General features: G+C 36.0%; 8 protein-coding genes and 1 long non-coding RNA gene across 17 annotated transcripts; 5 read left to right on the forward strand and 4 right to left on the reverse strand.

The window, feature by feature from the left end:
* Positions 1-10,964: 10,964 nt before the first annotated feature.
* Positions 10,965-139,712, reverse strand: il1rapl1a (interleukin 1 receptor accessory protein-like 1a). 5 transcript variants are annotated; one of them, XM_051119549.1, is made up of 13 exons: positions 139,543-139,712; positions 137,141-137,226; positions 93,867-93,964; positions 64,967-65,252; positions 59,537-59,723; positions 58,366-58,519; positions 38,322-38,396; positions 21,845-21,977; positions 18,904-19,049; positions 15,709-15,855; positions 13,646-13,816; positions 13,006-13,050; positions 10,965-12,831 (listed from the first exon to the last, which is right to left on the reverse strand). In XM_051119549.1, exons 3-13 carry the CDS (start codon positions 93,949-93,951, stop codon positions 12,110-12,112), a joined length of 2,151 nt encoding a protein of 716 aa, XP_050975506.1. In that variant the 5' UTR covers positions 93,952-93,964; positions 137,141-137,226; positions 139,543-139,712; the 3' UTR covers positions 10,965-12,109. The 5 variants fall into 5 exon arrangements, with proteins under 5 accessions (XP_050975506.1, XP_050975505.1, XP_050975507.1 ...); XM_051119548.1 differs by lacking the exons at positions 137,141-137,226; positions 139,543-139,712 and adding an exon at positions 109,605-109,986; XM_051119550.1 differs by lacking the exons at positions 13,006-13,050; positions 137,141-137,226; positions 139,543-139,712 and adding an exon at positions 109,605-109,985.
* Positions 139,713-167,902: 28,190 nt separating this feature from the next.
* Positions 167,903-176,812, forward strand: cmss1 (cms1 ribosomal small subunit homolog). Of its 2 annotated transcripts, none has more exons than XM_051118521.1 (9): positions 167,903-168,052; positions 168,519-168,652; positions 170,830-170,907; positions 171,247-171,379; positions 171,466-171,525; positions 174,815-174,917; positions 175,002-175,150; positions 175,252-175,340; positions 176,570-176,812. In XM_051118521.1, the coding sequence occupies exons 1-9, from the start codon at positions 168,004-168,006 to the stop codon at positions 176,651-176,653; spliced, it is 879 nt and encodes a 292-aa protein (XP_050974478.1). In that variant the 5' UTR covers positions 167,903-168,003; the 3' UTR covers positions 176,654-176,812. The 2 variants fall into 2 exon arrangements, with proteins under 2 accessions (XP_050974478.1, XP_050974479.1); XM_051118522.1 differs by having other exon boundaries at positions 167,981-168,052; positions 171,250-171,379.
* Positions 176,813-177,077: 265 nt separating this feature from the next.
* tmem30c (transmembrane protein 30C) lies at positions 177,078-183,960 on the forward strand. Its single transcript, XM_051118961.1, has 7 exons — positions 177,078-177,451; positions 178,359-178,472; positions 180,974-181,081; positions 181,252-181,342; positions 181,413-181,562; positions 181,642-181,854; positions 182,190-183,960. Exons 1-7 carry the CDS (start codon positions 177,254-177,256, stop codon positions 182,375-182,377), a joined length of 1,062 nt encoding a protein of 353 aa, XP_050974918.1. The 5' UTR covers positions 177,078-177,253; the 3' UTR covers positions 182,378-183,960.
* Positions 183,961-188,149: 4,189 nt separating this feature from the next.
* dcbld2 (discoidin, CUB and LCCL domain containing 2) lies at positions 188,150-213,459 on the reverse strand. Its single transcript, XM_051118960.1, is given in 16 exon segments — positions 188,150-188,537; positions 188,622-188,735; positions 188,820-188,866; positions 190,694-190,787; positions 191,345-191,473; positions 191,555-191,702; positions 194,065-194,189; positions 194,286-194,501; positions 194,687-194,727; positions 197,633-197,712; positions 197,714-197,767; positions 203,211-203,283; positions 203,377-203,428; positions 206,716-206,853; positions 209,610-209,834; positions 213,146-213,459. Coding segments are annotated over 16 exon segments (2,016 nt in total). The 5' UTR covers positions 213,252-213,459; the 3' UTR covers positions 188,150-188,163.
* Positions 191,715-194,058, reverse strand: LOC127170751 (uncharacterized). 3 transcript variants are annotated; one of them, XR_007828399.1, is made up of 3 exons: positions 193,613-194,058; positions 193,417-193,530; positions 191,715-192,778 (listed from the first exon to the last, which is right to left on the reverse strand). It is a non-coding gene; the product is annotated as an uncharacterized LOC127170751 (long non-coding RNA). The 3 variants fall into 3 exon arrangements; XR_007828397.1 differs by having other exon boundaries at positions 193,303-193,530; XR_007828398.1 differs by having other exon boundaries at positions 191,715-192,659; positions 193,164-193,530.
* An 18,024-nt stretch (positions 213,460-231,483) lies between the features above and the next one.
* On the forward strand, positions 231,484-240,453 carry col8a1a (collagen, type VIII, alpha 1a). Its single transcript, XM_051118504.1, is given in 4 exon segments — positions 231,484-231,567; positions 237,995-238,214; positions 238,306-240,078; positions 240,081-240,453. Coding segments are annotated over 3 exon segments (2,139 nt in total). The 5' UTR covers positions 231,484-231,567; positions 237,995-237,997; the 3' UTR covers positions 240,230-240,453.
* A 2,121-nt stretch (positions 240,454-242,574) lies between these two features.
* Positions 242,575-244,526, forward strand: jagn1a (jagunal homolog 1a). Its single transcript, XM_051118506.1, has 3 exons — positions 242,575-242,767; positions 243,286-243,391; positions 243,470-244,526. Exons 2-3 carry the CDS (start codon positions 243,303-243,305, stop codon positions 243,930-243,932), a joined length of 552 nt encoding a protein of 183 aa, XP_050974463.1. The 5' UTR covers positions 242,575-242,767; positions 243,286-243,302; the 3' UTR covers positions 243,933-244,526.
* Positions 244,527-245,306: 780 nt separating this feature from the next.
* tfg (trafficking from ER to golgi regulator) lies at positions 245,307-257,974 on the forward strand. Of its 2 annotated transcripts, none has more exons than XM_051118922.1 (8): positions 245,307-245,430; positions 247,007-247,194; positions 247,488-247,571; positions 250,611-250,757; positions 251,276-251,425; positions 252,878-253,033; positions 254,397-254,480; positions 257,110-257,974. In XM_051118922.1, the coding sequence occupies exons 2-8, from the start codon at positions 247,011-247,013 to the stop codon at positions 257,493-257,495; spliced, it is 1,191 nt and encodes a 396-aa protein (XP_050974879.1). In that variant the 5' UTR covers positions 245,307-245,430; positions 247,007-247,010; the 3' UTR covers positions 257,496-257,974. The 2 variants fall into 2 exon arrangements, with proteins under 2 accessions (XP_050974879.1, XP_050974878.1); XM_051118921.1 differs by having other exon boundaries at positions 245,323-245,430; positions 247,010-247,194.
* Positions 257,975-258,523: 549 nt separating this feature from the next.
* LOC127170721 (target of Nesh-SH3) lies at positions 258,524-285,743 on the reverse strand. Its single transcript, XM_051118919.1, has 22 exons — positions 285,464-285,743; positions 281,948-282,127; positions 281,807-281,875; positions 280,082-280,214; positions 279,044-279,225; positions 278,845-278,891; positions 278,734-278,758; positions 278,568-278,645; positions 276,365-277,552; positions 274,886-274,960; positions 274,303-274,431; positions 271,991-272,059; positions 270,642-270,683; positions 268,575-268,700; positions 266,652-266,735; positions 266,352-266,561; positions 265,324-265,429; positions 263,490-263,569; positions 262,324-262,353; positions 262,061-262,219; positions 260,697-260,819; positions 258,524-260,606 (listed from the first exon to the last, which is right to left on the reverse strand). Exons 1-22 carry the CDS (start codon positions 285,534-285,536, stop codon positions 260,491-260,493), a joined length of 3,324 nt encoding a protein of 1,107 aa, XP_050974876.1. The 5' UTR covers positions 285,537-285,743; the 3' UTR covers positions 258,524-260,490.
* Positions 285,744-288,358: the final 2,615 nt, after the last annotated feature.

Raw genomic sequence — 288,358 nt, forward strand, 5'->3', positions numbered from 1 at the left:
AATAATATCAGAAATCTAATATTTGTATTGTTTTATATAGAAATAAACTGTTACAGAGGTAAATATTTAATACCATGAAATCCTCTCAAAATACATATTTAATAAAAAACATGATAGAAACAAAGTATAACACATTTCTTTCATTTATTATAATTGGACCTGTGGGATTACACATTTAAGAATCTGTTGAAGATATGCTGATCCTATGCTCTGACATAGCATCACATGAAAACTAATGTGAAGTACATTGTATTTAACATTTAAGGTAAATATGACATCAGACTATTGATTCTCTCCAGAAAAGTTTGTAGCAAGATGCTCCTGCCAGTTCCTGTTCTCTTATTGTAAGTCAAATGAGCCAGATTACTGAGATGCTCACCTTTTGTTTGTAATGGCTCTTGGTGCTTCTGCCGCAGTCTTTGAGTAGTTATGCTGATTGGATTAGGACTGCTGAAATGGGGTTGGTTGCTATACCTATATTTGCATGCTTTGTTTAAGGTCGTCACCCAGGTGCTTTGTCTCCATTTCTAAGCACTGCCCCCTAAATGTGTATAAACTACAATGCCTTAGTTAGACACTGGATGAAAGCAGCACCACACAGCACATTCTCAATAAAGAAGCCTGCTGAAGGATCCCAAGAGTCTCCTGGTCTTCGCTTCTGAGTTTCCAACAGACCACAGAAGATCACAAGTGTGACTAATAAGTGAAGAACAGCAGTTTCAGAACCTTTAGCAAGGAACAGCAAGTTCACTTCCAGAATCAAAATTTCCTGATAATGTACTCACCCCCTTGTCATCCAAGATGTTAGTGTATTTCTTTCTTCAGTCCAAAAGAAACTAAGTTTTTGAGGAAAACATTTCAGGACTTTTCTTCATATAGTGGACTTCAATGGTGGCCAACAAGTTGAAGGTCCAAATTACAGTTTCCATGCAGCTTCAAAGGGCACTACATAATCTCATTTGAGGAATAATGGTCAAAACGATCAGCCATTTTCTAAGAAAAATACAAATTTATATACTTTTTGACTACAAATGCTTGTCTTGCACTAGACCTCACACATTACGTAATCATGAACATGTGACATATGCTAAAGTACCGGCCCAGTGTTTTCTAAGCAAACACGCCAAGAATTCTGAATTCAGTGTTGTGTTCTTCACTCACTGTAAGTTTTCTGCATCTTCTCAGAAAACTCAGTAAACTTCAGGTCGCTCAGGTGTTTCGGCACATTGATCAGAACTCCAGAAATGTCCTCTGGATCCGATGGTTTACACTGGGAAACTCTGATGGTTTAAACTTGGAAAAACATTTTTTTTTTTTTTTTTGTAAATGAAGCTGTTTTGTAATTTTTTTTTTTTTTGCAAATTACTGAATACAGTCAAATTACTTCACCCATTTTAAAAATCTACAATGTAACAAAAGATAAATGAAAAAGGAATGACATAGTTATTTACCTACAGCAGCTAATGAATCAGAAGTCTTGCACATTCACAGGAAATGGCTACTTCCACATTGAAAAATAAGTTAAATATATACATTAATAAACATTTCACTTTAGTTGAGTAACTTGAAAACACAGTTTCGACCTTAATATGTTTTGCAATTTGATGCGAAGTCTGTTGAAACTCCTCAAATGTTCTTAGTTTGTCCTGTAAAGTTTTTGATGCAGTTTTAAGCTTCTCCTGGAAGAAATTAACAGCTCATTATAAACATTTAGTCACAATACAAACACATTTATTGTAATAAATCAGATATATCTCACTCCCCTGCTACAGTCCTTTATAAAAGTAGTAAAAGTGTAGTAACCATAGTTTTTTTTGGCATATTGATTACTATCTGTTCAACCGTAGTTTTACTATGAATACCATGGTCAAACTATGGTTAGTGTAGCAAAATCACGGTTAATTTGTGGTTACTATGGTTTAACTATAGTATAGTAACCATATTTTTTTTGGTTTTGTTTGTAGTAAAACCATGGTTAACGTTCCTAAGGGGCGGTCATAATTTCCATGTGTTGAGTCACAATATACTTACCAGAAAACACATGAAATGTAAGAATATGACAGAGTGAATTTTATTGTTCTATTCTGAACAGCCATTTGTATACAAAACTGAACCAAAGATGTAAAATACCATATTTATTTCCACTGTGATAAGACAGTAATCACATCCAATTTGATGAGGTCACGATAACAGTGTAACAACAGCAGAATCTGCAAAATGTTAATTATTTTACCAAAATAAGAGGGATCATACAAAATGCATGTTATTTTTTATTTAGTACTGACCTGAATAAGATATTTCACCTAAAAGACATTTACATATAATCCACAAGAGAAAATAATAGTTGAATTTATAAAATGACCCTGTTTAAAAGTTTACAAACGCTTGATTCTTATTACTGTGCAATGGCTGTTTTTTTTTGTTTAGTGATAGTTGTTTGTGAGTCCTTCGTTATGTACATTAGACACTTTCTATAAACACTCGCTGCTACAAAGACACAATAGGATTATATATGTGTATTTGTGATTCTACGAATCTTTTTGCACTATGTGCTGCTTCCCTCAAAATCTCTCTTTTGCACAATTTAAGGCACAAATTATCTCTTTTGCACAATCTCATATACAAATATCTCTTAAAACTTCACGTACAGTACTTACGTAAAGTTTTTTTAGTCTCAGTTTGTGTATGTGTAGTCAACTATTTATTGTAGTTATAGTATTTATAGTATATGTATAGTCAGATGGTTAACTGTTGTATCTATAATTTCTTATACTTGTACTTTTGTATGTTTACATTATGTTTAACTAGCCTGCTGTTCTTCAGAAAAGTTCTTCAGGTCCCACAAATTATTTGGTTTTTCAGCATTTTTGTGTATTTGAACCCTGTCCAAAAATGACTGTATGATTTTGAGATCCTTTCACACTGAGGACAACTGAGGGACTCACATGCAACCATTACAGAAAGTTCAAATGCTCACTGATGCTCCAGAAAGAAAGAGCTGGGGGTGACTTTTTTTAATTTGAAGATTAGGGTAAATTTAACTTAATGTAAGTATCTTCTGTAGGTTCTGAAAGGCAGTGCTAAAAAAAAAAAAAAAGACATTTAAGCAAAATAAGAAAAATGTACACATCCTCATTCTGTTCCAAAGTTTACACCCCTGGCTCTTAATGAATCGTTTTTTCCTTTGGAGCATCAGTGAGCGTTTGAACCTTCTGTGATAGTTGCATATGAGTCCCTCAGTTGTCCTCAGTGTGAAAAGATGGATCTCAAAATCATACAGTCATTGTTGGAAAGGGTCCAAATACACTAAAATGCTGAAAAACTTTGTGGGCCCTAAAGGATTTTTCTAAAGAACAGCAGGCAGTTTAACTGTTCAGGACAAACAAGGGACTTATGAACAACTATAACTAAATAAAAAACACAGCTATGGATCATTCAGGTAACAACACAGTTTATATACATCAAGTATATGTAAACTTTTGAACAGGGTCATTATTTATAAATAAACTATAATTTTTTCTTGTGGACTATATGTAAACATATTTTATGTGAAATATCTTAATTCAGGTCAGTACTAAATAAAAAATAACATGCGTTTTGCATGTTTCTGCAAGGTGTATGTAAACTTTTGCTCTCAAGTGTATTTGTTGGTTAATTTAATATTTAAAACATTGCAGAAACGTAATGCTTTAAGACAGTATTTTATTAAAAACATAGCAAAACAGATACGTCACAAAAATCCTAATCAATTTCATATAGTTTGCCCGCATAAAAGTGGCTTCTGGCAAGAACTGTGCCAATTCTTTGCTTGATTTGCTTGTTCAGGTGTGTTAGAACTAAACTCTGCAGGTCATCGCTACTCCAGGACAGATGTTGCTCTGCTCCAGACCATATAACGTTACACCTAATGTTGACAGCAACTTTGTTACAGCTTTGTCGGATACTTTGGCTGCAGTGCTGTCAGTGGACTATATTGAGCTGGATGCAGTGTTTCTGAGTGTTTTTGTCTTCATCATCATCATATGCTGCTGTGTCCATCACCTCTAGTCTGGGACCGTTTCTCTTCCACATTTCCTGAATGAGCATTTTAATTCGTTCTGGGACTTTGGACACGCGTCCGTACCTCAGTAACAAAGTTTTACACGAGCCGCAGATGGTCAGAGTCGTGTCCTGAAGTTTGCCAACAAATTCCTCCAGCACGACCGTGTAATCCGCTTTGTTGGCAAGCTTATGTCCGTGAAACAGTCTGTATTTATTACATCTGGATGGACTGAAACTCTGATCACACAGCCTACACGCATTCGCTGCAGTTTTAACGGGTGTTGTCTGTTCATGTTTTGGCTGAGACACTTCTGTGCCATGATTTGAACGGGTCTGCCTACTCTTCTTCTCTTTTGTTTCACTTCGGTTCGTTACAAAAGTGGTGTATTATCGCCGCCTACTGTACATCTTATGAATCTGATATGTCGTCCCCAAGGGGGCGCTTTAAGCCGCATTCAAATCTTAAATCTTTAACAAAAACATTTCACATGTACTATAAACCGTGCATATTCATTCCAAAAAACTGGTATCAGGAATACAAAAATGTACGTGTCAGAGCTAATATTTACACAGATTTCCTATTTATCTAAATCCTATGTATCATTGCATTTACTTTTCAACAGAAAACTAGGGTTTAAGACAGTATTTTATACTTTTTAAATGTCAGAATGACATTTTGAGATGTACAGAACAGCACAATGCAAATTGTTATTAGGAAAATGCCATATACATATGAAAAAAAAGGGGGTTCTTACATTTTATCCACTTTTTTCTTCCTTAAAGTGTAAGTGTGGCCATTTGTAACTTTTATGGGTATGGCTTCCGGTCTTATCTGTGTACAAAACAGCTCGTTTGGCTGCTTGATATTGCAAATTGGCGTCTAACCGTATCATTTTTAATGTATAAGTCTACATTATTTTTTTACTGCACGTTGTTATTCTTCTCGTTTTCACGACACGTCATCAATCGGCCATATTGGTGAGACAAAGTAAACAATGACACTAAACCAAATGAAACTCGCATATTTTGCTGGTTATTGCTGCTCAAAATAATCAATTATTGTCATGTTTTGGGCTGTACTAATCAGTCGGACCAGGGAAAAACATTTGAAGTATTATAAACTGCCAAAGTTATAATAAATCAAGGAGAAGAGTGCAAAAAACTCTCTGAGGAACAAAAGGCGTTTGTCGTAGGCCAAACTGAACCAGGATTTTCAGGGCAAGAATCTTGACCACATTCGTATTTGTTTTTTTTTTATCATTTTCGCTCAGGCAGGTGGAATATTAGGCTAATATATTAATTAATACCGCTCGTATGTATATCTTTACCACCTATTAACTTTAGTTTGTCAAAATATTGTGCCCTTTCCTGCTTACTAAGTCATTCTCTATAGACCAATTCATAGTAGACAATACACTTAGGTCACTTGCAGCTGTACGCACATAATGGTGGCAGAAAAACTCTGGTAACACTGGTAACGGAATGCAAATCATTTTTATAGATTACTGTCTTCAAAGACGCCATTTTGAGTTAAAACGCAGATGTTTAAACGGACAGACAATGGATGAAAACCATCATTTTCTGCAACTCGATAAGCTCAGTCTACAAAAACGTCATCACTGTTTGCAAACACTGAATTAGTCTATATGATTTAGCAGCTTTCACATTTTTCCCTATGGTTTAGACATCATAAATTAGCTGAACAATGTGTTCAGAAGTACATTAACCATGCAATCCATGCTGTTGTTTACATCCGAGCACCTCCAATGTGGCTGCACATCCAGGAAACTGACCAAATTGTGAAGTGCAAACCCTGGTGTTTCTTGGAAAACATCACATTCATGTAAAGAAATGGGCTAAAGCTAAGCTAAATTGTGAACATTTTATTAAAGAAATTAAACAATATGGTACTACTTTGCAAAATATTAGAAACAGAAAAGCTAAAGAGACTTATGAAGCACTGTGTCACTTTAATTTGGTGAATTAAATGTTTTAATTTTTCTTTCATCCGTGGCATAAATCCTTTTTACCCATGTACATGCACTTGTTCTTTTGTGTTTTTTTTCATTCTCTCTGTATACCCTTTTTTCTATTTCTTCTATTACTGTTGTGAGATGTATATATTTGTATTAATATGTACATAATTGCATAACAATAATAATAATACAAAAAAATGAACCGGATTCCGCGTTGAAGAACAAGGTGGTTAAATGTCTTAAACATAAACCTTTTGGAACAAACTAAATGCACAAATCACTGAAATATATTCACTTCTTTGTCTGGTAGCTAATATGGTTAATGAAATACATTTGGGTCTTATAGCATTGAATAGTAATAATAATAAGCAATAAATAAATAAAATAAACATTTATTTTTCATGTGTGCTGACATTTCTGATGTGTCTTGAAGTTATTAAACTAGAAAAAGTCCACCAAGATAAACTTTGAATGTTGGTTTGACAGACCTTGCCTGAGGTTTAAAAAAAAGTTTTAAAAGCTTAGGTTTGAAGGTTATAGGATCGAGATGTGCTGAAGGGAAAGGTTTTAAAGGAATGCTGCACAGCAGGGGTCTGTGTTTACACGAATGTTTCAGAAACGTTACAACCCTGGCCTTGAAGGACATCCCCGTACATCCCTGCACCCAAACTCCACGTGCAAAATCTTTTTAATGCAATTTGACCTATTGATCTTACATCAGTTATTCTTAAATGCACAGGGCCTCTACTGTAAACATTTTTAATCTGAAAAAGGTGAAGTGCACTGTGCATTTTGCTTATCAAGCTAACCTATGCTGGATAACGTCCGACAGCATTTGAACAAAACTAACTCTTCTGCCTTTAATACAGTCCAACCCTAAAGTATCTACCACATGATGTAAATGTGAACAGCAGGTTGGTCCTTTGCATCAAAGTGCTGCTTCAGCAAGTCCGTATGAACAGCTCCTCATCCGACTGGTGCTCCTCAGGGATGTGTGCTGCTGCATCTCTCCTGTTATATCATGTTAATATATAGCAGTCAAGTGCAGTGTAACAACAGTGACCTGCTCCTTTCAAGTATGCTGATGATACAGCTTTGGTCGCTTGCTAGGAGGATGTAAATAGTCTATTTTCAGTATGTTGACAGCCATGTCTTCTGGTTTGATAACAGCTCCCCACACATTAATATCACCAAGACGAAGGAGCCGTGATTAGAAAGTTACGCTCGAGTTGGCAGCACAGGATGTGAAGCAGGTCACCAGCTTTAAATATCTCTGCACTATAATAGACAGGAACTTTCAGAGCAACACTAACTACATCCACAAGAAAGCTAGGTAAAAAAACACCAATTTATGTTGGAAAATTCCTATGGACAACAAAATTATGCAAAAAACTTTACAATAAGGTTCAATTTGTTATCATTAGTTAATCATTACAAGTCTAAAGTTTTTGAACAGGTAGATTTTTCTTTCAGAAGTCTCTTCTGCTCACCAAGCCTGTATTTATTTGATCTGAAGTACAGCAGAAGCAGTAATATTGTGAAATATTTTTCCTATTTAAAATAACTGTTTTCTATTTAAATATATTTTAAAATGTAATTTATTCCTGTGATCAAATCTACATTTTTAGCATCATTACTCTAATCTTCAGTGTCACATGATCTTTCAGAAATCATTCTAAAATGCTGATTTGCTGTTCAAGAAACATTTATTATAATTATTATTATTATCAATATTTTTTAAAATTCTTTGATGAATAGAAAGATTCAAATATCAGCATTTATCTGAAGCATTATACATTATACCATTCAAAATCTTGGAGACAGTATAATTCTTTTTTAGAAACTAATACTGTTTATTTAGCAAGGATGCTTTAAATTGATCAAAAGTGATGAAGATTTCTATTTTAGATAAATGCTGTTCTGCTGAACTTCTATTCATCAAAGAAACCTGAAATCATTTTTTGAGCTGCAAATCAGAATATTAGAATGATTTCTGAAGGATCATGTGACTGGATCATGATGCTAACTCAGCTTTGAAATCACAGGAATAAATTACATTTTAAAATATATTTAAAATAGAAAAATGCAGGGTTGGTAAGCAGAAGAGACGTCTTTAAAAAACATAAAAAACCTTACTGTCTAAAACCTTTGACTGGTAGTGTATCAGAAACAGAATCATAACAGCTAATGTTAATTTCTATATATGCTATTACTTTTTTACTATTTTAAGTTAAATATGTATAAATGAACATCATTTTAAATATTATGAAGCAATGTGAATTAACAGTTAACAATAGCATTTTTATAAATTAACATTAAAGGAATAGTCCTCAGGCCATCCAAGAAGTACAGTTGAAGACAAAATTATTAGCTCCCTATGAATATTTCATTATTTTTCAAATAAAAGTGCTGTTTAACAGAGAGATTTTTTTCAACACTGCATCTCTAAACATAATAGGTTATTTAGGAAGCTTGGAAGTGTTCGTAATACAAATAGAAATTAAATTTTAACCAAGAATAAAAAAGTCTACAGGTCAAAATGGTTAGCCCTCTGATGTTAGTAGTCAATGGTGTATCCCTTTTGCTTGATAACAGCCTTTAGTTGTTTGTTGTAGTTCTCAACAAGTTCCAGACATGTCTCTTGAGGAGTCACAGCCCATTCTTCCTAAGCAAATTTCTCAAGCTCCTCCAGATTTGCTAGTCTCCTGCATGGGCTCTGGTCTTCAGGGAGCCCCAAAGATTTTCTATTGATTCAAGTCTGGGCTTTGTGCAGGCCAGTCAAGAATGTTCACTTTGCTCATTTGGAGGTAGTTTTTCACCAGAAGTGAGCTATGGAGTGGAATTTTTCTTGGTCGGCAACTTCATAGTCCATTCCTGTGCAGGCTTCTAGTGATCGGTCTTTAGAAACCGCTCCCACTACTTTTCTTTAGTTTTTAAAACCTTTTGCTTCCTGCCTCTGCTTTCCACTGTGTGGGTGTCTTCAAACTTCTTGATAATATTTTTTAACGCCAGTTCTTGACATTTGAAAACACTTTAATAAATGTGTATATGCTTTTCCTCCTTTATGGGCATTAACAATTCTTCTTCTCAAGTCTGTGGGAAAAAAATTAATCAAAATATTTTTAACTTTTTGTTTGTTTAAACCATTGCTTTCGGCAAAAATACAGTACAAATCCTCTATCTATGATCTTGCTTATTCTTGTGAAAGGCTTGTCTTGTCTGAATCAGGAGAGAAACATGCACATATCAAACACGTTTACAAGTTAAAAAACAACACTAGAGGAAGAATTATGGATTATAGACTTGTTTTTGGGGGCTGGAAGTGATGGTTTAAAGTTAAAAAAACCTATTTGTTTCTTACAAATGCAGCTTTAGACTCTCATTCATTGATTTTAGTCAGCTGATTTTTTGTAATGCTTTTATCATCTGTTTGGACTCTCATTCTGATGGCACCCATTCACCGCAGAGGATCCGTTGGTGAATGATGTAATGTTAAATTTCTCCAAATCTGTTGTAATGAAGAAACAAACTCATCTATATCTTGGATGGCCTGAGGGTGAGAACATTTTTAATCGATTTTCATTTTGGGGTGAACTATTCCTTTAACCTAGAGATAATAATTACTGTAAAATATTGTTCATTGTTAGTTCACGATACCCAAAACATTGACTTTACTGTAAAGCTTGCACTGGCAGTAATTATGCTCCAGTTATTGTGATGTCACTTCACTATTTTAAGTATTGTTTTTACTTATGTCCATACGTCCATTCAATAATTACTTAAAGTCTTTTTATGTTAAATATTTATTTATGGTATCTGTCTACATGCCATTTTCAAAGACTCATTTCCATTCTATAACAAATCCAGATTATAAAGCACAAAATAGAATCTTTTTAGATGTCACAGTCTGTAGTAATACAGAAATAAGTGCATTAGATGTTGTTTTTCTCTTTTATTTAAAGAGGTGAATTCATATGCATATGATATGAAAAGATTTTTTTGCTTGTTCAACCATAGTACTCAGTATTCAGCATTTTGTTCAAAAGCATAATTGAAATATTCAGTTTTAGCAACTCACCTAGAATCTAAAACTTTGTGTTTGCTAGTCAAATATAAGTGTCTTACACAGACAATCCATTGTGAGAGAATTCACACCAGGCCTCGCACACCTCTCCAACCACACACACACAACACACACACACACACACACACACACACACACACAGGTATTCCTATCATTATGGGGACATTCCATAGGCGTAATGGTTTTTCTATTACACAAACTCTATTTTCTGTCCCCTTACACCTAAACTTTTCTGCAGTTTCAGATTTTCAAAACACTTCATTCTGTATGATTTATAAGCTTGTTTGTTGTCCCCGCAATGTCAAAATTGACGGCTATTACTGTCCTTGTGAGGACATTTGGACCCCATAACATAGTAAATACCAGTACACACACACACACAAAAATTTCACCGACCAGCTTATAGTGGTTTGTGACTTTACTGTACACAGTGAGAAACAATATAAAAAGAAAAATGATTGTGCCTCTAGAGAGATCACACATCTCTCTGTGATAGCTGTTGTTCATAATACAGTAAATATTCAAATCAGGATACACAACTAGTCTCTATGCATACTCAAGAGGTAAACATTCATACATAATTCTAATTATTTTATAAACAACTTTTTTTTGCAACTGAATTTCGGAAAAAAAAGAACAAAGTAAAATAGGAGAAAAGAAATTACAGGAATAGTCTCTGATTTTTTTTTTGTCGTTGTTGTTGTTTCGTCTTTTTTTTATACAGTTAGACCTCTTTTTACTGTCAAAAACCTCTTGGTTCTGATTCTAGCTTTGTGTTTTTCCCCCTTAGAGTCAGTACATGCTGCCATAAGTGAAAACCCCTAGATCAGGAAAACCTCTAGACAAGATACAACAAATACATGTCGACTTTGGGCATTTATTAAATCATATGGTATGTTTTCAAGCGGAGTTATTTGACACTCTATGCTAGAATGCGAGTATACAGGCCTGTGTTCCTCTGCGAAACATGCCAGCATGTATCTGAGTCACACAGCAGCTAGAGGAGAAAAAGACAAGCATGTAACCAGTGTGTTAAGACGTCAGACTGAGAGTTAAACAGATTGTGAAAGAAGGTGAAAAAAGTCTGTCTGTGAATCAAAAGTCCTAGACTATGAACATAAATAAAAAAAAACACAAACAAAAATGCAGTCGATTATTGTTTCAGAAGTTAACGTAAAACTTTTCTCCTTTTCTCCACAGATGAGAACAACGTAGCAAACTGTATAAAATACCCAAATTCACAAATAAGAGAGTCTTCAGTCCCATTGTCCCATTGACCCTGTGGTATTAGAGAGAATCAGCACTCTTCAGATATAAAAATAGATTTCTCATCATTTAAAATCCCCTTAATATTTGAGAAATGGTACTGCTCCTTTTGTAAAAGAAAACAGCGCCGCTCTCTGATCACCTCTGTCGACCCCTTTAGGCTTTCGTATATTTTGCATAATTTGTAATATATTTCCTTCTTGAAAATTTTGCAATTAAAACCATAAATACATACCTTACATCGGACAACAGAAAGAGGGACGGAACAAAACGCAGTAGCTTCCGAGCAAAACGACAGTAGCTAAAATCAAACGAGGAATATTTCAGTCCAAAAGAAGGTAGAAAAAACAAAAAAATCTCAATCGAATGTCCAAAGCCTAAAAAAAAGAAGAAGGGACGAAACAAAAGCATCAAGCGTTAACGAGTAAAAATAGATGGCGTGATCAAACCGAACATGGAGACAGGAAGACAGCGGTGCTACAAATATAACGCTAACATCTACACGAGACCCTGTATACCTCCACGTGGTGTGACTTTATACGCTCAGTTCACGCCTACGGATACGGCACTGCGACGTCCCTCGCCGCCGGATCAAAGACTCACATCCTCAGACCGTGGACAGAACGATCATTTAGCTCACAGGAAACCACTAACCTCATTGAGTCCTGTGCTGTATGCCAGCGTATTCAGTCCCCCGTGTGCCAGGCGGCCCAAACTGGGATGCGTTTCCGATTCTCTGCGTCTACCAGATGACGCTGGAGATGCTCGTCTCTCTGGGCAGCAGCGGGAGCATGGCGTTGTTGCCGTGGTGCTCGTCCAGGCTGTGCTGGCGCAGGGTCTTGTTGTTGACGGGCCGTTGGCCGTTCAGGAGGGTGAGGGGCAGGTTGCAGTAGGTGTGCTGGGGCGGCAGCGTTCCTCCGGCCGTGAAGGGCAGCTCGTAGTCGTAGCTGCGGTAGTGCGAGTGTTTCTGCCGTGCCAGCGAGTGCGAGCGGTACGAGCTCCGCAGGGACGGGCGCAGCTCGGGGTGAGCCGGCGCCAAGGCGGCGGACGTGGCCGTGGCCATGGAGATGGCCGAGACGGTCTGCAGGTCGGCGAAGGGCCCCGGTTCGCTGGCGTCCAGCGCGTGATTGGTGAGGGTTTGCTGGGGGCGGCGGTAGGGCATGGTGTAGCGGAGCTGCTTCCAGAAGCGCGAGCCGGGCTTGTTGCTCTGCGGGCCGTTCCAGTGCACCACGCTCAGGCATTTAATGGATTGTTTTAACTCCTCCACCTCCTGGTAGTTAATGACTCCTCGCAGATCGGCACACTCGATTAAGATCACTTTAATGTCCCCTGAAACCAGAGAGTTGCGCAGACGGGACTCCAGCTCGAATATACTCCACCCGCGACGCAGCACGTAGCTCGGGGTCAGCACGATGATCAGCCGTTTACTCATGTCTACGCAGCGGGACACGTCCTCTATGTACGCTACGGGAAGTAAACAGCACAGACAAAGAAAGAAACTGTAATACCAAAATAGCAGGTCGTACAATGAGGACAAACGCACATGTAAGACAGATTGACCACAGTCATTCATGAAAAACAATCTGCATGCACCGTACACGTGTGCACGCGTGTTTTTGCATTCAAACAAAGCTGTACCTCTAAGAAGATGTGTGTCATCCTGGTAATGCTGACTGCTCATACCTGGACATAAACATTCAGCTTTCAGACACAGCACACATACAGGGCAAAAACACCTGACATATGATGCAAACGAACACACCGTGTCACATAAACTGGCTCTGATGGCTTGCAATGAAACAAAAACAGTTATAGTATTATTATTTTACTTGCCCACATTTTGGAATACTGAGTTCCTTTCTTTTTTAACCGAGTCAACATAAGGCCTTCTGGTCATATTAATGCTGATGAGGGAGTTTAATTAGATTTAATTACAAATGATTAAATTACTTTGCAGTATTAGGAAGCAGGATAAATCCAGTGCTGCTATCATGTTTATGAGCTGAAAATGTCACACTTCATTACGAATGATCGAGGAGTTTTCATTAGTTCTGTACAATTAGTGCTGTTTGTCATATCTCTGTCTGCGCAACTTTCTTTTGTGATTGTTTTGTTTGTTGGGTTTCTGAATTCATTTCTGAAAATTCATTTTTATGACTATTCGTGACATTTCTGTGAACCTCATGTGCTAATGAAAGCATTTTAAACATTTAAGACAACATTTACAAACACACTAACAAAGACACACATTCAGACAAAACACACATTCTGCACGTACTGCTGGTCGGAATGAGATCTCGGTCGGGGATGAAGAGTTTGTATCCGTAATGTTTCTCTAGGACGTCAGGGAGAATCTCCAGAGCAAAGCGCTCCTCTTCCTGTAATTCCTGACCCCATTGATCTAGCTCAACCTTACTGTAGGACAGGTACGCATCGTACTCTTTATTTTCTGAGGAGGAAAGAGAAACAATTTAATTCACAAATCACTGTACAAGAACAAAAGGAACAACAACGAGACAATCAAAGAAATAAAGAAATGGAGGAAAAGGGAAAAAAAACAAGCAAATCAACGAATAAACAAAAGAGAACAAAAGAAAGAACAAACAAACAAACAAAAAAAATTTAAGAAGAGCAAAACAATCAAAAAATAGGATAAAAAGGAGAGAACAAACAAATGTAAAAGAATAATAAAAAAAAACAATCAAAAAAGAACTAACAAATGAAAAAAAAAGAAAGAGAAGACAAATTATGGAATAAATTAAAGAGAGCAAAATAAACAACAGACAAAAAAAAATTAAAAAGAGCAAAACAATAAAAAAATAGAATAAAAAAGAGAGAACAAACAAAAAAAAAAATTAAGAAGAGCAAAACAATCAAAAAATAGGATAAAAAGGAGAGAACAAACAAATGTAAAAGAATAATGAAAAACAAACCATCAAAAAAGAACTAACAAATGAAAAAAAAAGAAAGAGAAGACAAATTATGGAATAAATTAAAGAGAACAAAATAAACAACAGACAAAAAAAATTAAAAAGAGCAAAACAATAAAAAATAGAATAAAAAAGAGAGAACAAACAAATGAAAAGGAATAGAGAAAAACAAAACATCAAAAAAGAACAAACAAACAAACACATGTAAAAGAAAGAAAGAAAAGACAAATTATGGAATAAATTAAAGAGAGCAAAATAAACTAAAAATAGACAAAAAAAATTAAAAAATAGAATAACAAAGAGAGAACAAACAAATGAAAAGGAATAGAGAAAAACAAAACAACAAAAAAGAACAAACAAACACATGAAAAAGAAAGAAAGAAAAGACAAATTATGGAATAAATGAAAGAGAACAAAATAACAGACAAATTAACGAAAAAAAATGAAAAAGAGCAAAACAAGCAAAAAATAGGATGACAAAAAGAAAGAACAAGCAAATAAAGTAAAGAGAATAAAAAATGAACAAATGAAAAAGAACAAACAAATGAAAAAATTTAGGTGCAAAAGAAAGAAAGAAAGAACAGATGAAAGGGAATGCAAACAATCAAAAGAAATATGGACAAATGAATGAATAAAAAAAGACAAGCAAATTAATGAATAAACAAGAGAATAAAAGAAAGAACAAATTAAAAAAATAACAAACAAACAAAAAAACAAATAAACTTAAAAAATAAAGAAAACAAAATAACAGACAAATTAACAAAACAAACAAATAGGATGAAAAAAAATAAAAAATGGAGAGAACAAAAAATCAACAAATGAATAAGAATAAAGAATAGAAAGAATAAATGAATGAAAAAAGAAAGAATAAACAAATACATTAATATACAAGAACATAAGGGGCAACAATGAAACAATCAAAGAAAAAGAAATAAAGAAACAAAAAACATGCAAAACAATAAATAAACAAAAGAGAATTAAAAATGACAAACAAATGAAAAAGATTACAGACAAACAAACCATAAAAAAGTACAAACAAATAAAAAAACATGAACAAGAAAGAAAGAGAAGTTATGGAATAAATGAAAGGAAACAAAATAAATAACAGGCAAATCAACAAAACAAATTAATTAAACAGAACAAAACAAACAAAAAAGAATAGGATAAAAAAAGAAAAGCAAAATACACAAAAAAAAAAATCAAAAGAGAACAAAAAAAAACAAACAAATGTAAGCATTAAGGTGCAAAAAAAAAAAAAAAAAAAAAATAGAAGGTTTAACAGTATATTCTATAAATTTTACATTGCTTCTGATGAAAAAAAGAGTTGAATACAGTAACAGTAAAAAACATATGGAATTGCTGCAGTGTTGTGCTCAGTAGCTCCTGTAGAGGGAGCGTGTGTGGCGTTTACCTCCGTCTGTATCCTCCCCACCAAAGTGATGCCTGTAGCACAGCAGCAGCTCGATCCTGTAGCACTTGTACACAGACAATAACAGAGCCAACAGCAGAAGAATCGCACCCAGTCCTCCAGCCAACTCCACGGTGTACATCAGCTCCACTGAGAGAGACAAAACCACACGAGACAAAATGGAAAGAGAGAGAAAATACATTACAAATAGTCCTGGAATACATTAAAATTAGCATAGCATACATTTGAACCCTTGAGACGGTGAAAAATACTGTGGCGGTAACATTAATGCTGGGATAAGAGAGTAAAAATTCCACATACCCATCCACTTTTTTTCTGCAGCCTTGGTTCTGTATTTTTTCCAATATTTTTTCCCCAAAGGAATTTAAATAAAAAAATCTTCGTTTAAGAGCTATAAGCTATGAACCAAAACAACCAGCTATGAGGTGAATCACAGCATTACTTTTATTTGAAGCAAAAAATCAGAGAAACAAACAAACAAACAAACAAAAAAAAATTCGATAGAAGTTGTTGTATATACCAGTCAAAAGTCTTAAAAAGTAAGATTTTTAATGTTTTTTAAAGAAGTCTGCTCAACAAGCCTTCATTTATTTGATCCAAAATTACAGCAAAAACAGTAACATTTTAAAATATTTTTAGTATTCAAAATAACTGCTTTCTATTTGAATATATTTTAAAATGTAATTTATTCCTATGATTTCAAAGCTGAATTTTTAGCATCATTATTCCAGTCACATGATCCTTCAGAAATCATTCTGATATTCTGATTTGCAGCTCAAATAACATTTATTATTATTATTATTGTTATGTTGAAAACAGCTGAGTAGATTAGAATAAAAATATTTTGTAACATTATAAATGTCTTTATCATCACTTTTGATCAATTTAAAGCATCCTTACTAAATAAAGGTATTAATTTCTATAATCCCCCCCCCCGAAAAAAAATTATACTGACTCCAAGCTTTTGAATGGTACACTGTATAATGTTACAAAATCTTTTTATTTCAGATAAATGCTGATCTTTCTATTCATCATAGAATCAAGAAAAAAATGCACTCAAGTGTTTTAAATATTGATAATATTAATAAATAATACCTGGAGTAATGATATGCTGGAAATTTAGCTTTGATCACATTTTATAATATATATTTACATAGAAAGCAGTTATTTTAAATAGTAAAGATATATCACAATATTACTGTTTTTGCTGTATTTTGGATTAAATAAATACAGGCTTGGTGAGCAGAAGAAACTTCTTTAAAAAGTATTAAAATTCTTACTGTTCAAAAACTTTTGACTAACATTTACTGCAATATATTTATGTTATGCATACAATTACTTAAGTATTAAGTTTTACTGAGTTCTTTTGGCACAATTTACTTGTCGAGATTCTCTGATTGGTGGAGATTTCTCTGCCGAATCATGGATAATGTAATTTTTCACTAATAATTCTGCTGCTGAAAATGATTTTTTTTAAAAATAACATATACTATTAATCAACAACCTTGTAGCTCACAGTAGGTCTGTCTTTAAAGGTTTATACTAGCATTCAAAATCAATTCCATCATGGAGAAAGCAAATGTGGTTTTTATTTTAAGCACTCGACAGTTGCTCTCTATTACAGAAACATTCTAAGCCTAGAATACTATTTCATTAGTTCTGTAACCATGGCAATTTTAGTTGGAAGATTCCATTCTTCTCAGATTCAAGAATTTTAGTTATGTGGTCCCTAGCATAGGGTACCAGGTGTGCTGGCATCTAGCTAAACCGACAAGACGTCCTTTGTCAATTAGCATCACTAGCAAATCTACCAGCCAGATCAGCACCAAACCAGCCTGGACCAGCACGGAAATTCATGCTGCGCTAAGGACATACACAAGGGGTGAGAAATGCAAAATGACTTCAGAATGATTAAGTGCTAATGATGTTCATATTGTTCAAAGCTCCTCTGCGCTACAGCTAATGGAGGAAAACACGCAAGATACACTCAGATGCTTCAGAGAAGCTGAAAGATTGTGAAAGTGTGTGTTTGTGTGCTCAGCAATGAGCTGAAGGAGAGAGAGGGGGTGCATTTGAGAGATTTGGTTTGTGTGTGTGTTTGTGAGTGTGTGGCTTTGAGATTATCTGCAGAAATATGTGTGTATGGCTAAGACGAGTTGAAAGAGAGAGAGAGTGTGGGTTTATTCATTTGTGTGTGTGTGTGAGAACAGTTGAATGAGTTTTGAGTTGGGCTGAGAGGGAGAGAATGTGTCTGAACTGCTGAAACCGTCTCCTCCTCTGAACTGCCATTAAAAGAGAAGATAGGATGCCTTCAAAGCAGCTCTCTCTAAAAGAGAGTGAATTTTAGATGCTGATGCATTTCCCGAAAGGAGAGAAAGAAAGAGACAGAGAAGAGGAGGGAGACACAGGAACATGCTGTGCTGTTTATGTAAAGAAACCCCAAAGCACATTAAAGGGATAGTTTACCCAAAAAATGAACATCCTGTCATCATTTACTCACCCTCATGTTGTTCCAAACCTGTATGACTTACTTTCTTTTGTGGGACAAAAAAGGAGCAGCTTTGAAGAATGTCCGAGCTGCTCTTTTCCACATAGCAAAAGTAAATACTAGGGGCTGTCAAAATATTAAGCATCACAAATGATTTTTAACATTTATAATAATAAATGTTTCTTGAGCAGCAATCAGCATAGTAGACTGATTTCTAAAGGATCATGTGACACTGAAGACTGGTAAAAATCAGCTTTGTCAACACAGGAATAAATTACATTATAAAATATGTTAATACATCACATTGTAATAATATTTAACAATATTAATATTTTTAATAAAATAGATGCAGCTTTGCTGAGAATACGTGACTTTCAAAGACATTCAAAATCAGCAGTAGTGCAGTAGTGTACTTACAAACTACTAAGATATATGAACACATTTAATTGCACTTTTATTGATTTTTTTATGGTGATTTTTTTATTTGACAGCACCTGGACACTCTCTGCTTTCACTGTCTGAAAAAGAGCAGCCTTAACATTCTTCAGAACATCTCTTGTAGTTTTTCATCAAAGAAAGAGAGTCTGAAAACAGAATTTTCATTTTTGTGTGAACTGTTTCTTTAAATGAGAAGCAGCTGCTATGACTCAGTCGGTTGAGTTCATGTGCGTTACGGCTGAATGTGTTACCTCGTTTCCCAATCTGTACATTGGCTTGTCTTCTCCCGTTGCCGTTTTCCGCATAACAGGAATAATTACCCAGATCTACCTCCTCCAGTGAATCTATGGTCAGAGTAATGGACACTTCCTGTTCGCCCAGGTGTTCTCTGATGGTCCTGGCGGAGAGAACAAAACAATGAGCCATTGTTCACCATAGGCAGTGGAATAAAAGTTTTTAATTAGCCCTTTTAGATGGAGGATTTTGGGGATAAATTTTAGACTGAGCAGCTTGTAGAGATTAGAAATTTTGGGAGGAAGAGTTTCGGGTTTGGTTGGGGCTCTCGTTTAATTATAACACCACATTTTCACTCTCTTGTTTGTCCTGGCTGAATCATTTGAAACTGAAATTTCATTTAAAAGATGCTGACATTGCTGCTCCTTAACTGCGTGTAAATGCAAATGCATTCGGCGCATGGTGCGAAATACATTTCGCTGTGTTATTAGGATGTATTCAGCACTTGCTTAGATTCAGCTCCCTTTCAGACAGGGGAATTAATAATAGTGTGTCATCACAGCGACCACCCCTGCTAGATATAAATAGGCTCATATACAAGCTTGTGATATCAGTAATTGAAAATGTACTGTCGACATCTCAGTGAACACTTAAAGTGTGCTTTGCCGTGCACTATCTACCGTATTGAATAAGCGGTTTCACAGTGGAAGCTAGTTTTAAAAACAACTGTTTCCTGTATACTATTACAACAACATTGTGGCGGTACAGTGATAGTAATACCATCAAACTTTGATATATTATGGTACTAGTGTTGGGCGATAAGCTCCATAGTCATATCATCCTATTGTCAGCCTGTGAGATCGCCAATACACGATATGATTGTGCAGCGTGAACCAACTCCAGGGTAAAGTTAAAAGCAGCCTAATGTTAGTGTAATCTATTAACTACAAATTGTACCTTTCTAGCCAAGTAGCATATGGATCTCATGTCATTAAATATTTTGTTAACACTTTACTTAACTATTAGCTAACATGAACTAAGAATGAACAATACTTTTACAGCATTTAGTATCTTAGTTAATTTCAGCATTTACTAATGCATTATTAAAATCTCAAGTTGTTTTTGTTAACTTAAAAGAATGAACAATACTTCTACAGCATTTAGTATCTTAGTTAATTTCAGCATTTACTAATGCATTATTAAAATCTCAAGTTGTTTTTGTTAACATTAGTTAAAGGAGAAGTCTTGTCTAGCTCTGCGTGTACTCTGTGTACTGCAGTTCAAGACAGTTAGAGTAGGTTAAAAAACTCCAATTTCATAATCGTCCTACATTGCTGTTTTACATTTTTTTGTAAAGGGTGGTTGATTTTCTTTGCACGTTCACTTTGTAAACACTGAGCTGGTACTTCTGCAGCGAAGTAGGATGATTTTGAAGTTGGAGGAGAAAATGAGATGGAAGTTTTTCAACATACCCTAACTGTCTTGAACTGGAATACAAGGAGTTCACGCAGAGCTAGACAAGATGAGCATTTCAGGTTAAAAAGTATATAAATTGAACATTGATGCTGAAATTAAACATTTTTTTAGAAAATAACCGATCGTTTCACTAGATAAGACCCTTATTCCTTGACTGGAATCATTTAGACTGATTTGAAGCTGCATTTAAACTGCATTTTCGAATTTCAAACTCATGGGCACCATAGAAGCTCCACTCCACTATATGGAGAGAAATCCTGAATTTTTTTTTTACCTCAAAAACATAATTTCTTTACGACTGAAGAAAGAGAGACATTAACATCTTGGATGACAAGGGGATGAATGCATTATCTGTAAATTTTTGTTCTGGAAGTAAACTTCTCCTTTAATGCACTGTGAACTAACATTAAGAAACAATGAACGAGTGTATTTATTAACTAACATTACCAAATAGTGTAATAAATGTATTGTTTTTTGTTCGTTCATGCTAGATGGTACATTAACTAATGTTACCAAATGACACCTTATTGTTAAGTGTTACCAATATTTTTTTGTATAATGGAATTTGTATTTAACATGATAACAATTTAATAAAAACTAATTATTACTAAGTTACTAATTATAATGCTTGCATTTCCTCAGCTATTCAAGCAGCAGTTACATTAAACAAGCAAAGAACATTTACATTCACAAAGCACATCATCACTAACTTGAGTTTATGCATCACTAGCATGAGTTTATGCATTTTACAAAAGACTCCTGTTATAATCAGTGAGGCTATCTAACCTGTATGATGAATATTTCTCTTACATTTGCATGTACATTTGCACATTATTGTTTATGATGAGAGAATTTTCGAGAGAGCAGAATTCAGTTTGCGAAGACGTGCACCCAGCAACAAAACTTCAGTGTTTCAGCGATGACTCATCTGATTGGCTGTTGCAATTTTAAACTTAGCGGAATCGTGTGTGATTGGTTATAAGGCACAAAACTGTATAAACGCATAAGAAGAAATATGATGGAACAAATAAGCCCTAACATTAATTAAATAATACTACTAGCCTGATAATAATAATAAGATAATAATAATAATAATAATAAATACTCAGTAAATAAATACTACTATCGTCGATATCATCTACCGGCACAGCCCTACACTGTACTGAATGATTTACCTTGGTATTTACATTGAACTCCAAAGTATGGCAGGAAGACTGTACTGAAGGAAAACTATATGACTATCCTTTTTCTTGCTGACCTACTTGACTAGTTAATTTTTTATCACTGAACAGCATGACTATAATGGTTTACCATCATTAGCTGTGATTCTAAGTGTTATATGACTGTAATTTGCATGCAATTCTAATGTTTGCACATGTTTATCAGAATGATAACCTTACACAAGCTATTTTTTAGGGGGGTTGTTTTAAGTTTTGTATTACATAACATGTTTACTCTCGCCTCTCTTGTGTTCCTTCTTACTTGATTTCACTCTCTCGAATGCGACTCTGGTCCATGTCCTCAATGAACTTCTCTCCTTTCATCCAGTAAACAAGCGGACTGATGTCCCCACTGTATCCGAAGAAGGCTCTGCATGTCAGGTTCAGCATGCTTCCTGTAGGGAGAAAGGTTGTTTGTGAGTACACAATGATACCAAACTTCCTTCTGTTTTGATCCAGTAGTTCCTCTGCTCAGGGCTTGTTGCCCTTTACGTTGGCCTATACTGTGTTCGTGCAGCCAGAGATACTTCCCCTGCACTGACCACTAGGGGGTCTCGCCGTAATCAATGGCAGCTGACAAGCTCACAATGGTGTCTTGTAGGTTAATGAGACTCGCCAGTGTGCTTGAAAAGCAGAATCATAATCAGGGAGCTTTTTCTTCACAATACAGTATAGTTGAAGACAATTTTCTCTGGAGAGAATATAAAATGTAATGCATTCTCAGTTCTCCGAACTGTATTTCGTCAAGATTTCTTTGAAACACTTATACAGCATTAAAATCAGTTAAAGCAAGGGTCTCTATCAGGGGGTCCATGAAACCTCACAGCATACCTATTATTGTTTGATCGCACACAGATTTTTGTGAAAAACGTGAACCAAATATGCATCAAACTGTGTAATTATAAGACAGAAATAAAACGCTACACTCACTAAAATACAATATGTAACAGTAGGTTTCTTATTTCTTTTTATTCGGCCACAGAATAAAAGTAAAAAAGGTATTGCAACAATTTTTCTCACAATTCATACTTTTTCTCATAACTCTTTTGACTTTTCTTCACAGAATTGTGAGATTCTATCCACTAATTGTAAGTTCCTTGCAATATCCTTGAACTGAAAAAGTTTGAAAAGCCCTGTTTTAAAGTACTTATATGGTGTACAAGTGATTAATATACACAATTTCCTCCAGATAGCATATAAATGTAGTTGCAGAAATTAATGTCTTAAAGAGATAGTTCATCCAAAAATGACAAATGTGTCATTATTTACTTACCCTCATGTCTTTCCAAACCTGTAAGACCTTCGTTCATCTTCAGAACACGAAGTAAGATATTTTTAAAGAAATCCGAGAACTTTCTGACCCTGCATAGATAGCAAAGTAACTATTAGTTTCACGGCCCAAAAAGGTAGTAAGGACATTGTTAAAATAGTCCATGTGACGTCAGTGGTTCAACCGTAATGTTAAGAAGCTGGGTTTTTTTTTGCACGAAAAGTATTTTTGTAGCTTCATAAAATTAAGGTTGAACCACTGATGTCACATGGACTATTTTATATGTCCATACTACCTTTCTGGGCCTTGAACGTGGTAGTTGTGTTGCTGTCTATGCAGGGTCAGAAAGCTCTCAAATTTCATCAAAAATATCTTAATTTGTGTTCCAGAGATGAACAAACGTCTTAAGGGTTTGGAACAACAAGAGGGTGAGTAATTAATCACAGTATTTTCATTACTGGGTGAACTATCCTTTTAAAGATTACTTTTAAAAACTTTCAAAGCATCAAGATCAGTGAAATCTATATTTCTAAAGCAAGGGTCTTCAGCAAGGGGTCTGCAAACCTAAAGGGATTGGGCAATTATTGTTTTAATCTCAAGCTATGTTTTATGAAAAATAAAGCACCAACAAGAAATTGCATTAAAAATACAAATGCAAAACTGAGAAGTACATTCACTAACAACAGTGTGTTTATTTGAGTGTATGAACATGTTTATCCTCAGTGGTCTAAAGAGCAGCTTCTTTCTTTCTTTAGTTGCGGTAGAGGTGGTATTTCTGCCTTAATGTTGTGATGTTTGTCAGTTGTTTGACGTTAATTAGGCATGTCTTTAGACTACCAACGAATAAGGCCCAGCACCAGGGAAGATCTTGCTCCAGGCCCCCAAACAAACCAGAAATAGCGTCTGTCTCTCACCAGGACGTGAAGTACATGTGGAGCATCTGATCAAAGAGATACTGAGACCATGAGTCTGTAAAACAGCACTATAGACGCATACTGTAAATGACATTAAGTCACAGAAATTTAACTGATACTGTGTTTGATGTATTGTTGACATAATAATAAACACAGATTGCATTCATGGAATGTTAATGTTCAGACATTCACAGTTTGAGACCTTTAAACCAATTACATTTACATTTAATCATTTAGCAGACGCTTTTATCCAAAGCGACTTTCAAATAAGGCAAAACACAAGCTATTTATCATACAGGAGCCAGCAACATTAGCAGCTCCGCAATCCTCGATTTCAAGAGTAAACAAAAGCTAGAGCAGAAGTGCGACTGCAGAAGTAGAAAAAACGAGATTTGAATTTGTATTTGATTAGGATGTCAGTGGAGCAAGACTAAGAGGGGTGAAACGTGGGCCGTCATCGGTCGGTTAAAGACCAAATACACTGGCGTTCTCAAACTGTGGCACATTTAATTAAGCTAGTTTGAAGGCTGGCCAATACAGCATTGCAGTAGTCCAGTCTTGAGATGACAAGATCCTGGATTAGGAGCAGATCTGTATGCACACATTTGAAAACCCTAACAAACACATAGAAACCAACTGACAACCACTCAAAACATTTGATCAACTGCATAGCCTAGCAAAACCAACATACTATTATTATACAAACCTGAGTTTTTGTAAGGACTCAAATCAGTCATTCTGTCATTCAAATCAGTGTCTGATCTGTTCTAACTGATCAGAGTTATGTTTTTTTTTATAGAATACACTGAAAAATAGGACAGACTTCCTTTGAAACTTTCTGGATCAAAAAATCCTTAACACATTATAAATGCTTAAGGTTGCATAACCTTCAAATGGTTCCACTTTATATTAGGCGGCCTTAACTACTACGTAGATACCTAGATACATATAGATACCTATATGTAATTACATCTGTAATTAATTTCTGTAATTACATTTATAATTACACTGTTGACCCATCCCTTACACCTTAACCCACACTTAAACCTACCCATACCACCAAACTTGCCCCTAACCTTACCTGTATCCCACCTTAATAGAAGCAGAAGTGTTTTGCAATACAATATGACCACAATAAGTACACTGTACTTATTTTTTGATGTAAGTACATAGTAGTTAAGGCCACCTAATATAAAGTGGGACCGGACAAACTTTTCTTTTCTCGATTTTACAGTGCTTGCAAGGCAGTACAGATGTTCCTTTGAAATTCCTCAACATTGTATTTGTTGTTGTTCTTTTTCTCCTTTTTGTTAATAAAATCTTGCAATCATTTCCACCAAACTGTTATGTACATAGTTATGTACACTACCGTTCAAAGGTTTGGGTACACTAATATTTTTTAAATCCTCTTATGCTCACCAAGGTTGCATTTGTCTGAATTTTTGAATTCTAATTTTTTAAATTTAGAATGTTTAGTTCAATTTTCAGCAGCCAATACTCCAGTCTTCAGTTTCACATGATCCTTCAGAAATCATTCCAATATGCTGATTTGGCATTTAAATAAAATGTATTTATTTTTTTTATTATTGAAATATTATCAATGCTGACAGTGCTGCCTAATATTTTGTGGAAACTGTGACAAACCTTTTTTTCAGGATTTTTTGATGAATAGAAGGTTAAAAAAACAATATTTATTTAAAAACCTGTCATGTTTGTGTAAATGGTTTCAGCATTAGGTCTGCCATCTATGCTGCTTACATTATAAGAATTAATATTGTCAATCTCAGAATGTTCGGAATTTTAAAATGTAACTGACAACATTCTGATCATTTTTCGTACTTACATCTATTTGCATAAAGAATTCAGATTAGTCTCTCCCGTCGTGCCTTTATAATCACAACAGTGTTGCTTTGCATGTTTATTTTTATGCATATTTTTATGCATAGCTGGCATAAAATCAGATGTGTGCTGATTGAGGACATTAAGCAATTCTGATGGGTCATTTCCTAACGCATAACCCAAGCTTAACTTAAAATGTAACAGTTTATTTGCTGCCTTAAATGCACTGACGTTTCCTTTAGAAAATGCAAATCTAGTTGTTGTCATCATCACAATCTCGTCTGCCTCCTAATCAGAGGATAACGCACTACAGATAGGAAATAATTTAGCAATTTCAATACATCATTTAAGAAGAAGCTAAGGAAAAAACAGATGTTTAATAAAGTCTGCCACCAGAGAGAGCTCTAAGCTCTATCCAGGGCCATTTTGCTGTTTTAAGTGTGTTTTTCAATGCATTTGAATGAAAGGCAAGAACTGAGCTGTTTGCTTGCGGTGTTTCGCTCCATTTACCAACGGAGCTGAAACACTGACCAAGCATTCCTGTAAAACACACACACACACACACACACAAACATGCGGGACTGAAGACAGCACGCAGCCATGAATGAACGAATAGACCTATGTTAACATCATGACCTTCACTCAGAATTCACTTCACTTAAAGAAAGAATCTCCCAGCGCTGTGCTTCAGCAGACTGAATGCACATATTTTTTTGTATCCCTCTTTTTTGCTCCCCTCCTCCAATTCTTCACCTGATTTGTTCCTCAGCAGTGCAACCCAACGGGGACGTGTAAGACTTTAATTATCTGTATAGAATAGGGCTTTGTGAACAGGTACTCCTCCGCAGATCCTTTCATACTCCCTGTCCTCCCCTCATCCTTTCTTTCTGATGTCATAATAGAGACCCTGCCTCAGCACCTCTCTCACCGACATTACGGCGTGTGTGTCTGACACTGAAAGAGTGTGCAAATGAGAGAGAAAAGACAATTAGTACAGTTTAATCCATTTTTTAGAGCTCTGAGCACATTTGAATTGTAAAGGGAGATTCGTGAACAAAGAGAAAGTTTTCTATTATAAAACACAGACTCACACACACACATTCGATTTCAGAGAACTATTCTAGAGGTATTAAAACAGTCTCTCAATACAAAAGCGCACACACACACGCACATACTGACACATATGTGTCCCCTCCCCCTCACATAGGCGGCATTTCTCCAGAGGATCTGTTTCAATCTCCAAAATAAATCCAAATCCAGATATATCAGCGCGTCAGCAGGCCCTTACGTATTCAACCCACTGCTTCTATTCTTCTCTCTCAGCATTCTCTCGCTCTCAGTACAGCTTTCTTCCGCCGACAGCGGGATCAAACTCCGTCAGACCCCTGGGAGATCATGTGTGGAAATCGCACGCATCACATGACTTCCTGTTGGTACGTGACTATAGTACAAGGCTGATTAAAAGCGGTGGGCAGTTTTGGAGATTAAATTGCATTAGGATGGACTGGAGAGTCAATATGAGAGTCAATTCAGTTCATTCAAATGTAAGAACCAATGCGGTTTTACTAATTTGGCTGGTTAGCAAAAATAGCTGTGTATTCTGACAGAAAAATATGTATATTATACTTACATATACAGTTTAAAAATTTGGAGACTGTTTGACTTTTAAATGTTTTTGAAAGAAGCCTCTTATGCTCACCAAGGATTCATTTATTTGATCAAACATACAGGATTCCTGTAATGGCAAAGCTGAAATTTTAGCTTAACAAAGTTATTACTACAATCTTCAGTGTTACATGATCCTTCAGAAATCATTCAAATTATAATTTGGTTTTGCTAACTGTTATGCTACTTAAACTGTGATACATTTTTTACATTTCAGGATTCTTTAAAAGTTAAAAATCACATAATTTTAAACAGAAATCTTTTATAACATTGTAAATGTCTTTACTGTCACCTTTGAACAATTTGATGCACCCTTGCTGAATAAAAGTATTAATTTCTGACTCCAAACTTTTGATTGGTAGTGTATATATATAACCCTGGACCTCATAAGGCTAATTTTTTTTTAAATTTATACATCATCTGAAATTGATGTATAGGTTGTTAGGATAGGTCAATATTTGGCAGAGATACAACTATTTAAAAATTTGGAATCTGAAGGTGAAAAAAAAAAGCCAATATATTGAGAAAATCACCAAAAATTAAGCTTTGATATATTTATGGTAGGAAATTTACAAAATATCTTCATCGGACATGATCTTTACTTAATATCCTAATGATTTTTTGGCAAAAAAGCGTGAGTTTGGTGGGGGGGTAATTGAGAATGAATGACTGGATATGACTGGTTATGTTCGGCTGTGATTGGTTCATGCGATTTATCCCGCCTTTTGAGTTTGTGCTTTGTGTTCGCAAAACAGTCTGAATACACAAAGTAATGGTGTTAATGGGAAGACAAATTTTAAAAACTAAGTAAAGAACTTACACACTTATATATCATCACTTTGTCAAGTCAAAATAAAACGTCAAATGGCCAGAAAACATGATGTGAGGTTGTTGAAATTAAATGTACATCTTCGCATCTGTGACCAGTGCGTTTCCCGAGCTCTGATGACTGATGATCCGTAAGTAAGTTTATTATGAAAAAGAACAGCTGAACATCAGTTCATAAGTAAAATATATAATAGTTCAAATAAAATATATATTTTTAAATTGTTACTGCCTTGAGTCATTATTTTGGAATAAATGTAAAATGCATTAAAGATTTAAACTTAGTTTTAATAAATAGAATAGTCTATTAACTACATTGTTAATGTAAAATACAATATAGATTTTTATTCTGGTTGTAACCAAGAAAATATGACTAGAACATGAATTTACATTTAATTAAAAAACCACTGGTATATGTGACCCTGGACCACAAAACAAGTCATCAGGGTAATTTTTTTAAGATTGAGATTTATACATCCTTTGAAAGCTGGATAAATAAGATTTCCATTGATGTATGGAAAATCTGAAATCTGATGTATGAAAATCTGGAATCTGAGGGTGCAAAAAAAATCAAAATACTGAGAAAATCACCATTAAAGTTGTCAAAATAAAGTTCTTGGCAATGCATATTACTATCTAAAACTAAGTTTTGATATATTTATGGTAGGAAATTCACAAAATATCTTAACTGAACACGATCTTTACTTAATATCCTAACGATTTTTGGCATGAAAGAAAAATCGATCATTTTAACCCATGTATTGTTGGCTGTTGCTACAAATCCAGGCTCACATCTATGTATTCTGAAACATGAATTAAAAAGAAACAGGTCTGGAATAACACGAGGGTGAGGGTGAATAGTTAACTATTCCTTTAAAGGTATCTTTTAGTATTTGAATTTAATAGGACTCTCTTCAGTTTCCCTCAGCTTCTAAGCGCCAGCAACAAGGACTGTGTCTTCAAATCCCCAAAGAAAAGATAATAAACTCTGGATATCTGACAAACTGCCAGGACAGACACAAATGAGGTGTTTTTGGGCTGCAAATCTGATTTGATATGATTATTCTTTCGAGCTCAGTCTGGGAAAAGAAATAAAAATGGCAGTTTGTTCAAGTATGTGTAACTCCCAACAGTTTGTAGATGATTGACTGAGAAACGCTCTGTGTTTGACACGTGTGAGTGTGTGTGTGTGTGTGTGTTTAATACTCTTCTTTTCTGAATGCAGGTGAGTATGAGTCTGTTAACAGACTGACAGGTGGTTTATGTATGGTTTAAGCTATGCCTGAAACTAAAACTCAGCAGAGGGAAGGATGGGTGTTGTGGAATGTCAGATGAAAGGATTTTGTCTTACTAAAGTGAAGGACAGAAAGGACAGAGATCAAACAATTTAGAGAGATGCAGGGGATACACAGTCAAGGGTTAAGCATCAAAGAGCACTACAAAGATGGATTCAAGTAGAGAGTGAAATGACACTTTATTTGTTGTGTCTCTATGCAAGAACAGGTAATTGGTTACATATGCCATTTATCTCCACATCTACATGAAAGACTTTTGACTGTCTGTGTCCATTATTCTGTTACTCTGGCCAAGAACAGCCAACTTAAAAATAATGTCTGCTTTGAACCTGACACTCTGGGCAATCTAATTATTAGTTACTACTAACAAAAAACAAATAACTGATAAAAAACCCACTGGAAATGAATTGTACCCACTGCTGTCCCTGGTCCTACACTTTTAAACATAAAGGTGAAGGTTCTTCACAGCGATTCAATAGAATTCAGTCAAAGAACCATCTCTTTCTTACCTTTTTATAATCTGAAGAACCTTCTTTCGCCACAAAGAACCTTCTCTAAAACAGAAAGGTTCTTCAGATGTTAAAGGTTCTTTATGGAACCATTTAAACAAAAAAGGTTCTTCTATGGCATCATGAAGCACCTTCATTTTTAAGAGTGTAATCCCATGGAAAAATGCAGCGCAGACATTCTGCTAAATCTCTCTGAACGAAAGTCATATGGGTCTGGAACGACATGAGGGCAGGAAAATGATCACAGAATTTTGGGTGAACTTTCCTTTTAAAGGGCATGCCAAAAATTGGCAGCACACGAAAGGTCGTGGCGGCTCTAACAGGGTCATATGCACGATTAGAAACCGTGGCCTTGTGGACCCAAAATGTGGGACAAAGGACTCTGGATTGAAGCGAACACTTCAGAATAGAGATAAAGCGACCTCTCCGTCTAGTCGTTCTTCTTTGGCGCTCTCTCTCTTTCTCAAATTAAGCTGAAAATGTATGCGCTCAAAAATGTGAAGCGGATAACTAGGTTGCTGCTCATTGGCTGTTCCGATCCCTCATTTGCCTACTGCGCATTACATACAAATGTTTATTAAACAAAGATTAGATTTGAATTAGCAAGAAATGGCATAAAAAATAATCATTTAATTCATCACTTAATCCACAGCTGTGGCCAGATAGCTGCAAATGGGCTTGTAAACCACAAATATCTGGTTCCAGGCTATTTAGCCCAACAGGAGAAATGCAGCTTTTGCACACATCCACTGCTTTTGTACTGTTCCTTTAAGGATATCAGTGTCCAATCTTACCCAATAATAAATTGAGATGTTTATTTAGAGAAATGCCCTCATCTCCCAATGGTTGCTTAGCAACAACTGTATTATTTTGGGCAAGGGTGATTAATATTAAGAAGTGTTCTCTGAATACCTCTGCACAAATCCTCCCCACTTCTGCGTTAACGTACGTGTGTGTGTGTTTCTGTGTGAGTGTTCTGTGCCATCTGTGAGGAAGCAAAGCAAAGACACACAGTGAATACATTTCAATTAAGTTAGATTATGTTTGGTTAACCCTCATGTTCATATGAGATTGACTTTACCTTTTTTGTTGTTTTTATGACTCAAAAGCCCCGATGACTCACATAAATTAAAACAACAATAGTAGTTATAAAAATAACAATAGGTTCATCAGCTAAACACAATGCAGTAGGTAGATTTATTGAAGCTTTTTAGCCACACTTTTAAGATTTAAAAAAACAAAACAAATACAATAAAAGAAATTAAAATAAACAAATGACAGGAGTGTAAACAAACAACGAAAAAAAGTTAGCATGTGAGAATTCATTGCGTTTATTAATGCTTTGTATCTGGGTTCTCTGAGACTCCAAACAAAAGTAATGAAGCAATTTTTCATAAAGGACGGTTGATGCATGTTATCAAGCTGAAATTCTGTTTATAATCAGATCTTGTAAGATTAGAACAAGCAGTGGAGTTTCAACCAGATATTTCAATGTTTATTGGTATATTTTCAAGCCCTTGAGGGCTCAAAGAGCCCATACAGAACATGAAGGTTAAGATGAGCTCTCATCAGTCCAATTCAATATATACAATACAGACAGATAGTCAAGTCTTTCCTGCATTGTTCCTCTTTATCCGTTCATCTCGGCTGGCAACTGCATAGAGACACAGGAAGAAAGGTCACCTTTTTTCCCTGTTTCCTTGTTGAATATGAGTCAGCCCAGTCTCTTTCTGTCTCATTTTTCCCCCTTTTCTTTCTTTGTTTGTCTGCGATATTTGAGTTGTGCTCGTGTGTGTGCGCACACACATAGGTGTGTGTGAGTGCCCCTGTTGTCATTAATAATGTTTGGATGTGATGGGTTCACACACAGCACACTCTATCCGTCTCTCTCTATCCTTCACTCATCATCCCATCATCCCATCCTCTCACATCATCATCTGTTCCGCGTCTATGGCAGGGAGCATGAAAAATGATTTCGATAGCTCATCTCTCATAATAAGCATGTTTATAGCAAAGTAATGGCCATATACATCATACATATCACATAGCATTACACAGCAGCATCGACAAATGCTGGAAATAACTAGTATTATACCAACAATATCCTCTTACCTGCTATATACTTATAAAACTGCATGTGTTTAAGTTTGCATGTGTGTGTGTGTCTGTATCTGTGCGTGTCCAATAAGATTTCTGCAGGAAGTGCTCAGCGAGGAGCTATTCCCTCCTGAAACGTCCTAAAAGCATTAAATATTCTTCCACCAGCTCAGAATTCTGTCTCCATCTCTCAGAACCTCCTTGCATGTTCTTTAATGCTCTTCTTTCCTTCTAAATTGCTCGCTCTCATTTCTACTGAAGCTCTTTCATTAGATGCCACTTACAAACCACACCTGTATGCCACACATTTCAGATTTTATGGAACCAGTATGTAATTTTTAAAGGATTAGTTCACTTCAAGACTAAAAATTTCCTGATAATTTACGCACTCCAATGCCATCCAAGATGTTCATGTTCTTTCTTCAGTGGAAAAGAAATTAAGGTTTTTAAGGAAAACATTCAGGGTTTTTCTCCATATAGAGGATGTCATTGGGAATCAATGGGTTGAAGGTCCGAACTGCAGTTTCAATGCAGCTTCAAAGGGCTCTACACGATCCCAGCTGAGGAGTAAGTCTTTTCTAGTGAAACTATTGGTCCAAAAAAAAAAAAAAAAAAAAAAAAAAAAGGTAGAGTATGGCGAAAAAATCTCATTTTCTCCTCCAACTTCAAAATCATCTCTTTCCAACAATGATTTTGAGATCCATTTTTTTCTATTACAAAAGGTTCAAACACTCACTGACGCTCCAGAAGGAAAAACCATGCATTAAAAGCCGGGGGTGAAATCTTTTGAACAGAATGAAGATGTGTACATTTTTCTTATTTTGCCTAAATATCATATTTTTTCACTTAGTACTGCCCTTCAGAAGCTACAGAAGATAAGACAAAGACAAACTTATATAAGACAAAATAAGTTACATTTACCCTGATCTTCATATTCAAAAAGTTTTCATCCCCCGGCTCTTAATGCATTGCGTTTCCTTTTGGAGAATCAGTGAGCCTTTGAACCTTCTGTAATAGTTGCATGAGTCCCTCAGTTGTCCTCAGAGTGAAAAGATGGATCTCAAAATCATACATTATTGGAAAGGGTTCAAATGCACAAAAATGCTGGAAAACAATTTGTGGGACCTGAAGGATTTTCTGAAGAACATTGGGCAGTTTAACTGTTCAGGACAAACAAGAGGCTCATGAAAAAAAAATCAGTAAACAAAAAAAACAAAAAAAAACACAGCTTTGGATCATTCAGGTAAGAACACAGTATTAAGAATCAAGGGGATGTAAACTTTTGAACCGGGTCATTTTTATAAATTCAACTATTATTTTCTCTTGTGGACTATATGTAAACATCTTTTATGTGAAATATCTTATTTAGGTCAGTACTAAATAAACAATAACATGCATTTTGTATGATCCCTATTATTTTGATAAAATAATTAACATTTTTAATGACACTGAAAGGAGGGTGTAAACTTTTGACTTCAACTGTAATTAATTAATTTATAAATAATATTTTACTTAATAGGTGAAATCAGCTATTTTTCCTACAAAAATAGAAGTTTCAGACATAAATAAATTAATAAATAAATAACATTTTAAATATATGTTTAAATTAATTTCATAGTGGTGACCTAAAAATATATTTATTTTTCTTGGAGCAAGTCATTTTAAGGTGTAGATCATGTTAAAATCACATGATCAGCCAGAAAAGACTTGTTTTATTCCAATTATTATATACTTGTACTCAGAGAATAAGAACAATAGAATAAGAACAATTGACTGAACACTGAAAACCTTTAAATGAAGCTAAATCCTTGCCACCAGGTGTCATTAAAAGTCTGAGACGGCATAAAAATATGATATTCCTTCACTACAATTGTAACTTAATTTAAATTAAAATTCCATTTAGGTTCTCATGTTTTTCAACTGAATTAAAAACTCAATTTTCAGCCGAATTTAAAAAGAGAGATGAAACGGAATGGTTTCAGCAACAATTAAAACACAACAAAGTTTCTTCTCCATTGGGTTCTATTATACTAATTCAGCTAAACAGCCCACAATGCACACGCCGAATAAAAATTGCTCATCATGTGGTCAGTGTGTCTCCAGTCGATGAGTGGTGTCCTGCTCTCTCTCTGCTCATTCTGAAGGCAGAACATGGTCAGAGCCGCCACAATATGCTCCAATCTGCTCCTGTTTCCAACATGCCTGGATCCAGAGTCTCCGCCAAACAAACAGACGCGGCTCCATCCACCGCATACATACACACACACACGGTTCAGTTCGATGCACACGCTAACAAACTAGTGCACATGCGCGAACAAGCGCATCTCTGTCCGTAACATATATTAAAGCGGACGGTATGCGTGTGTTAACATGCACAAGGAGCTCGGATCAACACACACACACGCACACAGCGAAATCCAAAAGAAGGCCCACTGAATGTTTCGGCACCATATGGAGCGGCTATTGTTGGGAGACAACAGCAGATAATTAGCATAGAGGATTTGCATTTATGAGAACGACTTCCATTCAGAGCGTAAACAACATAGCATCATAATGCTGACTATAGCAGCTATCTGTCTAGCAGGGGAACTCCTTTCTCAGGCGTTAACACACACACACACAAACACATACACAAATGCTGCTGCTGCTGAGTTAGCGCATAACTGCATGGCATGAGTTTAAACATTCTCGATGAGTCTCTTTTAGTAACAGTTTGACGTCTTTTCAATAACAAAAACAGTTCACACAACAGTTGAAACTGTTTTGCTTGTGTTTTTGTGAGTAAATCCATTACAATGACTTTCTGTTTTGCACAAACACAATTCAAATACATAAACCACACCGGCTGCGTTCAGAATAGAATACTACCGTACTGCTTACTCTGCAGTATACTGCATACTGCCTATTACAGTATTTCCAAAAAGACAGCATGCAGTGTTTCACTATAATAAGAGGAAAATACATGGATTAAAAGTGAATTGTGCCCATTATTTGCATGTACTTTCTGCTATTGCTCTAGCACCCAATTCAGTAGCTAAATTTAAGTGCTGTGTTGAGCAGCAGTGTACCACAATTGGGGATTTTTAGCTGGGACTGTTGAGCAATTGGCTCTTTAAAATGCCAAAAGTGCACTCTGCTGCACCAAACACCTGGATATATGCCCGGTTATAACGCTCTTCTACATAATTTCATCATTATTTGATGAATTAATTGCTGCCATGATCAATAAAAAATGTTCATAAACATCTCTTTAAAGTAGTATTCAATTTACTGCCAGTTTTTTTATAAGCAGTATGCCAAACAAAATGTTATTGTCAGCGTTATTTGATGCAAACCTTAATTGCATCAGATAGCACTGGCTTTTGTAGAATTTGGTGCATTAAACTATGCATCATACACAGAGCCATTTCTACATTTATGATGAAAGAAATTAATTTTGGTGAAAGAAATTAAAGCTTTTATAAACAATGCATTAAACTGATAAAAATGACAAAAAAACGTACATTATTATTAAAGATTTGGTAACACTTTACAATAAGGTTCCATTCGTTGACATTATTTAACTATATGTATTAGTTATCGTGAACTAACAATGAGATATACTTTTTATAGCATTTATTAATCTCAGTTAATATTAATTTTAACACATAATGCATTATTAAAATCCAATGATATATCTGTTAATGTCATTTATCTGTTAATATTAATTAATGGTAATGAACTAACAATGAACAGTTGCAGTTTTATTAATTAACATTAACAAATATTAATAAATACTGCAACAAATGTATTGCTCGTTGTTAGTTAATGCATTAATTAACATTAACTAATAAACCTTATAGTAAAGTGTTATTTTAATTTCTAGATTTCTATTTTAAATAAATGCTTTCCAACTTGCTTTTCAAGACAGAATTCTGGAAAAAAAAAGCATCACAGTTTTCTCAAAAATATCAACCAGCAAAGCATATTCAACACTGAAAATTATATATTTTTTTCTTGCCCTAAAGATCAGTATATTTAAATAATGCTGGCTGCTCAAAATTAATCTTTGTTGTAAAATTCATCTAACTGCATGAAATAGCACTGGCTTTTGTAGAACTGGTGCATTAAACTATGCATAGAAATGAATGCTTTTATTTATCAACGATGCATTTAAATTTATACAAATTACAGACTTTGACAGAAAAAAAGATGTTTACATTATTACAGAAGATTTCGGTCACATTTTATAATAAGTTTCCATTTGTTAACATTAGTTAACTACATTAGTTAACATGAACTAACAGCGAAATACACTTGTAAAGCATTTACTAATCATATGCATTATTAAAATCCAAAGTTATGTTTGTTAATATTAATTAATGGTCATGAACTAACAATTGTAGTTTTATTATTTAACATTAACAAAGTGTAATAAATACTGTAACAAATGTATTGCTCATTGATAGTTAATGCATTAAGTAACATTAACTAATGAATCTTTTTGTGAAGTGTTACCAAGATTTGTATTTTCAATAAATGCTGTTCTTTTGAACTTTCTTTTCATGGAAGAATTATGAAAAAAGTATCAGAGTTTCTACAAAAATATCAAGCAGCAAAGCATTTTCAATGAAAATTTTTTTTTTTTTCTTGACCCCCAGATCAGTATATTTAAATACTACTGGCTGCTCAAACTTCATCTTTGTTGCAAAAATCATCTGACTGCATCAAATTGCACTGGCTTTTGTAGAACTGATGCATTAAAATATTCATCATACACAGTGCCATTAATGAGTAACATTTTTTATTTTTTTATTTGTTTGAAAGAAATGAATGCTTTTATTTATCAAGAAAAAAGACTTTTACATTACTACAGAAGATTTTGGTAACACTTTACAATAAGGTTCCATTTGTTAACAACATTAAATAACATAAACTAACAATATTAATATGTGACCCTGGACCACAAAACCAGTTTTAAGTGGCACGGGTATATTTGTAGCAATAGCCAAAAATACATTGTATGGGTCAAAATGATCAATTTTTCTTTTATGCCAAAAATCATTAGGATATTAAGTAAAGATCATGTTCCATGAAGATATTTTGTAAATTTCCTACCACAAATATACCAAAACTTAATTTCGATTAGGTAAAATTAGATCTCAGTTAATATGAATTTCACCATTTACTAATGCATTATTAAAATCCAAAGTTACATCTGTTAATATTAATTAATAGTCATGAACTAACATGAGCGAACAATGAACCACTGTCGTTTTATTAATTAACATGAACAAATATTAATAAATATTGGAACAAAAGTACTTCTCATTGTTAGATAATGTTAGATAATGCATTAATTAACATTAACTAATGAACCTTACTGTAAAGTTTTACGAAGATTTCTATTTTAAATGCTGCTCTTTTGAACTAGCTTTTCCTGAACAAATTTTGAAAAAGAGTTTCCTCAAAAATATCAAGCAGCAAAGCTGTTTTCAACATTTCAAAAAAATTTCTTGACTTCCAGATTAGTATATTTAAATGCTGCTGGCAGCTGAAAAGTAATCTTTGTCATCTCAGAAATAAATTACTTTTTAAACTATATTAAAATGGAAAACACATATTTTACATTACAATAGTATTTCACCATATTTAAGTTTTTCTTGTATTTTATGATCATTATTGTACATGATCAATTTTATGCCTCGGGTAGAGTAAGAGACTTTCAAAAACTTAAAATACAAATCACTGACCCCAAACCTTTAAATGGTAACGTACATTGATATAGTGTTTAGCACCTAGCAGAAGCACCATTGGACATTACTGCCCCCTAAAAAAAAAAAAACAGTGCCCCCTCAAGATGCCCTTGTCACTAGTTATTTTAAGAAGCAAGTGATAAGACAAGAAAATAGAGGATTTCATTCAGAAACACTTTGGTGCAACTGTTTTAATGTTTAATTCAGTGAGTGTTCTTTCTATTTCCATTTCTAATCCAGGTTTGTGCAAACATTTTGGCAGAACCTTCAAAAAGTGAGTCAACCAGACAAATCGTGAAAAACCATGATTGATATCGCCTCCGGTTCTTTTGCCACCCTGGAAATAGAAGGTCAAGGCAAGTGCAGTGCATCATGGGAAACAATATTCCACGCAGTGTGCTTTGGTACTATACTGCATATTTGAACAAATGTAGCAGGTCGTCCGGGTAATCCATGCATTCAGAAAATTTGCATACTGCGCACAGCATATCACATACTACATTCCTTCAAAAATAGTACATGGCATTGCGAACAACCCCCCACCAACCCACCTCCTAACACACACGTACACAAGCAGAAGCTGTTCTTACCGAGCTGCACGTCCATGGTGAGAAGCTTGTTTTCAGAGGGAAAGAGAATCCTGGGGGGCTCTTCAGTCAGAGGAGCTGAAACACACACACACACACACACACAGAGCGTTATTTTTACTAAGTGACATCAAGCACCTCTGATGAAGCACACACTCGCTCCCTCTATCTGCCCACACGTTCGTGATTGGATGAGTAAACTCCAGCATCTCGCCATCAACATCTCAGCGAGAATTGTCTTGGTCTCCCCGGTGCTCTCGTTTCTGTTCTTCTTGACTTTTTTTCCCCTATCCATCAATCCTCCCCACATCCCTCTCTCTCCAGATCTTCCTCTCCCCATGTGGGCACGATGCTCCAAATTCCAGCTCATTTCCTCCGAGTCAGAGGTGTGTTCGTGTCTTTCTCTCTGGTGATTATGCTGACTGTGTTTGCTCAGTTGGCTTTTCTCAAGCACAGGATTGCTATAGGTAATACTACACGCACCGTGGCTGCATACGTGTGCGTTTGCATTCGGCTTTATGTAACTCTTAAAACTCGAGGATGTATATTTGTGTGTGTTTGTCACGGCTCTCGATTGGTTCTGGGTTGCGTGTGTGTGTGTGTGCGCGTGACGTGGGGGGTGCACTTAATAGACAGCGAGCTGGTGGAAGTTTAAGCCGCGCGATCGCTCATCCAAAATCCAATTTTCACTCGGCGGAGGAAAGCGCACTGGCCCCTCCCGACGGATTATTCCGGGTGACTGACGGATAGCAAACAGCAAATTAATGAATTACGCTTCCGGAATATACACATCTCGCTGCTGACCCATGCCGCACATTTCTCTGTTAAAGTTGTAAGGGAAATGGACACATTAGTTCACTAGAAGTGGACGGTATGACAAAACCTGTAAATCACAGTGTAAAAAAATAATATCATGGTAACGGTATGTTTTACAATGTAGCCGTATGATGGAATTTCAAAATAAATAATGTTAGTCATGTCGTAACGCTTGCTTCTGGGTAAGTATATTAACAATTTTAAACTTATTTTTAATGAAATAAAAGTTGCACTTTTTAATCTGAAATGTGCTGAGACTTATATTCTAAAGTGACTTGTAGAAAGCAAATTAACATCAAGCGCAAAGTGCACACATTTAGATTCGTGCTGAATAAAAGAGGTAACTGAGCATTTTTAATTGTGCATTTACCATATGCCAGCCTGGTATTTTCATTTTAAATAAATTTGTTTTTGGGCTTGACGTTTATAATAAATGTTGTTTATAATTAATGCCACTGTAATTTGTTTTCCTATACTTACATTATTTATTCCTGTTCTGTTCTGAAAACCAATAAATTTAAAGTATTTGTTGTGGAGTGAGGGAATTACAAAGTTTATAGTGTTTATAATAATCAACCTTTTTATTTTATTTACCAGTATTTTATATTACTGGATATCAGTGTTGGGAAGGTTTATTTGGAAATGTAATAGGTTACAGATTACATGCTACTCTATTTAAAATGTAATAAGTAGTGGAACTTTTCAATTATTTTATTAAAGTAATGTAACTTATTACATTTGATTACTTTTCTAAATTTCTAATATTTTCAACTGTTAATCATTTTTAAACATTTAAACCAGGCAGAGTTAACCTTTTAATAGCATTCAACACTGATTACTGTCTGACTTTTAAAGTCTTTTATCACTTTAATTAAGATTATAATAAGCAAGGGATAATATACATCTTTATTTTGCCACAACAACTGGCTGGATGTACATTATCCCACTTATTACAAATTACAAAAGTAAATAATTATACACAAAACACTGATCTGAGCTGAAATATTTGAACGCAAAGCTTCCATGAAGAAATTAAGTCACCGACTTAGTTTGCCCGGATGAGTCTGAGTTATTTGCTTTTACCAGTTGTTATCAGGCAGTAACATACATTGGAATGTCATGACCAATCAGAATCAAGCATTCCACAGAGCTGTGTAAAAATCCAGAAATTCTTAACACCTCTTATTTACTTTGAGATCATTCTGAGGTTAAATACAGATTTAAAATCAGAACAATAAATAGTTTAATAGCTGTGATACTGGTTTTGAAATCAAATGTTTGCATAGTTATGACAGGAAACACTGGGATCTAACAATGCCTTGGAAAAAAACAATCTTAAAAAATAAAGTATATGCATAAACCCAAATAGGAAATAAAACAGTTATCGAATAAGCATGTGTCCTATTCTGTGTCCTAAACTCCTGAAACGTTGGTGTTTGATTTTAGAGCAGTCAATGCAATTTATGAAAGAAGTCAATTAAATCTGTATGTAGGTGTGTGTGTGAAAAAATTCAGATGTAACCCCCTTTGTAATCATTATCATTTTCAAAAGTAACTGTAATTTAATTACACATTTTTTCTCAACAACTTTAACTAATTACAATTACATTTATTTTGTAATTAAATTAGGTGATTTCGTTACATGTAACTAGTTACTCCCCAACACTGCTGGATATAACAATAAAATGTTACTTATACACTGATGCAACTTATCTGTGTGTAGGGCTGTCAAGATTTCTTGATTAAATGTGAGTACTTGATTATAAATTTTCCTCCATTGCATTTTCCCTGTGTCGATTAACCAGCAAAATACCAGAAGTGGCGCATTCCACAGATGAGAATCCATGAAAAGGATTATTAGACCGTTTTTTTTAAGGCTGCATGAAACATTAAAGCCATTTAAAAATCATAATTAAGCACAGTGCTGCTGTTAATTCACAAAGGCTGTGATTCAGTTAAATGAATATATGCGCTGTGGGTTTAATATTCACTTTATTTACATGCGTGTAGGTTACCTATGTGCGTGTCAGAGCGACTTTGTTCAGTAAATGCTGCTCCACACAAACTGTTTCATTTACATGTGTGAAGCATCTCAGACTCCATCTCTGCACATTGCTGTGATTTTGGGTTTATTATAACATTCATTTGGGAATGCAACATGTGCCATTGCACCAGATTTGTAAGGTAAATCATTTATAAACATATGCAAACACAGGAAAATACATTAATATTTTTATCGCGATTTCAAAATAAAGGTTTAAACTCTCACTCTTGAGTTTACATGTTTTGAGGTCCACATGTTTTTGTTCAAGAAATGGCAGTGGCTCTATTATTTCTATCATAAAGAAGTGGCCAAATAAAGTGGACAACTGAATTAAATGTTGTTTAGTCAATATTAAGTGAGGATTAGATTGCACTTTAAAGTATAAAAACAATCGTCAGGCCTTTGGCGCCCTCTGCAGGCATTTGATATAATACATAATGTACATAAGTTATGATTATATTGTTTTATTACATTATATATTTTAACAGTTTTATGCTTATGTTAAAATGCTTAAGATGCTTTTGTGTTAGTTTTGTGATTAATTATGTATTAAACTGACTAGAAATATAGTGCGGTTGTATTTTTCTTGCGCACCTCGTGGTGCGTGTCCTGCATATCTACATCTCCCCATCACTGACAGAATTTCATTTGAAATGTTCAGGCAATATTACTCGCTTCTCAAGACGGCCACCGACAATCATATAAGCAGAGCTCTTTAATTGCACTCTAATCTCTAGTCAAACGCGCTCAAGCCACTGTAGCCTAATGTAAAATATTAACTAGGCACATCTTAACATTTTAGGCAAGTAAGTATTATGTCATAAAATATTTTAATAAGACACACAAATCACATTTAACAAAAAGACATTTAAGTTTAATTATAACGGCAGTTTAATCCACGATTATTCAAACAACGAACAAATTATACAGTGAGAAAAAATATTTACATTATCAAAGAAAATCACCGAACTCAGTCTAGCGTGAGTGTAATCACTCTAAAAAAGCTCCAGTTATAATAAGTGAAACTTTCTGCAGTGTATGATGAATGAATCTCTTATTTACATTGCATCTGCACTGTTTTTTCCGATGAGAAAATTTGCCAAAGTGCACTGACCAAAAATATGTTAATATTTAGTAAAATCCATTTAAATAACACAGATATTAAAGAAAAAATTCTTGAACTAAAATCACAAAAACACAAATATATATTGATTCGCATACAACGCTGTCTTCATTAATTTGTATGTTCATCTATTAGAGCTTGGGCTGTTTAATATTAGTATTTTGTCTAAAATCCCCCACTGTGGCCCCACCTCCAGATGAAATATGTTCCCGCGGCCTTGATTTGAACCCATTATTATCACCTCATTGCTATTATATATGTATTTTAAATAATTTTAAAGTCTACTGTTCGCTTAGGTCTATTTTTATTAGCATGAAAAATGATCTGATTACTCGATTAATCGATAAAATAATAAACCATTTACTCGATTACCAAAATAATTGTTAGAGACAACCCTATCTGTGTATTTCTTTCTCTCTCAACAATCCAGTTTCGACCCATGTGTGACCTATTTCCTATTTTCAGTGTTTTTCTATTTTTCAGACTGAAGCTATTAAGCTTTAAAAAGGATACCGAAGCACAGACTTCTATATATTTCTGTCATACGATAGTTTTAAGAAACAGCTTTGTTTAAAACTGAAATTTAAGTTGAGTTGGATCTTGATCTTCAATGAATCAGGTGATCCACTTCACAAAGCTGATGCGTTCACAAACTGGACTGATATGATTCTTGAAACCATAGCCCAGTTTGAACAGTAAAAATAAATTAGCATGGCTCCTCAGAAATAAAACTCATGCATTTAGACGGTGAATTATTAATGTTAGAGGAAATAAAAGAATAATTTTAAAATGGCAGTTTTAAACAGTTACCATACAGCACATGGCAGTGCTCAAAAAAGCATTTACAAAACAACTTTTTGACTGATTTTTTTTTTTTTGGTAAACTCAGAGATGTTGACTAAGACAGCAAATAAATTACCACACAACCTTGGTGTTTGTCAAAAAACAGTCAGTAATTCAACTGGGAGTTTTTATGTGGGTAGTATCATTCTGGATTTGGGATGCAATAAAATCACTGACTAGCCCCTGTAAATGTTAAAAACCACCCTATGCCCATGTGATGAACAAGAAGTGAATAACAACATTAATTCTGGCCTGATTCCTCTTCACAAAGCCATCAATAACTTCAGAATAGTTGTAATACAGCAGACCTTTGCTGTACTTTTTTTTTTGTGCGACCTTCAGTCCCCATTCATTGTAATTGCTTAAAAAATGCGGCCAGCACAGCCTTCAGAATAATCCTTTTGTGCTCCACGGAAGAAAGAAAGTCATACGGGTTTGAAACTACATGGGGGTGAGTAAATGATGAAAAATAATTTGCAATTTTAGGGCGAACTGTTCCTTTAAAAGATTTTTTGAGAATATGAGGGTCTTTAATGAGCCTGTCAAGACTGTAACTATCATAACATGCTTTAAACGCAGCTTGAGGACGCGTGGAGATTGAGAGGACGAGAGAAAAGAGTGAAAGCAAGTGAGAGAGAGGATGAGTCACCATACAAATTGCTTGCTGTCTGGTAGAACAATTACACAGCTAATCTAAGCAATGAGCAATGTAGTGTCACCACGACTCGAACCCACAACCATGACAAACACCCTCAAAATGAAGATGCTATCATCTCTATGTCTAAAAGTATAACGAGAAAGAGAGAGACACAGAGGAGAATTCACTAAGATTGAATTGCGCCCCCTGACAGCACCATTTATTTGCGAACACTGTCTGCATTGTTTTAGCGCACAATTCGCTAGCGTCCACAAAATCGGTTCGGAATTTAGATAGAAAGGAGGTGTTTGCGCTACAAGGAATAAAAAGAGTTTCAATTCGTTAGAAGCTGGTTTTGCCTTGAAATACTGGATGCAAAAATGGCACGACTGTTTAGTGAATTCGTCCCTGTGAGAGAGGAATACAGAGGGAGATGAAACGAGAGCGATAGAGTGGAAATGTGGGTTGGCTCAGAAGCAAGGGATGAGTGTGACGGAAGGATGGCGTGATGCAGAAGAGGAGAGAAATAAAAACACTCGGGCCAGCGCGGTGGGGAGACTGGTTACACTCAGCGGGAGGGAAGCTACAACCCAGGAAAAAAAAAAACACTACAAGAATCAGTCCGCTTTTAAATTCCTCCATGCTCTGTGTGTGTGTGTTATCGTCCTCTCTGACACACACTCACACACATGCGTAGAGTAGTTTCTGTGTGTGAGATGAGTTCACAGAGTTTGAGACTGATATATTGACAGACTGCGAGTAGGAGAGGTGTGATAGCACAGGCTCCCTCTGAGGTTCGCAACTCTTTTTCTCTAACACACACACACACACACACCTACACAGATACATATACACATGGCCACAAACACTCGTTTCATAAATGTATATGGCCCGAAAAAGTAACTAGGCATGCTTGAAATTGTATGCAGTTCTATGCATTAGATAACTGTATCATTTCCAAGTTGGAAGTCTGAATTCGAGTGGTGCTCTGTTGCCCTTTTCCAGGCAGGAAGTTGCAGGATCACTAGAGGCACCTGTGTGAAACTGAAGGGAACTGACTTTACTTCCACTACAATGATCTTGGAATCAGTTGGTTAAAAGTAAACCCTGTTGAAAAAACCAGCACATGCTGGTTAGGTATGTTTTGAAGCATGGCAGCTGGTTTAAGGTGGTCCTTAGTTAGTCACGAGCTGGTTTAGGCTGGCCATGTGCTGGTCCACAAAGTGGTCCTAAGAGGCTCCTGCTCAGGAGCAGGTTATAACCAGCTCAGGTTCATCTTAAACCAGCTGCCACCCTTCAAAACATACCTAACCAGCATATGCTGTTTTTTTTTCCAACATGGACGACTAAAAAAATGAGTTGCAATTTCTAATGCAATTGCATTCATAAATTCTTTAGTGTGGCTTAAAGGAATAGTTCACCCAAAAATTATAATTCTGGGTCCCACTTTATATTAAGTGGCCTTAACTATTATGTACTTGCATCAAAAAATAAGCACAGTGTACTTAATGTGGCCATATTGTATTGCAAAACACTTCTGCTGCTATTAAGGTGTGATATGGGTTAGGTTAGGGAGAGATTTGATGGTATGGGTAGGTTTAAGGGTGGGTTAAGGTGTAATTACAGATGTAATTACATGCAGGTATTTTTAAAATCTAAGTACAATGTAAATACATGTATGTACACAATAAGTACATTGTATTAAATGATTAATTTCAATGTAAGAACATGGTAGTTAAGGCCATGTTAACATAATTCGGTCATCAATTACTCATCCTCTTGTTGTTCCAAACTCGTAAGACCTTTTTTATGAAATCCGAAAGCTTTTTTGACCCTGCAGAGACAGAAACGCAACTGACACGTACAGGGCCCACAAAGATAGTAAGGACATTGTTAAAATAGTCCATGTGACAAAGAGTTAAAGTCAAAAGTTTACACACACCTTGCAGAATCTGCAAAATGCTATTTATTTTACCAAAATAAGAGGGATCATACAAAATGCATTATTTTTTTATTTAGTACTGACCTGAATAAGATATTTCACATAAAGGACATTTACATACAGTCCACAAGAGAAAATAATAGTTGAATTTATAAAAAATGAACCCCGTTCAAAAGTTTACATACACTTGATTCTTAATATTGTGTTGTTACCTGAATGATCCACAGCTGTGTTTTTTGTTTAGTGATAGTTGTTCATGAGTTCTTTATTTGTCCTGGACTGCCTGCTGTTCTTTAGAAAAATCCTTCAGGTCCCACAAATTCTTTGGTTTTTCAGCATTTTTGTGTATTTGAACCCTTTCCAACAATGACTGTGTGATTTTGAAATCCATCTTTTCACACTGAGGACAGCTAGGACTCATATGCAACTATTACAGAAGGTTCAAACGCTCAGTGCAGGGTTCCCACACATTGGTTAACTTCAAATTCAAGGAACTTTCAAGGACTTTCCAGGTCCAATACCTTCAAATTCAAGGACTTAATGTGGGGATACATTTCAAGTGAGAGCAAGGTTACATCATCTTACCTTGTAAGATACATTGTCAGAGTTTTCATGTGTCAAACACAACTATGCAAAAAAACATTTTATTTAAACTTCACAGCCCATTTTTGCAATGTTTCACTGTGTGTCTGTGAAATGTTGAGGCACTATCATAATAGTTCTGTGTGCATGTAATACGTAATTCAAGCAAGCTAGTATGCATAGGCCACGAAGTGTTGGCGAAATAACATATTCTCAGACCGGAGGGAATAATATGGAATTTTTTCCTGAAAACTTCTTACACAAAATAAATTCAAGCACTTTCAAGGACCTCTATCTATGTATGTTCATTTTCAAAAACTTTTCAGGGCCTTGAAATTTTTTTTTTTTCAGATTCACAAACTTTCAAGGATTTTAAGGACCCGTGGGAACCCTGTCAATGATGCTTCAGTAGGAAACACAGTGTATTAAGAGTCAGGGGGGTGAAAACTTTTGAACAGAACGAAGATGTTGAACGAAGAAGGGACTCGTGAACAACTATTACTAAACAAAAAACAAAAAACAGCTGTGGATCATTCAGGTAACAACACAGTATTAAGAATCAAGCGTGTGTAAACTTTTAAGTAGGGTAATTTTTATAAAATCAATTTCTCTTGTGGACTATATGTAGACATCTTTTATGTGAAATATCTTATTCAGGTCAGTACTACATAAAAAAATAACATGCATTTTATATGATCTCTCTTATTTTGGTAAAATAATTAACATTTTGCAGATTCTGCAAGGTGTATGTAAACTTTTGACTTCAACTCTATTTGCAACATATTTCAGCCAGTATTTAAACATAATTGTTTTGTAGTAAGTATTTTCATTTTCAAATGTTGCCTCCTCAGATGTAAAACATTTTTTAAAATCTCTTTCTATCATAGTTCATATTGCATAATCTTTGTAGCCAGTATGCAGTGTGCAGTGCAGGGTAAATAATTGACATGGCCGTCTGACTACTGTAACACTATTTTTCCATTACAGATAAACCCAAAACAAGGGAACGGCTAATCAAAATCATGCACCTTAAATGGCCTGAGAACTTTACACACAGATGTAACGCACACCTTGCGGCCTTACTTAGCAGCAGCTTAAACTACAAGATAAACCCTGTGTGATCTTTAGCCTGCAAAAGTGTCCTAGCATTAGCCAGAGAGCACGGTTCGCTGGCGAAACTAGGGCAGATTTGATGCTTGGGAGGACACGAGAATGTATTCATTGCGATCGCTGCAGCACACCATGCTGGATACGATTCACTTTTGTAGAGCATTCAGAATATCTGACTCTATTTTCAGTGATGACAGAGATTTTCATGCTGTGCATTATTCCTGTTCAGATGTCCTTGAGAAATAAACTGTGAGATAAAAGGAAGCTCTGAGGGGAAGAACTACTGGAGTGGAATGTAAAAAAGGTGGAAATGTGTATTACTGCCGTGTGTGTGTGTGTGCAGGGCCGTAGCTAATGGGGTGAAAGGTGGGAATGATGCTAGGGAGCTAAAAGTCCAGAGGGGCCCATAACAATTGAGACAGGATTGATGTAGCATCTGGTATAATTATTTCAAGAAATTTTACTTTCAAATATGCCAAAATAAAGAAGAAGAAGAAGAAGAAGAAGAAAAAAAAAAACACAAATCAGGCTTTAATAAATTCTAATCTGTCATTTAATTAGTGGCCCCCATATCTAAATGAGATATGTTACATTTTGTAGTATATGTTACTTATATAATAGAAATGTATGTAAAATCCATTATGAGTAACACAGCGCATCAAAATATAGTATGTCATGAAATAATTAATCCACAAATTGTGCATTTTAATCCATGGTCCCTTCTACCTACATTCAAAATATTTTAATATTATTTATATAATATGAATTGATGCAGAATTCTGTCACATCCAAATATGTCACAATAATGAAAACACAAATTAGTCCTTTTGATCTAAAAAAAAAATATATATATATATATATATATAAAATTATATTTTCTTATATATATTAATATTATTATAAAAACTGGCCTAGTATAATCAAATGAATGTATTAAAAATGTGTATTAAAATACCTATATAAAAAAATAGTAATTAAAAAAAATACACAATTCATGTATTTTAATCCATGGACCCTTCTACCTACATGAAAAATATTCAACTTCGTATTAAATTTAACATTATTTATACAATACAAATTGATGCAGAATTCTGTATAATTAATTTGTATTTTACATCCAAATATGTCACAATGATGAAAACACAAATCAGTCCTTTTTATCTAAATAAAAATATTACATTTTGTTATATATATTAATTTTAGTATAAAAACTGATCCAGTATAATCAATTTAATGTATTAAAAAATGTTTATCAAAATGTCATAAAATAATTAATACACAATTCATGCATTCAATCCATATACAATCCACCTACCTGAAAAATATGAATTTTGTATTAAATTTAATATTATTTATATAATACAAATTGATGCAGAATACTGTATAAATTATTTGTATTTTACCTCCAAATACAGTACGTCACAATAATGAAAACTCATATCAGCCCCTTTCATTTAAATTAAAAATAGAATATTTTGTTTTATATATATATATATATATATATATATATTACAAAAACTGAATAAAAACAAAAACAATTTAATGTATTAAAATGTTTATCAAACAATTAACACACAATTCATGCATTTCAATCAGTAAACCCTTCCACCTACACCTTCCTTTTTTAATATTGTTAATATACAGAAATATAAACTGATGCAAAATCCTGAATAATTAATTCAATGTACTCTACATAAAAAAATGTGTCAAAATAATGAAAGCATAAATTGGTGTCCTAAATCCCCCCCAAAAAATTACATTTTGTATTATATATATATTTTGTAAATTAGACGTAAAATCCAGTATAATTAACTGTATGTTTAAAAAATGTATAAAAATTAGGGCTGTCAGTTTAACGTGTTAATTAATTAGTTGTGAAAAAAATGCAATTAAAATATTTTAACACAGTTAACGCACTGGCCCGACCCAGAACCTGTACATCATCTTATATTTCAAATGCAGTTATGCCCTAAAATTCAAGATATTGGTGCAAAAAATGTCCATATTTATATATATCACATATCACACGGGCAGCAAGAGCAAGACACGAGTGCTGATTTTGTCCCGATCTATCACAAGATTAAATGTGATTTTATACAACAATTCAGTAAATAAAAATTTGATATTGTGTTATATTTTAAACACAATATTATGTGTTTTCACTCAATTTTGCAGAGGACATTACCTTTGAAGCCATAGCAGAATTGTTGTAAGTCTCCGACCATGACAGCGATGTTTAGTTTCTAGATGAATCCTCGTTTTGATCGAATCGTGTGAACCAAAGATTTAAAAGATCATTCATAAAGAGAGCCATTACTTAATTCCTGAATGAATCAGCTGTTTGAACAAATCAAATGAATGAATGAATGAATCATAAAGACATTTACCGCCACCTGCTGACAGATTTAGTTTCTTATTTATAGAATCATTTCTTTAATAATAATAATAATAAAAACAATAGTTCACAAAAAAAAAAAAAAAAAAAATTCTGTCATCATTTACTCACCCTAATGTCATTTCAAACCTTTCTTTTGTAGAATATAAAAGATATTTTGAAGACTGTTGGTAACAAATCTGTTTTGGTTACCAATGACTTTCATCGTATGAACAAAAAATACTGAGATGTTTATCAAATGATCTTCTTTTATTTTAGTTACGCAGTTGCAGCCTAAATGTTTATAAAGAAATTCTATACTGAATCAAATAAAATATTTCTTTTTAACGCTACAGAAAATAAAGTGGATTTAGATTGCCCACTAGCTACGGCCCCGTGTATAAATACAATAATTAAAAATAAAAGAAAAAAGAAACAACTGCAGTCAACACATTTTCTCCAAAATAACAGAAAATAAATATGTGTGTGTGTGTTATTGGGTGACTAAGAGAGAGTTAAGTTGTCGCACTCTCACTTAGCGGCATCTGTAATTAATCCTTAATTAAATATGATTACATAACTCTCTACTGATTACAGACACATGTGCACACACACACACCGACGCTCACACACACAAAACACACACGCACTTATCTTGTCCTGATTAGACTTGACAGATGCAAGGTGTTGGGAGCATGTGTAAAGAACGTGCTATGGCAGCCCCAGTGCACTATAGGGGATTTTAAAACAACAGGGTCTCCAATCAACATGGAGATCAATGGATAAACAAACAAAACACGCTCGTACCCCATGTATCATCCTGTAACCACTTAATACCTACCCTGCGCTTCCCTAGGCATCTACAGTACCCACAAACCCTTCTGCAGTGTAGATTGAATCTGGGCGACTGTCCTCGCCTGACCGTTTCCATGGAAATTTAGTGGGAAGGGCACAGGTTGGTACAGGTGGGAGAGGTAAAGAAAGGTTGGCATTGTCCCTGGAACGCTCCACCACAAGTCCCTCCCGGGCACACGCGCTTACACTGCTCCAAACCTGCCGTTGGCATGGACACCACGCAAGTGTCCATGGAAACCACATTGTCTGTACTAAAATAGCAATAGGAAACGCAAGCTACTTTTGGAAACTGTTTTTCTGCAAGCGCTACTTCAACCAGATCGCACAGCTCGCACACACAGCTCTGCATCCGGAAGCTGGACGCCTCTTCTAAAAGTCTTTTTAAATTCCTTAGCAGAAACGAAAAAAATGTGACAAATGGGAGATTGTCGGGGGCTTTTTTCTTCAGCGCAGGTTAACTTAATTAAAAGTATCCATTTTCTTTCTATTTTAGAGCATTGATGTATAGGACAAATCAAAATATTAAAGATTTGTAATTGCTTTTTTTATAGATGAAATTACTGTAGTTTCAAGGACATTTTTATTCATTTGAAAATTTTAATTTGATTGAAACATGAAACCAACTTAAGTAAAAAGAGCATTTTACATAGCCTGTGGTTACCAAGGCATGCTCAAAGCAAAGGCCTGAAGTATAATAAAATAATTATGAATAACCAGAATAATGAATAATTTAATTGCGGGGTAGTTTTCATAAACTGAAGGGTGCTAGAAAAAAAATGTGCTAGGAAGTTGCTGACACTGTAAAGTTACTGTTCTTTAGCTGAAAAAAAAGTTATATAATAAAATATCATATTAAATAAAAGTGTACTGTGCAGGGCTCCAGACCAAAAAAAAAAAAAATCTATCTATCTGTGAGAAACAAAATTAGGCGCCAAATTATTTTTTTTAGGTGCCACAGAATTAACGTGTTCTATTATTACTTTTTTTTTTATCAGCATTATAATCGATCTTGTAGATGTCCTGGAAACCAAACATTTTTTCCAACTTGAGAACTACATACAGTCACAAAGAATTGTTTATTACACAGAATTTGTGTCATTATTGTGGACCATACCTAGGTCAACATCACTTAGGCTCTGTTTACACTAGTGTGTTTTAAAATTAAAACAATCCTCGTTTACACTGGCGTTTTCACTGCGTTTGAAATTATCTCTGTCTACACTACACAACCCGAAAATGCATGTCACATGACCATTCATGCAGGTACAGCCATAGATGCAGATTATTTGAAACACTTTTTTCCACTAAAACTTTGATGCACATTGTTTCAGTTTATTACATCAACATATCAGAAGATGTGATTGCAAAACAATCAGGAAAAAAGCCATTACGTGCAAATTTTAAAATCATAACGGAAATTTATGTAGTCGCCACTGGCGACCTCGGCAAAAGCTTCACTCACAAATTAATATTTTGGGTTGCAAATGTGACTGTGTTAGTCGCAGTCTGGAGCCCTGCTGTGTATGTATATATAGTACAAAAATAAAACAAAAAAAATTCTAATATTAAAAATATTATTATCGTTTTTAAAATGTCAGTACCAAAGTACAGAACCCGGTACCTTTTGACATCCCTAAGCGGGAGTCCATGTCTTTCTCACCTAGTGTTGCATGATATACCGGTTCTTAAAAAGTATTGCGATATCCTGCTTTTAAAAACGGTACAATTCTACATTTTACTAGTACCGGTACTTTAAGAATGCATTTTAATAAGAGCCGTATTTTTGCGTGTCTGTGTTAGTGAATGGCGCAGACGTGCAGTTTTGTTTACTACATACATGGGTGTGACGCTCACAGTTTTCAGCCTCTGCCGCCTCAATTTATGAGCACATGAACACATGAACATAATCTCTAGAACTGCTCTGAGAGTCACTTCATGAGCATTTTACCGTTTATTTTGCGGAAAACTATCGTCATATAATGAAGACCCTAAAGGTCTTCACAGCAATCCGTCAAAATAAAAGTTTGATTTAACTTCACAGTCAGAAATATATTAATATATTACTTAATGTAAAGATAGTACTACTACTAATAATAAAAATATTATTTAAACAATGTTTAGGGAATATTTACCAGAAAAAATATTTACTAGAATTATTTAGCAGAAAAGGGTTATTTATTTTCTGAAGAAAAAGAAATACATAGCCTGCAATAAATTAATTCTTTAGTAAATCTAATTATCCTTTATAAATTCATTAGACATGCTTTTGATTATTACAATGTAATGAAACGATTAAAATAGAATCCCGAAAATTAATGGAAAACAGAGATTCACAAACAAAACTGAATTTGAGAAAAATAATAAAACGTATTTCATATAGGGCCTTAAAAACATGTAATTTTTGTTAAACTTGTTAAATTCTGCAAGTTTCATGATTTCAATTAATTAGACATGCTTTCTGATAAATATTTTTTAACCATTAAAATAGAGTTTAGAAAAATTAAAATGGAATTTAGGAAAAAATAAAACAGATTTCATATTTATATTTATTGTAACTGTCCTTTAGTTTGTTACTTGCATCTAGGTTCTTATTATTAATAACAAAGGTAAAATAACAAAAAATGACTATAACATGATATAAATTGTTGTTGTGAAATAAAATTACTATATCATTAAATAAGATTTGGCTTTATTACCAATATTGCAAAGATCTCTACATACCTGTAGCACTTGCATGTGATTATTATTATTATGTTTATTTTTTTTAAAGGGGGGATGAAATGCTTTGTTTTAATAGATAAAAAAACTACGATCAATATTTGGATAATCTTTTATTCAATTACTTTTCTTGTTGTTCTGTTTTTCATAGTATTGGTTCAGTAGTAGTATCGTGATATTTTAGTCAGGTATCGTATCGAAGTCAAAAGTTCGGTATTGTGACAACACTACTCTCACCTCCCCTGAGCCCATTAAGATTTAACAGACTTTTAAAGTGTGCGGTGAGTTCATTGGGGGGTAATTGAGAATGAATGGGGGAAAGTCACGTAAGATGAGGCAATGCCTGACTGGCTATGATCAGCTGTGACTGGTTCATGCGATAAATCGAACATTCGCGAATGATTCTGAATGAAAAATAGAATGACGTTAATGAGAAAACTAACAAAAAGTAAGTAAACAACTCATACATTTAGAAATAACTTTGTCAAAATAAGACTTGAAATGGCATGGAAACATGATTTATGGGAATTTTTAGTGAGTGTCTGTGACCAGTATTTATGGAGCTTTGACGACTGATGATCCTAAAAATTCAAAAATAGTTAAAAGTTAGCTATTAAAAAGAAAAGCTAAACATATATACAAATACATTAGTATTTTATGAGGGAAAACACATACATAAATAACATTTCTCTCACAAACCGCTGGTTTCAGAGATATTTTCCCCACATTAATAGATAGCATATAATATAATGAAGTGATATATATCACTTATATAATGAATATAATGAAGTGATATCTAAAATGATCATTTTGAAAAAATGATGAAAAATCTGATGCTTGCATTCATTACTGAGCACCTCAACCATTTCTAATGATTTTATATTCTCTGTTGCCATTTAAAAAAACATATTCAGACATGTTTTTTTCTTTTTTTCTGTGTCTTTGTTAAACTGTGTCTTTTTTTCTTCCACTACAGGCAAAGCATGATGAATCACTGGGTGAGAGAGAGGGCAGCAGACTGGCCAGGTCAACGTGCAGGACATCGAACTCTACAAGAGCATGTTGTTCCTGTGTCCTGTAGATAAATAACAGGACACAGCACTGTACTAAAAGGTACTTATTCACTGTTAAAAAGCAGCTTGGACTATTTCTCTGTCCCATTACTATAATAATCAGCTTCTGTGACTGATAATCTAGAATTCACACCCAAGTACACACAATCACGCTCACCCAGGAAGTCATTTCTTCACTGTCTGTGCGTGCGGGTGCGTGCAATGCGCATGATTAACTGTTTAAACACACATTTTGGCCCTCTGCCTCGAGAGAGGATGTACAATAGCACTGATTCACATCATCGGCCGTGTATTTTTGTAGGTCAGTTTCACGCTTCAAATTTTCAGACATGCACGCGCGCAAAAAGGCACACAAAAAACACCGCTCCAATCTTTGTTGTCGAAAACCATGTCCGCAGTAATAGACTGTCTGTAAGCACTCAAAAACAAGAAAATGATTCCGTGTTCTTCCGCTAACTTCCTCCCTCAGGCGCACAGGCAGCTCCACCAGATAACCCGCTGCAGAGATGTACCATCGAGGCAAGTTTCTGTAGCAATTATAGAGACGTACTGCTGTAACCAGCTCAAAACAAATTGAGCTATAGTGCTATGATTTTGCTGCAACTGCTATACGACTTCTAACATCAAAACGCTGCCTCCGTGACGAGGGTTAAATCGAGCTATGGACTAAATTTTACTGTTAATGGTGGTTTTTCCGTTGAGAATCATTTGCCGTCCTGGACTATAAGTTCCATCCAGGAAATCGTCCCTGAGAGTCTAATGCCGTCCTAAAATAGGCTTTAAATGAGTACGGCAAGAGAGGCGGCGAGCGTTTTAATAGGTTTCAACTGAATGGGGGCTTAGGAAGGGAGAGAGAATAACGTCTGACCTCTTTTCACCTGTACGTGCCGTTTTATTGACCTGCTATAGTGGCAGAAAGGACCGACTTCGCAAGGGGCCAATAAGAATCTGTTTAATCGTAGACAGAGATGTTTAAACATAAAAATATAGACGAAAATGACCTTTCCACTGCCGGCTTAGTGTTGTGTCTGCATAAATGTCATTCTCTATCTCACTCTCTATCTCAGTTATTGTGTGTGTAGAGCAGTAATAGAGGTCAAATGTGTGTAGTGGGTAGTGCACATGCTCACGACACATACGAGCAGTTGTGCTCACGGGAACACAAGGTCTGGCCTTGTGTCATAATTCCATCTCATTCCCCCTCATTGTCTCTCTCCACTATCCTAAAGGCCAAACGCTTATGAATAATATTTTAAAAAATGGCTGTGTTAACATTAACCACTTCATTCCCACATTTAACATTAAAATGACTGTGGGCTAGGTAAAAAATGACATTGATTCTTAAATCCAAAGAATCAATTCATCTAGCTTGTTTTCAGTTAATAAACGAAACGCTGTAGCGTGCCTCCCATCCAATAAATCACAATATGCTTTGTTACTTTTGATATAAAAGAAAAAATCAGATTTCAAATTCTGTCCTTTTTATTACAGTATTCAAACAATAAATGCCGTTTTGGCACTGTTTAATGTTCAATGACATGAACTGATCATCTCCTCCAATTTAATTTCAGTTTCAGCATGAATAAACATGAATAAACATCCGAAGCTATGTTAAAAAAAAAAAAAAAAGAGTACAACTTACCGAAATTCGCATCCTCTCTCATGTAATCGCTCATTCAGTTTAAACCGCGCAACGATGTCAATATAACAGCTTGTAAACAATAACATGTAACGTCACATTTACCTCAGAAAAAATACTCAGTGACCATAAACTCATGAGTCAAACAACGTCAATATAACAGCTTGTAAACAATAACACGTAACGTCACATTTACCTCAGAAAAAATACTCGGTGACCATAAACTCATGAGTCAGCTAGAAAAATTAACTCTAGAAAGGGGCATTTTGTATATGAACCATATAACATATTCATTATAATTTGTAGAGTTCTTCAATGTTTAATTTAGGTTTAAATAAATCTGTTGAGTTTTTATGACAGCCACCATCTAAATGTTTTCAAAAAAACTGGAGTAGAAATATAATTATGTAACTGAAACTTTATTATTATAAAAACAGATTTTTATAAAACAGATAGTATGAGTCCTTGATTCTGATTGGCTGGGCCGCAAATTACTTTACAAACATATACATTTGGTTTACGTCTGTGTGTTGCTCGGCAACCAATTTGTTGCAACCACAACCGTTTCTGAGGAACTACATTGTTTGGCAGAAGAATATTTTTTGTATTATTACCATTACACATTATTTACTCTGTTTTATTTTGTGAAACCTTACTACCTAAATGGAATAACCATTTTATAAAAGCAATAAGCCCTGTGAAGCTGTGGGCCTGCTTCGCGTCATACCCAACAACGCCCCCTTAGATGTTATAAATTCACTGTAAACCACGGCTTCTTGGGGCTTATTGCTGTAGCATACACATCAGTTAATTTTAACCTTCGATATTATGGTAATGTAGTACTTCCATGTATACTTTACAGCATTAGTTGAGAGATTTGTTTTTCCCTAAGAAAATTATGCATGTACTGTACCTGATATATATCCAAAATAATCGAATTGCAAGCTTGTTAATCAGAATCGAATCGAATTGTAAAGTCTGTGTCAAAACCCAGCCCTTGTATTTAAAGCTGCAGTGTGTAATTTCCGTGGCAATAAATGTAATTTTTCTGAAAAAAAAAAAAAAATGCATAGTGCCTGTCTGGGCAAAACTTTCTTTGCTTATTTTATCCATACACTGTAAAAAAGATACTATAACAGTAAAAAGTCAAATGTATAGTTTTTGCAAGTAAAAACTTACATGCCATTCTGTAATACCTGAAAACTGTCACAGTATATTTTAAGGTGAATTTGAATTTCAACCATGACTTTTTCTGTAAAACGAACAGGATATGTTTTAGTGATTTCACTGTGTTCACTTTTTTGTTAAATAGCAAATGTGACCCTGGACCACAAAAACAGCAAGTAGCACAAGTATATTTGTTGCAATAACCAAAAATATTGTATGGGTCAAAATTATCAATTTTTCTTTTATACCAAAAATCATTAGGATATTAAGTAAAGATCATGTTCCATGAAGATATTTTGTAAATTTCCTACCGTAAATACATCACAACTTAATTTTTGATTAGTAATATGCATTGCTAAGAAGTTCATTTGGACAACTTTAAAAGCAATTTTCTCAGTATTTAGATTTTTTTTGCACCCTCAGATTTTTAATTAGTTGTATCTCAGCCAAATACTGTCCTATCCTAACACACCATACAACAATGGAAAGCTTATTTATTCAGCTTCTGGATGAAGTACAAATCTCAAATTCAAAATATTGACCCCTATGACTGTTTTTGTGGTCACGGGTCACAAATAGTTACACTAATTACAACTAATGAAGAAAAAACTGTTCTTCACTGTTCAGTTAATTTCTGTATACATGCTGTGTTGTAAAAATACATCCAACATTTTGATTATATAAAATGTTTTTAAAAATCCAAAAAATAAATGAAAGAAACACCCAGACTCTCATTCTAAACTGTATGATTATTTTTTTCATCCAAGGAACACAAAAGGATACAAATGATGGATGATGACTCTGACTATTAAGCTCCAAAAACCACACAAAGTAGTCCATATGACTCATGCACTATATTTGAATCTTGAAATCATATGATAGCTTTTTCTGAGGAACAGACTGAAAAGTTGTTATTCACTGAAAAACTTGTGCATTAACGACACAGACAGGAAAGTCACAGTTAACAAAAGCACAGCACAGTAAATGCAACTGAAACCAAATAAGAAGCAAAAAGAAGAATAATACCTCACGCTTCAAAAAACAACCGACCCCTCTAAGCGAGACTATCACAGCAAGTGCTCTCACACACAGACGCACACTGAAGAGACGCCACATGGTACTACCTGTCACGCTCAGATAGGTCGTCCTCCGCACCAGGAAGCCTCCAAAAACCAGCTCGCAGGTATAGTTGCCGATGTCATCCTCCCTCACTTCCTGTATGGAGAGCATGTCTGCGGTCTGAAGCACGCTGCTCCTCCAGTGCTGCACGTTACACTCCTGCACACCCGCAGGCAAAGAGAAAGAGAGAAAGACTATATAGAAACAGAGACAAAACTGCACCATATACATTTGTATATACTGACATAATGAAAACACTCAGAGGGGAATTCAATAAGAATCGAGCAACGGCACAAACTTCGCCAAAAAAATATATACTTTGTGACCCTGGACCACAAAATTTATAGCTGAATTAATAAGCTTTTGATGTATGGTTTGTTAGGATAGGACAATATTTGGCTGAGATACAACTATTTGAAAATCTGGAATCTGAGGTTGCAAAAAAATCATTGAGAAATTTGCCCTTAATATTGTCCAAATGAAGATCTTAGCCATGCATATTACTAATCAAAAATTTAGTTTTGATATATTTGTGGTAGGAAATTTACAAAATATTGTCATAGAACATGATCTTTATTTAATATCCTAATGATTTTTGGCTTAAAAGAAAAATCAATAAATTTGACCCATACAATGTATTGTTAGCTATTGCTACAAATATACCCGTGCTACTTATGACTGGTTTTGTGGTCCAGGGTCACATATATATAGATATATATATCAGTGCTATACAGAATTTGCAGGCAAGTTCCTGCTGCAACACTGTGATCCTGACACCTGAATCGGCTCTTTAAAATGCACAAAGTGCTCTCAACTGTATTTCATAACATTTTTTAATAATCATTTGATAAATTACTGCTGCCATGATCAATTGAAAATGTACATCAACAGTCTATTTGAAATAATTTTCTGTTTACGGTTTGCATGTGCAGCAAAAGCACAATGTTAACTGCCCCAGGCAAACAGCACTGACTTACTGGCATAAAGTATAATAACCCTAATTTACATAAAAAGGAGGTGTGTTTGCGCTGAAAAGAACGACAACGGCTTCATTTAAATTCTCAGGGGGCAGGTGCCGTGACGCTGGATCGCAGGTGGTTTGTGAATAAGACGCTGGTTTGTGCGCTGAACGGCGCAATTGTTTAGTGAATTCACCTCACAGTATCACCACTGTACCTTATACCACGTTATCTGCATTTTTTCTCCGGCCTGAACGTAATCCTGGATATCAGGACAGGAGATTTCTTTACTCTTTCCCAGTTCTCCTTTCTCAGTGTAGCGCAGTTTTGAGTTATAACATCCTGCTGTGTCATTATCAGCAACCAACAGAGTCATAGACACCTTCATACAAAACGTGGAATTCCTGTAAGACACACACAGAGTATATAAACCGTGCTATCCGTAATCAGATTAACACATACTCACCGAGAGACATCACCGATCGCAAATTTGTTATCATCTCACAGAGCCTATACACTAAACAAATTATGCGAGAATAAAACGTGATTCTATTTGTAATTCAACCATGATAGATGTAATTTGACCACAATGGAACAAAATTTATCTGCAATTTTCATGTAGGGCTACAAATAATTAGTGTTTAACTGATGGAATATAAGTAGCAAATGAATAAATGAAATGCTTTCTCAAAGGTTTTAAAGGGTCATTTCATACATTTTTTTAGCACTTTCCATTTTCCCAGAGGTCCACTTATAAGTTAATGTTTTTCAGCAGAAAAACATGTCAAATTTAGTATCCTACACTCTCTGTGACCCTTAATTAAATTGGATGTTCTTTTTGCTGCTCCATGAAACATCTATGAAAGATGTGAAAGTACAAAATGAAATGTTATTGCAGTTCTGAATCTTAAAAACAGTATGTTTTCACATTTTTGACCATCTATTTATTAACTTCAAAGGTGTAGTTCACCCAAAAATTATAATTCTGTCATTAATTACTCACCCTCATGTCGTTCCAAACCCGTAAGACCTTCGTTCATGTTCTGAACACAAATTAAGACAATACAATATAAAAATATAAAATATGATATAAAAATATTTAGGAGCACCATGTGCAAGTGACCCGATCAGCATATTTGTGTCTGGACTGAGGGGAGCTTCAAAGGTTTCTACGTGTTTTTGCAACATTGAGTAATGTATCACAGACATATCCCATGAATACTTTCATAAACAAACTGGAGAGCGTAATGGAACTTTGTGAGATCACGATGAACTAAGATGAGTGACAGTTTTTAATGTTTTTAAGGGAGTTTGTAAATTAGATATTGATTTAATACAACAGTTAAATAAACAAGAAGTTAATATCATGTGACTTACATTGACTATAACACTGTTGCCTGATTTTGCTCTATTTCGTCATCAAAAATAGTCTGAAACAAGTCACAACTGAGCCACTGCACATCTCCATTCAAACACAGCGATGTTTCGTTTATAAATGAACGTGCGTTTTTAAATGAATCTAGTGAGTCAATGATTCAATTTCGCATTCATAAAGACAGTCAACTGCTTTATTCCTGAATGAATCAGCTGTTCGAACTAATCAAATGAATGCATGATTCAGTAATTAAATCAGTGAATTGCTGCCACCTACTGGCAGATTTAGTTTCATTTTTAAAGTATCTTTTCAGTTATTTATATGTCTGTATTCAAAATTTTATATTTAAAACATTAATCGCAACATGAATTTATAAATTTGATTGCACTCATGCCACCGCTGAGTCTCACTAAACATGAAAATACACCTAAAAGCCACTTTTGTGTTCTTCTATGCCACCTCTGTAGTACAAATTACTTTTATAAAAAGTTACAAAAATGCCATTACAAAGGTAAAAACAAAATTCCCCTGTAAATCACTTTAAGAAGACAAAAATCACCTTGTAATGGGAAGGCTAATTTTTTTTATCAGATTTTTTGATTATTGATTAGAAGATTATTGATTCTCCTAAAAAGAAAAGTAAGTGTAGAGCCCTTGGTCAGAAAGCTCTCGGATTTCATAAAAAATATCTTAATTTCTGTTCCGAAGATGAATGAAGGTCTTATGGTTTTGGAAAGAGTAATTAATGACAGAATTTTCATTTTTTGGTTGAACAATGCCTTTAAAAAAGTGATTTGCATTAAAATCAGTCAAACAAAATTACATAGCCGCAAACGCATATTTATACATGCCTATACACACACTCCGTAAGTCAGAAGCATTGCATGTCAACACATTCTTCCCTACATTGATGAGTGTGTCTCCATTAAAAGTGCATTAGTGTTTGTTTTGTCCAAGGGCTTTGAGTTTAATAGCTGCTGATAAGATTTGTTGAAATTTGACCTTTTCAATGTAATGACCTCACACCTCCTACCGGGTTACCGTGGTTACAGAGTGCTTGGGGCGGCAACCTGCAATGCACTTGTCTCTTGTAAAATGCATAAACAAATTTTGCACACACAAAAAAACAACAACTATACACTCTCTTTCTCTCTGCCCTATTAACTGTATAGCAAAGCCTATTTTTACACTCTCACTATTTTCAGACGCCCGCATATGTCAGCACAGTCTTGTTTTATCACCCTATAAACCTAAAAAGAATACTAAAATACCTGCTCTCTCCTAGCGGTGTGTTGCTGAAAACTATTGTTTATGGTTTAATCAGCTCAAAGCCAGTCTCAGAGGAAACAGAACAACAACAACAGCTCCTATTTCCTGTTGCTAACTGGGTACTTAATAAACAAAGCTCTGTAGCTCGGTTTTAAGCCTAGTGAGCTGCCTACATAGGCAGCTTCCTTCTTAGGCAGTGTCCTAACTGAACTGGAATCTCATAAGTGACTGGTTTTACAACTGGCGGTCATTAATTGGTTCCAGGGGATCAGTGTTTGGCTAGTTAATTTGGGCTTTTATCCACTGCTGGTAAATGCTGTAATCTCAACAATAATGCTGACAAAAATGGTTGTTTACTCAACAGCTGGGCATTCAAAAAGAGCTAAGCATACTGACTAGATTATATTGCTTTTCCAAGTAGCATATAAATCATCAGAACTTCATTTTATTACACTGATGTGAAAATGTCAAAATTATGAGCTAAATCAAGTCAACATTATTAGGATAAGCGAACAATTCAATTAATTACTCACCTTCATGTCATTCCAAACCCATAAGACCTTTGTTCATTAAGGTATTTTTGATGAAATCCGAGAGCTTTCTGACCCTTAAAATAATCCATGTGATATCAGTGGTTCGATCATAATGTTATGAAAATTATGACCTTCAACAATTTCACAAGAGTACCACGACACATGCATGTGGGGTTTGCAACGACACGAGGGTGAGTAATAAATGACAGAATTTAATTTTTTTGGGTGAACTATCCCTTTAAGGGCTGTTAATACAAAGAACAATAACAATAATTGTTCTAAATCACAATTCTGTGGGAATAGTGAAGTCCACAAACACCACAATTAAAATGATAATGACACACATTAACAACATTATCAGTAGGATTCACTTTCACTTTGGCAAAAAGAATCCATTTAACTTAACTGACTGACAACATAACTGCAGCCATGCTAAACCCATTTAATCCCTCCAGTCAGTGACCGTAACAAGGTTTTTATTTGTAAAGCTGATGTTTTAGTGCACTTCCTGCAAATGTGGAAAAAATAAAGGGTCTCAACTAAATATGTGCAGTTTCACATGGTTATTGTAAACTGTCACATGGCCAAAGCAGTTTAATTCCTGTCTGCACCTTGAGAAGATTATGGCTGCATAAAAGATCCAAAACAAAAGACTAGTAAAGTATGTTAACACAAAGATATGACAAAGATTTTTGGTACACATTATCTTTAAGGTGTCTAGTATTAATATAAGAATTCACATATATTCAGGGTTGTTGAGTGTGGTCATAGAAGGAACATGTTGATGGTCACAATAGTGACCGATGGGATAATAGTAAATTTAGGTACACAGATAAATCCAATTGCAGTTTTTAGTGAAGACTGCACTAAAATGTTACAATGACAAAATATTGCGCTAAATTAAAAATTCAAATGTTACAAATAAGTTACAATATTGATGTTGTAATACTGGTAGCACTAATATAAAAATTTTATGAGATATGTTACAAAAAAATAACAATTTTGAAATACGTTGATGGATGTATTTTATCTCAGTATTCCTATCAGTGTTGTATAAGGGTTTCTTATGCATAATAGTAACCCTAGAATGTGATCAAACAGTTTAAAAGAGCTGGGCTAAGATATATTACAATTTTTATGACTGCAGAAATATGTTAATTCAGTACACACATTATCCCACTGGCCATAAAACAAATTTTCACACCCCCTTTTTCTAAAAAATAATTTAAAAAAATAATTCTGAATTATTTCAAAGGGTTACTAATGACACATCATTTGGATTTGTTCATATCTGGGAAAAAATTGGGATTAAATGGGTTAATAAACTGAACTTGACCATCTGTTGGTGTGGGTACTAATATATGTAATAATATAGTTATCATTCTTGGTGTGAACGGGCCTTTATAAAGCATTTCTAGAAATTTCTTTATTTAAAGTTTACTCAAAAATGACAATTTTGTCATTTGCTCAACTCTAAACCTGCATGACTTTATTTTTCCTTCTGTGGACCATAAAAGAAAATAATTTCATAAAATGGACTCCAGTGTTTGCACTCGAATATTTTTCACAATTTCTTTTTTTTATTCTGCAGAAGAAAGAAAATCACAAAAGTTTAAAATAACTATTCCTCTTGCAACTTGTTTGCCATCTTGGATAATTATTTTCACCGGTTCATTCTGTTGGGATTGATTTCTTTGCAAAGGATACATTTGATGCTGCCTTAGAAATAAAGTATCTTTTAAAACCACCTTCACAATGGAAGCAGTTCCTTAAAATATTTTCTAACAGGTCTCTGTGTACAACATGTGAAAAAATAATTACTGTACTGTGAAATATTTCATTTGTCCTGCAGGAATGCTCAAAATTAAGGCAGCACATTATTTAAAATGCACTCTTTTCCTATTTCCGTCTGTCTGTTTTCAGTACTTGCACACACACACACATACAGTAAGTGTGACATTCTGTGATGCAAAAGTGAATATGATGAGTAGATTATGTGCTTTGACCTCAAGTCGGTCGGAACCTGAGCAAATGAGGACCCTTGAGAATTGCCTGACTGTTTAATATGTGTGACAGTGGCCTGCGGCATTATAGGAGAGTGCTGGAGTGTCAGTGTTTGATTGATGGATGACAGAACGTCTCACTGTCCTCTGCCGTCGCTCACTTATTTCACTTCCAGTTTTACTGTCCCTGAGAAGCTTTGGATACAAAAACACAACTCACACACATGCACACAACACATGCAGACACTAATACACACACGCTAATTTTCTCAGCATGCTGCTTTTCTTGAAGGCTTTGAAAGACAATCAAAAAACATCAAAGGAAGAAGTTAAGCATGTTCCCCGATCCGGCTAATGTCCGAAAGGCAGAGAGTATGTGTGTGTGTGTGTGTGTCTCCTTGTGGATTAGCATATCTAAGAGTATGAGTGTTCACACATACACATGTGCACACGTCCCTCTATCTCACCTCAGAACGCAGGAGTACAGACCGGCGTCCTGCAGCTCAGCAGGCCGAAACCAGATGGCGTCTTCCTCTTTGCTCATGCGTACCCCATCAAAGGAGATGGGTTCCTCGAAGTCGCCATGTCCCAACCCAGAACTCCGGTACCACATCAGACTAAGTCCAATGCTCTGTGCCTGGGTGTAGTTGGCTCTGATATAACCATAAAACAGAGCACACTTTATCCTCACCGGCTCTCCGTGTAACACCCGGTACTTCAGATAGTCCACGGACCAATCAGTGCAGCCGTCCACTGCAGAGAGAGAGAAGGACAGAAATATTAGTGTCTATACCTTTGGAAATGTGCTAAGGTTCTTTATTAATGTCTTTTTCAGGTGCAATATCTTTTTTAGTTGCATTTTTTTCACTGAGGCAAATCATTTAATCCATAAACACACAGACCCTGTAGGTTAAAAAAAAATCTCATTAATTTTGGCAGATAAAGCTTCAGATACAAACAGGCACATATGCCACTGTGACAAAAGACAAATTCTGAGCAACTGAAACGCTAATTTTTTTGTCAGAAAATCTCATAATTATTAAGATGTTAAGTCAATATGAGTCGGAGTTCATTTTAAAGCTTGGTTGCTATAGAGAAGTTAACCCGTGCAACTAATTATACACTAACTAATTATGTTTCATTGTTGTAATTAACTGCTGTGTTTTATAATGTTTGCATATGCAAGTACGTGTGTGTGTGTTGGGGGATCGCTGTGCGCATGTGTGTGTGTACACAGGAGATGGCATGAGCTTGTAATAAAAGCAGTTAATTGCTTTTTGAAACTCTGGAGATGAAGAATATAGAGCTATTAAAATCTGATAGGACAGTCAGATAATCTACTGTAGCCTTTATATCCAAGATATAAAAAACTGAAAACCTAAATAGGCCACATGTTTTTCATAATGTGATTTTGCAAAGTGCCCCCAACAAAATCAGCATTATATTTATGTTTATTACATTATTTGAGAGGTACTAGCTTTGAACAGTGATGACTGATGTGTCTCTGTCTCTGTCTTTCTTTCTAAGTACATAAAAAGCTCAAATTGTGACAAATACTGCTGCTATAGCAATTCAGAAGCAAAACTCTTTTAATATATTGAGTGTATGAGCATTAAATATTTCAAGAAGTATATTGATTGTGAGATTAATTAATAATTCAACAGTAAACACATGCAGGGGAATCACTAAACTGTAAAAATGAAAAGTTTCTTGCCTTAAAAGTGCAGTTACCTCACAGAGCTGTTTCTACCAGAACAGATCCTTAAAAAAACTTTATTGGTCTTTCTTAACTAGTCAGATTTAATCAGAAATATTAATTGTATTCTAATACAATAGGTTTATGCACATGCATTGGGAAATCAGTTTGTATGTGAGTATATTTTATAAATGTGCATGCTTCCATCGAACATACAGTACGGTTGAATGTTTATATGCAGAGTGCTCAGAGTATTTATGCTTAATTTCCTAAAAAATATAACTATTGCCTTCGCAAGTATGCATGAGCACTCCATAAGGTAAAGATATTCAGTTTGCACTAATGCATATGCATTAAGTGCACCGAGTTTACACTTACCTTCAAAATAATATATAATAAAAACCAAAAAGGCTAGCCTAATCAGTTATTTTATGTTGTTCTTCTTTCAATTCATCTTTCAAGTGCAAACTGTTATGGTGCAACAATGTAGATTGGCAATAACAATTTGTGTTCATTTCACACTTGACAATTAATTGTTTCTGACAAATTTGTTTTTCCAAAAAGTCTGCATTCAGGGTGATCTGTCTGCTTTAAAGACACATCATATTGTTCTCAGTCAGTTTAGATATAAAAGCTTGGGTGTGTCCACCATGAAAAGCAGCTTTTTTATGTACTCTTCAGAACAATGCCGTGGAAAACACAGTTAAGATTTTATTCTGTGTTTAATGGTGTACCTTTCTGAAAACACTGATACTTTCATCAGGCATTACCAGGTGGGTATCTGGAATAAACTGAATGCCCTATGGTATTTGTTTGATTTATGAAGATCAACCACCTTGAAAGTTGAGCTCCGAACCTAAATAATCAACTTAGCAATGGCAATCAATCAATTTCACCCAATTAGATAGAATAATACAATAGATTGTAACAGATTTATTTTATTTAATAAATATAAAGGCATGTTTTGTTGTAATTTTGTGCTATATAAATGCATTATATTGTAGCCACTGTAAAACAAGCAGTAACATTCCAAGTAAGTAAATACACATTTGCTATGCTTTTCTTTAAGGATGTCATGGTGACCTTGAGGAACTGGAACCATGGATGAAAGGGTTAGTTCACCCAGAAATGTAAATTCTGTCATTAATTACTCACCCTCATGTTGTTCCAAACCAGTAAGACCTTCGTTCATCTTCGGAACACAAATTAAGATATTTTTGATGAAATTCGATAGGTCTCTGATTATCCCATACACAGCAAGGGTACTACCACGGTCAAGGCTCCGAAAAATACCAAGATGACCGACAAAGTAGTCCATGTGACATCAATGGTTCAACTGTAATTTTACGAAGCTACAAGAATACTTTTTGAAGCAAAGAAAACAAAAATAACGACGTTATTCCACATTTTCGTCTCTACTGTATCAGTTGTGGACGCGCGTTCAGGAGAGTACCCTGACGCATGCGTGTGGCGGCGCTGACGCAGACCAATAGCTTTCATACAGCGTGAGTCGTTCTCCGAATGTTTTAGGGGTGCAACGATACATGTGTTCATACCGAAGCGACACGGCACGGACATCTTGGTTCAGTGCGTGAGGCCTTACAACGAATACAGGCAATTCACCATCAATCCAGAAGGGGCCGCCGCAGTAATGCAACGCTGTTTGATAACCGCCAGCAGAAGAACAGAGAATGCCGTGAGTTGCGCATTTGAAAACGAAGACAACAGTGATCATGTGCTAATTCTCAACGCGTCTCTCACTGACAAAGGAGTATAACGTTACTTTAAAGGCTTGCGTATTCAACTGTTTGCGAAATGTAGCTTTGTGCTCGTGCATCCTACCTATCTCATTCCATAATATTTCCATATTTGCGATGTATCCAAATGCTAAGCTATTATTTAGTATGTTAATTATAGGCTTTGTACTTCAGTCGCATTCCAACGTTGAAACAATGAGGCGGGCGCGTTTGGTTCAATGTATTTTATTTTGATAAAGTACAACCTTCGCTGTCAAGTTAGCAATGCTGGAAGCCTGGAACTGATATGTTTTATGTGTGTGCGCCGGCGCGATCACTTAAACTGTTTCCTTATACCAGCAAAATCAACTTTAAACACTGTCATTAATTGTCTTAATTAATGATTAATAATGCATCACTGTAAAAGGTCTTTTGTAAATTATAGAAAACAAATAGGATGTCTCTTTCTGCCATTTGAGTTTCCGTTCTGTCACAAAAATGAACTGAAACTCAGCATATATAGGCTAAGTTACGTGTGTTTTTTTCCCCTTGTTTATCTGTTAACTAAATCACATATATTTCGAGTATTTATTCCTTGTATGTATATATGTACTGCAGATTATATTAATATATAACATTATAATATTTAGTATTTTTTTCCTGTTGTACCGAAATCGTATCGAACCGTGACCTCCGAACCGAGGTATGTACCGAACCGTACCGTTACACCCTTAATATATATAGTATGTGTTTTATGTTTTTTCGTGTATAATTGTAGTTAGTTATAACTGTACTTTCACTATTGTTATTAAAGTTTAATACTATTAAAAAAAAAAAAAAAAAATTCTCCGAATGTAAACAAGGCACAATGCATATGTTCAAAGTCATAACGCCGGATCTGGGTCAGTGCCGGCGCCGCCACACGCATCATAGTAACGTTATACCATATTTTTGTTTTCTTTGTGCACAAAAAGTGTTCCCGTAGCTTCGTAAAATTATGGTTGAACCACTGATGTCGCATGGACTACTTTGTCGATCATCTTGGTACTATTATGACCCTTGAATGTGGTAGTACCCTTGCTGTCTATAGGAGAGTCAGAGACCTCTCGGATTTCATCAAAAATATCTTAATTTGTGTTCCGTCTTATGGGTTTGGAACAACATGAGGGTGAGTAAATAATGACAGAATTTTCATTTTTGGGTAAACTAACCCTTGAACCTTTAGAGGCTAGAACTTCATTTAGTCACATTTTTTTAACAGTACTGTTTTCATGATTTTTTGGTTACTATTTTAGATGTTTTTGTTGCTTTGTTTGTTTCAGAATAGTTTTGTACTATTTGTCTGAAATCCTTTTGCTGAAGTGCAGCCTCTGTCCAAAGTGAAGTGCTTTATTTTGCACTAATGGAATGTTTTGTTTTTATTTTAAGACACTGAAGTTCTAGAGCAGATCAGTTTTATTTAATAGCTCAAGATCTAAAATGAATTACAATTTTATGTTGGTTCCAGTCAATTATTTACTGTTTTATTTTAAATGAGCAATTGCAATTACTTTGTTGATTATATTGTTGTTACTCATATATTTATGTATGTATAATAAAAGTTTTCTTGTTAGTTTTACATAAAATTGTATGTTGTAAGTTAGATTTACTTTTAAAAATGTGATTCAAAAATTTAAAAGTCCAATACATGGATTTTACCAGTGTAGATCATATTTCACTATATATTCAAATGAAAATGCCCAGAATAAAACGTTTTTTATTAAGAATATAAAGCCAGTTTATATAACCATTAAACTAAAGTAATATTTTTGTTGTTGTTAAAATTAGACTAAAATTAGCCAAATAAATTCAGTGCTATAAAATACTACCATAATGTAAACATACAAATGTTCAAATATACTTCATAATTCAAATGATTTAGCATTAAACGGTGGTTGGAGAGGGTATATGTGTTTTATTGTCATAAAAATAATAGGCTTCATTTTTTATATGAGGATACTTTTTGCCAGTTTCCATGAGAATCACATAACAAAAGCTTTCTGTGATGACGTACATCACAGGCTCTTGAAAAAAATACTGCTTTTACTTGTTGTGAGAGCATTAAAAATACAAAGGCGTATTACACAGCCTCCCATCCACTAAATGATGATTCTATTCCAGAAAAGCAGAGCTCTTGTCATTGAGCACAGTCCTCTGTGTTCCTGGTTGACTGCATTGCCCTTGACCAAATTCACAAATGGCTAAATCCGTCTCTGTAATAACTTCCCAATTGTGTTCAAATTAAGTGAAACCCATTACAGAACATTTTCTCCCTGACGCGGAGGACAGAACATCCACTCATTATTTCGCTTTCCGTCGATGCTAAAAGGTATGAAAATAAACAGCATAAACTGTGCGGAAATGCTTAGTGACATACTGCTCATGTACAATATGCACCCCTCAAGACGTTTTCCTTCATGCCGAACCCAGGCGCCGTCACTTACGAAAACGCTGAGGCAATAGATGGCAGTTTGCTGAATCTTTTAAATGAATACGATAGCGAATAAAAATTATTTGATGACATGCGCATTCTGCCAAATCAATTACATTTAATATGACAATTACATCACCCTTCTCTCCCACTCCACTCTCCTTCTTTCTCTATCTCTTGCTGTTTTCTTTCTGTTTTGTCTTACATCTGTCTTGCATCAGTATGCTGTAACTGTACTGTGTGAAATGACTCTACTAAACCCTGTTAACCTCTTCAGGTGTCATCATACCCTGCTCTCCATTAGTCCCTGTTCTGCCACTGTCCGTGGTGCTGAAGTCCAGCTGTTTCATTTTTTCATATCCTGCTGAGATCAACTTTACTTTTTTATGTTTGTGGTTACAGAGACTTAAATAATGTTTGCATAAAATAAGAAAAGCTATTTTGATGTTAACATCTTGTTTCTCCTTGAAATTCATTACATCAGTTCATCAGATCTTAACCAAATCCCAACAGAAACATTACTGATGCTTTATCTCTCTGTTACCACAATGCAGACATGCACTTTAGAAAAGTGCCTATCCATTTTTGTAACACTGTTACAGTTTATGGTCAGTCTGTTCCCTGCAGAAAAAAAAATTGTACAAAAATAAAACAAAGCCAAAATGTAACAATTAAAAGAGCATAAATCACTAATTTTTCTAAAGAAACATTGTCTAACAGTGGCACCAGCAGGTAAAGTTACAACGGGAGTCCATGTCTCTCTCGCCTCCCCTGAGCCCATTGAGTTTTAACAGACCACCTAAAGCATGCAGTGAGTTTGGTGGGGCGCAATTGAGAATGAATTGGGGGAAAGTCAATACCTCCATTGTGATATGACTGGTTAAGTTTGACTCCTGTGTTTGTGCGTGTTCTGTTTTCGCAAATCAGTCTAAATGAACAATATAATAGTGTTAATGGGAAAACTAATTAAAAAAAGTAAGTAAACAACTTACACACTTAGATATAACCACTTTGTTATGTCAAAATATGACTTAAAATGGCAAGAAACATGATCTGTGGGAGTTTTTAGTGAGTAATTAGCATGGTGAAATTTAAAGCAAATCTTTGTGTCTGTGACCAGTATTTACCAAGCTTTGATGACAAATGATTAGAAAAATTCAAAAATAGTTACAACTATTAAAAGGAATAGCTGAACAAATAAAATATATTGTTTCAATTACTGCCTTGAGTTATTGTTTAAAATGTAAAATGCTTAAAAACACTAAGTTGATGAGATACATACTTGGCTTATTAAACAGGGTATTAATTACATTGTTGATGTAGAAACATAAAGCAGATTTAGTAATGTTAGTAATGTTTATTTAACCAAGAAAATGTGACTGGAACATGAATTTACATTTGAAAAAATAAAAATGAAAAAAGAGCTCCTCATTTCAGAACACCACCACACACCACTGGTGTATACCAATCATAGAATCTAATCATATTCCAGCATTATGAAACTAGGAATGATTGAATTGATCAAATGTGACATTTATAATGTTGCAAAAGCTTTTCTGGTTCAAATAAATGCTGTTCTTTTGAACTTTCTGTTCTTTAACGTTCTTTAAACTTTCCACAAAAATATTAGGCAACCCAACTGTTTTTTTTTAACATTCATAATAATAAAAAAAAAATGTTTCTTGAGCACCAGCGTATTTGAATGATTTCTGAAGTGTCATATGACATTTAAGACTGGAGTAATGACTGGCTTCAGCAAAAAAAAAAAAAAAAAAAAAAAAAAAAAAAAACATAAATAAATAAGATAGCAAATTTGCTAGAATAAGTATTTGACTATTGTTTAAAAGCACTTTTTTTTTCTTTGAAATACCATGCACTGATGAATTGTTCAGAATAAGACCAGGAACTTGCATTAAACAGTAAACAGGCTCCATCTTCATTTCATGTTGAATTAAAGTGTATTTTTCAAGCTATTAAAATATTATTATAGTATATTTTTCATGGCTGTGAGGTCTCTGAGACCCCAAACAGAACATCACACTAATAACACAGTAAAAGAGGGATGAGGCAATTACATAGTCATATTAAACCTGAACGCATTGACCCAATAAACTATGGGGTATGTGCCTGTATACTACAGGCCTGTGGCTCTCAAATCCACACATGCAAACACACAGTCAGCTATGGTTGGCTGCACATTACGCAATGTTTTTCAAATGCACGAGGGCTTAGATATGTAGAGACAAGCTTCCACTCTAATATCAGGTGTGCTTTAAATGGCTCCCCACCGCTATAGAAAACTCTGACCTTTTTATGTAAGCAAAAAGGGGGAAAGCAAGAGAAGGAAGGAGAAAGAGAGATGTTTCATCTGTATCTCCAGCTAAGAAGCCTGTATTTCTTTGCCCAAGCGATGCTAACAAGCCAAGCTTCCCTGAGGCACTGGGGGTAACACATAAAAGAAACGAAATGGAATCAAACTGGAATCAACCGCATTATTTTCTCCCTTGCACTCTTTCTCTCTTTTGGATCACTCGCACACCTGAAGCCTGCTTCTTTCCCCCAATGCCTCGTTCTCCTACATTCACTTCACAAATGTATCCCATCATGCTCGGTTCCTCTGCATGTACATGCTTTTCTCTCCTCTCTCCCTCTGCATTCCCCATTCTCTTTTCATCCTCTCATCTACCCCCACCCCATCTATCTATCTTGTTTTTCACTGCTAAATGAACGATAACGAGGTCGGTTGTCTCTGGGGTGAGGTCCCTTATGTAAGCCTATAAAACATTCACATGTTCTCAATCCTGCGCAACCTACTGCACTAAAATAGTCAGAGAAAAACAGGAGCTTGAGAAAACGAACGAGAAGTTGATTGAACACTCCCTCTCTTTCTCTCTCTCTACGCTCTCCTTCCTTCCCATTGTGTAAGATAAAACAACCAGCTTGCAAATCATTAAGATTTTGGATGCATTTCATGCAAATTACATCTGAATCCCTCCACGCACACACACACAATCCTATCTCAGGTCTCTATAGCGGTGCACTTTCATCTCTCTCAAGCTCCGTGTGACAGGGCTGCGTTCACATTGCAGCTGAATGTGGCCCAAATATGATTTTCTTTCCTCTCACATGTGACACAGATCATTTTTTTTCCGATAACAGTGTAAACACAAACCTGAAAATTACATTTAAAATTATGATTTGGGCCACAGATACATATATCTGTAATATATTGTATGTGTACATTGAAATTTAATCAATAAAAAATTCTGAAGGATCATGTGAGACTGAAGTAAGCCATCCTAGGTGTATATAACTTTCTTCTTTCAGATGAACACAATTGGAGTTATATTAAAAAAAAATGTCCTGGCTCTCCAAGCTTTATAATGGCAGTGAATGGGTGTTGAGATATTGAAGAAAAATAAAGTGTGTCCATCCATCATAAAAAGTGCTCAACACAGCTCCAGGGGGTTACTAAAGGCCTCTTGAAGTGAATTGATGCATTTGTGTAATAAAAATGTGCATATTTACAATTATTATAAACTGTAATATCTAGCTTCCGCTAACTGTCGTACGTACATACAGGAGAGAATGGTGTTCCAGCAGATGACGTAGGACGTATGCAGTGGAAAGAGCAAAACACCGGTCATGAATTAGAAGTACAAAACGAGGATTTGGAGGATTTCAAAATAAGCCAAGAGGGGATTGTAAACAAAACTTGGTTCTCGCGAGACTAGCATATTCTCACCAGAGCTTACACTACTCCTACATGCTACATCATCCGCTAGAACGCCACTCTCTCATGTATGCACGTATGACAGTTTGCGGAAGCAATAGATTATAAAGGTTTACAAATATGCATATTTTTATTACACAAACACATCGCTTTGTTTCAGGAGGCCTTTATTGAGCCCCTGGAGCTGTGTGGAACACTTTTATGATGGATGGATGCACTTTATTTTAAATCTGGACTTCTACCCACTTCCAGGCCATTTTTTAATATAACTCCAATTGTATTCGTCTGAAAGAAGAAAGTCATAAACACCTAGGATGGCTTGAGGGTGAGTAAATCATGGGGGAATTTTCATTTTTGGGTGAACTATGTCTTTAAAGCTTAAGTAATTAAACTTTGGACTGGTAGTGCGTTTATTACTACTACTATCACATTTTAGATAAATTAACAATATCATTTAGTCATAATAATATTAATGACCAAAGGATATTGTTTGCAGGGATGTTTCCAATTATAAAATGCTTTTTAGATGGAAGTCTGCTTTCTCTAACACCACCTGTCACCAACTAGCTATAACAAGTAGTAAATCATGGTTTTGCCAGGCTGTGATGTACTACTTAAAAGCAGTTGGCTATTTGAAAAAGCATAAGCCTTTCGATTTGTTCTGCCCCAGCTAGCCGTTTCAATAGGAAATATGTCAAAACAAGAAAGAAAATTGTGTTTCTTAAACCATTTCATGCAGTCTTTAATGGCAGAAAAAGTAAAGCGCTGCTTTGGAAGCGTGAAAACATTTTAGAGAGGTTGAATCATGGCTCTGGCCTTGAGACAGATATTAGATTTTTAGTCCAGTTGAGGTTTTGTTCCTCTGAAGGGTCATTAGTAAAAATGGGCCATTTGTGATGAGGAATTTTCACATTAAAATGCTTGGTTTATTAAAATGAAACGGAATACAAAGAGATTAGTGTTCCCTCACTGTGTGCTTACTCTAAGAGGTTTTTATTTGTTCGTGTGTTTCCCCTAAGTAAGGTACTAATGATCACTTGACAGTTTAAGACGCCAACTGTCTCGAGCAATCCCATGTCTGTATGAGCGCAAATGCGAGTCAATCACCCAAGCCTCAACGAGTTTAAGCTTGTAGCTGCCGCAAAAAGGTTGTTTGGCTTCTTTCTGTGTGAGATGTGTCGAGCAGAAAGACTGAGAAACTGCGTGCTTAGTGATCCGACCACTGGGGAGTGTCACTGGCCAAGATTACTGCTAATCCACCATGATCCAACGCCTCAACACACACACCAACAATAACCTCTCTATGCATAACCTCTCAGTGCATACACACCAACAACAATCACCTCGCTCTGCAGAAGACCCTTCAACGCTCACACATTAGCAGATATACAGGTTTTCACACACAGGGCATTACAACACGTGCAAACAATGCACTAACAAAGTCTTGATGAAAGGCACTTTTCCAGAAAAAACGTTAAACTTTAAAGAACAGCACAATAATTAAACATTACACATGTTAACATACACCCAACGATGTAAGAAAGAGACTGCCTGCATATATATAGTAAAATCCACCCAAAGGCCTTTCATCAGCAGCACATTATCAGAAGTTCATCCTCGAAAACAGGGTGAAAAGACTGATTTAAACTATATTAAAGCAAAAAACATTACGGTACAGAAATACAAAAACAAAAAATACTGTAAATGATGTTTTTAATTCTGATCTGAGTCATTTTCAAATGACGTTTTTTGAAAATATTTGATTTGCATACATATACACTACTAGTCAAAAGTTTTTGAACAGTACGATTTTTAATGTTTTTTAAAGAAGTCTCGTCTGCTTACCAAGCCTGAATTTATTTGTAGGTACAGCAAAAACAGTAACATTTTGAAATATTTTTACTATTTAAAATAACTGCTTTCTATTTGAATGTATTGTTAAAACATAATTTATTCCTACGATTTCAAAGCTGAATTTTTAGCATTATTTCTCCACTCACATGATCCTTCAGAAATCATTCTGATATTCTGATTTGCTGCTCAAAAAACATTTATTTTTATTATGTTGAAAACAGCTGAGTAGATTTTTTTAAGTTTCTTTGCTGAATAGAAAGTTCAGAAAACCACATAAATGTATAAATGGCTTTATCATCACTTTTGATCAATTTAAAGCATCCTTGCTAAATAAAAGTATTAATTTCTACAATTTCTTTCCCCTCAAAAAAAAAAAAAAAATATATATATATATACTGACTATTTTGAATGTGTATAATGTTACAAATGCTTTTTTTTTTTTTTTTGATAAATGTTGATCTTTGGATCTTTCTATTCATCAAAGAATCCTGAAAAAAAAAAATCTTTTTTTTGAAATACTGATAACAATAATAATAAAAATGTTTATTAAAACAGCAAATCAGCATATTAATGATTTCTGAAGGATCGTGTGAAACTGAATTTAACTTTGATCACAGGAATAAATTACATTTTAAAATATATTCAAACAGAAGGCAGTTATTTTAAATAATACAAATATTTCACAATATTACTGCTTTTGCTGTATTTTGGATCAAATAAATGCAGGTTTTGTGAATTCAGAAGAGAATTCTTTAGAAAACATTAAAAATCTTTTCAAATACTTTTGACACAGACACTAACATTAACACAGACATAATTATGAATTAATTCAAGTACTATTAAATAATTGGAAACCCTTTACCATAAGGTTCATTAGTTAACCACTTTAGTTAAAATGAACTAAGACTGAACAATACTTCTAAAGCATTTATTAATCTTAGATAATGTTAATTTCTCTAATTTGTTAATTTTTCCAATGCATCAAAAGTTGTGTTCGTTAACATTAGTTAATGCAATGTGAACTAACAATGAACTACTGTATTTTCATAACTAGCATTAACAAAGATTAATAAATACTGTAATAAATGTACTGCTCATACTTTGTTCATATAACTAACATTAACTAATGGAACTTTATTGTGTTACCAATTAATTATATGATTCTACTATAAATAATTGTATTAAAATTATATTAATACATATGGTCTGAAAATAAATAATAACAAACATCATCGTTTGTCATGTTGACACACCATGTTCTCACGCAGTGAACAATACATCGTGAAAACTGACATTGTGCTGACTGACAAGACAGAGCACTTTGGGTATGAAACAAAGTCTCAGCTTTCAAATGTTGTCATTTTGAAAGAAATTCAAACAATAGATACCATTTTGTGGCTCTTTAATGTGTCGTGACAGACCGCTGTAGCGCCTCAGTTCAAGCGGCACATGAACCGATCATCTCTTCCACAAAAAAACATGAATGAACATCCGAAGGTATCTTGTTTCAACTGCAGAAAGATATCAGTACATACCATTTTTCAAGTTCACTGATGGTAATATACTCTCCTTTTGTTTTGTCTGTCGGACAAAATGGCAGATTCAGCATTATGATTGGTCAATCTCCTTGCGAAGGGTTAATTCTAAATAAATTACTGTGGCTTCCAACAGCTTCTCACAGATTCTGTCAATACTGATTAATTTCTGTTGAATCTGTAAGATTCCCTTTTCTTTTAACAAAGAACATGAACTGCTGACATTTCAATTAATTAAATCATGTCGACGTACAGTATGTACAGTGCAAACATCTTATACCGCTGTGCAGTTATAGGGCTGACCTGTGCATGTACATTTATGTGTGTGCTTGTCTGTTCATGGGGGGTGAAAGAGATATTTTAAAGGAAGAGGAGGATTTGTAAATGTGTGGCTTGCAGACTCGTGTGTAATTCAGCGCAGTATCGATCATGCTACAGGACTGTCAGGTCAAGGAATTCCGCCTCCACACACACCACAAACACACAACACACAAAAAAGCATACGGGCCTCTAGTGAGATGTGTGCGGTTTAATGTTTTAAATGCTGCCCAGATGCTCTGCGCATAAAGGAAGGATATTAAATAAATAAAAGGGAAAGAGGATGAATAATCCTGTTAAAGATCAAACAACTCCCTCTCCTTCTCTCCCCTCTACAGTCCTCATGGGAAATATAATGCACACACACAAATGAAAGCACATATAGAACCAAATGACAGTGGTATTCCCTGGTCACAACAATACATGACTGCATTTACCTGTGAGAAAAGATTAAAGAAGCAAGAGGACAACAAATGTGAAGAAGAAAAAAAAACATACTGATGTTGCCATTGGTAATAATAATGAATATGTCTAAAGCTTGAATCACTATTAAGGGCATTAGGGCTCTGTTCTAAACTATTTACTAGTAAACAAAGTATTAAACTTTGGCACGTAACTCATCCTGCACCATTTGTGCTGCGGACATAAATTGTGCATATTATTGAGTAGAGTTGTGTTATTACCTAATATATTTTCTAAGCACCTAGACTTTATGATTATAAATAAACATGGAAAAAAAATCCCACAGATTTACAATGAAGGAGGGTGCTGAGTCATATCTAAACACCAGAATATTTTACCCAGCACCCCTTGGCAACACCATAGTAACCACTCAGAACCCCCCTAGCAACTGCATCGCAATAGGGAAAAGAACACTCAAAACACATCAGTGACTGCAACATGGATGAAGAGTTTTGTTACTATAATTACTATTATTATTTGAATTTTTTGAGCAAGTGAGTTAAATTCTTTAAGATAAACTATAAGAGTAGATAAAGTGAGATAATCTCACTTGATAATCGTGCAATCCTCTCTCTGTGTACTTGTTTCTTAAGTTTAAGGGGAATCACTCATCTTCAAGGGAGCTCTGTGTGTGAGTGTGTGTGGTTGGGTGGATGGATGGAGGTGGAGAATTAGTTTAAGTGGGTTTCTGTTGCTTAGATAAGAACCTTGTTAAAATGCTTCTCTACAGAGTTTCCATAACTACAGACGCATTTCTAAGCAGTGAGGTCATGATTAGCACATCAGATTGGTGTTTCGCCCCTAGAATAAAATGGCTACATGCAGAAAAAAGGGATACAACAAAATTAATTAAATGGATACTTTTATGCAAAAAGAATGATTCTGTCATGTTATTCCAAACCTGTTTTTCTTCATTGCAACAGCACAAAGAGATGTTTAGGATATTCATGCTGCTGCTTTACATACGATTAAATTAAAACGTGGCTGATGCCTTAGAGCGCCAGAAATTATAAAACAAGACAAAAAAGCACAATTAAGCTATATTTGAGGAAATAAATTGTGACCTGCAATTGTCACATTGGCTGTTCACAAAATGCCAGCCGCGCGACTTTCTCCTTTTCAAAGCTCTCGGAGCATGCACTTCTGTGGCATCTGCCGTTGACCTGTGCCTGCCATGATGACGTGGAAATTTCAGCAAATGCTAAATGGATTTCCAACACTGAAAATCACTTGCAGTAGCTTTGCAATTAAATAAATGTAAAAATGGGTATCTCTAAACAGCTATGATCAGCTTTTACTCCATCTTGGATAAGCTATAAGGTGTGTTCGACTTAATGGAGAGCTGCGCAGCTCAATCAGATTCTGACTTGAAGCAGTGCATGCCGGTTAGAAATTGTGTCCGACTTGAGACGATCCCGGCGCTGTGTAACTAGCACATGTGGAATCAAAGTATCGCGATAGCAATTTCTTAAAATTATTTATTTTTGGCTTTTTCGTGCTTTTTAGATAATAGGACAGTGGAGTGTGACAGGAAAGTGTTGGGTGGAGAGCAGGGAAGCAGGATCGGCAAAGGACCTTGGGTCGGGATTTGAACTCAGGTTGGCCGGAGGCGCAGTTGCGCTATATGTCAGTTACGGTGCGTTTCCACTGGCACGTAGCGAGCGCAGCGGAGCGTGCATTTTCAATTCATTCCTATGGAAGCTGAGTTTAAACACTTGCACAGTGCATTGTGGGATTGAAAGTGGTGTGGAGAAGTGACGCTTCTATTATGAGTGCGCTTGACAAACATCTATATTTGAAATAACCAACTTGAGCACGCAAAAGACGAGACATGTGAATGGCTACTAAAGAGTTGAGCTCAGCAAAGCCCATAGACTGTAAAAAATATGGATGTAGTGTCCGTGATGTCACCCGTAGGTTTCTAAAGAGCATTTTTGAAGCTCTTAGTGGGCGGGAGTCGGCCGTCGCCATCTTGGAATTGCATCGCTGCACGTCACTCCCGGATAATCGAAAATGGGCAAAGAGGGGGAACGTGGGTGGAGCTGGTTGCTGAAAGCACGCCCGCCTAGCACAACGGTGGTGACAGCAGCGGCAATGCACCTGTCACTCAAGTGGCCACGCCTTAAATTATGCAGAACTTTAAGGCTTAATATAATTTAAATGGATGAGTTATAAAAAAAAATTCACCCCCCTCACAGTTGACATGAAGGGCAAAATTAGCTATATAGACCAAAACCACTTTTTGTACCAGGCTGTAAACATATTTTTTTTCTGCTGTATAGTTGGCCATTTTAACATGGGGAGTTTATGGGATTGACTTTCTTTTGCAGCCAGTCTCTAGCGGCCAGTTGATGAATTGCAGTTTTAGTCACTTCCGTGTTGGCTCAAGAGGGAGACCTGGGGGGGTTGCCGCTTGGTAAAGCCACATTTGACAGCATATGCTAACTACAATCTCATCCATATCGCTACAAAACATATAATTCTGTGTACAATTCAAATGGGTCCAATACAAAATACTAATTCTGTGGACAAGTGACTGATTTCAGCCGCAGCTTCTATTATTTATTATAGTGTAGGGGTGGGACGCTTCGGATTCTAGAGAGCATTTGATTGGACAGAAAGTCTGATGAGATGCTGAAGTGCAAGGTGACATCATCAAAATCGCTGATCCATATTGGCAGAAGTGAGAGACTGTAGCTATGTTTCCATCACCCTGTGTTTATGTGCATTTTGAAGTATCACATCAGAAACGAGTGGTGGAAACACCAAAATGAAAAAAAATAATCCCTTAATTCATAAAAAAGTTTTTATGCTCGCTTGAGGTGTTTTTTGAATTGTGCGAAAAAGAGTTAATGCGCATAACGTCTACACGCCCAACAAAAGTTATGTGACTGTGATAACTTGACTAATTAGCAGACTGATCTCAGTGCACAGCATCTGAAATGTTGTTTTGGTCATTCTAAGATGCCTGAGCAAAGTCTGCCGTCAAAGTATTTTTGTTTAATTGCCTCAAAGAACTGTATTACAAGACTGCGTTCCCAAACAGCTGGCATCCGCCTCCGAAAGCAATGACCACGTGTATTGTTTCGTCTGCTCTCTCTGAATCAAAATAAATTTTTATATGTGAAAATGACTATATTCAATGGCTTCTCCTACTTTTTCTTAGTGATATTTAGTGCCAGTTTATCAGGAAGTGTCGATTTTGTTCTCTTTGAATTGTTGGATTGGAAACAGTGCTTATTCGCAAATGATTAAAACAATATTCCAGTAAATTCGCAACTTTGGATGGAAACCCGTCTTGAAAGTTTTGAACGCTTATGTCTCGTAAATGTAAATTTTGTCATTGTTTTGCCTAACATATTCATAATAAAGCCAAAAAACTTCAATTTTGATTTCATGGGGACCTTAAATTTAGTTTTGTTGATGTAAAATATAATATTTAAGTTAATTTAATGGTTTTAAATAATTGTATTATTTAAATAACTAATTCTACTTTTTCTACTTTGATTATATGAAATGAAATCAGATGTTACTATGTGAGGAACCCGTGTGTGAGGAAAATACAAAAGTTACATGTTGTTTAAAAAAAAACTGTCTACAAGAGCATCTTGGACATTTTGCAGAATTCCTTGTGTCCCACAAAACAACAACAACAACAAAAAACACAGATTAGGAGCGACATTAATATTTAACTTTATTTCTTCTGAGAACTACTGTTTAACAGAATAAAATATGCACAAATCTTTTTGACATGTCAGAATTATAGGCTAACAAAAATGTAAAGACATGTATATGGACATAGAAGACATATGACTTTTTTTTTTTTATCATAACAGTTAAGAACAAGAACAATCATCAGACTAGACTGAACAGATCTCCATTGTGGTCACAGGGGATGAATATTTGTTATGGAATTTGTTTTCTTCTGCAGCCATCAACCTTGAATTTACATAATTACATAATTCAACATCTAACGGAAAAGGGAAGAAAAAGAAAGCACAGGTCTCGTTTTAAGCCTCGTTTCCTCATTAATTCACCCTCAAATTGGCCCTAACTAGGTCTGAATAAATATTCGTCCTCCGAAGATATTCCATAATCAATTATGAAATATGCTAATGGACTGCTGTTGGCCTTGAGTTATCATGTTACTGTCACTAATTGTAGGTCACCTCATCCCTCGAGGTCTCCTAACATTCGCTCTCTGTCTTTGTCACTCTTACTCTCTCCTTCCGTCTCTCTCGCTCTCTTTCAACCAGAAGGCAGTCCTCCTCTGTGATATTACCGCCGAATGCCCGACCACTGGAGTCAATTACAGTAATATTAAATTAACCATTGTATCTCATTTAATTCAAATGTTCTGCTTTAACAAAGAGCCATTTAAGGTTATAGAGTATATCTTGCGCTTACTTAAATTGGAACATCTTAATAAGACTCGGCAAAGGCCTCTGATCAAACGCAATAAAGTAGAAGTACGCCACACGCTGTCAACCTTCCACTGGTGGGTTACAGACAGACTCGAGCAGGTTTACAGAAGCTCTTACGCACAATCAAAAGAAACCTGAAACGCGTCTAAAGCCAATGTGAAGTGTTGCGGTAAAACATAAAGAGGTGAGTCCTTCTGAACACAAGAGACTAAAACTGGCTTTTCAGCCGTAATTATGATCAATTCACCACATTCAGAAATAAATACAAGAGTTTGGACAGAAAAAACCAAGTGGACCGAGAGCACTGCAAGTCCTATTTTCCATTAAACGGGAGAATGAGAGTTTCAAAGATGAAACAGTTATTTGTAATTGAGAGATACGGTATATAATCATGCTTGGAGGAATCTAAAATTCATTTTGACAATCTCGATTGGCTCTTTTGGCGGACCCGCGCATTAACGGCCATTCTTTTAAGAGGAAACTCAAATGTTGGTTTCTAATTTTCCATTCCCTGCTCGAATTTGAGCTGGTAATTTCTTTCTCTGATATTGAGGGCAAATGCTAGTCGGTATTTAGTGCAACAGTAAATGGCTGTTTGCTTTAGACACTGAGAGCAACTGCACCCCAGTAAAACTGTCATGTTGACTTTGAGTTACCACTGCTCTCTCAGACACTTTGTGTCTTAGTGTGTGTGTGTTTGCGTGTGTGTGTTTGTGCTGGCTTGACGCCATGCAAATCCAATCACCCAGACCCATAAAGTGTGCATTTCCATTTCCTACTGCTCTCTGTAGAGATAGAAAGCGAGAGAGTGAGAGGAAGAGGTGGAACGGGGCTCCTTTGCTTCTCCGTGCTTTATGGTTATAGCTGTTTTGAGTAGGTATATTCATATAAACTCATTATGTACCCCATATTTCTAAGCTGATGTGTTTTGGGCCAAACAAGTGATTTTAATCTCCCACAATGCACTGCTGCTCTTATTTACTGTTCCCATGGAGTCTCTCGGATCAGCGATCGCAAAAATCGCTTTGTCTGCCTCTAATTTGTCTTAGTCAGAACGCATCGAGCAAATTGAGGACATTTCCATGACGACACGCCGTGCCGGCCGAGCGTCTTCCTCCCCGCCCCTCGTTTTGACCTTTCCTCGACCGTGCGCTGACCTTTCCGGGTTTCCGCCAACCTCGAGCAGGTCTCGGTCGGACAATAGCGCGACTGTTCGTCCCTGATCTTTTCCCATACCTCTCATCCGCTCACCTCCGCCTCTGGCTTGCCATGGAGACGGAGGTCGAGCAGGTTCACCGGGCGAGCAGGTGGCCTGTTAACCAATGGGAGAGAGCGATTTTCTCACAGCTCGAAGGGGAATAATGGAAAAATTCCTTTAGTCGACTAAGATGGAGAAAAGAGGGATTGAAGTCTTTTCTGTCGTCGGAGGCCTTTCATTGGCTCTCATAAAGAGAGAGGGTCCGCGGGTCACAGTAACATGACAGCGAAAGAAAAGAGAAAGACCTGAGAGAGAGAACTGAAACAAACATGGGAATAAAGAGAGAAAATCCTGAGGCCAGAGCACGGGCTAATCCATCATTAGCATTTAAAAAACAGACATAGATTGAGAGAGAGCAAGGGGAACTATAGTGTGCTTAATGAGACAGGATGAACTGACACTTTGAGTGTGCGTGTGTGTTTGTGCGTGCTAGAATTGTGTTGCTTTGTTTTAATTGGAATTTCTGTCATTTACACCGTCAAACTTTCACATTCACTACATAAACACACAGATTTCCATCATTAAATCTTTAGAAACTGGCATCTCTTGCTCACACATGCTGTATCGCCACTTAACTCTTAAAGTTTCCCTCATTAAAATGTTTTGCATGTTAAGAAATAGTACTTTTGACATACTTTTTGCATATCAAGTAAAATCAGTAGCTTAATAAAAGTAGTTTTATTCTACATGACACGGGTTGCCTCTAAGGAGCTGCCATAATGAGATCACATGACCAGCTGAAAACTACTATCTTCATCTACGTAATCTCCATAATACTGGACATTTATAATTGCTAAATAAATGAATCAAGCTACCTGACCTCATGACGGAAACGTACCTGTGGGAACTTTTTTGCAAGATGCAAAATACGTACCAATAAACACATATCACAGCAGTTTCCAACAGAAATGAACACTAGAGGTGGTAAAACAGCGGGCATTTGTAATCGTTTTCAGTTCCATATGTTTTGCTTTCTGGTGCTGACCCCCGCCAGATTACTACCCCGCTAATATTAGTAGGTTTATGGTTAGGTGTGGGGAAGGGTTAGGATTAGGCGATCATGTAGCGATTTCAACGAGAGGGGGTAATAATTTGGCAGAGGGTCAAAAATGGACACAACATCAGATGTAACAAGCATGCTCGGTAGTTTAGCCAGCAAGGAATTGGACTTAGGATGCGGAATAGGGCTGCACGACAAATCGAAATAAAATCGCAATCGCGATTAAGCAAAAGCCGCGATTGTCATGCACATCTTGTCAGTGAAGTATGGTTCTCTGACCAGTAGTAAATCTCCATCCGAAGGCCAGAGGGCGCTCTTGCACGGAAACTCCAAATACGCCAAAGAAGAAACCCAGGAAATCGCGATTGCTGCAGCTGAATAAACAGAAGATTTAACTGCTTTCATTGATTCAACATGACTAATAAACACGCAACTACCACAATAAATAGTTTATCTGAGTTCTTCTTATTATAATTTTCCTTACAATACAGTAAGGAAATTATATAATAATGCTATGCCTTTATCACTGCTTAGAATACTATGAATACTATGCATGCTTTATTCTGTATAAAAAGCCACATCATCTCACAGAAGGATTTATTTCAAAACTCGACTAGCGTTATGAAGTGAGTTTGGAGTATAAACATGCTGTTAAATGTGGTATTTTCACGTGCTTTCAGATGTAGCAGCATTTACTACACAGAGCTGTAGTTCACTGAGAAGCTACGCAAAGAGCTGTCATTATTGCAGAACAATTTCTTTTGGTTTCATAATCGCGCAATTAAATCGTCTGCGATAATGAATGCGATATAGCGGCTCTTTGTAGTAAATGCTGCTATATCTGAAAGCATGTGCTGGAAATTTACTACTGATTACACTACCAGCATTACTGACAAAATGCATGTTACAATCGCCTTCAATTAATCGTGCAGTCCTAATGCAGAATCCTTGGGTACGAATCCCATTTTCGGTTTAAGTGTAGTACAGATGGTATGCTATTTTAAAATATCACGGGGGAATGGAGTTATAACACCATTTAACGGACAATTCAAGTCAGAACTGTGGTGACACGTACAAAACTAACGTCACATAAAATACGTACATTTATCTGTTCTGGGGAAAAAAAAAAAAAACGAACACTCTTTTAGCTCCACTCAGTGGACATTTCATATTCAATATGTTACAAAACGTACATGGCGCTATGTATTTTGCATCTTGCGAAAAAGTTCCCACAGGTATGTTTTCGTCATGAAATCAGGTTGGAATCAAGGCTGATTTTGAATGCATTAGTAAATGACAACATTTGCATTTTGCATTATGCTGCATCCACACCACTAGGTATCAGTATAAAAAGAAAATGACTAGGGCTGGGAAAATAAATCAATGCATCATAAACTGAGAACTGATTATGCATCAATTCTGAGGATCGTGATTGTCTCTCGATTCTGATCTTGGGTGGCACTGCATGCTTTAGAAACAGCTGTACTCTGCTTGCTTCCAATTCCTGACATACACTTGAACCTAAAATAACCATTAATAAAGTTCAAAAAGGTTGAAGCGAATTACAAGGGTGTTCACAGTGGGCTGTAATTACATTATTCTCGCATCACAAAAGCATTCTAAACCGAGGTGCAATTACATGACTCAGCCAAATGCACATTTTTGCACATGCAATTAAAACTAGATTATAGCATTATCTGCTATTAAAAACTAAGCTTAGAACTGATTCCAGAAAGAATCACGATGCATTTGGAAAATCTCAGAAACAATTCATGAATCTTGCACGGAAACTCCAAATACGCAGAAGAAAACCCAGGAAATGATGACCTGTGCAACATAAACAAATGCCGCAACAAAGTCATGAAAATTATCTTTTGGTTGCATTCAAGTCATGTTGGAAAGATTGTATTAACTAGTCAAACACATATGAATGTCATTTTTCTTTAGGAGCCTTTTCTGAGTGGACAGTAAATTTGCTCAATTTTATAGTTTTAAATCATTATATTTATTATTGACAAAATATATATAGAAAATATATATAGAAATATTATAATCAGTTAGATTTGGTGTACAAAATACCATAGTATGGTACTATTACAATGGAATGGAATGCATAATAATGTTTACAGCACCATCACAAATTGAATAAAAAGTACATCAGCATCTTGTTCCAGCCAAATGATTTGAAATTATAATTCTCATAAATATGAACTTCTCAGGAGAACTTGAACAAATCATTTAATATTCCTGCATTTCATGGATGGCAATAATAAAGCATTGGTGAAAAGGGACCAAGTTAAGACAGATGCTATATTTATTTGATTTAAATCAAAAAGAGGCTGTGAGGGATACATTTACAGTCTGTACAATATGTTTTTTCAAAATCTCTGGGTTAATTTAAAAATATGGGTTAAGTTGTGAAAAAAATTGACACCACCTAAGACAGTACAACCCATTAAACTTACTGCACTTCAGCTCCTCACAGCCTTGGTTTTGTTCACGTCAAATTAAACATGGTGTCTGCCTTGACTAAAGTCCAAGATATTTTTGTTTTATAAGGTCTTGCCCTTCCTTGAAATCACCAAATGTTCTTTTTACAAGCCTAATATGAATATCATCAGCAAAAATCTTGCAAAATGCACCAATAAATCAACTTGAATCATTTCCTTAGAAAAGAACCGTCCCTCTTCGTCTTTAAGGATGACATTTTCCCCCTCTCTTCTGAAATCTCTTTTCATGAATCTGCATTCAAATTTCAGCATCTTCATAATCCATAATGCAAAAGACAATTAGAGCTTGATATTTCATAACCAATCAGAACGTGTCCCTGTTCAATTACAGCTGTGAAGTCCTTTAAAACACATCAAGAGGAATGCATGCTGTGCTGATGAGATGTGTGTTTGTGTCGCTCAAAGTCACGAACACGCACACATTCGCGTACACATACTGATGTCTGGGCCATGCCTTGGGCCTCTGCTGAGATGATCAGATGGAAAGGGAAAGAGTTATTATTTCATCTTCAGCATGGAGAGTGATGTTGATGTGTCTGACATTTAATAGTGTCTTTGAAGCTTTGATTCTGCCGCAATACAGTCAGAAGCGTCACTGAGCTGAACGGTGCAGAGTATACGAACAGTCCAATAAAACTCTCTGGCTGGTTTCAACACACTTCTCCATTTCATTAAAGGAATATTACAGGCTACCTTCGGACTTGGAGAACAATGTGTCAATTTCCACACATAAGTATTTGGAAAATATATAGCTTGTGTTTTTTCTAAAGCTGTTATGAGAATTCTGTGTGTTACCTGAGTTGTGAAATTGTCTGAATCGTCCTGTTGAGGTGGGACTACTTTTCCGGGTGGACGAACTTCTGGTCATGCATAAGTGATGAAATTCCTGTGAGTGCAGTTTCTAACAGTTGCTTGGAATGGAAAAGTATTGTACTGGACACTGCATAGAATGTACTGTATACTGCATACTAAACTTTTTAAGTACATGAACTAGTAAACCATATGCAACTGTGTCACATGACATCATTGCGCTGCATGTCTACTTCAGAAAGTGGATTAATTAACGCTGTTAATAAACCGTTGCACAAAAAAAGTCTAGCCAGTGTGTTCAAAAATGAGCCAGTATTACTTCTTGTTATACATCACAGTGGAAATAGAACGTCAAGTTGAAAAGATTGCATTGTGGAATACCAATGAAAGTAAACATGCTTATTTTAAAGTCTCCCTGCAGTCAGTAATTTTGTCCTTTAAAACTCATCTTTGATAATCAAAATGACATATTTAAATGTCAAATTTAAATGATTTCATTTGACTAACTGAAGTAGTAAGTACTACACAATGGCAGATGGCAATATTAGATTAATTCAGCTTTATATGTTAGAACTAGAAACTGATTCTAAAAAAAAATGAGGAGCAAATCACATAGGGATGACTACAATTTGATGTATAAGAATCGTAATGCATATGATGTATCACTCTCTACAACATAGGACATGTAACAGAAATTGATATCTTCAGCCTTTGGCTTGACTATGTTATCAAACAGCTAATAACGTGTTACTAATGTTACACAAAACTGTTTCTGTTCGCCATCCCAGACAACAAAAGATATAAAAAAAACCCCACATCTCAAGTTGACAGGATTGGTAACATATTTGTGATGGTAGGAAACGCGGGTTTTAAAGAGATAGTTCATCCAAAAATGGAATTTCCCCATGATTTACTCACTCTCAAACCATCCTAGGTTTATATGACTTTCTTCTTTCAGACAAATACAAACATAGTTCTATTAAAAAATGTCCTGGCACTTCTGCACTCCTGCTGATACTGAATAATCCAATAAAAGTCCAATAAAGTGTATCCATCCATCATAAAGTACTCCACTAGGCTCCAGGGGTTAATAAAGGCCCCCTCAAGCAAATCGATGCGTTTTTCTAAGTCAAAAATATCCATATTTAAAACTTCCTAACTGTCATACACGCGTTCATGAGACATAGGATGACATAGGATATAGGTGTAGCGTAAGCAAATTAGAAGTACAAAACGAGAATTTGTAAAGAAAAATGAGAGAGAATTTCGATATAAGCCAAGAGGAGACTGGTTTACCTTTGCTAAACAAAGGAAACTTTGCTTCCTTTGCTCCTATAAACAAAACTTGGTTCTCGTGAGACTAAGTGAAGCTTACGCTACGCCTATGTGCTACGTCAACCGCTGGAATGCACTCTGTCATGTATGTGCATACAACAGTTAGCGGAAGCTAGAGATTACGGTTTATAAAGTTTCAAATATGGAAAAAAAAAACGCATTGATTCACTTCAGGAGGCCTTTATTACAGGGGCCTTTATTACAATTTTCCACAAGTTGATATAATTCTTTAGGGTCTTAATTAAAATCTATAAGACGCTTTGGTTAAAATTTCTCAATGGTAGTGTAAAAAAGACCTTTTTTATCTTGTCAAAACCAGATCTGTTCACAGCAACCTGTTTTGGTGTATATCTCTTTAAATGCTAATGAGCTCTGCTCACCCCGCCCCTCTTTTTCGTGGGGTGATGAGCTGTTCTCTGAGAGACGGTAAACTTTAGCCGCATTTAGCCATGAAAATTGCAAACTAATACATTATTAGGAAAGAAGATTTGCAAAGATGCATGAAAACCCCTTATACTCACTTCTTCAGTAGGTGAAGCTGGATCACGAATGATTTGTGTGAACATAGACGCATTTATGTAAATCAGGGGTGCATTCCCTTCAAAAATGAAAATAATCCTCTGCGTCTTCAGCAGCTTAGATGCCAGGAGTATATGATGACAGCAATGTTCATTATTACATCCAACAACAGAACACTTCAATCGCTTAGGAAACATTCTCGTCTACACCTGCACTGGAGTCAACGCAATGGTGGACTGTTCACAGCTCACTTAGGGCGGGTCTAAGGTAAGACGGTCATGTCAATCAACTACTGTGGGAGCAGCCTTGGTCGCTGTGACGTCACACAGCCAAGATGCTGAGAATGGCTTGAGGAAGGGGAAATTATTTAAAGGGATTACAACAATATTTTATTATTATAGGGTGGATGTGTTCAGGCATTGCCAACACACATTTATGTTCAAACAACATATAAAAGTGAATTTTGCCTCCAATGACCCCTTTGACCCCCGGAGCAGTGTGGAGTACTTTGTATGATGGATGGATGGATGCAGTTTATTGGACTTCTATTGGACTATTGAATATCAACACCCATTCACTGCAATTATAAAGCTTGGAATTTTTGAACTCAATTTTGAACTTCCAAAATGTAGTTTAAATGCAGCTTCAAAGGGCTCAAAACGATCCAAGCCGAGGAAGAAGGGTCTTATCTAGCAAAACAATCTGTCATTTTTTTTTTTGGAAAATAAAAATTTGTATACTTTTTAAGCACAAAAGCTTGTGTAGCATTAGCTCTGGGATGCGCGTCCATGACACTATGTACTATTGAATCACGTCGAAAGGTCACGTGGAACTACAGACCCAGTGTTTACAAAGCAAACGTGCGAAGACTAAGGAAGTGCAAGTAAGTCAAACGCTGTTTACAAACAAAAAGGTACAACGATGTCGGACGATTCTGAAGTTGTAGGAGAAAATAAGATGGAGTTTTTTCTGCCATACTTTACCTTTTTGAGCCGGAGTACAGAGACGATGAACTTAGACGTGATTCATAGTGTCGTGGACATGCATCCCAGAGCCTGTGCTACACAAGCTTTTGTGCTTAAAAAGTATACAAATTTTTATTCTTCGAAAAAAAATAACCAATCGTTTCACTAGATAAGACTCTTCTTCCTCGGCTGGGATCATATAGAGCCCTTTGAAGCTGCATTTTAACTGGAAGTTCAAAATCGGGGCACCAAAGCAGTCCATTACATGGATAAAAATCCTGAAATGCTTTCTTAAAAAAAAATTATTTCTTTACGACTGAAGACAGAAAGACATGAACATCATGGATGACAAGGAGGTGAGTAAATTATTTGTAAATTGTTGTTCTGGAAGTGGAGTTCTCCTTTAAGGCTGTCTTTCATACACTGCACTTTTAAGGAGAAATGCTCAGCAATGTTTTTTATTGTCAGTGCATTACTGCAAACACATTTCCCATTTGTTTTTTTTTTTTTTTTTACAGAGGAGTGCAGCCAAAATATTATTTGTGGTAATCAACAGCAAGCCACAGATGTTGTCCTCAGACAATCCTATAAAAGGAATGCCAGCATGTACAAATATGAGTACATCCAGCATGCTTTCATCTCACAGCGGTCGGTGGCAGTCCTGCACCACTGTAATTTTAGAGTGCCTTCAAAAAACCTTTAAAGTACTGTACCTTCAACACCCCCATGGTCAAAAGTCTCTGTAAGGCTGTGCTTTAAGTGATCTCAACGTGTGGATTTCGAGTGTCTTTTCAAGGCTGCATTGAAGTGCATTTTCATAAGACGACTGTGCTCTGAAATGTGCTTTTTAAAGGCGAAATGAAATCAAAATGGACTTAAAATTGCACTCAGTAATACTGTGCTCATTTAAAAAAAAAGTTTTACCCCTGCAGAAATGAATATTACTTCTTAGCCGTTTAAAACCATGGTGTCACGTTACGCTGGAAGCATGCAAGAAGCATGAGTAAGTGTAAACAGTCTTTTATAAACAAAACATAGGGGTAAATCCACACAAGAACTGGTACAAACACACGTAAACAACAAGTAGATCCAACAGGGGAGAAATGAACAGACAGGAACTTAAATACAAGGGGTAATTGGGAAACACAGGTGCATGGGATAATAATCAAACTAAACGAGGACAGGAACATGACCAAATAAGGAAAAACAGGAACTGAAACAGTGGCAAAACGTGACAAAACATGTGGTCATGACACATGGACACTAATATGAGATATCATTTGCCTTACGAATGCTGTTTTATTCTACATATGTTGAGAGCACATGAACAACCAAATACTACTTATTATCTTGATAACCTTTTTGTTATCAGATAACCTTTGTTTATGCAATAAATCAGTTGTGGATGACACTTCAACAATTAAATCAATCCCCTAAAGTTTGCATAATGGTACAGTACATCTATTCCACTATTGGCCAATTTTAGACTAAGACAATCAGTGCAACATAAAGTAGTGTTAGTTTCTGAATGCAAGCTTCTGAATGCAAGCTTAAGATTGTAAAAACTGATAGAGGCTTAGGTGGGCAAAAACATTGCCGTCCAGCATACCAGAAAAGATCAAGTTACTACATTTTGATTAAAAATCACGAGGATAAAAAAAAAAAGCACATGTCAATCCAAATCCAAAAAATGTTTTATCATCATTTCATCTTTGATTTGACTTTCCTTGTTGCTTGATGTTGGATTGAATTGCTCTTTAAGGACTGTTTTAGCAAACACCCATGCAGATCTGTCTTTGTTCTAGTACATAATGACCACTTTTCACAATCCAATCAAGTGTTTACGGATAAAATAAACTCCCATTCTACATCTTTTCCACTTGAATATCCTGTTTCAATCGGAAATATGGCTCCTTATGGAAGTATAATGGGTTGCGAATGCCATTTCATGCTGACTTTAAGGCAAGATACTGAAGTTGTCCTCAAAAGACTCCCGCCAGTTTCCATCAGACTGTACATAATAACTGGTTCTTTAGCCAGCGCTGAAATAGGGTTCATATTTTTAGATCATTTTCAGCAAAGCCTTGAGTTCCAGTAATTGAGTAACTCTTTTTTGTGTTGTCATTATGCTACAGGAGAAAACGGAGGTATCAGGAAATACAAATTTTGGTCCTGAGGAACATCAAACTGCAGCTGAACTCATAACACCTCCCTGCACCTAATTATCTGGAGTACATGGTGGTCTTGGCTCACATTTTGTGCTCTTTTTGCCAGTCAGTCATACACACACAAATGCACACACACACACATTTTCTCGCTCCCTTAAACACCCACACCCACACACACACATAGCCTCCCTCACACACATTAGAGTATCACCTCTGACAGATGGGCTGGCACTGCTCTCTTCCCAACCTGTTCTCTGTTGCAAAATGTATGTGTGTATTTACACGTGTTCCCATTTGTGTGTGTGTGTGTGCAGTTTGGTGATTATGTACATGCCTACTTGTGCGTAAAGGAAAGCACACATACACACTCACTGTCTCAGCACACAAGAATGACCTTCACAATCAATGCTGCATTAAATTAAGCTTTAATATGTACAGTCACATGGCCTGTGAGAGCAGTTTAGCATAGCAGCTTTCATTACCCCGTGAAATAATATTTGATGTTACACTTTAATGCGAAGAGCAAGCCCTCTGTGAGTAATGAGAGAGAGAGAGAGACAGAAATTGGACATACCTGAGCCTCTCTTTGACACCACCTTCAGAGTCAGAGACACAGAGACACCGCAGAGCAGGAACAGCACTGGGTTGAGAGCTGTCATCTTCCTCTCCAGCCTGACGGAGACAGAGAGAAACCTCACATGTCATACAGGCAACATACAACCACAAGCTACCCACGTCCAGATCTGCGTTTGCTTTTTCGCCAAGCACAAGATTTAAAGGTGAAGTGTGTAATTTTTTGTCTGTGTTAAAACCCAGCAGGCCGACTTCCTGAAATGGGTAAACATGGTGACGCTGACAAACACTGCTCTGTTTGTTTGAGCAGCCCGACATTTTAACTTCTGACTCAACCAGTGGCGTGAATTTGGGGCAGGACTACTTTTCTGGAACAACAGAAGAGAAATCTATTTGAAATAGCATTATTATTGCTGTCCCTTAATGGTGTACGGTATATTTTTTAAATGACAATTTTTGAGTGATAAAACTGGTGAAAAAACCCTGTCCAGTGGGGTTTTAAACACCTCTGATTGGCCATTGTGTTCATACGCTGTACCTGTGATTGGCTACAGTGATCATTGCTTAAAAGAGAAGTTCACTTCCAGAATAAAAATTTCCTGATGATTTACTCATCCTTATGTCATCCAAGATGTTCATGTCTTTCTTCACTTGATAACAAATTAAGGTTTTTGAGGAAAACATTCCAGGATTTTTCTCCATGTAGTGGACTTCAATGATGGCCAACGGGTTAAAGGTACAAACTGCAGTTTCAATGCAGCTTCAAAGGGCTCTAAATGATCCCAGCCGAAGAATAAGTGTCTTATCCAACAAACAAATTGGTCATTTTTTTAAGAAAAATACAAATTCATATACTTTTTATCCACAAATGCTCATCTTGCACTAGTTCGACTTCATGCATTATGTAATCACGCATGCATGTGACGACGGCAGAAATACCAACCCAGTGTTTACAAAGTGAACATGCAAACAAAAGTCAAATGCACAAAAAAAACTTGGAACAACGATGTTGGATGGTTTTGAAATTGAAGAAGAAATTGAGATGGAGTATGCCCTACCCTACTTTTTTTAACCGAAGTACACAGGCGAAGAACCGCGCAACCCGTTGATCCCCATTGAAGTCAGACTCAAATACCTTAATGTGTTTTCGACAAAAGCAGTGGTTTTCAAACCGGTCCTGGAAGCACCCCTGCCCTTGACATTTTGTATGTCTCCCTCATCTAACACACCTGATTCAACTCATCAGCTCTTTAGTAGAAACTGCACAACATGAATTGAGTGTGTCTGATAAGGGAGACATACAAAATGTGCAGGGAAGGGATGCTTCCAGGACCGGTTTGAAAACTACTGGACTAAAGAAAGAAAGACATAAACATCTTGGAAGACATGGGGATGTGTAAATTATCAGGAAATTTTCATCCTGGAAGTGAACTTCTCCTTTAATGCTTTTCAGCAAGCATTTACACAGATACACATGGGAGCGTTTGAAAGCCGTGTCTATCAGCAGATCTGTCTATAAGCAAATATATTAGGGATCCGCTCATAGATACGGCTTCCCATGTGTATCTGTGTAAGCGCTCGGTGAAGAGCATAAAGCGATGATCATCGCAGCCAATCGTCTGTTAAGCGTGTTAACACAATGGTCAATCAGCATTTCCCGCTTAAAATGTTAGCGGGAAATGCCGGTGTCATCAAAAATGTTTAAATTGACAGCATTACTAACAACCACCCAGAACACCAAAGCAACATGCTAAAAACACAAAAACACTTAGTATACATTTTCATCTGATTAGCAATCTTTAATATGTTGGTTTTCAATATACTACGTAAAGTGGATAGTTCTTGGATAATTCTTGATTATGATTGGCTGAGCTGCAGTTGAAGACATTGTAAAATAGTCTATAAACACACCTGTGACCTCATTACATCAGTATTACTGCACCGAAAACAACAGTGTGTTGTTTGGCATCCATTCTGCTAGACGTTGCTGAAGAACTTGGTGGAAGAACTGTTAAATTCATACATTTTTGTTGCTTTGTTTATTTTATGAAACCTTGCCAGCTATAACAACGTCCCTTAGCTGTTGTAAAAATCAGTGTAAACCATGGCTTCTTGGGGCTTACTGCTTTAAAAACACCCCTCAGAACACCTTAGCAACCACATAGCAACATAATAAAAAACACTTAAAAATAGCAACCACCCACTCACATTTTATTCAGAACTGTACAAATCTAGTTAGTCATACTGACCACATAGAAACACTCAGAATACCTTAGCAGCTACACAGCAACCTTGATTATGATTGAATTGATTAATGATTTCAACCCACTAAAATCACTCAGAATACCTTAACAACTGCCCACCAACCCACATATTGTGTGCAGTAAACATACAAATGTAGATGTCTACACTGACAAATGACAAATACTGATTATTGACTACCTTGCCCAGCTATAAAATCTGTTTTTGCTTTTAGTGTAGGGGTAATACAAACCCCAATGTCAAGGAGCAGAAACATACAAATCTACTATAGTTGTTCAGACTGACTAAACTTTCCAACTTTGTATCAGTACCTTGATATTCAACAACTTTTGATATCACTAAATTAAAATTAGTTTAATTTTGACCACAATGTATTTTCTTATCACCTGAACCCTTAAATTTGCCTCAAATTTCACACATCATATGTAGCAATACATAATATTTCATAATGAAAATGGCAAATGCCCCCCCAAATATGCGCTTGCGTGTATTTATTATAATTTTCTGCTTTCCTTATACTTCCTCTATGTACAAAGTTCTAGCAATAATCTGTAAAGTCTGCTAAATTAATTTTTTCTGGAATACAGACATTTTTGCCTTCTTACTTTCTCCATATATATGTATATGTGTGATACGAAGCTAAGAGAGATACAATCTTCAAGCATTTCTTTCTTGGTCAAATCATATTAAAGTATGACTTCTTCTTATTTTATCTGATTTCTCTGCCTTCCCACGAAGCCACTCAATCACCTTAGTTCTGTGTTCATATTTGAAATCTATTTTAATCTCAGTTTGCTGTCTGTGCACAACGTCCATACAATTCTCCTATTGGAGAGGTAATAGCAGCCTGTTTTCAGAGGGGGTCCAAACCATTTCCACTGCAGAATAAGCACACACTGATTCCGTTGTCCTCTCTCCTTTCATGGGTGTTTCTAAAGCTCAAATGTTTGAGTAATGTAGGGCACGCACGATTATTAAAAAGAACTCTGGGTGCGTAACATTTTAAGAGAATTAATTAACAAACTCGTTAACAAAGAGGTCAGAACTAAAAAAAAAGATAGGCAGTAATGATTTAGTGTATTCATCTCCCTTTAAAGCGTAAGAACAAATGATGAGAGCGATCAGAGGGGCCAGCTCAATATCTGAATGTACGTGCAAGTGTCTGAAGTCTATTGAAATATTGAAATATTAATTAATAAAGAGGCACAGAGTTTGGTAACTGGATTCAAAGGCAAATATATATATCGATGGTTAATGAGGAACATGAACATTTTTTCCAACATATTTTAGGTATTTTAGACAATCCAACAATATTTTAGGTAAATAATACATTAAAGGATTTTAATTGATCTAACTGTTTTTCACCATTTTTAACAAATGCTTAATATAAATAGCCCTACAGTGTGACAAATACATTTGTCAAAACACAAGTACTACATACACATGTCAAGCACCTATAATCACATCTGTTTACAGCTTTATTCGAAGTCTCCAGCTGATAAAGCACCTTAACATCATTTCAGGTTCATAATTCATTTCACAGTCCTGTCACATGACTCCCCCATGATGCACTGCTTCTGTCACTTTAACGCAGACCTCTAAATTACTCCCTGCAGCAAAACGGTATTCTTGGAATTCCCTCCAAGACTTGTTATATCTAATCAAATAATACCTATATTCCCTGCTTCCCGTCTTTTTTCAAATAATTAATGTAAACTTAATAAGTGTGTGCAAACCCTTCCTCTTCATCCGTAATTATCTTACAATAACATTCTACTGATGATGAATTGCATGCCAAATTCAGACACTGGAAGGCCTAAATCCCATCAGGAACAGTAGCATTTAAGAGGTTAATAGACTTTATTTTGTGTGTGTGTGGGAGTGTTTGTGTGTCCGTGTGTGTGTGTGCGCGTTAAAAAGGCAAAGGGGTGAAAGAGAGAGAGTGCTCTTGTGATCTCTTTAAAGGGCTTATCATCCCTCTCCCACACATAATCTCAGGGTTCTGAGAGAGAAGAGAGAGAGAGAGAGAAATGAGAAAAGGTAGAATATAAAGATTTCACATTTTCACAGCCACCAGTTAATGCGTATGAGATCACTTTTTACAGCTTTAATTAAAGGGATAGTTCACCCAAAAATGAAAATTCTGTCAACATTTACTCGTCCTCATGCTGTTCCAAACCCGAAAGACTTTCTTTCCTTTTGTGAAGCATTGTGAACATTTCTTAGGACTGTTCTGGAACAGACCCATTTAGGCAATTGACTAAAAATCTTGACATCCGCCCTTGGATGTTTTCATCTAAGATGCAGCAATGTCTAAATTGTGAATTAATCATTCTTTCAAGTCAGATCTCTTCAATGAATTGGTTAATCCATTTCACAAAAACGGTCTGAGTGATTCTTTAACAAATCTGATTGTCAATTCAGCTCAGTCAGTGAATCACAACTTCAATCTGTTCATTACAATATGGGCTACTTTTTTATGGGATATTTTTGATTCTTTTATGGTGATTTACCATCCATTTTAAAGCTTAAAAGTTCCTGTCCACATTTAATACAATTGCATAGAAAACAGCAACCAGTGCAAGTAACAAAGAGCTGTCAGTAATAATTATTTCGGTAATCGTGTAATCTGTCGATTATTCTGATGATTAATCGAGTAATTGGGTAATTATTTATTTATTTATTTATTTGTGGTAATAAACACAGACCTAAGCGTATAATAGCTTTTAAAATTGATTCAAATACATATATAATAATAATAATAATAATAATAATAATAATGAGGCAATAAGTAGCTCAAATAAAGTATCAAAAGCAAGTAATCATATGATTTTATTGAACAAAACTGTTAAAATACATAATATATTATAAAGAATACGATTGTATTTACACTTACTGTACAATCTAATCCTTGTTTAATATTGACTCAACAACATTTAATTCAAATGTCCACTTAATCTTTAATATTTGGCCATTTCTTTATGACTGAAATGCTACAGCCACTGTAATTTCTTGAATATGTAAACATCAAAACATGTAAACTCAGAGTGAGGGTTTAAACATTTATTTTGAAATCACGATAAACGTTGGCATACTGAAAAAGATATTTATGTATTCGCCTGTGTTTGCATTTATTTATTTAATTGCATCTGAGTATTTTTGAATTCACAATAGCATTATGCTTTATTATGGTTTTTAAATGGGTTTAATATATCACGCAGCCTTGGAAAACGGTCTAGTAATGCATTTTATGGATTCCTGTCCATGGAATGTGCCACCAGTATTTTGCCAGAACCCAACACGGGAAAAATGCAATTTTGGGGATTTTTAAAAATGGAGTACTTGCATTAAATCAAGGAATCGTGGGTTGTGACTAGAAGGGATACAGCTCCAACTTGAAACTAACAATGAAATTTAATTTTCCACCTATTAGATTGTGTTTTATTATTGTCTACACCTACCCCAACCCTAAACCTCCCACTATACAATAATGCAAAATAGTAATTATTGCTGTACAGTGTGACAAAAATTACGCTATATTGATGTGCGCATGTCCAGCATTTTCCCTTCTAGCTTTAACCGGAATGGTGACAGCCCTACATAAAAGCTTGCTATATCATAAGAGTAAGTAAATAACAAACTCTTCCTTTAAATTACTACATAAAATGAAATATGGTCAACCAGATCTTACAGGAAAATGTAATTATTTCACAAGGTGTTGATTTCGTATGAATTTGCACGGTGTGAATCATTTAAAAACAAATTTTTAGAAAAAAAAAAAAAAAAGCATTGAAGGTCCACCCTTACACACCCTAAATATGTAACTGGGGTGTAAGAAAAAATAGGTAAATTATACATAATTTATATATTATGTACCATATAATTTTATTTGCTCTTCTGCATATATATTTTCAATTTCATTTGCCTAGAAAAGTAACAACATGCCTCTCCTCAACAAGCTGCATGATTCAAGGTAGTACAAACAAACAGTGTGAGATGAGTTATGAGCCATATTTCAAGCCTTAGGGTTAACGCTTTTTTAAAAAGTGATGCTAGAGATGCTCGACTTAGCAAATAACACTAATCATCCCCAATCATTCAGTCACCTGTTAAATCACACAGCCACCTAATCGTCTGCCAGACTGAACACTTTTAAGATCAAATCAGTCCTTATGAGCGCTGCTTTTTTTTTGCCTCTCACAATTGGCAATTCAATCACCGTCCAGTTAGAGGCGTACACAGAAGGTCTTCCTCATTTCTCATTGCAGCTAATATCCACATACACATGTACGGTCGCTCACACACATGCACACGGACAGGCGTGTGGCGGCGGGCCCAGCTGTGAATGATTGATGTGGTGATTTTATGATTTAATCCAATTTAAACTCTCCACATCTCCAGGCCTGACAGTCAACACATTTACCATGCGGTAAATATAACAGTGCCCCTGGAGGAAGAGTGCTGCGTTATGAACAGAGATACACACACCGTTAAAAACCCCCACACACACACGTACGAGACAGCAGAACGAATGACTCAAGGACAACCTGAGCCACATCTATATTCAGACAGTACATATATGACGGAGCCAAACAGACGTGTGTGCATGTGTGTATTTGTAGGTGTGGGCTCGTATTTGTAAAAGAACGAGGTGGGGGGAAAAAGATAAAGACCAAGCCGGTCTTTGTGGACTCTATTATTTATTGTGGCAGTTCCAGCTTTCTCGTGCCAGCCAAATATCAGAGTAGAAGTCGAACACGCTCGGGGGCATAAAGTGTGTGTGTGTGTGACTGCAGGAAATGAGAAACAATAAATATAGACTCAAATATGGACTCCTGAAAGATTTTTTTATGACACGGACTTGTTAGTGCACATGTAACCTTGACTACAGGTGCACTACCCTCACTATACATCACACCCATGAAAAAGTCAGAGAACACTCATATAACGGTCTTTCCGTGCCCTTAGCGTGAATTGAAATTCAGAATATTGATCAGGTGTGTATGAGGTTTAAGAGGCTTGCAGACTGTTCACACTTCACTGATCGGCCCCGGCTAACAAGGGACCCCTGAGTACTCTTCCATGCTCTGCGCTGCTGATGGTGATTAATTATTGAGTATTACTGCTCTCCTACACCACCTCCAGACACAGCACCACTAATCCCCTCACCAGACACACTCATTCTCAGTCAGGAGTCCAAAAAAAAAGACAAGATAATAGGTGGTCAAAGGGCCAGCAAAGATAATGGATAGCAATGGGAGAGAAGAAAAGTGCTATGTGCAGAAAACGTAAGGTTTTTCAATTTAAATTACGTCTGACATGACTTTACATGATGAAAGGTGTGTATATCTGCGGGGCTTCCACTCTTACTGACTATTGCAGTTGTTTTTGAAGCTTGAAAAACATTGCTGATTCGACATCTTCTCGTTAAAGCGCTGTGAGATTTGAAGGCCGTTACTCTCACGCTGGCTACAGAAGAACATAATGATATTTATAGAAAGATTTTTATGCTCACTGTAGAATTTTCAATGACTTTTGAGATTTAATTGACTTCCATGACTTTTACAGGCTTGGAGATCACTGGTTTATAATTCTCTGGTTTCTCATGAGTGGGGAAACCTGCCACTGGCATATCATGAATGGATAAATTAGTCAAATGAGCTATTTATGCAAGAATCAAACTACCCTGCAATGCATGAAAAATTACAGCTTTGTGGGCCATTCTACAGAATTGGTGCAAACTGCTGTCCCACAACCAAACAACACATTTAAAAAGCATTTAAGCTTTCAAATCTTACATGTTTACTAAGATCCTTCTATTATCTATTAAAACCCACAATCATTTTTAAAATATCAGTAAACTAACATATATAAAATCATTTTTTGGGTGCCTTCAATCGGGAGGTGGCTGTCATGAACCCGAACTCTAACCCCTAAATCTCAATAATTTTTTTATTTCACTCCATTGTTGTTTTTAAAAATAACTTGTAAGTTATGAAACTTTCTGTAAAGAAAATGTGTCCCAGATTTTCATGTCACTACCGAAACAGTGTATGTTTTAGTCCATTGGCTGAGACTTATTTTAACTACACCCCTACATTTATGATCAGGAAATATTCCTGTGTCCCTCTCTCTCAAAGCTACAAGGTGTGAGTAGACAGGCCCCATCATTGTAAGGTAAATGTATTCAAAAATCTGAAATCTGTGTGAAACTTTAAGGAACGCCACTAACAAACATCTTTTTTCTGCAATAAAGCACATTTCCTTGGGGTGTTATTCCATAACAATTAGTTTTTATGTGTGTACAACTGTTCAGAACTGTGCTAGGTAACCATGCGCTGATTAGCATTTTTGAGCAAGGTTCAAAAGTATCTAAAATGGTCACTACCGAAATGTCATCATTGTTTCAGTAGTGACAAAAAGGAACACAATCCTTTAATTGAGAAAAATAAACAAAGTTTTAGTACAGTTATGCAAATTTGTAGTATTTTGGTATGTTTTTGAAGTGTTTTAGTATGTGAGTTAATTCTATAATCTGTAATATGTTGTGGTCGCTACCAAAACATTATTGTCACTAACGAAAATGTGCAGTCACTACCAAAACATGGGATGTTTTGTCAACAATAAAGTATACTGAAATATCAACTAAGATGTCATGATAGTGTTTGGTTCAAAGCATATTTAAACTAATGAATCCCTAAGTTTGAAATCAGTATGATTAACTTTATGTCTTTAACAACGAAAAATTGGATTCAAAATACATCATGAATTACACTTGAAATACTGTTAAAATTGTAATTGTTATTGATTTACCTCTCAGACATTTTAATAAAATAGCAAAAAATATATTTACAAGGTAGATGTAAGCAAAATCTTAATATAACCCTTCTTATTAAATTTATATTACTGTATTTCGGTAGTGACAACTTTGGGGAGAGGACAAATATTCCAAAACTTTCTGAAAATACAATACTAGACAATTACTAGAAATGTGTACCTTGGATAATATACAATTTGCATACAAGATTTGTGGACTAAACCAAACTGAATTGATACTAGCTGTGTATGGATGATACTAGAAAATTATACAATGTGTATATGCCAGGAATTAGAAGCATCGTGTTTTTAATTACTAAGTATTTTTATATTCTGACTCCAGCGAATTATATAATTTGTTAGAACAATATAAAAGAATCTTACCATTCTAGTAGAGTAGGCTGTGCTAATAAGCTTAGAAATTAGACACCAATTATGCCAAATAAATAAATGGTGAATTTATTCAGAAACAGATGCTGTTGTGACCTAAACATTTTATTTGTGTATTCAATTATGTAGATCTACTTTTGACAAATTTGCATTAACTATGACTGATGTTCCATAAAAGCAGTGTTTCCAAACACTGGTGCACATACATAAAAAAGCGCTGAAACGATTTGTGTCACAAAAACATGACATGAAATGCAGAAGTGAGCCGTGGGGCCATAGCAATTTGTATGTTAATTATCAGTTTCAATCAATACATTCTAGTTTACTGTTTGAGTTAATATACAATTGAGAATACTATTGTTGGCTAAGCCGTTTCAGTCTCCTGCTTCTCAGTCTTGTCTGCTGAAAAAGACCCCAGTAATCTCACAAGTATTCCCTCTTGAGTTTCAGAAGAGGCACTCGACGGCTTCTCAACCAGCAAGATTTGCTAAGTTGCTGCAATGAAACGTCAGAGATTTCAATATGAGCTCCAACTTTCTCATCTAATTCTTGCCAAGTTATCTGAGCCATGTCATTCATATTAATGGCTCTGTGCTATTGTATGTAAACAATTGTCTTACTTGTCTGATTCTAACAAAAGATGAATTTTAGGAGTAAATGAAAAATAACTGAAAACTCCATTAAGCTTCAAGTGTTCATGAAAATTGCTTCTGAGCAGTAACATTTTATGCTCATAAAGCCTATCTGAATTTACCTCATGTGAATACATTGTAATTGAAGAGAGAGAAGAAGAGACAATAACTTCTGCAAACATTTAGGATATCATTAACAGAAAAACCTCACAAAGACAAAAAGTCCAATAATGTCTGGCAGTACACAGCATTATCAATGCCATTACTCAGCAAATGATACTCCAGTGTCCCAACCAATCCAATTCCAAAAATACTTATAACAGCATAGTACATTTTTAACATAGCCAACCTCTAGTTAAATCCAAATCATACCCTATGGCTGTGTTTTGAATTAGGCAACAAAGTGCAGCAATAATTTCATTTTCAGAAGGACATACTTGATACTCACTAGCTAAAAGATCTGACATGTTCATAATATGCTTTGGCTAATTTTAATGAACACTGTGTCACGTGCAACATCCTACAATTGCTTTGTTCAAAAGTTCAAAAACCACTGCAATTACAGCCTATTATTATTTAAAGCTTGTAATTGATTAATTAAAAATGAATATGTAATGTGGGGTCTGAGACCACATTGGAAATCTTTTTCAAGCAAAAAATGAATGATACATACTTAAGAGGTCTAGTTCACTGCTGAGCAAATTTGTCAAATTGACCATGTGAATTCCTTTGTACAAAAGGTGAAATTGTTCTTGCATTTAAGCACAAGATGTTCTTTGGAAAATTCTCGAATCATGCTGATCATCAGGATTTTCTTGCGGAGTTCGTGTCAGCTCAAGTGCTGCTGTCATTAAAGCAGAACAAACCAAATACGAAGACATTCTGCATGTCATTAATTTTCCAATTAAATTTTCCCCCTCAAAATGCTATTCTACTACAATTTAAAATTAAAGTAAAGTATCGCATTGAATTGTCACTAGCGGTCTGACTACAGAACCCCACTGTCCAGTGTGTTTAAATCTGTCTTTTTCTCTGTGTTTTCCTCTGGGAAATTAGCATTCTAGCTCACTCCAAATCTTCATCCTGACCAATGCTTTCAGAATTACTGTGATTGTCATTATGGAACTACTTTTCTAACCGATGTCTAGGTTCCTGACGTAGTTTCGCCAATGTAAATGACTGCATCATCTCATTTACAAGGAGAGGACTGAAAATTGAGGCAGATTCCCAATTCTATCAAAGGATGTCTGCACAAGAATCCATCGCGTTTGTCATGAGCTTATACTTCAAGGTTAAATGGTGAGAGAGAGTCAAAATGAAGCTTCTCTCAAACTGCATAAGCCACATGAATAAAATCAACTTTGAGGCCAGGTGTTAAATTTTACCATCGATCTGAAATCAATAATGAATATATGAACGAACATTGGTGTTTCAGAAGCATTCAGAGCAATTTCATGAGTAAAATCAGTGTAGGAAGTGCTGTAAAAACCGAAAACTCTAGTTGTACTGCAGACGCCCTTACATATGAGACTAAATTGGGTCTACACCAACACACACTCGTACGGATTCACACACTGCAGGTTTCAGTACTATTCGGTGAGAATCAGTGAGGATTCTGACAGTTTGACAGTCTTAAGGGAGAGAGAAAGTGACAGTAATAGAGAGGGAGAGAGCTAGAGAAAAAAAAAAAAACAAGGAAAGATTACATGTCAGACTTCATCAGCAACAGGAAAAACAGCGGTAAATGAGTTTGTGTGCATGCATCAATGCGACTCGACTTGCATATTCCGCGCACACAAATATACAAATAAATGAACTCATTGTATTTATTCATTGCCGTGTATGTGTTGTTTGTACGTCCTTCAAATTGAAATTCCCTACATGTGTTATGAAAATACAGGATGCTAGATCTCTGTTGCGAGACGCTTCACCTCCACAGGTGCGCTCCAAACGTAAAGAGCACTGACAAGGTCAGGAAACCACGGTGGACTATCCCAAAAGACCAGCAACTTCTCACCAACCCAAATCAATGCATTCCCTTCTCTTATTACTAATCGATCACCATTCTTTTGAGACCCAATCAATCAGCATGGAGTGCAGGTCACAATCATCACCAGGACGAGAGCTGACAAGAGCCCTCAACCCAACGAATTCCAATACCAGCCATTCCCAACAAGACAATAGAGAATGAGCTTATTGTTTCAATCATCTAGCAATCCACCTGAGTATCCTCTACTCGCTTCCTGACTCGCTGTACTTGACTTTAATGGCCTGAGAGCTCAAACTGTTTTATAATGAGGGCTTTCCCACAGCATACTCTCCTCATTATGCACACAAACACACACATACACACAGATAGCGACAAGCTTCTTATTGATATTGTGCCCAGTAAAGTGGTCCCTAAGAAACCGGGAGGGGGGTCTCATGAGTGCGTTTTATTCGCCGGGAAAACAATACAAGTATATTTCATACATGTAAACACTCAGGAAACCTACGAACTTCCACAGTTAACCCCATCCAAGATTTGAGCCACTTAACAGCAATGGCTGGCTCTGCAACAAATTCAAAAGCGCAACACACACAGAAGTGCAACATGGAGTTCAATTTGATTGTGGATTCTGAGAAGCAGGCTTTAAATTACACATGCATGCTTTTATCAGAATGCCACAGACGTTACTTTTAGCCTCCCACAGATCAGGGGCATCAGTCATAGTGGTTTTGTCGTTTTAGTGATACGTGAGTTGACCTGCTGATATATCAAGGCAGAGAAGGTTCTGACAGATGTGTTGTAGTTCATTGAAAAAGGGAGCTGTTCTTTCAGCACCACTCACAGTCAAATGGCCACATCACATCAAAGTGTATTTTAACATGTACTGGTTCTTACACAGATTCTACTTCACAGATTTTATCGACAAGTGGCTAACCGATGCCCCTGGCCACTCAGTATAAGCCCATGACAGAACATGCCTTGTTTATTAATAGGCCATCCAAGTGCCTCCGGTAATGGCATGCGCTATAGCCAGATCTCTTTGGAAACTTAAGTAGGGAAGTGTGTATTGGTCCATCTTCAAACTCACCCTAGGCAATAGGAGCCCCACCATGGGGCTTGATGCATTCTTTATAACCGCACACACAACGACACAATAAACCCGGGCTGTGCCCCATACCACATTCAAACCTGAGTGACAGTTCCTTTAAGAGGAGTCAATGGCGCTGTCAAAGACAATTTTCGCCAACGTTTCATCTGTGTATTCTAGGCACACGTTTGGGGGAATAAGCTAAAGTAATCATTAGCATTAGGAGATGGGCTTGTTTATACCAATAATGCATCAAATGGAGGAAGTCCATGCGTTCGGTTGAGAATTTCTGCAAGTGGCACGAGGTAAAAAAGGGCAACGTTAGGTTATGAATCTGCATCCGTGACGAGCGTAATCCTCACGCCTTGGGTGTGTTCTCACATGAGTCTTGGATTGTAACAGCAACACTAGGCCAGCCAAAAGGCTTTTCATGCTACGCTTAACTGGGTTATGACCACTTTTAACCCTGGGTTAAGCAACTTTCACACTTATTTCGAAAGAGGGTTAGTAAGGCTTTTAACCCTGGGTTATGAAGCCCTGCTTTAGGGTTTTGCAGTGCTGACATTTAATAAACTGCTGGTATATAGTGAGAAACGATGTGGTGCTGCAATATTACAGTGAGTTATTTAGCAACAGAGATTTTAACTCATTGAATATTCATGAGCTTTGTATGTGGCATAAACTTTTGTGTTATGTTTAGTCTCCACGGTGAAGAGATGCATTAACCAGTGATAATAAGAAAGTAATGTTTTTGCTGTGTGTTTTATAAGGCTTAAGACAACCAGGGAGACGCGCTGTATTTGTCCAATCAATATTACTAACCTCATAAATATGCAAATACGTAGCCAACGTCGACTCATCGTTTAAAAACGTACAGTGTGAAATAATAACCCAGGATTAGGTTTAGCCAATGTTAAGAATGACCCCGGGTTAACAATTTCAAGCATGGGAAGCCCAATAATGCGGTTTTAGAATGCTATGGCAGGTTGTTTAGCAAAAGTCAACCAATCATAAACTAAACAATTGCTTGCCTCATTAAATATTAATACCACATAAACTTGCACGCACTTAATTTAAGCTTCTGGAAAATGTTTTCTCTAAAAGTGAGGAAGAAAGAACACTGGTGTGAAAAGTTCACACGACAGGTTGCGTGCAGTATTTGTCCAATCAATGTTACTGACCCCATCAATATGCAAATAAGAACGATAACCCGCTGTTCACAAATGTGAAGAGTGAAATTTCATAACCTGACTACCCAGGATTAATGACTAACCCAGGGCATTAAATGAGGAGTGGGAAACATTTACCAAGATAACTCAGCAGGGATTCAGTTAACCCAGGAATAAAAATGACCCTGGGTTTACAATTTCAAGTGTGGAAAGCCCACGAGAGGTCTAATGTGTACCAGCCGGTGTCGGCACAGATTCTCATGCGCACTCTCTCTCTCGCTCACTCTCTTGCAGACTGTGATCAGACGCCACTGCAGTGTGTGTGAGAGAGTGAGTGTGTGTGTGTGTGTGTCTGTGTGCGCGTGTGTTCTGTCCGTACCATCGCAGGAGGGTGCAATACTCCCGCAAACACCGCCTTTAAACAAGCAATCTCAAACGGTGCCGCACATCACATCGCGTTTTCAAAATTTATTTGGAGTCAGACAAATCCAAAACGTGATTACATATTACAGTGGTTTACCAACAGACCGCACAACTGGAATAAAATGTTAAACCAGTCGTTTTGTCAATAATGAAAAGCCCACGATTAAAACCTTGTTTTGCGCGTATGAAAAGTCCTCTACTCTCATGGAGATCTTAACTGATTCCCACCTGAATTGCTGTTTTAGGTGTGGGTAAATCCTTACAACAAATATATGTGTTATATTTAGCCATAAATTACAAAAAGAAAAAAACTATATAGATATTTGCGTACTTGTAGAACCATTAAGACGTTTCTACATCGTACATTATTTTTTGTCAGTAAAGCATATCTAATGCTTTACGTATTAGTTTGTTTATAATTCTCATTAATCTCAGTGAAGATTCTTATTGGAGTCGCATACTGTAATACAGTAGCCTAATAAGAAACATCCTGCCCAGACACCTCACCTTGATAAGTAGTATAAAAGTAGGACAGCAAAAAAAGAGCACACTTTACTTTTATATAATTACAGCTATATAATTATTTTTTTCGCATTGAAAATAATGAGATGGGGGGTGAGGGGTCTTGTGTATTATAGTCACAATACAAATAGATCCTACTGATAGAAAATAAGGCTCATTGTCTTCTTTCACAAAACATAACTGCCCATTTATTGTATTAAATTTACGTGAAATATGAGCCGTACATATTGCTGACAGGTCTCACTTTACAATTCTGACTTGATGAAAATGAGTTGTCATTATTTAAACGTCAAACTCCACATTTACTCGATTTCGATATTTTGTAAAGGAGAGAGCATCTTCACGAGCCGAGGCAAATCAACTCGCCGCCCCCGCATCACCATGAAACCTCTCCAAAAACACACACTTCAAACTTCGCATGGGTAACTAAAACAGAGCTCGAGCTTACCGTCAGCCCACGTCCAAAAATTGATCCGCGGTCAGTCAATAAGACACTTGGAAACGGAATGAACGCGCATCACGATGAATGAGGAATCTGACCAAATCATCCATCCGAACAGTGAAATTCACCAGCTGATAGTTTATTCCAATACAGACGCTGCCTTTAGGAGAATTCAAAGGATTTCCAGTTGTCTCTATGACTTTAGGACATCATAATGCATTAAGAACTCAAAGGTGCTGAAGAAGGACCCATGGCTTGACCGCGCGCCCTCGTCCAGCGGACAGTCGGTCGCTCCTGCGCATTCCGTGGCGCGCCGTGCGCTCGTCGGTCAGAGGGATGATTTGAGATGTCTCAGGTATCCGGCAGCTAGAGCTCCTGTGGGGGTTTCCTCTTCAAGACGGGCTGTGTGCGCTCGCTGCTATGGGAGAACTCTCCATGGTCCTAAAGTCCGCCACAAAATCAAGCCTGTGGTGGGCTGCATGTGTTTAAGAACATCTCCAGTTAAAGGAATAGCTCATCCCCCAAAATTAAACATTTTGTCATCATTTACTCACCCTTATATCGCTCCAGAATTTAACCAGTTTCTTTCTTCTGCAAAAGGCACAGTTTATTGTTTTTTCCCCACATAATTAAAGCATGTGACTATATGTGACCAGTGTATTTCAGGTGCCAAAAAGCAACTGAAGCGATATTATAGTTTTGTGCGAGGAAGATTTATGCCATAATTCACTGAAAATCCTACTCCTTTAAATGTCATTAAAATAATATTTAACCCAAAATGAAAATTTGTTGAATTTATGCAGCCTCAGGCCACCCAAGAAGTAATCATCATGACTCTAGTCCATCAATTAACATCTTGTGGATTCAAAAGCTGAGTGTCTGTAATAAATCTATCATTAAGACATTTAAAACTCAAACCACTGCTTCCAGCTAAAATACCAGTCCTCTATTCATTATATTGAGATTGCTGATCACTTTAAATATCTTGGCACATACACTACCAGTCAAAAGTTTTTGAACGGTAAGATTTTTAATGTTTCTTAAGAAGTCTTTTCTGCTCACCAAGCCTACATTTATTTGGTCCAAAATACAGCGAAAGTAGTACTGCTTTCTTTTTAAATGTATTTTAAAATGTAATTTATACCTGTGATTAAAGCTAAATTTTCAGCATCATTACTCCAGTCTTCAGTGTCACACGATCCTTCAGAAATCATTCTAATATGCTGATTTGCTCTTCAAGAAAAAATGTTATCATTGTTATCATCAACATTTAAAACAATTACATTTTTTTTTCAATATTCTTTGATGAATAGAAAGATCCAAAGATCAGCATTTATCTGAAATAAAAAGCTTTTGTGACATTATACACTATATTATTCAAAAACCTTGAAGTCAGTATATATACAGTATATATATATATATATAGCAAGGATGCTTTAAATGTATCAATGTATCAAAATTTATGATAAAGACATTTATAATGTTACATAAGATTTCTATTTTAGACAAATGTGGTTCTTATTTAGATAAATAATTCTACTCAGCTATTTTCACCATAATGATAATAAAAAGTTTTTTTTTGAACAGCAAATCAGAATGCTAGAATGATTTCTGAAGGATCATGTGACTGGAGTAATGATGTTAAAAATTTAACTTTGAAATCACAGGAACAAATTACATTTTAAATAAACAGAGCAATTCCAATAGGGTCCTCGCACTGCAGTGCTAAATATATTCAAATAAAAAGAAGTCATTTTAAATAGTAAAAATATTTCACAATATTACTGCTTTTGCTGTATTTTGGATCAAATAAATGCAGGCATGAGACTTCATTAAAAAAAAATAAATAAATCTTACTGTTCAAAAACTTCTTACTGGTAGTGTATATAGTTAACAGAGTTGTGTGGATAATGCTAATTTTATTTTTAAAAAATGTAACATCTATGTTTAATAAGCAGAATCAGTAATCAGCATATGCTGGAGATTGCTAGCAAATCTTTTGGCGAGAGTGTGCTGGCCTATAATTTAACCTCCTGATACAGGCACCTTAATTGTAAGCAGAAAAATAACCTGGCAAGGGTCACTAATACAGCTAGCAAAATCTTCGGCAGACCACAGAGTAATTTAAGTGAGGTGTACACTAAAGATGTGTTGGAAAAGCAGAGTGTATTCTAAAAGACTCTTCTCATCCTTTGTATGACCAGTTGGTTCTATTGCACTCTGGGAGACCATTTTTAATGCCTAGAGCAAAGAGAAATATTTATAAAAGTTTCTTTGTACCAGCTGCTATTGGATTTATTAATCAAAAGGCTATGTGATTTAGCATGGTGTTTTTTGTTTGTGTTTTGTGGTATGTGTTTCAACCATGGTTAATAATAAAGATATATTGTATTGAATTGCTTTCTTCAATCATCTTGTCTGAATCAGAAGTGAAATACACACAGATCAAGCTCTGTTTACAAGCGAAAACAGTCCAAAACCATTCTAAACAAATCAGTGGATTTTGATGTGAAAGGACAACAAGGGATGGACCTTTTCACTGGAGAAAACGTTATCATGAATTCTTGACTAATTCATATTTGGCCAGGAGTGACAGTTTAAAGTTAATGACAGTTTTATTACAAACATGCAACTTTTCTCTTCACTACACTGTAAAAAATAAAAAACACAATTTGTTGAGTCAGCTTAAAATAATTTGTTACCCTGCTGCCTTAAAATTTTAAGTTCAGTCAACTAAAATAATTTATTCAACTTGAAATGTTAAGTTGTACTAAGTAACAACTTAGATATTTGTGTTTGCTAAACTTAACAGATGGGTAAGTGACTCAGCTGCCTTAAAATTTTAAGTTGATTCAACTCAAATATCTAAGTTGTCACTTAGTATAATTTAACATTTCAAGTTGAATAAACTTTTTTTGAGTTGACTGAACTTAAAATTTTAAGGCAGCCAGGTTACAAATTATTTTAAGTTGACTCAACAAATTGTTTTTTACAGTGTAGGTGTTAACTGATGGACTGGAGTTGTGTGGATTATTAGTGGATTACTGTGATGTTTTAATCAGCTGTTTGGACTCTCATTCTGACGGCACCCATACACTGCAAACGATCCATTGGTGAGCAAGTGATGTAATGCTACATTTCTCCAAATCTGTTCTGCTGAAGAAACAAACTCATCTACATCTTGAACGGCCTGAGGGTGAGTATATTTTCAGCACATTTTCATTTCGTATTCCTTTAAAGCAATACTGTGGTTAAGCTGGACCTCATAGAAACAGAATACTGTAATTATGCTAATGTGATTATGCTTATAATTAGAGCAACCATAATCACAGTAAAATGTGCAGTACACAAGCATGTTTATGCTTTAATTGCATTTATTCCACTCTGACCAAAATGTGCATGTACTATTGTTGCCGTGTTGTCATAAACAGGTCTGGAATCACAGCAAAATAGAAAAAGCCACATGACCGCCAGCAACTGAGTGTGTTGTCCGGGGCCGTGTGATTGGGGGGCCCCACTTGGGTCCTTTATGGTATAGCCTGCTACCTGGCCCAAGGAAAAGTGGCTCACCAATAAAAATGTTGCCTGAAGCCCTGTAAATTTCAGTGACAGCCATAAGAAGCCACTCTTCTGGGAACAACAATAAAAAAATTTATTTTTACAGCTCTGCTGTATGTGACATGGACATGTGTTTTACAGATGGTTGGAGACAATAAAAGGAAGACAAAGTGTATACACTACCAGTCAGAAGTTTTTAGTAAGTTTTTAATTTTTTTTTTTTTTTTTAAAGAATTCTCTTCTGCTCATTTATTCATTTTCTGAATTCATTCATTTATTTGATCCAAAATGCAGCAAAAGCAGTTAAATTGTGACAATTTTTTACTATATAAAATAACTGCTTTCTATGTGAACATATTTTAAAAATGTAATTTATTCCTGTTATTCCTGTCAGCATCATTACTCCACTCATCATCACATGATCCTTCAGAAATCATTCTAATATGCTGATTTCCTATTCAAGAAACTATTATTATTATTAATATTTAAAACATTTGAGTACATTTTTTCATGAATGAAATTCTTTGATGAATAAATCAGCATTTATTTGAAATAAAAAACTTTTGTAACATTATACACTATACCAGACAAAAGTTTGGGAAAGAAATCAAAAAGAATATTTTTATTTAGCATGGATGCTTTAAATTGATCAAAAGTGATGATAAAGACATTTATACTGTTACAAAAGATTTCTATTTCAGATAAATGCTGTTCTTCTGAACTTTCTATTCATCACAGAAACCTGAAAAAAATCTACTCAGCTGTTTACAACATAATAATGGTAAATGTTTTTTGAGCAGCAAATCAGAATATTAGAATGATTTCTAAAGGATCATGTGACTGGAGTAATGATGCTAAAAACTCGGCTTTGAAATCACAGGAATAAATTTCATTTTAAAATATATTCAAATAGAAAACAGTTATTTTAAAAGAAAAATATTTTAAAATGTTACTGTTTTTGCTGTACTTTGAATCAAATAAATGCAGGCTTGGTGAGCAGAAGACACTAAAAACATTAAAAATCTTACTGTTCAAAAACTTTTGACTTGTAGTGTACGCAGGGTAAAAAAACACTAAATAAATGAATCCTTTCAAAATAATACGCATTGTGCAAATAATAAACAGCTGCAACAAACAGACCTAGTTATTTTAAAAAATTTTAATTAACATTTTGTGTTCTGGGTAATATAATAGTGTCAAAATAACAGTATGTAAATAACACTGAAGATGCTGACATGTAAATTATTTTTTTCTCTGATTATTTGCAATAATCAGTTGGTGTACATGTAAACATAGCCACTGGTCAAATCTGAAAGCACATGAATACGAATGAGATTTGACAGCTACAGCAGAAGGAAAGCTATTCGGTGAATAACAAATTCAATTTCAGTCTGCTCCGCACAAAGTTATTGCATAACTTCAGAAAACTTAATATAGCCAGAAGTCATATGTACTACACTTACAGTACTTTTACGCTGCTTTTTTGGAGAAGCCAGTTCCAGACCAAACAATAAAAAGAACTATGTAATATGATAATATATGACATATTAACAATGACCATATATGGCACAATCTGTAAAAAAGGCAAGAAATAGTAGAGGAGAAAATGGGATGATAATAAATCTACATTCAGTAAATCAAGTCGCATCATAAAGAAAAAAACATTTACATTCATTGCATTTTATTCAAGAATGCATCTATTAGAAAGCAGCATCTATTAGAAATAGAAAGCATCTATTTTTATGTTTCAAAAAGGATGGACGGTTTAAAACAACATGAAGGTGAGTAAACGATGACAAAATCATTTTTAGGTGAACTATTTCTTTAAACTTATGGAGTGTGTGTGAATCATATGTGTGTGCATTTAATATGTGAGTTCTGAAAAGAGACAGCCTTGAGACCCAGGTGTGTGCATTGGTGTATATGTGTGTGTGTGTGTGTGTGTGGGAGAGAGAGAGTCTTTTCCAAAACACTTTGCTGTCCTGTCCAGGGTGAGTCTCTCGCTCTGTGAGTTGCATAACAATGAGGAGGTTCACAGCAGAAGAAAAGCCCACTCAGAACACAAACACACACAAACACACACTCTTTCTCTGGTTTTGCCTGTTTCTTTACCTCTCTCTCCCTCTCTCATCCATAAAACCACACACATTTCTCTCTGTATATTCCTCCTGCCCAAGGGAGAGTGTTCTCTCCTGCAGTTACTGTCCACGTGTTTTTATAACTTCCAGTATCTGCTGCCCACTCTGCTGATGTCATACAGCTCAATCTCTTGTAAGGTTGATTCTGAACTGTACATCTACAGTAATCTCTCTCACCACACTGCACTAGAAAACCTGGATCCAGAGACTGGAAACGTACACCGTTTCGCTTTGAGGCTGGTCAGCCATGAGAAGCAGATGCAAAAGGCATTTAATAAAAAAAAAAAAAATCATTTAATAAATAATGGATTTGCTAAGAGTGTCCACTTTTAAATTATAATAAATGCATTAATCAAACTGGATAAAATCTTTGCAAAAACCCTGCAATGAGCTCATTTCATGAATGCTGCAATAGCCCAAACCATCTTAAGAAGCAAATGTACTTTGAATGGTCTGAGATATTGCATCATTTATGGAGTTTTTATCCAGTTTACTAAATACTACACAGTAGCCTGAAAAAAAGTATTTAAAACCTGAATTTTATAAAAATGATTTATAATGATGTTAGATACTGTATTTTCTCAGAATTTTTCTGAAGGACTTTTACAATTACTTCTATCCAGCAGTCTCAAAACCAATTTAGTGGATGTTTGAAGAACCTGCCTGTGATTAAATGTCTCTCTGAACGATTTTAAAAACATACGTTAGAATAAACAACAGAAAGGTCTCTCTCCATGGCCTTGCAGTCAGCCTGCCGGTCTGTTTATCGGTCTGGCTTTTTGTGTTTCCATCTGTCTGTCATAGTGTCTGGGTCTAATATAATTTTAAAGGAAATTAGAACGGAAAGGAAAATGTCACAAGAGGTTTTAGCAGCTATTTTAAGCCTCCCCCCCCCAACAGACAGTACTCATTTTTCATACAGTAGGTGATTTTTTTTTTCAGCACTCTTAAAAGGTCTTTTGTCATTTCGTCAGGTTTGTAGTTGAATAAATGCAGGAAGTGAGGAGGTAAGGACAGACGCAAAGCCGAACAGGTTCAAATGGCGTAAATGAGAACATGTCTGCAATATTCTCAATTTTAAGAAAGAAAAAAAAACATGGCAAAAATGTAAGGCATAACAAAAATCTCGAAAAAAACAAACATTGCAGCTGAATTGCAACAATATTGTGCCACAAGTACCACCAACTGAAATTGCATAAATAAATGACAGTTTTCAAACAGGTTTCCAAACAACTGTTGCATGTTCCTTTACATGCTAATGAGCTCTGCTCACCCCGCCCCTCTCTTCTGTGGGGTGACAAGCCGTAATGTTTACTTTAGCCACATTTAACCACGGAACTTGCTAACTAACACATTATTAAAGTGCCGAACGAGTCGCCAGAAATTTGAATCTTATTCTGTTACGACTATGTCACGAAGTAACACATTTGCATAATGCCCGCCCACGTTCTACGTCGCAAACAACTTGCCCGCCCACAAACACAGTAAAATTTCCACGTGGTCTACGTCATGTCAAGAAGACGCTGTATCCTACGCTATGAGTAAATATGTTTTATATTCATTTCCAAAAGATAAATCTACAAAGATTGTATTTTCTAGCGATTGTTCAAAATACGTAGTTGTGTTATGTTGTGTAACAACATTGCACATATCTTGCTAACTGGCTAACTCACGCTTCTGTAGTTCTGTCATTCAGCTGTGGGCCCACTGTAGTCTAAAAATTTGTGATTGATGCAGCTTGACTGTCTGTCTTATTAGTTATGAGTAATGATAAAGGATGGCGCACAAAGCATCTTTCATACCGAATATGGAAAGCGTTGCGCTATGAAACCCATTCATTTCAATTGCTTGTGCCGTGCAGGGACGGCTTGTTTCTGCATCGACCAAAGCACACATGCAGCGGAGCACACCGCTGGCACTGGTTAAAATGGCATAACAGGAGCACTTTAAGAAAGGCGATTTGCAAAGATGCATAAAAAACCCTTATACTCACTTCTGCTGTAGGTGAAGCTGGATCACGAATGATTCATGCTAACATAAATGCATTTACGTAGATCGCCGGGTGCATTTTCTTCAAAAACAGAAGTAACATTAATCCTCAGCTCAGATGTCGGAAGTAAATGATGACTGCTATGTTCATTACTACATTCAACAACAGAACACCTCAAACGAAGACATTCTTGTTTTCCCCTACACCTGAGTTGACATAATGGTGGTCAGACTGTTCTCAGCTCATTCATTTAGGGTGGCTCTAAGGTAAGACGATTATGTCAATCAACTATCGTGGGAGCGAACTTAGTTGGTGTGACGTCACACTGACAAGAAGCTGAGAATGGCATGATTTGAAAAAGGGGATTTTACTTATAAAGATAAAAAGATAAAAGATTTTTATCATTATAGGGTGGTTGTGTACACACATTTATGTTCAAATAACACGTCAAAGTGAGTTTTGCATCCGATGATCCCTTTAAGATTAATTTTAGATTAGTTTTTATCTAATGTCAGGATCCTTTGCATGCATCGCAAAAGTATTTACATTACATATACATGGCCATTTTATATTGTGAATATGGTCAAATTTAAATGGTGTGATAAAGTAGGATTTCTAGAAAGAGAAAAAAAAAATTATGGAGAATCATTATCAAATTAATAATGATTCATCATCATTATTGTGTGAACAATATGTAATCACGTAATCCATAAAAAGTAACTGTAATCTGATTATTAGCATTATAAAAATGTATTATACTCTAATTTTTAGTACTTGATTTTTGGAATCTGATTACATATCCCAGCTCTGACTATCCCAGTATCCCAGTAAATTCTGAAACTGCAAAAAAAACAAAACGGATTTTATGACTGCTGAGTGCCAAAATCTTAAAAACTGATAAAAGTTTATCACATGGCTTTATAATGTGCTACAATAACACAACATGGCAAAAATACAAGAAAAATATCAGCTTTATTAGTTCAAATGACCTTTAAGCTGATAGATGCCCAACCTAATGTTGCTAAATATTCTATATTCTTTCTATATTTTCAATGAGATTTTATTTTTATATTTTGTTTTCACTAATTTTACTTAAAGTGTACATTTATTTATTTATCTATTTATTGATTTTTAGATATTACTTTTAGTTTATATATTTATTTAATATTTATATAATTATTTAAAGATTTTTATGCTATTTTAGTACCTTAACTTAAGCTAAACAAAATGAGAATGTTGCTGTGGCAAGTAGCTGAAATATGTAAAACGCTTTTTATATTTTATTTTAATTCAGTAAGGATGTTTATTATGTTTTATTCATTTGACTTGATGGTTTTAGATTCAGTTTTTGTTAATGATACCATCCGAATTGTGTATTTTTCTGTAACAATTTCAAATTATATGCCTATATCCGAACACACAATGTGTCTGAAAGCCAAATGAAGGTACAGTATAATAGATTTCAGCATGAAGTACACTCCATTCTCAGAAAAAAGCAGTCACTGGGGTGGTACCCTTTCAAAAGACCCCTAAGGGGTGCATATTAGCACCTTAAAATACATATTAGTGCCTAAATGGTACATATTAGTATCTTTTAAAAGCGTACAACCCCAGTGACAGATATGCATGTTCTGATTTGATAATGTTTGACTGGTGCCAATCATTTTAATGCAATTGTGCACATGTTTGTCCATGGGGATAAGATACAGTGAACACTGTAATGAAATTTGACATTTAAATGTGATCTCAACCCTGATGCTTAACATATAAGTTACCCCCAAGGAGGTCTAAATACCTGGAGAGCATGTTAGCATTTCCATTCATCTCAATAGCAGATGCTCAGCTGGTGTATTCAGCTCCTAAAATACACAACCTGCAATCTTCGCTCTCAGGCACTCAGTTCTTAAAAATGTTTGGAGCTGCTACAATTATGTGAGATTTTTACTCAAACCTGGATAAAAAGTACAAAATAACCAATTTTATTTCTGAGACAACTAGACCGAACTTGCTGAATTAAAGGAATAGTTCTCTCAAAAATTACAATTTGCAAAAATCAAGCCATCCAAGTTGTACTGAGTTTGTTTCTGAACAAGCTTGGAGATATTTACTGTAGCATTACATCACTTGCTCACCAATGAATGCTTTGCAGTGAATGGGTGCCGTCAGAATGAGAGCTGATAAAAACATCAAAATAATCATAAGTAATCCATACCAGTCACTCCATCAATTAACATCTTTAGAAACAAAAAGCTGCATGTTTGTAATGAGCAAATCCATCAAGACAATATTAACTTCAAACTGTTGCAGAGGATCCATTGGTAAGCAAGTGATGTAACGTTTACTTTCTCCAAATTTGCATTGATGGGGAAAAAACGAATCTACATCTTGGATGGCCTGAGGCTGAGTAAACAAATTAAAATTTTTGGGTGTACTACGCAACATAGTAAGTTTCATGCCAACTGAATTGTTTATCAGGCGTAAGGTTTCACACACTATTTTTTTCTCCAACGGTAGTCAGTTTACATCATATACTGCACAATATGCAGTAAGCAGCAGCCTATGTTATTGTTCTATTCTACTTTCTCTGCCCTGTTTACCTGGAACAGTGTGTTTGTGTTTGCAACGATCAAAGTCACTTTGATGTGTGTTACGTGTTCGCACGTGGCTCTCGAAGTGGAATATGTGTCAGCGTATGAGTCCATCCCTTCACTGCTGTAATCTGCATTGATTGGCTGAGTCTTAGCGCTTCCCACTTTGCATTTCATTTATTTATAATGAAGGAGACTGTTCTCCTCATCCCTTAAGCTTAATACGCAGAGGTCCATATACTGGGATTTCCTTTTACGCATACATCTTTGTATTCCTCACGTGCAGCTTGCAGATTTTTTCTTGCGCATATTGTGACTATATTATGTTTTTGCTGACGTGACACCCCACGGGCTTAAAAAAGAAAAAGAAACAACAGTTCCTAGGCATCTGCAATATTAAAATGTCAGAAAAAATGATAAGTCTTAATTAAGAGATAATAATGTATTAATAATTCATAGATTATAGTATCCCTCCTATACATATGCACACACACACACACACACACACATCTCATCCCCCGCCGAGAATTAAACACAGAAGAGGAGTAACAAAGGTAATTATCTTATTCTGGTTATGTGGGTTAATAAGGCCTTTTTTTCTGAAGGCCACAAGATTAATGTGAGTCTATATAAAACCCCTCAGCCCTTGCCAAACTTGAGTTGAGTGTCCGTTAGATTCCAGAACTTTCAGCGTGCCAGGGATAGAATGGCATAGTGTTAATGTAATTATGTGTGTGTCAAAGAACAGCCTTTTAAAGGAACAGTTCACTTAACTACTAAAAATAAAAAAATACAAATTTGGTCAATTAGTATAAACTGTTTTTAAAAAATTAACACAATTAATCATTAATTATAAAAATGTAATCAATTATATCATTTCTAAATGCATTAAAAATGATGAACAATTTACAATTAATATATCTGTAGGTCTGCCAATTTAATGTTAGTTTAGCATGATATTGAGCATGAGAACTATAAAACACAAATTTAAAATAAAGCAAAACATTATAAAACAATTAATTCTGACATTTTAAAAAATAGAGCAATTGATCATTAATTATAAATAAATCTTAAATTAACACAATAATCATGTCACTGTACATACAGTTGAGGTCAAAAGTGTACATACACCTTGCAGAATCTGCAAAATGTTGATTATTGTACCAAAATAAGAGGGATCATACAAAATGCACCTTATGTGTAGTACTGACCTGAGTTTACATGTAGTCCACAAGAGAAAATAATAGTTGAATTTACCAAAATGACCCTGTTTAAAAGTTTAAATACATGTCTTACATACAGCTGTTGTTTTTTGTTATGTTTTTTTTTTGTTTGTTTGTCTTTTGTTTTTTTTTTAGTGATAGTTGTTCATGAATCCCTTGTATGTTCTGAACAGTTAAACTGCCTGCTGTTCTTCAGAAAAAATACTTCAGGTCCCACAGAGTTTTTGTTTTTTAGCATTTTGTGTATTTGGATCCTTTCCAACAATGAATTTAACTTACTTTGTCTTCTGGGAAACATGTAAGTATCTTCTGTAGCTTCTGAAGGGGAGTACTAAATAAAAAAATATATATATGATATTTAGGCAAAATAAGAAAAATGTACACATCTTCATTCTGTTCAAAAGTTTACACCCCTGGCTCTTAATGCATAGTTTTTCCTTCTAAAGCATCAGTGAGCGTTTGAACCCGAACCTGTAATCGTTGCATATAAGTCCCTCAGTTGTCCTCAGTGTGAAAAGATGGATCTCAAAATCATACAGTCATTGATAGAAAGGGTTCAAAAACACAAAAATGCTGAAAAACCAAAGAATTTGGACCCTAAGGATTTTTCTGAAGAACAGCAGGCAGTTTAACTGTTCAAGACAAATTAGTGTTAGTGGACAACTATCACTAAACAAAAAACAAAACAAAACAAAGCTGTGGATCATTCAGGTAACAGCATGGTATTAAGAATCAGGCGTATGTGAACTTTTGAACTCAGTCATTTTTATAAATTCAACTATTATTTTCTCTTGTGGACTATATGTAAATGTCTTTTATGTAAAATGTCTAATTCAGGTCAGTACCTAAATAAAAAAATAACATGAATTTTGTACGATCCCTCTTATTTTGGTGAAATAATTAACATTTTGCAGATTCTGCAATGTGTATGTAACTTTTGACCTCAACTGTAGTTTCCTTATGAAATGTTCCTACCATTGGGGCAATTCAAGCTGTATGTTAATATAACATTACTATAGTTTTGCAAGTCTCAAAAAACTACACTTACTGAGAGAAGGTGGCACAGAAACAGAGGAGCTGCTCACATTTTTGTGTTCAAAAAACAGCTGGAGCAGAACGGAATAGGACTAAACACAAGGGTCTTGAGACACGCTTTTTAAAATTGAACTCGACACTGCAACTTAAAAACACAGCATGAGATGCAGAAAACCATAAACTGCATAAAACACAACAACCAAAACTTCATGTACACAAAATCTGCATGTATACACAGACAAAAACATAAGAAATAGTACAGACATGATATGTTCTGTGCAAACAGCCTCTAAATCTGACTGACTGACAACTTGATTGCAATATGGACTGCTGTGACATTATGTGGAAATAAAACAATATATTGACGTCTTAAAGCCACTAGTTACAGTCTAGTTCATTGATTTGCTTGTCTGTCACAATAATGTGCTTGAATCATCTTCTTCTTGAGGCTGCTCTTAACAAATATTGATGCAATGTGATGAATTGTAATTAATGTAGTTCAATAATTGGAATAATTGAAAATCAACTGACAAACCTATTGGAGTCTCAGTCCCTATTCACTTCGTGTCCACCTTTTTCTTCCCGTATGAGCAGGCACGACCATTTGTACATTTTATGGGTCTGAGTTCCGGTCTCATCCGCATCGATCTGTTTTTAACTGTACAAACCAGCTCGTTTTGCTGCTTGATATTGCAATTTAGAGTCTTACTCTATTATTTTAATTATGAGCGCACTGGTTTGTAGTGCAAACAGTTTTACCACTTTCTGCACGCTGTGATTCTTCTCGTTACTTCCCACTAGTGAATAATAAACCGGAAGTCTCACCCATAGGCTTACTTCCGCACTGAGGAAAAAGATGGATAGAAAAGAGCAGCATGAACATTCTGCCAAACATCTGCTTTTGTATCCTATAGAGGAAAATGAATGACAAGAAAGGAATGACAAGCTAAATAATGGTAAATGATGACTTTTCTAGCATGCATTCATTATATGTATTATATGTATTCATTATAGTTTTTTGCAATGGGTTCTTAAATTCAAAATTTATCAGTATGAAGGTGTTACTAAATGTTTAAACATTGACTGCCTGTATATTTGATAGTGAATCAATGCAAGAAAAATTAAATCTAAGGCATCTATAGATTTGTTCTAGGTTATTTCTGCATTTCTGCAGCATTTACGACTTCTCTGAACATCGCAGATGGTGTTTAGACAGCCGTATGTATGTGAAACTGCTACTGTGTAGAAAAAAGCATGCTGGGTGTCTTAATATTGGCCGCTTAAAGCTGTGCATTTAGAAAGGAAGCCGCAAGCTGTGAGATGAGTTTCAGAACGAGCGCTCGGCCTATTGACATCACGGGTAGTTTATTGATTTGAGTCACATTAGTGGACAAAGGATTCAAAGTTTCGACATTTTGGCTTGATGAGTAAATTGACTATGTTTCTTTGCTTTTTCTCCAAGCACACACACAAACACACACACACTGATCAGCTGGTGCAGACTCGCTTGGCTACACTCGCAGTCTGTTTTTCTTCCAGATGAGTCTTTACCATCGATGCCCAGTGTGTGTGCGCTTGTGTGTGCCGGTTTTGGCATGTCCTTTAGTTTAACAGCACTCCTGTGCACAAACCACAGGCTTGGCTTAGTTAGATCATGGCAGTGGTAGATGACAAGGTTTAATCTCAGTAACTGTATCTGGTTAACAGCAGGGTGACACCAAATGAACAAGCCCGCCTTTCACACCGACACGCACTCACTGACCCAGAACGGAGGACAGGGACAGGGCGAGGTAAAAGCTTGGGAAAAAGCCAAGAAAACAGCAGAAGCACAAATCGAATGTGCAGAATATCACATTAATCCACACTAGAACACTCTGACAGTGGCATTTTGCATGAAGCATGGGTTACCTAACGCGGGATGTAAGCAGCGAAAGGCCTCCAGGTTTGAGATGAAATATGGACCGGTGCATCACTGGGATCTAATTTCGATTGTCACATCCTCAAGGTACTAATGAATGCCGACTCTGTCGTTGCTCTCTTACGAGCGCTGTCATAGCAATCCATAAAAACAATACATTATGCGTTTCAGTCGGGGAAGATAAGTGTAACACTCGACTGTTGCATCCCCAGAATCAGCATAAAAAGCCAATATGGAAAGGTGAGCTATTTTAAAATCTGCATTACAAGAAATCCCTCAGGAAAAGAGTGGAATCAATCACTCAACAATCCATAATACTACCTGCCCTGATGAAACACGGCATTTAAACCTACACGCAAGTAAGTACCTCTGACAAGAAATATACAGAGATAAAGAGGGAAACCAAACACGAGTGGCCAAATGTACATGGACAGTCACTGCTAATTAACTAAACAGTTAAGCAGGAATCCCACTGAGGACAAATCTCAATGCTACGGCATACACCGACATCTGAAGAGGAGATTGGCAGAAAGCCTTTTGTAAATAATCCCTTTGGATGTTATTATGAGAAGACTGCAAGTATAACCTCAACCCTCACAAAGATGGACAGATAGATAGATAGATAGATAGATAGATACAGTAAAAAATCTAATCAAAATAAAGTAACACCACAAGACCTGTATTTTTATTATGACCATTCTGATCAACTGAAAACCAGATGCAATGTTGTCTAACACCGCAAAGTGCCTTTCAAACCAGCTGAAATGGTTTGAAGAATATTTGATTAATGACTACGCAGGAGATAATATATACATAATGTGGGGTGGTTTTGTAGTCCTGAGGGAGTGTATTTGTAAGTGGGGCTAGTTGATTATATTAGCATCTATCTACACTTGAGCTCAGCTGTAAACTGGAACCTATGGAACATTTGTAATAAGCACATTATACAGAAAGAGAGGAGAGCGTGAGGGGGTGAGACAAACCACAGAGACTCCTAATGGGGTTCTGCTTTCCACCACTAAATAACAATAGGCAGATGCTTGTTAGAATTTATAAATTCAGTTTTTAAATTCTTACATAGTTTAAAACTATATAACTCTGACATAGACTTGGCTGAACAGACCTCTTCCTGTACAGATTTTCTTGTATTAAACACCCAAACCATGTGTGGGGAAATCTAGTCAGATTATTGCAAACATGCTTGTCAAATATAATGACGTCATAACTTTTATAAATGAAACCCAACTGTAAAAAGTTAAAAGTAATTTCATGTTTCTAAAAAAGTGCTATAATTCCATAATACATGTTTTCAGTCTTTCAGTTTCATCTAAGAATGATTTTGTACTGGCCCTACTTTAAATGATTTAATAATTATAAAAAAAAAGATTTAGAATAAACAAATAATTTACAAACAAATAAGTAAATAAATAATAAATTAGTCAATTTAATCAATTAAAGAGGTAATTCACCCAAAAATGTCATTAATTACTGACCCTCATTTCATTTCAAACCTGTAAGACCTTCGTTCATCTTCGAAGCACAAATTAAGGGAGAAGTTCACTTCCAGAACTACAATTTACAGATAAGTTACTCACCTTCTTGTCATCCAAGATGTTCATGTCTTTCTTTCTTTAGTCGATACGAAATTATGTTTCTTGAGGAAAAAAAAATCAGGAATTATCTCCATATAGTGGACTTAAATGGTGCCCCCACGTTTGAACTTCCAAAATGCAGTTTAAATGCAGCTTCAAATGGCTCTAAATGATCCCAACCAAGAAAGCAGGGTCTTATCTAGCAAAACAATTGGTCATTTTCAAAACAAATTGACAATTTGTATACTTTTTAGCCTCAAACGCTCATCTTGTCTAAGTCTGCGTGAACTCTGAACTCTGTTCAATACAATTCTGTACAATTAGGGTATGTTGAAAAACTCCCATCTCGTTTTCTTCCCCAACCTCAAAATTACTAAAGTAGATCAAACGCCCTTTACAAAAAAAGGCTAAAACAGCAATGTAGGACGATTTTGACGTTGAAGAAGAAAACGAGACAGGAGTTTTTCGACCTACCCTAACTGTAATGACCCGAATTACACAGACTACGCATGCGTATTGCAAAGATGAGACAAGACGAGCATTTAACGAGGTTAAAAGTATATAAATTGTCAATTCGTTTCAAAAATGACAATTGTTTTGCTACATAAGACCCTTCTTCCTCGGCTGGGATCGTTTAGAGCCATTTGACACTGCATTTAAACTGCATTTTGGAAGTTTAAACCTGGGGGCACCATTGGAGTCCACTATATTGAGAACATTCCTGAGATTTTTCCTCGAAAAACATAATTTCTTTACGACTGAATAAAGAAAGACATGAACATTTTGGATGAGTAAATTATCTGCAAATTTTTGTTCTGGAAGTGAACTTCTCCTTTAAGACATTATTGATGAAATCTGAGTTTTCTGACCCTGCATAGACAGCACCACAACTGACATGTTCAAGGCCAGAAAATAACTGTAATGCTATAAAGCTACAAGAATATTTTTTGTGCTCAGTGAAAACAAAAATAAGGACTTTATTCACCAATTTCTTCTCTTCCGTTGCACATTCACGAAAGTACTTCTGACGCGTTCTGATGTAGAACCTGGATGCGCTGTGCTTTGTTTACAAGCAGAGAAAGACGCACTCTCTTGCATCAGCAGCACCACTTGTATGCACTGTGGTACTCTCATGAACGCATGTCGAAGTTTGTACACAAAAAGTATTCTCACAGCTTCATAACATTACAGTTGAACCACTGATGTCACATGGACTATTTTAAAAATGTCCTTACTACCTTTCTGGGCCTTGAATGTGTCAGTTGTGTTGCTGTCTATGCAGGGTCAGAAAGCTCTTGGATTTCATCAAAAATATCTTAATTTGTGTTCAAAGGTCTTACAGGTTTGGAACGACATGAGGGTGAGCAATTAATGACAGAATTTTTATTTTTGGGTGAACTATCCCTTTAATTAATCATTCGGTCTTTAATAAAACTAGTTAATTTAATGTTAGTTTTTTTTTTTACTTTTTGTTTTACTGCTGTTAGCAATTAAATTCTGTTAGAATGCAGGTGGGGTTTTTTGCTTGTTTGTTTGTTTTTTGTTTGAGGTTTGAGGTTTAGACTATGAATTTCTCTATGTATTCTATAAAGGGAACTCATAAAGTTTTTCAGGGACTCCCAGTAGAATCCACAGCGTTTGATAATATACAGGCTATAATAAACACACCGGAGGCAAGGGCCTGTCCGCCTCGGAAAACAGGTATGGGAGATAGATGACCCCTCTGATCCATGTCCTTGGTTACGGCTCCATAACTCCTTCCCCGAGTCCAGATTTGGCTCATAACTTGCATCCAGACTTATTCAGAAAGTTCACTGGCCACATTTCATTCAGAAACATTAAAGCTGTCACTCTGTCAATGAAGCAAAGGGGTGAGGTTGCTATAGTTACTCTTTTGTCAAAGTATGCCACTCTTGCTGCTTTCAAGATGAAAGTGTACTGTTATTTAACATAAATAAATCACTGCAAACACACACAAATAAATGTAAACAAATAAATACTCACCTATTGATTTATGGCGCAGCCTATCTCTATATTTTAACGGAACTCAAGGTTCACAGCTGCCTATATCATTCCTCAAACAGACTTTTTGCAGTACAAATAAGGCCATTGTTAGCCTTTCTGGATATCAAAGCGTACAAATAGCTTTCTAGCGGGAGCACTTCAGTCGTATATAGTCAATATATGCAGCGAGATGGATGTTGAAATTGCCCGTGTCATTTCACTCTTTGGGTGGCTGCATTTGTGTCTGGGCCATTGTAAGGACCCAAGACCTTGAACGGCAGCCCGGATAAGAGGAGGTGAACAGGTGAAAAATGTGCCTGTCCACACACACTCAATCCTGCCTACACTCTCGGCACTGCGGAGCATAAATACTCTCCGAAAGCAATCAACCTTCACTTTAAACAACCATAACAACAGCATGACTAATAACAGTGCTAATGATAAGACGAAAAAGAAAGCGAGAGGGCAAGTAAAGAATTTTTTGTGTGCTTTTCTCTATCTTTATCTATCTCTCTAGTCCTGGCTCAGTGATTTGCCACCATATGGCCTGGCTCATGTACTCGAATATGTGAATGCTAAAACAATGAATTCAACAGCTGCTCCAAAGAAAAACAGATCCTGAAGAGGAAAACAACAGGAAGATAACTGCACAAGCACTGCAGATCGCAGACTTAAATCTAGCAAATAAAGCCTATGTTCAAAATCAAATACTTGTGTACTTATTAATACGTACCGTGCATTATGCTGTTGTCAACATTTCAGGCATTAATATGCGACATTGTTGTCACGTTATTGCATATGTACATGTGGCATATTTCAATCACCAATAAAAACCCCTGTGCTTTTATTCACATTGCATCATTAAAAAATACTTTAAAACAGTTTTTCATTCACTCAGCTCAAAATCTGAACCATTTTAATTGGTTTGTGCTGTTGCTCAGCCTTTGTCCTCACTCTGAGAGCTGCAGTTGTTTTCAGTTTGTTTTATTGCTCCAGCATTCATTGCTTGTTTGGACATTTTTTTCCCACTCCTATTTATTCTGTTTGGAATGGAAAGTGTCAAAAAATCATGGTTGATTTGTCACGATGGAGAAGGAAGGTCGAGCACGCTGCAATGTGGGGTACAGTATTTTGGCATCTGAGTATTCCTTGCGTACAGAAAATATGCTTAGTGTGCAGTATACATTCTACGTTCTGCAATATAGTTTAAAAAGTATGGTAATATACCATTCTGAACATACTATCTGGAAAAAAAACAAGATACTGCAAACTCACTAGAAAAACTTGCCTGTGGCGACATTTCTGCAAAACTTTAAAAATGTACCAATACACTATTTCCTGTTTCCAGGTAAAATGTCCACTAGTGACAGTAAAACACAAATAACTTCTATTCCTGTTCACACAAATTATGATTACGTAAGCAGACGAGTGATTAATAAAGACTTATTTTTGTGTGGTTCCTTCCACTTCAAAACACTTTTACCATAGTGCAGTTTGTAAACTAATAAACATTGACATTTGCATCACATAACCAAACTTGCTTGGTAGCTCACCTGGGGCTAGCCAGATAAGTTTCAATTTAGTTTGTGCCAACTCACAAACTAAGGTTTTAGGTACCATGAATGTGGTTTGGCTTTTAGCAGTGTTCATCGCCATAGTAACTTACGCTCCATGTCTAACCTGCTCTGGGGCAGGTTATGTTCTAGTTTAGAGATCTCAAACTGAAATTTGACCAATCAGCTTTGAGCTAAGTGAGCTAAGTGCACTACATTGTAAAATATGCTAAAAGATGAAATTGTCTGGCATTTAGAGATTATTATTTATTATAATTATTTTATATGATTTATATAATTGTTAATCCATTGCAGAACCCAGTCTAGTTTAGTTTAATAATTATTAAGCATTAGTTTTAAATTAACATAAATATATAAAGATAATGTTCAATGTAAGTAAGTTTTAGAATTAATATATTTAAACATGATTACATATGAGCTTAGATTTGAGTCTTTTTATACCTACCCTAGTAAAAAATAAATGTACTAAAACATATTCAAAAAACATTTATTTCATGCTAAGTATACTTCAAATACATTTACATGTTATGTACTTAATAATATTACTTACTATACTTTTAGCATACTACACTGGTATATTTAAAGTCTTAAGTATATCTTTAGTATACTTAAGTGGAACTATTGCAAGTATACTTGCAAGGTACACGTTAAATAATATCATTCTTTAAATGCAAAACATAATTTAAGCTTAATATTAAGAAATGTGCATTGTGCTCAAGTAGTACTTCAAATAAAGATTAATTACAGTTGTTATATCAGTAAGTCTCGAGCGATACATCAGTAAATATGTTAACAGACTGGAACTATACTTAGTATAAAATAAATGCATTTTAAATCTATTACCTTTTTACTAGGGTAAAATAAACTTTTTTATGTTTACTTTTTACATATCAACTATATAAATTAGCTTCAGTACTTTTACTTTCACTGATATGACAAGATGCTTTATGTTTTTTATGGCAAGTTGTCCTCTTTCATGGATAGATGGTCTTGCTATGTAAATGTGCTTTCATATTTTTTAATCTTTTAATCTTTGGTAGTGAATCGCACTGAGAAGCGAGAAGTGAATCACAGTTTCAAGGCATGTGATTGGCTGTTCACTACTGATGTCACATTGATGTTTGGTTTTGTCAACTCAAAACTAATCCTGTAACCCTGACTTTGTTAAGCAACCATCATGGTACAATCACAATAAAACAATTAAACTTGTATCAGTAAGCCAAAATGGCATGGTTACTTTTAGGGGTCGAGCGATATGCGCCTTTCAGGGCCAAATACTGTACCAATTAGTACAGATCTAGTAGCAAGAACCAAAATTTTGAACCAATATATGGCTCATTCTATGGAAATGTCAATTTTTCTGTCCCTAGCCTTTACAGAAATATTACACTTTAAAAACACTTTAAGGTTACAATTGCTTCATGTATAAAAATGAAACAATATGTTGTTTAAACAATTACACCTTCTTAAGTTATCAGTGTAGCAATATTTGTTTTTTCATTCATTATTTTGAATTCCAAGCACCACAAAACTGCTCACCCCCACAGTAATGTACAGAGGGAAAGTGCTTTATTTTAATTTAAAATACAATCATGTATTCATAACTATCAAATATATGATGTAAACGGCATTAAAAAAACAACAACATGCTGAATAAGCATTATAAAATATATAATGAAAGTAGTGGTCTCCTGGAAATGTCACTGGTGTTACCGTTTAACAAAAATAGTTTATTTTGAAATAAAAGCCACACTGATGACATCACTTGACTTCTTCTTCCTATTTCCTGAAGATCCATGAAGAATATCCCATGATAAGTTCACTGTCTCTTTTCAGTTATCAGAAATTCTCACTTATCTCATGATTTCATATGAAGCTTTTAGTTGAATGACTGGTGTGACCTGCTTTATTGTTAGGGAATTGTAAAAAACTAGAATACAATTAGATTAAACTACTTAATTTAGTGAGCGTACCATGACTGACAAAACATGGTTTGATACCTTGCAGCAGCCATTTTGTAAAATGCATTTTTCATGAAAATTGTCACTGGTGTTTCTGTCACTGGTGTTACCATCCTTATGGGTAAATAAATGCACAAAAAGATTTTTTTTTTTAAATCATTAAGCTGTCATGTGTATTCATAAAGTCAAAAGGTAATCTAATAATGTGGTCTAAATTTAAGTGTTAGACAAAAGACATCTTACCATACCAAAAGTGGACATTTCTGTAAAATGACCCATACATGTCTGGTGTAAAAATGAAAATGAATGTCAAAAGTATGAATAACAAGGGCTCTGACAAAAACGTCCTTTGACCGATACTAATAACTATAAAAATGCTTAATATCTGTGCTGATAATTGTTTTTTTGTTTTGTTTTTTTTGTCGTCTCATGTTTGCTTATGTTAAAACTGGCAGTCAAGTTTAGGGAAAAGTTCAGTGAGGTGATACATCATTTTCAGTCGCATTAGAGCATTAACCTTAGAGATATTTCATTTACAAACTGCAACAACACATACAACAACCAACATAAAATTCTGTCAGATTCACATTCATCTATTTTGGATAAAACTGAACACACTTTTAGCACCACTCAAAAGATATTTCACTTTAAACGTGTTGCAAAACATGCAAAAAGCAGTATACTGTAATATACAGGTGCATCTCAATAAATTAGAATGTCATAGAACAGTTCATTTATTTCAGTAAATCAACTCAAATTGTGAAACTTGTGTATTAAATAAATTCAGTGCACACAGACTGAAGTAGTTTAATTTTTTGGTTCTTTTAATTGTGATGACTGTGGCTCACATTTATCAAAAACCCACCAATTCACTATCTCAACAAATTAGAATACTTCATAAGACCAAAAAAAAAAAAAACATTGTTGACCTTCTAGAAAATATGTTCATTTATTGTATATGTACTCAATACTTGGTAGGGGCTACTTTTGCTTTAATTACTGCCTCAAGTTGGCCTTCAGCTCATCTGCATTTTTTGGTCTCTTGTTTCTCATTTTTCTCTTGACAATACCCCATAGATTCTCTATGGGGTTCAGGTCTGTTGAGTTTGCTGGCCAGTTAAGCACACCAACACCATGGTCATTTAACCAACTTTTGGTGCTTTTGGCAGTGTGGAAAATAAAATCAGCATCTTTAAAAAGCTGGTGAGCAGAAGGAAGCATGAAGTGCTCTAACATTTCTTGGTAAACGGATGCAGTGACTCAAAAAAACACAGTGGACCAACACCAGCAGACGACATTGCACCCCAAATCATCACAGACTGTGGAAACTTAACACTGGACTTCAAGCAACTTGGGCTATGAGCTTCTCCACCCTTCCTCCAGACCTTGGTTTCGAAATGAAATACAAAACTTGCTCTCATCTGAAAAGAGGACTTTGGACCACTAGGCAACAGTCTATTTCTTCTTCTACTTAGACCAGGTAAGACGCCTCTGATGTTGTCTGTGGTTCAGGAGTGGCTTAACAAGAGGAATATGACAACTGTAGCCAAATTCCTTGACACGTCTGAGTGTGGTGGCTCTTGATGCCTTGACCCCAGCCTCAGTCCATTTCTTGTGAAGTTCACCCAAATTCTTGAATCGATTTTGCTTGACAAGCCTCTCAAGGCTGTGGTTCTCTCGGTTGGTTGTGCATCTTTTTCTTTCACGCTTTTTCTTTCCACTCAATTTTCTGTTAACATGCTTGTATACAGCACTCTGTGAACAGCCAGCTTCTTTGGCAATGAATGTTTGTGGCTTACCCTCCATGTGAAGGGTGTCAATGATTGTCTTCTGGACAACTATCAGATCAGCAGTCTTCCCCATGATTGTGTAGCCTAGTGAACCAAACTGAGAGACCATTTTGAAGGCTCAGGAAACCTTTGCAGGTGTTTTGAGTTGATTAGCTGATTGGCATGTCACCATATTCTAATTTGTTGAGAGTAAATTGGTGGGTTTTTGTTAAATGTGTGCCAAAATCATGACAATTAAAAGAACCAAAGACTTAAATTACTGCAGTCTGTGTGCACTGAATATATCTAATACATGAGTTTCACAATTTGAGTTGAATTACTGAAATAAATAAACTTTTCCACTACATTCTAATTTATTGAGATGCACCTGTATATTTGCAGGAATGGTAACACAAGCACGCTTTTCCAATGAGTCTGAGTTGAGAAAAAAAAAAAAAAACAGAACAAAAAATTCCTATTTAAAACTGAGCAAAGAATGACAGGCGTTATTGATATAAACATTCATATTTGCTGATGTTTGGCTTTGCTTCATACATGATATACACCTGATGTTTGCTATTAGGCAACTCAGAGGTTTTGAATAATTGTACATGTATTTCTCTTGAAATGAGTTTCAATATGAAACAGGTAATGTGTTGCAGGCTCTAAGCACTGGCCCAGCTGCTCGTTGTTGTCATGGTGATCTTAATCACCACACAAACACCTACAGAAGGACAGAAACTATAACAATCACCCAACCAGTGCCTCATAAAGAGTGTGATTATGGAGATCTAGAATCATAAGATACAATCTTCTGCAGACAAGCCTTTCTGTTATTCCTTTCATTTCTTGCTCTCTGATTTTCAAATGCCTGATTAATATCAAATGCCGAAAATATGTGCGTTGATTCACTCCGATAAGGCAACGCTTGTGTTATTGCAACCGACAAACAAGATGACATATGCAAAGTAATGCATATCATATTGATATTTAACACAATGCGCAGAAAATCCATATCATGTGGGTGTGTGTGTGTATGTGTGTGTGTGTGGTAATTAACTACCGAATGATCTCCGGTGCTTAGCGTTTCCAACTCTCTCTTGTGTAGAGGCTGCTAATTAAAAAATAATTAAGAGGTGGGGGGAAAAAAAAAATCAAACATTGTTTGCGATCAAGCGCCGCATGCCGGGGGTGGGCATAATTACGGTACGCCATCGAGAGGGTCATGTCATCACCACGGCTACCTCTCAACATCGATTAAACACATGCCTTATCAGTGACACAACCCGAGCAATCCACTTCACAATCAAAGAAAGACAAGGGACGGACACGCAGTGGAAGGGCCGTCTCAGTGGACCGCCAATTACGTGCAATTACTCTGAGAGAGCGTGAAAGAGAGAGTGGAGCGCAGGAGGGGTGGTTACATTAACTCCTGTACACTCGCTCCAACGTACAGTCGCCGTAGTTACCGGTCTATTCTGGGATGTGAGCCCAGCTGACTGCACATTTATCTCGACTCTCATCTGTGAGCCATACAGGCTTGTGTAGGTGGGCTCAGAGAAGTTCGCAAGCTTGGACGAGAAGCAGAACTGACGAAAAGTTTGCACATGAGCTAAACAGGAAGTAGCGGTAAGGTTACACGCAATGCGTTTCGCCAGAGATCCCCGGTGGTCCGAAAGGCATTGTAAACGCATCATGCATTGTGTAATATTCTTTTATCCCCAAATTACATCAGGCTAGCTTGATTCCAGAAGACTCCGAGAGCGAGTGAATAAAACTCCGTAAGAGTGAGGGAGGACACCAAGATTAATGACACGCATCTGCATTTAAATTATGTCTGATTCCTCATTAACTCTCTGAGTTCACGTCGCCTCCCTCCGCCCCCTCAAACGTACCCTTTGGAGGAGTGGTGTGGTTTTACAGAGAATACATCAGCCCCAATGATAACATGACCCCCTGATATGGGCACAGAGCAAATGACAGCTAATTAGGAGGAAGTTCACCCTGAACACACACACACTCAGCTAGCAGGTGTCTGACTGCTAGAAGCCATCTGATGGGAGTCTCGTTAGGATGTAGAAGTGATTTGAGCCCAGAGAACAGGACGTTTGTCCTGCAGTATATCATGGCAAATTATGTAACGCTCTGCATCAGAATGTCAGCACATATTTAACTTAAACTAGAGCTTGTGATTAGATTTAAAAATAAAAATAAAAATTAATCTCCATTTTCAAACTGATGAAATAAAAATTAAGCTGTATTCATTTCAACTTGGGTAAATTTATTTTTAAAAATCACTTTGTTAAACACAAATTTAACTTGAATTAAATCGGACCAAACTAAAAAAATACACTGTTCAAATATAAATAAATAAATATAAACAAATTCTTCCACATTTTCCACAGACCCTCTAGCACCCTCTTGAAACTCCCTGCAGGTCTTTAGGCTGCAGTTTAAAAACCGTCAGCTCAGGAGACTCAGTGAAGATCTTTTTTTTTTTTTTTTTTTGGTTATGCCATTTAAAATCAACATTATATTAAAAATCTCTATTTTCTAAAACATTTTTTTTTTTACCTTTTTGACCTTGTAATTTTTTATTAAAATGTCATAAATGGATCTTCAATTGACTTCTCTAATAATTTCATCTGCACAAACTTTGAAAAAGGTCACGATCAGACCTGACGCCATCCAATCAACAACCAAGTTTCCACTCTACTTTTGTTCTTTTTCAATAATCCGTTTCACTTGGATGTATTTCACAATATGGAGAAAAAAAAAAAAAAAAAAAAAAAAAAAAAAAGGGTCAGTCGCTATTTCCATTTCAGCACTTTAATGAAACTGACATCCTTCAAACATGTTGACAATAAGCATAAAGCTATAAAATAAGTGGGACTAGCGTTACCATAAAAACTGAAGGATTGCACCATTACCAACAAAAAACATAAGCCAGAAGCTCCTGCAAAAACTCTAAACCCTAAAGACTGTCAATGGCAGTACAACATCATAAGAGAAATGCTCGGATACCAACGGTGCAACAAGACCCTGTTTACTTTTTTAAAATACTGCTGTAAATTATTAATAAATCCTAAATTAACCCAATATTTCAGCAATCATGTTGTGTTTTTTCTATCAGCTGTTAAAGAGATAGTTCACCCAAAAACAAAAATTCTGTTATTAATTACTCACCCTCATGTCGTTCTAAACATGCAAGACCTTCGTTACACAAATTAAGATATTTTTGATTAAATCTGAGAGCTCTTTGACCCTGCATAGACAGCAATGCAACTGAAATGTACCCAGGTCCCAGAATTTTTAAAGAATGCCAGACTCCTAAATTAAACACGCTTTTTAATGTCTGTAACAGGGTATTTTATAAAACAGAAAAAAGAGTGTCTGAAGAGGTGGATATTTAAAAAAAATATGGGGACACTTTTTGATGGGAGCCTGTGTCCCTATTGGAGACACTTGAAATATATTGGAGTTTCTTGAGTACACTGTAGAATATTTGAGGCACCTCCAGAAGAGACACATCTGTTCAGTAAGCATTTGACTGAATCCTGTTAATGCAATAATAAAAACTCTTGAACTTATACTTTTCTCAGTGTCATCTCTGTTTTACTTTGGTGGAACTTCATATTGCAGCACTTCCTCACATCACTGCCTCACTTATGTTGCATTCCTCATTTGTAAGTCGCTTTGGATAAAAGCCTCAGCTAAATGAATAAATGTAAATGTAAGACTACTCACACTGTGAATATGAAAAGATCACCATGTGATCCGAGGATCCTCAAGTATCAAGTATATTTTAATTTTTACATCATAGCTTAGATATTTTGTCTTAGAAGAATTTGATGAGAAATGTTTGCATTCACATCCAAATCTCTGACTTTTGATTGTAGACTTTGATATCTTGGCAAATCTGAGCACAAAATCAAGGCATTATTTGATCTTGTCTGACTCCAGAGAAAACACATATGAGATTACTGGGTCTTTTCCCTCAAGAGGAAAATCAGAGAATCTATTTGCTCTCCATTTAATCTCATTGTCATATAGGAGAAACGATGGAGATATCAAAGAAATTACAGAGATATTTCTTTCCAGTGAACCTTCACCACTGTGTCCTTAATAACGTTAGGTTACTCCAGTGGGATTGTTCCTGTAATAAGTGTACCATTAAAAAAAAAGCTATTACCTGTATGGCAGTGTTGTGTAAGTCACTTAACAACTTCCATGTGTCCTGGTCGCATGGCACATACAGACTCTTCTCATAACACAGACCTGAAAGTGATAACACAAAAATAAATGGACAGTAGCACCTGATTTTCATTTACCTAAACCTTTTGCGCTGGACTGGCAGAAGGCGTATACTCGTTCTAAACCTCACAATTAATCACCCTCCATTAATTATGAAATAAATAATTAGTCTCCAAGTAGACTTGGAATGATGTGATTAAACCAGACTAATTAATGTATTAATTGATTTTATGTTAATTTAATTTTCTGCTAGAATGGTCGAATCTGTGGAGAATCATACTGAGTTTAATACAGAACCTGATGACAAAGGTCAGCCTAATGAGAGGAATGCTGTTATATGACTAGCCGAGTTTACTTTAACGTGACATTTACATTCATGATGGGAAATATATTTTTAAAATAAATAAATAAATAAAACTGGTTAGTTGGAATATTCTGTCAGAGTGTCATTTTCTAAAAAAGCACTGAGAAAAAAAAAACACTGTTCATTGTAAGCACGAAACCGTGAGACTTACAAAAGAACTTGCTGCATTTTGAATATTTGGTAAATTTTTAAACATAGCTTGTACCTCTACAAAGTGCCGAACAGTTACTCTTTCCATTGCTTGAATATTAACAATCCAGCATCTGTTTAGCTAGAGGAGCTACTTCTCCCTTTAGATTCTACAGAGTTTAAAAAGTTAACAGGCCTACATGCAAAATATCTGAACCTAGCTTCAATTAACTTGCTCAGAAAATCCAAGTTTCTACGTTTAATCTTTCTTCTAACAACGTGAAGTATGAATGCACTTATTGGCTGCTAGACTAGTTTACTGCAGACTTGAAACATTTAACTTGCATACATTTTTAATTCAAATTTCAATTAGATCATTATGGATAGAAAGGGAATATGCAGACAAAACCATTAACAATGTATTAGGCAGAATCTGTATTTATGCAGAAGTGCATTTTTGTTTCTCTGCCTATTAGGCATCAGCTGAAGTTACTTTCACACAAATATACCCATAATTCATCAGCAACCAACTCCAGCTAAACACAATAATTGACACATGAGGGTTTAATTGGCATGATTTACTGAGGGGGGACATGGGAAGAGGCGTGACAAATCAGCTGTTGCTCTCAAACTCATTTCCACAGATTGTTCCAGAAGCTTTGATAGCCCCAATCAGAGAGTGCGATGGTGCCTATTTAACATTCAAATAATGCTAATGGTACAGCAAACTAAATAATAGATCAAAATGCATTTATCTCATCTGTGAAGTCCAGCGAATAACCCAGTTATAAGTGCGGTCTGTCAGCTGAATAGCAGCTGTCACATTCACAGTGATGGAATGGGCTCAGTTTCTGTTTCACAGTGTGAATACTAGATTACTGATTTTGTGAAATGTTAAAATGACAGATACTTTACAGATCCACTGCAAAAGTCACAAACATATAGGGAAGAACTACTAGAAAGCATGCATATACCAAGATTTGAACATATAGAGCTACGCAATACTGCAGCAAGATAAGAGGTGATACACTTCACTGATAGAAGTTCACGATAGCATATTCCATTTGAAATGCATAACACTTCATGCGTTTGAAGTCACTTGCTTATTTAAAAGATTAAAAAAAAGACACCATGTCATCCTGTCCGATGGGATGATTTTATGATAGTGTTTTGGTTATCCAGCCATCAAAAGATGCTGATTTTGTGCCTGTTGAGCTGTAGTGAGGTCATAACAGAGGGTTGTTACTGTCGTTGTGAAAGTGGGCAGTTAATGATGTGGCTGTGACAGCATCACCATGGAAACCCTGAGATGTCACTGCATCTGTGAGATTTCATTTTATCAATGGAGACCACTGTTGGGGAGCAATACTTCAGAAAGCAATGGGCTATTGTGTACTCCTTGTAAAGAGTAATTCATCTATGTTTCATAATTATGTTATAATTTTTTAATTAAGAAAAGAAGCTCATTAATCACTGTTGCATTATTTTTAAATGAAAAAGTGTGTGGGTAGACTATTGCTATATTTATATTCAGGAACTGCAATCACCTGTAACAATGTAATGCTTGAGTGTACAACGTAAACAATGTTTATTCTAGCACTTGTCTGACAGAAAAGAGTCTAAGGTATTGGTCATAATGCAGTGCTAGCTAAAATAAACTACAAAATTATAATAAGACTATTTATCATAAAAATATCAATGGCCACTTATGACCAAGATTAAGTTACAGGTTGCAAGTAAATAAAAAGCGGCGCTACGGCGCTAACAAAACCAGGCAAACAGATAGCAGCAGAAGTTAAAGAGAATGGTAAAGTTATTAAGCAAAAAATCCGTTTGAAAAAACTCACCCGTAGTTTATTTTCGCTGAAAAGGGCGGGCGCGATTCCGTGAATCTGTCACAGATGAGTCAAATGTGCGAAGACGCCGATACGGGAAGCGCCGCTTAATTAATTAATATTTTCAAATAATTTCCCATACTTATGAACTGTGACTAACTATCCGTGTGCCTCCAAAACATTCCGAAATATCTGGAAATGCTTCAAGGCTGCAGTCTGTTGAGGAATAGCGACACATCTGGTAGGCGGTTATGACGGTATTGCGACGATAGCAGTGCGTCAACGGTCAAATAGAGATTTGAAATTATTTGGCAAGCACGTGTACACAAAATATGAACGCAATGCGCCAAGTGTCATGTTAGGTGTTTTCCTATAGGCAGCTAAAACAGGGATCTATGTCTTTTCTTTTTAAACATTCAAAAGATTCATCTAATCAATAAACAAAAATTCTGATCAAAAATTTGCCTTTATATTATGAGGTGATACTCCCAGGGCTTTTTAAAAAAAAAAATTTTAACCTTTGTAATGGAATTTTTATTTGATCTTTTATGTCAAATTAAAAAAATTACAAGCTTTTTAAAATTTCTAATTTCTAAAAACAGTAGAGTAAGAATAATAAACCGCCAATCATATGAAATCAGTATTAGCAAATTTCATTTGTACTACAGAGGTGGCACAGAAAAACAATAATGGCTTGTACAGTAGGTGTATTTTCAGATGTTTAACGAGGCTCAGAGGTGGCATGAGTGCAATTAAATTCATAAATTAATGTTGAGAGTAATGTTTTAAATATAAATTTTTGAATGTAGAAATACTAAATTATTAAAATAACTGAAATGATACTTTAAAGGGTCGTCGGATGCAAAACTCACTTTTACATGTTGTTTCAACATAAATGTATATTGGCAGTATGTTTTAACAACCACCCTATGATAAAAATCCACCCAATATCTTTCTCAAATTAAGCCATTCTCAGCTTCTTGGCGGTGTGACGTCACACAGACCAAGGCCACTCCCATGATAGTTGATTGACATGGCCCACCCTGATGAGCTGTGAACAGTCCGCCCGCCATTGTTTCAACGCTGGAGCAAGGACGTAGACAAGAATGTCTCTTAAGCCATTGAGGTGTTTTGTTGTTGGATGTAATGAACATAGCAGTCCTCATTTACTCCCAACATCTGAGTCATTGAAGACACAGTGACACAAATTCGTCTATGTTTGCACAAATAATTTGTGATCCAGCTTCACCTACAGAAGAAGTGAGTATAAGGGTTGTTTATGAATCTTTACAAATCCCCTTTCCTAATAATGTGCTAGTTAGCAAGTTTCGTGGCTAAATGTGTCTAAAGTAAACAGTACTACTTGTTTTAGCCACGTTTAGCCACGTGCTAACTAGCACATTATTAGGAAAGGCGATCACAAAGAAAAAAAAAAATTTGCCTGCCAAGTAGCTGTCACATGATTGTTTTATATCTTTCATATCTGTTTTATAACCTTTGTTTATAGAATTTTAACATATAATTTGGTTTGCGTCAATTATGTGCCAAAGAAAAAACAATCAAATTAAATGTGCTACTATATGTAATATTCAATTCACTGTATTTTCCATTATAGGCATTATTTAATACAGTAATGCTGAATTATATAATATTTCTCATAGTCCCATATATAGATTGTGATCATACTACCACCCTCTAGGGTCAGCAGTGTAACTGTCAGTGGCGGGTGCTTGATGACATCATGCCTGGAAGGGTTTCGATGATGTCATGCAGCCTGCAAAAGGGTGGCGATGTCATTGTGTCTGCGGAATTCTGATAGTGTCACAGCGTCCTTAAAAAGTCAGCGGCGACTGTGCTGTCGCCGCATGGTGCAGGATTACGGTGGGTGGCGTGTTGAAAAGGGCATCTAACTTCATCTCAATAATCTCCGTCCTCACGAAAACCACACTCGCAAATCCCCTCCAAAAGATTCAGCCCCACGAGACATTGCGGCTGACTACTCTTCCATCCTGCTGCTTTTCCTTTACCTCTACCTTCATTCTTCCTTCACGCATGTCATTCTTTTCTCAGTCGTCCGTGGTCAGGGGAACTGTCCCAGAAACTGCGCTGGGAGGCCCGATCTCTCTCTCATCTGTCCTCTCCTGTTCCTCGAAGAAAGTCCTGGTGGATGACTCTAAAATAACTCAGCTGAAGGGCACGCTCTTCCTTTTTCTTGTAGAAATGAGTGGGTGTCCTCCCGGACCCCTTGCCTTTGAACATCTTTATACAGGTGATATGAGAGCAGGTGACTTTTCTTTGAGTGAGATTAATATAGAAATTAAATTAACTCTGGCTTTTCATATAATGCACCAAAGCCCCGGTGAGTCTGAACACATCGGAGCTACATCCCAGAATATGTGCCTGTCCTCTCACCTCTTTCTCGTCTCATCACTGCAGGGTTGGGACAGCGCTGCTCACTTGCATATACATTAGCTCCAGAAACAGTCATTTTATTCAAATCCCTGAGAACATCCTATTTAAGCTTATACTAAAATGAATATCGACGTATATTTGAAGTACACAGGCTGCGACCCTGAAAAAGGGGCGGAGACCTCATTAAACCGATGCCTTCTGGGATATACATATCATGAATGTAGTCCCCTTTCTTTGCGAAGCGTTTGAAACCCAAGACTGTGATCCAGCAGACATTAGTTGCATGACTACAGCTCTCTTAAGCTCAAAGAGGATTAAAATGTCAGGCACACGAACGAGCAGAGCTCTACAAACTCATAGCATGCGTTAAGCAAACGATCAGATGGTTATTAGCTGCTTTTTTATTTACTCACGAGTCAATTATTTTTATTACTATAATTGTTTTCATTCACTCTCTGTTTACACAATAAGAATCAGCTCTGTTTGATTTAAGCAGTTAATTAAAATCTTAAATCTCCTACCAGATGCCCCAACCAGCTAATCAAATATTAAATGTTAAATGATAATTACTATCATTTTGATTACAGAAAACATATGAAACTAATACATTGATCTGAAGAATAGCACTTCAAGAGCTTTTTTTCATCTCCAAAGGACCATTCAGACAGCTCAAGAGGGTAATTTGCTGAAAGGTTCTACAAAGAACCATTCAAGAACCCTTGATAGGCAGATTCCATTTACACTGAGTGAAAAAGACCAAGCTTGTTGACAAAGGCTATTTTCACAAACTCCACCCACCACTGTGAAAACAAGATGCTATTTGTTGTTATTTTTTTGCTTGGTGTACCACCATTTATATCATTTTAAACTTTTTTACAGAAATTACAAGGTACAAGGAGTGGGGAAAAAAAACAACAAATCCTTAATTTAATTTAATAAGATATCAATGAAGTTGGTAGACAAACTGTCATCTGATAAAACAAGCTAATCTATACCTGACATGGCAGCTAAACTGAGATCATTTAGACATAATTATTGCGATGTTTGCTTTAAGATTAGCCATGACTCAAATCCAAAACGGCCTCCTTGGAGACTACAGCCCCATTTATCAGAGCTGTCTCTGAAGTGTCAGCTAGTGTAGAGTTCAGGATGATGCTGGAGTGTGACAGATTGCATTAAATGGCCCATGAATCACTGGGGCAGAAATAGCAGGAGAATGCCTGTCAGAATAAACCTCACGGGTTAACACTCCTGACTTCAGCGATCCTGAATTTGACCCCTGACCATATGCTTTGACCTTTGCCCTGATTAAAGCTGCTCAGGTGCATCAGGGCTGAACAGATTCAGGTTAATGCATGTAGAGTGGTTTGAGAATACATGTGTCAAATGGCACAGATGAACTAAGGAGTTACTAGTATTTGCTCCGTGGAAATTTCTAATGATATGAAAATAATGCATGCTGTCCATTTGTGTCAAAAAACTTATTATGGCTGTTGCAAAGTAAATAATGCACTAAATTTGATCAAATGTTCTGCTTGAGAGTATTTTAAATAATTGTTGGGTTTTCATGTTGGATTATTCAGTTCTGTATTGTCACAATATAAGATATATTACATATAAAATATGATTGATAACAGATTCCACAAAAAGAAAGAATTTGCTGCAGGAGCTTTTACCCACAACCTTTTAAATATCTGAGGCATTTTATCACTTTCAGTGACATTTCTGCCACATCTACTTAAATATACACATAACTTATACCTTTGCACACATCGTTATTGGTTACAAAAATAGTAGTATTAGTCATAAACAAATAAACAGTTCTTGAAAGAAGAATCTATATTATATTTAATAAACATTATTAAAAAAGTTATATTAATAGCATGTATCTCAATCTGCAGCCAAATCTCATTCTCTATGTTTTTTAACAGTGTGTGTTGTGTATTTACTGTAGCTGTCACAGTGCAGATCTGGTGCTTATAAACAATGACTCGGCAGCCGTTTTTCAAATTTAGTTTGACAAGTTTTGTTTTTAGCCTAAGAGCAAATGCCTTGGGTTCAGATGGCATTGTGATAGTGGTTTTCATAGAAAATCAAGTCATCATTTAGTTTCTCTCTAGCTGCGAGCATTCTCTAGGCACGCTTCATGACACATTGTGCAAAACCAAACACTCTGACAGACTTTTCTAACAAACCTTTAATCATAATCACCAACTCCTAATTACATTTATTCTAATTAATTTATTGATGTCTTAGCCCTCTGAACACCAACACTGTTCTAATAAAGGTTAATTTAGGGAGGAAGATTAATGCGTGTGTGTTCGTGTGTAAACGGGCGAGCGTACCCGCAGAAAGGTCATCAGCAGAATTAACATTGTAATGAATTATTGCACTTTGTTCCAGAATACAGAACAATAACCCATTTCTCATACTGACAATAACATACTAAAATTGGCGTGATATCCAAAGGTTCAGGGCATAGATGTGCAAACACACAGTCATGTAGAAGCTCTCCAAACAATTACACACGCTGACACTCTTTGTTGACCTGTAGTGCGCCGTCTTGTTGACGGTGAAGAGATACCTTTTTATGGTCCCTGATAGCACGGTCCAGCCCTTAAAATATGTCTGTGCCATGCTGAAAAACTGCAATAAGAACAGATGTTTTTCTGGATTCAGATGGTTTCTGGATGATTGAAGCTGCCCGTTAGATGGTTAAAGATGGTTTAGATGGTTGGTGAGCTGGATTACTTGTAGGTCTGACCAATACGACCTGTATTGATTTTGAATTTAGTTAACCAACAGGGTTGGTTGTAAGGTAATAAAATTAAAACGGACTGGAATTTCAAGAAATGTATTACTGTAATTAATAGCACTTTGATGTAGTCTTCTAGATAGACAGACAGATAGATAGATGGAAAATGGATAGATAGCTAGATAAATAGATAGATAGATAGATAGATAGATAGATAGATAGATAGATAGATAGATAGATAGATAGATGGAAAATGGATAGTTTGAAAATGGATAGAGAGATAGATAGATAGATTAGATAGATTAGATAGATGATAGATGGAGAATGGATAGATAGATAGATAGGTAGATAGATAGATAGATAGATGGAAAATGGATAGATAGATAGATAGATAGATAGATAGATGGAAAATGGATAGATAGATAGATAGATAGATGGAAAATGGATAGATAGATAGATAGATAGATAGATAGATAGATAGGTAGATAGATAGAAAGTTGAATAACGACAGAATTAGAAGAAAAATTAGAACAAATGATAGAACAATAGATAGTATTAATATATAGATATATAGACAGATAGATAGATAGATAGATAGATAGATAGATAGATGATAGATACACTGACCAAAACTATAAATGCAACACTTTTATTTTTGCCCCCATTTTTCATGAGCTGAACTCAAAGATCTAAGACTTTTTCTATGTACATAAAAGGTCTATTTCTCTCAAATATTGTTCACAAATCTGTCTAAATCTGTGTTAGTGAGCACTTCTCCTTTGCCGAGATAATCCATCCACCTCACAGGTGTGGCATATCAAGATGCTGATTAGACAGCATGACTATTGCACAGGTGTCCCTTAAAATGTACTCTAAAATGTACAGTTTTATCACACAGCACAATGCCAAAGATGTCGCAAGTTTTGAGGGAGCGTGCAATTGGCATGCTGACTGCAGGAATGTCTACCAGAGCTGTTGCCCATGAATTGAATGTTAATTTCTCTCCCATAAACCGCCTCCAAAGTCATTTCAGAGAATTTGGCAATATATCCAACCGGCCTCACAACCGCAGACCACGTGTAACCACACCAGCCCAGGACCTCCACATCCAGCATCTTCACCTCCAAGATCGTCTGAGACCAGCCACCCGGACAGCTGCTGCAACAATCGGTTTGCATAACCAAAGAATTTCTGCACTCATCTGCATGCTCGTCGTCCTCATCAGGGTCTCAACCTGACTGCAGTTTGTCATCGTAACCGACTTGAGTGGGCAAATGCTCACATTCGATGTTGTCTGGCACTTTGGAGAGGTGTTCTCTTCACGGATGAATCCTGTTTTCACTGTACAGGGCAGATGGCAGACAGTGTGTATGGCGTCGTGTGGGTGAGCGGTTTGCTGATGTCAGCGTTGTGGATTGTTGTGCCATTCATCCACGACCATCACCTCATGTTGCAGCATGATAATGCACAACCCCATGTTGCAAGGATCTGTACACAATTCCTGGAAGCTGAAAACATCCCAGTTCTTGCATGGCCAGCATACTCACCGGACATGTCACCCACTGAGCATGTTTGGGATGCTCTGGATCGGCGTATACGACAGCGTGTTCCAGTTCCTGCCAATATCCAGAAACTTTGCACAGCCATTGAGGAGGAGTGGACCAACATTCCACAGGCCACAATCAAAAACCTGATCAACTCTATGCGAAGGAGATATGTTGCACTGTGTGAGGCAAATGGTGTTCACACCAGATATAGACTGGTTTTCAGACCCCCCAATACAGTAAAACTGCACATTTTAGAGTGGCCTTTTATTGTGGCCAGCCTAAGGCACACCTGTGCAATAATCATGCTGTCTAATCAGCATCTTGATATGCCACACCTGTGAGGTGGATGGATTATCTCGGCAAAGGAGAAGTGCTCACTAACACAGATTTAGACAGATTTGTGAACAATATTTGAGAGAAATAGACCTTTTGTGTACATAGAAAAAGTCTTTGAGATCTTTGAGTTCAGCTCATGAAAAATGGGGGCAAAAACAAAAGTGTTGTGTTTATAATTTTGGTCAGTGCAGATAGATAGATAGATGGAAAATGGATAGATAGATGATAGATATGTAGATATATATATAGATAGATATACATACATACATACACACATACATATATACATACGTGCATACATACAACCCATACAACTGCATAACACTGGTACTCAGTCTGTATTCTTCTGTTGTCCGTTGAGAGCACATACTGCATTTATAGTCTGATTTATGATAATTTGTTGACATGTTTATATCCATTGCCAGTTTCAAAGTTTCAAAACAGAAATATTTAGCCTGCAGTAAAATAAAAAATTAATGAATATTGAAACTGGAAGATGCATCATTCAAATAACAAGAAGTAGCAATTCTGAGAAGTTAAGGTGCAATTACACTTGTACCCCTCATTTGTGTAATACAATTTCAGCAGTGACACTAATGTAGACCGATGTATGACTTCAAAACCTCAATAAACCCACTTGTTCATTTGAATCACGTCTTTGGCACACATTCAAAAGCTTTTCATCTGCCTGTATCAATTTTATATGCATAGCGCCTTATTTCCAGGTGTCAGAGCACTCTGACCGTCACAGGTCCCAAAACACTGGCCCTATTGGCCAGGGGCATAATTCATCCATCTTTGCCGTCAACTGGTATTGTACTGAGTTCACACTTACCTCAGCATCTATATCTTCTTCTTCCTCTGCCTATCATATACATGAAAAGAATGACTTATTTACACCTGGGAACGAGGCTAAGCAGAGCAGTGTATTTATTAATATTGCAAACAATCATCCGAGGGCAGTCTTGTAAGGCGATCAGAGGCCAGTGACTAAGTATGACAGTGGAAGCAATAAATCTCAATCATTTATGTAACAAGCTGAGTGAACAAAGAGAATGTAGTTCATTCTCTTCTGACCTATTTCTCTTTGCCCCACTCATCAATAATGGATGAAGAAGATGAGGCTGCCTGGAATCCATCTGGAGAGGACCAGGCCTGCCTGGCTATATTGGCTCGTTTTTTCGAAAAAAATAAATGAAATAATAACAATATTTCCTCCAGCTTTTGTTCAAGATGCTCTAGATAAGCTACTCGCTTTCATAAGACAACTTGCGAGAAGCCCGCAGTACGAATCAAAGGCGCCGTAAAGTTAAACGAGGACGTGATGTGTTGCGCCACAGGGTGGTTTGTTTGCTCGTTCGCTTGCTTGTTTGCTTGTTTGTTTGTTTGTTTAAATATGGCTCGGAAAACTCGCTTTAGCATGCTTCTCTTTTGTGAGAGCTATAGTGCTCGAGTTTGATCTTTCACATGGTAATGAATGAGTCACAGACGAGAATAAGACAAAGAGGAGCAGATTTTGTTTGGTGCTCATCGCATAATGATGCGAGCTGGTACAGTGCGAGCGTACCGAGTCAGGTTTCAGGGACAAAAAGAGATATATTTTAATCAAAGCCCACTCCTTGACAGAGAAAAAGGGAGGGACGGATTGAGAGAGTGAGGAGACGGAAAGAGAGCGAAAGAAAAAGATGAAGAGGAGAAAAAGAGAGCTGGAGACAACAAGAAAGCGAAAAGCAGAGAGAGAGATAATGATGAAGCAGTTTGTTGTAACCTGCATTTCTTTGCTTGAGCGGCTTTGTGATGTGTGCGCAGAAGACAGTTTCCTCCTGTGTACAGTCGCTGTTATTTTGGGATATGAAATCATGGCTTTTGTTCTAAAAATGGATGCCCTGAATGTGGGATGATGGCAGCGGACGAAAATACACATTCAACGTCAACATTTTATGACCTCGAGAAGTCCAGATAGGCACTGACATCTCAAGATGTTCGTAGGCAAACCTCATCTCGTTCCACAGGACAGATTCAGCACAGCACTTAAGCAAAAATCCCCTCATGCGGAAGTTAGATCCCATAGGAAAGAAAGTCACAAATGAGATCTCTTTAAAAAGGCAGGCGTTTCTGCTAGACAGCAATGAAATTAATGGGAGAGTGAATGGAGACGTTTGCTTAAGTCTCCTGCTTCTCAGATTTTTCCCCTGAGAGAAAGACTCCGGGCTCTCGACTGCTTTTGCTTTGGGATGCAGATTTTACATCGGACGTTAAGTGACAACCCAACACAGTATAAAAAATGATCCAAATTAGCCCTAAAATCAAACATTGAACTTTATATTATTAATATTACTAATTTAAATGAAGTAGTACCATCATTACTTTAAATTCAAACATTAAAATAAATGAATAATTAGTTGGATTAATAAACATATTCTAAAAGTTTTAACAAGACAGGTTGAACTGAAAACTGTCAGCTTTGGTTTCTAAATTTCTCTTGAATTTCATTGTTTTCATGCTTTTGGCAGCCAATAAATCACAGCACAAAACAAATTGTGGTCAGCACAAGCCTCATTTGTCCATGCTGCAAGTGAAACTGTATTAATTCAGTCTAGGTCAGATTTTTTATTACGTTGTAAAATGTGTCGTTTTGTTCAAGGCTTTCAAAGATGAATGGCTGTCAAGCAACAAGTTAATGCTGGCATCTGCATAACCTTTTTAAGAGAGAGATACTGACACACTTGACCTTTGACCTCAATACTAAAAATAAGTGTTTTGTTCTCATTTTAAAAATCCTAATTATGCATGATTAAATTATTTCCATTTATCTTTTTTAAAACTCGCAAGACTAAATTATTTTGTATTATTAATGATTATTTAAAAGTATTTATTTATTATTTAAACAGCACTTTTGAATTATCATTCAAAAATTGTAATACTTCAATAATAATAATTAAAGGATTAGTTCACTTCCAGAATAAAAATTGTCATTCAAGATGTTCTTGTCTTTTTTTTCGGTTGAAAACAAATTAAGTTTAACATTTCAGGATTTTTCACCATAGTGAAATTAAGTGGTGCCCAACGGGTTGAAGGTCCAAATAGCTGAGGAATAAAGGTCTTATCTAGTGAAACGATCAGTCATTTTTTTTAAAGGGGTCATCGGATGCCCATTTTCCACAAGTTGATATGATTCTTTAGGGTCTTAATGAAAAGTCTATAATATACTTGAACAACTGTATATTTATTACCCCAAACATAAACAAAGTTAATAAATGCTATAAAAATATATTTCACATTGTCAGTTCATGTTAACTAATGCATTAAGCTAGAAGTAACTGAGGATAGTGTGCATTATTCTTAAAGGGGTCATCGGATGCCCATTTTCCACAAGTTGATATGATTCCTTAGGGTCTTAATGAAAAGTCTATAATATACTTTGGTTAAAAATGCTCAATAGTTGTGTAAAACAACACCCGTTTTACCTTGCCAAAATCAGCTCTGCAAAAATCATCTCATTCTGGTCGAGGCTGCTTTAAATGCAAATGAGCTCTGCTCACCCTGCCCCTTTCTTCTCTCTGTGGAGTGACGAGCCTGTTTACTTTAGCCACATTTAACCGCGTTTAGCCACTAAATTTGCTAACTAGCACATTATTAGGAAAGGCAATTGCAAAGATTCATAAAAAAAACCCCTTATACTCACTTCTGCTGTAAGTGAAGCTGGATCACGAATGATTCGTGCGAACATAGACGGATATATGTAGATTGGGAGGCGCATTCCCTTCACAAACAAACGTAATCCACTGCATCTTCAGCAGCTCAGATGTCGGGAGTAAATGACGACCACTACGTTCATTATTAACAACAACAACACAACACCTTAATCCCTCAGTTCTTGTCTAACTTACATCCCTGCTCCGGCATCAAAACATGGAGGTTGGACTGTTACAGCTGATCTGAGGTAAAACGCTCATGTAAATCAACTATCGTGGGAGCGGCCTCTGTCGGTGTGACGCAACAATGACAGGTATCTGAGAATGGCTCGATTTGAAAAAGGGGATATTATTTTTACAGATTATTAAAAAACCACTGCATGGATTTTTACCATTACATGGAAGATGTCTACATACACTGCCAACACACATTAATGTTCAAACAGCATGTAAAAGTGAACTTAGCATCCGATGCACCCCTTAGTACCACTTTAACAGTTTTTTACAATCGCTAGGACACATTTCTCAATACTGAAGTCCCTTTCAAAACTTTTCACACAGTTCTCCTAACTATCTTTCAACTTGACACAGCAGTTCATTTCACATTCAAAATGCACTAAAGCTACCAAAACACTTCATTAATGCCTCAAATTATGTCATTCTTACAAACAGCTAGTAAAGGTTTTCACCAAACAAACACGTTATCACTTACAACATAACAAACTAGGTGTTATAACTATAAGGTAGCATTATACAATATTTATTTTGTAAAATTTCTTTGCAAAACAAGAATGATACTCTCTACTGTTTATAATTCACTGCAGTAAATGTTACATAGTCCATGTTTACATTATAGTACCGAATTTTTCCTAGGTTGTCCCCTTTTGAGATGGTAATGAAAGTGAAAGACTAACACTTGTGAAATGTTCAGCTACATGCAATTGATAATATTTGATTTTTTACAATCTGAATATTTTTCTAGATAATATTACTGTAGAAATATTGCAAATTTCTGTCCTATTCATTTTTGTACAGTGCTAGGTTTTGAACTTAAGTTTAACAGCTTTGACAACAGTATGTAAACATGTGCAAATTGGCTTGTATAGTACATAAAGTTTTGGTGGTGTTTGTGTTGAAGTGATAAAAGAATCAATGTAATTTGACAGATGTCATCAATAAATGCATTTTGTGCCAAAGCAATGGATAAAAGATTCACAGTTTAGCCCACATAGACTGATGTTGTGCTCTATGTAAAGAGTTTTGAAAAAGTGACATGTTGAGAAATGTGTCCTAGTGATCGTAAAAACTGTAACCACAAAAGAATGTCTTGCACTCACTCTGCAATGCATGTCTACTTCATGCATTATGTAATCACGTTGGAAAGTTCATGCGAAAGTTCAGTTCTTTGTCTGTGTACCTCGGTTCAAAAAAGGTAGGGCAGGGCAAAAAACTCAACTTCAAATTCATTTGACATCGTTTTACTTTTTTTGTAAAGGACGTTTGACTTTCTTTTGCTTGTTTCACGTTGTGAACGCTGGGCCAGTACTTTACGTGTGACCTTTCCAATGTGACTATGTAATGTGTGAAGTTGAGCTATAGTGCAAAGCAAGCATTTGTGGTTAAAAAGTATATAATTTTTCATTTTTGTTTTTAGAAAATGACCGATCGTTTCACTAGATAAGACCCTTATTCCTCCGCTGGGATCATGTAGAGCCCTTTGAAGCTGCACTGAAACTGCAATTTGATCCTTCAACCCTTTGATCCCCATTAAAGTCCACTATGGAGAAAAATTCTGGAAACCTTAATTTCTTTTCGACTGAAGAAAGAAAGACATGAACTTCTTTGATGACATGGGGGTGAGTAAATTATCAGGACATTTTTGTTTTGGAAGTGAACTTCCAGAACAAAATAATTTAAATAATCCTTTAAATAATTACAGTATTCATATTATAAAATGTCTATAGCTCTGTATTCTTGTATCAACAACTTTATCATTTTGCCTCCATTTCAAAAAAGAAATAAAAATGAAGAACAATCTGAAGCAGAGTTGATCCTTAAATAAAACAGAACTCCATTAAATCTCCTGAGTTATGAAAGAGCAACATCTAACCATAGTCAAGGCAGACGTTTTTATTAAATGTGCATTAAATGCACAGAACATGAATATATGATCCCTTATTACTGGAGCGCAGTGACTTCATAATCAGGGCAGAACACTCTGCAATATAAAAGTGAGTTAAACTAGAGCTAAACTGCATGTATTACTATTCAGAGAACACAGCTTTCACAATAAAGCCCCCTGGTAAACGATATTTGCACATGTCGGTATCGAGTATTTTTCACCGCTTTGGGGTTTCTTATGGAAATTGAAATTTCACTAGATCATTTGGGACATCTAGTATGCATGTCCTGTAATCTTCTTCATTAGGCATATTGATACTATGGAGAGAGAGAGACAGAGAGAGAGAGGAATAAAAAGCTTGTTTATGACTGCAATAGAAGCTCAGATCACTGTTATTGATGGTATTTGCTTAGCCAAATGCATTAAAGGCTATGTTTGTGTGTATACGCATAGCCTTTTGTTTAGTTTGACCTGCATTACAGACATTATGCTTTTGTTACCATGCTTTGTGTACAGTGACACATCATTATGATAAATCTGTTCCTTGGTGACAAGACGAACTGCACTTTGAAAGACACGCGATTTCTCTTTCTCCTCCCCTGCGACACATACACACACACTGACCCTGGTGTAGGATCAAGATGGATTGCTGTCAAAAGGACAGACACAATAAATAAGCAAACAAAGCAATAACAGGCCATTTCCATGCAGATCCAAAGGCATCCATCAATAAACACCTGAACATCCGCAGGCGGGACGTACGCGTGCAACGTCTCGGCGTGGAGGTATACAGCTGGGTTATGAATGTAGTCGTCTCTGTAATCTATCAGGGCTGAGTTTTAACTGCAGTCTGTCTCTGTGGGGGCCAGGAGTGTGTCACAATGACAAATGCAGCATTTTACCACTCATCAAGTACTGCTAATGCGCTCCAAAAAGAGCTTAGAGACTGCTTCCTGTTCTCTCTCTCTATATTTGTGACATGAGTTGACGCCGCACGATGAGTTGCTCATTTGTGAGTTTTTTCTTTACAAGCGCACATCTGCCTTTCCGCTAATTAACTGTGTTTACGTTAAGGTGACACTTACAAAGACCTGCATCTGAAAACTAATCACAAGACGGGTACATTAAAAGAGTTGATCACGCCAGCTAATTATTTTCTTCAGTGGGACTTTGACTAGCTATAGTCTTTCTTGAGGAGTACAGAAAGTAATGCCCCCAAAAAGTTTAAAGTTCATTCACATGGAAATATATATGAATACCAATTGCTGTAGATAGCGACATATCAAACTGGAATCTTCAAACATAAATATAAATTTAAAATTTCATTTCGTGAGATGTTCTGCTTGAAAAGTGTGCATCCACTATAATTTTTTTAAATAAATGTCGCTCGGTTTCATATTTCACCTAACGCGATGACATTCATACATTTTTAAGTGTGGCTTCAGTGTCCAAATACTTTATGAGAAGTTATGATGCTGTTGATGCTAGACTCATAACTTTTAGAATTGCTTTTCATATGCAAACCAAAATACATTCACATGGAAAACTGATGACACTAACCCCTGCCACTGAAATGATAGGTTTCATGTGGTTCTCTTTTAACCAACCCATATTTACAAGGAGTAATTTCCAATAATGTGTAATCATCTACTGGCACAGTGCCAAAACACTTTGTCTCTTTCGGGATTTCACTGGTATTACATTCAAATAATCACTGGTTTAAAGTCTTTTACAATTGTAGGTAGTTTGTAGGTGTGCTTCTATACTGTCATAATTAGAAATCCTGCAAATACATGGACAATATTTAACTGATTGCCAGTGACAATGCCGTTCTAACATAATATAAATAATGTGACGTGTCTGCAGAATACAAAAACATTACATGATACCTGCTCAATAAATTAACTTAAAGAAAAAGAAAAAGCTAAAGAAAAAAGAAATAAAATTCTATCATCATTCCAAGCCTGCAGGACTGACTTTCTTCTGTGAAACACTAAAAAATATTATTTTGAAGAGGGTTTTCTTGTAAAGGCATAGAGGAACATTTTATTGCTCAGAAGTTGCTGTTTCATAACTTTAAAAACTTTTGTACATATTGCATCTACACATCCCATTTAAATCTCAAACTGTTATCTCAGATTATCATAGAATAGAATTTACTAAAATAGAGTGGTGCAGGTATGACATGAGAACCCAGAAGATTAATTTGCAGATTGTTCTATTGAGATTCTACTATGGGGTTTTATATATATATATATATATATATATATATATATATATATATATATATACATATATTTGGCGTTTATTGTGATAGGACAGATCATACAGGACAGGAAGCAAAGTGGGAGAGAGAGAAGGGGGCGGGATCGGGAAAGGTCCTCAAAACAGGATTCGAACTCGAGATGCCCATAGTGCAACAGCACTGCATGTCGACGAGTTTTCTTCAGCATTAGTTATTTACACTACTTGACATGAACTATCAAAGGTTGTGTCTGTTAAAGGGGTCATCGGATGCAAAACTCACTTTTACATGTTGTTTGAACATAAATGTGTGTTGGCAGTGTGTGTACACAACCACCCTATAATGATTAAAAAAACACCCAGTGTTATTTTATAAAAAATTTTATAAGTAATGTCCCCTTTTTCATATCAAGCCACTCTCAGCATTTTGTGATGTCACACAGACCAAGGCTGCTCCCACGATAGTTGATTGACTAGACTGTCTTACCTTAGACCAGCCCTGAGTGAACTGAGTGAGCTGTAAACACTCCGACCGCCGTTGTTTCAACTCCGGTGCAGGGGAAGACAAGAATGTCTCTGATTGAAGTGTTTTGTTGTTGGATGTAATAATGAACATAGCAGTCGTCATTTACTCCCGACATCTGAGCTGCTGAAAATGCAGAGGATTAACGTTATGTTCGTTTTTAAAGGAAATGTGGCGATCCCCGATCTGCCTAAATGCGTCTATGTTTCTGTGAATCATTCATGAAGCAGCTTCACCTACAGCAGAAGTGAGTATAAGGGTTTTTTAGCCTACCACTGAGAAATTTTAATTTAATTTAATTTAAGACCCTAACGAATCAAATCAACTTGTGGAAAATGGGCATCCGATGACCCCTTTAACAGTAGTTAATGCACTGTGAACTAACATGAAAAAATGAACAATTGTATTTTTATTACCCCAAACATGAACAAAGGTTAATAAATGCTATAAAAATATATTGCACATTGTCAGTTCATGTTAACTAATGCATTAAGCTAGAAGTAACTGAGGATAGTGTGCATTATTCTTAAATAATTCAATTACTCTCAGAAAAAAAGGTACAGGGTGGTACCCTAAGCTACAAAAGCATAAAAGGACATGTGTGCTTTTTTTACACCTACATATTAGTACCTTAATGGTACATATTAGTACTTTAAGAGTACATACCAGTATCTTAAGTGAATATATTAGTAGGCTAACTTTTCGCTTTTTTACCTTAGGGTACCTCCACAGTGACAGCTCTGTACTTTTTTTTTCTGAGAGTGATGGAATTTAATTATTCCTCTTATACCATGGATACAACACCTCAAGACATTGTTCAGATGTTTAATTCCAATACATTTGTCAGGATTTTGTCCTTCAAATGCTCTTGTGTGTAGAACTAATTTCTTTTCCATCTCATCCCAAGCCTCCGGTGCAAATTCCAAAACGTCATTTTAGAGCTATAAGGAGGTTTGAGCCATTGATATGCAGACTAATGCAGTTATTGGGGAGGAGAGAGAGAGAGAGAGAGAGAGAAAGAGAGAGAGAGAGATTAAACGTGTGTGAATTAATTGTTTCTTTGCATCCCTCAGTCATGTTCGGCACCAGGGTATCTACTAATACCGAAACTGTAAGTTTAACTGATTCAAAAACAGCACCGTTTCCACCTCACTACTTAGAAATGTAGCTTTATAGTTTTGAACTACCCTGATAGCACACATACATCTCACAGACGTCTATTTTAAGTGCATGTTTACATCTAGAAGACATATTTTTTAGCGTTTGCTCATCTGCAATACGTTTGTAGGACGTTTCATGTTTCACCAAAATGTCTTTAAAATGTTTATGATTTAGAATGTATTTAAAACTGACATCTTAATGATGTTTATCAGATGTCTGTACACATGAACATTGTAATTTTTATCCTATTGTTTAGTCATATGTGTTTGCTTGATCAGTGTCTTTGAGGGTTTTGGTTCATTTGCTGTTAAACTCTGTATGGACCTTAAAAATAATAAATAATTTGGCAAAAGTGATATGGAACTGACAGAACGGAACTACTTCAGACTGAAGCTGTGAGAACGTTCATCAACCAGTCAGAATCAAGCATTCAGCAGCCTCAGAAAGAAGGGTCTTATCTAGCATAATGATCGGTTGTTTTAATAAAAATAATACAATTTATATACTTTTTAATGCCAAACGCTCATTTTGTCTTACTCTGCCTGGACTGTTTTTGTTCCGGTTCATCACAATTAGGATATGTCGAAAAACTCCCATCTCATGTTCTCCCTCTACTTCGAAATCGTCCTATATCGCTGTTTTACCTTTTTTGTTAAGGGTGTTTGATCTTCTTTGCATGTTCACTTTGCAAAGTCTTCCCCTTTAAGTGTCACCGCTAATGTTAATGTTTTTGATTAAACATTACAAGGGCACATGAATTTAAAAAATAATGATGTGCATGCATAAATCATTTCTAATAAATACTGCAATATTCCACAAAGAATAAGAATTGTCTCTTTAGATTTCACTGTGACTTTAAATTTGAGCAAATTAGATGTTTCTTGCCCTTGTATACAATCAGTTTGCAAAATCAGTTGTTGTGAAACACACATAGCGTGCAACATTCAGAGCGCTGACCTGATAATGAATACACATTAGTGGCTTGCGGCGCTCTGCGGTTAGAGTTCGATGGGTAATCTCCATGCAGGTCTTCCCAGTGATACAATTACACTTGGGACTCATTAATATTTGATGAACTATTAACGTATAGGCCATTTTCTATGGAGGATTTGCACGCTGGCACGTAGCCGACTCTCTGCACATGCATATGCAACGTATGCACGCCCACACACAAGTATACACACACAGGGGTGCAGCTGTGCTTACTTGTTGGATGAAAATCCCCCAGCAAAATGGGCGCTGTGTTTTTGCACATGACAAAGTGCTGGAGGGGCGGGTTTGGAACAGGGATTGATTTTTGAATTGAAGAGTGCAGCAGCGGCTATGTATCATCATCTCCCTGCTCCTTCCCTCTCTCTATCTCCCCTCCTCTCTGTCTTCTGATGTTGGCGTTTAGCGTGTGTGTGTGTGAGTGTGTGCCTGCCTGCCTGAGTGCATCTCTAGCAGAGAAGCTCAGAGGGAAAGTGGGTCACACTCAGCTCGCCTCAAGACTAAGACCAGATCTGCTATGCACACACGTTTAAACACAGCACAACGCACCTACACACACACAAGCACGCACGCGCAAATCCACCTTCACATAAAAATGCACATCATATTGCCCCTAATCCTCCAGAGAGAGGATCTCGGTACATCACTATGAGTCTTGAGTTATTTGAGTGGACAGTTCACTATTCAGAAGAGTGAATTACCCTGCAGCTTTTCAAGGGAGAATAGGACACAGTTTGTGAGGACTTACCTCTCTCTCTCTCTTTCTCAACCCCTCCTTATATCTGCTGGGTGGATTAAACCAGTGTCTCTTTCATCCTCATTTGGCAGTATGAGCGCTTCTCTGAGTCATGCTCTTCCCGGGTTCTGCTGAGCTGTTGGGTATGTAAAATCTGTGCAGGCAAGTGAGCAGCATCACCTGGGAATACATAACTGTACCATACTGTCACTCTATTTTACAGCATGGTGAGCATTTCAGCCGTTTAGCATATTGAGGACATTTTGTACTGCCAGGATATGGATATAGTTTCCATTTCATATAATAACTGTTCTGTATCCAGACCAAATCTACCTACAATATGTGAAGAAGCAGCTTTCCATGGGAAAGAAATCTCACAAATGGGATCTGCTTAACTTCTCGTTTGTTTAAACAGCTGTGAGATTAAATGGAGAGCAAACAGAGATTTTCAGAGGTCTTCTGCTTCTCAGATCCTTTTATTGGGTAAAAAGACCCGGGTAATCGCACATGTCTCCTCTAGAGAGCTCAGCCACATCTCAAGCTGCACTCAGATGTGCCAATATACCAAAGTCTGCAGTCAAAAATCAGAGATTTCAAAATTCATTCAAAGATTTCTCATCAAACTTGTCCAAGATCAAATTATTAGATCTGAAAAATCTGCATTAATCAATATCCAGATTGTGACTTAAAATCTTTTTTGTTTACCAAGGTCCCCTGACAAAAGAAAAAGCATAAAATTCCATGCATTATTATATTATATTATATTATATTATATTATATTATATTATATTATATATATTTATACATACACATAAACACACACTATATATATAAATAAATAAATATACAAACATGACAGGGCTGGTATAGCCTAATGTCACACACACACACGCACACTGTAAAATTTACTTGCCAGAATTTTACAGTAAAAAATATGGTAGCAACATTTTAAGTTTTTTTTTTTTTTTTAACTTTTTCGCTTCTGAAAATGGTATACTAGTGTAAAATTACATGCAATGCCCAATACAGTTTTTCACCATATATAGTAGGGGAACCATTTAACAGATTTTTACTGTAGCATTTTTACTGTTTTTACCGTTAAATTCACGATCATTTTTTTACAGTGCACATGCAATATAATATAATATAATATAATAATACATACACAAAGATATATGCATGCTGGTTATGTAAATACAGATAAATAAATAAATAAATAAATAAATAAAAATATAAATAAATAAATATACAAACATGACAGGGCTGGTATAGCCAAATGTGTGTGTTTTGGTGTGTGTGTATATATATATATATACACACACACACACACACACACAAAAACATTAATAATATAATATAATATAATATAATATAATATAATATAATATAATATAATATAATATAATATAATAAATATCATATAATATGCACACACTGTATACTGGTTATGTAAATACAGACAGACAGACTGACAGACAGATAGACAGATAGATAGATAGATAGATAGATAGATTAAAAAAGATTTTTAGAGATTATATAAATATAATATGACTTTATAACTATTTTAAAGATATAACTAAATAAATACACAAACAAACTGACAGGGCTGGTATAGCCAAATGTATATTTAATATTTATATAAACATATATTTAATATACAAAATATATATATACCCTAGTGAAAAATATATATGCTAAAATGTATTTAAAATACATTTATTTCATGCTAAGTATACTACAAATACATTTACATATGTACTTAATAAAAATACCTTGCAATTGAACTTTTAGTGTACCAAACTGGTATATTTAAAGTCTGCTAAATTGGAGCAACTAATTTTGTACTTAATGCACTTAATTATGCAGAAGCAGTGCTGAAGTCCAACTAAAGATACACTTGATTGTGCTAAAGTGGAACTATTGCAAGTATACTTTAGGTGCACTTTAAATATTTTGCATATAAAGATCGCTATTATTTAAAGATCATAAATATTGACATTAAAATATATTTTAGGCTTAATATTAAGAAATGTGCATTGTGCACAAGTAGTACTCCAAATCAAGTTTAATTACAACATTTTTATCATTTTTATATCAGTCTCAAGCGATATGTCAGTAAATATGTTAATAGACTTGAACTATACTTTTTTTGTGTATACATACACACACACACAGACAGACATGCGTACATTCATATATTATATTATATTATATTGTATTATATTATATATACACACACACATACATACTAATTACATAAATAAATCAACTTGTTGACATGGCTGGTATAGTCAAATCTTATAATGATGTTCAAACAAGACAGATCCTGTCATCACTCTTGCGTGCCTGCCACATGCTGCTTTGTGAACACTGGTAGTATTGAATTGTAAAGTGATGAAATACTTTTTAACTATGTACGCAATAATTGCATACAGCACTAACGTCAAAACTAGCAGATCGCTTTTGGCCTTGTGTTTAGTCAATACTTAGTTTGCGTGTATGAATATTTCCACACCACAGAGTGCATTGGCATGGACTAATGAACTATTCGGCGTGAGACAGCAGGGAAGAGATGCCACACTCAGTGAATAATTTGTTTATTGATTGCAGCATTTAAATGCAGTATTGATAAAGAGGAATTCACTCTAATGGAAAGGAATGGTTGCAGTATCAAAGACTTATTGCATCTGGGAGAATGCAGGACTGACAAATTTTATTGAATGACGCTGGGAGCGCTCGGGGGAGAGATAAAAAGATAAAGGGAATGCTGAAGGGAGAGAAAAGAAAGAGACCAGCATTGCTGTTGTTTTTTTGATGCTGGTGGGCCGGTGTCCACAAGCCAAACCAGCTCCGAACCAGCCTTTGGGAATACATTCCGGTTTAAACCGGTCTTTTCATCGCACAAGTGCTATTGTTTCGCCAGTCATTTCTTCCAGGACATCAAGAATCATCTTTAACCCAGTTGTAACTCAAGCCTCACAGTCCATATGGCAGAAATCTGTGTCCTTGCGTTCGACCACACACTAACGGCAGCATGTGTCACTGTGGGCGGATCGTTCCCGTGCGAGTAACACGCAAGACGACGTGGGCGTCTTCATTGGCCTTTCCCGGGAAAATACTATACGTTATATTTGAATTGAGTTCAAGATGCGCATATAAAGGAGATGTCGCGAAGCTTCGCTAAATGATGTATGCACTCGGAGCTGGTTGCTCCTCACGGCCTGTTTGAATGCAGACTCCATAAATGATTTAATGTGAAGCGCTACATTCTGTGCTGGATCTGCAGGCCATTTCTTACACACTTATGCTAGATTATATATTACACGCCCTGTGTAATTTATAGTCCTACTTCGGACGCTATATTAGATGTAGAAAAGGCGAAAAGAAAAAGGCCCGGCGTGCAATCTAGTATACCAGAGAGATTTGACTATCGTCATTTACGGTTATTCGCTATTCCGAGTCATAAGGGCTGCAAGGATAGAGCAAAACCTCACGGGTCTGTCAAGGAATATTAGACTGCAGATATTCAATTCAATAGTGGCTTTATGAGTTTCTGCATTACCCTAGAAACGACTGGCATGGCAGCGGCATCGAAAGAATCGGTGACAACCTTTCTTTCCATCTCTCTTCGATATCAGACGAGACGTAAGAGAAGGAAAGAGAGAAAGAAATAGAGAGAATGGGAGCGTGGGTAGAGTCCCATGCTGCCACAGTAGGGGTAAATTATCCATAATCAGGGCATCAGTGTGGATGGGTCCATCGGAACCTAACACTTATACCCCATAATCAGCACCTCTGTGTCAACCAATCGCTTATAGCCGCACAAATTGCCACCATTTGAGCTCCCACACAGTCTATATTACAGATGCGTTTGAGTGTGTGTTTGTGTGTGCATCAGCGCACACTGCATCTCCACAATAGAGAGGTCAAATTCTCGGAAGAAAAAAAAAAGATGAGCAAAATAAGCGGGGATGATTAGAAAGAGAGATTAGATTGTTGCTTTTGAAAGCCGTGTTAAATCACCTTTCTTCTTTCAAATGGGGACCCGGTAAATTGCCCTCTAATCTTCAAATCATCATCACAGGGAGGAGGACAGACGGTGACAATGACGATTCAAAAAATGCAGAGGAGATTCTGCAATTGCGGCCGTTGTTTCCTACTTTTCTGCGGCGCTTGAATCTCCAGCCACAATAAACTCTTATCATTTCCAAGTGAGAAGCGCTGACCTGGATTTGTCAGCACTGTGTTTGAGTAAGGACTCTCAGCTCTGAACATAAACCGCATTCTTTTGTGCTGCTTAAATTGGGGCTCTCAGAGCTCTGTTAGATACTCTAGCATGACCTATTCCTGTTATTTCTCAACCTTTGACGAAAAAAAGCCCTCTGCACCATCCGTCTGCAACTTACAGCCAACTTAACAGCCCTATCTCTCGTTACGTTACATATGGTGCACATATATAAGAGATGCATCATATGCCATGCTGATATTAAATAGGCCACTGCAATGTAAAGCTTGAGTCCACACTGGGAGTTGTATTTGTTATACATACTTAACACATACTCACACAGATAGGTGCCGTACCATGGGAAGTACTGAATGAGGTACCTGGAATGAAGAAAGGGCATGCTTGGGGCACAGAAGAGTCAATATTAGCAGTAGAACAGAATGGAGCCGGCAAGGTTCAGCATATTCTTAAAGGGGTAGTCCATCCCAAAATGAAAATTCTGTTATCACTTAGTCACTCTTATGTTGTTTCGTACATGTATGACCTTCTTTCTTCTTTGGAACTTAGAAGAATATATTTTGTGGAATGTTGGGAACCAAACATTTCAGCCTTTTGTATAGAACAAAAAAAAAAAGAAAGAAAACAAAACAAAACTGAGGACCTGTTTACACCTAGATTTAAAGTCCCCATGAAATCAAAATGTAAGTTTTTTTTTGGCTTTTAGTATGAATATGTTAGCCTTAAAGGGTTAGCTCACCCAAAAATGAAAATTAGCCCATGATTTACTCACCCTCAAGGCATCCTAGGTGTGTATGACCTTCTTCTTTCAGATGAATACAATCGGAGTTACATTAAAAATTGGCAATGGCAGTGCGCAGGTGTTTTTGTTCAACAGTCCAAAAGAAGTCCAATAAAGTGCATCCATCCATAATAAAAAAAAGATGTTCACACGATTTCGGGGGTTGAATAATGGCCTCCTGTAGTGACTCAATGCGTTTTTGTAAGAAAACATAAGAATAATTTTAATCTAGCTTGCGCCGACTGGTCGTACATGGAAGCAGCTCTGGGCGGATGACGTAGGATGTATGCGTAGCACATGCACCACTGTTCTTGCAAAAACCAACGTTTGTTTACAGGAGCAAAGGAAGCAAAGTTTCCTTACCTTAGCAAAGAAAAAAACAGTCTACTCTTGGCTTATATCGAAATCCACAGATATTTTTCTTTACAAATCCTTTAGTATTTATAATTTGTGGCTGTTGTTTTGTTTTACTCTCTCCTCTGTGCTTCTGCATTTGTCACCTCTCAGCGGCGCATGCACAGTGGATACACCCTGCATCATCTGTCCGGAACGGTTTCAATGTTCGACAGTTAGCACAAGTTAAATAAAAGTGATTACTAAGTTTTAAATATAGATATTTTTTTTTACAAAAATGAATCGATTCCATACAGGAGGCCTTTATTCACCCCCCTGAGCTGTGTGGAGCACTTTTTATTATCGATGGGTGCACTTAAAAAATAAGATGAGAATAAAATACACATATGTAAATATAAATAGACAAAAATTAGAAAAATAAATTGAGAAATAAATAAATAAGTGGTATGTACAGTTATGCTATAGATGACAGAATAGAATAGAATAGAACAGAATAGAATAGAATAGAATAGAATAGAATAGAAATAGGTAGAGATGCAGGGATGTGCTATGATGGGGGTGGTAACTAATAAATAAAAAGTTATTGCACATTATATTGCACCATGGGGGGAACATTTAACTGTTCAAGGGCTAATTTTAACTTTTGGGTGAACTAACATTAAGGTTATCTATAAGCTAGTGTGTTTCAAAATAATGACAAAATTCACTTTTACAAGAGCATTCAAAACTTACAGTATGGATCAACAATTTTGATGACATCATGACGTCACCCTGCACTTCAGCATCTTATTAAACTTTCTGTCCATTCAAATGCTCACAAGCATCTGAAGTGTCCCGCCACCTCCACTATAAATAGGAGCTGAAGCTTTGGCTGAAATAGTATTTTCTGTATGGTGAATGGCACATAGTGCACTATATATAGGATAGGGAACAATTTAGACAGTGTAAAATATGCTTTCCATTGAGGCAAAAGAAGTCTGGTTTCACGCTCTGTCACGTGAATCGATGCAGTGCGCACACAATCTGTTCTGGTCCAGAGGAACAATAGCACAGAGCAGATAATATCGGTGAAGAACATAAATAGTATTGGACCCATTTGAATTGTGGAGTATTTAATAGTGATATGGATGGGATTGTGGCTGTAAAATATTTCTTTACTGAACTCAAAGGCTCTGGCCCAAGCTGTGATATAAACAAAACGCTATTGGCTATTTTAAAGGGGGTGGACTGCTTGATATGTCCCTCCCTGTCTTCCCGTTGAAATTATGTCAACACAAAGAATAACACTGCATGTTTCAAAGCACTTCAGTGGAACTTTAAGATGTGTTTTGGTCAATCGGGTCACAAAGAGATGAGGTAGACATATTCCTGTTTACACCTGGTGTATTAATCCATATTTTTGTCTGTTTTCGACTACTTCTGTCCTCATTTTTTGAAGGGAGCGTCTATGGGTGGGTAAATGCATAGGCATTTTCAAATCTTTCAATCCAATTGATTTGCATATGACCGTGACAACGGAAAAAGATAAGGAGAGAAGCAGCTTTCGTTTCTGCTCTGATAGCCACAAAACCACTCTCTGGATGCGTGTTAGAAATCAGGACTGGTGGGGAACATTGTGCTTGCCATATTTTTTCGATTTGAGCGTGCTTTCCATTATGTTTACGCATTAGGTCAGTGGAGAGGAGACGTTTTTTTGTGGCTGTTTGAACACATTTGACCACATAAGCATTTTTACTACAAAAGTAATCTGGTCAAATGTGTTTTCAACTACCTCTGAAAGTGGTCAAAAAACGATTTAGCCCCCATTTACACCCTGTATTTAATGTTGCAGTCAGATCGATGAAAAAGCATGTTAATACCAGGTGTAAAAGAGACAATTTTTTAAATATGTTCTGAATTTTGATGATGGCAGAAGTTATACATTTAGGTAAACTATTTAAGAAACCTGAAGGCTTTTTTGGGTAAATTTTACTAACTGAACTAGATTTTTACTAAATTAACTACTAACTGAAGTTTAGAATGCAACAGGACAGTAAGCTCTTAAAGTACAAAGGCCAAATCATATTATTAGCACATAATCATTTAACACTTTGTATTAGTTGCAATCAAGGAGATTTACAGTTGAAGTCAAAAGTTTACATACACCTTGCAGAATCTGCAAAATGTTAATTATTGTACCAAAATAAGATGGATCATACAAAATGCATGTTATTTTTTATTTAGTACTGACCTGAATAAGATATTTCACATAAAAGAAGTTTATAAGCATATAATCCACAAGATAAAATAATAGTTGAATTTATAAAAATTACCCTGTTCAAAAGTTCATACGTTTGATTCTTATTACTGTTTTGTTACCTGAATGATTCACAGCTGTGTTTTTTAGTGATAGTTATTCATGAGTCCCTTGTTTGTCCTAAACAGTTAAACTGCTTGCTGTTCTTCAGAAAAAAATCTTCAGGTCCCACAATTCTTTGGTTTTTCAGCTTTTTTGTGTAACTGAACCCTTTCCAACAATGACTGTATGATTTTGAGATCCATCTTTTCACACTGAGGACAACTGAGGGACTCATATGCAACTATTACAGAAGGTTCAAACGCTCACTGATGCTAGAAGGAAGCACAATGCATTAAGAGCCAGGGGTGTAAACTTTTGAACAGAATGAAAATGTGTACATTATTCTTATTTTGCCTAAATATCATATTTTCCTCATTTAGTTCCCCAGAAGACAAAATAAGTTACATTTACCCTGATCTTCAGATTCAGAAAGTTGTCACCCCTGGCTCTCAAAGCATTGTGTTTCCTTCTGAGTTTAGGTGTAATAAACAGCCAATTTGTACTAATATTTTCTTTCACTACACTGGTGGAGCAAAAATAAAAAATACATAACTGCCATTACTTGTTTATGTAAGTGTTGTAGGGAAAGCAATATCACAAGCAGGAGCATTGTTGCACTGAAAACCTGCGTTTAAATGAATCACGCACGTTCAAAACCCACAAAGGGGTGATCTATGAACTATAACCATCGTGCTCTTGATCAAAGCACTCAACCTCAGGTTACTCCAGAGGGACTTACCCTGTAATAAGGTTAGGTACTGCAAGTCAGTTTGGATCAAAGCGTCAGCTAAATTACAAAATGTAACATGCCAGAGACTACAATCTGCACTCAGTTTTAAGAATTTATTTGATTGCTGCATGACTCTATTGCGTTCCTGTGGGCCTTAAGTGTTGTTACCACGGAAAATCTAGTGAAACAATGAATCCCATAATGCAGTGAACGCATTCCACACTCCATCAGCCTTTTGACCACCGCGGCTTGAATCCAACGCAGCTTCACAGTCTATTTCAGAGCATGTTGCCATGACGAGAACCTACTTGTTACTAAGGATCACTCAGGGAGAGAAGAAAAGGAGAAAAAGAAAGAAAGAAAGAAAGAAAGAAAACAATGAGAGAGAATGGTTGTAATTAAGAACAAATTACAATGTTGAAGGTTTTTTCTCTCTTCCTTTTTGTGAGTGAATGTGCATGTAAATGCGTATTCAAAGGTTGCACTTGAAAGTCCAAGGCTGTAAAATATTCCTCCTCGTTTCACGGACCAAGTTGAAATTGCATAATCTTAATTCAATCACACAAAATGCAGCTGCACAACTGCAGTTCATGATAAGAACTTGGTCTTTACTGTAAAATTCTGAGAATCTTCAGCAGTATTTGGGACAACAGCATTAAAAAACTGCTAGGCAACCTTCTCTCAGTTGCCAACTGCTCTTGAATAATTAGATATGGCTTTAGAGAATTTCTCTGCAAAATCATTTCCATCTTTGGTCAACTACAAGTGATCTCTGTGTTAGATGAACAGCCTGTGAAGTTGCTTTCAGTGCTGTACGCTGAAGGGAAACAGATTTTTAATTCATGTTTGTGATGAATAAATAATTGCGTGCGCGTTCTTGTGTGTGTGTGTGTGTGCGCGTATAGAGGGGTTGGAGCGCGGGCATGGAATGAGAAAGGAGGAATTATAGAGTTATGACCAGTCAAAAAAGTGTGAGGGAAAGTGGAACAAATGAACGCACACACATACATTTTAAATTATCTTTCCCTGTCCAACATTCACACACACACACACACACACACACACATACACAGAGAGAGTAAACACCCTGCAGAGTGATAATTATAAATTTATAGGACTTAGCGCCGCCTAGTGGTTGAGACTTAGCTTATCTGAATAATGAAACCACACGAAAAAAAAAATAAAATAAATAAATAAACAAAAAATCACACCCGTTTACCTTGAGACGAATTTTGGGTTTAAAAATAAAAATCCCCAAATTAAGTCAACAATCAGTCAAACAACTGAAAACAATAAAGTACATTTGAGTTGTTCTTTATTGTTTTTTTTTTTTTTTTTTTTTTTTTGCTTTTAATTATATATAAGACTTCTTATGCAAACCATGTTATCTGACTGTTCGTTTAGTATTTTGACATACTCTTATTTTTGTCGGTAGATTCACGCAGTTTTTCTACCTAGGCGAATCTGCTGTTCGCAAACTCCAGACGTACTTTTGCAGTTTGAGACATGGCTGATGATTTGGGAGACGAGTGGTGGACCCAGGGCGATAATTCAGGTAGCAAATATGTTCAAACATATTCTATGCTTATTTCAGCTATACTTATAGTAGCGTAATGTTTGTATCATGTATTTGTGCTCTCCGCCTGTCAGTTTTAAACTGCCTGCTGTGCCAGTGCACACTTTGTAGTGCTCTAGAGTATTCTGCCTAACACGGTTCTGTTAGATCTTTAAAAATCCAGCTGTAACTTGCATGAAACGCCTGTCAATAAACGAGCACCGTTTAGAACTTGGTTAGTTGCATATTTACAGATTTATGACTGAACATCTCTTACTAGATTCAGACTGCTCAAAACACGTGTTTGCCATCCCCGCAGAGCATCTTGGGATATGTAGTTTTTTTTGTGCCATGTAAATAATTGCCCTTCCTAATGTTTGTATTGTAGTTGTATATTAATTTGGTGTTATTAATGTGCACTTGTTATTCCTTTTTATTTATTTGCTAACTTTGCTTTCTTATTAAGGTGTGTCAGAGGCAGAAGAGGACACAGAGCCACTTACAGAAGAACAGCCGAACAAATCTAAATTAAAGAAAAGGAAGGGTGAAAAACAGATTGAAGACAACAGCAACATAAAGAAGAGGAAGAAAACGGTTAAGGTAACACAAACACATTTACTTGTGGATATTTCCTGACAGAAGAGTGTGTGACAGTTGGGTTTTAGAAGTAAAAATTCATCCATTCATTTTCTCCATAGAGGAATTTTTTAACAGTAACTTACACCAGAAGATGCCATTCCTACGAAGCACTGCAAATGACACAGTCGAGACAATCTCCCTGTGCTCTCAAACTATTTAACTGTTTGATTATATGCATATTTTGCATTATACTTGCATTTCATATTTTGTTTTTAATTTGATTGTCAGTTACAATTGTAGTTTCCTCCCCTTATTAAAGCTGTTAAGTACAGTTATTTTCAGATACATTTATAATGTTTTGTTCTACCTCTTAGTTGGTTGGTACAGTTTATGGCTTATAACACTTTAACAGTCTTTTTAAAAATCCCAATAGGAAAAATGGGAAAAATACTTCCAGAATCAAGGTTGTTGAAAAAGTGTGCAGTCAGGGGTACTTGCTCTATTAAAGGATTCGTTAACTTCCGGAATAAAAGTTTCCTAATTATTTACTCACTCCCGTGTCATCCAAGATGTTGATGTCTTTCTTTCTTCAGTCGAAAAGAAAAGGTTTTTGAGAAAAACATTCCAGGATTTTTCTCTGTGTAGTGGATTTCATTGGGAGCCAAAGGTCCAAATAGCAGTTTACAAAGTGAACATGCAAAGAAACGCCTTTACAAAAAAAGGTGAAACAACAATTTTGGACAATTTTGAAGTTGGAGGAGTTTTTTGCCCTGTCACTGTTTTTAGCGCACAGGCGAAGAACTAACCGTGCGTGACCTTTCCAATGTGATTACATAACGAATAAGGTCGAACTAGTGCAAGATGATCATTTGTGGTAAAAAGTATATCATCTTTTTTTGTGTAGAGCCCTTTGAAGCTGCATTGAAACACTGGGTCAGTACCTCTGTCTAAATCACCCGTGTGTGATTACATAATGTATGAGATCGAGCTAGTGCAAGACGAGCATTTGTGGTTAAAAAATATATAAATTTAATACTAGATAAGATTCTTATTACTTGGTTGGGATTGTGTAGAGCCCTTTAAAGCTGCATTGAAACTGCAGCCAAGTACTGCTCACTGCAGAGCCAAATGGCCTCCAACTCCCTCTCTCTGGATGTCCAGCTCCACCTTTGTGTGAACTAATGGGGGGAGTTATGTTTAGGATAGGGTAAGGGGTAGGGTTAGGGTGTGGTTAGGTGTCTATCTCCACCCATTACCTCCAGCGAGGGGGAGCTAGAGCTCCAGCTCCTCCCATTTGGCTCTGCAGCCAGCTCCCTCTCAAAAATCCTGAAATGTTTTCCTCAAAAACCTTAATTTTATTTTTTGATTCAAGAAAGAAAGACATGAAGATCTTGGATGACATAGGGGAGAGTAAATAATTAGGATGTCTTTATTCTGGAAGTAATTTAATCTTTTAAAGCTTATTTGTGGCTTAACCAATCGTATAGGTTTGGGGGCGGGGCTTTGTGTTGTCAGCCAATGACAGATATGCAAAAAAAGGAAAGAAATCTTTCTTCTTATTTTCTTTTGTAATTCTCTTTAGTGATACTAGAGTGACAGAAATGGCACAGGAGTTAAAGATTCAAAATTCAAACTTGTTTGAACCGGTTTACTTTTAGGCTGTAAATGGAGCTCACTGCCACATGAAAAGTCTCTAAAATATCTTCACTTTGTCAAGCTCTAACGGTTCCTTTAGGAACCTGTTAAAATATTCTTCTATTAAAGGGCGTCTATTGTTCCTTTTTTATTTTACCTCTCACTTTCCCTGGCACACTCTGTGCAGTTGACCAACCACAACAAAATGGGCCAGCTGACCAATTAGAGCAGACTGGGCTTTTTTAGAACGGCAGGCTTTAAAGAGACAAAAACAGACCGTTTCATGCTGAGAGTGAAAAGAGATGTACACTATGAGAAAAACAATGTGTTTTTGAACTTTAAATCATGTAAATGTATTCTAGCAGACCCCCAAAATAAAATTATGAAGTAGTAAATGAGCATAAGATCTCTCTAAACATATAGAAACCTTGACTTAGTCATTTTTTTCTTGGGTTCAGGCATTTAAGTTTTTCATCAAAGAGATGTCTTTGAGACAAAAGGTCTTGTGTGCAAAAACAGAACCAGGGCATCTTTAAGTAAAGAGTGTCTTACTTTGCCTGCAGAAAGAATGTTTCATCACGCAGGAGAGATCAGAGAAAAAGGGCGATAAGGAGTCCAACAAAAACAAGAAGAGAAGAAAGGTAAGAATTACGATTCACGTCGGTTAATATTACTGTAGATGTCAAACTCTTTTGCCAAGTTCAGAATATTTTTCACTTCATGCTTGTGGAAAAAGAGACAAAAAGACATGATAAAAAGAGCAAGCTTACTGCAGAAATGCTTTGATTTCACTAAACGTAATTTGACAACTCATTCCTCACTTCGCTTAACATTTTCTATGTTGAGAAACTCGCCTCTTAACTTATATTAGAGGATAAAGCCTATCTGAATTCATTCATTCCTTTTCTAGTCACTGTCTCTGCCCCTGATGTATGTGCGGTAAAACATGCTATTGTTGCATAATTCTCCTTTGTCTTTAGAAGAAAACTATCACAGATGTGCTGACGAGCTCTGAGCCCGTGGCAGGCTCTCCAGCTGACCTTATGAGCCTTTTGAAGAGTCACCACAGCAAGACCCGCTCTGTCATTGAGCAGGACGAAGTGGCACTAAACGGTGAGTTGATTAATGCATGTTTGTGTGTGGTTTTGTTTGAATCTGGATAAAAAGGTTGATTTTGTTTGTCTTTCTTTCTGTTTCAGAGTCTTGTTTCCTCCGCTGTAATGACCTTACACATACCTTGTCTTCCTACCTTAAAGAAGGTGAAATGGCTTTTTAGTTTCTTGAAGAGATATCCCCCCACCCCCACCCCAAAAAATGATTTATTTTGAATATGCACAGAGATTTTCTTATTACAGAATTTACACTTACATTAAAAAGTTTGGAGTCAATGGGTCAGATTTACCAAAATTTAGCGTTAGAGCGCAATTTCAAAAAAGCGCAGATGGGAATGTTCTGCATCTGATTTACTGACAATGCGCACATTAAAGAACACAGACGCAGCAAGATAATTTCCATAATGACCAGTGCAATCTACCAAGAGCAGCACAAATTACCAGCTGCGTGAAGACATGCTTTTTTTGGATGTTAAGTAATGGCGCAAATACCAGTAATTTGACGTGAGATCATGCCAAATGTTAGTAAATCGCGTTGCGTGATTCATTTTAATACTCTCCTCCTTTACATTTTGTGTATGAATGGGAAACTCCTACTGCGCGTCTTTAGTCAATCCTGACAGTACTATTTTAATGCCAAAAGATGGTTTGTGCTAGCGCAAGCAGTTAGTAAGTCTGGTCTAATGTTTTTGAAAGAAGTCTCTTATGTGCAACAAGGCTGCATTTATTTTGATTAAAAATACAGTAAAATACAAATATTGTAAAAAACAGATTAAAATAATTGTTTTCTATTTTAAAATGTTTTAAATGTAATTTGTGATGACAAAGCTGAATTTTCAGCAACTAATACTTCAGTCTTCCATGTCACATGATCTTTCAGAAATCATTTTAATATGCTGACTTGGAGCTCAAGGAACATTTCTTATTCTTATCGATAAACTAAACTAAACTACTTAAATTCTGTCAAACAACTAAAAATTCTGTCATGATTTACTCACCCACAAGTTGTTCCAAACCTGTATGAGTTAATTTCTTCTGTTGAACACAAATGAAGATATTTTGATGAATGTTGGTTACCAAACAATTTCTGGTATTCCATTGACTTCTATAGATTTTTTCCCCCATCTTCTTTTATGTAACCAAAGAAACACTCGTATAGGTTTGGTGTGTCAGTGTGTGGTTAGAAGTGTGAGTAAATGATGACAGAATTTTCAGTTTTGGATGAACTATCCCTTTAATATTTTTGCTGATAATAGTTGTACTGTTTAAAGGAACTGCAAAACTGAAAATTCTGTCATCATTTACTTGCCCTAAGGTTTCAAGTTCCAACCCTGTATGATTAAATTTAGATGTAGCAAATTTAAGGTCATAAAAAGTCTTAAATTGTACAAGAATTGCAATATAACTTAGTGTCATGATTAAACTTCAAAAGGCTATGATTTCATTAAATAAACCTGCACTGCACGTTCAAAGTCCGGTGCTGTGCTGTTTTGTATACTGCCATTACCCAAGTATATATAACTGCAGACCGGAGATCTTCAAAATGGGGCGGGAACTCCAAAAGTGGGCAACACCTCCAAAATAGGGCAGGGTCTAGTCGCGCAGAAACTTTTCCCATTGGCTCTAGCTTCAGCCTATTGTTATGGACTTAAATTTCAAAACTAAACTTTATAAATTAAACATTGTTTGTAGTTGATCTCAAATAAAATAAACTATGCTATATAAATAAATATGCTCAGTGAGAGCAGAGCCCCAAAACTCGTGGCCAGTGGTTAATGATATAAACGGGAATCACCCACGAGCTCTCCCGCGAGCTGTCCCAGTGAAGCGCAGGGGAAAGGCTTTACTCTATTGCTTTGTTGTAAACAATGGGGGCGTCCCGGGGCTTGAATTTCGCCGGGTAGGAGGGGGTAGTGATGCTGGATGTAACTAAAAATGTCCACCTTTCCGGTGAGGTTCGGTTGGGGAGTTACAGAACGGCCTGACGATCTCATATTGCATAATCATATTAACTGTTTATCTGCCATGCTATTTAGCACCAATCCCGGGGGGGTTGGGGATTGCGTATGCCTGTCAGGTGCCTGTCTGTCAAAGGGAGGAAGCCATGGCCTATTTTGGAGCGCCCACCTTGTTTTGGAGTTCCCGCCCCCATTTGGAGATCTCCAGGCTGCAGTTATACCCCTCTTCCATTACTGGGGAAACAGATAAATGTCTGCATGAAAGTGCCTTCTGCTGGAAGACAGTAAATGTGCATTTTCAATAAGGCTGTTGATTTGAGTAGGGTATTCCTGCAACACCGGAGGCTGTAGTTTCAGGACTGCATTTCTAGGACCCTATGAAAACTGTACTGTACTTAAATGTAAAAAAAAAACTTTAAAAAATGATTAAATGTTTTAACATTAATTTATATTTAATTTAGAGATTCATATGCGTACCAGTAGAGGGAGCCTGAGTACCACTAGTGGTACTTGTACCACACTTTGTGAACCACTGGGTTAGATGGCACTGTCCCAAAAAATAGGATCCTAGAAGTGCGGTCCTAGAACTGCAGCCTAGACGGTATTGCAGGAACATAGTATTGGGATTGTTTTTGTTCAGGCCAGTGCGAAAATCGACCCATTTTTTACCCTGCAAACACCCTGTAGAGCTGTAAATGTGCAGTGGTGGATTAATAAGAAGATAATTTATTATTATTATTTATTTGTTATTAAAAAAACAGTAAAATGTGTTTTTATGTTACTTAATTATTAGAATTTATTGATAATTGTTGTTTAAATTAATATAATAATTAGTACTTTTGACCCATCCGTTTATTAAAAATAGTTTAAAGGCTGAAATGTGGAGTGTATCATTTTAAAAAACTTTTTGTTTTTGTGAAAGTTTGTAAAAGTCAAATGAATATATTTTGATGAATGTTGGTTACCAAACAATTTCTGGTTAGCCATTGAGTTCATAGATTTTCTTTCCCATCATCTTTTATGTTCAACCGAAGAAACAGTCTCATACATGTTTGAGGCGTCTTGAGTGCGAGTAATGATGACAGAATTTTCACTTTTGAATGTTTACCTTTAATATTTTTGTGGGAACTGAGATCATTTTTGCAGGATTCGTTAATGAAAAGAAAGTTCAGATGAACAGCATTTATTTATTTTACTTTCATTTCATTTATGATGCATTTAATTTATCCTTGCTGAATAAAACTAATTATTTCTTTCTCTGACCCCAAACTTTTAAATTATATTATACAGACAACTAAGGGCTTTATTATTGCGTAAATGTGTTTTATTGCATTATTTTTTGTTAAATGTACAAATGAGTTTTGAATCAAAATTGCTTTTTGATAATTAACACATTAATCAAAAACTAATATTAATGCATGACTTTTACTTTCTCATATGTTTGGCTTAAGATTTACTTTTCTCTATCTTTATTGCAGTTTGTCCAAAGTGGGCAAAAATACAGAAGCAGCACACCCAGGCCCGGTCAGTGGTGTTGCTCATTGTTTGCGGATCTGCTCTGAGAACCATTGATCTCATTAAGTGAGTCTCAGATGTCCTGTTTTGAATAAAACGGCACTGCCTTCTCAAGTGTTAGACTTTTTCCCCCCTCTCTTTGTGTTTAAGGCAGCTGACTGCGTTCAAAGGAGAAGCTAAAGTGCTGAAGCTGTTCGCAAAACACATCAAGGTGGAGGAACAGATAAAGTCATTGAGTAAAGGTGTTAGCCATATTGCTGTTGGAACTCCTGGGAGGATTTGTGCCCTGTTAGAGAAAGGTTCGTTTTGATGTGCATTTGTTATTTTAACCAACTTTGACATGGTTTTTGGTTTTGTGAAATGACTTTTCATTGCTTGACTTTTGGTTCTTGGGCTCTAGAGGGTTTGACTACACAAGGGCTAAAGTATCTGGTACTGGACTGGAACCACCGAGATCAGAAGCAAAGAAGAATGGTGGATATGACAGAGGTAGAATTGATATATGTGCTGCTTTCTGATGGGACAGACATGTATATGATTGCATTACAAAGATTCTTACCTGTGTCATAATTTTTCTTGTTGAAATATGACACTAAATGAATTGGACTTTGTAACTAATACCCATTAGTTACACTACCAGTCAAAAGTTTTGAACATTTTTTACTATTTAAAATAACATATATTAACATATAACATATATATAATATATTCAAACTTCTATTTGAATATATTTAAAAATGTAATTTATTCCTGTGATCAAATCTAAATTTTCAGCATCATTACTCCAGTCATCAGTGTCACATGATCCTTCAGAAATCATTTGTGTTCAAGAAACATTTTTATTACTATTTCAGGATTCTTTGATGAAAAGAAGATGAATCAGCTTTTATCTGAAACAAAAAGCTATTATACACTATACCATTTAAAAGTCTGGAGTCAGTATATTTTTTATATTTATTTTTTGGGAAAGAAATTATAGAAATTAATAAGTTTATTTAGAAAGGATGCTTTAAATTGATCATAAAGACATTTATGATCAATTAAAGACATTTAATAATAATGATAATAAAGACATTTATAATGTTACAAAAGATTTCTATTTCAGATAAATGCTGTTCTTCTAAACGTTCTATTTGTCAAAGAAACCTGAAAAAATTATACTCGGCTGTTTTCAACATAATAATAATAATAATAATGTTTTTTAATAATAATAATAATAATAACAATAAACATAATAAAAAAAAATTTTCAGCAGCAAATCAGAAGATTAGAATGATTTCTGAAGGATCATGTGACTGGAGTAATGATGCTAAAAATTCAGCTTTGAAATCACAGGAATAAATTACATTTTAAAATATATTCAAATAGAAAACATTTATTTTAAATAGTAAAAATATTTTAACATTTTACTCCTGTTTGCTGTACTTTGGATTAAATAAATGCAGAAGAGACGTCTTAAAAAACATTAAAAATCTTAATCTTACAAAAACTTGTGACTGGTATTGTACGTGAAGGAGAAAGTATGCTTTGCTATTTGCTGTTACTAGTTGTGTGCACAAGAATATTTTGTCAGTTTTCCAGGAAAAGAAAAACTATTAAATGTTCAAATAAAAAAAACCTGAACTTTGATTATTTGATTATTTAATTCAGTTTAAATTTCAACTATATTGTGATAACTCTGAAACATAGCTGGAATAATTTTGTTGTTGTTGTTTCAGGTGACTGGAGACTTAATGAAAATGATGGACCATGGTATAATCCAGAGCTGCAGGGAAGGAAATGTTAAAATTGGACTCTTTTAAGCAGACACTCTATTCTCTGTTATTTACACATTCGTGTTTATTTACTTGTTCAGCATGTAATAGAGCTATTGTAATGTATTTTAGTGCCATATGTCTGCTGCGGGAGAAAAATACATTGTGTGTGAATGTTTTTTAGGAATAAAAATGTAAAAAATCTGATTGGTAAAAAACATGTCCTTTTCTTTTTCTTGTACGCCAGGAGCCCCTCCCATGATAGCCAGTTGATATTTTATTCAGGATGTATTGCTTATTGCAATATTCTGTTACAACACACAAACTCAGGCACCAAGCACACGCACATTCACCGAGATGCTGCTCCCACACATTACAGCAGAGTCCAGGAATGAGGAGAGACTCAATTCGGATGGAAAAGAATGTGTGGAGCGCCGGGGAGGTTTAACAGTCAGAGCTAAAGACGGGGAACAGCGCTGTGTGTGTATAAGGTGGAGTGGCTGTAGTTAATAAGTAACAGTCCCTTCAGGTTCAAAGGTTCAGTCACACTAGGAACTGCGAAAACTTCCTTCGGTGGCAGTTAACGAAAACGCTTGCTTATTAGAGTTAGTGTTATTGGTATTTTTGTGACGTTCTAGAAAATCTGAGATGGGAAAGAAGCAGGCAGCTACAGGGCCGCTGTCGAGACGTCCGGATAACTCAGCGTTTAAACAGCAGAGGTTACCCGCCTGGTCTCCATCTCTCACGGCACAAACTGTGCTGCCAACCTTCTACATCCTCTCTCTCGTGTGCTTGTTACTGGGCATATGGCTCCTCATCACTGTTAAGAACACATACGAATTAAAGGTTAGACATGTTTTTTTTTTTTTTTTTATCATGTGGCAATTTTCAAGACAGCAGGAAGTGGAGAAATAGACCAGGAAGATGTGTTCCTTGTGGTAACAAACTCGACGCAAACCACAAATCCATCAGAGAGTGAATTTAGTGTGTTGGTCAAGTTCATTTTTCTATTTTTATTTGTAATTGACCTAACATATGTAATTTGATATATTTAACATCTTGGTTTCGCTACTGTTTTATTGTTCCTGGAGGTTGGTGGTCAAAAGCAAAATTACTAATAATACACTGATGAAGACATTTATTTTAAAATTTATCATTGGAAGTCATTGGAACTTATTAAATCATTTGATTTAGTTGTTTAATTAAAGTAGCTGACTAATTACAATGGACTCTGAGTCAACTGTTTTGTTTGTTATTAGCATTGTTTGCTAGGGCAGCCATATGTAGAGACAATAATGTTATAGCTTTGGGGTAAACCTCTCTCTGTCTCTCTCTCTCTCTCTCTATATATATTATATCATATTTAGATGTATATGTATATATGGTGTTTAATGATTAAGCTTGGCATTTAGTTGACAAGCACTGATGACATGTAGGCCTAAATTAAAACCAGTAGTTGTTTTCTTGAGAAACCATGTTGTTTTTACAGTTATTTCCTGATGTGAAATATCCTAAATTATAAAATGACTCATATATGAATTATAGAATGACTGAGGCGCCACAGCTCAACATGTTGGAGTATGTTTTGCCACAACTCCACACAGTCACATTATACATTCATATTGTATGTTGTTCTTGCTGCTACAGTAGAATGACTGAGGGCCACAGGTCAACATGTTGGAGTATGTGTTGCCTCAACTCCACACAATCACATTTTACTTTCATATTGTATGTTGTTCTTTTTGCTGCATAGGTGGACTACACTAATGCTGGATCATGTGGAAATTGCTTCACTATGAGGAACCGTGGCTTCCACGTACCAGACTGCCAATGCACTGTCAGCTTCCATGTTCCAAAAAACTTTTCGGTGTGTCTGACTACATAGCCTACTAATATGATTACATACACTACTTTTTTTGTTGAAAAGTGACAGTAAAAACATTTATGATGTTACTAAACAGATCTATTTAAAAAATGCTGTTCTTTTCAACTTTATATACATCAAATAATCCTGAAAAAATGAGCACTGAGCCCCAAATAAGCATATGATCATGTGACACTGGAGTAATGATGCTGAAAATTCAGTTCTGCCATTACAGGAACAAAATATGTTTTTTTTTTTAAATATCTTAAAATAAAAAGTTATTTTAAATTGTAGTAATATTTCACAAATAACTTTCAAAAATATCCTTATTTTTCCTGTAAGAGCAGGCATGGCCGTTTGAAAATTTTATGGGTCTGGCTTCCGGTGATCCGTGTCCAGCTATTTTTAGCTGTACAGAACTGCTTTTGCTGCTTGATATTGCAAATTGGTGTGTCTTACCATTATGAACACACTGGTTTGTAATTCAAACAGTTTTACCATTTACTGCACTTTGTTATTTTTCGCTATTTCCCATAGCGTCTAATGAACCGGAAATTTCTCCCATATGATAAGGTACTGCATACAGTTAGTAAAGAATGCATACAGTGGGGGAAAAAATTGATCCCCTGCTGATTTTGTACGTTTGCCCACTGACAAAGAAATTACCAGTCTATAATTTTAATGGTAGGTTTATTTTAACAGTGAGAGACAGAATAACAACAACAACAACAAAAATAATCCAGAAAAATGCATTTCCAAAAAAGTTATAAATTGGTTTGCATTTTAATAAGTGAATCAAGTATTTCATCCCCTATTGATCAGCAAGATTTCTGGCTCCAAGATGTCTTTTATACAGGTAACAAGCTGAGATTAGGAGCACTCCTTTTAAGAGAGCGCCCCTAATCTCAGTTTGTTACCTGTATAAAAGACACCTGTCCAAAGCAATCAATCAATCAGATTCCAAACTCTCCACCATGGCCAAGACCGAAGAGCTGTCCAAGGATGTCAGGGAACAAGACTGCAGACCTACACAAGGCTAAAATGGGCTACAAGGCCATCACCAGGCAGCTTGGTGAGAAGGTAACAACAGTTAGTACAATTATTCGCAAATGGAAGAAACACAAAATAACTGTCAATCTCCCTCGGTCTGGGGCTCCATGCAAGTTCTCACCTTGTGGAGTTTCAATGATCATGAGAACTGTGAGGAAGCAGCCCACAACAATGTGGGAGGATCTTGATCAGTGATCTCAAGGCAGCTGGGACCATAGTCACCAAGAAAACAACTGGTAACACACTACATTGTGAAGGATTGAAATCCTGCAAGGTACCCCTGCTCAAGAAAGCACATGTACAGGCCCGTCTGAAGTTTGCCAATGAACATCTGAATGATTCAGAGGAGAACTGGGTGAAACTGTTGCGGTCAGATGAGACCAAAATCAAGCTCTTTGGCATTAACTCAACTCGCCGTGTTTGGAGGAGGAGGAATGCTGCCTGTGACCCCAGAACACCATCTCCACCGTCAAACATGGAGGTAGAAACATTATGCTTTGGTGATGTGTTTTTCTAAGGGGACAGGACAACTGCACCGCATCAAAGGGACAATGGACGGGGCCATGCACCGTCAAATCTTGGGTAAGAACCTCATTCCCTCATTGAAAATGGGTTGTGGATGGGTATTCCAGTATGACAATGACCCAAAACACAGCCAAGGCAACAAAGGAGTGGCTCAAGAAGAAGCAAATTAAAGTCCTGGAATGGCCTAGCCAGTCTCCAGACCTTAATCCCATAAAACATCAGCCTCAAAACCTTAATGACTTGGCGAGGATCTCTGTGATTGCCAACAAGGGTTTTGCCACCAAATACTAAGTCATGTTTTGCAAAGGGGTCAAATACTTACTTCACTCATTAAAATGCAAATCAATTTATAACGTTTTTGAAATGCGTTTTTCTGGATTTGTTGTTCTTGTTATTCTGTCTATCACTGTTCAAATAACCCATTACAATTATAGACTGATCATTTCTTTGTCAGCCGGCAAATGTACAAAATCACCCACTGTATCCATGTAACATGGGAACTTGTCTGAGCAAAGCTAAATAAAATTTTATAATATGTGAAAATTCTGCCGGTGTCTGTACCACCGCTAAAAGGATGATTTACATACATTAATATTATATTATTATTATTACTATTATTATTATAGTAACAATTATTTTATTATCTAATATATCAACTCTTCAAAAACTTGCTGTATTCTGCCCAATAAATGTCCACTGTAATTTTCGTATAAACAATTTTACCCAATCATTTTCTATGGTTTCTGTGCTTTAGATTTTAAGTCACGGATTTATTAAAAAAAAGAGCAGACGTCCTAGATTAAAGTCATATTAAAAAATGTGCTGCCTAATTTAAATGAGACAACCTTGTGAACCTCATAATTTGTCATCAGCGTGTTTCCTTTCAACATGATGTAGTACTTTGTCTGATAGCGCGCTGTCTCCCTCAGGGCGATGTATTCTTTTACTACGGTCTGAGGAACTTTCATCAGAACCTGCGGAGGTACATGGACTCCCGCGATGATACACAGATGGTGGGGAGGAAGAACAACCTGAAGGTGCTCGACGTCTCTTTCACTCCCCTTCTGTTTGCACTCCTTTTTTCACGCTCTTTCCTCATCCCTCCCACTCAGTGATTAAAATAACGTCTGTCTTTATTTGATCTCTCACTACGCTTCACATTAGTAGCGCTGTTATCACATTCAAGATGTTGTTATTGCTCACGTAGGCACCGAGTTCGTACTGCGCTCCATTCCAGTACGATGCAAAGGGACTACCCATTGCCCCCTGTGGTGCTGTGGCCAACAGCATGTTCAATGGTAAGGCCCATGCCAACAAGCCGTTTTGCTTGCTGTTTATGCTTGTTTATGTTATTTTTATTTCTTTTAGACTCATTATCTGTGACGTATAATCCATCGGGTGGGTCAGAAATGCCAGTTCTACTCTACAGGAAGGGCATCGCTTGGTACACAGACAAAAACGTTAAGTTCCGTAACCCTCCAACTAACAGCACATTCACACTCCAACAAGCCTTTGAAGGTAGGCTATACATCATACACCACACGTTTATGAACATACGTGTCTGTTTTTCTCACTGTTGTCTCTCTGTTTGTTTCAGGCACGACTCAGCCCTTATACTGGCAGCGTGCGGTTTATGAGCTGGATGACGAAAACTCCAACAACAATGGCTTCATAAATGACGACCTGATTGTTTGGATGAGAGAGGCCGCCTTCCCTAATTTCAAAAAGCTTTATGGGGTTCTCAATCGTGCTCGAGAGCCTTTCACTGAAGGCCTGCCTGCCGGCAACTACACCCTCTCTATAAATTACAGTATCCTTTGCTCAATGGAGAACAGAATTGGTTGTAAATGAAAGGAAACGGTTCAGCAGCACTTACAGGCTTTCAGTTTGGTGACAAAACCTATGAAACAGCTGACAAATGTGAGATAGGGAAGTTCATCCAGGGATAGTTAATCAAAAAAATGAAAATTCTGTTATCATTTGCTCTCATGTCATTCCAGACCTCTATGACTTTCTTTATTCTGTAGAACACAAAATATTTTGAAATATTTTAGAATGGTAAACAGACAGTATATTTATCAGTTTCATTTCTTTTTGTTTGTTTGTTTTTCCACGAGTAGTTTTTGCCTTGACCAATAAATTCAGATTTTCCTGTCGCGCCATTTAGTGGTCGGAAGGAGCTGGTGATCTCCATGGTGAGCTGGTTTGGTGGGCAGAATTACTTCCTGCCCATAGCGTACCTGGTGACCAGTGGATTGATCTTGGTGACGGCTGTCGTACTCACAACGGTTTATGTGAAAGTGGGCAAAAAGGGCAAGAACATGGAGGAATAAGCCAAAAGATGATGGAAATACCTGTCAGAAAAGAATGACGTAAACATTGCACTTCAGATTCATTATTAGGCACACTGAAAGCTATTGAAATTTATTTTAAAGTTTATGCATCAGCCTCTCTAATTCTAGGAAAATTGTGTTGACCAAAACCTACAGTTCAGGTCAAAAGTTTACATACACCTTGCAGAATCTGCAAAATGTTAATTTGACCAAAATAAGAGGGATCATACAAAATGCATGTTATTTTTTATTTAGTATTGACCTTAATGAGATATTTCATATAAAAGATGTTTACATATAGACTACAAAATAAGTTAAATTTACTCTGATTTCAAATTCAAAAAGTTCCGGCTCTTAATGCATCGTGATTTCTTCTGTAATAGTTGCCTATGTAATAATTGTAGTAGTTGCATAAGTTGTCCTCAGTGTGAAAAGATGGATTTCGAAATCACACAGTCATTGTTGGAAAGGGTTCAAATACACACAAATGCTAAAAAACCAAAGAATTTGTGGGACCTAAGGATTTTTCTGAAGAACAGTATATTTAACAGTATATTAACAGTATATAACGGCTTTGGATCAATCAGGTAACAACACAGTATTATAAATCAAGCGTATGTAAACTTTTGAATGGATTAATTTTAATTAATTAAACTTTTATTTTCTCTAGTGTAAACATATTTTATGTGATACATCTTGTGGTCAGTACTAAATAAAAAATAACTTGCATTTTGTATGATCCCTCTTATTTTGCTAAAACTGATTAACATTTTGCAGATTTTACAAGGTGTATGTAAACATTTGACCTCAACTGTATTTGATACAAAATAATACTTGTAGTCTGATATACAGTGGAATTTAAAATACACACCAGAGTCCACACTATAATATGAGATTTAAAATAGAGATCAAGTGATTTGTGTTAATTATATAATATAATTTGTAATGGAAACAAACAAACCTGTATGAAAGTAGACAGTTGCAAAGACCTCTTTATTGAACTCCACTATATGCTACATGATTATAATCTGATTAACTGTAAAACTGCCCTGTATTTCCAGACAGGAAATGAGTAATGGATAATTATAATTTCCAGCTGTCTTGGAATCAATGTACCGGAGTCTTTCCTCACATCTGACATAGCCTTGGTTTAAAATAGCATACTACTAACTTATGTATGATGTATAAATATTGTACATAGTATGCAAATTTATTTTCTACAGTACATACCATAGTGTACATCCACACATGACTAATATTTTTTTTTAATGGAAAAAAACACACACTTGACTTGATCTTATAGTTCCAGTGCGATGAATGTTCAACTGCATACTGCATAATAATAGCAAAAACTATTTCATTATATATATATATATATATATACAGTATATATAATAATAGTACAAAGTACGTCCTGCACATTTGCAGTAAACAATGTATCAGCAATGTGTCCTAACTGCCAGCAGGGGGCGTTTGTGACAATCCTCATCTGTGAAGTTTGAACACGCGATTACAAACCACCTGTGTTTACTGAACACTGCGTTTGCTTGTTATACAGCACAACGACTGGTAATTTTTCATTTGAAAGCTGCATAAGAATGCGTCAGTTTACACACTTAGCTTATGTGTTTGTTATGCGCTTTCAACACTCCAAATAGTTTACAAAGTGAACTTCTTAGTTTGGTATAATGCCACTCACTCAGGCGCTAGTATTTGCAGGACATTTTAGGACATTTGTCAGCCTGAATTGTTTATGAGGAGCTTTGTATGCACAGTGGCAGAAAACCAAAAGAAGCAGATGACCTATCAAGGAGTGACAGAACTGTTTTTTAATTCTTTTGTAATTATTATGCATCATGGCCTCATATTAATTAAGGGGCTACATTATTTATTAGTTGGAATATTTGTACTTTTAAATTCTTCGGTCACATTGTAAAACTACTTTAATGAACTACAAAATAGTGGGTAATGAAAGAGAACGAAAAATACTTTTTACATTTTAAAATGAAATTTTGATGTTGAGAAAGACATTTGGAAGCTTAAATGTTAATACGCTTTGTGATTTCAACTTCTCGGGTCACATTAGTAGATGTGTGTTTATTTTAATATATTTCTGTGAATAGCACTGCTGATTAAATTTGAAGGCCAGGAGACATTCATTAATCCAGTTGTCTAAAAGTGATTTTTTTTTGTAATTACATTTTATTTTTTAATAAAACTTCAATTTAACATTTTAAAATTGTTTTTCTATACAATCATTCTACAGTACCAATCATCATTTAGAGACAGATGTACAGTGAACGGCAGACACACATGAACACACACACAGGCTTGTGGATACAGTGCACAGAAACACATTACATAGAACTCTGATAAGATTTCAAAAACTATAAGCAGACATGCACTTACACGACTGAATCTGGTACACTTTTAAATTCACAAAGACATACAGGCACGTCCATAAAGACACCACTGTGAACATTTCAATGCTTTAAGCCAGTAAACTAACGCAAGTACCGAAATATGACTTGTTTGATATTGTAGTAAATGACAAACAGTGTACAAATCTGACTTGGAACATGCAACACCCTGGCAAAATCCATAGCGTGAGGCAATGTTTGGTCTGATAACATTAAATCAAATGGATAATATGCTTGGATTGATTATCCATCAGGTTGTTTGGTCTTCAAGTCAATACAAAAAAAAAGTATGATATAAGACAACTTGGCAGTGAATCCTCTTATAGGCAAGAATGTCGGCATCCTGTGTTTTGCTCTTTAACCTTTGACCGCTAAAGGGTCACATTTGGTAAAGTATCTATTAGGACAGTGTAACCATGGAAGGAAGCAGTGCATGCTTGGTAGCTTAAACCTGACCTGTTAGTGGTTTGGGAGTATACAAGACACATCAGCAGGAAAAATAAAAAGGATTTTTGCGTGGCACAGGTTTTGACGTGCGTGACTAATAATATATTTGGCATGAATGTGTATGTGCAGTCATGCATGGAGGACTTTTCCATGGAAATTGAAAATGCAGCACCAGCACTATTGCTGTACCATTAGTTTTAAGAAAGGCCTTGCTAGTTCCTGTGCCGAATAAATGTTTGTCAGTCCGTCCTACTTTAATTTATTCAGACTTAACTGAACAATGCATGCTACTGACATCTGTTCCAAAACCTTGTGAGCTGCCTACTAAGACAACCTTTTAAGGCATCTAATATTTCCCCCCATAAAGCAGACTGCATTGCAATTAAAAATTCATCCAAGATGGCGGACAAGTGGAGAAAAATATTTAGATAATTATAAATAGCCACATGTCATTTAATAATGCAAAACTATTAATAGTCTAACTAGTTATTTACTAGTTAAATACTAGGTATTTTTGTGCTTATTAGAGTACTGAGGTGTTAGCACCATGCTAACCATTCTAAAGCATTCCAAATTAGTTACCTACAAGATTTCATCTAATGGCTGGAAAGTACTTTAAGACTTAAAATCTAAACAGATTTAAAAAACACTAGTGTAGGGCTGTCAAGATTGCTTGGATCAATTTGAGTACTTGATTTTAAAGAAGTCCACTTGCAAAACAAAGATTCACATATAATGTATTCACCCCCTTGTCATCCAAGATGTTCATGTCTTTCTTTCTTCAGTTGTAAAGAAATTATGCTTTTTGAGGAAAACATTTCTGCATTTTTCTCCATATAATGGAGTGCTATGGTGCCCCAATTTTGAACTTCCAAAATGCACTTTAAATACGGCTTCTAACGATCCCAAATACGGTTGTAAACGATCCCAGCCGAGGAAAAAGGGTCTTATCTAGTGAAAAGATCGGTTATTTTTATTTAAAAAATATAATTTAAATACTTTTTAAACCCAAAGAAGCCTTTCTCTCCCTGAACTCTGTGTATTCTGGCTCAAGACAGTTAGGGTATGTCGAAAAACTCCAATTGTATTTTCTCTCTCAACTTCAAAAATCATTTCAAAATCACCCTACATCGCTGCAGAAGTTCCGACCCAGTCTTTGCAAAATGAACATGCAAAGATCAAACACCCTTAACAAAAAAAGGTAAAACAGCGATATAGGACGATTTCGAAGTTGAGAGAGAACATGAGATGGGAGTTTTTCGACATACCCTAACTGTCATAAACCGCAACAAAAACAGTCCAGGCAGAGTAAGACAAGATGAGCTTTTGGCATTAAAAAGTGTATAAATTGTATTATTTTTTTATCGTTACGCTAGATAAACCCTTTGCTCTCAGCTGGGATTGTTTACAACCGCATTTGGGATCATTTGAAGCCACATTTAAACTGCATTTTGAAAGTTCAAAATCCAGGCACCATATCAGTCATATGGAGAAAAAAGCTGAAATTCTTTCCTCAAAAAAAACCAAACAATTTCTTTATGAATGAAGATAGAAAGAACATCTTGGATGACTAGGAGGTGAGTAAATTATTTGTAAGTTGTTGTTCTGAAAGTGAACTTCTCCTTTAATCGTCAGAATAATTGACTGATTACTTGATTACCAAAATAATCGTCAGTGACAGCCCTACACTAGTCATTATACACTTGCCAACTTTGGTTACTGAGGAAAAACAGTGGTCATTGTACACTACACGATTTTATGTGAAATCGGTCACCTTAACTGACTTTGGCCAGCTAGCATTGATTTGCCCAGTCTGTAAATTTGGGGCAAAAATTGTGTTTTCAAGCTTTAAGTCACTGACTATGATACAGTGCATCACTGCAACATGGGATTTTTGTCAGTGAGCTTTCATCAGTAAAGTCTGAATTGTATTTTTTACTTTTATGTTTATTTTTCTGTATAAGTATATTGTTTCAACAACTGAGTACCTCATTCTGATGCGTTTCTTAATGAGGACACTAGATTTGCACAGAAGACTGAAAGACTTTCTTGACTGTTGTCATTGTTTATCTCATTGCACAAGCCAGTGATGAGCTGTCATCAGATGACTGATGATCTCATGTGCAACTTGATTTTTTTGTCGAAAATACAGGATTCGCAATTTTCGAAGTTCAATTATACGTTTGTGTTATATTTTGGTGTTGCTGCCAACTCATTTGTGAGTTGAATCACAGGCCCCTGAATCTATTCAACTGTAACCAAGTCGCGGCGTGTTTCGAGGTATTGGCAAATATTGCTAAGCAAATCAATGCCAGATGTACACCCTAAAAGTTAGCATGCTGCATTAAGGCAGCTGTCTATGTAGGCAAGTTAACTCACTAGGTTTTAGAACAGAACTAGAGAAACCAGCACAGGCCCTGTGTCGCTATGTCACAAAGAAGGCACCTATGTAACAGCAGAATACAATACAACAGTGCAAAATGACAGTGAATCACAGTGTTATGAGTGTCCGTCTATTCATTTGAAATGCGATCATTTGTTATTCTGCATAAGGGTGGTTTTGTTGAAAAGATCTTTGCCTAAAGGGAAAATGTGCCTTACAATGAGCGATTTGAGATGAATACATCTCCGCTCTCAGAAAAATGCACAGATATCTAAGGACTCACAGTTTGATAGCAGAGCACAGTCACAAATATGCACACACATTTAGACGTATGATTCACACAAAACACCCACAAAACACAGTAGTGTAACGAGATCTCTGCTGTTCTCTCTCCTGACATTCCTGTGTGTTATTTCAGTGATAGGACTTGCGCGGCGTACAATTTGAGACGGCACATTCTGATCTGATCTGCAGATTTCTGGGAAAGGTAGTGTTCAGCTGAGGGTTTCCAAAAGGGTCCGCTCTTTTGTGATTCGTCAGTCTTTTTTCTGACACGGTGCATTGTGGGTATTCTGTGGCACTTGGTACAACTCTCCTTCTGTGGGTGTGGCTTGATCAGATGTGTTCTTCGGTGTGTCATAGGCTGAGCTTGCTGATTGGCTGCTGTCTGTCCGAGCCACTAAACCACGCCCCCTAAATGGAAGAGTGCCTCCTGATAGGTGGTTAGCCCTGTCAATCATGATGGGTGTGGCATATTCAGTGCCAGACGCAGGAAGCGGCTCAGCGTAAGCGTGGTAATGTTCCGGGGGAATAGGTGCGTCGTACTCGGGGGCTTCTCCTTCTTCAGGCTTAAATGTTGACCTTTGTCCAAGAGAGGCCATTGTACCGGTAACAAGTGGTTGGGCGTATTCTACACAAATAGGAGAGAAATAGGTTGTTAAAGGTTTTGCTGGAGAGAATAAAACTAATTTGAACAGTTTGTTTGTATGTCTACCTGCAGGCTCCACTCGGGGTCTCTGGTGGTCCACTCGTGCCGTGGAACTGTAACGAACACAGTCGTCTCCATCCAATTTAGAGGGAAGCAGCTGTTTCATACTCTTCCACCACACTAAAACACATTCAAATGCACATTTAATAATTCACATAGGTTAGGTGGAAATGTAAAAGAGCGAACAACTGAGAATGGACACACCTGTGCGTTCCCAGTGTGGAAGGTCATAAGTCACCTCAGGGCTTTTTCTGCAGGTTTGAATACAGATGGTGAACATATTGTCTCAAACACGTTGTTCTTTCAGCCTATTTGCATTAAGGTTAAATTTTTATGAACAACATAGTTTTAAAGAAATAGTTCAACCCAAAATGAAATTTCTGTAATTACTCACCCTCATGTCAAACCTGTAAGCAGTGTTGGGCATGTTACTTTGAAAAAGCAATTATAGTTACTAGTTAGTTCTGACAAATAACTGAGTTAATAACTGAGTTACATCATTATAAAAGTAAATAATTACCAGGGAAAGTAACTACTGTGTTACTGTGTTAAAAAAAAAAAAAAAAAAAAAAAAAAAAAAATCAAATTCAACAAATAACTTGAAACTTGAAATGAATTACATTATTTGTTTACTCACTGGACTAATATTAAATATCTGATATACTATATATGTAAGCTTAATGGCAGTTTTTAAAATTTCTCAACGTACATTTAGCATCAGTCAGTCAAGCATTATAATACGACATTATGATAATTTAGCATTTTAGAACTTTAGCAATTATAACTTTACTAATTAAAATAACCATGTATGTATGCATTTTTGTCATGTTGACTGAACTTAGGACAGGTGGTGGTGCTTAAGATATTATTTGTAATTTCGTGTTTGTATAAAAAAGGGGGAAAAAAAAATACAGATAAGATAACAAAACTACTACGAATTCTACTACTAATAACTATATAAAACGCACTAAGCATTAATGAGCAGCTGGGTTCATGAATAATAATGACGCTGTCTGCGTCGCTCAAACTGATTCGCTGAAATCAAAACAAGGATGACAATAGGTGAGTGCCAGCCAATGAGATTGCCGTTTGCGCATTAGTTCCACCTACTACCGGAGAAACCAGCAGTTCTTAAAAGCTGAAGAATTCCAAAGGAACTCTGTTATTTTGAGAGGAAAATACAACAAAGAATATTGTTTACATGTAGCGCGTCAATTCTGCATGGTATAAGACTCTCGCTCTGTCTCTTTCTTTGCGTGTGTGTGAGACAAAGCGGTGGCTAGTCGTGTGCCTTCACACTAGAGTTTACGGTTCGTCAATTGCAGGTACGCTGCACATCCATTCAGATCACCACATTTTATTGTCAGTAACCGTAACGGCGCTGTAACGGGAAAACGTAATTCATTTGATTACTCGATACTGACGAAAATAACGCTGTTAGTAAAGCCATTTAGAACTCCGTTATTCCTATCACTGCCCGACCTTCATTCATCTTCGAAACACAAATTAAGATATTTTTGATAAAATCTGAGAGCTTTCTGACCCTGTCTAGACAGCAATGCAACTGACAAGGACATCGTTGAAATAGTCCATGTGACATTAGTGGTTCATGAAGCTACGAAAATACTTTTTGTTCGCAAAAAAACAAAAATAACAACTTTATTCAACAATTTCTTCTCTTCTGTGTCAATCTCCGCTACGTGTTCATGAGAGTACCACGACACATGCGTGTGGTGCTGCTGACCCAGGAGCTGCCATTTGGATCCACTAATGTCACATGGACTATTTTAAGTCAATTTCTGGACCTTGAATGTTTCAGCTGCGTTGCTGTCTATGCAGGGTCAGAAAGCTCTTGTATTTCATCAAAAATATCTTAATTTGTATTCTGAAGATGAATGAAGGTCTTACAGGTTTGGAACGACATGAGGATGAGTAATTAATGTCAGAATTTTCATTTTTGGGTGAACGAACTCTTTAATATTAGCCTAAAATACTTTAGCGTAATGATCTATTAGTGATTTTTTTAAACTGTTCAGATATCAAATAATTTATTGACATATTTGAATGTTTTTACTGACCTGTTCTTCCACAGCCATGAGCAAACCATTACTAACACAGGTGTTGTCAGAACCACCACCAATACAGGAACCAACACTGCCACCAGCGCCACATCTGTTACACAGCATTTACACAGCACATTAATAACATTAATCTAGAATTAGGCAAGTTAATACAAGGTAGTTGAACTAATTAGAATTTGGCTATTTCAACCAATTTTTGCATGCGGTTTGTATTTTTCTACTTTCTAGAGTAATTATTAACTTGGCAACATGCTAAAATGAGAATCAGCTGGAATCAACAGTAAATCCTAAATGAGTGCACTTCATATGAGAAGGATCTGAAAAGCGAGTTTACCGCCTACATAAAACATCTTAAAATCAGATATTTATGAGGTTCCATTTCAGCAAAGAATGCTGCCTGAGGGGCAGTTCATACAGTGTATACTTTTGCTCTCCAGTGTGCTGCTTTTTCATTGTTTTTCTATGTAAACGTGCTAGACTGAAGCGTCTAACCACTGAATTCACTTTTTTGCTTATGACAGCATTCTAAAAACCCGGCGGTCAAGTTAAACAAAGTTTAACTTTTAGAGGCCTTGAGTTTATCATTCCACACCTTTGCATTTTTAAAAAAGCTATTATGTTAAATAACTGAATGAAGTATGTTCTCACCATCGTGAGAGTGCGGAGGCATGGTGGTGTTTCGGATGTTGGGCGTTTGCGTTGTCCTCTCCTGTAGGGGGGGCACTGTGCTTTTTCTGCGAGGTGGAGGAGGGGGTGGATGGAAGATTCTTGGCCTCGCTAACCAACACAAAGAAATCCAATCATGTTTAGCATGGCGAATTGGCCAAATCTGAGTCTAATTCCTCTGATTAGTCTCACCTGCATGAGGTTGGCAGCCCAGCAGCTCCATTTTAAGGGCGATCCTCTGGTGCCACTGCAAGGGACATATTCGGATAAAGCGCGCCTCAATTGGAGGAATGAAGTTGTTCCGCACTTCCTGGAGATAGTTGGTGTTGCCTTGGAAAATCTGTTACAGAGACACAAGGACACAGTGCCTTGGCAACAAAGAACATTTGGCCTCAGACCAAGGTCCATCTTATTTACGCCTAATCAATGCGATTCTCGTTAAGCGCTCTGACAGTCGATGGACATTCATTATTAATGACCACAGAGTGCACTTTAATTTCAGGGTCCTTAAACCTCAGGAATGTAAAACCCTTTTTTCCTGGAAATATACAAACAGTGATGTCATTCTGCAGCAGTTCCAATACTACTATCGAATACCCACCAAACACAAAAGAAGAATGGACAACAAAACACATGGTCTGCTTCAAAACCTAATGAGCTGGATATGCTAGTCAATGTATGGGAGCTTTCAAGATACCTTGTTTTGGCCGAATAGAATAGAATAGAATAGAAAGCACATAGTCTGCTTCAAAATCTACTGAGCTGGATATGCTAGTCAATCTATGGTGCCTTTCAAGATACCTTGTTTTGGCAGAATAGAATAGAATAGAATAGAATAGAATAGAACAGAACACACATGGTCTGCTTCAAAATCTACTAAGCTGGATATGCTAGTCAATCTATGGTGCCTTTCAAGATACCTTGTTTTGGCAGAATAGAATAGAATAGAATAGAATAGAACAGAACACACATGGTCTGCTTCAAAATCTACTGAGCTGGATATGCTAGTCAATCTATGGTGCCTTTCAAGATACCTTGTTTTGGCAGAATAGAATAGAATAGAATAGAATAGAATAGAATAGAATAGAACAGAACAGAACACACATGGTCTGCTTCAAAATCTACTGAGCTGGATATGCTAGTCAACCTATAGTGCCTTTCAAGATACCTTGTTTTAGCAGAATAGAATAGAATAGAATAGAACAGAATAGAACAGAATAGAACAGAACACACATGGTCTGCTTCAAAATCTACTGAGCTGGATATGCTAGTCAATCTATGGTGCCTTTCAAGATACCTTGTTTTGGCAGAATAGAATAGAATAGAATAGAATAGAATAGAATAGAACACACATGGTCTGCTTCAAAATCTACTGAGCTGGATATGCTAGTCAACCTATAGTGCCTTTCAAGATACCTTGTTTTAGCAGAATAGAATAGAATAGAATAGAATAGAACAGAATAGAACAGAATAGAACAGAACACACATGGTCTGCTTCAAAATCTACTGAGCTGGATATGCTAGTCAATCTATGGTGCCTTTCAAGATACCTTGTTTTGGTAGAATAGAAGAATAGAATAGAATAGAATAGAATAGAATAGAATAGAATAGAACACACATGGTCTGCTTCAAAATCTACTTAGCTGGATATGCTAGTCAACCTATAGTGCCTTTCAAGATACCTTGTTTTAGCAGAATAGAATAGAATAGAATAGAATAGAATAGAACAGAACACACATGGTCTGCTTCAAAATCTACTGAGCTGGATATGCTAGTCAACCTATAGTGCCTTTCAAGATACCTTGTTTTGGCAGAATAGAATAGAATAGAATAGAATAGAATAGAATAGAATAGAATAGAACAGAACAGAACACACATGGTCTGCTTCAAAATCTACTGAGCTGGATATGCTAGTCAATCTATGGTGCATTTCAAGATACCTTGTTTTGGCAGAATAGAATAGAATAGAATAGAATAGAACAGAACACACATGGTCTGCTTCAAAATCTACTGAGCTGGATATGCTAGTCAATCTATGGTGCATTTCAAGATACCTTGTTTTGGCAGAATAGAATAGAATAGAATAGAATAGAACAGAACACACATGGTCTGCTTCAAAATCTACTGAGCTGGATATGCTAGTCAATCTATGGTGCATTTCAAGATACCTTGTTTTGGCAGAATTTAGAATAGAATAGAACAGAATGGTCTGCTTCAAAATCTACTGAATATGCTAGAATTTCAAGATACCTTGTTTTGGCAGAATAGAATAGAATAGAATAGAATAGAATAGAATAGAACAGAACACACATGGTCTGCTTCAAAATCTACTGAGCTGGATATGCTAGTTGATCTATGGTGCCTTTCAAGATACCTGGCAACAAAAATAATAAATATGGTGGGTGGACCAAAATAAATTGAGGATGAATACATCTAGATTTCATTTAAAATTTAATACAATTGTAAATAAAATTTAATCCAAAATTTTACTTAGTATTTAGTATTTATTTATTTATAGGTACTACATCCTAGCATCAGGCATATATCAAACTCTGTTGAAATAGACTGAAATACTGTGCACAGTGGTGTTGCAGCAAACATAAAGCATTCCAAATCATTTATAAAGTTTCTGATGGTTAGAATCCTGTCGTAAAAAGATTTTGTAACATAGTTAACCTAACAATACAAACAAGCCTCTATACCTTGTTTTTATCTGATTCCACTTCTTGATAAGGTTTCCATTGCTGTCCATCATGGCTATAGAACACCTCATAGGCTGAAACGTAAAACTGATATTCTTGGAGGGTGGAGCCAGTGGTGGTAATACCTGAGAAGCAAATGACTGACCAGTCAAGATACAGACAAAACACACTGATCCTTTCTTTCTCTCTCTCTCTCTCACACACACACACACAAACTCTACCTGTTATTTTTTTCTCTTTCTTCAAGTCCACTTGAATCCATTCTTTTGTGTCGCTGTTGGCTGCTGCCCACGGACGTCCTGGTGTTTTGAGGCGAGCCCCTGTGGGGCCCCAGACAGTGGGCTCCTTTCCGTGACCGCCCCATTCCCACTCTGAAGAGGCTGTGATCTGAGAGTCGCTGACCACCCCCGACTCCAATCCCAAAGTGCCATAGCAACCTTGAAGAGAGAGGAAAATGAAAGGTGCTATTATTAGATCAAGGTGTTGAGCATTTCTGTAGAAGTGACAGGAATAAAGAACAACTGTCTTTATTAAATCTTCAACTTATTTTAACAGAATTTCTGAACTCTTTTGAAAAAAAAAAAAAACATTCTGCAAGATACTATATTACTGATTCACTCACCACTAGTCTTGAAAGTAAAAAGGCTTGGGGAGAGATTTCCACTATAAGAGGGAGAAAGATAAATCAATGAGTTTATTACATAAATGGAAAAAAACTTCAACCAAAGAGCAGAATCAAATCAAACTACATTTGCATTTCCAATAGAAAATACCAGTGCTTGCAAGGCAGCAAAATGCTTTAATAAGTTAAAGTTTTAGGCTTTGATTTTGTGTAAATTAAATGCTGCATCAGAGAAACATTGAGAAATGTTATGCACACAGCACGCATTCAGTTTCCACCAGCTGTGGAGGAGAATCAACACACAACGCAAGATCATCTTCACGGTGTAGACAACCATAGATAGCTGCAAATAAATGCATCCAGTATGCAAATGTTAAGCTGTCGCTTAAGCTGTGTTCACGTCATGTCAGAATTACCATAATTACCAGATGACAATTTAGAGCGGTTCAGGTCCTCTGACTCAGAAAGTATCCGTTTCTATGGCAACACATGATTCATAATGAAAAAATGGATCCATGTGCTGCTTTGTTGTTTATGACAGTACTTAATTCACTACATTAATTCACCTCTGTATGCTCTTGCAACATGCTGAAAAAAACATAACTATAATATAATTTTAAAAAAAGTAGAAAAGCTTTGATACATTTTACTTTCCAACTTGTAATTAAAAGTTCAAGAACGATAGAGATAGTTTTTACTATTTAAGTTTTAAGTTTTACTTAATTAGACTAATTCAATACTTCCTAAAAAAAAAGCCATAGTAAATATAGATATGAAAGGCTGTTTCTGTCACTAAATAAAAGATAAAAAAAGGTCATTGCGGCTTTGTATCTCACAATTCTGACTTTTTTCTCAGAATTAAGATATCAGCTCGTAATTCTGAGAAATGAATTTAGAAATGCATGATATAAACTCGTGATTGTGAGTTATAAAGTCAGAATTGCGAGATATAAATTCACAATTCTGACTTTTTCTCAGAATTGCGTAAAATAAACAGTTGCGAGTTATAAAGTCAGAACTGCAAGATATAAACTCATAATTCTGAACATTTTTCTGAGAATTGCATGATATAAACTCACATTAGTGAGTTATAAAGTCAGAATTGTGTGAAATTAACTTACAATTGTAAGTTATAGTCAGAATTGCAAGATATAAACTCACAGTTCTGACTTTTTTCTCAGAGAGTGGATTCTTATAAATACCTGGGGGTTCATTTGAACAATAAACTGGACTGGACAGACAATACAGCTGCAATTTATAAGGAGGAACAGAGCAGACTCTTTCTGTTGAGGAAATTAAGGTCTTTTGGTGTGCAGCATGCACTACTGAAGACCTTTTTTGACTCTTTTTTGGAGTGGTCTGCTGGTGCAGCAGCATCTCTAATGCAGATAGGAAGAGATTGGACAAATTGATCAGGAAGGCAAGCTCAATCCTGGGGACGCCCCTGGATACAGTACAGGAGATGGGAGAAAGGAGAACGGTTGCTAAGCTATCATCCTTGTTGGAGAACGACTCCCATCCACTGTATGAAATAGTATCATTCCAGAGAAGCTCCTTCAGTGACAGACTGTTACATCCTAATTGTCTGAAGGAGCGATATCGAAGGCCTTTTCTTCCTACTGCTGTAAGACTTTACAATTAGAGCTGCTCCCAGTGAACCATTTACCATAATATATACTGTCAGTTACTTAAACATGCATTGCTGATATTGATACTTAAACTGGGTAATAAGAATTAACTTAAATTGGTGCAATAGTAATGTATGAAATGGTGCAATAACGTAATTGAAACTGTGCAATAACGTAGTGCAATTTGTTTGTATTTGGCTTTTTCTTTTTCCCTTCTTCTTTGTACTTGGCCCTATATTTGCATTTCTTTTGCTGCTGAAACAGAAATTTCCCCATTGTGGGACGAATAAATGTTTATCTTATCTTAGAGTTGTCTGAAATAAACAATTACGAGTTATAAAGTCAGAATTGCAAGACATAAAGTCAGAATTGCAGACATAAACTCGCAATTACGAGTTAAAAAAGTCATAATTGCAAGATATAAACTCACAATTCTGACTTTTTTCCCAAAATTGTGTCAAATACTCACAATTGCGAGTTATAAAATCAGAATTGCAGACATAAACAATTGTGAGTTATGCAGTCATAATTGCAATATATAAACTCACAGTTCTGACTTTTTTTTTTATCATAATTGCGAGATATAGACTCACAATTATGAGATAAAAAAGTCAGAATTACAAGATATAAACACAATTCTGACTTTTTCCCCAGAATTGTGTAAAATAAACTTACAGTTGCGAGTTATTAAATTAGAATTGCAGACATAAACTCACAATTATGAGTTATGAAGTCACAATTGTAAGATATAAACTCACAGTTCTGACTTTTTTCTCAGAATTGCTTGAAATAAACTCTCACTAAACTCAGAATTGTGAGATATAAACTCGTAATTGCAAAAAAAGTCAAAATTGCGAGATATAAACTTCTGACTTTTTTCTTGCAATTCTGACTTTCTCAGAAAGAATTTTAAGATATGAACTCGCAATTGCAAGTTATAAAGTCAGAATTGTGAGATACAGACTCATTGAAAAATGTCAGAATTATGACAAATATTTTTTTGTCTTGCAATTTTGACCATTTCTCACAATTGTGAGTTTATATCATGCAATTCTGAGGAAAAAAAAAAACAGAATTATGAGATAAAAAGTCTTTTTAATTTTTTATTTAGTGGTGGAAATGGGCTTCCATAATAGATAGATATATAGATTTGGGGTTCCTTGGCAAAAACACGGAAAACCTCTACATTAAACATTTAAAGGATAAGAAAAGGATATTAAGAGGAATTTCAATACTGTACTGCCTTGCAAGCTCTGTAATCAAATGAAATAGATTTTCCCATGAAGAAAGCAAGCAAGAATGCAAATGGGTTACTCACGGCACAGATGTCACATTGTTGGCCAGTGAGCTTTCATAGTGTGGGATGCCTTTGCTGCTGACCACACTGATTTGCCCCCCCCAGAGTGTTGGAGACCACACCCGCATGAATCCCGGCCAGACAGAGAGGAGAAGACTGCAGATAAAGACGGTGAGACATTAAGACAGCTGACACTGACTCACTCACCTAAAACCCACAAGCTGTGACTTGGCATGATGAGGTCACATCCTTGAAGCAGAATTGCAGTGGTATCATTTATGCCACTGTGATAAAGGATGATGGATGATTCATTAGACTGACTTCTTCCAGAATTTAGACTGAGACTTACACAAACACACACACACACACAGTTCTCAAAGGCCACATAAACACCGCAAAGTTTCGGGATTCACAAATGCAAATACAATACTACTCAAAAGTTTGTGCTCAGTAAGAGGTTTTTAAAGAAATGAATACTTTTATTCAGCAAGGATGCATTAAATTGATCAAAATCAATGATAAAGATGTTTTTGCTATATTAAATGAATGCAGCCTGGGTAAGCATTAGAGAATGTTCCAAAATGTTAAAAATCTTGCTGAACAGTAGTTTATTTGTGAGAACGAATCTCCTAAATGATCTTTTAGTGTTGTGTACAGTCGCTCCTATAATCTTAAACTCGGGATAACATATGAGGTGACAGTAGCAACCAGTAATGTATTATTATCCTGTAATTCTTAGTAAACCACAGCTGACAGACGTCCACCATTTGATTTGCTTATTAAAAGGGACAGTTCCCCCCCAAACTGTCATCCTTTAATCACCCTCATGTTGCTCCAAACCTGTATGTCTTTATTTTTTCTCTACGTGTGGAACACAAGAAAATGTTTTGAATGTTTCAACTGTTTTGGCCATATAATGAATGTCAAAAAACAAGATTTTTCATTGCATACACTTTTTTTTTCAAAATATCATCTCTTTTCTCAGGAGAAAGTAAGTCTGACACAAGTAAATGATGACAATTTTCATTTCTTCTGCTTTTTCCTGCTCTACTTTTAACAGTTTGAAACCAACTGAAAAATTGTCTGTCAGCATGAATTCCTATTAAATTCAGTTGACAGTTGCAGTTGACACTCAAATAAATAATCAAATATGTTTGTATCCTAAAAAATCATGTCGGGTGCAACTTGGCATTGGTTAATTTTCAATTGTGAATGTTGACTATAGAATGTTATTCTGCATGCATTTTGCAGACTACTAATAAAGAATAGCAATAAAGCTTGCCAGAGAATACAACTCATTTAGCAGCTTATGAGGTGACAGGAAATGTACCACACTTGCCATCTGCTGTGGCAGCACATAAAGGACAAATGCAAGTATCATTTACACACCTAATGTGCATCCTTTCCTCCACTTTGTTGAATTAGGACCTTAAAAAGCTCCTTGTCTCTCTTAATACGTTGCCTAATGTGTCCAAGAGCTGCACAATTAATCAAATAAACAAATCAAGATTACGTTTACAACAGAAATGTCTGCCGTGCATGTGAACGCAATACAATCAGATGCATTTAAATCAGCCTGTCAGCAAGAAAAACAGTCCTAACAAACAAGTTTTAAACAATCTGATGCACAGATGCGTGTTTTACGGTGCACTTATACTGTTTGCGGTGACACTTGAATGCACATCATGCTGAAATCACAGCTTCCAAAGTCATAAGTAGGAACTTCCCAGAAGAAAACAACCACATCTATCTGCAGTGTGTACATGGCCAGAGCCACTTGCTGCCCAGCACTGAAATAATAGTAAAATTGCAAGTTTAAAAAGCAAAAAAATGACAGTTCTGATTAAAGATACACACAGAGTTGGGACTCCAAACCAAAAAGAGACCACAGGCACTAGACAAACTCTCAACACCCACACACACTAGGCAAACTCTCAACACCCACACACAACAACACCGCAAACATACACCACTTCCTCTGGGCAAAATAAAACATGGCTCTTGCCACAAACAACGTGCACGCACACACACGTTCTTAAAGGCGTCATATGGGCCCCACACTAATTCAGAGGGTGTATCTGAGCTGAGACACAAGACTGCTGTCAGCTGGTCTGCATTAGAAAACCATTCAGCCAAACCTGATCTAACATCTCCCCGAGAAACACGCTGTCATACACGCATAAAAACACACGCACATACATCCAAACACAGACACGGATACCAACACACCCCTAAGAGACCAAGAGCTCTAAAACTGACACGCAGAATCATTTACAATGACTCAACTTCAGAAGAACGCTCAGTTTTTCATATTTAAACACCCTAAACACTGGGTTCAAGTTTGAGAAACGCTCTCAAGAAGATAGCTGCCTATTGTGTTCAAACTGACTAAATGAAATCATCCAAACAGTTTAAAGAAAGCAGGAAGCATTAAAGCAGTGATGAGGTCATCAGCTATGACCTAATGTACAGCAAAGACAGTGTGCGGTCGCTCTAAAAGAAATAATCTTTTGTTAAATGCAGCTGACAGCATCTGTGACATGCTTTTCATTACCATGGACAAAATTGGTAAAAACAAATTTAGGTACGATGCACTTACAATCGAAGCCTGGTAACAAAACACGCAGAACCGTTAAAGTAAATACGTGTTTCAAATAGGCTGTTGCTTTAAAAAGTATAACCCAACGGTTAAACATCACGTGTTAGCATGATTTATTTGTGCAGTTGTGCAACTTCAAGTGCATGTAAGACTGTTTTCTGTTTCTTAACCAACTTTCTAAAAAGATGCAATTCACTGAATATTTTTTTTCTCTAAGTGAATGCGTTCTCTCTTATATTATATCAATACATATTTCTTACAGAATGAAAGAAGGACAGTTTTTATAAACATTTCTTGAGAATGTAAAGCATTCAGATGGATCATTTCAAACATGAAGCCATTGAGAATATTTTACTTTGAAGAGCTGAATCACAGCAGTTAAAGAGGATAAACAAATCATATAATGCAGAAGCAACAGCACCCGCACGTCTTGTGTCCCTGAGTGCTGTCTGAGTCAGATCTGTTCAGTGAACTCATAGACTCAGTCTGGTCTCAGTGGTTCTGAAATAATCAGTGAATAATGACTTAAGGGGGTCATGAACTGCCTTTTTTATTATTTCGTACTGTTCTCTGATGTCCATTTATAATGTTATCAAGATTTTTACATTAAAAAAATACCAGTTTAGAAGTAATAGGCTATCTTCTGTCCTTGTTTTGACCCTTCTCATTAAAACGCTCTGTTTGAATAGGTGTGGCGGATTGTAGACTTGGAAGTAAATGTGCACTGGTATGATTGGCTAACAGTTGTGCATGTTTGACAGTCTACATGCTTTATAGATGGATGCATAAATACTCATTAAACAATCTCTAATAACACAATAAGCAATAGTGACCACAAAATAAAAGCAGTTACTCACACATTTCGGATCCAATATAGTCAGCACAGCATCGTCTTTTAGTTTCAATCTTTCTGAAAATCCTGCATCAAATTGTGCCTTGTTTATAAATGAACCCGAGACAAAATGAAGTGAACAAAAGACCAAGTTGTGCTGCGACATTACTGTCAGATCCAATATGGTCGGCAGAGCATCGTCTTTTAGTTTCAAACTTTCTGAAAGTCCTGCGTCGAATTGTGCACTGTTTGCAAACAAATCCGCAATAAAATGAACTGAACAAAGGAACAAGTTCTCACTGATGCAGTCTGGATCTTCATTAAAAATAAAGTTTATCCACTTTTTCCTAATGTTGGGATCAAAAGAAAGGCAATGCAAAGACTATTTTTCCGCAACTTGGCATTGCAACCACGCCTCAGAATGTGCACAAATATTAAGCTCTCTCTGAAGCAGGGATTTTGAAAATGAAAGTGAAACCGATAAAACAGCGCACATAAGAAAGTGATTGCACGCTCTTGCAAATGCACCCCTGATGGAAGTACCCTGACGCCAGCTCTGCTCTGAACTATTGTGTGAATGGACAAATTTGCACAAACATTACGTCAAAATGCTGGTCTTGGTAATTATCCTATAGAAGACATAGCCAGCTGAACGCCATGTGTCAGTGCACTGTATCAGTGCATTCTTGTAAAGTGACAACACTTTGTTAATATTAATCATACAGCAACAAGGAATTACTCACTGCTCTTGATTGAATAGCTTTAATAAAGATTAATCTTTAATTTACACAGTAAAATTTGCAATGGTATTTTACATTTAATTACTTTATTCAATTTCTGTACCTAAAAACTAATGTTAGACCTACCTGAAAAATCACTTTTTATTTTATATGTATCTTTACTCCATTGCATCCATTTGTGCTGTTGCTTGTAGTTAAGATTATTCTTATTTTATTTATTTTTATTTGACATTATAGTTTTTCCCTAAACACTGCACATGCTGAACCGTACCAAAACCGCTGTCATATTCAAAGAATTTGCTACTGGCTATTCAAATGCGAGTTTTGAGCAATGTAGAGTAATGCTTATTGTTTGTCGTTTCTACAATCACAAATGCAGACATGGTGTTATGTTTACGTGACGCACATGTAAAAAGACCGTATGAGTCATTATAATCAGGAATTATGTCCTCACTGGATCCAACAAATGCCTCATTTACAATGAGTTTTATTGTTTTTGTCTCATCGCCCCGGACATGGCATCATAACATGGTAAGGGGCGTAACATTTCTGTCCCACGCTTGAGGTATTTGGCCAATCACAACAAACTGGATAGCTGGCTAATCAGGGCACACCGCACTTTTCAGAATGATGAGCTTTGTAAAAATCAATGCTTTTCCAAAAGGCACAGCAGAGAGGAGCAACAATAATGTACAGTACTGTATGTGGAAAATAATGTGTTTTTTGAACCTCAAACTGTGCAAACACATTGCACTCCAGCAAATACACAAAATAATGTGCTTTTCAGCAACATCATATAAAACAATATGGTAAGACACACCAATCTGCAATATCAAGCAGCCAAACAAGCTGTTTTGCTCAGCTAAAAATAGGATGCTGGACGTGGATGAGACCAGAAGCAGGACCCATAAAATGTACAAATGGCCACACACACTCTTACGAAAAATAAGGCAGATAAGCCAGATTTTTTTGTTTACAGCGGTAAGGAAACTCTATATCGCTGCTGTTCCATAAGCACCACCTACTGGCAGAGAATACATCTGCATTTTCATTCAGTCTGTCTGCTTTTTGCTTTAAATCTTAAAATTATGCAATCCAATTCATATCAAAAACAACTTCTCATGCTATGTATGTAGCACTACTGTCTGTTCAAAAATACATTTCCAGTTTCCAAACTCGTGATCCCAAAACCGAGGTAGGTACCAAACTGTGACTTCTGTGTACTGTTACACCCCTAATACACAAACATTCACATAAAAAGCAAAGTATACCTTGTGCTTAACAAATTTGTAATGTCTCCTTTTGCATTCTTTAAATAAAGTCATACAAGTTTGGAACAACATGAGGGTGAGTGAATAATGACAGAGTTTTCAATTTTGGCTAAACCAACCCTTTAATCTAACGTCCACTCAACAGTAACATACTTACATCTCTGTATCCGTGCGGTATGGTTCCCGAAACCTCTCCGAAATCAGTCAGGCATCCAGCAGGACAGAATTTACTGTAAATGCAGGATGGGAAAATGAGACACAGACACACATATATACAAGAACATGAACACACACACACCCCAGACAGCTATAAACGTGGGTACCTGAACTCTGCTTCACTGAAGTGCTCTCCTTTTTCCAGACAGGTGATGAGGTCTGAAGGATGAGAAAAGAGAGACATTTTCTTTGAACCCTCTTGAAATATGTTTACCTCTGTCAGATAAAGCAGCACATCTGATGGTTGCCATAGTGACACTATTGATTACAGTCATCCTTCCACACTAAAATAATACGCAGCCGTGTGCGCGTGTGTGTGTGTACTTGTTTTTGCTACATTGTGGGGACCAAATGTCCCCACAAGGATAGTAAAACCTGAAATTTTTGACATTGTGAGGACCGGTCTGCGGTCCCCACAATGTTAAAAAATTATTAAAAATAGTAAATAATGTTTATCCGAAAGTGTAACGATGCAAACATGTTTTCTTTAAGGGTAGGTTTAGGGTTAGGGTTGGGTTAGGGCATAGACAATATTGTTTGGTCAGTATAAAATCTATAGAAGTCTATGGAAAGTCCCCACAATTCACAAAAACAAACGTGTGTGTGTCTGTGTGTGTGTGTAAGTGCGCACTGGCACTAGTAACAGACTGGTGTATTGTGTTTCATTTTTGTGGATAAAAGCCTCCATCTGAATGAACAGATCAATACCAACTAGATTCACATCCGTTACTTTTCCCAAAGAAAATGAGTGGTGTTCGCTTGTGCAAAACTTCCTGCCACAATGCTGGAATGTGTATGACTGTGTGTGCGCATTTCAGGTTCAAGGTATTTTGTGGTGTTATTGTACCCATTACTCACACCCACAGCATGGACTCATCTGTCTCTTTCCTGACTCATGGGAAATATGATCTCTCTCTCTTTCTCGCACACACACAATCTCTGAGTACTGGGGTAAACAGGTGTAGCTCCCACATGGCAGTGTGAACTCCTGACCTCATACAGCTCCAGAGGTCAAAGGGCAAATGTCATTGTTAAGACACATCAAACACAGAAGTGCACAGCTGTGATTCCAAAGATTTGGAGGCTCAGGATGTGCCATGCTGTACAGAGCACCTTCACAAATGTGCTTACACTGCAGTTTGAAACTTTCCTGCAGCATTCAACATTATTACAAAAAAGCACTTTTTCTTATGCCTTAGACATCAGAACTAGTTATTTAACAAGTCCCTAAACCTAACACTGTCTACATCAGACACAAGCAGCTATATTATGTGCACACAGATACAATCCACCTAATTGAAACCTACGTAGCAAATTTGAGTAATCAGACAAAACTACAACACCTCAAATAATGCAAATGTCTTAATAATAAACTTCTTTTATTTTCAGATTACTCTTGTATTATTAAAGGGATTGTTGACTCAAAACTGAAAATTCTGTCATTAATTACTTACCCTCATGTTATTCCAAACCCGCAAGACCTTGGTTCATCTTTGGAACACAAATTAAGATTTTGATGAAATCCGAGAGCTTTCTGACCCTGCATAGACAGCAACGCAATTACCATGTTCAAAACCCAGAAAGGTCTGACACAGAAGAAATTGCTGAATAAAGATGTTATTTTTGTTTTCTTCATGCACAAAAAGTACTCTCGTAGCTTCATAATATTACATTTGAACCAATTAGCTCATGAACCTTGAACATGGTAGTTGTGTTGCTGTCAATGCAGGGACTAAAAGTTCTCGGATTTCATCAAAAATATCTTAATTTGTGATCCGAAGATGAACAAAGGTCTTGGTTTGGAATGACATGTGAGTAATTAATGACAGCATTTTCATTTTTGAGTGAACTATCCCTTTAAGACATTGAACAGTCGATTATAGGAGTTATTAAATAACTGCTTAACTACATTTTACTATTGAAGATGCTGTTGTTTTTTGAGTGTTACTGCATGATGATACAGCAATCAGGTGGTACAAGTCAGACCTTTCAGAAAATTCAAGTTTACAAGTTATAATGACAAGTTCCACAAGGATATAAACACATTTTACAAGCTGTAACCTTGTAATTGTGGCAATTTTGCATGCCATGAACACACCATATGCAGTCCTAAGTGAAGTATACTTTAGGCGTCTCTAAGAGCCACATTTATGCTACGTACATCGATTAGAATTTTTAATCTTGCAGCATTTTTAGCTCTAGGTTTGCTATAACTTAATTGGTATTTAGTGATTAACTTGCATGTATACCCTATAGAAATTGAAGGAGTCGCCCAAGCTACAACAAAGTCCCTTTAAGGCAAGTCATTTCACTCGGCAGCCATATTTGAATGTGGAACCATCAAATTCTCCAGAACTGTTCATCAAGCTTGCGATTAAATTTCACATTTGAAATCACCAATGAAATCTGACAAGAACTTACTCATAAATATTGTTCCTTATGCTCTAGTAGCGTTAAAAAAAAAAAAAAAAATTCAGGCTAGATCAGCCAATGCGCATTCGCAGTACTGAGCGCAAGTCTCAGAATGTTGACTGTTTCTATAGCAACCGGGATTTCTAATGGCAGTCGCACTGATGCACTAACTTTACTAATCAACGATTGGCTCTTTCATTAAGAAGGCGGGGCTTTGCTGCCATAATGAGCGTTGCGTTTTCCCCCACTCAAAACTATAGCAAGTCTTGTGTATTCTTTAGTCTTTGGCTACAACTAGGGGCCAGAATATGGATATGGCCATTAGGCAACCACCTAACAACAGCCCACAAGCCCTTAGCAACATGGAATCCACTTTCACACATGAAAATATTAACACTTGCAAGTAAGTTGGAAAAATCAAATTGCAAACTCTGTGACAAAATTGCAAACTCTGTGACACTGTACTGTATGACACAACTAACAGCCGTTACATAATTTCCTCTCATTTTAAATGAGTTTAAATTATTGTCTCATCTGTTAAATTAACTGTCTGTCATTCATAAGCTCTCTGGACGCACCCTGGAACCAGGAAAAACCCTAACACTCTTACAGTCAGAAACATACTCCTGAAATAACCTTTCTAATCAGTTTCACATGATGTTCCTCAGTCTCATCTGAACAAAAACACACACAGTTGCCATAGCAGCTCCTTTATACATCTTGAGACACATTTAAGCCTGCTTCAACATTAATTCATACAAACACAAGCTTTCACACATACAGGATAAGTACACTACTATTTAAATTTTTTTTCAAGAAATCAATACTTTCTTTCAGCAAGGATGCATTAAATTGATCAGAAGAGACAGTAAAGACATTTAAAATGTTACAAAAGATGTCTGTTTAAAATAAATGCTGTACTATTGAACTTTCCATTCAAAGAATTCTGAAAAAAATGAATCACAGTTTCCACAAAAAACATATTAAGCAGCTGTTTTCAACACTGATAATTTTAAGAATTCTTGACTGCTTACCTGTGTGCTGACTTTCGGTGTAGGAGAGAAAAAGGCCACGGCCGTTGTTGTGGGGTCCACTCATGAACTGCACTGTGACCTGATGCCCCTCCGACTGTATGACAGTGTCTCTCCATTCTTTTCCTCCACAAAACTTGACTACAGAAAGAGAAATGGAAATAATTTTCAGTTCTTTTCCATTGATTCATCAGCACTAATGTAGTCACTGTACATTAGTGGGTGGTTTTGCTGCCATTACATAGTATTATAGTCAAGCACAAAACAGAAATTCCAAACATGTTTTCTTCTCATTGTGACATATATAGAAGTAAACATTAATTTACTTACATTATTTTAACATTAAGGTAATTGCCAGAGTGAATTGCTAAAAAATCGTTTATACTGTTTGTTACACTTATTTGTTTTTTTTTTGGTTTATCTGATATTATTTATAGTTTTTACGGTATTGTATAAGGGATTGCAAACTTGTTATATTTATGCAATAATAACCGCTCTCATACAATGACAATAAAAATATTTTATTAAATTCAACAAAGCAGTATTTCATAGTGATGCGCGCTGTACATAAAACAGTCTTCATAAACATGTCAAAAGATTTTGACAGAAGAAATGACGCTGTTTTCATTAACTGATGTTATGCCACTAAACAATTTTCTTCCTTGGTAGATTTATGTATTTTGCAATCACAGCACTGGCCATTATTTTTAATTAAAGGAAACATAGACGTGTATCTTTAGCAAATGAGGCGTTTCTTGGAGGTTATAGAGTATTTGTCACAGTTACGTCACTTGCATTGTGGTGGCAGAAAAACACTAGTAACAAGTGGAGGACGCCATTCGTAGACATTTAAACAAACATACTATGGATGAAACCTGCTGTGATTACCATACTTTTAAAGCATAAATTTGATTTAAACAAACATTTTAAGCAGTTCATAGGGAACATGCTGTATTAGCCTACCGTTGCAGCATGAAATAATATTTAAACCTGTAATATTTTATATAACGTCTACCTATTTTATCTCGCAATTCTGACTTTTTTCCCCGCAAATGCAAGTTTATATCTCCTAGTTCGAACTTTATAACTCGATTTGACTTAACAATTGTGAGTTTGTTAATTCCGATGGGAAAAAAGCCAGAAGTGTTGGACGTAAACTTCTAAGGCGAGGGGAAAAGACAGAATAACGAGTCAGAATGTTTAAATATAAACCCAAATTTACCTTTTTTTTATTCTTTTATTTCATGGATTCCATAGACTGCTACTTAAAAACTTTTTCTGCCACCAGACAGGCTCCGGCCACAAAAAAACGTCATCACTGTTTGCAAACACCGAATTGGTCTATGGCACAATAAAGAATGATCATATGATTTTACGTACTCCAATTGAGCTGTAAATGTGGAAAAATGGTTTCCGTTGTAGTTTTGCGAAATATTTCTTTTTTGAATTGCCTGAAAAACCACCTCACGCAAGCATAAAAACTTTTTTTTTGTGAAATTGATGACATTTAGATTGGGCGTATTTTCAATTCGCCATTTTTTGGCCAGCATTACTTATTTCAACCAAAATATAGAGACGATAAACTAAAAGAGATGGACGTTCTACATCAAATCAGTGGCTCCTGTGTCTGCAGCACCACACGCATGCAGAAAATAAATTGTTGAATGAAGCTGTTACTTTTGTTTTCTTTTTGTTTATTTTGTTTGTCTTATTTTGTTTTGTTTAATGGGCCTTTAACGTGTCAGTTGCACTGCTGTCTATGCAGGGACAGAAAGATCTCGGATTTCATCAAAAATATCTTAATTTGTGTTCCCGAAGATGAACAAAGGTCTTATGGGTTTGGAATGACATGGGGGTGAGTAATCAATGACAGAATTTGGATTTTTGGGTGAACTAGACCTTTAATACCAGTTGTAAATAGGGCCATGGATTCAAATGTTTTGAAAAGACCAAAGTACTTTTTTCCTAATCCTAACTTAAAGGGGAAGTTCACTTCCAAAACAAAGATTCACATAAAATGTACTCACCCCCTTGTCATCCGAAATGGTCTTTCTTTCTACAGTTGTAAAGAAATTATGTTTTTTGAGGAAAACATTTCTGCATTTTTCTCCATGTAATGGACTGATATGGTGCCCCGATTTTGAACTTCCAAAATGTAGTTTAAATGCGGCTTCAAACGATCCCAAATGCGGTTGTAAAAGATCCCAGCCGAGGAAGAAGGGTACTTTTTAAAAATACTTTTTAATCTCAAACGCTCGTCTTGCCTTCCTCTCCCTGAACTCTGTGTATTCTGGTTCAAGACAGTTAGGGTACGTTGAAAAAAACTCTGAGCGTATTTTCTCCCTCAACTTCAAAAATCATTTCAAAATCATCCTACATCGCTGCAGAAGTTCCGACCCAGTCTTTGCAAAGTAAACGTGCAAAGAAGATCAAACACCCTTAAACACCCTGCCTGGACTGTCATGAACCGGAACAAAAACAGTCCAGGCAGAGTAAGACAAGACGAGCGTTTGGCATTAAAAAGTATATAAATTGTGTTATTTTTATTAAAATAACGATTGTTGCGCTAGATAAGACCCTTCTTTCTCGGCTGAGATCGTTTACAACTGCATATGGGATTGTTTGAAGCTGCATTTAAACTGCATTTTGAAAGTTCAAAATCGGGGCACCATATCAGTCCATTATATGGAGAAAAATCCTGAAATGTTTTCCTCAAAAAATATAATTTCTTTACGACTGAAGAAAGAAAGACATGAACATCTTGGATGACAAGGGGGTGACTACATTATATGTGAATCTTTGTTTTGGAAGTGGACTTCTCCTTTAACGTCGTTTTTTTGTCAATTTATATTGGAAATACAAATGTAACTGAAGACTAGAAAAAAACAATTTCTCACCAATTTCCGTTCGCCCTGGTCCGTGGCCATTATAGAGTCGCAGGTAAGACACCTGGCAGTTGCTTGTGTCTATGTCAAGATCGGTAATGCGCACAATGATTGTGTGTCCAGTGGTCACGCTGATCTCCCATTCACACACAGAGTTTGAGGGATAGGACAGAGGGTACCCCAGAGACGCCAAGCTCCCACTGCCCACACCCAGTACTGTGTGTCCACAGCCGTCCCCTGAAAAAACATCCAGAAATGATCAAGCACTTTCCAGAGCTCAGATTCTATACAAGATAACAGCATGGAACTCTTGATTAGTGTTATGGAAATTTCTGTCTAATATGGATGTGGAACAATCAACATAATTTAATGATATTTGCATGATCCACTATGGTTTGATAAAGAAAGTGTCCAAATTTTGTCTTAATTGTGCACAGAATGTTTTGGGTTTTGTCACTTGAAACTTAAATTTCATTTGGTGAAATGTTTTGCTTGAAAATTGTGCAAAAGAGCTGCTTGTTAAATCTTTAGAGGTGGAGAAAGAGAGAGAGAGAGAGAGAGAGAGAGAGAGATGAGATCGCATTGCATTGCAGCTGCTTGCGCCGCCTGTCACACGTTTACACACCGAATGAAACTCAGCTTGCGCTGTTGTTACGTAATCCTTGCTGGACAATATTCAGACCCCCGGAGCAAAAACAACAGCCCTATCCACACACACAAACACCTCTAGTCTCAATGTTTCCCCTAGCTTTACTCCACCCACACAAACCTTACACTTCCAAAGTTTTATGCACAGAAAATGCTGTCAGCTATTTCAGATAACATTCAGTATGAGAAACTGGAGCTAGTTTTAACACTGAATTTTTCCCATTAATACTTTTATTCAGCAAGAGTGCAGTAAACTGAAGTGACAGCAAAGACATTTACAATGTTACAAAATCACAATTTCTTCAAAAATATTATGCAGCACAACTGCTTTCAACATTGCTAATAAGAATTGTTTCTCAAGCACCAAATCAGGATATTTGAATGATTCAGAAAGATGAAGTGACACTGAAGACCATTTCAGACACCGTCAGCTATTTAGTTCAGATAATTATCTCTATGACAAACTGGGGCTAGTTGTCACATGTTTTCCTGACTATATGTCTCTGGGTAGGTGTATATTTAAAATTCAGTTTCTGTATAGACAAATATCTGGAAGTCTTGGCTACAAAAAAATATTGAAAATCCATCATTATTGCGCAAGCTTTAACATTTTGTGACAACATGCCCTTATAACAATGATACTGGAAAGTTTATTATTTGTATGGAAGATAAAATTCACATTATGTACTCATTTGTGATGTTTTTGAACTCAACAGTCAATTGTATGACAGAGCTGGTCATGTGATATCAAGATGGCTGCACCCATTTGTGCATTTATCTCATGTGAGTATGCATAATTTATATGATATTTCTCAAAGGTCCTGTTTCTTTATGTGTAAAACTACTTGGCAAAAACATATATGGGCCATTCTACAAAATTGGTGCAAAGTCGGAGTTGGAAAAAAAGTCTTTTTCCACAAATTGTTATGTATGCAAATAGTATAATATGCAAGATATACATAGTAATTGTGCAGTTAATTCTCATACTGTATTTTCAGAAAGTTTTGTAATATTTGTCCTCTCCCCATATTTGTCACTATGAAACATAGTAACATATAATTTAATTAGAATGGTTACATTAATCTATTAAGATTTTTCTTACATCTACCTTGGAAATAATATTTTTTTTAATACGTTTTCAGATTACAATTTTACAGTTTTAAAAATATTTATGTGATTTATGAGATTTGTTGGTTTTTGAATCCACTTTTTCTTTGTAAAAGGCAAAAAGTTGATTTCAAAGCTAATGATTCATTAGCTTAAATATGCATTGAACCAAACACTATTATAACATCTTAGTTGATAATTCAATATACTTTATTTTTGACCAGTTATCCCATGTTTCGATAGTGACTGAACATTATCGGTAGCGACAGTAACATTTTGGTACTGACCACATCACATTACAAAACTTTAACTCGTATACTAAAACAAAATTTTAGCACAGTTATGCACTTTTTTTTTATATTTTAGTATGTTTATTTCCCCAAATAAAGGATTATGTGTTCCTCATTGTCATTACCGAAACAATGATGACATGTTTCGGTTGTGACTGTTTCGGCAGTGACCATTTTAGATACTTTTGGGCCAAAGATGCTAATAAGCACAAGGTTAGCTAGCACTTTCTTAAAAGTTGTACACATATAAAAACTAAATGTTATGGAACAACTTCCAAAAAGTGTGCGTAACTGCAGAAAAAAGGTGTTTGGTAGTGATGTTCCTTAAAAAGTTACACAGATTTTAACACATTTACCTCATTAAGATGGGACCTATCTACTCACCATGTAGCTGAGAGAGAGAGTGGCACAAATATTTCGTTTATTATTTATTTACAACCCAACATTTATTTATCATAAATGTTGGGTTGTAGTTTCAGCCAATAGACTAAAACATACACTGTTTCGGTAGTGACATGAAAATGCAGGACACATTTTTATGCATATTACAAAGAAAATATAAAATAATTTTTTTTGAACTTCACTGTAAAAAAAAAAAAAAAAAAAAAATTACACACACACACACATATATATATATATATATATATATATATATATATATATATATATCAAAAAGATGTTCTTAAAAACAACTATGGAGTAAAATGCAAAAATGATTTCAAAATCATTTTCGGAAGTTGAAATTTAGGTGTTAGAGTTTGGGACAGCCACCTCCCAATTGAAAGAACCCACTAAATGATGATTTATATATATATATATATATATATATATATATTTATTTATTTATATATTAAGCTTACTGATATTTTAAATATTATTGTGGGTTTCAATAGATTTGAATACTTAAATGCTTTTTAAATGTGTTTTTTGGTTGTGGGACAGAAGTTTTCACCAATTCTGTATAGGGCCTGTATTGGGTTAACCTCAGATTGCTTGAGAATGACTAAATCTCTAATAAGTGTGCTGTTAGTTTCTCTGTTTAAATGCAACAGCTTGACATTGGACAGCACATGAACTCACTACATATTTGGAAAAGCAGCGGGGGCAGCGCACGGCCCATGTCAGGCGTTGCGTCATCACGCTCTTCTGTTGATCCAGCTGTAGCACAGCAACAATGTAAGTAATGTAAGCGAACGTAAACAACACAGACTCCGTTATTTAGCCGAGGTGTTCACCCAGTCAACTTATTACATTTTTCAAACCTAGTTACGTGTATCGCTTAGTCACTAGTGTGGTTAAATGTCTTAATCAAACACACAATTGTGATAGTTCATGAACAGAGCGCGGATTTGAACCAGCAACCTTTCAGTTACCAGTCCAGTTCTTCAACCACTACACCACACCACCCAAAGAGTTTGTTGTGAAACCGCAACCATGGTGGAGCAGTTTAGGCGAAGTTTAACAACTCGTAAAAAACTTTAAGCCCCTCTGAAGATCACGTACCCTTCTGCGCCCGAGAGCTTCTGGCACCGAGGAGTAGGATGAAGACGATCAGGATGAAGACCGCAGCCCCTCCGGTCCCTCTGCCCACCATTACCGACGCGTCCATCCCAGCAGCCTGCAGTCCGAATGCATAATGCAAAAGTGTCCCGATCCAGCCGTGCGCGCACGCGAGTCACAGTCCTGTTAAGTGCGCCCGAGTGAGTGTGTGTTTAGTATCAGGATGGTTTTATTGGCGCTTCCTGAACTCTTGAGCGCCTCACCGTTAGAACAAACACGGGCTCTTCATTCCCTGATCTATTACTCGACTTCCTCAACTTCCGCTCCTCCCACCACACAGCGGCCCCTAGATGGGAATTCTGTGGTATTCCATACATTGTTGCGGATAAGGAGACATCAGTGGTTTGTTTTTGCTTTACGGAAAGATATGCTCGGAACAAAATGTCTACATCATGCGAAAAAATATGAATGGTATTATATATTCATATTATTATATTCATATTAAATATTAATATTATTATTATTATTATATGATAGCTGACTTTCACATAAAGACTGTAAAAGCTATGCATAAATTTATTTTTTTATTGCCTTGTTGTTAAGTATTTAAAATAACAATAAAATTGACTATAATATTAATAACTTTTAAATTATTATTATTATTATGTCTATTAATATTAAGTACCTGACATTTTATATTAATACCTTAAATGCTCTACAAATAAATTAACATTTTCTATGGCCTATTATCAGACTACGCAATGACTTATAATAATAATAACGATAATGACTTTTCTTGAATTTCTGTTATTATCATTTGTAGTAGTAGTAATATTGTTATTATTATTATTATTATTAATGTTAACCTAGCTGACTTTCAAATAAAGACTGTAAAAACTATGCATAAATTGATATTTTTATAGCCTTATTGTTTTTACGTATTTAAAGTAACAAAAATAATGACTTTAATATATATATATATTTTTTACAATTATTATTATCATTATTAGGTCTATTAATATTAAGAAATCTGGCATTTTATATTAATACTTTAAAAGGTCTACATAAATTAACATTTTCTATGGCCTATTATTAGACTAAGGATTTATTACTCTTATTAATAATAATAATAATGACTTAAAATATTCATGTTATTATTAGCAGTAGTAGTAGTAGTAATAGTAGTAGTAGTATTAATATCATTGTCATTATTATTATTATTATTAGATATTAATTATTATTAATGTTATTACTAACTTATCTAACATGGAGACTGTAAAAGCTAATATTTGATAAATAGATCTTTTTATTGCCTTATTGTTGTTACGCATTTAAAATAACAATAACAATGACCATAATATTAATAACTTTTAAATTCTTCTTCTTATTATTATTACAATATCTGAAATGTTACATTAATACTTTAAAAATTAAGTTAATGCATAAATTAACATTTTCTATGGTCTATTATTAGAGAATATAATGATTTATTATTATTATTAACAATAATAATGACATTTCTTAAATTTTCATGTTATTATTATAATTAGTAGTAGTAGTATCAGTAGTATTATTATTATATTATTATTATATTATATTAATGTTAATTATTATTAATATAATTTTTTAGCTTAGCTGACTTTCAAAAGAAGACTGTAAAAGCTATGGATAAATTGATATCTTTATTGCCTTATTGTTGTTACATATTTAAAATAACAATAATAATGACTATAATATTAATAACTTTAAAATTATTATTATTGTTGTTGTGATTATTAGGTCTAATAATAATAACTGACATTTTATATTAATACTTTAAAATCTCTGCAAAGATGAACATTTTCTATGGTCTATCATTAAACTGCATAATGATTTATTGCTATAGGTCTGTCGAAGCACTGAACTCAGTCACTAGGCTGGTTTCTTTATAATGTCTAATTTCCACAAGAACCACAGAAAGAAGACTTTATTTTTCAGTGGAAGGTCATATCTGTGAATATGAAATTTTACTAAAATAATTATGAAATCAATTATATATGAAATCAGTGGTTTGGAGGTTTTATGTCATATTCCCTTGCAGATAACAGCAGTAGCTGTAATAGAGTTTAACTGAGTGGAAAGCATATTTTACACTACATTTCAAGCTTTCAGTTTCTACAAACCAAAGAGCCTTGGGGTAGTTTTAATACATCCACACAGGCTTTGATTGTTAGCACAAGCATACATTTTATTGCAAATTCCAAGTTATTTTCCACTTTAATATAAAAACCGGCAACCACAGCACAGATACCATAAAGAAGTATATTTTTCCACAAAGACGAGTTTAAAATGGAAGCAAAATTGTCACAGTCTCTTCAGAGTATTTGCTGACAATTCATATTTTTTTATAATAATAAAAAGACTTCTGTTTTGATGTAAATAACATTTGACGTCTTTTAAATGACATTTTGGTTGGTAAATTTCATTTTGGTCTAAATATCTGAAAAGGTTTAAGTTGTTTCTCTCCGTTGGACAGGATATATCTTTCTCTTTCTTACTCATTGTTTGTCGCTATATCTAATTTCCTTTTTTTCTGTCCTTGGGATAGCTCAGTGGTGAATCAGAGTCCTTCAGCCAAGGCTGTTATCTTTTATCTCACAACAGGGTCTGCTCTGCACGTCCACGTTCTCTGTGTGCGGGACATCGGAAATAGCAGGGAATCAAAGATTCTACCGCTATGGCCCCACCTAGTGGTACAATACTCCCCGTCGTGTTGTTAAATTCTTAAAAGAACACGACTGCCACACCGTGGAAATACGAAATAATGCAAGCAGTCTGATACAGTTGCCCCCAATTTTTTTGTCGCTAATTAGAGCACACATAGTTATGAATATCGTATTAAAAACAAAATATAAAAAACACACAATATTGATAATAACATACTGATAACAGTATTTTCGTGAAGGATATCTGAAGGATGATGTGACACTGGCTGCTAAAAATTCAGCTTTGTCATCACAGGAATAAATAACATTTTAAAATACATTACAGTAGAAAACAATTTGAATCTAATAAATCTGGTGCAATATTGTTTGTATGTGTGGCTTAAGTGTCCAAATACTTTTTGAGGCACTGTATCAAAGATAAATATTCCACAGCACCAGTGAGATACGTTGATAGATTGGTGCTATAATCTTTGTGCTGTTCAACAGTCTACAGAACTAAAAAGCTTGTTTTTAAGTCTTTCTAAGTCTGCCTTTGGGTTCATGTGAGTCAGAGGTGTCTGCTAAAGCTTGTTTTTAAGTCTCTCTAAGTCTGCCTTTGGGGTTATGTGGGTGAGAGATGTCTGCTATGAGCACAGACTTGTCACACTATTCTGTCCGGCCATGTATGTCAAACATAGATGAACAAACTTCACATCTCATTTTCTCTTTTGTACTTTCCATCAATTTTTTATTTCTCTGTGTCTGGCTTGCTAGAAATCTCTGCCATTCTTGAACTTCACACTTCAGTAGCTCCAAAAAAAAAAGTACTATGGCACTTTTACATAACATTTCGTTATGTATTATGTATGTGTGCTGTATTAATACCATAGTAATCTATGAAAGACCCTAGAGTATCATTTAAATATTTATTGTTGGTATCTGAAAATGAACTTGGCAATTCAGCCAAATTGTTCTATTGTCATCTGTTTAAATTAATTTGGTCTGGATCTTTCACATATATGTGTAATATACGTATACATATTTTACATGTTACTCAGTGGGACTTACTGTGTTACCACCACATACACTTTTTTTAGCCTCTAAGCAGAAGACTTGATAAACTGCCTTCGGATCTGTTTAAGGCACTCCAACTCATTAGCTAAGAAAAGACAGAGTGAATCTCCTATGCCTCTCTGACCTCTGAGAGTCGACATTGATCATCAGCACCACGGTGGCCAATTCAGACAGTCTATCAAAACAAAGAGCTCAGCAGAGCAGCGCGGAGCACGTAGATCACACAGTCTGTGTTTCAGCACCGCTCTGCAGCTGGGAGACATGAGCACATCAGTCACAATACTCAAAGCTTTGAGCGCTTCATCAAATAGCAGACAGAGGGACCCAGAATATTTAATGGGCTGCTGCTGTGTTCAATACAGTTCACTTTTGCCCACCTTTAAATATTTAGGCAATATTCTAGATGACAGTTTGCCTTTTAAACCCTATATTGATAATTAAGTTGAAAAAATGAATGAGGTTTCTATTTTAGAAACAAGGAATTTAGTGATAATTTACACTACTTCTTCTTCATTACAGATGCTTGACACCATTTATTAGCTGTGTTATGATTTATATCTAGATGTAGGCTACAGGTTTAACTCATCTTTATAAATAGCATGCAGAGGTCAGTTGACCCTTTTGGTTGTTTAATTGCTACATCTTTATTTATAAAGCTATTTCTAAAGCAATTGGTTTGCTGGCTTCATATCTCATTTTCAATGCACTTTAAATTACTTAACTTACATAAAGCTGGCATGGGCTTCTGAGGCCTATACCAAGTTTGGAAAGAAAGAAATGGTTCATTCTTAATAGTTTTATTACTTTTTTAATATTTTCAATGTCATTCAAATCTTAATCATGCTGTGCCACTGATATGAAAACATCTTAACTACTGTAACCGAACTACGTCATAATTAAGTTAGTATCGACGCTAATTTTATACTGTAAATATTGCCATGGTCACACAGTTTAGTATATTATAATGGGGTTGATACTAGTTAACTAACGTTAGACTAGCTAATTAAATACAGTTAGAAGGTGCTTTTAATTTTCAGGGGTGAAATCGCGGCCATTTATACACTTTATCGGTCTGGCTTCTGGCCTCTTCTTCCTATTTTTAGCTGTACAAAACAGCTCGTTTTGCTGCTTGATATTGCAAACTGGTGTGTCTTACCATATTATTTTAACGTGCTATCTTTTTTATGAACACAGTGGTTTGTAGTGCAAACAGTTTTACCGTTTACTGCACTTTGTTATTCTTCTCGCTATTTCCTCAGCTAATGAACCGGAAGTCTCGCACATTTACAGAAAACGCCTTACTTCCATGTTGAAAAATAAGGTGGATAGGAATCCATGAGATCTCTTGAGGGCTAAAGGATTCTCTGTGCAGATTTCACAATGGTTTCGAGTTTGTCAAAATGTGATTTTGACCCTCAGGCCATGAAATGCATCAGCCGCATTCTCTGTCACCCCCAGCCAACCAGTTCCCCCACTCTATACACACCTGTTAGTGAGGGCAAGTGACAAAAGTTTTTTCACTGCACATATGGAGAACACATACAGTAGAATAAAAATGTATATACAATAATATATGTACATGTAAATACATAAATATGCACATATGCACACATCTCCTGGAAGATCATAACACAATTAATAATAAGCTTTATATGATGACATTTTTCTCACACTTTACCTTTTCCAGTTGTATGTGTGAGGTATGTATGGAACAGGATTTACTCCCAAGGTCACAGCACAGTTGTGTTTGTGTGTGTGTTTGTAACACCCCTATGTGTGCCTGTCAATCACTGCTAAAAATGACTCCTCAACTGTCACTCACTCACAGAGTGTGGTCCATCTCATAAGTTCATATGTCACAGTATCTTTCTGTCCTCTTGAGGAGAATATTTATTGATTCTGTCCGTTCTGGGAGATAAACTACAGCATGAGTGCAGATGATGTCTAGAACCATTCAGTAGATATTGATCTAATTCAGATGGTATAAATAAGACGCCCCATGTGGAATTTTTTTCTATGTATGAAGGGCTCAAGCAAGAATACATAATTGTGGTCAAAAGTGTCAAGAAAGGACCTTAAGTAGGTTAGTTAATATATAAATTAAAGTGTATAAAATTAGTCGTGTTTGTGTGCTTTCTTAGACTGTTTGTGACAGATTTTTACAGAATAATGGGTTGAATTTGTTTATGTTTTGCAGGATTGATGGGGAAATGGAACATGAAATACCTGAACTGAAGATCTGCTCAGAAATTGGGAAAAACTTTCTAAAAACCAGGTATCCAGAGCAAATCTACAAAATTATTAGAAAAAAAAAAATAAAAGAACAAAATACTTTAAGTAATCTAAAAAAAATTGAAGTAATTTATTTCTTTTTGCTTATCGACTGATAAACCTTTTTAAAAATAAGTACTAGCAAAAAACATTGTAGAAGAATCTGGGAACGTCATTCTCCAAATGCTGTACATGTATCTGTGGATTTACAAGTTGAGATGAAAAATAGACCCATTTACACTGAATGCCAGTCCCACTTGAACAATTATGCTGAAATTCCTTATAAGAATTCATTATAGACTTGGATGAAGGAGGCAGACTTAGTAAATCACATTGAAGCCCCTTGGACCATCTGGTTTCTCCCCCTCTCTCTTTCTCTGTGTGATCTCCATCAGTACTCTCTCATTTCTACTTCATGTCTATTTTCCTTTCCAGCAAGCATGGATTCCCACTGTAAACGCAGCCCTTAGAAGACACATGTCTTCCTTGATTCCCTCAACCCCACCTCACATATATACATCTATACACACATGTCCCTTCATTCCAATAAACAGTATGCCTATTTAACCTTAAAGGTCAGGGACTCTCCACCTGTCAGTCACTTTCACTATGGAAGCATTTGTTTAATTTGTGGGCAGATTTGGTTGGATTCAGACTCGGTGGGTTGCAGAAGAGAAGAATTTGGCCACCATGCTGTAACATTTCCTTCACAGCTGAAGTCTAAGCAGACCACAGAGAGGATTCAATTCAGGATTCAACATATTATATTGTATTATATTATGTAGAATGCATAAACAAAATATCAAACCACATGGTTTCTGCAAACACATTTTCTCAAAACTTTATTTTTCACTAATGTTTGTCAGTCACAATGTGCCCACAATGTATCATTTAAAATGTAAGATTTGTTTTATAGCATATTGTTTTGCTGAAAGTACTTTGCTTAAATGTGTATTTGGGAGTGAAACATGAATTATGATTGAGAGAGCACTTGTCTGGTGGTCCTTGGTTTATAGAGGTCACGGAGGTTATGTCTGGCTGCTTATAAGGGATGTGCATGTACAAAAGTGTATTCAACAGCCGTGATTAAATTAAAGGCTGAAAAAATAACTAAACTGTACAAAATGGTCAAAGGTTGTTTTTCTACAGAACAGTATATCCTCTTTAGTTTCACAAAGTCAGACTTGTGACCAAACAGAGTTTATTTTGTTTTTATGTTGCGTTAATATTGTATATACATGCTTGCATCCAGTGTGGGGTTATAGGAAATAGATGATGCTACTACAGTACTGTGGCATACACAGAGCAGGACAAATCTTCTATGAAACAATACATGACTAAATGATGTAATTATCAACTTTATTGTATAGCTGTATGCTCTTACTTTAAGTCCACAGTTATCTCATTTGTGTCTTTTTGTTTTCATTAATATTATGAGAAACATCTGAGAAAGTTGATATATGCTGTAAATGAAACATAACTGAAAGCTCTCTGAAAGAGTAACATCTGAGCAAATATTTTTTCTGGGCAACATTCTCAAGAACTAGAGACAAAGATAACACTTAACCCAGTCATATAAACACACTAACAAAGAGGGCTGATAAGACCAAACACATGCCACTGTCCTTTATATTCTTTACACACACACACTTGTAAACCTGTTTTGGCATCACAATGTTCGTAACAGGTTCTATATTTTGATTTGTGGTTATATTGCTATTGCACTCCAGTGTTTTGGTGAAATGTTCTATCAATCACTAATCATTGACTGTATAATAATCCCACAGATAGGGTGATTGTGTATGTGTGTACATGTTTGTCCCAGGTAAACATGCTAGACATTCTCCACATTTCTGCACCTCAGTGTTACTCACAATCTTCCTTCTTTTCCAAGTGACCATGTTTATTATCCACTGTGTGTGTGTGTGTGTGTAGGCACGTGGGTGGGTGGTTGTGTGCATGTGTACATTAAAATGATTAATAAATTTGTAATTGAAAATACAATTATTTGCAGAAACAGCGTAATTTAATAAGCTACACTCATTTATTGGAAATAAAAATATTCTGCTTTTCAGTCTACATGTAATGGTTTGATTAGGCCACATATTTATTTATAAATGCCTGCAATTGTAGAGATGCTTGTTTTATGTTTTTATGTTTACTTTATGTTTATTTTCAGGGTCGCTCTCGTAGATTGCATCATGTTATTGGGCCAGCAGTCATTGCTTAATTTCCTACTTTCTGCAGTAAAGAATAAGGTAAGATTAAATAAAATTAATAAAGACATATATGCAGATATAAATACACTACCATTCAATTTTTTTCTCAGAAAGACATTAATACTTTTAGTCAGCACTAAGGCATTAAGTTGATGAAAAGTGATTGTAAAAAAAAAAGAAAAAACTTATAATATTAAATACAAAAATATTAAGTAGCACAGCTGTTTTCAGCATGAATGGTAATAATGAAATGTTTCTTCAGCACCAAATCAGCCTATTAGAATGATTTCTAAAGAATCTTATTTACAATCAGTTTGCAAACCTGTTCATAAGTATTGGGGCTATAAAAGACAGTCACCACTCCTCTTCAGGAATTTTCTTTAGATGACTTTCTCTCCCATAAATCTTAAACTGGGTGTTTCTTCATATTCACAGTTACTCCCTGTCTATTCTGAGAGTGAGTTACAGAAGAAAGCAAACCTAGAATGCTCTCATTGTTCATTATAAAAATAAAGTTTTTTTGAAGAATCTTAGATTCCTTAAGAATTGTTTTTGAGTTCTTCAGTTGGTTCTTTACAGATTATTAATGTTACATTATGGCTGATTATACAGGGGGCAGCTTTTTGAGCAGTTTTGCCAGGCAGCTTTTTTTTTGAGCAATGTTACTTGGACACTTTCCAGTGACAATGGGTAACGAATTTCTGTCTGGATAATTTAGATCAGTCATGGGCCTTGTATGTCACCTGTTTGCCTGTTGACGCCAACTTTGCTCAAAAAGTTGCTCCATGTATCATCAGTCCTAAATTCAAAAGTTTAGGACTAAGTGCTGGACAGAATGGCCTACACTTTAAAAACTTTTATTTTTAAGCATGTACTGTGTTCTAGTGTAAAACACATTATGCTGCTGCCTGTTGCTATTGTACTACAAGTAGGACACATTTAAAGCACATTTAAAATGAAGTCTAATGGGTTAGTTAAGACTTCATGAAGGTAAAACTCCCACGTCACGTCAAAATGCCAGATCTGTTGCACGCTTACCAAAATATTGAATCAGAAGTGCTGAGCAAACATTTCACATTTTAAATCTGACATTAACCATGTACTCATAACACCCCCATGTACAGACAAAATATACACATGTACAACTAGACAGACGACAAGGAGCCCAAGGTGTACAGATATAGTTCTGCGTGGGAAAGGTCATTCATGTTATCACACATAGCTATAGGGTGTGAAAATACAGCAGAGTGTTCTAGCTGTAGTTTAGCGCCATATTTAACATTGACAGCCAAAAGGTGACACTATATAGTTTTTACCTCACCTGCTTTTTCTAACATAAGTGAAAATGCTTGACTGACATTGATCTGCAAGGTCAATGAACACTGACTAAGCTAAATGTTATATCCCTAGATCTACCATGTAAAATAATGACATACATGATTTGTTTTGCTCTGTAGAAAAAGGATTTTTTTTTAAAAAAATTAGCTGTTTTTCTTTGTCAACAGGGAATACTATTTTTTTTAAATAAAAATGTTAATATGTATTATCTTAATTTTATATTGTATATGTAAATATACTATAGATTAGGGGTTAACCAATTATCGGCCTGGCTGATTATCAGCGTGATATTAAAGAGAACCGTGGATATTATAACATGTATGGTTAATATAATGTAAATGATGTCTCTTACTGAAATATGTAGTAGAAAACCCATGGAAGATTTATGTTATTTAAAAATCCACATCGTTTTTACATATTTTGCACTATGAGGGGCGCCATTATGATGTGAAATGCTTGCGCTATTGCCGCTGCCTGTTGCTATTTTTACTACAACACAATTCAGAATACACAACTCTGAAAATAAAATACTGATTCGATGACCACAGCTACTGGAAGAGCTTACAGGTGGCAATGGATATAAGCATAGGATAAACCAAATGTCGTGCCATTGATTTTCCCCACAAGGAGTCTAAAGCCCTGGATATCGAGTGAAATCTATGCTGAGAAAGTCCTTCAGTGGCTGCCAGCGTCATGACAAGCGTCGACATGTTTACATCCTGCCAGGATGGCATCTGGCATTTCTTGTCTATGCCATTAGTAAGCTCTTTTTGTAGCTGTGGTCGACTAAAAACCCTTAAAGGCATCAGGGCTAAAGTGGAGAGAACAAAGACACAGGTCTTAGGAAGTTTTATTTGTTCACAGGCATCTTCCCATTCTTTGCTCCTCTTCTTATCACTAGGAAAAGCAGTGAAGACTTACATTACTTCTCTTGTTGCGATTTGACTGAAAATTACAACCAAAAGCTACACAATGTGCCATTGTACTACTATTTTATTTTCCAAGTTAAAAGTAAAAATAGCAACAGTTAACGGCAGTGGCTCACCGAGTGCAGCCATTTCATGTCATTAAAATAATGGCGCCCCCCCATAGTCCAAAATATGTGCAAAATGATGTGGATTTTTTAAAATAACATAAGTCTTTCATGTGTTTTCTGCTACATATTTTGGTAAGCGGTATCATTTACGTTATATTAAGCCTTAATACCTGGGGTTCCCTTTAAGTATTGTTATGGTTATAAGTATCAGTTATTTTCCAAGCCGATTTGCTGATAAAACATTTAAAACCATTTTAAAAAGGTTTTTGTCAGAGCCGTTGTTATTCTTGATTTTGATATTCATTTTCATATATATCGGTTCAAAATATGCAATAATTGGTATCGTCATTGGCCCTACTAGATTACTAGATTCAAATTTTGCTATTGAGCGTGTGACCTTTCATACAACATCTGGCAGTATTGCAGTTTCACAATTCCAATTTTTGTCTGTATGTATAAGAGCATTCAAGGAGGCGTGTGGGGTCGGGGCCCTTATGGAGAGGGCTTTGCCTGTCCACCCTAAATGAAGCTTTGCAGCCATTTCCACGGTTCCCTGAGAACCATCAGGCCACACACACACATGCATGCAAACAAAGTCACAAGCTTAGGAAGTGTGTGTTGCTTTTAACATGAACATGTTATTTGCCTTTCTGAATTTCTTTGTCAAAATATATTCTGATGACTGTCATTTATCTTGTGTTGAGCGAAATGGCTCCAGCACTATTAGTAATAGGTTTTCACACATGTGTGAGCACAGACACATAGACAGTGATGTCTCAGAGGCAAAAGTGACAGACTACAATGAGAGACACGTCAGCCGTTGCTAAAAAATGACCACCTGGTGGTTTACTTTTGGTCCATTTTAGGGCCACTACATTAAAGCTTTCTTTAATGCAGAAATGCCAATGGTCAAAATGCCATCTGATTTTTGCAGAACGATGATGTCACCTTCCCCACGACGGTTCACGTGCTGGAATGTTACAGGCTGTTGACCGAGGCACAGGATTCTGGGTAGTGTGTACGGAGGAACATGGAGGTGTAAGGGGTGAGCCATCTGCCTCACATACTCACAGTAAACTCCTACAGCTAAACACACAAGCCACCCACCCATTCCACACACACTCACAACCAGTAGGTCAAACACGATGGCACCAGCAATACTGTATGCATGACATTTAGACAAGTTCACACACACAGAGTCAGATAGTTTTGCGATAACTTACTGAAAAGAAAATATGCTGGTACTAAACGGACTGTATGTCTCTGCGGGGATAGACAGACAGTGAGTGTATGTGCAGTGGGAGACAGTAACACAGTAATGTGAAGTACACTGCACGCATGCAAAAATACACAGTCACACAGACACATTATTACTACATTAATCCTCTGCATGACCTTTTCTTGTAGCTCTGTCAGACACAACACACACAAAAATAATTTGTGTGTGTTAGCTTTGTAGTATTTGGTATTGGGTTCATTTCAATAAAAATTTCATATAGAGTAACAAACAATAAACTGATTATGGATATATTAATGTTGGAATAATTTAAAGAGTGTGTGTGGATTTGAAAATCTTCTCTGTAGGGTGATAATTTAAAGTATAAGTTACGTATAATGCACAGAAACAGCTAGAGACATTTTGTCTTTTTTTTTTTTTTTTAAATATTGTCTTCCATATACCAGAGATTTCCCCTCTATTCTTCTTCTTTTTTTCTTTTTCACCTATACACTATACCATTCAAAATTTTTACAATAAGGTTCATTAGTTAACATTAGTTAACTACTTTAGTTAACATGAACTAAGAATGAACAATAATTCAACAGCATTTATTAATCTTAATGTTAATTTTAACATTTACTAATGCATTGTTGAAATTAAAAGTTGAGTTTGTTAACATTAGAAAATGCACTGTGAATTTACATAACCTAACAATAAATTACTGTATTTTCATTAACTAACATTAACAAAGAATAATAAATATTGTAATAAATGTATTTTTCATTGTTTGTTCATGTTAGTTAATACATTAACTAATGTTAACCAATGGAACCTTATTGTATAGTGTTACTGGACTTTTTGTTGTGGTTTTTGAAAGAAGTTGTTGTAATTTTGTAAAATTGCAAGTATTGTTGCAATTACACTTTGAGAACCACTGCTCTACACAATCCCAGCTGAGGAATAATGGTCTTATCTAGTGAAATAATGATCCATTTTCTAAAGAAAAAAATAACATTAACCATAAATGCTCATCTTGCAATATCTCAACTTCACACATTAGGTAATCATGTTGGAAAGGTCATGCATGACGTAGGCGAAAGTGTTTAGAAAGCGAACATGCAAAGAAAGTCAAAGGCCCTTTACAAAAGAAGGTAAAACAACATTGTTGGACAATTTTGCAGTTGGAGGAGAAAATGAGATGGAGTTTTTCGCCCTACCTTACCTTTTTGAACCAAAGTACACGGACAAAGAACTAACCACGCGTGAGTATGGGTAAGCAATGTGAGTAAGTCATAGATGTGCATCGCAGAGCTAGTGCAAGACGAGCATTTGTGGTTAACAAGTAGATAAATTTGTATTCTTTTTAGAAAATGATATTTTGCTAGATAAGACCATAATTCCTTGGCCAGCTTCTTATGGAGCCCTTTGAAGCTGCATTGAAACTGCGTTTTGAACCGCAGCGTTGGCTCCCATTGAAGTCCACTATATGGTGAAAAATCCGGAAATGTTTTCCTCAAGAACCTTAATTTCTTTTTGACTAAAGAAAGAAAGATATGAACCTCTTGGATGGGATGGGGGTGAGTAAATTATCAGGACGTTTTAATTCTGAGTGAACTAATCCTTTAATGCACTTTTCCTGTATTAGAAAGGTTATTGTTTTTTGACAGAATAAAAATTATCCTAGACTCTTAAAAATAAAGGTGCCCCACGATGCCAGAGAAGAACCTTTCTGTATTACAAATGGTTCATTGTGGCTAAAGAAGGTTGTTCAGATTATAAAAAGGTAAGAAATAGATGGCTCTTTAAAGAACCTTTGACTGAATGGTTCTTTGTGCAACCAAAAATGGTTTTTCTATGGCATTGTTGTAAAGAACCTTTTAAAGCACCCTTATTTTTAAGAGTGTAATGCCATTTTCACTTTAATTTTTCAGTTTGGATATGGAAGTCACTGTGCTTGCAGATTTAGCATGATCAGTAAATTGAAGTCATGTAGCTATACAGCCCACAAACACTAGTTCCTTCTTCTCAGTCTGATGAGAACATATGAGTAAACTGCAGTATGAAGTTATTTCAGAGAAACAAACTTTTGCTGCCTGCTGTCAGACTGAAACTTTTAAAACAACCTATGGGACTCTTAAATCTTACCGGTGACAGGTTTAGGTCTCCATGGTGATGGCTTTACAAGTCCCCGAAGGAGCAGCCAATCAGCCGCAGGTCTCCACAGCAAGAACAGATTCCGGTCAGGTCAGCATCTTAGAACCGGGGGGGGGGTTCAGACCTCACACACACTCATTGAGACACCCTCACACAAACACACACTGAAAATGTGCCGATGCATGATTAGTAGTTCATTAATTTTTTTTTCCAGTAAAAGGCCTGAACCACCTGGGCTGGAGTAGTTTTAATGATGTGTGCAGGGTCAGGTACATTTACAAAAATGATTTGAGCTACTTTTGATTTGCCCTTTGCGGGTTGACGTTCCACGATAGGTTTCCGTGGTAATGATTGCATGCTTTCTGCATTCCGAGACCTAAATACAGAACAACAGCAGCTGTGGGAATGCAGCAATTTTACTGCCATTGTTGACTATACAATCTACGAAGACCCTGTCACCTAGGCAACCTGGCTTACTAACACATTTAACATAGCTAATCGTAAACAGTTCAAATATTTACAGATAAGTATAACACTAACCAGCTGCATTGGCAAGGTACACCTTTTAAAGATGTTAAAGATTATTTCCCATGAATTAGCTGTTTTTATAATCGAACATTATGTTTATAAACAAGCTTTTTGGCATGAAAGGGATTCCTTTATATAATTTATTCATTAAAATATTTAATTAAATAATATAATTATTTGACACTGCAGTGGTGTGTTATATTATTTATATACTGCTATCATTTTTTTGTAATATTTTGTTTTTATTATTGCATTTTTAGTTTTCACGTTTAAGTAATTTTGTTAAATGCCTTTCTCATACACTACCAGTCAAATGTTTTTGAACAGTAAGATTTTTTATGTTTTTAAAGAAGTCTTTTCTGCTCACCAAGCTTGCATTTATTTGATCCAAAGTACAGCAAAAACAGTAAAAATTTGAAATATTTTTACTATTTAAAATAACTGTTTTCTATTTAAATATATTTTACAAATAATTTATTGTTGTGATTTCAAAGCTGAATTTTTATCGTCATTAGTCCAGATTCTGATTTGCTGCTCAAAAAACATTTTTTATTATTATTATGTTGAAAACAGGTTTCTTTAATGAATATAAAAATTCAGAAAAACAGCATTTATCTGAAATAGAAATCTTTGGTAACATTATAAATGTCTTCATCATCACTTTTGGTCAAGTTAAAGCATCCTTGCTAAATTAGACTTATTAATTTCTATAACATGTAAAACAAATAAGTAAATAAATAAACTTATGTGTTAAAAATGTGTTAAAATATTTTTTTAAAAATTGTGATCTTTCTGTTCATCAAAGAATCCTGAAAAAATGTACTCAACTGTTTTAAATATTGATAATAATAATATAAAATGTTTCCTGAACAGCAAATCAGCATATTAGTGACACTGTGGACTGGAGTAATGATGATGAAAATTTAGCTTTGATCACAGGAATAAATTACATTTTAAAATATATTTAAATAAAAAACAGTTATTTTAAATAGTAAAAATATTTCTAAATTTTACTGTTTTCGCTGTACTTTGTATCAAATAAATGCAGGCTTGGTGAGCAAAAGAGACTTCTTTAAAAACATGAAAAATCTTGTATATATGTTACTATTTAAGTTTAATTTGTTTGGCAACATTTTACAATAAGGTCGTATTAGTTCACTTTAATGAATGTTAATTAACAATAAGTAATATGTTTATAAATCTTTGCTAATTTTAGTTAATACAAATGCAGATGGTTAGAAAATAATATCAACAGATACTATTAAATAGTGTTGATTTTAACAACGTATTGACAAATTAACACAATTTTGAAATTAGTTAACAAATACTAATACATGGTATTAAAGTATTTTTAATTGTTAACTCATTTTAATGAATGTAGTTATTTAACCTTATTGTAAAGTGTAACCATTTGTTTTTATTTCAGTTTTAGCTTTTATTTATTTCCAGTTAGTAATTTCAGTCATATTATGAACACACAAACAATGAGTTCTGACAGATACTTCTGTCAGTAAAATATGTATTTAATAATTCAATTATGATGCAATGAAAGGCTATAACAATAGCAGTATGGATAGTGCTAACAGCTGTGACTTCACATCTGAGAGACTTTTAATCTTCTTCACATCAGTATTAATTCCCTTTCTTTTATTTCTCAAACTTTGTTCTTTCCTGAGGGAAACCCTGAAACAGATGCCAGGACAGTATGTGTGTGTGATTAGTAAACAAGCTCACAGCTAATTGAGTTTTGTGCCTTTGTGAAAAAGTGTGTGAATGCGCACAGCACTAGGGAGAGTCCTATCCTTAGGGTGCTAGTTTAGCTAAGTGGTTGTGATAAAACTTTAAGATCATTAGCTAGAGTAAACACAAGATTTGTAATCAATTTTGAAGTCAGGCATTTGAACAGACTTTCTGACAGGGTTCCAAATGATCCGTATGTCTGATCTTCTGCATGCGCACAAATGCAGCACTTCATAACACATTTCCCTGTGGGTTTGCTTCATACAGCTGTCACTGCAAAGGTTAATGACGTGTTGGTCGAACACATTCTTGGCAGTGATTGAATGGAAAAGCAGGCATGAATGAAATCTTGAATGAGTAATTACAGTCGATTTTGATATAACAGACTGTGGAAGGCTTAGAAAACTGTTTTGTTTCACATGGCAGCGTCACAGTGGACACACTCTCCCCCCACTTCAGTCCGCAAAGCCCTGTAATTGACTGTTCATTAACACAGGGTTGAGGGCAATATCAGCCTGTTTCCCACACTGATTACCAAAGGCTAAGCACACTGATTGTACCTGTCCCCATAGCGACCCTCTACTCATCTTCTCCAACTAATATGCTTGTGGTGTTATATCCCAAACTTCAAATCTCATATCTGCACTAATAAACTCTGTTCACTTGAGATTGCAGATGGTGTAAGTCCAATATCAATTTTAATGATAAATAACTATAATATTAAACCATTGTCCTTTTTTTCTATTAGGGCACAATACAATACATAAAATCAGAATTAAAAAAAATGAAAGACTATATATATATATATATATATATATATATATGTATGTATATATTTGTCATTAAAAGTTTTATTCAGCAAGGCATTAAAATGATGAAAGACATTTATAAAGTTGCAGGATTTTTATTTATTATTTAAAAAGGGATCATAAAGTGAACAAAGTTTAAGTTAAGTTTGTTCAAGTTAAGATATTTCTGTTTCTAATAAATGCTGTTCTTTTGAACTTTCTATTCATGGAAAAATACTGAAAAAATGTACCAGAGTTTCTACAAAAATATTAAGCAGCACAACTGTTTAAAACATTGATTATAATATTTAAAAAATTATCATTTCTTGAGCACTAAATCAGGATATTAGAGTGATTTGAGAAGGATCATGTGACACTGAAGACTGGAGTAATGATGCTAAAAATTCAGTTTTGCCATCACAAGAATAAATTACATTTTAAAATATGTTAAAATAGAAAACAGATATCTTAAACAAATAATATCTCACAATATTTCTGTTTTTACTGTATTTTTGATGAAGCCTTGGCGAGCATAAGAGGCTTTCAAAAACATTTAAAAAGTATTATCAACCTCAAACTTTTAAACTATATGAAGAGTTATTTTCCAAAAAAAACCAGATGTTTTTTCATTGTGCATTCCAGTTAATCAATCAATCAAAATGCAGCTGGGTGGTTTTAATTTATTTTATTTTTAAGTAAAAAAAAAACTTGATATAAAAAAAAAAAAAAAACTAACTAACACAATAAAACACAATAACAGCATGATAACATAGTAAAAAACACGACTTTGGAAGTTATGTTTTTGCAAATAAATTCATATAATATTAGATTATATTAAATTATATTCAATACATGAAAATATTCAAGTGTAAATATAACTTCAGATATTTAAAATATAACTCAGCTTATCTCAAGTGGAAATGTTTTTTCCACATTTGGAGTGAGGAGTCTTATAACTTTCCAGTTATAACCTTAACAGCGCAGCCCTGCCTCAATTGAGAATGTGGTGACTAATCAGTGAACAGGAAAGTCTATAGACATCTTGTACCACAGTAAGGGTGTAGCTGCCCATCACTAGACAGCGATTTTGGAAAATCAAACAAATGTCAGTGTCTACCCTGAATACACTGCACCTTTATACTGTCACATGTAAATCCATACTGTAGCAATCTCCCTCTCCATCTGCTTCTCTTCTCCCTCCCCTGCTCTCTGACTCCACCCTGCTGTGGATAAAAGGTGGCCGTCTGCACTCTGTATCTTGTTTAAGTCCAGTTCACATTGGTCAGTTGGTCAAGGTGTGTGTTACAGGGTCTTTCTGAGTGTGAGCTTGAGAATCCTTGAGATTATCTCCTCCTGCGGCCATTCAAAGGAAAGGTAAGGAAATATACTTATATATTAATCAGTTTATTCATCTGTAACTGTCTTGATGCTTATGGATGCACCCTGTAATTTGCAAAACTGTTGCAAAAATGATGATCAAGTGATGACGAGTGAGTATAGATATACAGCTAAATATAGATTTTGCACACTTTATTTAGCATAATTCTGTGTCAGTATCAGGTATTGCGTGTTGAATATCAAAATGAAACTTTCACTGCATTGATTATAATAGGCAAAGATGTAAAATTGTGGGTTCTTATCATATAAGCTGATTAATTTTACTACACAATAACTGATTTGTAGCTTGTTTAATTATTATAGGTGTTTAAAAGAGTTTATAAAACACTCATGAATGTGTATTTAGTGTACAATTTTACGGACAACTTTATTCATGTGTTTATACATATCAAATTTATTCTAGAAATACTGAGCAGAAATACATCTTAATGCATGATAACAAGTTTGGTGGGCAGTTTCTATGATAATGTGTTAGCTCCCTCTCCTGGTGGCAGCCATATGGCATCTTTGCATACATGTGTGACTGTGATAGTGTGTACCTGATAGTGGACTGTTAGTTTAACTCTCAGTTGTGAGAGGAATACAAAGCAGGCATCCGTTAGAGGCACAATGGGATGTGAAGGGCAGCCTGTCATTGTTTCAACAGAAATAAACTGTGATTGACAGTCTAATGGTTTCGGAAGGTAATAGTGAATCGCATTGTTTTTGTTTTATTAATGAGACTTTTAAGTAACTAAAGTTAACAATAGGTTAATGGCAGATTAATCAGATAATATATGGCAAGTTACCATGCAAACCTTCTGTCAGTAGTTTCATTGCTACATGTTAAAGGAGCTGACAGCGTAGGGTCTCCTCTTATCACTAGACTGATCAGATTTTGCAGCCAAAAGGAGATTCCTTCAAAACGAATTCCAAAGTACATGCTTCAGATATGTGTACTGTGTAATAACTTTTAAATATAAAGCTCTTTAAAAAAAGAGCTACCTTCTACCTTTCTGTATTGCCCCGCTTGTTCAAGTTCTCTTATGCTATATTATTGTTGGATATTAATTCTTACGAATAATACTAAAAAGAAAATAATAATATAAATTTGCCTGTTTCTGCAAATATAACCAGCCATTGTTGGAGGAAACCATTAAAGCCAATCAACTTTCAGTATCACACTTTAGTGTGTCATCAAACCTACACGTGAGACAACAGGTGAAGAGAAACATTACAATTTATCCAAAATGTTAATTCAAATTAATAAAGGATAAGGGAAACTAAAAGACATGTCCGTGTATTAATTTTCCATGGGTTCATCTACACTTGGGTGAGTAGATGATAGATGGAAAGGAGCTCTTAAATCAATCATAAATGTTTACAATGGTCATAGTATGTATGTAGTATATACCAGCATGATTTGTTTGATTTATTTGCTATTTTGAAAAGTGCTGCATTGGTGAAATTTTAATGTGTCATTAATCATAAATATTGTAATGTATCAGAATTTCTGTACATAAGTTATCATTAAATATATAAATCTTTATACAGATCTTTTTCTAAATCTAATATATTAATCTAGGAGAGATATATTCTTTCTCTTCTACAGACATTCTTCTCTCCCCACACATGCACTTTGAGGCTAGCAGACCCTTGCTGTGTTTCTCACTCTTATTAACGCTCAGCTGTTAAAATGCTTGTAAGTGACCCAGCAGATGCTTAGACAGAATGAGGACCCTGTTTTACCTCAGAAAGGCCTGTTTGTTTCACAGCTGGGCTGGGAGTTTTGAATCCCAGTTCACAATGTAGTCTGCCTGCTACATCCTTCAGTAGATAAAATGAGACATTGACTGTTTACTTATTCTGTAGGTTGACTGACACATGAATTCTTTAAGCATCTTTTGATTGGTTTGCCACAAGACAAACGTGATAGTACAGCCTCTGTGTCATCTGTCCGGTTGCCCAAAATTTAGTTGTGTCTGTATGGAACGATTCAGTATGGACTGAACTGTAATATACAATTTTGTTACAGTCATGATGATGATAATGATAATAATTTCCTTTAAATTTGTAATTGATTGTTGGCATCTACTTTCCTATAGATGTGCTAGTTTCTTGTCTCTCATGTAAATCCATTCCTCTCACATATTAAAATAACTGAACGTAACTCAATATGTCATGTAGTAAAATCAAAATGAAATATTAACCAACTAGTTCAGCAGATAATCTAGAATCTGTTGGGTTACTGCATCTTGAAGTCCTCCCTTGGTTTGCACCAAGAATCACCCCTCTCCTTTTCTTCCCATAGAGAGCCAGAATAATAGTGTTGTCATTGATGATTTATGTGTTTCTTTGTGAACGCACTGCACTGTAAAGATGGGCGAGAAGGGCGTGAGAGACTGAATGAAATGAAAGACAGAAGAGAAGAATGAGGGACTAGGTGAACAAGAGCAAGGAAGAATTTCTGTAAACACTGCTGGCCATCTGGGTCTCAGTGAGAAGCTGAATGTGAGTGTTTAACTAGACTTATTTGCTGAGGTGTTCATGTGTTCAGTTACTGAAGCAATGGGATTCCAGAAGAACATTTCACAAATAGCATGGAGGACTTTCATTTTTACTGGGTTCAGAGGTCACGTTTAAAAGTATAGGCTAAATTTAGATGCCACAGAGTTGGCATCTAATTTTATCAGAGTTGTCTGATCTTAAATAAAAAAGATTGGAGGCTGCATAATTATGGAAGGTTAACTGTGAAACTTATATTACACTATTAATTAATCTATATATTACTGTTCAAAATTGTATTTATTTATTGCATAGTCTCTTATCCTCACTAAGGCTGCTTTTCTTTTATCAAAAATATAGTAAAACTGTAATATTTTAAAACGTTATCATTTAAAATAGGTTATATTTTATTGCTATTTTCAGCATCATTGCTGCAGTCTTCAGTGTCACATGATCTTTCAGAAATTCTTCTTATTATCAATCTTAAAAATGGTTATGCTGCTTTATATTTTTATGGAAACATTGATTTTTTTCAGGTTTCATGAATAAAAAGTTCTGATGAACAGCATTTATTTGAGGTGAAAATCTTTTGTAATTTTAGAGTAACTTTTCACCAATTTAATGCACTTTTGCTGAATAAAATTAATAATAATTGAACGCTAGTGTAATTTTGTTTATTGCAAAACACTATTAACTAAAGCCAAGAGTTATGATAAATATGTGCCATATTTAACTTATGATATGCCATAATTTAATTAAAGTACCACTGAAATATCTAATATTAACCTTTGTTGATGCTTTCATTTGAATATGGACATTGACATATACATTTCTAAAATTCCTGTGAGTTTATTATTATGTGTCAAGGTTTCAGGACATTAGAATTTACAGTATATGTTTAGACCATCAAAACACTTCTCTTTTAACTAATTGGCAGAATTGGGGTAAAAGTGCACACAACTGTTTATTTCTTTCTAATTATGTTTTCCATTATAATTATGACAATATGTTGTTATAATGATCACAGGTAGAAAGTACATTGTTCTAGTCATTGCAGTGATGCCTAGCTAATCAAAATGTTAATGTTAGTGCTTATGCTAAAGGGTTACTCCACTCCAAAATGAAAATTTTGTCATTAACCACTTACCCCCAATGTGTTCCAAACCCATAAAAGCTTAGTTCGAACACAATTTAAGATATTTTGGATGAAAACCGGGAGGCTTGTGACTGTCCCATTGACTGCCAAGTAAATACCACTGTCAAGATCCAGAAAAGTATGATAGATATCGTCAAAATAGTCCATCTGCCATCAGTGGTTCTATCTGAATTTTATGAAGCGACGAGTATACTTTATGTACGCAAAAAAAAAAAAAAAAATTATTCAACAAATTGTCTCATCACTGAGCACCATTTTGGAGAGCATCTGCTTGACACAAACTACGTACGCTGTTCTGTGTCAGCCACACCACATGGATACATTTTCTATGTATATTTACGCTTTGATTTTAACGAAAATAGCGTATCCGGCGCACATTGTGTAATAAAATCATTATTTTTTTCTTTGCGTACAAAAAGTATTCTCGCTGCATCATACAATTCAGATAGAACCACTGATGGCAGATGGACTGTTTTGATGATGTCTTTAATACTTTTCTGGGTCTTGAAAGTGGCATTTACCTGGCAGTCAATGGGACAGTTACAAGCCTCCCGGTTTTCAACCAAAATATCTTAAATTGTGTTCCGAAGAGGAACGAAGCTTTACAGGTTTGAAACAACATGAGGGTAAGTGATTAATGACAAAATTTTCAATTTGGGGTGGAGTAAACCTTTAATGAGTGCCTTTCCTCTTCATCACATTGTACTTGTTTACTGTTTTGATTGTGCTTTTTTTGTGAGAGAATGAGACTCTGTGTCCAACCTTTTTAAAAATAGAAAGTCCATAGAAAGGCCTAGCAGAGCATGAGAGAGAGTGAAAGAGAGAAAAGAGGCCAGCTAAGGGTAAAAAGGTCTACATCAGCATTTCACTCAGTGATATTCTCATTCATCAGCTGAGCTTACTTCAAAGATTTTAAATATACAAAGATGGTGCACTTACATTACTTATGAATGGTGGAAACCTCGATGTGCAATATGGCGGAATAAGCCCCGCCTTCTAAATAAAAGAGCCAGTCACCAGTTGGTAAAGTCACTGCATCACTGCAGGTGCTGTTATAGCTCCGGTTGCCAATAAAAATAGTGTTCTGAAATGTGTTCTTAGGACTGAACATGCACATTGGCTGGTTCATTCTAAAATATAAGCTTTTTAACTCTATTTGAGCATAAGAAACACCATTAATAGGACAGTTCATGTCAGATTTTGTTGCTGATTTGAAATATGTTATTTAAAAGCGAGTAGGGCAAGCAGTTTTAAAGATTTTTCAGGCAGATAGGACTTGATCTTGGATGCCCGAAATAGCTGTCCGGAGACATTGTAGACTTTCTAGAAAGGAGCTTTGGTGTACATTCATCTCTTCATTCTTTTTTATTTCCTTCGGTTCTTTTCTCTTATGCAACTAGCATGATGCAAACTCTTATGCAAATGGATCTGACCTAAAAAAAAAAACTCACTCACAATTTAACATAATGTCACATGTGCAAATACACATTTCAGAATGTGTGTGATTTGATTATTATGCTCTTAACAATGTTGTAGCCAACAATAATTGGGCATAGTTGGATAAAACTATATGCTTTATACCATATAATTTAATAAATGCTGTCAAATCTTCTGATTTCATACATTACACTTAATTAATTAGCTAATAGCACATATAAATGTTAATGGTTTTCTAGCAAGCTTTTGATTTGTAGTAAACATTATTATTTGCATTACATGATGCTAAATCAGCTTAGTGTATAGGTCATCATAAAACAGCTCTTTGGCCTGAAACTATATCATTACGTCTCAAAGAACGGAAAACCAAGATGGCCCATGGCATATCTGTGTGATTCTCAGCAGCCTGAGAAAAGGCCAAAGGTCAACCCCATCACTCCCATCATCCTGAGGCAATCTTTGTTTCATTCACATCTAAGTTGGTATTGTTTTTAGTTTTTTTCATAAAAAAATAAAGCATCAATGTGCTATGAAAACCTACTGGTCATGTAACAAGATATTTAAACATTAAACATTAAACATAAAATTTAATGTAAGCATACATGAACACCCACTGTTTACTGTCTGGGATTCTTGAAGTGTGAAAGGTAAATTACTGAATGTTTCTTTCTAGTTCCTGAGAACTTCCCTAGAGATTCTTAGACGTGAGAAATTCCAGTAAACGGGTTGCTTCCTGTCCTTTGACTTGCTCTTACAGTTTAAAAGTAAGGTCTTGTTTAAGAGTATAGGCTAAATTTAGATACCTGAGCAACTCATGTCTAATCTTAAATCAAAAAAAGTTTGAAGATGGTATTAGAAGATTGCATAATTATGGGAGGTGATTTTAACATTTAAATGTAGGGTTATATTATTAATTAATGTTACAATATAAATGTATGTAAAGAAGTCTTGGAAATGTGGAAATGATTGTAAAATAGGTATGATTACATTTCAGGGTAAAACTGTTGATGTTTTTGTTTTGTTTTGTGAGAGAATGAGACTCTGTGTCCAACCTTTTTAAAAATAGAAAGTCCATAGAAAGGCCTGGGAGAGCATCAGTGTTATAGCTGAGCTTACTTCAAAGATGTTAAATATGCAAAGATGGCGCACTTACATTACTTATGAATGGTGGAAACCTTGATGTGCAATATGGCGGAATAAGTCCTGCCTTCTAAATAAAAGAGCCAGTCACCAGTTGATTTACTGATTTATTACTAAATTGCATAATAAATTGATAACTGAATATTGATTGAATTATTAATTCTTTGATTTTTTTTTTTCCCATAGGCCATGGCCATGGCTGCTTTCCTACTAGCTTTGATGCAACTGGCTCTATTGCCATCAGCTTTTGGAGGTGCATATTATGGACATAAGCCACATCCTCAACAACATCAACCCTTACCACAGATGCCTCACATGGGCATGGGAAAGGATATGTCACACATGCCATATCCACACTACAGAAAAGACCTACCAATGCACCTAAACAAAGGCAAAGATATGAAAGGTATGAAAACTTGTTTATCCTAGCACTTATGGTCACATTGTATATGGTATACATGGCATTGTAGTACTGACCCTGCTTTTACCTTACAAAGGTGAGACCATTCCCAGAGGTGAGCAAGGTGTTCAAGGAGAGACTGGACCGCAAGGGCCCCCTGGTCCATCTGGGCCCCAAGGACCTCCTGGGCCTCAAGGTATTGGTATACAAGGCCCCTCTGGAAAGCAAGGACCTCCTGGTCCTCCAGGATTTCCAGGAGTTGGTAAGCCAGGAATGCCAGGTATGCCTGGGAAGCCAGGAGGTACTGGGGAGCCTGGACAGCAAGGTGAACAGGGACCCCGAGGTGAAGAGGGGCAACCAGGCATGACTGGGCCACCTGGCCCTCCTGGACCCCCCGGCCTACCAGGAATAGGAAAGCCTGGTGGACAAGGATTACCAGGACAGCCAGGGGCTAAGGGAGAGCCAGGACATAAAGGTTTTCCTGGTCTCCCAGGATTACCTGGGCCTAAAGGTGACAGAGGAATTGGACAGCCAGGCCCACTAGGGCCAAGAGGGCCAGTTGGGCCACCTGGCCCTCCAGGGCAAGGAGGATTACCAGGAGTGGGTAAGCCTGGGCTTCCTGGTGTAGCAGGTCCACCTGGTATGCCAGGAAAACCCGGACAGCCTGGAGAGCCAGGTCCAGAGGGACCATCTGGCGGACAAGGCCTACAAGGACCACAAGGTGCCCCTGGTATTGGAATTCCAGGAGAAAAAGGATTACCAGGACAGCCAGGTGCACCTGGCCACAAAGGATTACAAGGACCACCAGGGCTGCCTGGGAAACCTGGATTACCTGGATTTGGCAAGCCTGGATACCCCGGCCCAAAGGGTGACAAAGGGATGGGAGGGCTTCCTGGTCCTCAGGGACCAAAAGGAGAGAAAGGTTACGATGGTCAACCAGGCATGACAGGTCCCCCTGGTCAAACTGGTCCTCCAGGCCCTCCAGGACCAGTGGGGGCACCAGGTGGAATTGGTTCCCCTGGACTAAAAGGAGAGGGAGGTGCAGAAGGAGCCAAGGGAGATCCTGGACCTATGGGGCAGCCAGGTCCTCCAGGATTTCCTGGCCAACCAGGCCTCCAAGGTGAAGATGGAGAACCTGGGCCAAGAGGACCACAAGGACCCATAGGTCCCAAAGGAGAAGGAGGAAGCAGAGGTCTACCTGGTCCCCCAGGTCCATCTGGCTTGCCTGGTCTTAAAGGAGAACTTGGTCAGCCCGGGCCTGAAGGACCACAGGGTCCTAAAGGCATTCCAGGACTTGCAGGGCCAGGAGGACCAATTGGGCCTCCTGGATCTCCCGGGCCAAAGGGAGAAGTTGGTCCACCAGGTCAAGCTGGTCCACCTGGTGAAGGCATTGCTGGAATCCCTGGTCCTGTTGGTCCAGCAGGTCCACCTGGCCCAAATGGATCCCCAGGTCAGCCAGGACTCCCAGGTCCACCAGGACCTCCTGGACTCCCAGGCCCCCCTCCTTCTCCTGACCTGATGGGTGTTCTTCCTGAGATGGGCCCTGCCATAGATGGTGTGAAAACTGGTGGGTACAAGAAAGGGAAGTATGCAGGTGGGGGTGATATGATGGGTGCCAATGGTCTGGAGATGCCTGCTTTCACCGCCCAGCTGACCACACCATTCCCTCCAGTTGGCACGCCAATAGTGCTTGACAAACTGCTGTATAACGGGCGTCAGAATTACAACCCTCAGACCGGTGTGTTCACCTGTGACCTCCCAGGCATCTACTATTTTGCCTATCATGTCCACTGCAAGGGTGCCAATGTATGGGTTGGGCTCTATAGGAATGGGGAGCCACTTATGTACACATATGATGAGTACAAGAAAGGATTCTGGATCAAGCATCTGGGAGTGCTGTGATTCCATTACAGCCTGGAGACACAGTTTATTTGCAGTTACCATCTGACCAGGCAGCTGGATTTTATGCAGGACAGTATGTCCACTCCTCCTTCTCTGGCTTTTTACTGTACCCGATGTAGACCGCAAGAATAAGATAAAGAATTTTAAGGAGAAAGAGGGAAGAAAGAACTGACATTAAAATGTTTGACTTTTAAAAAGTGTCAATATTTTTAAGTACATTTTCACAGGGAAGAAAGAAGACTCATAGAAACAGCTCCTTTAAACTCAACATAACAATATCAGTCTGCAGACTGTATGAGCATATGCAATGCTAAATTACAGAATACTGTGTCTATAACGATACAACCTGCACAAAGACTCTCACAGATTGTAGTAAGTCTATTCAATCCAATACTGCATTTAAACAGATTTTTAAAAAGATTGTTTTTGTAATGTATTTATGTATTTGTTTAACTGATGGTATCCAACATGAGTATACATGCTTTAAAACACTATTTTAATGACATTTGCATGATAACTAATGTATTCGCTTAAATGAAATGAGATAAGCCATTGAGTTTTTCAAAAACGTCACATATCATGTTAGATTTTCTTTATTAATGATTTTAAAAAATGTTCAAGGTTTTGCACACTTGTAATATTATAACACAACTGCAGTGTTAACTGCAACCAAAGTGAGAATTTGTTTGTATGTCTGTGTGTTTGTATGTCTGTGTGTATGTGCACAAGAGAGCATGTGTATGTGTGCTAGATTTTCTTTTAGCCAAACTCTCCGCCCCCCAGAAAGATTAAACTTTACATAATAATTTGTTTGAAGACCACTTTTGTTTCTATTGTGAACTATCATCAAAATGCTAGTTTTACTTACAATACTTTAAATCTAACTTTTATCAGTCATATATATCATTTCACTTCCTTCATTTCCACCCAACTGAATTCAACTGCTGGCTTTTCAACTGTTGGATGAAATGTTACCTTTTTTTTTTTTTTGACTACTGATTGTATAATAACCTTTGTTTTTATATGTCGGTCACTTTCAACAATGGTGCTAAAATTGTCTAATTCAATGAAAATCTGTATCTCCAACCCCCTATTATTTCCCTTTGTTTGTGAGTTTTTCTTTGATTTTTTTTAATAAAGATGTTTTACATCCATAATTGTATGTCCATCAGATTCTTGTATCCTATTTTTGTAACAATAACAGAAAATAACATATGTTCCAAAAACCATCACCTAGGTATTTTCACATGGGGAATTTGCTAACCATGCCATATGGTAAGGAAGAATACTATATATATTTAGATTAAAACATTTACATTTAAGATATTACCATTTGTGAGAATATGTACTATAAAAAGTAACACTGCAATTAACCTCTGCACCTACATCCTATAATGCTGTTTTCTGGTAAAGTTTTTTTTTTTTTTTTTTATTTTTTTTTTTTTTGTTTTCTGGTAATGTGTTAGACGTCCGGTTCATAATCCGCCATAAGGCAATAACGAGAAGAATATTGAAGTGCAGTAAATGGTAAAACAGTTTGCACTACAAACCAGTGTGTTCATATTTAAGATAATACATTAAAATAATATGTGACCCTGGACAAAAAAAACAGTCTTAAGTTGCTGGGGTATATTTGTAGCAATGGCCAAAAATACATTGTATAGTTCAAAATTATTGATTTTTCTTTTATGCCAAAAATCATTAATATATTAAGTAAAGATCATATTCCATGAAGATATTTTGTAAAATTCCTACTGTAAATATATCAAAACTTAATTTTTGATTAGTAATGTGCATTATTAAGTATTTCATTTGGACAACTTTTAAGGCGATTTTCTCAATATTTTGATTTTTTTTTGCACCATCAGATTCCATATATTCAAATAGCTATATCTTGGCCAAATATTGTCCAATCCTAACAAATCAATAGAAAGCTTATTTTTGCAGGTTTCGGGTGATGTATAAATCTCAATTTTGAAAAATGGACGCTTATGACTGGTTTTGTGGTCCAGGGTCACATATGGTAAGACACACCAGTTTGCAATATCAAGCAGCAAAACGAGCTTTTGGTGCAGCAAAAGAAAAAATGGAAGTGGATGAGACCGGAAGCTAGACACAAAAAATGTACAAATGGCTGCACCCGCTCTTATGGGAAAAATAAGGTGGACAGTGATTGCCATTAATACTATTCAATAGTAGCCTAATTATTAATGCAAATACTATGGTAACTTGGCCTTAGTCATTAAAAAACGATGGCGAAAGCTTGGCTCATGAATTTTCATTTTATTATGCTCAAGTTCTATGATAGGCCTATAAGCTAATTAATATTCATAAGCCCAGCCCTTACCATAGTAGGATTGATTCGCCAGCTGTTACGTTCCCTTCTTTCCGGAAATCAGAATGGTCTGGAACCTAATTCATATTCATTAGCCAAACGAACGCATCCTGCTCTGTACTCGGTGATGCTGAGGATGCGCAGACGGAGATGCTGTGCTGTTGTCAAATCACACTGCGAGGAGGGGCGGAGAGATTCTGTACTGCCCTGTTGTGCGCATGAGCAACATATTATTGCCTTCATTGATAAAAATCCTTTGTGTTAACATTTGCTCATCTTATCTTCTCATTGTCGCTTTCGGAGCCTTTCATCAGTTCATACGGTAAGTCATTTATTAAAAGGCGCATCGCATAAAATAACCTCTTTTAATTTACAGTGATCCGTCTGCCAGTTCAAACGGTCATTTTATCCTTTATCCGGAAACCGGCCGGCAAGATGTACCTGTATGTTTTTAAATAGACCACTTCTTTGATGCCTTTAATTCATTAATGTAAACAGACATATATTCCTGGCTTCACCTTGCATGTTTACATGTGAACGTGTGAAATTCACACGCTTTGCTTATAAATTGGGTTTAGATTTGAATGTAAATTGACCATTACATAGCGCAGATGTTGGGATAAGCTGTCTATACTGGGCCCCTGTATTAGATATTAGTGTAGTATTGTCCATGTATTGTGTGACTTCATATATTAAATTTCAAATCCTTATTTTATCATTTTGAGATATTTCTATTGCAATTCATGTATGTTCTGTACATTAACAATTGCAATTCGCTAAACTATTAGGCTATGTTATGTATTGGGTCTGTAAATAACATTTGTTTACATGTTGATACAGTCATCTGGAAATCAGCCATGGCATCACGTGCAGGCCCGAGAGCTGCAGGGACTGATGGGAGTGATTTTAAACACAGAGAGAAAGTGGCATCTCACTATCAGATGAGGTAACTATAACCTTTATACTGTCAACTGCGTATATGTATATATCAGAATATGTATTTAACTTTGAATATGTCTTTTAGTGCTTCATTAAAATCAGAGATAAAGAAGCTCACCGTGGTGCATTTCTTCATATGGATACTGGTGGCAGCTCAGGTGGTTGTTAGTCATCTCAATCTGGTGTCACATGATCTGGTGGCCATGCCCTATCAGTGGGAGTACCCATACCTTTTGAGTCTCCTGCCCACGTTTATTGGAGCCCTGGCCATGCCGAAGAACAACATCAGCTATCTGGTGATCTCCATGATCAGTGCTGGATTGTTCTCAGTGGCACCGTTGATTTTTGGTGCAATGGAAATGTTCCCACTGGCCCAGCAGCTGTACCGACACGGAAAAGCTTACCGGTTTATCTTTGGTTTCTCAGCTGTGTCTGTGATGTATCTACTCATGGTGATTGCTATTCAGGTGCATGCATGGCAAATCTACTACAGCAAGAAGCTTCTGGATGCCTGGTTCAACTCAACACAAGAGAAGAAGAAGAAATAAACATGCTGTCGTATACTTGAATTTATTCACCCTCTTTTGTCTCAGTTGCTACTGTACAATGCATGCAATAATTGTAAATGTTTAAATATATATACATTTGTAAGCCAACAAAGCTTAAGATCTGGATTTTACATTTATTCACGTGTTTAAATTATGTTTACCTTTAAGTGCTGTCAAATGATTAATCACGACTAATCGCATCCAAAATAAGAGCTTTTGTTACATAATATATGTTTTACTGTGTATATTTATTGTGTATATATAAATACACACACATGCATGTATACATTAAGAAAAATGTAGTTTATATATTAATTACATTATATGTAATCTCAATATATGATTATAAATGCAAATACATGTAAATATTTTCAAAATATATACATAATACATAATATATGTATGTATGTGTATTTATATTAACATAATAAATATACACAGTACACACATATATTATGTAAACAAAACTTATTTTGGATGCGATTAGTCGTGATTAATCGTTTGACAGCACTACTTTTTACATTATTTTTTTGTTTTTAACATGTTATTCTGTTTAATTACAAATTGTTTAGTCCATGTCAAGAATACAAAGCCATTCACATCATTTTTAATACTTTATAAATAAAATATTTCTTTAAATATTTCTTCGTAATTTATTTCAAACTGACAACTTCATTCTAAGCTTGATTTTAAAAATCTAGCGTGGTCTGTCATAGGTTTTCTACTTGTCTTTTAGCTTGCATTATTAATAGGAATTTATACTTTCTTTTATGATTTAAGCTGTAAATTGTTTGTGGAAATCTGCTTCTGACACAACACTTTCACAAATTATTTTTTATAGACTAGGAGTTGGTAATGTAGTATATTTTACCTTACATGAACAGAGTCTTCAATTTTAAACCTATAAAGCTTTGTGCAATTGGCTAGAATGAAGTTTTTTTTAAAACGTAACGTAAAAGCTGTTTATTATTTGTGGTGGGTTAATTTAAGAAAAACAATGCTTGCTAACCCAAACACAATTTGTAAAACCAACACAACAGACTACAGAGAAACATTTCAGATTAAAATAACTTATTAGACCCCATTGCATCTTTAGCAAACACTAGGGTTTAAATTCATAATAAACGTTTTATAGTTATATAGCGATATAACTTCACAAGAGACAATTATGTAGCTCGTAAGGAACCTCTGCTAGATAAAATAAAATCAGTTAAACATCAGTCGGTTTTATGTGTTTAAATGAACTGATTCATTTAATATAAAATATATACTATGTTATTTTGGTTAACAAACTGCATGCAGACGCCATGTAGGCCTCATGAGTGGTAATTAAATTTACAAAACACTATAAGCGGTGTCTGGATAGCGCGCATGCGCGTTTGTGGTTTTGCCACGTACAGGTCGCTGTGAGGCGTTTCCGATCAGTCAGTCAGGCGTCGTTCAGCTGAAGTCCAGGACATACAGGCTGCTGCTGGGATTGACACATCCAAACCACCAGGTATAGACGCGGGGGACTCTCGTAAAAACATTAACATACTTTTATACGGTCAGTTTAGACTTTTTAGGGCACCTCTGGAAATGAACCATTAGGAGTTAGCCGGCTGTTAAGCAAACTAGCATTAGCTTAGCTTAGCCTGTGAGAAACTAGGGCAAGCTGAAAAGAAAACAAGAGAGACAATAGTTTTTAAACAACAGTACGGCGTAGTTAAATAATCGTAATTAAAACACAGGAATAAGCGTTGCTGTAGTTTAACTGAGATTTGATTACAGTATTTTATTCTTTTACGCCGGGAGAATTGTCACGTCCAAGACCTTTATTTGGCAGGAAGTTGCTGCATCATCAGGTGAACGAGGCCTGATGAGATGTTTTAAATGGATCACTCTTTGGCAAGACATTTAAACGTCATGCTGATGCGAAGGGAAATGGCCTGATGCGTGATGAGATCCAAAAAAACACATTTCTGCTCTTCTAAACGATGTTTAATATGATTTTCTGAGTTAGCTGATCGGGTGTTGTTCTTGGAAACTGTTGTCTGCCCTGTTTAACATGTCCAACCAGAGAAACCCTTCATGTGCATGGCAAAATCATACAAGGAGTTAAAATGGTAATGCTTCTTGACAAATAAGAACGGAGTAAATGCATTTAATTGAGAGTTTGCCAAGCAGACAGTTACTTTATTGGTCCAGCAGCTCAAGATTTTTAGTCATGGCTGTCATTAAAATCCGTATGAGATAAATACAGGTCTGTCTACATGCTGTCTACATACTAGAATGCGTAAGTAAACTAATCAGAGGAAGAGTCAAGTTTTCTGATGAGATTGGCCCTGATTGATCACACACACTCAGATTGTTTGTATAGTGATCTATATTCTAAAATGTTTCTCCCTATAGTCATGTCTGAGGTCAAAGTCTGTGTTGAGAAAGATTGTGGGCCATCTACATGTGCCAAATCATCTTACATCTCATGACCCTTAGACTTTTATAATGTGTCACAGTAATGTACGGTAGCACTTGTTCAGATATAACCTGAGTTATGATGAGTCAAGGCAAGTCATTCACTGACATTTTTATATCCATAACAAAAGCAGCGGAGTTAGCGGTGAGGGACGACACTCATTGAGTTACAGCTATCAGATTTCAAGGTTAACTGTTGTGTTGCAAGTTGAGTTCTGTCTTTCTGATTTTAAGAACTTAATAATTGTATTTTAATAAACTATGTAATTGGTTTTACTCTATCACTGCTGCAGTTCTGATAGTGTGTTTGGTTTCAATTTATTCCGGCACTATCAAATGACGTCTGATGGGCATGTGATGCATTAAATAGTGATAAATGGCCTGCTTCTTTAATAAACGTCTTAATAGTGCAATGTCAGCTGTCAAAACTTTTCGACAGTAATCTTTGAGTATTGTTCATTTAATTTAAATTTTGATCTGAATTTTGTGTCTCATTTACGTTTGCTTACATTACTTTTAAGCTACTAACATTGGTCTTTTCTGATGAAAACCATATTTTTAATTGATCTATTAATATATCAGACACAGTATTTGAAATAAAATTGTATTTTTTCTTCCAGCAGTATGAATGGCCAGCTGGACCTGAGTGGGAAGCTGATCATTAAAGCTCAGCTGGGCGATGATATCCGCCGTATCCCCATCCACAATGAAGACATCACCTACGACGAGCTCCTGCTGATGATGCAGCGAGTCTTTCGTGGGCAGCTCCAGAGCAGTGATGAAGTCACTATCAAATATAAGGATGAAGGTCAGTTTTTGGACTTAGTTTTTGGTTTTTATAAAACATGCATGTATTATAAATTTAACAACTTAACGAAGGTTACCATGCATGCATGTATATTTAACAATTATTTATCAGTGAGGTAGTATGAAACTATGATCAGTAAACCTATAGATGTTCTTAATAAAATCTCTTCTTAATAAGATCTCATACTTTCTATTGCCCTCACATGTGGTGCAGTTTTATTTGAGGTTTAACCTCAAGTACTGCATTCATTCTCTGGTATCTTTTTCATTGTTAGTTTTTCTGCTCTCTTCCAGATGATGACCTTATCACCATCTTTGACAGTTCTGATTTGTCCTTTGCAATCCAGTGCAGTAGAATATTGAAGCTCACTCTTTTTGGTAAGAAACCAACACTGCTTAAGGGTTTTTGCTCATGATGACATTAAGGAATATATCTGCACAAATACACCAGAAAGGAGCATGAAAGGAATGTGCTGTAACTTGTAAAGCACAAATTACATGTAGCAGTATTTAAATACCCAATTATGTAATGCATAACCAGAAGTTAATAAGTGTTAAAAAGTGGTCCCACCTTAAAAGTATAATGTAGAACAACATAGTTTAAGTAATGTGCTTTAAAAACTAAAATGTGAAGCGCACCCCACTTGCCTATTAGGCTTTTTTTGTAAATTTATTGCTGTTGGTTGTCCCCCAGTTTGTAAAATAAACAAGTTATTTTTTGTTATAAACGACAACAGGCTAAAGATACAGGCACAACAACACTGTTCTCATCAGTGCTAATCATGCCTAGAGTTAAGGTCAGTGAGCATGTGTAGGTTTATCTTACCTGCAGGAAGATCATATTCCAAAAACGCTTCAGTGCTCATAGTGTCCCTTTACAGAATAACAGAACCAAGCAGCTCATGTGAGTTACATACACTTTTTATAGTTACAGCTTTAAAATATTTTATCAGGTAGAATGTAGTCGAGGCCTATAAAGTTGTTTTATGTCATTTAAATGGTGTTTTATGTAAAATAAAAGAGGCATATCAAGTTAAAGCTTCTTGATTTCTCAGTATTCTTTGTGACCCAGAAAACATTGTGTTGTACTGTAACCTTTGGGTTAAAAAGGACTCTCTGTTAAGCACATAATCCCACATTGACTGGGTGGTGTAATATTGCGGAGTTAAGCTCTTTTAATCTTAAAAATGCTGAACTTGGTAATATTTCATCCAACCAGGAGATGTCGTTTTTCTCTTGTGGGATAGCACAGCTGCAGCTTCTAATGTCCAGCAGAGGGCACAACAGAACAAGATTTGACCTGGTAGTATGTGTTTGGCTTTGTAAGGTTATCAGCAAGGGGGTCAATGGAAAATTAAAATCTGGTGGTGAACCCTTTAGATCTTGGGTGTCCAAGTATTTGTCGGGTCTCTAATATGGTTAATAGAACGTATGGATTTTAAACGTATCGTAGATGTTAACAGATAGAATTCAGTACTCTAAACAGATAGAATATTTTTTTATGTTCTCTAAGAACACAAATTGTGCCCAGAGGCCTTGGATATTTAAACAAGGAGGGTTTACATAAAACAGTGGTTCTCAACCAGGGTGCAACGGGCCTCATGATGATTTAAAATGATTTCAATTATAATAAAACTAGCATTAAAATACAACAATAACCACTGACTTAAAGAGAGAGTTTACACAAAACCTTATGGTTAAATTGATAGTTCACCCAAAAATGAAAATTCTGTAATTTATTACTCACCGTCATGTCGTTCCAAGCCTGTGAGACATTTGTTCATCTTTGGAACACAAATTAAGATGTTTTTGATTAAATCCAAGAGCTTTCTGACCCTGCATAGGCAGCAACACAATTGCCAGGTTCAAAGCTTAGAAAGGTAATAAGGATATCTGTAAAACAGTCCAATAATTACATTGTACACTAATTACATAGTAATTTCATTGCTGTCTATGCAGGGTCAGAAAGCTCTTGGATTTAATCAAAAATATCTTAATTTGTGTTCTGAAGATGAACAAAGGTTTTTCTGGTTTGGAACGACATGAGGGTGAGTAATTAATCACAGTATTTTAATTTTTGGGTGAACTATTCTTTTAAGGTCAGTAGGATCCAATGTTGTTTGGATGCCAGAATTCTTCAAAATGTCGTCTTTTGTGTTCTGCAGAAGAAAGTAAGTCGTACAGGTTTGGAAAAACCTCGTAGTGAGTAAATAAAGAGAGCAATTTTCATTTTTGGGTGAACTATTCCTTCAAGATAGATTAGATCATCTTACAGACTTTAAGTCTGCTCTAAATCACGTGAGCTGTGCTGAAAAGCCACTCTTTTTAACGGGTACATGGCTCAAACAAATATTCTCAAGAGAGGAAAATCAGACCCGGTTAGTTGCCTAATAACGTCATGCTCTGTTCTAGCGATATTTGGCTCACGCAGGTACATCTGCACTGCAGCGTCACTGCCAGTTCTCAGCATGTGCAGACTACTCTTCAAATGTGTCATCGTAAATGCTGCAGAGGCTGTAGATTTGGCCTGCTTGATTTATACACTATTTTACACTGTGATTTATTTGGCAAGCCTAGCCAAGATCAGAAGTTGCAATCTGTGTGGGTTTAAGAAAATCCTGTATTTATGCTCCTATTCAAGACAATGTGATCTGAAAGAACTGATCTGAGTACCAGCTCATAATACATGTGTTTCTCTTCCTAATAAAAGGAAATTAATAACTTTTGGTCAAGTCTGCATTCTGCACTGTCCAAAGCCTCTATGCTCCAGCCAGATGATGTCATGTCTTGACCTTGCGTTAGCAAATGTAGCCCTGCCCTTATGTTGGACGCTTTGACTAGTTAAAGAGAATTTTGGGAAGATTTTAAGAGCTCAAATGCGCTGGTTCATAGTTGTGTAATATCACGTGCGTGTATGCATCCCAAACGTGTGACTGGCGCCCAGGGGCTGGGTTGAACGCCTGCTAGAGCTCGTGTGATCTCTGAAGAGTCTGGAGCGGTTCAAGTGGCAACCGGTCTCACACATATGGCCTTAAGAAAGAAACATTCCAGACCCACACACAATGCCAAAACTCTGGATTACCTCATTATATAGACAATGTCTGGCTATCTAAATGATCTAATGTTGCTGTTCGCTTGTTGACTTTGACATCCTAACCAAGTTTCCAGCGTTAAGTAATTTTTATCTCCGCATTGTAAGCGAAAAGCTGCGTGAAATTACAATCACAGCAAATCAGAACACTTTTGATGTTTAATATGTTATGATGGGGGTTTGGATAATAGAAAACATGACAAAAATAGAAACCAAGCGGTCATTGCCTGGCAGCTGGTTAGGACAAAACAAACATGGACAGATGCATTTTGACTAGTTAGAACAAAGTGCTACTGCTGTCAAAAATAATGTTTGTGTTTTCACAGTGAATGGGCAGCCTCGGCCACTGGAGTCATCTCAGGTGAAGCACCTGCGCAGAGAACTGATCCATCTGAGGAATAAAGTTAACAGCCTGCTGGACAGCCTGGAGCCCCCCTCAGAGTCTGTCCCAGAGAGCACCAACCCAGAAACCGGTACATACCTCTCCCAGTGAGATTCTCATGTTCTTCATATCTTTTAACCAAAATATTCGGAGAACATAAAATCTCTCTTAAAAACTTGTTTAGGGGGAAAGCATAAAGGGTTAGTTCAATGAAAATGTTGTTTACACATTCTTATGTCATTCCAAACCTATAACACTTCATTCGTACTGTGGAACACCAAAGAAGATCTTTTGACAAGTGTTCATGCTGCACTTCACCATACAGTCAAAACCAACTCAAAAAATGTGCTTTAATCACAGTAAGCCAAATGACAATCTTTTTTTATTGTAAAGGCTTTTATTTAAGGTGAAAAGCAATAATTTGGCATCAGAACTGTCTTGATGTGACATTTGAATGAATGCAACCACATTTATTGCATGGGTTTGGAACAGAATGAGGGTGATGACACATTTTTCATTCTTTTCATCTCTTTACAATTGAATCTCGTAAGTGTGCCTTGAGAGGTGAAGACAGGCGATACTAAAGCTGTCTTGTTCTCTGCGTGACAGAATGTGTAAATGAGGCAGTAGATTCAACAATGAAGCAGGCCCCTCCGGTCAGTGCTGCTAGCATGTCTGCGTTTGACCCCCTGAAGAACCAGGAAGAGGTCAACAAGAATGTCATTTCTGCATTCGGCCTGTCTGAAGAACCTGCCCAAGGTACCATATGCATAAACACATTTCATAGAGCTTAGTTGTGGCTTTCTAAATGAACATTTTTTTCAGCCATTGCATTGATTATTGCGATAAATTACTTGATTAACAGGGTAATTAAAGCAGTTGAATTAGACTTTTTGAAAATTTAAGTCCTTGAAAACAGCCATATTTATGAAAAGGTACTTGAAAAGTACTTGAATTTTTAAAAGTCAGTATATATGAAATTAGTGTTAATTTTCCATAGATGCCATAATATCCTTTCAAATGTGAAAGTTTCTACAGTCATGGCTTGCTTTGCATGTGCTGCACTTTATTTGTACAGTTTTGTTTTTATAGTTTGTTTATTAGAATTTAAAAGATAATAACAATGTTGTTTGATAAGTGAGATCTCTGATTTTAGTCCTTGAAAACCAAAAACGTAGTGATTGAAAAGTCTTCAAAAGTCCTGGAATTTTGTTTTGCAGTATCTGTGAGAACCCTGGGTTAAAGACATAGATCATAATTTTTTAATGGTTTATAGATTCATTCTGCATTAATAGAGATTTCATTTGATGTGCTATCACAGTTGTGTTTATCTGCTTTTTAAAGGAGTAGTTCACTTCCAGAACAAAAATTCACAACATAACATACTCACCCTGTTGTCATTCAAGATGTTAATGTCTTTCTTTCTTCAGTCATAAAGAATTTGTTTTTTGAGGAAAACTTTATCACATACAGTGGATTTCTATGGTGCCTGCATGTTTGAACTTCCGAAATGCCGTTTAAATGCAGCTTCAAAGGGCTCTAAACGATCCCAGCCGAGAAAAAGGGGTCTTTTCTAGCGAAACGATCGGGTCAGTACGGTTAGGGTATGTCGAAAAACTCCCATCTCATTTTCTCCTCCAACTTCAAAATTGTCCTACATCGCTGCAGAAGTACCGACCCAGTGTTAACAAAGTGAACGTGCAAAGAAGGTCAAACGCCAAAAAAAGGTAAAACAGTGATGTAGGACGATTTTGAAGTTAGAGGAGAAAATCAGATGGGTGTTTCTCGACATGCCCTAACTGTGTTGACCCGGATTACACAGCGCTAGACAAGATGAGCAGTTGAGGTTAAAAAGTATATACATTTTTATTTACTTTTAGAAAACGTTTTCGCTAAATAAGACCCTTCTTCCTCTTCTGGGGTCATGTAGAGCCCTTTGAAATTGCATTTAAACTGCATTTTGGATGTTCAAACTCGGGGCACCATAGAAGTCCACTATATGGAGAAATATCCTGACATGTTTTCCACAAAAAAAAACAATTTTTTTAAGACTGAGGGAAGAAAGGCATGAACTTCTTGGATGATAAGGGGGTGAGTACATTATCTGTAAATTTTTATTCTGGAAGCGAACTTCTCCTTTGATGCCATTTTCCATTTAAATTGTAGCTTTGGAGCCACCTGATTTTTCCTTTGCTCTTCCTTGCGTTCCAGTTCCAGCTGTAGCCGCCACCGCTGCTGCAGAGGAGCGCTCTGCTACTCCAGACAGTATTGCCTCTTCATCTTCTGCAGCGCCCCCTTCTGCTGTGGCTCCCCAGGCTCCCCCAGCTTACTCAGGGGTCCAACAACCTCCCTCTGCTACTATGGATGGTAAATCTAGCCTGTTTTAAAACTTGTATCGAAAGAATTCTTAAATAGGATTTTTATCAGATGTAGAGAGTGATCAGGAATGACATGGCTTTTAAACAGTCTTACGTAGAGGAAACATGTCTGATCAGTATCAGGTGACCCTGTCTAATTATACAATCTGAAAACAGTCTGTAGAGACTGGCCAGTTGATTTAGAGGATAGCAGTTTTGCACATCCTTATTGCAGATGTTCTGTTCTGATGCTTCTGGAAAGGAATCCAGCGAATGAAAGATGAACAAGGAGTCATGTGGCTCTGAAGTCTTTGTAGTGAATTCAGAGTATGATGTTATTGAAATATCTCCCCTCGTTTTCTGTCCAAAAAACGCCCACGTCAGTCCAGTGGACATGAGAAATGCAGGACAGTTCTCGATTTGGCAGGTCATGCTGCTTTGGAAGGAAGGTCACAAACCTGTACTTACAAATGTTCTCTCACAGTCGTACACAGACCCCCACAAAACGTATTTGTTTGCAGCAAAAAATCACTTTGCAGATGTTGTCGTCTAACTGAGGCTTTTGGGAATGTGTCCAGCGGAAGAAAAATGAACCAGAATGGCCTTCAAGTCAAGAGCGTAATGTTGTTCTCCACCCGTCCATTGGATTTGTTTTCCCCCTCACTCTTTCCAAAGAAGTTCAGCGCACATGAGAAATTGTGCAGAGCTATTCTAGATTTGGCAGGTTGTGTGGATGGTCTCCATGGTTGCGTGGAGTTATGATGCTTTTCTTTGCTTTATTGTTCCCATCATCTGCCGCACAGGGATGCACAGACACACAGCCTTTTCTCATTAGTTTCTTAGTGCGATACACACAAACAGTTATGAACTTTGGATAATCTGTTTGTGTGCTGTATACTTAATTTGGATTCCGAATAAAGCATTTAAAATTAGCTGGTCAGACGTTTCTCCTCATCTTTAATCAGGAGCTGTGCTCTACACAGATGGTCCGGCTGCCACTGACTGCCAGCGTTTGGACAATCTATCATCTGCTCAATTTTATGAGGCTGTCCTATTTGTATGTTTTCAATCAGCTTCTCTGTATTGGCTCTTTTTGTTGATCTTCCAGAGTAACATGCCAGATATCCCACATTAAAATATATTCTGCCACAGAGTTAGAAAGATCAGTTCTTAATGTTTATGACTCCCTTGTGTCCCAGATATTTCTCAGATGTTTGATGATGAAACAGTGGGATATCCTCGCTAAGATCCACAAGCTGATTGCTTATGTCCTGGATTTTTATGGGAATTCCCTCCCTTAACAGTGTGATCTTAAACGTGGAAAAAAAAAAAAGAATTTATGTTGTATTAAAATATGTTTTCTAATTAAACAGGTCAGATGTATCAGCAGTACCAGGCTCCAGGTGGATACCCTCCGCCAGCTGGACCCCAGCAGCAGTACGGGATGCAGTACCCTGGTAATCCTTTAAAACTTTAAATCTACTAATGATGTCTTCATAAATTAGAGCTCAGCTTTAAAGAGAACCGTGGGTGTTAAGACTTGTATGGCTTAATAACATAAATGATGTGTCTTACCAAAATATGTTGTAGAAAACCTTTATAAGAGTTACGTTATTTAAAAAAACCACATCGTTTTCTACATATTTTGGACTTTGGGGGGGCGCCATTATTTGGTGGCAACCAACTTGGATTATTTGGCAACCCAGTGCTGGGTAAATATTCGACAGAACACATGCTGGGTTATTTTAAATGTTAAATGTTTTATTTAAGTCAACTGTTGTTTAAAAAGTATTATATTGCTGGCTTAAAGTGGGCTTAAAAGATGAACATTTATTATTAAGCAAGAACACCTATGGACGAAAAATATAAGACAAATTGAATTTATTTGGGTGAATACAGCGTAGTTTACAATACTTCATTCATTTAAACTCATTTAACAAGTATTTTTGAAATATAGCACTTAAAAGTAGCATTTTAATTTAAGTGTATTCAACTGTACTCCGTAATCATTTTTCACTAATATAATGGTATTTATGAAAGATGCCGTGACGGTCTCTTTCCTATACCTGCCCATAAACAAACAGTACTGAGAGTAGAGAACGTTTTAACATCAAATGAAATTGAATTTAGTATTATAGCAGATAAATTCAATTTATGTTATGCAAGGCAAAAGCCGTTTCAGTCATGCGAAAAGACTGACATCTTGTCCTTATATGTTGTGTTGCGTAAAAAATATAATAATTACAGCACAGTGAAGACTTTATAAATGACATAAAATGTATACAAACTTTTATTTAGCTGAGACAGGCTTAACCAAGCGGTTGGGTAGAAAAAATAACCCAGTATTTAATAACCCATTAAAAATGGTCCAGCAGCTTAGTTACAGAAAAACTACCCAGCACCTGCATAAAAAAATAAGCCAATAAAATGGACCAACAAGCTGAACCCAGCATTTGGGTTAAAAACAAATAGCCAAGCTGTTTTTTTGTTATTTTTTTTGAGTACAGAAAAACCCCTACCTAGGACATGGGTAAAAAATATTAAAAATGACCCAATAAAAAAAAACCCAACAAGCTGAACCCAGCATTTGGGTTAAAAAAAAAAAAATAACCCAGCATTTTTTAGAGTGCAGATAATCTGGTTGTGTGCTTTGTCTCAGCAAAGTCGCTGCTATCTTCACCCATTGCGCCATGTGGACTTACTTGGATCTATTTAAGTCTACTTCATTTGGATTCCGAATAAAGCATTTAATATGAGTCGGTCAGACATTTCTCCTCATCTTTAATCAGGAGCTGTGCTCCACACAGATGGTCCGTCTGCCACTGACTGAAAGCGTTTGGATGATCTATCATCTACTCATCTATCATCACTGTCCTATTTGTATGTTTTCAATCAGAAAAACTACCCATCACCTGGGTAAAAAATATAAAAAATAATGAAAATATTAATAAAATGACCCAACCAACTGAACCCAGCATTTGAGTTTACAAAAATAAATAAATAAATAGCTTTTTTTTTTTTTTTTTTTTTTTTTGCTACCCGCCCCCCCATAGTTCAAAATATGTATAAAACAATGTGTTTTTTTTTTTAAATAAGGTAAAGCTTTCATGAGTTCTCTACTACATTATCTATGTACTAATTCTTAAAGGAGAAGTCCACATATAATACATATAATGTACTCACCCCCTTGTCATCCAAGATGTTTATGTCTTTCTTTCTTCAGCCATAAAGAAATTGTTTTTTTTTTGAGGAAAACATTTCAGGATTTTTCTTCATATAATGGACTGATATGGTGCCCCGATTTTGAACTTCCAAAATGCTGTTTAAATGCGGCTTCAAACGATCCCAAATGTGGTTGTAAATGATCCCAGCCGAGGAAGAAGGGTCTTATCTAGCGAAACGATTGGTTATTTTTATGTCAAATGTTTTTCTTGTCTCGTTCCGCCTGAACTGTTTTTTTCCGGTTCATGACAGTTAGGGTATGTCCAAAAACTCCCATCTCATGTTCACCCTCAACTTCAAAATCTTCTTATATGGCTATTTTACCTTTTTTGTTAAGGGTGTTTGATCTTCTTTGCATGTTCACTTTGCAAAGACTGTGTTGGTACTTCTGCAGCGATGTAGGATGATTTTGAAATTATTTTTGAAGTTGAGGGAGAAAATAAAATTTAAGTTTTTTAACATACTCTAAATGTCTTGAGCCAGAATACACAGAGTTCAGGGAGAGCAAGGCAAGACAAGCATTTGAGATTAAAAAGTATTTAAATTGTATTTTTTTCAATGAAAATAACCAATCATTTCGCTAGATAAGACCCTTCTTCCTCGGCTGTGATCGTTTACAACTATATTTTGGATCATTTGAAGCTGCTTTTAAACTGCATTTTGGAAGTTCAAAATCGGGGCACCATATCAGTCTGTTATATGGAGAAAAATTGTGAAATGTTTAACCTGGATGACAAGGGAGTGAGTACATTATCTGTAAATTGTTGTTCTGGAAGTGGACTTCTTTAGTGCATTAATATGAATAAAATGCAAATAATCAAATTTTAAAACATTATTTTTAACCTTTTTTTTTTTTTTTTTCAGCTGGTTATACTTCTCAGTCTGGTGTTCCTCAGGCTCCGCCTCCTCAGCAGCAGTTCCAGAATTACCCCGCCCCAACCTCTCAGGCTGCTGGTGCTCCTGGCTCCGCTCCGGGGTTTTCCGGCCAATCACAGCCTCCTGCTCCCCAAGGACCCACCCAGTACCCACCCGGAGCATTTCCGCCTCAAAACTACACATCCCAGGCCTCTCAGCAGCCAGCTAATTACAGCCTGCCTCCAACCTCCCAGGCCACAGGGGGTTATCAGCCCCGTCCTGGATACACCCCGCCGCCTGGCGCCACCCCTCCCCCTGGGGGTGCCAACCCCTATGCCCGAAACCGCCCCCCTTTTGGCCAGGGCTACACCCAGCCCGGTCCTGGGTATCGGTAAAAGGCCTTTAATGTCCCCACAGCACCTCGCTACAAGTTTTCTCTGTCTCCAACACATCAGCCCCCCAAATCTGTGTTTGACATTCTAATATTGTGTTTGTGTTGTGCTTTGGGTGATTGTATGAATGCATGTGAGAATGAGCTTGTGAGGTTGTATGTGTGTTTGCACACACGGGAGACCAAACGGTGTGGGAGTGGACAGCTGTGTGTGTGTGTGTTATGTGTTATGTGTGTGCATTTTATTTTATCACCGGTCTCCTCATTGGTGTTATTTTGTCATAAACCATGAGTCTGTTTAAACACTAGAAAATTATCATAATCAAAGTTAGTGATATTTGTTTAGTTTTTCTTTGTTTTCTTTACTTTTTCAAATGTCCTGGTTTTTACTAACCCCTGACTGGCCCTCTGCAGTGACGCCTGTCATTTCTGTATAAACTGTAACATTGTTTTCAGGAGGTGAATAAAGACTTTGAGACTGAATGATGGGATTGTTCTTCCTTTGTTCAAGGAATTATCAATTATCTGTGATTTAGGTTTTTCTTTAACTGATTTTTCTGTATTTTTTAGAGAGGGCTGCATATCTTTTCATGTCAGATTCAGAAAAAAAAATTAAACTGTGGTCACAAAAAAAGAGAGATCATAAAATAAACTGCTTGTGCTTTTATTGGTAAAGCAGATTCATTATAAACCTTATAAAATATATAAAAGTTTCAATGTAAAAACATGTTACATAAAATCTGGCATTTAAAAGCTTTCTCTGGAAATCATGAGTCACTGAACTTCTGTACAAAACAATAGACTTCCTTGTTAAAGAGATGTTGCATTTCTGACATTCAGAAATAGTAGAATTACAATTACTTGAAAAGCTGCATGTTTTGAACAACAGTTTATATGACCTAGTCTTTAAATCCCTTGTTTAACATTGCGTTTGAGCTGTGAAGGAATGCTTTTGGGTTTAGTACATTCAGAATGTTGTTAACAGCATCTGTGACATACTGACTATAACAGAAAAAAATTCAAGTCTAAGTGGTCAAAATTAAGCACTTACAATGAAAGTCAATGGGGCAAAGCATTGCACCCGGATAAACATTAAAATACAAAGTATTTCATAAAGCCAAATGATTTAATTAGAATATTCACATAAGACTAGAGTAATAACTGTACAGATGTGCTGTACACTTTTTCAACTCTTGCCATGACCATATAAAGCCAGTAAACCTGGTCATTTTTGCAAACACTTGCAAGGTCCAAAAAAGGACTGTTGACATAAAAATATGCACCTTAAAGGAGAAGTTCACTTCCAGAATAAAAATTACCTGATGATTTACTCACCCCCATGTCATCCAAGACATTCATGTCGTCTTTTCCTCAGTTGAAAAAAAATCTGGGTTTTTGAAGAAAGACTTCGATGGTGGCCAACAGGTTGTTGGTACAAACTGCAGTTTCAAAGGCTCTACACAATCCCAGCTGAGGAATAAAGGTCTTATCTAGCGAAACAATCAGTCATTTTCCGAAAAAATGAAAATGTATATACTTTTTAACCACAAGTGCCTGTCTTTCAGTAGCTCTGCAATGTGTATGTGCGTAATCACGTTGGAAAAGACACTTTAGCTCTTCATCTGTGTATTTTGGTTCAAAAAGGTAGAGTAGGGCAAAAAACTCCAGCTCATTTTCACTTCCAACTTTAAAAATCGTCCAAAATCTGTTTTACCTATTTAGTAAACACTGTTAAAAACAATTTGGGTCAACTTACAATAATTTGTTACCCCTCAGCATAAAAATTTTAAGTTCAGTCAACTCAAAAAAAGTTTAGTCAACTTGAAATGTAAAGTTTTACTATGTGACAACCTAAAATTGTAAGTTGAAACAACTGAAATATCTAAGGTAGACGGGTAACAAATACAGCTCTTAAGTTTAACAAACCATTTTTTTTAGTTCAGTCAACTTGAATATCTAAGTTGTCACTTAGTACAACTTTCCAAGTTGAATAAACCTATTTGAGTTGACTGAACTTAAAATTTTAAGGCAGCAGGGTAACAAACTATTTTAAGTTGACTCAAATTGTGTTTGGGTTTTTTTTTGTTTTTTTTTTGTTACACTGAAGGGCTTGACTTTCTTTGCACATTTGCTTTGTAAAACTGGGTTAGCAATTCCGCATGCATGATTACGTAATGGATGAGGTCAAGCTAGTGCAAGATGAGCATTTGTGGTTAAAAAGAATATAAATTTGTATTTTTTTTTTTTTTTTTTAGACAATTACCAACTGTTTTGCTAGATAAGACCCTTATTCTTTGGCTGAGATTGTGTGGATCCCTTTGAAGCTGCATTGAAACTGCAATTTGGACCTTCAACCCGTTGGTCACCATTGAAGTCCACTACATTGATAAAAATCCTGGAATGTTTTCCTCAAAAACCTTAATTTCTTTTCAACTGAAAAAATTCTTGGATGACAATCTTGGAGTGAGCTAATCCTTTTTACATTTGCAATGATTAAGCCGTTCATCATACCGCCACTAAATAGATGAGTTAGACAATCTTAAAGCTAAAAAGACAAAAAGCAATTTTAATATATATTTATATTGTATATATGCTTTACATTACTGTGAAAAAAAATTTTGCAAATTATTTTCTGTGATGACAATGTCATAAATGCTGTCCACAAAACCTGGAACATTCCTTTAGGTTGGCTGTGGTAATTTTTGTTTCAGTGGCATATATAACTTTTTGATAAATAATATACACATTCATTTAGCCTTGAGGGAGCCTGCTTCCCTATATTCTCAAAAGTTAAACTTCTTAATCTCAACACATAACATTCATTCAGCTCTCTGTACGTTTGCTGCACTATTTCAGCTTATAAATAATTCTATATGTGCCCGACAGATACATACTCTAAAGAAATCATTCTCTGTACACATTCTCTGCATAAAAAGGCTGTTCTCTTTTGCTAGCTGACATTTCTTATTTGTCACGTCTTCCATCTGCTCCTCGGGGTCCTACCACTTCCCAGGAATGGGTATTCCACACTCGTACCAGGCCACATAGTTGATCATTGAATTTCCTCCGATCTCCCCAAACTTGACAGGTTCTTGACGCATGGCCCGGTAAAAGCCTTGATAGGACAGGAGAAATTGTCATATCTTGTGTACTAGTGTTAGATTACTGTGTTTTTGTTAAATAAAAAAATGTTTTTATTAGAAACCTTTTCTGGGTGGTAACTGATTTGGTGGAATAGGACCACCGGTTCGTCCGTCCAGGAACGAGTCAACAAATTGGCAGTGATCCTCACCGTACCCTGTTTGATCTCCTATGCTGTAGAACTTCCCTGGAGAAAGAAAAAACTAATAAGTGACTAAGTGGCTCACAGCAGAAATACAGTTGAAGTCAAAAGTTTACATACACCTTGCAGAATCTGCAAAATGTTAATTATTTGAACACAATAAGAGGGATCATACAAAACGCATGTTATTTTTTTATTTAGTACTGACCTGAATGAGATATTTCACATAAGAGATGTTATACATATAGTCCACAAGAAAAAATAATAGTTGAATTTTTAAAAATGACCCTCTTCAAAAGTTACATACATTTGATTCTTAATACTGTGTTGTTACCTGAATGATCCACAGCTGTGTTTTTTGTTTGTTTTGTTCAGTGATTTTTATGGGACCTTCAGGTATAAATTCTTTGGGGGGTTTTTTCAGCGTTTTTGTGTACTTGAACCCTTTCCATAAATGTGAATTTGAGAACCGTCTTTTCACACTGAGGACAACTGAGGGACTCATATGTAACTATTACAGAAGGTTCAAACACTCACTGATGCTTCAGAAGGAAAAACGATTATGAGCCAGGGGTGAAAACTTTTGAACAGAATGAAGAATGTACATTTTTCTTATTTTGCCTAAATATCATATATGTTTTTCATTTAGTACTGTGCTTCAGAAGCTACAGAAAATATTTACATGTTTCCCAGAAAACAAAAGCTAAATTTACTTTAAATTTTAAATTTATTTTCAAATTTTCACCCCCTGGCTCTTAATGCACTGTGTTTCCTTCTGAAGCATCAGTGAGCGTTTGAACCTTCTATAATAGTTGCATATGAGTCCCACAATTGTCCTCAGTGTGAGAAGATGGATCTCAAAATCATACAGTCATTGTTGGAAAGGGTTCAAATATACTAAAATGCTGAAAAACCAAAGAATTTCTGAAGAACAGTGGGCGGTGTAACTGTTCAGGACAAACAAGGGACTCATGAACAACTATCACTAAACCAAAAACAAAACAAAACACACAGCTGTGGTTCATTCAGGTAACAACACAGGATGTAAACTTTTAAACAGGGTTATTTTCATAAATTCAGCTATTATTTTCTTTTGTGGACTACATGTAAATGTTTTTTATGTGAAATATCTTATTCAGGTCAGTACTAAATAACAAAATTAACATGCATTTTTTATGATCCCTCTTGTTTTGGTAAAATAATTAACATTTTGCAGATTCTGCAAGGTGTATGTAAACTTGTGACTTCAGCTGTATTTGGTGAGTCTGTAATTGGTTAATACGAACCATTTAGAGTGTCGCTCAGGTAGATCTTGTATCTAAGAGAGTTGCACAACTGGATACCCACAAACTTGCGGTACCAGGTCCGCTTTATAAACATCTGCCCATTGCACTCGGAGTATGAGTCAGACTTGAATGGAAACGATGACCAGATGGCATTTTTACCTATGAGAGCCAGTATAAATTAGGCACACATGAACAGTTTGTAAAGGAATATTGTGTCTTTCTGTTTTTTAATGTTGTATGCTTGAGGTGACTGAAGCTCTTACCAGTTTGAATCTCACTCACGCGAGGATCAGCTGCAAAGCAGAAGGAAAATGACGTCACTGCAACTTATAGGGTTAGTTCACCCAAAAATTACAACTCTGTCATTAATTACTCACCATTATGTCGTTTCAAACCTGTTAGACCTTTGTTTATCTTCAGAACACAAATTAAGATAATTTTGATGAAGCCGAGAGCTGATTTCTCTTTGGATTTCATCTAAAATATATTAATTTGTGTTCTGAAGATGAACGAAGGTCTTACGGGTTTGGAACAACATGAGGGTGATCTATTAACGACAGAATTTTCATTTTTGAGTGAACTATCCCTTTAAAAATAAGCCATTCAGGTAATTATTACATTATTATTACTACGCTCAATGCCTAAATATAATGAAACAGCATGGTTTTGGTCTTAAGTTATTAAAAATCCAAAGCCCCAAGAAATTTCCCTGAGTTGTCTTCTCTATCATGATGTACAATTTTCCAGAGCTTGTGTCAGATATCCTCATGGTTATTATTATTTTCTGGCAGTCTATCAGGGCCAGTTTACCTACAGTAAATAAGTGTAATAGACCCTGAAGAGCGAACACATTGGAACTATTAGTTGAACATTAGGCCCATTAATCTCACTGCTGACAGTAATGCTTATATGTTAATTATACATATACATTACAGCAAAAGTTCATTGCCAATTACACACACATGTGAACTTGATGTCTCATTCTTACATTACCCTCGCCCGACTCGCCAGTTTCTTTAAATCGCTCAGTGATGTCAAACATAATCGGTTTTCACGTAACTTGTGACTGATTACAATGCTTTTGAATGTTTTGAAGCAGGAATGAGATTTAAATGAGATTAATGTGAAGAATGATTGATATTTAGGTCTGTTTTTGTCAGTCTCTTGTATGGCTTGAGATGAACGTAAAATGTACTGGAAAAAACTCTGAAAGTAAAAACCATTAAAGCTTCTCTTGTTGATACAACTGGCCTAGTGACACTTCTGGAACAAACAGAGCTCAGATTCACTGGATGGGCCAAATGATTTCACAATGACCTCAGACCAGATTGCGGTTTCAGCTCTGGAGCTTTTAGCTGAGACTCTTACACATATTCTGAACATATAATGTATTCATAATTGAATTCATTTTCATTTCTTCTCAGCTTACCTGACTCAGTACTGAAGGTGACCGGTTCACTGGCTGGACCTGAACCCAGCTCATTCTTGGGTGTAACTTTGAATTCATAACTACAAGAGAAAATGGAGTTAAAGGAATTTACTTATCCCCATGTGATTCAAGATATTCATGTCTTTCTGTTTTTGGTCACAGGAAATTAAAGTTTTTGTAGAAAACATTCCAGGATTTTTCCCCATATAGTGGACTTCAGTGGTGGCCAATGGGTTGAGGGTCCAAATTGCAGCTTCAGTGCAGCTTCAAAGAGCTCTACACGATCCCAGATGAGGAATAAGGGTCTTATATAGCAAAACGATTGGTAGTTTTCTAAAAACAATAAAAATGTATGTACTTTTAAACCACAAATGCTCGTCTTGCACCAGCCTGACCTCACGCATTACGTGAGTAAGTATCGACCCAGTGTTTACAACGCGAACGTGCAAAGAAAGTCAAATGCCCTTTACAAAAAAAGGTAAAACAACGATGTCAGATGACTTTGAAGTTGGAGTTTTTTGCCCTACCCTACCTTTTTGAACCGAAGTACACAGACGCAGAAATAATTGAGTGTGACCATTTCAGCGTGATTATGTGATGCGTGTAGACGCGCAAGTTGTAGACGCTCATCACAGTGCTAGTGCAAGATGAGCATTTGCGGTTAAAAAGTATATAAGTTTTAATTGGTTGGGATGATGTAGAGCCCTTTGAAGCTGAATTGAAACTGCAATTTGGACCTTGGCCACCTTTGAAGTTCTAATTGCTTTGCGACTGAAGAAGGAAAGACATGAACATCAAGTTTTGACATGGGGATGAGAAAATTATCAGGAAATTTTTATTCTGGAAGTGAACTTCTCCTTTAATAATAATTCCGAACCAATATTATGTTGATCACCCTGGCGAAAAAACCAGCATAAGCTGGTAGGTATGTTTTGATGCTGGGGTGCTGGTTAGGTATGTTTTGATGCTGGTTTAAGCTGGTCCTTTGCTGGTTTATGCTGATCCTTAGCTGGTTTATGCTGGTCCTTTGCTGGTTTATGCTGATCCTTAGCTGGTTTAAGCTGGTCCTTTGCTGGTTTATGCTGATCCTTAGCTGGTTTAAGCTGGTCCTTAGCTGGTTTATGCTGATCCTTAGCTGGTTTAAGCTGGTCCTTTGCTGGTTTATGCTGATCCTTAGCTGGTTTATGCTGGTCCTTTGCTGGTTTATGCTGGTCCTTGACCAGCAACATGACCAGCTAAGGACCAGCATAAACCAGCTAAGGACCAGCATAAACCAGCATCAAAACATACCTAACCAGCACTCCAGCATCAAAACATTACTACCATCATATGCTGTTTTTTTCACCAGGGCGGACAACCAAATATTACTAATAAGGTGTATTTTATTGTAACAAACATTAAGGGGAACTTTACACCCCAACAGTGAAAACATGTAAATAAATATGTTTAAAGGTTTCTGTAAGGGCAGGACTATGGCTTCCCTATTGAAAAATCCAACACATGCTGGTTAGGTATGTTTTGAAGCATGGCTGCTGGTTTGAGCTGGTTTAAGCCGATTCTTAACTGGTCATGAGTTGGATTCAGCTGGTCATGTGCTGGTCCTAAGCTGGTCCTGAGCAGGAGCTAGTTGCTTAGGACCATCTTAGAACCTACACATGAGCAGCTAAGAACCAGCTTAAACCAGCTCAAACCAGAAGCCATGCTTCAAAACACACCTAACCAGCATATGCTTTTTTCAACAGGGTTAGTGTGTAGCAGTTACAATTAGCTTAATTTAAGAACTAATGAAGTCCATGACAAAAAACTTGATGTCTTTGTGTGGGTGTCTTTATACCTGCTCTCTGGTTTCAGGTTCTCCACAGCTGTATGTGTTTGATTTGTTGTCTGGATGGACACCTCCTCTCCATGCGGACCCTTGGTGGAGGAAACCACCTCATATTCTATTGATACAAGAGAAACATAATTTGTTGTTTTAAAGTTTTCATGGAACACAAAAGGAGATGTTTCCCAGATGAGATGTTTGAGCTGCCTTATTTTATTCAATTAACTACATTAACATTTTGGAATTTTGGATTCAAACACTACTGTTAAAAAGTTATTGGTCAGTTTTTTGTTTTTACTTTTCCAATTATCAAATAATGCAATTGTGATAATAATAAGGAATGTTTCATGATCACCAAATCAACACATTAGAATGATTTCTGAAAGATCATTTGATACTGAAGACTAAAGCTTTGCCATTACAGGACGAAATTACATTTTAAAATATATTCAAATAGAAAACAGTTATTTTAAATTGCAATAAGATTTCACAATATTACAGTTTCTTACCAACCCCAAATTTTTGAATGGTAATGTATCTCCTTTATTCCAAGGCAGAAAGTAACAATTATCTATCTCATATATCTAGTTAAGATCCAACTAAATTAAGTTTAACCAAAGTCCTCTCAAGTCAAACCAGTTCACCTGGCGGCCATCTAGACAGCTACTTTCTAGGTAATGGGCATAAAGTATAACTTCTGGAATGAAGAAAGACTAAAAATCTGTTAAGATTTGTCAACAGAGCTTTTCAAAGCTATATTTCAAATTAGCAATAAAGTCTGACAACAATGGTATCATAAATTTTGCTTCCTAAGCTCAAACAAACGCTAAAAACTAATATTTTTCAGGCTTGCCCAGCTAATGCACATTCCAGAGGTAAAAAATAGTCTCCGCATCCATCAAAAAGGCAGTTGGCTCTTTTAACTTTCATTCCAACAGCTGCCATATTGGGCATTGCAACTTTTCCCATTCATTTCTCAAGCTGTCCATCACCCATTGTCTCTAGTTTAAAGTCAGTAAAGACAGCAGTCAAATGTCTACCTGTAGTCTCATTGTCTGTTTTGTCCCAGTCAAGGATGACAAAGGAGGGGCATCCTTCCACTGTGAGCACAGTAAGGTTAGATGGAGGGGTCTTGGGTGGGCCAGTGACATTTAGGTATCCCACCTCCTCCTCAGGAAAGAAGCTGAGAGAGTTAGTGACAGAGCAGGGCTCCTCTGGCCGTTTGTCAGTTCTATAGACCACGTGAGACGCTGCAAATAGAGGACAGCAAATCAGAGGTCAAATTCTGTCTGACAGTGCTATAGGTTTAATATATTAATGCTTTTAGCCCATATTCTTACCTATGAAGCGTTTCTTCCCCGTGGCATCCACTTCAGAGCGGGGATGAGAACTGAATGAGCTGTTGCCTGTGTCAAAACGACTCCCTAAGATTCCAAAGGCATACATAAAACACAAGACAACAAGGTCAAGACTCCAACTCTGTTACATACACAAATTCTCTCATTCTCAAAAGATCGTCCTGCATGTTTCCAGTACTTCAGGAGAACGTGAAGTACTCTAATTTTAGCATTGTGTGTTGTTTTCACCATAGTTCTCTATATAAAAAAAAATCATATAAGGGCCATTATATAGAATTGGTGCAAACTGCTGTCCAACAACCAAAAAACATTTAAAAAGCATTTAAGTATTTAAATCTTAGATGTTTACTAAGATCCTTCTATTATCTATTGAAACCCACAATAATATTTAAAATATCAGTAAGTCTAAAATATATAAAATCATCATTTATTGGGTACTTTTAATTGGAAGGTGGCTGTCCTGAACTCTAACCCCTAATTTTCAGCTTGATATTGATATTGAAAATGATACTGAAATATATATATATATATATATCTATATATATATATATATTTTGTTTTTTTTTTCATTGTTGTTTTTAAAAGTATTTTATATTTTCTTTGTAAATAATGAAACTTTATGTAAAAAATATTTTTCATGCCACTACCGAAACAGTGTATGTTTTAGTCCATTGGCTGAGATTGAATTACACCCCTACATTTATGATCAGGAAATATTTATGTGTCCCTCTCTCTCATAGCTACAAGATGTGTTCAAAGGTCTGAAAATCTGAAAATCTGTGCGTAACGTCATTACCAAACATCTTTTTTTGCAATTAAGCACATTTTTTGGGGTGTTATTCCATAACATTTAATTTTTATGTGTGTACCACTGTTCAGAACTGTGCTAGCTAACCATGTGCTGACTAGCATCACTAAGCTAGGTTCAAGTATCTAAAATTGTCACTACCGAAACAGTCACCATGAAAACATTTGGTGGTGTTTCGGTAGTGACATCTTTGTTTTTTTGAGGGGTGTTATCCCATAAAATTGTCACTTCCTAAACAGTCGCAACCGAAACATGTCATCATTGCTTCGGTAGTGACAAAGGGGAACACAAAGTCCTTTATTTGTGGAAAATAAACTAAATATATATATATACTAAATATATAACTACCGTTATACAATTTTTTTTTTGTATTTTAATATGTTTTAGTAGTGTTTTAGCATGTGGGTTAAAATTCTGTAATGTAATGTGGTTGTTACCAAAACATTACCATCACTATAGAAAATACGCAGTCACTACCAAAACATTTTGTCAAAAATAAAGTATACTGAATTATCAAATAAGATGTTATTTTTTTGGTTCAATGCATATTCAAACTAATGAATCCTTAACTTTGAAAACAGTATGATCAACGTTTTGCCTTTTACAATTAAAAACTGGATTCAAAATACAACAAATGTCTTAAATTACACTTGAAATATTGTTAAAAATGTAATAGATATTGATTTTTGATATTGATATTGATATTGAGCTTTTAATTGTAAAATAAATAAAAGGATTCATTAGTTTGAATATTGATTTACCTCTGAAAAAAATTTACAATGGCAAAAATATATATTTACAATGTACATGTAAGCAAAATCGTAATAGGTGTATGTAACCCTTCTAATTAAATTTTATTACAGTGTTTCGGTAGTGACAAATTTGGGGAGAGGTTAAATATTCCAAAACTTGCTGAAATTACAATATGAGAATTAACTGCACAATTACTAGAAATGTGTACCTTGAATATTATACAATTTGCATACATACCAGTGTTTTGGAAAAAGACATTTTTTTCAAGACGTTTCCAACCCCGACTTCGGACCAATTCGGTAGAATGTCCCATAAATGACATAACTCGCATTAGTAGAGCTTACCCTCAAAAGTAGATTGTGGTGCTGTTGTCGATGAAGGCAGTTGTTTGGCTGGTCTTTCAGTAGCGGGTGGAGACAGAGGTTTTAGATCTGGAACAGGGTCCTTCTGCTTCAGATGAGTAATCTTTTCTAAAGGTTAACATGGAAAATGTTTCATAAATTGGCAAGAAACACACATGCATTAAAGGAGAAGTCTACTTCCAGAACAAAAATTTACAGATAATTTACTCACCCCCTTGTCATCCAAGATGTTCATGTCTTTCTGTCTTCAGTCAACAAGAAATTATGTTTCTTGAGGAAAACATTTTTCTCCATATAGTAGACTTCAATGGTGCCCCCAAGTTTGAACTTCCAAAATGCAGTTTAACTGCAGCTTCAAATGGCTCTAAATGATCCCAGCCGAGGAAAAAGGGTCTTATCTAGCGATATGATCGGTCATTTTCGTTTTATATAATTTATATACATTTTAACCTTAAATGCTTGTCTTATCTCGTCTCTGCAAACAAAATAACGTAATTTACTAGTGGTTCTGACAAACTGTTCACTGCTTAAGTCTTTTAAAAATATATATTTATTTAAACAAACAAACAAAAAACATTCAATGATGGAGTCAGCGTCTCACTTCATTAAGACTTGTTTAACTATTAAAATCTCCTGAATGAATGATTCATTGACATACTTTTTTTAAACGGGCAATTGTCGCCACCTCCTGGCGGAAGAGGATAAGCGTTACTATACATACAGTGTTAAGATACTTTCGTTTTGATCGCTACTGTAGACAATAAGTGTTTATACCCAAACTATGAACTTTTATAAAGTGCTGTAACTCAGAAATAATAATTATAATGTGGTTAAAAAGAGTGTTTGTGTTGCTCTTTCTGCGTTCACATTTACCTCGACCCTCTGATTCATTAACATGGGCAGCGACAAAACGTGCTCACACTCCACTGACACGCGATGTGAAACAGTCCTAATAGACACAGCTAAATCGTTGTCATTCGGGAGTAAGATCGCGTGGGTGTTTGAATCAAGATCTTGATATTTTAAGGATTAATCGAATGCAGTTCTAATGTAAACACTGCAAAATGTTTTATGGGGAGATCGTCGCGAGATCTTGTCACATTCCTAGTCAATACGGTCGCCGTGATTTTGCCAAGCAAGACATGTTCCTGGATCAACATGTTTTGTTGATCCTGGATCAACATTACTGTCCAAAAATATAGACTTAACCCAATCCCTACCCCTAAACCTAACCATAACCACAATTTATTCCTAAAATCAGAGGGAAATGATAGCTGATTAAGAAAGGTGTAGAAGCATCAAACTGTTATCCTAAGTCTAAAAGTGATATTTCCTGAAAAGTTATCCCTCAATTCTGATTGGCTGATTGAAATGTTGTTCCAGGATCAACAAGGATGTTGATGAACATGAGGAACATGGTGTACTTGGCGAAATCATGTTCACCAGTCAATACAGTTAGGGTATGTTAAAACCTCCCGTCTTGTTTTTTTCTTCAACATTGTTTTACCAGTTTTTTGTAAAGGGCGTTTAATTCTCTTTGTATGTTCACTTTGTAAACACTGGGTTGGTACTTCTGCAGCGATGTAGGGCAGTTTTGAAATTGGGGAAGAAAACTAGATGGGAGTTTTTCGACATACCCTAACTGTCTTGAACCGGAAAAAAAACAGAGTTCACACGGACTTATACAAGACGAGCGTTTGAGGTTAAAAAGTTAAAAAAACGTTTTTTTCAAAAGTGACCAATCGTTTTGCTAGATAAAACCCTTTTTCCTTAGCTGGGAGTGTGTAGAACCATTTGAAGCTGCATTTAAACTGCATTTTGGAAGTTCAAACTTGGGGGCACCATTGAAGTCCACTATATGGAGAAATTCTTTAATTTGTTTCCTCAAGAAACATAATTTCTTATCGACTGAACAAAGAAAGACACAAACATCTCGGATGACAAGGGAGTGAGTAAATTATGTGTACATTTTTGTTCTGGAAGTGGACTCCTTTAAGTCCAACAAGTCGCTGTATTGACTTTGATATCTTTATCGGTCAGTGTCCTCACCTTTTTGTTTAGTCTCTGAGACCTGGTTCAGCTTTGTGTTCACTGTAAAAGAAGAAGGCAAACTAGTAGAAGATACAGAGTAATTGTTTGTGGTTAATAAAGGAGTCAGTGAAAAGTCTAAGCACAACATAATTGTGCTGTATCTGACATTAATTTGAACAAAAACGACAGCTGGAGCTGCTACGAGCTGCTGAAAAGTTCAAAGTAAGACTTTTTTCTTAGTGTTGGTCTTTTAAATTTTGTTTTCACTAACAAAAAATTCACATCAGCATACGCAACAGATATTTCACATGATTGTAAATCTCCAAGGTCAAAAACCACTGCACACTGACTATGATTTAGAAGTGAAGGTGAAGAATGTTCTGCGTAACATTCACATGGTTGGAATTAAAAAAATAATGCATGACATCAGGCTAATGTCCGCACAGTCAGAGTATTGTGTGAGCCAAATGGGATCTTTTAATGCTGTCCAGACTCTCAGGGCTGCAGCTTCTCCAAAAACAGCTCTGAGGGACCACTGCTATGATGGAATGCAGAACTACAAGGCTATAATGCTGGATATTCACTCAAAATAGAAGTGCAGGATAATACTGACCAAAGCCCATCAATGAATCAATTTCAAAACGTAATTATTTCCAAAAGCCATCTCTGTTAAGGTCTATTATTCCAATATGCGATTCGCTAAACATTCGTCAATTTCAGGAATCGAATTTAGGATGAATAGGATTTTAAGAAAAGTTGGATGAAGAACAGTTTCACAATTTCCTCAAGTAATCATATGTCTGCCAAATGTGTTCAAGGCAGCAGGCTTTCTAATAGGAGTCGGATAGGTTAGATGGGATGAGCAATTGGGTAAAAGCAGAGTGATCTGATTATCTAAAGTTCAGTTTCAGTGCTGTCTTTGGTTGGGAGCGGGTGATGGAGAAAATGAGAGCGGGTCTAAGAGAGCTAGAGAGGCCTGGCGAAGTTGATCAATGGCTGATCTGTCATGCTTTTCCAAAGAATCATAAGCTCTGAAAATCCATCATGACATGAACAGCACATAAATATTTTCTTTTGGCCCAGAATGGTCGTGAAATCCAGCTGCAAGGGAATCGTTCTTCAGACAGGAGATGTTTTCTACCAAACAGGAACATCTATCTCAGACATCATGTTAAGACTGTATCCAAGTTAACACTGTGCACAATTGAATTCACAGTTTTCTGGGACAGGGACCACAAATCAATCCATAAACTAAAGAACACAACACCAGGCTTTGCAACTACAGTTAACATCACATTCTAATGGGAATATGAGAAATTATGAGATAACCTCTAATACATGCATTTAAAATCTATGAAGGAGTTTACCATATTGCTTTCTGGTTCCCTTCGGAAATTTGGGCGCCAAAAGTCCTCGATGACGCTCACCATCGGCCACTGCCGTAATACAAAAAAGTTTTAATCAAAGCTAATACAAATGAAAAAGAATCATTTAAATGTGACCCACTTTAACCCACCCTTAAACCTAACCATACCACCAAACCTGTCCCTGACTTTACCCGTATCCCACCTCAATAGCAGCAGCAGTGTTTTGCAATACAATATGAACACAATTAGTACATTGTACTTGTTTTTTGAAATAAGCACATAGTAGTTAAGGCCACCTACTATAAAGTGGGACCAAGTTGGTAAACATTAGAGTAAGAGACCAGATGTGTAAAAAAAAAAAAAAATAAAAAAAATAAAGGACTTAAATAACAAAAAAGTTGAACTTCACAGTTCGAGCTGTAGTATCAGGTGTCACAGGAGTAATCAGCTGTTATGCAGTATTAAATGACAGTGTGAAGAAGACAGGATGGGAAACAGACTTTTGGCAGAAAGAGATAGACTCTGTGTTTGCGTATGTATGTGTGTCTTTTCCCTGCAGATAACACATGAATCTTGTCGACAAGTCCTAAGAGTCCCTTAAACAAATGAATTTAAAACCCACCCGAGAAACCATGTGCAAAGAAGAATGTCTATATACAATATACAACTACATAGGCCTACACAATCAACCAGACATACAATACCAGTCAAACGTTTTTTAACAAGTTAGATTTTTAATGTTGTTTTTTTCTTCTGTTCACCAAGCCTGTATTTTTTCGAACCAAAGTACAGCAAAAACAGTAAAATTTTGAAATATTTTTACCATTCAAAATAACCATTTTCCATTTGAATATATTTTAAAATGTACATTTTTCCTGTGATTCCATAGCTGCATTTTTAGCGTCATTACTCCAGTCACATGATCCTTTTTCAGGTTTCTTTGATGAATAAAAAATTTCAGAAGAACAGCATTTATCTGAAATAGAAATCTTTTGAAACATTGCAAATGTCTTTATCGTCACTATTGATCAGATTAAAGCATCCTTGCTAAATAAAATATTAATTTCTAAAATTTCTTTTAAAAAATTATACTGACTTCAAGCTTTTAAATGGTACAGTGTATAATGTTACAAAAGCTTTTTATTTCATATAAATGCTGAACTTTGGATCTTTCTATTCATCAAAGAATCCAAAAAAAAATGTACTCAACTGTTTTAAATATTGATAATAATAATAATAACAAAAATGTTTCTTGACCAACAAATCAGCATATTAGAATGATTTCTGAAGGATCATGTGTGTGACACTGAAGACTGGAGTAATGATGCAGAAAATTTAGATTTGATCACAGGAATAAATTACATTTTAACATATATTCAAATATAAAACCGTTATTTTAAATAGTAAAAATATTTTACTGTATTTGCTGTACTTTGGATCAAATAAATGCAGGCTTGGGAAGCAGAAGTGACGTCTTTAAAAACATTAAAAATCTTATTGTTCAAAAACTTTTGACTGGTAGTGTCTTCATAAAAGTTTATACACAGGGTGCACAATTAACTTTTTGCCATGTCTAACAATGTCAGGTGAGTTAAGAATGTTAAATAAACATAATAATAAAAAAAGAGACTATATAGAATCTACAGAAAACAAAATCTTCTGGATTCACTCAGACTATGTCAGATTCATAAAAAACATACTGTTTGTTCTTACACTAAAACTAGACTAAAGACTAAAACAGTTAATGTCCAACCATTATATTTTCTTTAGCTTGTCAAAAGATACTTCTGGACCCTACTTAAGTAGTATAAATAGCAATACCCACAAAAAAAAAAAAAAAAAAAAAATTACTAAAAAAAATTAATTTGCACTTAGTGTAAATAGCATATCGCAAAGAAAATATGCTATTTTCACATTCAATTTAGTGCAAATAGCCACTTCCATAAAATAAATACATCTTAATTATTTAAATGCCCATAATTCAAATATATAGACAGTGCAGTAACCTAAAAATCTGTTTTATCTTTTCCCTTGAAAAACGTTGCAGTGTACACTACAGCTCCACTTACATGCTTCTGCATATGCGTGTGGTGTGAAACAGTCCCAGTGCTACACGAATTTGCATGCTACATAACATTTAAAAAGTCTAATAAAACAGTTCGACAAAATGAATGACAGTATGAATGAATAAATGAAAATAAGGATGGCTGGATACATTACTGGAAGCATGAGAGGAAAGTTGAACAGTTAAAGCCCCCACTTAAAAGAAAAATTATGTTTGTGTCGGTGTGAAGACCTCAAATTTTTTATACCCCTTTTCCCGTTGTGAGTTGAGTTACGATACCCAGCGGGTTGCCTGAAGCCGCGAGGCCTCTGGCTTTGTGTAGTATTTCGCGCCAAAGGGTGGGACTCAGAGGGAGGTTTGCGGAAGATACCTCTGCCTAAATAAACACAAACATAGTCAGCAATGGGAAGGAGACAATGATTAAAGATTATGGCAGCAGATCTGTTGACTAACTGAATGGGGATGAGTCTGGGAAGCTCGCAAAAGAACACCAGCTATCCAGAAACAGAAGCCAACAGATCTAGAAGAGAAGATGGTGGAAATGGTGTGCGTAGCATTATGACAGAGTGGATGAAGTAGTCAGACACTTGAGGTGAATGCATGGCATGGTAATGTAAGAGCTGGTGCTGTTGGTGATGATTTAAAGACAATTGAGGGGCGAAGGTGGGGCTGTTTCAGCACTAGTCAGGTGGTAATAGCATTGCCCAGCAGGATGACGCGGTGGTGACAATCACAACGCTACTGTGTACAATGAAGATTTATGTGGTTAATACGGATAGGTGACAAACAGCACATTTAGGAGGAAAAAAAAATGGAGCTGATATCTTTACCCTCGTTCCTATTGGCCACCTCATTTGTATGTGTTGGCTGTGACAGTAGCTGTTCCTCCTTTGGCTTGGAACTAGCTGACATACAGAGGCAGACTTACGTAAGTCTTATACAAAGTAGAAAATATTATAATTATTATTGTAACGTTCTCAGAAGGTCCCTGCTCACTAGCTTTTAGCCTGTCTGGATTATTCACGTCTGTTAAAGGAACCAGTTATTTAAAAAATGGCATAACAATGAGTAAAAAACGTAAAAGAACTTTTTAAACCGGGGTTGTACAATTCTGCTTCTCAATAATTTATCAGGAAATTTTTATTCTGGAAGTGAACGTCTCCTTTAAGACAGGAGTGTCAAGTTGTGTTTCTGGAGGGCCAATGTCCTGCAAAAATTTAGCTCCAACCTGCTCCAACACACTTGACTGGAAATTTCCAGCAGTCCTGAGTTGTTAATTTAAGTGTGTTTAATTTGGATTGGAGCTAAACTCTGCAAGACAGAGGCCCTCCAGGAACACAACTTGACACTCCTGTCTTAAAGAAGACGTTCACTTCCAGAATAAAAATTTCCTGATAAATTATTCAATCCAATGTGATCCAAGATGTTCAAGTATTTTCTCTTCATTTACAAAGAAGTTAAGGTTTTTGAGGAAAACATTCCAGGATTTTTCTCCATATAGTGGACTTCAATGGTGGCCAATGGGTTGAAGGTCCAAATTTGCAGTTTCAGTGCAGCTTCAAAGGGCTCTACACGATCCCAGCTGAGGAATAAGGATCTTATCTAGTAAAACGATTGGTCATTTTATTAAAAAAATCCAAATTTACTTACTTTTTAACCACAAATGCTTGTTTTGCACTAGCTCTGCGATCCGCATGCACATCTTCACCACATTGGAAAATTCTTCATCTCTGTGCTCCGGTTCAGAAAGGTGGGTTGGGCAAAAAAAAACTCTCATTTTCTCCTCCAACTTTGAAATCGCCAGACATCACTGTTTTTTTTTAAAGCTTAGAGTACGCACTGCATTTGACTTTCTTTACATATTTGCTTTGCAAACACTGGGTCGGTACTTCCACCTACGTCACGTGTGCATGATTACATAATGTGCATCACAGAGCTAGTACAAGATAAGCATTTGTAGTTAAGAAATATATCGATTATTATTTTTTTTTAAGAACATGATCAATTATTCCACAGCTGGAATCGTATGGAACCCCAATGAATCAGCTTGGACCTTCAACCTGTTGGCCACCATTAAACTCCACTCATATGGAGAAAAATCCTGGAATGTTTTCCTTAAAAACCGTAATTTCTTTTAAACTGAAGAAAGAAATAAACATCTTGAATGACACGGGGGTGAGTAAATTTTTTAGGAAATTTTCATTCTGGAAGTGAATTTCTTCTTTTAATGATGCACTTTACGTTGCCAGATTGCTTTAAATGACTAAAACTAGCCTGTTTCTTCACCATATGTCTAGGGGAGAAGTTACCCGCTGGTCGACTTGGATGACTTGTCCCCACTGTTACCTTCTCCGCCACGGGTGAGTTTTGAATGGCATCGGATTTGGTGAAAGCTGTTTGAGGTGTGAGGGTTAGTAGGTTTTTTGGGGTACCTGGCAACCGTTCTTCAGGGGTAGGTTGTCGATTTTCAATCTGGGAGTCCGTTTTTGGGTTGTATGTATCAGTGCTAGTTTGCTGTTTAGTGGTGCTGGAAAGCTTTGTTGTGGTGCTGGGTTTGGGCTGGTACTGAAATGTTATGGGTTGATATATAGGATGTGGTGTCAGTTCTTGTATGTTTTCGGTAAGAGGTGCATCTTCAGTTGTGGGAATATGGGATGTAGAAAATTCTTCAGGCGTGGTTGGATTAGTGCTCAATACTGCATGTGTGCTAACATCGGTTTTCAGCTGTGATACTAACACATCTGCTTGTTTGTCTGTTACTAAGACAGTATTTGCTAAAGTAGTGGGTGAAGTCAAAGCTGGGCTTGTCGGAGAATAGCTGTTTGTGGACCAATTCTGTGTAGTTGGTGGTGGTTTGGTGTTTGGCTGTTCAGAATGTGTGATTGTGGTTGACTGATAGTAAGAAGTGGTTGTTGGAGAATAAGCATGAGTGGTTTGGTGTTTGGACGTGCCTCGTGAACGCTGGACTGCGTTCAGTCGATGCTGCTTGGTAGTGGGCTGAATTTTTCTTGTATGGAGACTGTCTTGAGTTATGGTGTCTTGTTTCTTAGATGGGTGGGGATGTTCCTTGACAGTGCTTGTTGGTGGAATTGGTGGTTTGGCTGTAGGTAGATTAGGAGAAGATGTTTCACTAAACTGCTGTTGGGCAGTATTCAGTAGTTGTTTGGCTGTAATTGGTTGATCTTTGACTGAGATCTGCGTTTTGATGGTGTATTGCTGGTTTGTAGTGGGTGGTGATTGGGTTGTGCTGGTTTGATGGGTTCTGGAAGTTTGTGGCTGAGATGTTGTAGGTTGTTGTGGGGTTATGCTAGTATGTTGCTCTGTGGGAAGATCTGCTTGGGTTGTACTGGGATGGCTGGTGGGGATTCGAGGTTGAACTGTGCTTGTGGTCTTTGGCAAAGGCAGAACGATAGATGTGTGAGAGGAAGGAAGGGCCTCGGTTGAGGTAGGTGGATTGTCAGGAACTGTCGTGGGATTTTCTGGCACTGTTGATGGAACTGTAGAAAAAGACACATTTTGTATTACAGATATTCAGTGAAAATGCAGTGAACACACAGGACAGTAACAGAAATAAAAAGGCACTGAGTTCATTTTTTTTTAATAATGAGACACGCAGCTCTACTGTCACAGAAGTTAATGGGACATTTTTAGGGTTTAATAAAATCATTTAACAGGAATTAATCTGCATAGAAGAAAAGTGATTATAATCATTAGATGAATTTCAAATGTGCAAGCTCCAGCGTGTGTGTCTTTCAAACAATTCACATCTGGAATTATGATACACATAAAGGACATTTATTTGGAATTTATCTTTAAAATTACAGTGACGGGGACCTGCTACATGTGCATGAGCGGTTTAATTTAAAACACAGTTTAGGTCACAGACATAAAACAGAGGAATTGTTTAGTCTGTTTTACATAGATGGCTAATTAATGTAAGTAAAAGCAGGTGTACTCAATTTGTTTAGTGGTTAAAGATGTCTAAACATTTAAAGCTGGAAACGTAGGGAAAAATGTCATTTTAAGTTACAATGTTGATTCAGGCTCTCTATTTTCTGAAGAAAACCAGGTGTGTAGTCATAAAAAATGATTAATTGTTTCATTTCTAGAGAGAAGTAGAAATGTGGCTTTTTCACATGCAAGTAGACTTCTGAAAATATATGGGAGAGAAAAAGTTAAAAGATAGACAATGGGTATGTTCAGAATAGCAAACTACTATAGCATACTTATACTATTTTTGTAGCTTGCATATGTATAATGACATATCTCCATTATGACTTTACTTCAAATAAATGAGAATGCTAAATAATCACATTTCTCTTCGAGATGATGACCGGAGGTCAACATACATGCCAAGGTATATGTGTTGGTAATGTGGCATTAAGGCAAATAAAAAAAAATAGTAGGCAGAATGCAGTAAAAACTGTCCAGTATGATGTGTGTGTTATGCTTGAATTCCATTTGCTAACATAATATTTTGCTTGGCTTCAAAGGTAAGAGAATGTCATTTACCTGAAGTTGTCCTTGGCTTTGGAGGGGTAGTGTGTTTGAGAACAGGGGCTGCTCTGGTCTGTGTAGTGTTGTTTATGACTAGAAAGTGGCAGGAAAAGTCATTACATATTTTATATTCATTACTACTATCAGTGAATGTGTTTAGGAAGGAAAAGATGTCTTTTACCTGGCACTGGTGGCAAGACTGGCTTCTGTTTGGAAAGCAATATCCAAAGTAAAAACAATGATAAAGCAAGAGAACAAAAGTGTTGTCCTTACAGCACAGCTGTTTACTTACCTTAGGCTTTGCCTGGTTCAGTTCCTTGAAAGGCTCTATTATTTGATCTGCGAGGGAAAAACGTTTTGTAAACATTTTAGTTACAGTATGTTACAGGAGCAATAAAAACAAACAAGACACTTGTTAACACACAATAAAAGTCCATAATTATAAAAATCTATGATTCATTGCAAAATGAATGATTTGTAATGGGACACACCAGCTGTGTTATGGATGACCGGTGGACTCCAGACTCCACTGTCTGTGTCGGTGTCGGCTCGGACCGCAAACTCATACTCAGCATCTGGTTTGAGGTTGTCGATGACTGTGCTGGTGGATGGACAAGTTTGGTAGTTCCAGGTATTGCTGGGCTCCTTCTCTCTGTAGCGGACTGTGAACTGTCTGAGAGGAGGTACAACAGCAATCCAGACTCAGACCTCTCGGTTGAATATTTTACACTTGCAGGTATTATCTCAGTATGATATGGCACTAATAGGCTACACTCAGATATTACTTATGTCTATAGATGCCCCTGCTTACCCTATTTTCCATTTTTTTTCAAAATCTCTTTTTCCTTCTGGCATTTATAAAGGTTTTATGGATCAAATGAGTTGTTTTGTAGAGGGCTGAGGTCAAGCTTTCCACTAACTTGTCCAAGGACAGTGTGTGTTGGTCATATTGTGCCTACATTGCAGGGACCATGTGTCCCCACAAGGACAGTAAAAACTGTAAAAAAAAAAAAATAATTTAGCTGCACTGCAGCAGGCATCCAACACTCTCTAAGAGCAAACTGACTTCATAAACATATTAAATGATGTCTTAAAAAAAATATAAACATGTAGGAGATAAAAAACCCCCCATCATACTACAATATATGCAAAGTCCTCACAATGACAGAGAAATAAATATGTGTATTTGTCTGTGCATACATACACACCCAAATCGTTTTTCCACCCAAACATCTGTTAGTTTTATTACTGTGTTTTACTGTTTCCTTTTTCGTTTCTATTTTACTCTGTCTGATACTGTTTAGTTTATTAAAGTCTGTTGTTTTGCCCATTAATATGTGTGATCAGAATGTCTGGTTGTTTCTGGAACATATGGGCGTCTGCACGCATGATCCTGTGCCTGCTCTGTATCTTCTGTCAGTGCAATAACTACACATCTTGAGAGAAGGTCAACAACAAACTGATTAAATCCAGATAACACCCACACGGTACATGGATATGTCCACACATAGATGCTCAAGGACACATACCCTTCATCAAAACAATCCTCCAGAACGGTGTCCATGAAGGGGCCTGTCAGTAACGTCCCCCAGGACAGCAGCACTGACGACTCTGTTACTGAGCCGATCACAATGTTCAGTGGTTTCTCTAGATCCACTTTCCCTGGAGGTTATAAGTCATTACAGTCATTACACAATTTTCATCTCTGGCAAATTTCACAATTCATTACAAAGAAATAGCAAGTAACACATTGAATTAACTTTGAGTCATTTTCAAGTCCGTAAACTGTTATATAAAAGCAAATCTAATGCAATGACATTCCTTTTAAAGGAGAAGTCCACTTCCAGAACAACAATTTACAGATAATGTACTTGTCATCCGAGATGTTCATGTCTTTCTTTCTTCAGTCTTAAAGAAATTGATTCATTAAAAAAATACAATTTAAATATTTTTTTAATCTCAAATGCTCGTCTTGTCTTGCTCTGCCTGAACTCTGTGTATTCTGGCTCAAGACAGTTAGGGTATGTCGAAGAACTCCAATCGTATTTTCTCCCTCAACTTCATTATTTCACAAAATAATTTCAAAATCATCCTACATCACTGCAGAAGTGAACATGCAAAGAAGATCAACAAAAATGGTAAAACAGCGATTTTGAAGTTGAGGGAGAACATGAGATCGGAGTTTTTTGACATACTGTCCTGAGCCAGAATACACAGAGTTTAGGGAGAGCAAGACAAGACAAGCATTTGACATTAAAAAGTATATAAATTGTATTATTCTTGTGAAAATAACCGATTGTTTTACTAGATGAGACACTTCTTCCTTGGCTGGGATCGCTTACAACTGCATTTGGGATCATTTGAAGCTGTATTTAAACTGCATTTTGGAAGTTCAAACTCAGGGCACCATATCAGTCCATTATATGGAGAAAAATCCTGAAATATTTTCCACAAAAAACATAATTTCTTTACGACTGAAGAAAGAAAGACATGAAAATCTTGGATGACAAAGGGGTGAGTACATTATCTTTAAATTGTTGTTCTGGAAGTGGACTTCTCCTTTAAGTGGTTTATGTGTCCAAATGGTTTTGGGGGTCACTGTCTGCATAGATGTTGTTTGTTAAAAGCATAGCTCACCCAAAAATGATAATTCTGTCATTAATTACTCACCATCATGTCGTTCCAAACCTGTAAGACATTCATTCATCTTTAGAACACAAATTAAGAATTCTTTGATGAAATCTGAGAGCTTTCTGACTCATAGACAGCAATGTAACTGTTTCCAAGCGCAGAAACGTAGTTTCAACTGTAGTTCAACTGTAATTTTACGAAGTTATGAAAATACTTTTTTTGCAAAGAAAACGAAAATAGCTTCATTTAATAACAATGGTGGAGGATGTGGGTTGAAGGAGAAAAATTTATTTTTCTCATTATTTTTGTTTTCTTTGCACATAAAAAGTATTCTCATAGCTTCTTAAAGTTATTGTTGAACAACTGATGTCACATGGACTATTTTAACAATGTCCTTATTACGTTTCTGGGCTTGGAAATGTGCCAGTTGCATTGTTGTCTATGCAGGATCAGAAATCTCTCTGATGTCATCAAAATATCTTAATTTGTGCTCTGAAGATGAACGAAAGTCTTACAAATTTAGAATGACATTAGGGTGAGTAATTAATGACAGAATTTTCATTTTTGGGTGAGCTGCCCCTTTAATTGTTCTGTCATTTAATTTGTGGCACCGTGTTGCTTACCTGCACATTTTTTCTTAGGTTCCTCAGGAGTCTTTGACTGTACCGCAATCAGATATTTGGGCTCAGCATCTATACAACAGAGAAGTTACTGTTAAATAAACAACCAACTCTATGAAAAAAGGCTGGAGAGAAAGACAATACCTATCTCAGTCTCATAGGGTTGTCCGTCCTCGGGTAGCTTGATGAATTGTTTGGAGAACATGGTGCTGCCATATCCCAGGATATATCCCTCCAGTGTGGAGTCCACATGAGGCCGGATGAATTTGAATACAATGGTGTCTCCAACAGCACTGATACGCACCCTCATGTTTTGTCTTTGCGCTGGGATACACAGGAAAAGTCCCTCAGACTCACATCAGTCCCTTACATTTTCATTTTGACTTCAGCTAGGGATATTAGAAGTCATGTGACTATCTACAACGTTTTTGCCAAGAGATTTGGAATAACAATCAGTCCACTGTCAGATTTTCCTTTCTGAAAGCTACGCTTCTACAGTCAAAACGAAAATGTTTTGGTCATGCACCCATGCACTTGCCAGCAGCGATGAGTCCCTGATAAACATCACGTTCTGCCATTATAATTACTTTTTTTGTGAACTATGACAACAGAATACAAACAAGTAAAAAAATCCCAGTGCAATACCCCTGTGGTTTGTTTCTCATAAATATGCGTCTAAAGAATGAATGATGAAACAGTGTCCTATGCCAGAGAGAGTTGTTACTGCTTGAGGGAAACCCCTGGCATTGAGCACAAAGCTCCGGATCACACAAACAGCCCACTTATTACATCAGAGCTGGTTTCTCTATAACTCTATTCCCAGAGGAAGCAGCAGACAAACTGCTGTGTTGCAGAGATGTGTCAGGAATCATGTGTGGGTGTAACGTGAGAAAACACTTGTTGCATGCGTGTTTGTTTACAATTAAACATAGTCACCTACTAAAGCTGACACTATGATTTCTCCTAGACAGAAGTGAGATTGATTGATTTCCTGCTGCTAGCATATTTCTCTTATAGAGTTTCAGAAGAGATCTCCACAATATCACAGATTTGCCCATTTTCTAGATTATGCAATCAAAAGTCTGATATTTCAGAATGATCTTAACCCTTTATAATGAGTCTTATAAAATTAAATTATCAAAAGCTACAGCAGAATTCAAAAGTTAAAAGACTTTCATAAAAGACTTAAATTCATTAAGGCTGATTTATAACTGATGAATTTATTTGATCACAGCCATTCAAAAGTTTGGGATCAGTATGATTTGTGGTGGTTTTTTTTTTTTTTTTTTTTTTTTTTTTTTTATCTTTTCTGCTCATTAAGAGTGCATTTATACAGAAAATATTATTGCAATTTAAAATAGTGTTTTTCTATTTTAATACATTTTAAAATAGAATTTATTCCTGTGATGCGAAACTGAATTTTCAGCATCTTTACTCTAGTCTTTAATATCAAATGATCCTTCAGAAATGATTCTAATATGCTGATTTATTATCAATGTTGGAAACAGATGTGCTGCTTAAGATTTTTTGGAATCTGTGATTCTTTTTTCAGGATTCTTTGATAAATTAAATGCTAAAAAGAACAGCATTTATTTAAAATATAAACTTTTGTAACAATATACACTGCTGTTCAAAGTTTGGGGTCAGTAATTGTTTTCTTTAATTGTTTGTTTGAAAGAAATTAATACTTTTATTCAGCAAGGATGTGTTAAATTGATAAAGAGTCATAATTAAGACTTATATTGTTAGAAAAGATTTATATTTTGAATAAATGCTGTTGTTTTTAACTTTTTATTTATGAAATATATATTTCAGGATTCAAAATTTTTTGGGTAATGATCTAATGTAAAGTAAAAGTCTTTACTGTCACTTTCAAGCAATTTAATGCATCCTTTCTGATTGAAATGATACATTTCTTTAACAAAACTGAGCCTAAATGTTTGAACAGTGTTTTTTGAAGATGCATGTGATCCAGAATCATTTATATCTTTATACATACACTGTATATCAACAGTTGTTTCAATTTTTTAAAGAAATTTCAGGAGAAACATCTGAGACAAAGTTAACAAAATAAAATGGCATTCACTACCCATTTTACTTCCATAATATGATATATATGAGTAAATCAGGATATTGCAGAATTGATTGGATCATGGAAATTGGGTGTTCTACACTAGAATGGAGAAAAATGCAAGATCTTATAGTCTCTTATAGTTGTGGACTTAGCCAAACCAGCATCCATTGCCTGCACCCATATCTGAAATGTTTTTTAAAAGAAATGCAAGACAAACTTCAAGTTCACACTCAAATTCAAGTTGTTTGAGTAAGGCAGCAGTAACCTAAAACTATGCTGAATTACCATCCAAAAATAGCCCACATGGCCTATTTGTGGTTAGTCAAGTTGCTTCAGAGATGGCCAAAATGATTTCATTTGTTTGAAAGTTCGCAAATACAAACACATTTTCCTTTAACGAAACATGCACTGATGAATCACGCACTATGAGACCAGAAATGTGTATTAAAGTGTGTGAAATTTGAATTATTCACTTGAAACATCTTTGAGAACTCTGATCTCTGAGCTGTGAAAGAGCAATGTCTGAGAAATAAATTTTCCCTTTGGGAAAGTGTGTGCAACACATGACAATGAAGAATCGATAAACAGAGGTTTCCATGGCAAGTAGGGATTTAGAGAACTTAACTGACCTAACAGATGGGTGGCCTGGGGTAAATTAGTCAAGGATGAGGTGTGTTACAATAAGACAGCATCAAGAGGTCCGTTCTTAGTGGCAGCGGAGTTGATGCTTACTTCTGCCAGTATATATGATTTATGTCAGTTTGCACAACAAGGGTCTGCTCTTACATGCACCTTACACGTGACACGGGAGAAGGGAAGCGATGAGGCCAAAACAAATCCGGGCACATACACACTAAGTACACACTCAGTGTGAAGTAATTTTTGATATTGCACAGCAAAGCAAACGAAAAGTAAACAAAATTAATCCACATTTAACCAACGCCCATGCACTCAGCTTTCATGCACTCAAATGTTTCTAACAATCTCACTGCATAGATTCAAGCTTTAACAGAAAACAGATAATAAACACACACAAGCCAGACCTGCCTCTTGATGTGATCTTGCATTTGCTGCCAATAAAGACATCAATGCACATAATATTTGTGTTGCAGTTTCAACAGAGTCCATTACTGACATCCAATAAAAAATCCATTCTAATGACCTGCTAATAGACTTTTGAAATATTCATTGCTGATATAGTACAAATTATTTACAGTGTAATCATAAACATCTCTAATGAATTCTTTTACCGCACTCTTCAAAATGGTCACAATAATAGCTAATTATTTCAGCATCCCAACCTCAAAAAGAAAACAGATATGTATATACAGACTGACAACAGCTGAGTTTGCACCCTTTAACCGGCACCATGCATCCACAGCATACCACACTAATGACTGCATTACAATAGTCAAACAGCACGCAGGATTTTCCTTCTGCGTGCAGATCATTTTATAAGTTGCATGCACATGGATTAAATCTATAGCTGGAAACAGCTAAAACTGTAAAGTGATATACAGGCAGTCTTGATTGAATATTTCTGATTCTTGTCTAAAATCTAAGGTTGAATTGCTTTAGTTTAGTACCTTTCATGGTGGTTGCGGAGCTCAGTCTCAGCAGCAAGACCTCACTGAGGAAGAAGAGGAGGAAGGCTCGCATGTTGTCCTTTTTGTCTCAGAGAACACACAAAACAGAGCTCATATAGTCCACTCAAACCTCTTCTCTCTAAACATCTACAACAGTTCTGACTTGAATCATACGTTTTCTTCTTGTCCTTTAAAGTGACCTCAGATCAGGTGTCAATGCACACTGTGTGAGAGAAACTGTTTGGTATGATTTTGTGTGTTTGGGAATGGGTGTGTGATTGTATGACCACCTATACTGGATTATTAACAAGAGGGAGGGACCCTATGATGTCACACTGTAGTTGTTAAGACTTTGGCTTATCTTTCTCTGTTTCTCTCTCGCGACACCATCTCAGCACACTCTGTTTTTCTTTTTTAGCTGCATCTATTCCTCTGCCTAAATTCAGTGTTTGAAATCAACTTTACTTGAAAATCATTAAGTAGCAAAATCACAAAGCAGTTCAATTTGAGCACTCGTTTTTTTTTGCCAGCGTCGAGTAATCTGCAAAATACCGAAAATGGCGCATTCCACAGATGAGAATCCAAGAGAAGCATTAGACCATTTTCTAAGGCTGCATAATGTATTAAATTCATTTTAAAAAATCATGATAAAGCATACTGCTATTGTGAATTCACAAACCCTACAATTCAATTAAATACATATATGCGATACAGGTTTCTTTGCGCTTTAAGTGTTTACATGTGCGTAGGTAAATGCTTCACAGTAAATGCTTCTCTCAAAATCCATTTCTGCATATTATTGTGAGTTTGGGTTTATTGTAAGATTCATCTGGGAACACAACATGAGGCATTTCATTTGTAAGATAAATCATTTATAAACCTATGCAAACACTGGAGAATACATCAATATCTTTTTAAATATGCTCACTGTTCATCGCAACTTCAAAATAAAAGTTTGAACCTTTTCTGTTTGAACCTTTGAGTTTACATATTTAAGAAATTATAGTGGCTACAGCATTTCTGTCGTAAAGAAATGACTAAATATTTAAAATTAAGTGGACATTTGTATTTAATGTTGTTTAGTCAATATTAAACAAAGATTAGATCGCACAATAAAAACAATCGTCAGGCCGTTGGCACCCTCTGCCACACTTTGTTATAATGCATAATGTACATTAGCTCTATTGTTTATAATACATGATGTATTTTAACAGTTTTGTTCAATAATACAATATGATTACTTGCTTTTGATACTCTATTTTAACTAATTATTATTGCCTCGTTGCTATTATGTATTTGAAGTAATTTTAAAGGTTGCTTAGGTTTATTTTAATTACTACAAAAAATGTAATTATAATTATCTGATTACTCGATTAATCATTAGAATAATCGACAGATTAATCAATTACCAAAATAATCATTAGTGACAGCCCTAATGTTTATATTATTCATGTATTATGTACATTAACAACATAGAGCATAAAGCAACTCCATGCTAAACAAATGTATCACAATGAAATACATAAAAATGAATTTTGATAATCTTGAATTTCACATCATAGGATAACAAGATGTTTTTTTTTTTTTTAAACTACATTAAATGGACTTGTTTTGTTCATAAGTCTAATAATAAATAATACAGGGCGTAAGAATTCAACCAAGATACTACACACAACGTTACAGAACAATACATGATTACACACACTTCACTACTTTTTAAAACTATTTTCTCAATAGTTACAAATACTAAGAAATGAGAATCACTGTAACTAAACACACATGGTACAATTCATATTAGAAATATGAAACCCTGTGTAAGAATACAATGTCAATTTGCTGAAAAAGAAACGTCAATCTTTGGCCTCGCCTCGGCAAGAATGAAGAAATTCAAACAGGTTAAACAAAGCACTGTTTAGTTACTGAGCAAAACTGTTTTTGAGAGAAAACTAATGCATTATATTGCCTTGCCTTTTTATCCTTTCCAGCAATTCTTTTTGTATAGTGTGGCTGTTCAAAATATAATGTAATGCCATATGTTACCCATTTCTCAGACTAAATCTATTTAACCACAGCTAACGGAGAAAAACATGAAGAAATGTTTGAAGACTGATTGGAATCCGATTATTAATGATGAACATGCCCAAAATGTACAAAAGCATGTTATTTATAACATCTATATCAGCGTTCCAGGTTTCTGACTGAACGTAATTGTTTCCAGTTGATTACCAGAAAATGATTTTATTTTTATATTTACGGTCAATTGTCTAAAAGGGCCTTTGATCATGCCATTGTGTCACAGCAGCCTCCTGTCTCCTATTAGCCCTGTCCTAATAAATTATGGGTCAAACAAACTTCAAATCATCTTTACAGTTGACAAATCATTGCGACCAAACAAATGATTATGAACTGCTGTAATTTGTTGAGTTTGAAAGGTCTAACTACTGACATCTTAGCAGACAGTTTAGAAAAGCAATGAGATGTTGATACAACGGGATAAATTCAAGGTCAGTAGCCTATTTACCAAATGCAATTGTTTAAGAGTTGTTCACTGAAACACACATATTTACAACCGAATACAATTAAATATTGGCACCATTCAAAGGTTTGGGGTTGGTAAAGTTTTTAAATCTGCTCAAAAACAGTCAAAACAGTAGTAGCATTTTTTAATGATTTGAAATGTTAATAGAATTGTCATACTGTCTGCATACAGCATAGAAGTTTAAGGTTATGTTTTTTAAATGGGCTTTTTATTAAGCATACACATTTACTGATTTATGCATTTTATTCTTCTGGTTAAAATTATCTTCTTAATGATAGCTTGCTAAATTAACTCAAATGGCCTTTATCTGCATGACAGCATTTTACTATTTTACATGGTTACTTTTGTTTCTCTCC

This window comes from Labeo rohita, chromosome 9 (genome assembly GCF_022985175.1).
Source record: "Labeo rohita strain BAU-BD-2019 chromosome 9, IGBB_LRoh.1.0, whole genome shotgun sequence".
Classification (NCBI taxonomy): domain Eukaryota; kingdom Metazoa; phylum Chordata; class Actinopteri; order Cypriniformes; family Cyprinidae; genus Labeo; species Labeo rohita.

What these genes read in the sequence shown, in the direction of transcription:
- il1rapl1a (XM_051119546.1), bottom strand. Translation starts at nt 67,513, where the DNA reads ATGGACTACTTTGTCGGTCATCTTGGTATTTTTCGGAGCCTTGACCGT. An exon ending in TGGTTTGGAACAACATGAGG is followed by an intron (nt 65,253 to 67,350) that starts GTGAGTAATTAA and finishes CTCTCTCTGCAG; the next exon opens with TGGACGGCTGCACTGATTGG. An exon ending in ATTCGAGAGAGTGAAATCAA is followed by an intron (nt 19,050 to 21,844) that starts GTAAGAAGGAAC and finishes TCTCTCCGCCAG; the next exon opens with GACCATCAGAGAACACCTGG.
- cmss1 (XM_051118521.1), top strand. Translation starts at nt 168,004, where the DNA reads ATGGCTGATGATTTGGGAGACGAGTGGTGGACCCAGGGCGATAATTCA. An exon ending in AGAGGAAGAAAACGGTTAAG is followed by an intron (nt 168,653 to 170,829) that starts GTAACACAAACA and finishes CTTTGCCTGCAG; the next exon opens with AAAGAATGTTTCATCACGCA. An exon ending in GGACGAAGTGGCACTAAACG is followed by an intron (nt 171,380 to 171,465) that starts GTGAGTTGATTA and finishes TTTCTGTTTCAG; the next exon opens with AGTCTTGTTTCCTCCGCTGT.
- tmem30c (XM_051118961.1), top strand. Translation starts at nt 177,254, where the DNA reads ATGGGAAAGAAGCAGGCAGCTACAGGGCCGCTGTCGAGACGTCCGGAT. An exon ending in GGAGGAAGAACAACCTGAAG is followed by an intron (nt 181,082 to 181,251) that starts GTGCTCGACGTC and finishes TTGCTCACGTAG; the next exon opens with GCACCGAGTTCGTACTGCGC. An exon ending in CACCCTCTCTATAAATTACA is followed by an intron (nt 181,855 to 182,189) that starts GTATCCTTTGCT and finishes CAATAAATTCAG; the next exon opens with ATTTTCCTGTCGCGCCATTT.
- jagn1a (XM_051118506.1), top strand. Translation starts at nt 243,303, where the DNA reads ATGGCATCACGTGCAGGCCCGAGAGCTGCAGGGACTGATGGGAGTGAT. An exon ending in GCATCTCACTATCAGATGAG is followed by an intron (nt 243,392 to 243,469) that starts GTAACTATAACC and finishes TATGTCTTTTAG; the next exon opens with TGCTTCATTAAAATCAGAGA.
- tfg (XM_051118922.1), top strand. Translation starts at nt 247,011, where the DNA reads ATGAATGGCCAGCTGGACCTGAGTGGGAAGCTGATCATTAAAGCTCAG. An exon ending in TATCAAATATAAGGATGAAG is followed by an intron (nt 247,195 to 247,487) that starts GTCAGTTTTTGG and finishes GCTCTCTTCCAG; the next exon opens with ATGATGACCTTATCACCATC. An exon ending in GTACGGGATGCAGTACCCTG is followed by an intron (nt 254,481 to 257,109) that starts GTAATCCTTTAA and finishes TTTTTTTTTCAG; the next exon opens with CTGGTTATACTTCTCAGTCT.
- LOC127170721 (XM_051118919.1), bottom strand. Translation starts at nt 285,536, where the DNA reads ATGCGAGCCTTCCTCCTCTTCTTCCTCAGTGAGGTCTTGCTGCTGAGA. An exon ending in AACTCACAACGGGAAAAGGG is followed by an intron (nt 272,060 to 274,302) that starts GTATAAAAAATT and finishes GTATTACGGCAG; the next exon opens with TGGCCGATGGTGAGCGTCAT. An exon ending in GGGAACCAGAAAGCAATATG is followed by an intron (nt 270,684 to 271,990) that starts GTAAACTCCTTC and finishes CTTCTTTTACAG; the next exon opens with TGAACACAAAGCTGAACCAG.